The following is a 288358-nucleotide window of genomic DNA, read 5'->3' as shown; positions in this document are numbered from 1 at the left end:
GCAGGAGACATCACCTGTCCGGCAGACCAGGGTAGGTCAGGACGGATGTTCCTAGCGAAGACTGGAGCTCCCGACTCCGGCAAAGGCCCGGGATGGCACCCTCGGTAAGCAGCCAGCTTCTGCTTCAGCTACTTCAGGAGCGCTGTGGTTGCAAGGTCTTGATGCAAGACGTCAAATGGTGTCATGACCATACGACCCAACAGGAGCTCACAGGAAGCACGGTCAGTGACATCGTGGGGCGTGATATGGTACTGCAACAGTATCTGGGCAATCTGCGCCCGGAAATCCCCTGTCTGGCTCTTCTAAAGCTTGTCCTTGATGGTTTGGACCACCCGCTCGGCTGCCCCGCTGCGCCGCTGGGCCATCATCCGGCGGATTCCGTTCTTCGTCAACCAGGCTAGGTACTCTGGCTTTCGAAAGCAGGACCATCGTCGGACACGATGACATCAGGCAACCACTGGGCAGCGAAAACCTGCTGCCGCACCGCAATGGTCGCCCCTTCTGATGGAGTATTGACAGGTTGAGCCTCCACCCACATTGAAAAGGCGTCCAACACCCGTGGGAAGTAATGGCCCTTGAAAGGCCCCCCAAATCCACATGCAGGCGGGACCAGGGTGTGTGTGGGAACGGCCAGGGGGTGATTTACACATGACATGAGGCCCGCTGCTGCTCCTGGCAGACTTGGCTGCTCTGCATCATGTAAGCGATGTCCTGGTCCAGGCCAAGCCACCAAACTTGGGACCGGGCCACCATCTTGGTCTTTTCCACGCCAGGATGACCCGCGTGCCTCAACTGCAGGACGCTGGACCGGAGGCTTTGTGGGATCACCATCTCAGAACCCCAGAGTAGGCAGCCCTGCTGCAAGCTCAGCTCGGCGGCCCTCTGGCTATAGGCCTGCTGAGCCAATTCCTCCCTACGGGACACCACTTCGACGACCTGGGACAGGACTGGGTCCCGTCTGGCAGCTTGCCATATTGCACATCTGGAGAGGATCTCCGGGTGCGGGTGCTCCAGCATGAACACTTCAGCAGGTTCTGGAACAACATCAGGCACCTCTGGCAGGGGCAGACTGCTCAGGGCATTAGCAGGTCCCAGGCTCTTTCCCCGACGGTAAACCAGCTCGTAAGTGTAAGCTGCTAGCCTCCAGGCTGAGCGTATAACTCGAGGTGATGCCTGCACACGAACTGCTTTGTCAGGCCCCAGGAGCCCCAACAGCCGCTTGTGGTCCCTGACCGCTCTGAACTTCCGGCCCCAGAGATACTGCTGGAAGCGTTCGACCCCAAACACGAGGGTCAGGCCTTCCTTATTGAGCTGGCTGTAGTGTTCCTCTGCAGCATGAACCCGACGAGAAGCAACCGACAGAGGGCGTTCCTGGCTATCCTTGACCCGGTGCGCCAGGACGGCTACCACATCGTACGGCGATGCAGCTACGGTCTGGACGGCAGCTTCGCAGGATCGAACTGTACCAGCACTGGAGCTTTGCTGATGAGCTCCTTGCTGCGCTTGAAGGCCCGGTCCTGCTCCTTCTTCCAGATCCATTGCTGACCATCTCGAAACAGAAGATGGAGCGGCTGTAGACGCTCCAACAGGTTCGGCAGGAAACCCTTGTAGATGTTGATGAGGCCGAGGTAGCTCTGAAGCTCTTTCTGGGGCATAAGCGCCTTGAGCACAGCATGAACTTTGCGGGGAGCCGGGGCTGGGCCAGCCTGGGAAATGAAATGTCACAAGTACTCAACAATGGGGATTAGGAAAATGCACTTTTTCAGCTTGAGCTTGAAACCGGCGTCCTGTAGTCGTGCCAGGACGTTGTGCAGGTTCTGCAGGTTGTCCCCGTCGTCGTTGCCAGTAACAAGCATGTCGTCCAAGTACACCGCCACGTGCCTCATGCCCCTGAAGAGTTTGTCCATTTCCCTCTTAAATATGGCTGGGGCTGAGGCCACACCAAACTGTAAGCGCATGTACTGGAAGAGCCCCAATGTTGTTAGTATTTTTGTGACATACTTCCGGGAGGCATCGTTGAGCACCAGCTGATGGTAAGGATCTATGAGGTCGAGCTTGGTGCACTTCTGTCCACCGGACAACGCTCCACAGAGATCAATCCAGGGCAATGGGCATTTCTCGACGGTAGCGACGGGGTTGACAGTAAACTTGAAATCCCCGCAGATCCGGGCACTGCCGTCTCGATTGAGGACTGGTACAATGGGAGCGGCCCATTCAGAGGTCATGATGGGCACCAGGGTGCCCTCTCGCTTTAACCACTGCAGCTTATGCGTCACCCCGTCCTTCAGGGTGAACGGCAGTGGGCGAGGCTTGAAAAAACGAGACCGGGCTCGCTCAGGTACATAAATTCCAGCCGTGGTGCCGGTGAATGGGCCCACCCCTGGTTGGAACAGGGACTTTAACTCGGTTAGGAAGCTGGGGACGTCTCTTTCCACATGCAGGCTGGATTCGTGGTACTCTGGCAGACGAACACCCAGTGCAGGAATCCAGTTTCGGCACAGCAGCGTGGGCGACAACCCCTTGGTTAAGTAAAGGGGAAGGGTGCATCCCTGTTGCCAAAGCGAACGCTGACCTGGGCTGACACGGGACCTGGGAGAGCTGGCCGGAGTAGCTGTGTAGATTCACGCCCGAAGCCTCGACGGACACGCCAGGGAAGGTACACTTGAACAGTTTCCCGGCCATGACTGACACGCTGGCCCCTGTGTCCAGCTCCAGGAAAATGGGGTGCCCGCGGGCTTCAACGGTCAGCATGAACGGCAGCACAGGCAACGGTGCAAGGCCCTTGTGCCACATGTCGAAAATCGGGGGTCCTCGGCCACGATGGTTGGTCCTCGGCCGCCGCGTGTCCTTGCAACGGCTACCACGGCCGCGGGCTTGTGTGCAACCTGGGTTTGAACCAGGCTGCTGCTGCTGTCCGCTATTCGTCCTCCCCCTTCGGAATACCCTTGCCAGGTGCCCAGTTTTCTTGCACGTGAAGCAATGTGCTTGAGAGAACTGGCACTGAGAGGGGGAGTGGGCACCACCACAGTCACTGCAGGTGCTGCCCTTTGTCGCAAACTTGTTGACCATCGCTTCAGCCAACTGTGGGCCAGTCACACGGGCAATCTCGCCGGCGTCCTTGGCGGCAGCTTCCATTGCCAGCGCTGCCTTCACGACGTCGTCCAGCGAGTGGTCGGGAAGCTCCAGGAGTCGCGTCTGCATGGCGCGGCTATTGATGCCGCAGACGAAACGGTCTCGGAGCAGTGAGTCCAGCTGGTCCCCGAAGGCGCAGACACTCGCTAACCCTCGTAGAGCGGCGATGAACTGCCCAAGAGCCTGTCCTTCCCGGTGGCACCGGTTGTTCAAGCGGAAACGCTGCATTAGTGTGGACCGTGTTTGGTTGAAATGCGAGCGCAGTATAGCGAGCAGCTCACCCAGTATGTTAACAAGCGGCGTGGCTGTCTTGAGAAGGTAGAGCAAGAGACTCAATACGCGGGTTCAGCAGTTGACCAGTAAAATGTCTGGCTGTTTGGCCTCGGGTGTGTCGTTTGCCCGGAATAACACGTGGACTTGCCCCACGTAAACTGACCAGGCGGACGCATCTCTCTCAAACGGCACGAGCCTTCCGTACAGCGGCATGGCGGCATCAACGGAGAAGGTGCATAGCCGCTCGCAGTGGCGTGGGACGATCCGTGAGTACTCGTCACCAGTGTCACGATCCGCCCGGGTTCGTGAACGAGGGAGGGCTCGAGGCACTCTCAGTTAGACGGACGCTCCGCAGCGTGGTGGTGATGAAGGATGACTGACCGCTGAATAGCTGTGCTCGTGAGTGTTTATTTGGCGGGGTGACCAATGTTCTCCACCGAGGCTGGCGAGTAGCCAGTGCCGGAGCGATCGGCGGCAGCCATCTTTTATTCCTTTCGGAACGGGGCAACCTGGGGCTATTCAGAAGAAATACCAGTTTTGTTCGGCATGTTAATGCATCTTTAACGCGTACGCGTCACTTTGACGCGGTAAGTTGTTGCGGTTTTGGGACGTCACGTGAGAGGCAGGTGAAGTTGGTGCCGCCTGAAAACTTTTGACTAATAGCCGAGGGCTAATGGCACAAAGGCGTAGAATCAGAAATAACAATATTTGTTTTGTTCGGTCAAATTATGCATAATAAGTGTGTAAACGTCATATCAGATGGGGAGCTATAGCGGTTTTCGTGACGTCGCGTGACAGCCAGGTGAAGTGGGGGCGGTCCAAAAAGTTTTTGACCAATCGCGGTGGGCGGATTGTAGAATTGGAGTAAAAAAGTTTGGATTAGTTTTACGTTATAGCGCCCGTATTACATCGCTAGGCGCCGTGGAAAGATCTGAAATTTCAAACCAAACGCCATTTGCCCTTCTTCTCCCGGCCGCCGCGCTCCAAGCCGGAAGGTGACGTACATGTGCCAGTGCGCCTGCGTACATTGGTTTGTGCTGTGACGTCGCTAGTGGTGGCACGTGACTTCGTGAATTATTCAAGGCAATACCTGTTATTTGTGTAATATGTTGCTTGCATAGACAAATTACAACTTCAAGAAATATTAAGACACACAAACCGAACATCTGCCTGTTTTTGTTTTATTTCGCACCGCAGCAAGAGAAGTGCACTTCCGTTTCATCTGCTTATTGCCATGTGGTGCAGCCACCCGCGCAGACAATTTCCGCAAGCGGATCACATGCTCTATGATGCACTTGTCTCAGCCTCAGTATTCGTGTAGCCCTCACGTATACCGCTGGTCGGTTGTCTTCGTGCACAGCGCGCAAAATCGTGCCCTGCGCAAAACGAGACAGTCACAACAGCTTGCGTGCGACGCTGTCAGCGAAAGTGCGCTGCACCGCAGAAAAGCGACAAGAAAAAAAGAGGAAGGCAGGACCTATGACGTATGTGTCCCGAGATCCTCGAGTTCGGGTATGGGAGAACGCGGGGAAGGAATTTCTCTTGCGGGGGCTAGAAGAGGCAAGTGTAGAGAGCGTCTATGTTTTCGGTGAATCGCGCTTCCTGAAATCATTGGTTTGCGGCACTAAACTATTTCTATCTCAGCTATTAATGAGTAGGTTTGAACAAATTTTGCGGCTGAACGCTCCCTAGAGGACGCGTAACAACTTCTAGCGTATAACCGAAGTTTCCAGTGTGGTCTGGTTAGGGGCCCTTTAAAAGCTATTTCCCCGAGGACCGTCGTCTTCGTCATCATGATCATCATCAGCCAATTTTATGCTCACTGCTGGACGAAGGTCTCTCCCTGCGATTTCCAATTACCCCTGTCCTGCGCGAACTGAGTCCAGCTAGCGCCCGCGAATTTCCTAATTTCATTACCCCACCTATTCTTCTGCCGTCCTCGACTGCGTTTCCCTTTGTACCCATTCTGTAACCCTAATGGTCCAACGGTTATCTAACCTGCGCATTACATGATCTGCCCGGCTGCATTTTTTTCTGCTAATGTCAATTAGAATATCGACTATACCTGTTTGCTTCCAGGGCCGCGTCCGTGTTTTAACACAGAACTCGAGCTTTCTGCTCCGGCGTTCGCATCAGACGTCACCTGCGTTCGTACCGTCGAGTACGCGCCGTGATTGACGCGGCCTTACGAGAATAAAGCGTCATTACCTGGGCTGATACCGCAGGTAGTGCCATACCGGGCCGACTCACGGTGGAGGAGAAGCAGGCGGTGAGCAATCGCTACACATGGGCCGATCCGGAAGACGTGCGATGCCGGGCCGACTCGCGGCGGAGGTGAAGCAGGCGTAAAGCAATCCCCATCGTGGGCCTGTCCCGAAGATAGTGCAATGTTGGGCAGACCCGCGGCGGGGGTGAAGCAGGCGTTAAGCCCTGTCCATACGTGCGCCGATCCCGAAGATAGGGCAATGCCAGGTCGGCCTACGGCGTAGGTGCAGTTCGTCGTTAAGGGGCCCACTAACACAGCTTCGTTGGCCATCCTTCTTCACAGAGTGAAACGGCGCTGAGTTTTTTATTGCTGCGTTAATCTTGCAAGTCTTCAGCCGGCGGCCACGGCTGACGACTCAGCGTTGCCTACGCCAATCGCGTGACGTGACACTGAACGCAAACTGAACGTGCGTTTCGAACCGCGATCTCCGATCGCGCCCCTGGTTTCCTGCTTATTGCATTCCTTGCAAGGGTGCTCAAGCTGCTATGCCTTATACTTGCCATCTTCATACTTGGCACGAGAACCAAAGGTGACGACCGAATGCGATGCGACTTGTGATATCGCTGAGCGAGTGAAGAATGTTTACGGAGGGAAGCTCGACAGACTCATGAAGTCAACCATATCCCACGTTTTGCCCGATTTATCGTTCAAAACAAAAAGAAATAAAAAATGACCAAACTGAATGAAGAGTTGTTTGCCATTCACCCAAATTTCTTTATTTCAAGAGAACTCCTGAATGAGAAGAAATGTGAACGTCCGCATCTACTTCGTTCCACCAGATCTTGTGATTCCCGGCAACCGCTAGAAGCACGCATGTTCATTGACACCGAAACTAGCACTCGCCTTCCGGGAGTCGACGTAAGCGTATGAGGTCAGTACAGTACCTCTGTACCAGCGTGTGTGACGGGGTTCACTGCTCCTGCAAGAGGCGATGGCGAGCGGCTACGAGTAAAGCTTTATGTGAGCTCCCTTGGGTGTGAGCCTGCCATGGGACACTGGTGTCGCGACTTCCCCACGACGAAAACCCGCTTTCGTCGTTGGTGGAACGAAGGCATGCGAAGAGCATAGTGTCGCGCAAGACGGGCTGTGCGGCGATGATGGCTACGATGTGGCGTGAGAGTAGCGCGCGTCGTCGGTGTGGAACCAAATGGCGCTACTCAGAGCGTTTCCTTCCTAATATGAACCAGGTACCCATATAATCATAATACAAAACACTGAGACGCGAAGTGAGAACACGTAGAGAGCTGCGCTAAAATGTCGCGTTAGGGAGTATCGTAATCATGCTGAATTTTTAAACATAACCTCTTTATTCTTTATTCTTTATTAGCACCAAATAAAAAATAAGAACAGGTTATAGAGATGGCAGCCACTGTCATGCCTCAGACATGAAATTGTCGCTGAAACTTGCGTTAGCGCGTATGCTGAAACGATAAAGGCCTTGTTGAGACGAGGAAAGTGTTATATGAATTATATCATGCCGTTGCCAGGCTGCTTTACTCGGCAATTAAATTTCAACTGAATCCACAAGCTGCTACTTATTTTCTTTTTGTGGCAGATGCCTGAGTCAGTGTACGGTTTATGTATAGCAGGCACCAACTGTTCAGCTGTACAAGCTTAAACGCCTTGTTTAAAGCAGAGCAGTGGCCGAAGGTGCACCCGACACATCCGTTCAAATTTTTTGTTTGCACTTTTTTACGGGAGTACATCCGTCGTATCTCGCTTGTTCTGTAGAATACATCGTACACACATGCACGTTGAACCGCTACACGCGCGCTTCCCTGGCGTCGGCGCCCATATCCTGTCCGCGTTGTGTTGTAGCGTGCCTGAGTCCGCGCCTCCCGATCAGATCGGCGAGCTCATCGCTGCTGCAACAACATCTGCCACATCCGCTTCCACACTGCTGACGCACGCTCTTTCGCAGCAAAAAAACAAGAAAGAAGAGAGATTGCATTTAGTTCAGTGCCCCAAAGCGCGATGCCAACTTGTTCTTCTCGCGCGTAGCCCAATGGTGCAGTTACGCCCCGCTCTATCGGTACACTTCATTGGTTGGTGGAATTGCGTTTGTGTTGTAGCATTTCGCAATTACGGAGACGTCAAAACGAGAACTGCGATCTACAAATGAAGAGAAACGTTAAGCACTAACCGATTGCCAGACACGCCGCTGTTTTCCGAACAGTTAGCTTCCCTGACCGCTCTAGAAGTCGCCTTCAGATTTCTTTCGCCTAAGAGGCGCAATTGGCTGTCGTAGTACCGTTTCCTCTGTCACTTACAAGCCGTTCTTTATTGGCGCTTCTTCGGGCGACAAGTTTAATTACACCACAGTGCCGACCACTAACAAAAAATTAGAAATAGACAGCCTGAGTATGAAGCGTCGTGGTTATGCACACTTTCAATAGGGGAAGCGCCAATAGTGACGGCACACGAGAAGAAATAGAGACAGGACAAGGCGCTACTTGCAACTGTTTATTGAAGTCACAGGTGTCTGATTATATAGCCATGAGGAGAGGGGAACGAGAAAAAGAGGGACACTGAATATGTGAATGCGCACGTGCGAGAACACTGAACATATATATGAAGGGAATCATGCTTTATCTAAATCTAAAACTTACCTAAAAACATGCTTTCATTCGTGTATATAATCAGAGACGGGGCACTGACACAGCTCTCCCCTTTTTTCTTAATCTCGTTGGCCTCCAGCAATTCACGCGCAACAGAATCTTTACTTTTAAACATGATTGTCGTATCATGAAGCCTTGCTTGACATACTTGTTCATTCTCATTCTCGCAGGCCTTGCAATGAAGCGTCAAGTTCGAACCATATCCATTTTGCAATGAGAGCTTATGCTCCCGCGGGTGTTCATTAACACATCAGTCAGTTTTGCCGATATACTCTTTTCCACACTTCAGTGGTATGTGGTATACTACCCCTTCTTCAAACTTAACAAAAGGGTTCGTTTGTTTATTAAGAAAAGAGGGGAGAACTGTGTCAGTACCCCGCCCCTGAATATATACATGAATGAAAGCATGTTTTTAGGTAAGTTTTAGATTTAGATTAAACATGATTCCCTTCATATATATCTTCAGTATTCTCGCACGTGTGCATTCACATATTCAGTGTCCCTCTTTTATTTTCGTTCCCCTCTCCTCATGGCTATATAATCAGCCACCTGTGACTTAAATAAACAGTTGCAAGTAGCGCCTTGTCCTGTCTCTATTTCTTCTTGTGTTCCGTCACTATTGGCGCTTCATCTATTGAAGGCTAAGCAGCAACTAGCCCCACAACGTGTTTCACTGTTATGCACACGTTTAAAAGCAATTTCGGCCGTGTCCCTACACACTTATACGTTGATGCTGTTTCTTCTATTCTAATTAGGCAGTGGCGTATAAGTGGGGATTTTGCGCAAAGGTGAGGGAGAACCTAGGGGCATTATCTCGCATCTGTGGTAACCAGAGTCAGTGCAACTGAGGACTTGCTTTCCTTAAAGTCGTCCAGAAGTGGTGGTAGGCTCTCAATACCATATAGATGAAGGTGAAAGTAAAAACGTGCGTAAGGTGAACATGAAGCGACGTTCAGAAATGCCGAAACGAAAAGAAAGAATAATTCGGCCGGTGCACAACATTACAAGTACAAAAATGATTCAGAGTTGGTCGTTGATAGCATTCAGATAAGATCAGGCAAGATGACAGCAAGCAGTGCATCTTCACTGCGGTTGGATAGCCACGTGCATCGGACCGGCGCGTCACGCATTGGAATTAGTTGTTTGCACAGTCGTTTTACCTGCTTTACATAGCATATGTGTACCAAGTATATAAGCGTAGCGCTTTTGAATGTGCTGGCGTGCACATGTAAAATCAGAGCAGTTAACTTACAAGCATGACTCCGCTGTACAGTAGGTGGCTGCTGCCGAGAGGCAGTAAGGATGCGCTGCTTGCTGTCATTTGCGACTGTCAGATCTAATTGAGTGGCGAAAAGGTTTTAGCCACGTCTAAATAGCTGCCGTAGTCCTCCATAACGAAAGCAACAAAATCCCAATAAAGAAAGGCCTCAGGCAGGGAGATACGATCTTTCCAATGCTATTCACAGCGTGTTTACAGGAGGTATTCAGAGACCTGGATTGGGAAGAATCGGGGATAAGAGTTAATGGAGAATACCTTAGTAACTTGCGATTCGCTGATCATATTGCCTTGCTTAGTAACTCAGGGGACCAATTGCAATGCATGCTCACTGACCTGGAGAGGCAAAGCCGAAGGGTGGGCCTAAAAATTAATCTGCAGAAAACTAAAGTAATGTTTAAGTCTCGGAAGAGAACAGCAGTTTACGATAGGTAGCGAGGCACTTGAAGTGGTAAGGGAATACATCTACTAAGAACAGGTAGTGACTGCGGATCCGGATCATGAGACTGAAATAATCAGAAGAATAAGAATGGGCTGGGGTGCGTTTGGCCGGCATTCTCAGATCATGAACAGCAGGTTGCCATTGTCGCTCAAGAGAAAAGTATATAACAGCTGTGTCTTACCAGTACTCACGTGCGGGGCAGAAACCTGGAGGCTTACGAAAAGGGTTCTACTGAAACTGAGAACGACGCAACGAGCTAAGGAAAGAAGAATAATGGGTGTAACGTTAAGGGATAAGAAAAGAGCAGATTGGGTGAGGGAACAAGCGCGAGTAATGCTATCTTAGTTGAAATCAAGAAAAAGAAATGGACATCGGCAGGACATGTAATGATCAGGGAAGATAACCGATGGTCATTAAGGGTTACGGACTGGATTCCAAAGGAAGGAAAGCGTAGCAGAGGGCGGCAGAAAGTTAGGTGGGCGGATGAGATTAAGAAGTTTGCAGGGAGAACATGGCCACAATTAGTACATGACCGGGGCAGTTGGAGAAGTATGGGAGAGGCCTTTGCCCTGCAGTGGGCGCAACCCGGATGATTATGATGATGATGATGATGATGAAATAGCTGCCGCTGAACATAGTAAAGTGCGACGCGGAGTCGAACGTGCGATGGCAGCGGGGAAAGTGTAGATGGTACCGTAACGCCTGCGCTGGGACTTGCCTAGCTGCTTCGCCAGTTGTACTGTTAACTGCTGCCTGAAAACTGTAAGGGCCTCTGCGGCACTATTTTTGCTGATTTGGGCGTTTCAAAGGCTTATTATTGTGGACATCACGTAAACTGTGCTCTAACCTTTTATCTCTAACGCATTTAAGGGCTAGAGCTACTTCTAAAGGCCACGTATTGGACAACGCGTATATAGTGATATAGTGGCTCATTCTACCATAATATAATCACCAGCCACCTATGTTTAATTGTAGTTCCCACTTCCCCTTTCCCCAGTGAGGACTAGCAGGCTAGAGACACGCTCTCCAGGCCGACCTCTCCTCCTATCTCTTCAATGATATCTGCTCCTCCTCCTATCCTTACGGAGGTATAACTCGAGCCGCCAGAGCATGCGGAAAGCTGAAAAATTTAGAATATTTTATTGCGTTAGCAATTATATGAACACTCGAAGCGCATTGCTGCCATCGTCATCGCCATCGCCGTAATGCTCCGTATAAAGTCCAAACACAATAACATCGTCGCCACGCGCCGTATGCTCTATGTGAAAGTGAAAGTTACGAAGGTCACACGACGATTGCGGCTCAATCTCGAGCGCACAAGGGAGCAAAGTGGGAAGGAAGCGCGCCGTCTTCTGACATGCAGGGGGAGGGAAGGGACGGGGGGGGGTGGGGCTTACTCTGACGGCTGCAGCGTAGGGCGTGGCCGCGCGGGCGCCCTATCTTGAAAACGACCTTCTATGCGGACAAAGTGCGCCGGTTGCTGGCAGCTTCGTACGCGCTGTGCTTTCGGCGCTTAATTCGCATTGAAGCGAGACGCAACACGAAGGCCAATTCGCTCGCTACTGCTGCCGCCGTGCTTCCTTAATCTAGAGTTGCGACAGCGAGTTTCCGCTGTCATCAATAGAGATGTGTTCATGCTTACCTGTGAGTGCGTGACACCGTGCTTGTTAATTAGGTTGGTTTGCGAATGTTTACAGATCCATACGGCCGATAAAACAATTATTCTTACTTTGTGTAGCTGTCTACTAATTTGCTATTGCACTCGATGCTTCTCCTTTCGGGAGGAACTGCGACATTCGTTTACAACACTTTATGATCATCCCTATGATGCGTATAATTCCAATATTAAAATTGAAGAATTACGTTCGTACCGCACGCTGAGCTCACTGTTTTAGAGGTAGTAATGGAAAGGGACTTTCTGCCTCTTCTAAGCCGTGGAGTGAATTGACTTGGGTTTTCAGAGATCCTGTGCCTGCATGTTTCCTGCGGCACGATAAGGTAGCAAGCATGCAAAAGCGCGTACAGCGGGCTGGTTAAGGCTGGTCTGAAACTATTTAGGGCTGGTGAAGGTACTTCTGGCACTACTCCATAATTGCACGTACTAGTAAAAACAATCCCCATTTATGTGACTGATGCGCAGGGCTAGTGGGAAAGCGCGATGAAGCTACTGAAGTAAGGGAGCCCCGCGGGTGTGTTCAGATAAGGACACTCCCAAAAAAGCGGTTCCAAATAATATTTTTAATTTTAACTAACCCTTTTAGAATGAGAAGAAAAACTCTTTCACACATCGGAATTGAGACTATTTTTCCCACAAACGTCTGTTATACACACGGAAAACTTGCCAACTGAGACAAAGTGCAGAAATCCTGTAACCCAACACTCTAGCGATGTGCTGCTTGAATTCAATGGATATGTGCCGCTCTTCAATGAACCTTTCGCGATTTGATTTAGTATGTACCACTAGCTAGTGCGGAAAGCGATCGAACTGTTCGCAACGTTCGCGCGCACCAGCGGGCCAGGCCTCTAGTCTCCGAGGCCATGCGCAGACTTCGCGGTAGTGCCAGTAGATGGCGCAGCGCTTGCCAAGTTGTTGACTTTGTTGTTATGTTCTCGTAGCCCGTTATTTATGCATCTGCCAGAGATGCAAATGCAAACGTAGATTTAAAGAAACAGTCACCATGAGTAGGAGCCGCTGTGAGATTACGGGTTTGATAATGGAAGCTAGACACATATGAACATTCGGCGACGCATGCGTCAGTAAACCTTCCAATTCATTAGGCTCAAGATAGCTCAATTGTCTTTGTTCGCCCTGAACGTGTACATGTCTGTGAATATGTGAGTCAAGAAATTGCTTACGTTTCATTCCCACTTTACATTTTTTGCTCATGTGTACCGAAATTTTACACGTGCTGTATGACGGTTCGAGGGTGTACACATAGTGTAGAGAACAGGAAATAAATCTGTTGTTGAAAGTTAGCGCTGTGTGTGTCAGATGTGCCTTTCTGTTGTCCTTGTTCAGCTTGCGCTGCAGCAAAATAAGATATGCCGTACCAACAAGCCCTTATAGCAATCCTCATCACGCTTAAGCGTGAATTCTTGTGATGGCTACGCTCTCACTCACGCTGATCGCCAGTAACTATTGCTATGAGCTTTCGCTTTCTCTAAACTCATCTGAAATGTCAGCTATGAGCGCCTAGCGCGGCCATTTTCCGAGATAGTTCGGCATTTCTGGCGCCCGTAGTCCTAAGGAGATGCGTCCACATAAAAAAAGCCGGATGGTCGCTAATGGATCGTCTTGGCTTCGATACGTTTGGTACGAGTCACCAAACGGCGCCCTGTTTTATAACGTTTTCTTTACGTTTGCCTTTCGGTACCGTAAACTAAAAGCCTTGATAGGACGCGCAGCGTAACATCCAGCGTAGGTGCTTACGTTTAATGTACGTAAGGCGAGAAACGCCTTTTTAAATCCGTCTACTGTCACGTACGCGCACGCCGAAGCCTTTGTCGTCTGCTTTAGCAGATGCCAGTTTAATGCTTTAGTGCAGAAGGGTGCTGGGTGATGACTCATCGACTGCGTATTTTACTCCTGCAGCTTGCCTAAATTTTTATGGTGACACACGGGCGTCGACCCCTCGGAATGTCAGCGCATTGTAACGGCGGGACACGGCAAGATCGGGGTTAGCTGACATGTGCGTGAGCATGCGCTGCTGCATTGTTGTAGCAGTGCATGCTCACGTTGTTGCTACGTAGCGTTGTTGCTACGTTGTAGTGTGGGCGGGTGCGGCGACGAGCGGTGTCTTAGCGGCGAGGGCATAGAACAGAGAATAAAAGAGTGCTGTGCACAAGGCCAGTGACACGGCCGTTTGCCAATCACGTGTCAACGGCTGTGTGTCCAGCCTTCTATTACTTGTTTCGCTGGTGGTCGTGGGCTATCGTGCATCTGAAAGAGATAACAGATGGAGTGGCAGAAACCAGTGGTCGTCAAAAAAAAAGGAAAAGAAATATTGCTTGACAGGCCCTTCACCGGCTTATATATGCAGTTTTCAGTGGACACTCTCTTGCTAGCGCGTCTGTATTTTCAGACATACTGATTGGTGTACCGGTTTTCTTGGGATACATTCTTGGAAGATTAAATTTCTTGCGCATTACTGGTAGGCCATGTGGTGCAAACATGCTGGCATTATGGCAGCATTGCGGCACTGGCCTCGTGGATTATGCGCGAGCCTAGTGGTCTGACGTTACGCGCCTTTTAAGAGGTTTAGGGCGGATGATCATAAACGTTATGTATTATACGATTTCTCTCCACTACTGAATGTGCCCACCTTTAGGAGTTGGCTTATAATGTTTGCAATTCAAAATATCATATTTTCCCTCCACTTGTCTGTGTGCTCGCTTGTTTCGAGACATTTCATACCACGAACATGTCACATGCACTGCTCACAGTGCTTCATGCGTCGAGTGCAGCGAATGCAAGCCACCACATTGCGATTTTAGCTCTCGTCGCTTGAACTCAATGTTTTCCAAAAAGAAAAGTCCGCCTTCATCAAGCGTAATTTCTCGCCGAGACGTTTTAATGATTCTCGCAATTTTTAAACATATTTTTATAATAAATGCGCATGAATGCATGCGCAGCTATACATACGCACAAACAATATATCTTCGCACACTTCGAGAATCGGAGTAGGCAGTTATGCGTAATTGTTGGTAAAAATCTCAATAACGGTTCGCTGTTCCAAAGTCGCGTTAGTTGTCTTCTGCGGCAACACTTCCAGAACTGTACTTTAAACAGGCGTTTCACAATCCCTACGTAGAGGATAATCGTTCAACTTGAGTGCACAGTGACGAGATCACGAAGGTTTCCCATCCATATAATTTCTGCCGATTTTAGAGTAGTGAAGGCAGAAATATACCATGTACATACTATGTACAGGCATACTCAGTCTTATAGTTGACTTCGAGCAAGATTAGAGATAATTACGGCTCTGTTTATGCTGGTGAAGGTAGCTGCGACTGTTGTCATCGCATATGACGTATTTGATAGTTACTTTTCGCCTAATACAACAGCCACGTTCTGTGCAAAATTTATAGTGGAATGTATTTATGACCGTTTTCACTATGCCGCAAATCTGTTCAGCTGCGACAGGAGTTTGCGCCACAGGCTGCTGTTAATGTAGTCAGTCCCTCACATGACATCCTTAGTGACGTTGCTAAGTGTTTCTTAAGTTATTCAAGTGGCGGTATATCAAAGAGAACGGCTAGTTATTTACATTACTCAGAGCCATGACTGCTTCGTCGCAGCTTATGCAGTGCATCACGTAATCTACCGTTACGTCTCGTGGTCCATATTTTCCAATGAGTAGAGAAACTTCAATTCCTTCGATTTTACAGTAGGTGAGATAATTTCTCATTGCGTACTGAAGTTGCTGCTTGATACACACGCGCAGTTTCAACATGCTCAGGTGGCTCGAAGGAAGGGTTGTAGCAGAAGCCCTTAGAGAAATGCTGGCGAGGTTGGTTTTTTTGAAAAGAGTGTATCAGTTATTTTATGCGACATTTTGTCGCACACACTCATACACTTGTGGGTGTAGCCATCGCACGAACACAACGCATTTTCTAGTGGGCCTTTCGCCAAAACAATTCGTTGCCATAGCTGGCAAGCTATTATTGTATGGAAATGTATTTTATGCGCGATATTTTTTGACATAGCATTTTCTTGCTTACCCCTTCTCACTTTCCTGAATTAGCAAGCTACCGAGCTTCTAGATGACTGAGTTTACTTTTAGATGAGCTTTAACTATAGGCGCATCCAGTGTGATGCAGTCGTTATATCTCAACTGCAAAACCTCATTCCGTTCTCTGGCAAGATTAACTTTGAGTTGTAATGTCTACCTCTTAATTCAAAGAAACATTTCAAGGGATCACATTACAAGTAGCATACGCAAATAGACAATATTTTTTAATGATTTGAATTAGGTTCCGGACAAGGAGAAGCAACCGAGCTGTTAGTTATCACGTCATCGAGAGTGACATGAAAATTTAAAACAGGTAAGATGTGTACCATACTTTAACATCGCATGTATCAGATAAACTAGTGCCCCCATATTCACTCTCTTACAGTACACTTTTACTATTCTTTATTATATTGTATGAATTTTATTGTTTATGCTGTATTATAGTTCATAATTTTGGCGCCCTTCCTCTAAATTTCCCGTTTTGGATTGGTAGTAACTTAAATAATTAAACATACAAGTGTCAGTATCACTACTGGATGTCAAAGGCGGGTAATCAATGATAAGAGTAGCAGAATTACCCTAAAAGCCATTGATATAATCACGCTCAATGAGTACTGATTTATAAAAGGTATCATAATGCACAGAAGCTATGAGACACTGCTCGGGTTCTCACAAATTATCACCATACATGAACTCTACCATATAATATCATCAACTGGGCAAAATGAAGTGTGGCCTGCCAAATTCGTGGATGGAAAGAAACGGTATACAGACGCGAGTTCTCGCACCAATTATTACGCGATCACTTTAAATTTCACAACGACACTGCTTTTTGGCAGTATCGTTGTTCAGAACACGAACAAGCGCATAAGTTTACCAAATGCACCCTTAAATTTTACACTCTAATAAGCGCGTTGTTTTTTTTTTGCCTACAGTTACACTAGTGAAGCGACCTAATTCGCACAAAGCAGCACCGACTCATGGCGTATGTCTACTACCCTAAGCAAGGACGAAAGTAAATACATTCAAATATGCTTTACCTCAATAGAGGATATGTAAAAGCAGTTTCCCTTCAAGCGCAACGAATCTGAGGAATCAAAAACCAACAGTGTATAATAGCTGGTACGATAACAACAAGACTACGGCCGCGTTTCGATGGGGGCGAAATGCGAAACCACCCACGTACTTCTGTTAGGCGCATGTAAAGGAACCTCAGGTGGTCCAAATTATTCTTGACGCCCCCCATTACGGCGTGCCTCATACTCAGATCGTGGTTATGGCACGTAAAACCCCATAATTTAGTAGTTTTAGTTAATAAAAAGAACTGAAGATGGCGAGCAAATCACGGGAGTGTGCCTGTTTTTATTCAAGGAAGGAACGAATGATTGTATTGAATCACATGTTGAGCCGGGACCGAGCATTCTGATGAAATGAAATACGGAACTCTTCATACTACTCACTTCAAGACAAAGAAGTATTCGACTCGCCTTCGCAATTTCCTGTATTCTGTCACGACTAATCATTTTAAAGCATTTCCTTCACTATTTCCTCTCTTGTAGCTTGTATTATTGACTGATTCTAAGAACAAATTTGCATTTCTTTCAAGTCCAGTTCGTTCTTCTCGCTTCGCAAGGTGCTTCCGTGGAAGCCTTTGTTTTGCATTCAGACACTGGCCACATTGCTGCGCGTTTGCATGGGGATGACATATCTGCAAATTGAAGTCAAGGAACACACGAGACGGTTGAAAAGCGGCAAGGTACTGTTGCAGCTTTCTTACCATCTCCACGTTCTTGATGTCGTTGTTATCTAGAACAACCGCGATGAACGTGTTGTCAAGCCTCTTTCCTTTTATATATTTGCTTTCAGGCTGAGTGACCACTCGGACGCCCATTTCAGTCACCGAGAGACGGTAGACGACATCCTCGCCCTTGGTCTTGTGCTTGTAGAATACGTAGCGGTAGCACTCAGTGCGATAGTAACCCAGCATAATCCTGCAATAATTTAAAGGTGCGCACTTGTAATAATGCAGTAAAGTTCGGCACTAGCCACACCAAGCGTCTCCAGCATTTAATTATTTATACTACCTTCCGGGATTGCATGCGTTGTTAGCTTTGTGGAACGAAGGGGCGATGTCGTCGCAATAATACATGGCGATGAGCAAAACTAGAACAAGGTGAAAGCAGGAGCCACCGTTTCGACAAGTACACTTCTTCAAGGCGACATATGCTTTCCTCGCCACAGTATATATATGTGGGGTTCTTGTAAAGGGAAGAAGGCGTAAGGTGGGTGGGTGTGGAAGCGAGTGAAGGTTCGTTAGCGGCGAGGGTGTCGAATTGAGAATGAAGGAGTGCTGTGCACAAGGCCAGGGACATGGCTGTCTGTCAATCACGTGTCAATGCCCGTGTGCCAGCCGGCGTGTCAACGGCATGCACAGCAGCCCTCTATTACCTGTCTCGTGGTAATATTTTGTTAGAAACAATATATCGGTGAAACGGACAACCAATGAAGCTAATCGCAATGAGGCTTCGGAAAGCTAATATGCTAAAACCTAAAAAGCGACACAGGTACTAGAGGGCTGCTGTGCACGCCGTTCACACGCAGGCTAACACACGGGCGTTGACACGTGATTGAAATACAGCAGTGTACCTGGACTTGTGCACAGCATTCCTTTATTCTCAATTCGACACCCTCATCGTTAGTGTGCGTTCACTCCTTTCCACATCCACCAGCCTTACGCCCTCTCCGCTTTATAAGAACCCCACCTATATGTACTGTGGCGAGGAAAGCATATGTCGCCTTGAAGAGGACAAGTCCACTTGTCGAAACGGTGGCTCGTGCTTTCACTTTGTTGTCGTTCTGTTCATCGTCTTGAATTTCCATCTCCTGCCTTCCCCCTGTTTTCCCTCAATCATACATGAGTAACTCAGTTCAGCAACGAGACCAGTACTATAAGTTCATTGCAGAAATAAACGTATATATATATATATATATATATATATATATATATATATATATATATATATATATATATATATATATATATATATGTATATATATATATATATATATATATGTATATATAGTACAAGCTCGTTAATTCGAACCGCAAGGGGAAGCCGCTTCAATTCGAATTAACGAAAGTTCGCACTAATGAAAGTGAAGGAGGTCACCAGTACACTGCGATTTGGAAGCAGTAGGGCATGTCAGAAATTTGCCGTGTCAGAAAGTGATGACCTGTACCGCGGGCACACGCCATCTTCAAGTCGAAGCTCTGGGTCCGACTGTGCCACACCACCGATGTCCACCGAAACCAACGTTAGCCGAGGCTTAAAACCATCCCAATGAATCACGACGGCCGATACCTCCTAAGCTGAAAACAGAGGTGCACAACCGATGAAGACTGCCGAGACAAAGACGCTGAACATGTGAAGGTGACGAAGGCCCTGCTTCGTTGGTTCTTGATTGCAAGCGCAGCTGCGACGTACTTGATTCGCTGTGTTTTGGAGCTTGCCGTGCCATCTCCGCACAACATTAGTAGCTATACAAGATTTGCAAAGCCTCCGAGATTCGCAACGGGCAAGAAGTCTTGGTGGTTGCGTAGAACGGAGAGGCGGCAGCCGCCGCTGCCTTCTGGCTGACCCCGCGTCGGTGAGATTTTTTCCGATTTTGCCTTCTCTCGCCGTTCTTCCCGTTTCGGAGGCAATACAGCCTTGTGTGTAGGCAGTAGGCGCGTTTCTCTGGCCGTGTGCCAGGCGAGCGTAGTTCGAATTATCCGTGAGGGAACCTTCTCGCGTTCGAATTAACGGACTTTTTTATACATAGACTTCTGTGGAGCTTGGCCGGACCAAATCGTACAGTTCGAATTATCCATAAATTCGAATTATTGAAGTTCGAATTAACGAGCTTTCACTGTATATATATATATATATATATATATATATATATATATATATATATATATATATATATATATATATATATATATAATGTGCGTTTTGGCGCTTTGTAATGAATATTTCTTAAATGTAACTAATTTTCGTTGTGCTTGTTTTCTCGTTTGTTGCTCTGTGAGTCTCACTATTGCTTCATATATTGCCCTTTTTTTATTTACAGTCTCTTTACGGGCTTCCTCACTGTACTGGTGTGCTAGCATTCAGACATCAGTGCTGTAAGGGCACGTTAAATAAATTATTTTAGATGATTATTAATATATTATTGATCAATGTTATTGTTTTTTCGTTCATGTCCGTATCAAGTTGCAGTGTCGTCACCATTCCATGTAAAATTTATTGCTTAATATAGACCCTAGCTGAAGTCACCCTGTCAGTCATCTTTATTTGTTTAGAAAAGTAACTAAATATTTCCTAGTGGTTTTCTACAAATTACTTTTCTGTGTCCCGAAAGCAACCAATTCTTGAGCTATTCTACACGATCCAGGCAATTCCGGTATGTGTACCGAAGCGAAATTAAATTTCTTTCAACCAGACTTTCATAAAGCTCCTTCTTTGGCCTACACCAATTGCATTGAGCTGTAGAGTGATGATTGGCTGGGCGCCGGTAAGGTTGACCATTCATCATTGCCTGTGTTTGTGCGGTTGAATGATTGTAGATAACCGTTCAAGTGAAAAGAATAGACAGAGGCGTGAAGCTTTCTAGAAGCACTTCTCTATTTCTGTAAGTGACGTACGACCCATTCGCGCACTTCAAGCCTACGCTCAAACATGCTAGAAAAGAGCAGTGGTACGGAATGTGGACATGGCATGCCAGCTGGTGGTGGGGGGGGGGGGGGGGGGGGGCGGTAGCAACACAAGGTAGCCGCTTGTGCAAAATGGCGGCAGGTAATTTCTGCCTACGGTGTTGTACACGGCTGAAAATGGCGATGGGTTATAGGCTAAGCGAGGGCCATATCTTGGCCAGGTCTTCTCAGAAGCCAAACGTTTTAAAAATGTGGCTGCTTATTGGCTATAGGAGGAGTTGTTCACATATTAGTGCACGCATTTAATGCTGCTCAGTAGTGGACGGGAGGCGGCGTGCCCAGACCATTACTTCCCCGTGTAAATGTGATTTATATGTCGAACGTTGCTTTCCGCGGGCAACGGGAGTTTGTTGACGTATCTTTAGTTTGTTTTTTCTCACGAGACGTCCTAATAAAGTCAAGAAATATTTCACATATCTACACAATGGACAATAAAGGAATAGTTGCAATCTTGCGATTCTAAGCAAGCATTAGCAATGAAACGGTTCAAAAAAGTAGCTAACAAAGTGTGCACAATGTAGAGCGATAAAATATGAATAATCCCATAGCACTGCTTACAATATGCATATCAAGAGACGTATAGTATCTTCAAGAATACTGTAGCATTTCGTTTCGTGGTTCTTGCTTCTTTCAAAGAAATTGATTTTACATTGCTTAAGTATTTGGAGTAGCCTATAGAGAGAAGGCAGTTTATGCCACAAAGGTATTCTGCTACAAATTTGATTACAACAGGCGCCAGCCAATCCTAATTTCTGAATGGTGACAGGCAAATGTCGATGCTGGCCAAAGGCAAATCGTGCGTACGTGCATGACCGCTTGTAAATTTTGCCCGAAATGGCTTGCAGAAAGTTCACGGAAGTAGATATTTTCATTGAATAAAATATTTCCAGAATTTCATTCACAAACATCCCGTTCCTCCTTTCAGCTGACCAGAACGGCGCTTGCCCCTTGACAATCTGCAACGTCAAGTTATGGCAAGATCGCAGAGAGAGGATGCCGACAATACTATGAAATACCATGCAAAATAATACTGAATCTCCCCAACTCTTTTGGAAATGCCTCACATGCCTATAAATGCGCACGTCATCTTGCAGTTTGATGCGCATCATGCTCCCCTTACCTCGTCTCAATACACGGCCCAGTTACAATCCTTCATATCGTCCGTTAGAACTGCGTTATAAATGCGGCAATTCACATTTGCTTATGAGCGTGGAGACTAGCGATGTTTATAAGGCTACGATGGCTGAGAAATATAGAAATAAAAAGCAAGTTGATCAGCATCACAGTCAGCTTTAAAGTCCTAATTAAAGAGATTAGACAAATCAGTGTTGCAACAACCATTCCTATAGTATGCGAGCAATCTTGGCGTCACGCTTTTCTCCCGTATTTTTTGTAAGAAGCTCTCCGAGTTAAGCCGCGCTTGCTATCTCAGAGGCCTCAGAGGAAGAAGTGAATGCCTGCGTTTCAACTTCTGCCGAAGGCTCCTCACGGAAAGGCCCTCGATATGCGGACCCGACAAAGTGTCCAACTTTTCAATACCAATTCCGAATGTCGGCTAAGCGACATATCACAACTGCTCTCAAACTTATCTGTCAGTTTTTGGGTTGCCGCTTGGTCCCTAAGGCCAGCGTCATGAGCTGACGGATGATGGAGTAGACGATGGCTTCGGCAATACTCCAACCGTTTCGGCAATGCTCCAGCTGTTTCGGCAATGCTGCAACCGTTTCGGCAATGCTCCTACCGTTTCGGGAATGCTCCAACAATTTCGGCAATGCTCCAACCATTTCGGCAACGCTCCAGCTCTTTCGGCAATGCTCCAACCGTTTCGGCAATGCTCCGACCGTTTCGGCAATGCTCCGACCGTTTCGGCAGTGCTATAGTGTACCCTCCAGCTTTGCGCAAGATGGCAGGATGGGTAGTACGGGCCAAGTCCTTCACTTCTCCATATATGCACAAGTGCACGCCTTCGCAGCTGTCGCGAGCCATCGAATTACATTTCTTTTATATCTCTGCCGTTTGAGAAGGAGCTTCACGTCATACTTTGAAACGCTTGAGAGGCGTTAAATGACGCTGAATTGTTTCCATCGTGTAAAACAAAGTGAACTGAATTTTTTTTCTGAATAGCCGGAGACTGCCCCTTTTCTGAAAAAAATGGAAGATAGCTGCTCACCGACCGCATCAGGCGCTGGCTATTTGCAGCTGCCAGATGGCATCGGCTTGTTTGCGTATAATAAAACTTTTTTGCGGGACCGTATAACGTTATCGAACCCTTTTGGTGCGTTTACCCCATCGCTCTACCAACTCTCTTTAGCTGAGGATCCGTTTTAGCGGCATTATTAGGCGCTTGTTACATGCCGCCTCGATTTTCGACCAGCCACCGCAAGCTAAGTGAGGGGAAGCGGACCAATCGCAGACGCCGACCCCACCCTCTTCATCAGATTGCGTATTTTTACTGTGCTGGGTCGCGCCCATCAAAACGCTCTCCACTTGAGCGTGCTCCTCGTGTCATGTTTATTAAATGAGGTTGGATTGGATTGGAGCCAACTTTATTTATGTTTGCAGTTGGGCGCTCGTGCGCCCCGACGAGGGCCCACGTCATCTTCGAAGTCACCGTTGCTCGGCGCGGTGACTTCGAAGTCACCAGTGACTTGCGTGCGAGGCGGGTCGAGGCGGCATGTAACAAGCGCCTAATAATGCCGCTAAAGAAGATCCTCAGCTAAAAAGAGTTGGTAGAGCGATGTGGGTAAACCCACCGAAAGCGTTCCATAACGTTATACGGTCACGCAAAAAAGTTTTATTTTACCCAAATAAGCCGATGCCATCTGGCAGCTGCAAATAGCCAGCGCGTGAAGTGATCGGTGGGCAGCAATCTTCCATTTTTTTTCAAAAAGGGGCAGTCTCCGGCCATTCAGAAAAAAAAAATCCAGTTTTGTTCGGCATGGTAATGAATCTTAAACCCGTACACGTCACATTGACGCGGTGAGTTCTCGTGGGTTTATGAAGTGGTGTGAAAGACACGCGAAGTGGGCACACCCCGAAATCTTTGGGCCTATAGCAGGGGGCTAGTGGCGAAAGGGTGCCGAATGAGAAATAATCATTTTCCTTTTGATTGGTCTAGTCCTGCGTAATCAGTGTGTTGATGTCTTATAAGACGGGGAGCTGTCGCGGTTTTCGTGACATTTGGTGACATATAGGCGAAGCAGGGGTCCTCCAAAAATGTTTTGACCTATCGCGCAGGGCTGATTGCAGAATAGAATGGATGGAAAAGTTTGGAATAGCTTAACGTTATAGCCTCTCAATTCGTTGAATCCAGCCGATATTTTATAAGGTGAAGTACAACACAATAAAGTACAGATTATCTTTCTGCTAGACGGATCTGTACTCGGGTTAAGGTTAATAAAGCACATCGGAAATTATCAAGCGCACAATACGAGTATTTCCCATCGTTCTGTTTATTGCTCTAAATAATGACAGAGCCTCTTGCTCTTGGAATGCAAGCCGGACCGTTCGATTATTTGAATTTCAAAGCCAACGCCTCTAACACTGCCCCGTAATATTCTGAAGAGCAGTGGGCTTTGCTGAAATTGACCTCTTTTATGATTCCTTGCACATACGAGCGCACGCCAATCGCATATTCGTGTCATTTGTTCACACTCCGTGAGTGATTTTCATGCAGAAAAATTATTCCGCAATACAAAGACTTTAAATACTTCTGATCTACATATACTTTTTTCATGGTATGAAACGTTTTCTTTGCCTTTATCCCCACATTTCGATATTGCGAAATATTTCAGTAGTCTTTGCTACTTAGGCAACAAAACCGACTTCTATGTTTAGGTAGTGCACCTGATCATTCATACGCAATGTGTAAGCGTACATGCGACAACTTCTATCGCACTAAAATGTCTATTGGTGCCTATTGCTGACAAGAGCATTGAATGTCGAAGAAGTGAACTATGACGATGTCAGCGAAACGAAACATGAAAACACTGCAGTTATTGCTTTGGCATCACAATCTTACCTTAACGTAGCAAAAGTGAAAGAGTGAATAAGTCTCGGTAGTCAAGTTTATCAATTCTGTAAGGAAAACGAACGAAGGTAAGTGAATCCCATATAAGACTGCATTTGTTTTGTTTATGCTGCTGGCGATAGCCAAGCTGCGTTGTGCGAACGCAATAATGCAGTTTCCCCTGCAACGGAAGCCTTTAGGCTGAGGCCCGGAAACATTATAACTCTTACACTGTAAACAAAGTTTCCATCCTTGGGAGCATATATTGTCCTCAAACAAGAACCATGATCAAGCTTGCCCGCTTTTTCTTTCGTTAAAGCTGAGCGCCTGAAACTTTCAGGTCACCTGTGGCATGCTCGTGATAACCGTTACTTATAAGCGTTCCATATTTGGCATGAAAGTATCGAATACAATTTCCGTAACTAGTAAGCGCAGCAATCGTAAAGCACGTTAGCTTTGATAGCTTTCATGTGGTTTTGCAATAATATTTTATAACTATGTGGTCAATTCGGCGACAGTTTTTTATTTTCCGATTGTCTGGCATAAGCAACAGCTTTGAAGAAAGAGGTCATCAGTTTCATGTCCGAAATAGGCCCTAATATCCAGCTCGTATTTCTTGCACGTCGGGTGCTCGGGCATGTAAACCAATTGCGGATGGATGCCGCCGCGCTCACTTACAATCAGCGTAGCATAATCTTGGAATTATGACGTGCCTTATATTTTATAGCAGCCTTGCTAACTCTCGCAAGGGCGTGAACACTGGCCTCAACAAACGAATAATAATAATAATAATAATAATAATAATAATAATGATAATAATAATAATAATAATAATAATAATAAATCTTTTATTGCACATAACGTATACAGGGCAATGAAACGGGCCTGTCAAAGCCTCTAGTGGCTTGAGGGACTTGGCCCGGCAAAGTCGGCAGACGGACGTGCAGTAAAACATAAAATAAGAACATAATATAAACACAATATATCAACACAATACTAACATGAAATCAATAGTGACCAAGGTGCAAAAAGTTACGAAAAGTAACATCAACAAGAAATGAAAAATAAAGAGCAAGGAACAGTATTTTAACAATTCGTGCCTGATCATGAACATTTTTCAGGCATATAGGAACCGTGTTACAATACGTGAACCATGATTTTTAGCATTTTTTTTGATGTTGCGGAAAACATTTCCTCTGGTAAGTCATTAAAAATTTGGGGAACATAAACACAGCGCCTGGCTTCCCCATGCCTTGTTGAAGAGCGCGGCACCTTAAAACGAATGGAACTACGCAGGTTTCGGGAGGCTGTATGACGTGTTTTGAAACTGCTGTCCAAGAAATGTTGCACCACTACAGTCTGTAGAAAGAGTGTTCGAAAGCATGGAAGACCAAGGGCTGTGAAAATATTATCAGACACAGAAAAGGGGGCGTTATATGCTATGTTTCTTAGTATGTTTCTTAATAAAGTGTCAACTCTGTTTTGCCATCTGGCTGAGCAAAAAGCAAAAACAGTAATCCCATATCTGAGAATACTGTACACCAGAGCATGCGCAATATTCTTTTTTATGTGAAAAGGAACAATGGATTTTATATGAAAAAACAACCAGGCCGCGCTCCGAAGCTTACCACAAACATGTGATAACTGGCTGTGCCAAGACATATCACTGTCGAAGAAGACACCCAAGTATTTTACCGAATTCACATAGGTGACAGGCACGCACCGACAGGGATAACAGCCGTGAACATGTAGAAAAACGGGCGCATCTATAGTTGTTAGTTTTAGTGGGGATCTGAAGCAAACGAGTTTCGTTTTAATTGGGTTAACCTCCAAGCAGTTATTAGTGAACCAAGTCATTGTTTTGTGTATATTATTCTGGAGATTAGTAATGGCCATGTTGTAAGAAAAGTGCTTGGAAAGCAAAACAGTGTCATCGGCATATTGAAATAATACACCTTTGGAAATAACGTGAGATAAGTCATTAACGAACAAATTGAACAGAAGAGGTGATAATATGGAGCCCTGTGGAACTCCGGCCTTCATTGGAAGTTGACTACTTACATTTGTCATCCCGTCTAAAACAACCACTTGTGAACGACCGGAAAGGTAATTCTTGAGCACATCATAAAACGGACCTCTGAAGCCTATGGAGTATAGTTTTTCTAATAAAATACCATGATGAACTGTTTCAAAAGCTTTAGAAATGTCTAAAAATAAAGCAACACTAAACATATTTTGATCGAAAGCTGAAAAAAGTTCATCGGAGAACTCTTCCAGAAGAGCTACAGTACCACGACCAGGAACGAAACCAAACTGGCGGGTTGACAAAATGGAAAATTTTTCAACAAAGGATGACATAGATCTCAAAAGAAATTTCTCGATTATATGGGAAAGTATAGGCAAGATCGAGATGGGTCGATAGTTTTTCATGTCGTCTTTTTGTCCTCCTTTAAAGAGCGGTTTAACTAAAGCAGTTTTAAGTTCATCCGGGAAAAACGCAGTGCGCAGAAAACCATTTAGCATGAAGATCAGCACATCAGACAATGCCTCGAAGTTTCTTTGGAGCAAATTTGCCGACAAGCCGTCAATACCAGGAGGTTTATTCCGTTTGAAGCTAAAGATTATATCACGCAGTTCTTCTTTTGTAATGCTGGCTAGAAAAGCGGACGCAGAGTTTGATTCTTTCAACGTGTATTGGTATGTCTGACTGGAAGATGATTTCTCTGAGACCAGTGCAAAAAAACGATTAAAACTATCTGCGACTTCAACGCAATCTCCCGGAAAGGAAGAAAGCGGGGAGGTACTTGCAGAATTTTTGCCACGAAGGTGGTTTATCAATGACCACGTTTTAGCGGCATTCCTTGACGACTGGCGAAATTCTTGAGAAAAGTACTGGCGCTTCGTGGACCTTAGCAGAGCGACCACCCTATTTCTTGCGGCTTTATACTGCAGTCGTAAGGCTTGATTTTTTGGTACCCGTTTGCACCGTCTCCAAAGTATGTCTCTGTATGAAATGGCACGGATTACGTCGGGGGTCAACCAGTTATATTCTCTTCGGCGCTTTTTTATTACGACGCGTTTAGAATTGTTCTCAAACTTCCTTATTTGGTCGCAGAGGATACTATAGACCTTCTCCGGTGAATTAGACTCAGTTATTGCTAACCAGTTAAAATTGCTAATTAAGCTATCTAAGACTTTATGGTCCGTTATTGTAATATAGATGAGGTTATTTGGAACAGCGCTTCGTGAAGCATTTGATAAAGGAAAAGATGGAGACGAACGACAAGCAACCAGATAGTGATCCGCGAAGCGCTGTAATATAACACAGGAGGCAAACGAGTAGTTAGGAGCACGTAAGACAATGTGGTCTATACATGAACTAGTTAGATGATCGTTAACCATTTCTTCACGAGTAGGAAATGTTGTCGTATTTATTAAACCACATGAGGACAGGACAGACAAGTAATCGGAAACGGTACCCATTGTAGGGCACAATGTATTTATGTTTAAGTCGCCCACCAAACATACTTCTTCCACGGAATTCCAAAGGTGCAATATTTCTTCGAGTTCTAACAGAAATCGGGTGATACTAGCGCACGGCGGTCGATATACAGCCAACAAACTTAAACACCGGGCACCGCAAGTTATCTTCAACGCTAAACATTCCGCATGCGCGAAGTTCACGTTTATTGATGAAACATCAAATTTATCGCTTACAAAGATGGCGATTCCACCACCTCGACGATGAGGCCTTATCACAAAACGACTTTGATAGCCTGGCACTGAAAATGTACGCAAGTAGGTTTCTGAAGTATTGATTTCTGTCAGCACGAATGCATCGACGAATCCTATTCCTGACGTAGCGACAAGCTTGAATTCTTCCCAGTATTTGCGAAGGCTCCTGATATTGGTATTTACAATAGTGAAATCATTATCAACGCTCACACCAAAAGTGTCCTTGAACGACTGAAAATGTGGAAGCTGGTAGCACGTGTTGGCCATGATAGCTACACAATGTTGTCCAAGTCAGCATGTCTGATTATTCGAAGAAGCGACGATCCTTCACTCTTTTTCACAAAAATCTTGCCACGCTTCACCCAGGCAAACTTGTACTCCATTTGCTTTGCTCTAGTCCTAGCACGCCAGAATAGGTGACGGTTTAGTCTTGTCAGGTTTTCGTTCAAAAATATCTTTCCAAGCGAAGTAGCTTCGCAGAGTTGTAGAAGCTTTCCTCGGGCATCGAACAGAATGTTTCTGGCAGCAATTGAAGTGAAACGCACAAGGACCCTCGGAATAGAGTTACGTTTGCCCGGCAGACGATGAATCGCCTCAACCTCCAGCAGGGAAAATTTTCGGAGGTGTAGTTTTTCAGCGATATCGGAAAGCACTTCCTTCAGATTTTCATTCTCTTTTTCTGGGAGACCATGGATTTCCAAGTTCATGTTGCGGCTGTATTGCTCGCTCTCATTCATGTCAACCTGCAGGCGCTCTAGCTGTTCGGCTTGTGTCTGAACTGTTGCTCGGAGGGCGTTGATCTCCGCATCTCTAGACGTGGCTTGTTCCTTGGCGGTCTTCATTTCATCGCGAATGGAATCATATTGTTTTGCTAGAAAAGACACCGAGTCCTCGAGTTCATGAAATGACTGCGTTAGGCTGACCACTTCGGCTTTCAAGAGGAGCAATGAATCAACCTTTTTGTGGAGCTCAGGTAGACATTCTAGACTCTTTTTTATCTCGAGCAGTTCCAAAAGCAAAGGTGAAACCACGCCTGCACCTTCATCAGCCTCGGAAGCATCGACCTGAGAGGCGGAACCACCAGCGCGTTTTTTTGCTGCTCTGCATGTTTTACACACCCACCCGTCTCTTTTGGCTGGGCCCATTGTATTGAAGGTACTAGGTGCGATTCCGGAACATGTCTGACCTAAGTGGTACGATAGCGTACAATTCGCACAGGTCATGAACTTGCCATCATCGGGCACTTCTTTGTGGCAAGCAATACATTCAGTAGTATCATTAGACATTGTAACATGTAGAGAGCGTACACAGAGGGCAGTCGGCAGCAAAATCAAATTAAGAATGCAGGCAACGAAAAAGACACGCTACCTGTTGAAATACAAAGTATCAGCGTTGGGCAACTTAATCGCTGCCGACTGCAGAGGATCCCGCGATGTCCGTTGGCTTAAGTAGTTTTCCGATGAAACCAGGTTTTCAGACGAAGTTGGTGATTGCCGCCAGAAGCGGCAGGACGGTTAGCTTCGACGAAGGTGATAATGGCATCCGGGGTATCACGGGAAGCGCATTCAGGGCACCGCCTGTTGAAATACAAAGTATCAGCGTTGGGCAACCTAATCGCTAATATTAATAATAATAATAATAATAATAATAATAATAATAATAAAACCCTAATTATAAGTTACCAGTAAACATCGAAGAAGTGTTATCATTAATAATATATATGCTTTTGATCGCGAAGATATAAAATGTCAATATTTTCAAACTTCAGTATATTAGCAACAGGGCAGTTGAATCCCTAGAAATTGCCTGTATAAAATAAACGACTAAATGAGCACGCAAGTAGCAAAACGCCGTGCCTGCAAGCACACAGCTCGCGCAAATCTGCGCTATCACTTCGTTTCAAACGCCTCTCAAGCGTTTGAGAATATGACGTGAAGCTCCTTCTCAAGCGGCAGAGAAATAAAATAAATGTAATTCGACGGCTCGCGACACCTGCGAAGGCGTGCTTTTGTGAATATATGGGGAAGTGAAGGACTGGGCCCGTACTACCCATCCTGCCACCTTGCTCAAAGCTGGCGGGTACTCGATAGCAATGCCGAAACGGTCGGAGCATTGCCGAAACGATTGGAGCATTGCCGTAATGTTTGGAGCATTGCCGAAATTGTTGGAGCATTGCCGAAACGGTCGGAGCATTGCCGAAACGGTTCGAGTATTGCCGAAACAGCTGGAACATTGCCGAAACGGTTGGAGCATTGCCGAAAACACAGTCTACTCCATCATCCGTCAAGTTATGACGCTGGCCTTAGGGACCAAGCGGGAACCCAAAAACTGACAGATAAGTTTGAGAGCAGTGGTGATATGTCGCTTAGTCTACATTCGGAATGGGTATTGAAAGGTTGGACACTTTGTCGGGGCCTTCGCAGAAGTGGGAACGCAGACATCCACTTCTTCAAACTGAGCATGGCCTCTGGATAGCAAGCGCGGCTTAACTCGGAGAGCATCTTACAAAAAATACTGGAGAAACGCGTGGCGCCAAGATTGTTCGCATACTATAGGAATGGTTGTAGGAACGCTGATTTGTCTAATCTTTTTAATTATGACTTTAAAGCTGACTGTGATGCTGATCAACTTGCTTTTTATGTCTAAATTTCTCAGACATCGTAGCCTTGTAAACATCGCGAGTCTCCACGCTCATAAGCAAACGTGAAATGCTGCATTTATAACGCAGTTCTAAGGGACGTTATGTAGGATAGTAACTGCGCCGTGTATAGAGACGAGGTAAGGGAAGCGTGATGTGCGTAAAACTGCAAGATGACGTGCGCATTTATAGGCATGTGAGGCATTTCGAAAAGTGTTGGGGAGATTCAGTATTATTTTGCATGGTATTTCGCAGTATTGTCGGCATCTTCTATCTGCGATCTTGCCATAACTTGACGTTGCAGAATGGCGAGTGGCAAGCGCCGTTCAGGTCAGCTCAAAGGAGGAACGGGATGTTTGTGAATGAAATTCTGAAAATTTTTTATTCAATGAAAATATCTACTTCAGTAAACCTTCTGCAAGCCATTTCGGGCAAAATTTACAAACAGTCTTGCACGTGCGCACGATCTGCCTTTGATCAGCAGCGAAATTTGCCTGTCATCACTCAGAAATTAGGATTGGCTGGCGCCTGTTGTAATCAAATTTGTAGCAAAATACCTTTGTGGCATAAACTGCCTTCTCTCTATAGACTACACCAAATATTTAAGCAATGTAAAATCAATTTCTTTGAAAGAACGAAGAACCATGAAACGAAATGCTACAGTGTTCTTGAAAATATTACATGTCTTTTGATATGCATATTGTAAGCAGTGCTACGGGATCATTCATATTTTATCGCTCTACATTGTGCACAGTTTGCTGGCTACTTGTTTAAAACGTATCATTGCTAATGCTTGCTTAGAATCTCCAGATTGCAACTATTTCTTTGTTGTCCATTGTTTAGATATGTGAAATATTTCTTGACTTGGACGTCTCCTGAGAAAAAAAAACTAAATATACGTCAACAAACTTCCATTGCCCGCTGAAAGCAACGTTCGACATATAAATCGCATTCACACGGGGAAGTAATGGTCTGGGCATGGCGCCTCCCGTCCACTACTAAGCAGCATTAAATGCGCGCACTACTTTATGAACAACTCCGCCTATAGCCAATAAGCAGCCACATTTTTAAAACGCTGGGCTTCTCAGAAGACCTCGCCCAGATATGGCCCTCGATTTGCCTATAACCCATCGCCATTTTCAGCTGTGTACAACACCGTAGGCACAAATTGCCTGCCGCCATTTTGCACAAGCGGCTACCTTGTGTTGCTTCCCCCCCCCCCCCCCCCCGCCAGCTGGCACGCCACGCCCACCTTCTGTCCCACTGCTCTTTTCTAGCATGCTTGAGCGTTGGCTTGAAGTGGGCGGATGGGTCGTACGTCACTTACAGAAATGGAGAAGTGCTTCCAGAAAGCTCCACGCCTCTGTCTATTCTTTTCGCTTGAACGGTTATCTACAATCATTCAACCGCACAAACACAGGTAATAATGAATGGTCAACCTAGCCGGCGCCCAGCCAATCATCACTCTACATCTCAATGCAATTTTTGTAGGCCAAAGAAGGAGCTTTATGACAGTCTGGTTGAATGGAATTTAATTTCGCTTGGGTACACAGACCGGAATTGCCTGGATAGTGTAGAATAGCTCAAGAATTGGTTGCTTTAGGGACACAGAAAAGTAATTTGTAGAAAACCACTAGGAAATATTTAGTTACTTTTCTAAACAAATAAGTATGACTGACAGGGTGGCTTCACCTAGGGCCTATATTAAACAATAAATTTTACAGGAAATGGTGACGACACTACAACCTAATACGGACATGAACGAAAAAGCAATAATATTTATCAATAAGTATATCCATATTCAAATTAATTTTTATTTAACGCGCCCTTACAGCACTGATCTCTGAGTGCTAGCCAACGAGTACAGTAAGGAAACACATAAAGAGAATGTAAATTAAAGATAAAGGCAATATGTGAAGAAATAGTGAGAATCGCAGAGCAACAAGCGAGAGAGGAAGCACAACAAAAATAAGTAACATTTAAGAAATATTCATTACACAGCGCCAAAATGCATGTTATATTAAATGCATTAAAGAGATCATTTCATGAACAAAATGTACAACCAAATATGAAATAACAACGAAGAGCTCGGCTAAAACAGTGAGAGTGACTTATCAAAATATTGTCGAATAGGAGTTTTAAGCAGTTTGTATAATCTGGACTGTTTAACGGCGGCCATAGTAGGTAAAACCATGGAAATCTCTATGTTCCCTGGTGAGCTTGCGCGGCATTCAAAACTCAATAAAACTCAGAAGTTTGGGTCAAGTGAAAATTCCATGAAAGACCTTGAAAAGAAACAGATGGACAAATATAGCAGTAACGAAGTGATGGCAGTGGAAATGATTACACAATGCTGGAACCGCAGCCAATGGCGATATTAGAATGGTGGTGAAGGTGTATGCGTAAAAAAACGCTTTCTGGGTCCCTCCTATCAACTGATAGATTTAGTGGTGGAAAGTATTGTGTAATGTAGAATTGCTGTTCCAGACCACCGATGTCTATTCAAACTAAGTGAAAAGGCAGAAAGATTCTTGTGCGCAACCTACGGGAAGCTGTTGGATAATTGGATTCTTCGTATCGTCCGGAAACAAAACTGACTCCATGCATATCCTGCAATGTAACGTGCCTAATGCCAGCAGAAAAAAAAAACAATATATGAAGCAGCACACGATAATTATTAATCTCAAAGGCCTAGCAGAACGGCGCAAGATGTCCAGGATAGGAAAAATGAAAACCTTGATATTGTGCGAGCTATCGTGCCAATTTTGCTCTTCATGCAGTGGACGTCAAAAGAGGCTCATGTTGAGGATGATGATTGCTCGTAGCATCACTCATGGGGAGCTCAATATTGTTGTAGCTTTCAGGAAAAATGACACAGGTTGGGCAGCATTTAATAGCCATCAAAAGTGTGAATTTGCTTAAAAAGTTAAAGCTATAGGGATAGAAAGCATGGAATTCCAAATAGCAGAAGGAATATCATTATCACAAATTAAAATAATGTTGCCATATTACTACTTCTCGAGGTGCGGCGGTAGTTGCCATATAGAAAAGCAAAGAAATATGTCTTTTCTTTTATATTAACATCACATGATCTAGCAAGAAGGTAACTGTGCAAGAGAATGTCAACGGAAGATTTAATGCCAAAGTGGGTAAGCTTGACCAGAAGCACTGAATATCTGACTACGTCAAAAGTTTCCCTTTGGTGACAAAAAATGTTGCCGCCTTGTCAGGCACGGCGATATGCGTTATGAAACTTGCAATATGTACAGAAATGAACCCACGTTGATCCAGAACCAAGCAGTGCACCTATTTCTCACTGAAACACAATATGTTGTAAAAAGCTAGCTAAAATGTTATGTGCAGTAAAGAGACGAGAAATCAGGAAATAATTTGAGAGATCAATTTTACCATCGGACTTGAATACTGGAAGTTCACGAGCAATGCTCCACAAGCGAGGAAGAGGGGAAGTTATCAAAGAGGCATTAAATATGGATGTACATTCAGGCTCAAGCATGCTGCCACCACATTTTTCAGTGACGAAGGGACGCTATCTATGCAGTAGGATAGAGGTTGCTTCAACTTCATAAGGCATTTTACATAAAGAAACATAATCAACACGTTTTAAAGTAAAGTTAGGGAATTAGGTGATGCCACTGTAGGAGCTGTAACTCAGAACTGACCCAAAGGCTGTCAACTTTCATAACGGAGGAAATTTGTAATGTGTGACAAATTGATTCCAGAAGATACTAATTTTTTGTCTTTACCTTGGACATTTTTTTATGCACATTCTTTGCATAATTGTTCGTATACAATGTTTCCTGTTATACATATACCTGCAGTTTTTACTTCTTTTGGGCGTTTTAATGTATGTGTGCGCAAGTAGCCAGAAATTGTGGTGTTCCTATGTACGGTAAATAAACGATTTGTTGATCAGTTTGCTGATGAAGTGATTGATATTAAGCTGATGATCGGTCTCATTTGTGAACATATCAATTCCGCCAAAGAATAACTAGGGTTTCGAGGTCTTGTCATGGATCTGCTTCTGCCTTGTAAAAAGACCTCTTGGCCATAATTCAGCGGGCTTGCGACGAACACTCACGTGAAATTCGTATATTTCACAAACATTTACTCACTTTTGAAGTGGCACTGTCGTACTTTTCATAACCTATCTCCAGAAATGTCGATATTATTTTTCTTAGAGCATGTGGTGAACCGTTATTGTATAACCAGATTACTCTTCTTGCTTGTTTTTGTGCAGTGTATATATCTGCATTCGTCGGCTTAACAGTTATTCTACGATTTGTGCCTAGGCTTTCAGAAATTTAGTCTTACACTTTTTATATTGTATATCGTAAACCGTTGTCGTACAACATGTGCACTTTCCTTCCAATATATATATTGTTACATAGGAAGACGCAGACGAAAAGCTATGTACAAGTATATTTACAAGAAAATACGCTACTCTCGGCAAAGAGGCAACAGCCCGCGCTAGCTTCTAATTGTCATCGTCGTCTTCACACTGCTTGCCTTTTCGTGATCGCACATATTGTTCCGTAGCACTACCCTCGGCTGCAAAAGCGCCGTCCTGGAGTGGCTAAAGATCGGACTCGGAAGCAGTGTAGTAGGCCTTGAGCCTACTGACATGCACGGCATCACTAGATGCCAGAAGAGAGGACGACGGTGAACCCACAGGAGCAATTTCGTAAGTCACAGGCGTCACCTGGTGCAGCACGCGGTAGGGCCCTGTGTATCGCGAAAGGTGCTTCTCTGAAAGCCCGACGTGACGGGAGGGCGACCACAGGAGCACGAGCGCACCAGGCGAAAACTGTACGTCACGATGGCGGGCGTTGTACTGGCACTGCTGAGTGGTTTGTGAGGCCGTGAGTCGAGCACGGGCAAGCTGGCGTGCATGGTCGGCGAGGGCGATGGCGTCGCGCGCATACTCGCGTGTTGAGATCGCCGCAGGAGGAAGTGCCATGTCTAGGGGCAAGGTAGGTTCGCGATCGTACAATAGATAAAATGGAGAAAATCCGGCGGCGTCGTGCCGGGAAGAATTGTACGCAAATGTTAAGTAAGGAAGGGCAATGTGCCAGTCGTGGTGGTCTTTGGAAACGTACTTGGACAGCATAACGGTAAGAGTACGGTTTAACCGCTCTGTCAGGCCATTGGTTTGAGGACGGTATGAGGTACTCAGTTTGTGTTGAATGGAGCAGGAACGCACAATGTCACCGATTACTTTCGAGAGGAAGTTTCGACCACGGTCAGTAAGCAGCTGTCGCGGGACGCCATGAAGCAAGATAATGTCAAGCAAGAGAAAGTCCGCGACGTCAGTGGCGCAACTGGTAGGGAGAGCCCGAGTGATAGCGGATCGGGTGGCGTAATCCATAATCGGGTGGCGTAATGGGTGGCTACCCATTTGTTCCCAGAGGATGACGTGAAAAAGGGACCGAGCAGGTGTAATCCAACACGAAAGAACGGTTCCACAGGAACGGTGATCGGCTGGAGATGACCGGCAGGTAGCACCTGAGGTGTTTTCCGACACTGGCAGGGATCACAGGCAGCAACATAGCGTCGGACGGAGCGAGTGAGACCAGGCCAATAGAAGTGGTGGCGTACGCTGTCGTAGGTGCGGGTTACCACAAGATGTCCTGCAGTGGGTGCGTCATGCATCTCAAAGAGCACAGTCTGTCGTAGATATTTTGACACGACAAGAAGAAGATCAAGGCCGTCAAGGAGGAAGTTCCTTCGGTACAGAGTGCCCCCTTAGAGGACATATCGGCGAACGGATGCGTCTGTAGGTGTAGAGCGCAGACGCTCGATGAGTACTCGCAGCGATAGGTCTCGGTATTGCTCATCGGCGATGTTCACGAAAGCAGACACAGAGAAAATGCCGTTGGCGCTACTACTGTCGGCGTCGTCAGGCTCGTCGACCGGGTAGCGAGGCAGTAAGTCAGCGTCCTTGTGTAGTCGGCCACATTTATAGGTGACAGTATACGAATATTCTTGGAGGCGTAAGGCCCAGCGACCAAGTCTTCCTGTAGGATCTTTCAGTGAGCACAGCCAGCAAAACGCGTGATGGTCTGTGACGACGGGAAAGGGTCGGCCATATAAGTATGGGCGGAATTTCGCAACCGCCCAAGCTAGGGCCAGACACTCACGCTCAGTGATGGAATAGTTTCGCACCGCGGGTGAGAGCAGCCTGCTGGCGTAAGCGATAACACGGTCGTGGCCACGCTGGCGTTGTGCCAGTACTGCGCCAATTCCGTGACCGCTGGCATCAGTACGGACTTCGGTAGGCGCAGAAGCATCGAAATGGGCCAGATTTGGAGGCGTTGTGAGAATGTCGATTAGATGTGAGAATGCAGAGGCCTCGTTATCACCCCACCGGGAAGGGGCATTTTTTTTCAAAAGCTCAGTTAGTGGTCGTGCCATGGCGGCGAAATTTCTCACGAAACGGCGGAAGTACGAACAAAGGCCGATGAAGCTGCGCACATCCTTAACACACTTCAGAAAAGAGAAGTGCGCAACAGTATGGATCTTGCCTGGGTCCGGTTGCACTCCGTTCGCGTCAATGAGATGTCCAAGGACGGTAATCTGGCGACGGCCGAATTGACACTTCGATGCGTTGAGTTGCAGACCAGCTCGACGAAAAACGTCCAGGACTGCTGCGAGGCTCTTGAGGTGCGTAGCGAACGTTGGAGCGAATACGATAACGTCGTCCAAGTAGCACAGGCACGTGGAACATTTGAAACCGTGAAGAAGGGAGTCCATCATGCGTTCAAAAGTGGCAGGGGCGTTACATAGACCGAACGGCATCACTTTGAATTGATAAAGACCGTCGGGTGTTACATAAGCAGTCTTCTCGCGCTCGTGATCGTCCACGGCAATCTGCCAGTAGTCGAAGCGAAGGTCAATAGAGGAGAAATAGCGCGCACCGTGGAGGCAGTCAAGGGAGTAATCAATCCGAGGTGGGGTATACACGTCCTTTTTGGTAACCCTGTTAAAGTGCCGATAGTCCGCGCAAAAGTGCCGTGAGCCATCCTTCTTTTCGACCAGTACAACAGCTGACGCCCATGGACTATATGATGGTCCAATTATGTTCTTGGCAAACATTTTGCGAACTTCTACGTGAATAACTTGACGCTCAGCTGGTGACACTCTATACGGGCGGCGATCAATAGGAGGGGCATCGTCGGTATTAATGCTATGTTTTACAGATGTAGTTTGGTCCAAAGGACGATAGTTAAAGTCAAAAATATCGTGGTAGGAAAACAGAACGCGGTAGAGCTCACGAGCGTGCTCGGACGGCAAGTCGGGCGCAATCATTTTCTGTAAGTCAGCGATGGTACAATTTGCCGACTGCGATGGCAGAGGAGTATCGGATGAAGTGTCGTCTACAGCAATGGATGCTACTGAGTGATGATGATGATGATATGTGGGGTTTTATGGCGCAAGGGCCACTCATGGCCAAAGAGCGCCAGGCAATGTTTTAATGGAGTCAGTGATGCAAGTAATGATCAATGGCGTCGTGTCTGGCTATAATAATGGAAACTGGCTGTATAGGGGCCTTAAAACAATAGTAAAATTAATATATATCTATTAAAATTGTCACAGTGACTTTTAAGGTGTACTATGAATTTAAAAGATATGTTCTCATGGAGGGATGGAATAAAATATGTAAATGCCAATAGCACTATTGCTTCAAGAGGCCCTTAAGTGCAAGGGCCTGTAGGCACGTGCTCTACAAATTGCTACTATCGCAGCAGCAGCGTCTGGTAAGATGCTGTGCTACGAATCTCTTCGGCCTATAACTTGCATTGAATTAACATCTTCCAGAAAGTTAAAAACTGACTTTCTATGAAAAAATGGGTCAGCACCAAGCAACATTGCAGGATGAAAGGGAACGTTTTGTCGGTAGGCTAGAGGGAAGTGTTTTTTCCTTTCAGTTTCCATTTCTCTACACTGCAGCAAGACATGGAGGACGGTTAGTGTCTTGCCACATCTACAGCATATGGGAGGTTCGCTACCGGTCAAGAGATAAGAGTGCGTGCCATACGTATGACCTATCCGAAGGCGGCAGAAAAGGACATCGATTCGCCGTATTTTTGTTATCGGTGGGAAATTTCGTAATTGTGGCTCGATCAAATGGAGTTTATTCGAGGTTTCTGTGTCCCACTTGTGTTGCCAATGCCTTCGAAGTTTTTTGCGTAGAAATGGCTTTAAGTCTGAGGCAGGGATACCTACGGAAGAGCTGCCAGCTTTTGTTGCAATGGATGTGGCAATTTCATCTGCAAGCATGTTGCCCTTAATGTCTCTGTGCCCAGGTACCCAACATATTATGACGTGCTGATTAGATGTATATGCTGTGCACAGGAGAGAATATAACTCATTGACTACAGGACTGTTGCGTTTCTGGAGTGACATTAGAGATTTTACGACACTAAGGGAGTCTGTGAATATAATAGCCTTTTGCAATTTCATTTTGTTGATATGTTTAACAGCTGTCAGTACTGCATATGCCTCAGCAGTGAATATGCTTGTTTCTGGGTGCAGGACGTTGGAGTCTGAAAATGATGGACCGATGGCTGCATACGAAACGCCGGCATGCGACTTTGAGGCATCTGTGTAAAATTCCTGGCAAGAGTACTTCAACTGAAGTTCAAGAAAGTGCATTTCGATGTGTACCTGGGGAGCGTTCTTCGTTATTTCAACGAACGAAGTATCACACTCAATGAGCTGCCACTGCCACGGCGGACATAGCATGACAGGAGCCATAAGAGGATTTTCAAAAAGTGGAACATCCATTTCTTGACTGAGTTTCCGTACACGCAGTGAGAAGGGTTCTCTAACTGCCGGTCAATTATTAAATAAAGTTGCAGATGTCATGTTGTTTACACTTGCGTAAGAGGGATGCTCACGGTTTGCATTTACCTTCAGAAAATACATAAAACTTGAGTACGACCTGTGAAGATGAAGCGACCACTCATTAGCTTCAACGTAAAGACTCTCCACAGGACTTGTCCTGAAGGCACCGGTCGCCAGGCGGATACCTTGGTGATGGACAGGGTCCAGCATCTTCAATGCACTAGGGCTAGCCGAATGATAAACTATTGCCCCATAATCTAAGCGTGTTCGAATGAGGCTCTTGTAAAGGTTCAGGATGCATTTCTTATCACTACCCCACGTTGTGTGTGACAAAATTTTAAGAATGTTCATGGTTTTTAGGCATTTGTTTCTGAGGTACTTCAGGTGTGAAATAAAGGTTAATTTCGTGTCTAAAATAACGCCTAGAAATTTGTGTTCTGTGCTCACAGGTATGTGCTGTCCCTGAAGTTCGACTTCAGGATTTGCTATGAGACCTCTTTTTTGAGTGAAAAGAAGACAGGTACTCTTGCTGACATTGAGCGTAAAGCCATTTTCATCAGCCCACTTAGACGCCTTGTTTAAACAAAGCTGTACTTGTCGCTCGCAGATAGCGAGATTACATGACTTAAATCCAATCTGAACGTCATCAACATATACTGAATAAAATATACTACGCGGTATTGATGAGCGCAAGGAATTCATTTTTATGATAAAAAGTGTGCAGCTAAGCACGCCACCCTGCGGTACCCCAGTTTCCTGTAGAAATGGTCTCGAGAGGACATTACCAATTCTGACACGGAATGTGCGATTAGATAAATAGCTTTCGATTACATTAAGCATTTTTCCGCGGATGCCCAACTCTGATAAGTCACGTAGAATTCCATACCGCCACGTGGTGTCGTAAGCCTTTTCCATGTCTAAGAATACAGAAAGAAAGAACTGTTTGTGTATGAAAGCGTCCCGAATATATGCTTCAATGCGAACGAGGTGGTCTGTCGTCGATCGGCCTTCCCTAAAACCACACTGATAGGGGTCAAGGAGCTCGTTTGATTCAAGGAAGTGGAAGAGCCTGCGATTTATCATTTTCTCAAAGAGCTTACATTGACAACATGTGAGTGCTATGGGCCGGTAGCTTGCCACAGGGGACGGATCTTTACCTTGTTTCCAAACAGGGACTACTATCGCCTCTTTCCATGCCAATGGAATGTCTCCTGTTTCCCAGATAGTGTTGAAAATAGACAACAGAGCCATCTGCGTGTCAGGGTGAAGATGTTTTATCATTATGTACATGACTCTGTCGGCTCCTGGCGCCGATTTCGTGCAGCCGTTCAAGGAAGCTTTGAACTCAGCAATGCTAAATGGATGATTGTACTGTTCACTTCCGCTAGCTTTACGGTTCAGTGCCCTACTTGCAGCTATCTGTTTATGTTGCTGGAATGACTGCGAGTAGTTCGCAGAGCTAGAAACTCGCTCGAAGTGTCCTCCCAGAGCGTTCGCCTGGTCTTGAAGGCTGTGGCCTTCATCATCAACCAAAGGCATGTAGGTTTGTCGAGTAGTTAATTTTCTTAGCCTGTTCCAGACTTTTGCTTCTTGTGTATAGGAATTTATGCTTGTGACGTATTTTTCCCAGCTTTCTCTTTTAGCGATACGACGCGTTCGTCTGCCTTTCGATTTCACGTGCTTAAAGTTGATGAGGTTTTCTGCCGTTGGAGATTGACGTAGTAAACGCCAGGCTTTGTTTTGCTCCTTACGCGCATTCTTGCATTGCTCATTCCACCACGGCACGCGCCTCTTTTTTGCAGTCCCCTTCGTTTGTGGAATGCACTCTATTGCAGCGTCAATTATAAAAGCGGTAAAATAAGCAATAGCATTGTTCACACTAAAATCTTTAAAAGTGTTTCGCTGCATCTGGGTGATTTCTTCAAATTTTTTCCAATCTGCGGATGCAACTTTCCATTGAGGGGGGTGTGGCAGGGATTCATTTTGTTCTAAAGCTTTGAGGCAGATGGGAAAATGATCACTCCCATATGGGTTCTCGACTACCTCCCATTCTAGGCAAGGTACAAGTGTAGCCGAGCAGATAGCTAAATCTATCGCAGAGTACGTGCCATGTGTTGTGCTATAGAATGTCGGCTCCTTTTTATTTAATATGCATGCATTTGAAGAAACAAGGAAATTTTCTATTAAGCGGCCTTTGGCATCGCATCGAGAGTCTCCCCAGAGAGTATGGTGCGCGTTGAAATCCCCAACGAGTACGTAGGGCTCAGGCAGCTCATCGATTAGACTAAGAAATTCTGTTCTTTGGAGTCGATAATGGGGTGGTATATACACAGAAGAGATTGTAGTGAGTTTACCTAGCAGTAAGGCTCGAACCGCAACTGCCTCAAGAGGCGTACGGAGTTCCAAGGCCTGGCATGCTACACGCTTATCAACTATAATCGCGACACCACCGGACGAAGCAAAAGCATCGTCACGGTCCTTGCGAAAAATGTTAAATTGGGGTAGAAATCCTGTCTGTGTAAGTTACAAATGGGTCTCTTGTACACACAGCACCTTTGGATTATATTTACGCAAGAGTTCCTTGACATCATCGAGGTTATGTAGGAGACCCCTGACGTTCCATTGTAATATTTGTGTCTCCATAGCTAATAGTGTGTGTGTGTGCTGTGTTTTAAGAGAGGAAAACTTGATTTAGATTACAGGACCTTCTCAGGCCCTGTAATGCGGAGTTTGTCTTTCTTGCCGCCGTCCTGAGACTGGCGGCGGTCCTTGGGCGCTTGCTGCGCCGTCTGGCTTGAAGTAGTGTTCATTGCCTCTTGAGAGGCACTGGACGTCCGCTCTTGTGAGCGGCGCGTTTGTCGTGAAGGCTTCACCTGAGCAGATGAGACCTTCGTGCCTACCAACCCTGAGGTTGATGGGCCCTCTTTCTGTGACGGCGAGGCAGCGTTGACTGCTATCGCCGAGGGGGCTGGTGGCACAACCTCGGCCACACTCTTTGTGGGCCGGGCTGATGCCGGAGTCTGCTGCAGCGTTGCCCCCTTACGCGCCGCACCAACATAGCTTGCGGTATGAATGAATGAAACACGTTTCCGCGCTTCTTGAAACGATATATTCTCTTTAACTTTCAGTGTAATAATGTCCTTTTCTTTTTTCCACGTCGGACATGATCGGGAATATGTGGCGTGATCACCGTCGCAGTTCACACAGTGCAGTGCGCCAGTGCAGTTGTCGGAAGCGTGCTCTTGACCACATTTTGCGCAAGTGAGACGGCCTCGGCAGCTTTGTGAGCCATGGCCAAATCTTTGACATTTGAAACATCTACGTGGATTTGGAATGTATGGTCTTACTCGTGTTTTTGTGTATCCTGTATCGAGAGATTCTGGCAGAACACTTGTAGCAAACGTGAGAACGAGATGTTTTGTAGGAATTTCTTTGTTGTCGCGCTTGATCGTTATTCTTTTTACTTTGACAACTTCTTGTTCCTTCCATCCTTCGAGTAGTTCTTCTTCGCTCAGGTTCAAAAGATCGCTGTCTGATACCACACCTCTGGATGTGTTCATAGATCGATGTGGCGTCACTGTGACTTCGACATCACCAAAAGCCAGAACATTTGAAATCTTTTCACGTTGGAGCTGGTCACGTACTTCAAGCAGTAGGTCGCCGCTAGCCATTTTAGTAATCTTGTATCCAGGACCAAGAACATCAGTGAGAACTTTCGCAACGGTGAATGGTGAAAGGGTTCTTACTGTCTTATCAGGGCACTGACTATGTATGACGTGGTAGCGTGGGAAGGATTCCTTGCGTTGGACAGAGAATTGAAATGTTTCTTCGGTGCGCCCTCTTTTCGAAAGAGGGCGATCAGGAAGTCGGGGGAAGGTGCTTAAAGCCATTAATAACTTATTACATTTCGGCAGCTATGCCAGCCACCCACCACCGAGCCCAACAAGGGGACGCTGCGAGACCCGAAGGAAACGCAGACGCCAGCTGTACATAGCTACTATAACCCAATTTAATAGATCCAAGGTTGGATGAACTACACCAGGTTAACCCTCGCTGCCTGGAGAATTGGAAGTAAACGAAGTGAGAAGAAGACAGGAAAGGCGGAAAGTGAGAGAGAAAGACGAAGGTTTAAGAGAGAGAAAGATAGGAAAAGGCAACTACCGATTTCCCCCGGGTGGGTCAGTCCGGGGGTGCCGTCTATGTGAAGCCGAGGCCAAAGGGGTGTGTTGCCTCCGCCGGGGGGCCTTAAAGGTCCAAACACCCAGCTTCGGCTCAACCCCCAGGATCCCCTTTTCCCCAGACACGGCTAAGCCGCGCACGGCTACACGCGGGAGGGGCCAACCCTCGTGTGCTCGGGTCCGTGGTATTGCAACACACCAAACGCCTGCATGCGCAGACGCCCCTGCGGGGGATGCTACTGAGTGATCCTCGAATAAGCAAATCTGGGCCAGAGACATCCCGCGTGGCAGAACTTGTGTCGTCAAGCCAAAGTTGACCACTGGGAGGCAGACGCAATTCGCCGTAATAGATAAAACTGTATGAGGCACTGTGATCCCGTGTATAAGGAGGACGTCTTGCATAGGAGCCGCGATGTAGTGACCGTCGGGGACTGGTGGGGATGACAATAGGTCAACGTAGGTGAGTGCCGAAGGTTGCAAGCGAACGAAATCGACGGAACTGAGGCCACTGGGGTGTGGTTCAGCAGGATCCAGAACAGGCAGTTGAAGACGGAGAGTACTCGCAGAACAATGGATGAGAGCAGAATGTGCGCAGAGGAAGTCTAAGCCGAGGATGATGTCGTGGGGACAGTGGGCGATGACTGTGAATAGCACGATTGTTGAGCGATCGGCGAAGGAGACGCGGGCGGTACACATACCAATTACAGGGTCTGTTCCGCCATCGGCGACACGGAAAACAGGCGTCGTGGCGGGCGTGATAATTTTCTTGAGCCGGTTACGAAGGTCAGCGCTCATTACGGACAAATGCGCCCCAGTGTCTATGAGTGCAGGCACAGAAACACCGTCGACTTGCACGTCAAGAAGGTTCAGATGAGTGGGCAACGTCAGTAGAGTGTTTGGCGGCGTAGGGAGCAATGCAGCGTCACCTCGAGGCGCTGCATCGTCTAGTTTTCCGGCTGTGAGTGGCGTCCAAAGGGAGTCGGCGAATGGGAGCGACGGAGCTGGGGAGAGCGAGATTGACGTCGTTGGGCCGAAGGCGAACGAGAATAGGAGCGGTTCTGTGCAGGAGAATCAGCGGCGGCGTTATCGGAGCGTGCGGCATAGGGACGAGAAGGGCCACCTGGGGGGCGAGTGTAGGCAGTATAAGTAGACCGGGTCGGGGAACTCCAGCGACTGCGACAGTGCCGAGAAATGTGCCCGATTCGATGGCAGTGGAAATAAATGGGCTTGTCGTCAGCAGTGCGCCATTCAGATGGCTTGCGGAAATGTGGTGGGTAAGAAGATGCGGGACGGCGCGGAATCGGACGATATGCCGAGCAGATGGTGTGAAGACCCATGTTTTCGAACTCTTGGCGGACAACTGCCTGGATCAGTGAGACCGTGACTGCAGGTAACTGCAGGTGGGGCTGGAGTCGAAGGCAGCCGGATAGGCGGCCGCGATCTCACGCCGGACGATTCTGGTAATATCGGCAGTGTTGTTGGGAAGAGGAGCGTCGGCACAGGAAGATGTCGCTGGGGTGTTGGGCAGCGGGCAAAGTGCTGGTCGATACGTAGGCTTTTAGCGAGTTCCAGGCGGCGGCACTCTTCTACAACTGCATCCACCGTCGCCACGTTGTTAAAAACGATCAAGTTAAGGCGTCATCGGCAGTGCCTTTGGGGATGTTGGAGACCTTGTCGGACTCAGTCATGTGTGCGTCAACTTTGCGGCACAGAGCCAAGATGTCCTGAATGTACGTGACGTAGGGCTCTGTTGACGTTTGCACACGGCCGGAAAGCGCCTTCTGCGCTGCAAGGTGGTGACCGTAGGGATTGCCGAACAAGTCTCGGAGCTTTTGCTTAAGTGAATCCCAACTGGTGAGCTCATCTTCGTGCGTCCAATACTAAACTCGAGGTGTGCCACCAAGGTAAAAGACTACGTCGGCGAGCATGATAGTAGGATCTCACCGGTTATTGTGGCTGACGTGTTCGTACAGGCTGATCCAGTCCTCGACGTCTTTCCTATCTTTGCCCGGGAATACGCCAGGATCACGGGGAACGGGGAGAGTGATGTAGGTCGTCGAAGTGGCAGCAGGTGTCGGAGCCGGCGGAGTCGAGTTGTCGTCGCAGGGAACCATGAAGGATGGCTCTACGTACCGTCCGCTGCGAAGCTTCTTGGCGAGGTACAGGGAACGTCCACCTCTACCAGATATGTTACGTAGGAAGACGCAGAGGAAAAGCTATATACATGTATATTTACATGGAAATACGCCGCATTTGGCCAAGAGGCAACAACGCGCGCTAGCCTCTAATCGTCGTTGTCGTCTTCACCCCGCTCGCCTCTTTGTCATCGCAAATGCTGTTCCGTAGCATTATCACTGGAGTCCTCTGTGACCTCCATGCCTTAACTCTGACGCTGACGCATTTGCAAGACGTCAAATGTATGTCCTGCACATCTGGCTAGAGTATTAACATGTTCTGTCCAAAAGTCATCCTCTGGAAGCATAGCGCCTGAATATTTAATTGGGGGTTTATTGCTCATTTTTTGGCAAGTCAAGAAATGCTTGTATGTACATTTGTTAACATTTGTAGTAAACCTAACGTGTACATACTTATTTGTGTTTAGAAACAAGCTATTAGTGACACACCATTTTTCCATGCCCTTCAGGTCGGCCGGTAGCAGAAAACAATCATTCTCATGAGATACCCTTGCATAAAATACGCAATCATCCGCAAACAATCTTATACGGGTTTCGGTACCTTAACAACTAATAATAACAAAATAAAGTAATAGAGACAACCCCAACGCTGAGCCTTGTAACACGCCAGTCGTAACAGCTACATTATGCCAGTAGCTCCTACCTAAAACCACCATTCTTTGGTGTACTTAACAAGACTGCTTTAGAGTTGGTATATTCATGCAGACTTTTACGGATTCGTATTGCCACTAATCTCCCGTGGTCAAGCTATATCAACATTAGTAACAATGCAAATCGAGTTTTGGGTTATTTGGTGCGCTACTATTATAATTCACCGCGCTCTATCAAATTGGCACTATAGAATAATGAAGTATATATCAAATAGAGCATGCATCCGCCGTGTGGGATTCCATTAACCCTATGACCTAATTAGAATTTGTCAAAATTAGTCCAATGGTTTTATATGTTCAATTTAGGCTCGAATCGTTATCTCTAACCGCAAATAAAAGTGAGTATGAATTTCCTTTCCCTAACTGACATCTCCATTGCAACATATTTCACATCACTTTCATGACCTATAAGAAGTAGGCGTTAAATATGGTAACAATAACGTTTTTACACTCTTCTTTGCATGCACAACACTTGAATGAAATCACATTCACACTGAAAACGCAAAAACGTCAAAAATTGCTAGATTAATTCAACATTGACTAGTATACGCTGGGTAACCTGAAGTTGTTAACAAGTACGTTATTTTTTTTTCTCTTCAATATGAAGTAATAGTGTAGAAGTACAAAGTTGCTTTACTTGTGTGCAAAGACATTCTTTTCATTCACCATCAGCTAAAATTGTATATTGAAAAAGTTAATTACTTTTTACTCATGTATGCCTTCCTGCCCTGATGGCGTAAGTAAATAAATAAATAAATAAACTATTGTAGAAAGCATTTATTGGACGAGCGCGGTCACCTTCGACGCTGTGTACAATATGTAAGTGCGATAAAGCTGCATAGCAAAACAATAAATGTAGAAAAAAAGTGTATTTCGGAAAAAGGTTGTACTAAGAGTCGAATCAAGATTTCGTAGATGTTCTGTGGATGCGTGCCAGTAATGAACGGTACCATATGTATATGCCATACTTCAAACACCACCCCGCTTGTTTGACACCTTTGATTTCAATCATTGCAGACCACCTTTTAAAGTATCGCATTATGTCCTGACACGCGCGCGAGGATCAGTTCGTGCAAAACACATTTCCAAAACACAAAGCTGCCTTCCTTGTGCGCACTCATATTTTCCTCGTATTTACCATGGGCTCAGATTGTATTTCTATAAAGTTACCTTTTATTCGTTGCATGATTTGTTTCTCCTGCTCAACCGATTCATCGGTATAGTGACCTCCAGCCCAGATGCGCAAATAAAAGAATAAACAAATAATTATAAATAAATAAATAAATAAATAAATAAATAAATAAATAAATAAATAAATAAATAAATAAATAAATAAATAAATAAATAAAGTGTTGAAAGCATTTCTAAGACAAGAGGTAATAACCTCCGACGCTTTCATCATTATGTGACGTCGTTGAAATTGCGTAGTGAAACAATAGACTGTTAATCTCAAATCCTTCCTTCCTAATTCAAAACTTAGGTTGTTTGATCTGTAGAAAAGAAGCACATTTGTGAAAAACGGTGTAGCACTAAGGTCCTAAGCACGATTTTATAGGTGCATCGCTTTCGAAATGAACCAGTTATCGCTGATTCCATAGAGATATATCAAAGGCCACCCCGCATCCTTGACACTTTTCATTTCAATCATTGCACACCACCTTATAAATTAGCGCGTTATGTCGTGTGACAGGGGCCGCGATGATGAGTTCTTGCAGAACACACTTTCCGTGAATACAGGGGCCGCTATATTTCCTACTACCGGTATCCAATTATATCTGGTGACATTAATTTCTGTGCAAGAGAAAAGTTGAATCGCTAACCGAAATATATTTTTTGTTAAAAGGTTCAAAGCGCATATGGTAAGTTGGGCTGCGTTTTTAGATAAACGACATCCCTGTTCATTTCAGACATTTTGTTGGGCATGTCCTCAAAACATTTTATTGCGAATGCCTGTGAAAAAATAAAAGCAGTGTCACTATTCGTTTCATGCTGACATGGCCGCGGCTAGAAATATTCCTCTTTTCTGACCAGGAAGTTTAGTCAAGGAAAAGGGAAACGTATATCAAGCACGCAGTTTCTGGAAGCTTCCATTACGTCTTACAGCAGCATTCGAAAGATAAATCGCATTCATGCCGCGAGCATAATGGTAGAGGCAGGCCGGACATTAATCTCGTCCGGTACTAAGCATAACTAAATGCACGCACCACCACGGAAGCTGCTGTTAGCCTCGACAAACAGGCAGCGAAAATTGCCAAGCCGCTTTCTTCAAGTATGACCTCATCCGCATTAGTTGCACAGTCTTGGTCTAGCCAACTGTCAATAGTTCACTGCACTGAAGGGAAGAACTAATTGCCCAGCTTTATTACACGCAGCCCGATTTGTGCATGGGCGCCCCCATACTCTGGCACCTACGCCGGCTTGTGACGTACTGCACCGTTCTAGTAGAGGCGAGCGTTGCTTGGAGGGCGCCGGAAGTGACGTCACTTGCCGGAAGCGACAAATGGTTCTAGAATGTTCCAGGCTTCTATTTATTCACGCTGCCAGAGCGCCTGGCCGTATTCGTCTTTCAACCGCCAGGACGCAATTTTCTGAAAGAACGATCCTTTGAGGTTCTCCTCCTTTGTCTGATTTTTCTTTGCTCGCTCTGTCGGCTTGCGTGTAAAGTCCCCCGGCAAGTCAAGTATTTTCCATCACGGAAAGTGCAGGGCTTTAGTTGGCAAACTCGAGAAGAGCAGCTTACCACAGGTGGACGAGAATGACTTCTTTCGCTGAGCCGGTAATCAAGGACCCCAAACTTCTATCACTGATAGCAGAAGCAAGAAGGATGAAAGGGGTTCACGTCTATTACGGCGTAAGTGTTGCTTTACCGCAGAACGGCGTCCCGCAATTCTCGGCAAACTTGCAGGAGAGCTATAAAAACATTGATTTAGCCAGCCTTCAGAGAGCCAAATATAGTTGTCTGCGTTTAGAAACAAGTGTGATGAGATTTGTTGGGAGAAAATAATTCATGCCCATTTTTCCAGTAGCACGCGAGGGCTTCACCTTCAACCCACCTCAAACGTACTGGTTCTTTTATTTGAATGACGGAAACCTGCAGCACGTTTTCATTGCAACAGCAGTTATGCGGACAATCCAGGCGCATTCCTGCAGTCGGCGTTGACGTCGCCGTGAGGTTGCCTATAGAGTCCATGTGCGATAGAATTGTCACCGCACGCCGTATGCCGTATGTGCGAGTGAAAGCGTGCAAGGGTGAGCCGGCGATCGTGGCTCCATCTCGCGCACGCAAAGGCGAAAAGCGGGGAGGAAGCGCGCCGCCTTCCGTATCGCGCTATGTCACGGGGAGGGGTGGGTGCTTTCTAGTTCGGGTCCGCTATATCTTGAAGGCCATCTCCTCTGATGGGTACAGTGTGCGCGCTGCGCTGTATTTTCGCGGTCTACTTCGCATTCGTGGGAGCGGCTGCACGGAGGTGAATTCGCTCGCTGCTGCTGCCGCCTTTCCTCACTGCACCGTTTTGACAGAGACTTCCGAAGGTCATCAAGTGAGATCATGTTGGGCTGTGCGGGCGGGTCACCGTGTTCGTTAATTTACTTATTATGTCTATGTTTACAAGTTTATAAGGCCGATAAAGCTACTATCCTTAGTTACTATAGCTTTCTACTTATTTGCTATCCCAATCGATGATTCGCCTTTAGGGAAAAACCGCGACCTTTTTTAACTGTCGGAATCATCTGACCTAACATCGCTTACATCTTACATTTACGCATAATGCGACTATTCTCTTTCTCAATTGTCTTATGTTTCGGCGTGATGTGTAGAGCTTCCCGAGCGGGTGGCTCTTATTCAGTACCTAGGGTAGTCCGTTTGTACGGTGGTTTCTCATTCAACGATTTGTGAGAGCCGGCGCGAGGAGGTATAGCGTCCATGCCACGGTTTATTTACGACGGCCAGCCATTGTGCCGCGGTATCTGGCTAGAAGCCCATACTGCGGCCACTCAGCTCCAGCACCAACATGTTCTTCTCACGCCCTACATACACGTGAGCCGTCTCCGTCACCGGCTCTGGAGGCGATAGTCCTGCAGCTAGAAGGACCCCCTCCTAGTGCGAAGCGCGATTGAAATATGCGCAAAAGGCGCACGTATACGAAGCAGAGAGACTGCGAGCCTGTCCACATGAGTGGCAATTTGTTGGGTGCGTTAGAAGGCCGAGGCTGCATCGGAATGTCTGCAATGAAAGCACAAAGAGAGCACACAGGAACGCGTGAGGTGCGCGCCTGTGTGCAGAAAGTGCCGCACGAACACCGAAGTCTACACGTAGGGCGCACTGCATTGTGCGCTGAGGACTTCCTCTTGCGCTGTCTACGCCTGAGCGGCCACAGGTATGCAACTGGGCAAGCGCATTTGAGGAGTATTGGCCGGTTCCGGGCGAATGCCGAGTGTTTACGCCGTTCAGGAGAACGCTGAAGACGGCGTCGTCCATTGGCGTGCCGCGGTGGCAGTAAAGGAGAACTGCGAGTGTAGCTGTGCATTGCTCCTCTTGCTGATTCATTGTGCCTAGCCATTTCAAGTGCGGGTAGTCTTGTGAAGGGAGGCCTGTTGTGACGACCAGCAAGACATTGGTCTCGAGATGACGTTGTTATTCCGGCGGCTGCTAGTTTGTTGTGTACCTTGCCAGCGCTTTCGTGAGAAGGCCTACGAAAAGCAGATGCTGTACTCGTTCGTAGTGTAGGGTTCACGCAATCCGAGAGAGATGTACCAGGCGGCACAAGCAGCGTAGGTTGTGAGCAAGGAGCAGCGACAGAGATGCCGTTGCGCGAAATCACGCCCTGTGGCACATTCTTGTAGATGCCAGGGCTTGGTAGAAGTCGGAGTTCTGAAAGAAGACCGTCTGGCAGTTCGCGACTTGCGTGGAGTCAGTGCAAGTGTTGGCGATTCATGTTGACATAGAAATGAGTATTGAGCTGAAGAACAGCACAGGTGGTCCTAGAAGACTTCGGCAAGCCATGCATCCAAAGAAGGTGGAGCAGCAGGCGTCAAAAATGTCACCTGCTGGTGCTGGCGGTTAAATTTTGAATGCTTGTAGCAGCAGGGTTGCGGTGGTCGCTGAAGGCATAGCCAAGGTCATGCTTGTGGCGTCGCCGTGCCTTCAAGCGTAAAATTTCCGCCTAGAGGAGCCGGTCCAAGGTAGGAGAGCGGCGGGCCTTAGAGTAGCCGAAAATGGTTGCGTTTGATCCAGTAAATTTTTTGGAAAGAGTCGCCGCGCAGCTGCCTTTTAAATGAGGACGAGGTTCAAGGACCGAGTAGAGGTGTAATGCTGGGGCCAGCGCGTACTGACGATCTGCACGGGGCAACGCAGGCGTTGTGGGATGGCAAGGCCCGCAACGACGCGACAGTTCTGTTGTAGCTGAGCACTCGAGGCGGCGTAGTGAACAAGGATGGCTGGCCTCAAGTCCTCGAAGAACTAAGGGCGTGGAGGGAGGGCACCTGGAGCCTGGAACCTTGTTGACACGGAAGTGGCTGTCCATCTAGACGAACCAGACATCGGGCATGTCGACATAGGATTCCCGCGCACCCTGCACCCGGGGGACGTCTGCCGCACCTCGTGAGGCCACGTCGCCCTCGGTTTGCTAGAGTCGCTGCGCTGACGCTGGCATGACTGGGCTCAGTCGTCCGATGGCAAAATTTTGTGAGAGGTGGCGCGAATAGGCAGCCGCCTTGGCATGGTTTATTTAGGACGGCCAGTCATGGTACCAGCCGTGGATCTCGGCAGCAGCCGATACCACGGACACCCAGGTCGTCCAGCGCCAGCGTGTTCAACTTGTTCGTGTTCCTCGGTCAAATGGCGCAACCCACTAGAGGGGATCCGCCATAAATCAAGCGGTATGAAATCTGTTATAATTTTTGGGGGGAAGATCAAGTGAAATGAAATAAGTGTTTGGTAAATGTGAATTAAACTGCCTACTGCCTAGCGATAAAACTTCTAAGTATTACAGTTTGTTTGTTTGTTTTTCTGTCTGCTTGTCTCTACGAACGTCTCATCATCACATGGTACATTGGGAAAAAATCGCGTGAGTTAGTAAAAAAAAGAATAAACGAATTTAAAAAACAGCGCTATAACATGATGACATCATAATGTGAGCATGATGATGATGAAGCCTCAATCACTGGCACAAGCCCATTGTGGGGGATATGCCTCCAACCGTGTGGTAATATGATTGAAAAACGAAACAAATAATAAATTGATAATCATTAAAAATGAAAATAAATGATTAGTGAAATATGTGAAGTAAACCGATAATTAATTAAATGAAGCATTGTAGTCCTCTTACGCTACATGCAGCTGAGCTTTCTTCACCGGCTCTGGAGGAGATGGTTGCGCCGCTACATAATACTCTTACGAGAAAGGATGTGAGTGAATCAAGTCGAGTCCATTTGGAACAGATTGCTTGACCACAGTCACTTTTATGATAATACTTTCAAAATGAATTCAAACTTCACTGGCCGTCAAGGGACAGTTTGGACAAGAGGCAATTTTAGTCTAACGTTAATGTAATAGCGCAAGTGAGGGAAATAGCGTTATCGTTCCTCTAACCAACTTTGCAGAAAGCGAGTTTTAGTTCAGCCTGATAGCGTAGTTTACGTGCAGGATGCTGTCCCATTACGCTTTGAAGTTCACATACATAGTGCACATAACTGATTTTATCTGTGTGTGCGTCAGGAAAGTGCGATAGGTAGCGCAATGGTAGCGAAGAGTTCGCTGTATTCGTACTTTCCATGTCGGGCAATCTGCGGCGAATACTACAGGCAGTACAAGCTGTCTACCATAGCCTCCGTAATATTCCGATCTCAAATGCCATATGCCATGGGCGCACCTATTTTCCAGCTTTACCGATAGGTGGCACTGGTATTGCGAATGTATATCGAATGCAACACAGCCACAAAGAACGTCAAGCGGAAATCCAGAGAGGCTGAAGTAATCTCATGGGTGGTGGCAATGGAAAAGAAACCTGCCATGAGTAACTACTTTAGAGGGAAAAACGAAATAAGGAAAGAAACAATTGTACTTTTCGAAGCGAGATCAGGATGCCTTAGAATACGCACCTATAAAGCGAGATATAAGAAAGAAGAAGAACCATGTGCTTGCTGCGGTTAAGCTAGGGAAACGATGGAGCACGATTTATTACAATGTGGAGACATCAGCCCAGCGGTCGATTTAAGCGCCACTGGCCTCATCGAAGCCCTTGGCTTCAGCGAGAGCAGGGGAAAAGTAAATATGTCCGCAATAGAAACTAGTAAGAGGCGATGGGAAGATTGGCGGAAGAAACACTGAGAAACGACAAAAAACGGAGGCGTACAAAAGCAAAGTTCGCAATATAGGATCAGAAAGCTTGGTGGTGGAAGTTCATGCTCTTTTCCTTTATTTTTTTAACCTAGGTAGGACATTAAGCAGTATAATACCAAGAGCTTGGTGGCGCAACCCACCGCCCCGTTCCAAAGGGGATGCTCATAGCGTCGATCCATCCATCCGCCTATCCATGCGTCGGTCCGTCCATGTTGGGTTTTTTAATTAGGCTTGGACGCGTTCGAAACGAGATGCCATCTCGAAAACTCTTTAAGGTTATCCATAACGCTCTGTAGTCGAAGTAGCGTGAGACTAAGCAAAAGCTGTATATACAGTCACATGCAACGAACGAAGTGAATTCTCCAAGGCGGCGCCAAGTTCATTTCTAAGTGGGCGGCCGGGACCGCCGCCATGTTTTAGGTGAACTACGTAAAGCACGCAAAGATGGTAACGTTAAATCAGAGACATCGCTGTGTGTATGCTAAACGGTATCGGTTGTTTACCGTTTCGCGCACGAGCATTTCGGTTCCTCTATTTTGGGTAATAGGCTAAACTGTTGCTTAAGAATACCTGCCTCCGTGCAAAATATTAGTTCGCAAAGATTTCATAAAAGGAACTGGAGGGTAAATAACAGCCATTTCATTACTGTTCGCGCTCAGAAATGTCGGGTACAAACCCACACGGGATGGATTTGCTTTTATGCGTTGCATATTGCAATCACTCAGTCCAGCCCTTGGGCGCGGCCGGGCAGCCACCATTGAGGGTATGAGCCATTGTTCATTGCTGCGCGTCTCATATGTGGGTCTATTCTCTTTCAAGTTTGCTATGTTTGTTATTAGGTTGCTTCTATTTTTATGCGTTGCATATTGAAATCGCTCAGTTCAGCCCTTGGGCGCGGCCGGGCAGCCACCATTGACCTTTAGCGCAACCACATGACGTGACGTCACGACAGCCGGAGGAAAAGCTGGGCCCCAACTCGCGCAATATGCAACGCATTCTTGGCTTAACCAAGCTAAGCCTGGCCATTTTTAATTATAATTTATTTACCTTTCTACGAGGAGCTACACCTAATTTTAGTACACCTGATTTTTTGAGCTACTTGATTGTTCTCGTCTTCACTTGGTTCAGGAACATTTCCGTAACTAATACGAGCGCTTCTGCTCCTTCTTTCCTGAGTCCACCTGTCCCGCTTCGCCCTACGACACACAGTCTCCTGGCAAACCAACTAGCCTAAACTGCCACCATTCTAGGCTTGATCCGCTCACATTTGTAACTGCGCTCACATTTTAGCGCATCGCTTAGGCGAAGTTGATTGATTGCGCATTATCACAGATGCCAAACACTCGCCGTTAGCTCGTCTCCAATGGTTCAGTTGGCCCGACGGCGGAATGAGGATATGGTTTTGGCCAGCTGATTGTTTTGGGTACCGGAACCAGGGTTGTACAAACGTGCACAATCATTCCCACTGTGCAAAGTTGTTCTGATACGCCCGCCTGAACAGGAAATAAACGTCAGGCTGAAAAGTTGCACAGTTCTTCAAAACCATCGCAAAACTAGAACAATTCTCCGAACGGTATTTCCCCGCGCGAAGCGGATTTGGTCGGACCCTTGAGAGACGAAGATACAAAACCGAGGTGACGTCACGATGGCGTTCCTGAACGTAGCGATTACTAGCTGTGACTCTTTGAGAGCAGCGCTCCAGTAGATGTTGAGTGCTAGACAGACAACATCACTGCTGAGTATAAATTTGTTTGTTTACGCAATAAAATTATTTTAATGGGAACGTTGCGTTTTTTTAAAGTTTCCAGTTGTTCAAGATCTCTGCATGAGGTTACTCTAAAAGGTCCGCAAAAGAGTCCGGATAATTCTTTTTGTGCAACGTACCCTCGTGAAAAAGGAAGTACAGCTTCGTACTTTAACCCTCTGTGAAGAACTCTTCAGTGGATGTCCCCTCGACCAATGGCGTTTGAAATAATCTTGCGTCCGTGCTACTTTACAACCGATTGACGTGGTTAGCCATGTGGGATTGTCGTTGCTGTTTGCCTTTAGATGCATAAGTGAGTAGACCGACCTCTTGATCATGAAGGAAAGTGAGATGTATATATGTCAAACTAGTAAATATGATCCAAAGATAAAAAAAGAGCGAATAAGGACCTCACTCACTCCACAGTGTAGAGGCAATGACATTAACAAGCAGCTCCAATTCAATGCGCCTTTTGGCACGACCTACGAACGCTAGTCGTAAGACCAAATAAAGGCCGTCACCACCACTCACCCAAATTGCCTCATGTACCAAAGCGTACCAATTGCCTCATGGCCAAAGCCTAATGCAGTCGCGGCAGTTGATGATTTTGTGCACTTACGTATATTTGGTTCCAATCACTTCATATTCCCACTGCTTTTGTTTAATTCAATCACAACTTTTTGTTTCCAACATTTTGTACCGCAAGGTTCAAGCTCGTACCTGTTTGACGTGTCTGACGCTGGCACATTTAACATGATTCAAACTTCAAGTCTCTTAAAACGATTTTCACAGGGAAACTGTGGGCTCAAGTTAGACGGGATAGTTCGTAACGCTTCCTCACGAGAAAAAAAGAAGCGTTCAGCGAATGAAGCGAAAAGTGAATACACTATTTGGTATATATAATGCACTACCAGTTGGTTAAGAACAATTTCTACAAAATTCGTAGAAATTCGGATCTTCATCCGCCTCAGTATTGCTCTTTCTGATCTCTCAAAGGCATGTACAGATGCCACTCCTCTCGCAGTCTTTGAGCGGCGCAGGACATTGCACTAATTGTCCAGATTTCTCGTTGCGCAATAGCTCAGGAACGAGCACCCTCTACGCCAAAAGGCACATGCCTTTACTGGCACGATTTCTCATGCGAGTGCAGACGCTTGTGGAGTATTCTTCATGCTATGGCTGGGGATGACGTGGTGGCATGACGAGGACAAAGAAAAATAATCCTTGTCTGTCGTCATCGACTACAGTGGTCGCTGCAAGCGCCACAGATGTCACGGACGGAAGGGGTAATCGCACCTTCATGCGTTTACCCGTGTCCCAGTAAAATCGTACAATTAGACCATTGCCAGTCCGTCGATGCTCTAGGGTTGGTTTTTGCTCGAACACAACGGCAGATAGAGGGCCCCTCACTGTTCTCATTCGGTCGCTTCGAAATGGGGATAAATCATTTACCAAGTGGCATTTTGCAGTATGTGTGTCACGGTGAAGTTTGTAGCTGTCCGGTGCCCGTGATGTACAAGTCACAAACAACAACTTTGGAAAATGACGGGCTCCTGCTTACCCGGATTTGCGCCCCGCGATTTCAGCTTCAATAAAAACACGCTGTGTGTGCACGCTGCGCAGCTGCGCACCGTGTTGCACACACAGCATGTTTCACATAAAGTGTGCACACCCAGCAAGAACTCGAAGTCCAGTGGAGTTTCTCATAGTCTTCTACGTCCTCTGCTTGACTACACTAGTAAACCGCAGGCGTTACAACTTTCGTTCTAGAGTACTTTTAAAGGTTACCCTCTGTCACGACAGCAGTTCATAATTTATATCTTAAACCTACGGCCACACTTAAGGAAAACAGCTCGTGGAAAACCGCTCGAGACAAAATGCGCTTGCACTGGGCCCTGGCCATAGTAATCGGAGTCTGCCCTCCCGCGCCAGCCATGCCACAGTCGCGCTCTTCGCTCAATGAATTACCGGGCTGGCGATTGTCTATCGCTGCGGCGGACGGGGGTAATAATACCTGGAGCAGACATGAGATGGCGGTGGGCTCTCGCCAGCCTAGCACATGTGAGGCGGAGCAGGAAAAACTTTATTTGCTCTAATGGTGTAGAAATTAGCGGTGGCAGATGTGGTCGGCCATCTTCACGGTCTTCTTCCCCATCTGCGCAGGGTCGACGCCCCTATTCCAGGGCACCACTGAGGGTGGCTACTCGGCGAGCGTGCCTTACTAGTCCATGCTGGACTTTCGGGTCGCTGCTGGAGAGCACCCTCTCCCACTGCTCCGCACTCGGGTCTTTTATTTGAAGGAATTGCTGATTCTGAACGCATTCCCATGTAACATGATATAAGGTGGGCTTCGCGCCGCACCAGGGGCAAATGTCTCTATACTGGGTGGGAAACATCTTGCTTAGTGTGTTTAGGTTTGGATATGTTCCTGCACATGTGAACGAACCTTCCGCATGCTCTCCTCGGTCGGCGGTACGCGCGCGCTGTAAAAGAGCCCCGAGACCCGCCGTTTTCGCGGCACGAGTATTGCGCTCGTGGTAGGTCTAGCAGTGCTCCTCTTGCTACACGTGCTCTCCCGTGAGTGTGGTCTTTCCTTTGTTGCGACCAGGTAAAATATATATATATATATATATATATATATATATATATATATATATATATATGACGCTTCGTCTCTTGATGCCACCTTTAATCGGACACGAAAAACCTGTTTTGTTAAGGAGAAATTGAGATTATAGACCATTTATTTTCCTTTCTTTCATGCGGACACTGCGAGAAGACTAAGTACGGTAATTGCTGCTCGTCGATGTATGAGCACTTTCGTGATTTCAATCACAAAACAAGGTATTTCGCAGTTGCAAATGCTGCATATTATGACCCACTGATATCTTTGTTGTGAACTAAAGCCGTAAATGTGACACACGAAATTTACTTGCGGCGAATGCGGTGCTGCTGTGGAGTAATGATCGAGCACCCATCCCCCAACCATGGATACCTTACTTTGAACCTTAGTAATTTTACATTTCTTTGCTAATATATTTGCACCGTCAAGGCATTCCATCATTATGTAAAAGTGCTATGACAATTCCTAGCTATTGTTGGCACTGTGAAATTAAAACAGAGAAATGATTTTACAGGTTTTTGTCATTGATGCAATCTTCTTTCCCAGTGTTGTCGTACGTTTTTGTAGTTCTTGTCGTCTCTAGAGAAGTTGCCTGTATTTTGTAATGAGTGGGATAATAAATTACCTTCAGTTATTAGTCCAAGAAGTGAGGGTAATTTTTTGACGTTGATAGAAAAATGAAAACGAATGGGTGAATCGGGTCGACCTCTAACACTCGCTCATATTCCTCAGGAACCGGTCGGAGATCACACTGTCGGCTGGAAATTTGACTCCATGATCCACGACTTGTCAAAGATCACTACGCAACAACTCACATATATCGTTCTGGCGCGGGCAACATCAGACGACGCCACGTACGTACAAATAGATTGCATGATATCATTATTCCTGAAAAGTGTCTCATTTGTGCGTCTATAGAACGCTCGTAAAGTTTCTACAAGAGAAACAGAGTGTGCCGGGCTACTCAATATGCGGAGCTGGTTGAACATTTTTACACCTACCAATTTGTTACTACTTCAATTTATCAGAATCCAGGAGAAAAGAAAGGAAGGTCGGTGGAAGGAGGGTAGCAGCCATGTTTTATTATAACTTTGCACCGAGAGAACAACACACTCTATAAAACACGGGGACGGCGGCGGATGGCAATGAAATACGATGAGCAAAACGAAAACAAGGTGAAAGCAGGAGCCAACGTTTCGGCAGGTGGACTTGTCTGCTTCAAGGCAACGTATGCTTTCCTTGCCACCGTATATACTGTGGCGGCGAGGAAAGCATATGTCGCCTTGAAAAAGACAACTCTATTTGTAGAAACGTTGGCTCCTGCTTTCACCTTGTTCTCGTTCCAAGCTTACTTTGGGACATGTGCACACCTGATATGCACAATTTTTGTTTTCCGCAAAACAAGCAAAGCAGCAGCAAACATGGAAAGCGGGGACTTAATGGCAACACAATGTTTTTCGATTACAGTGACTTTCGTTCTCCGCATTGGATGATTTCGCCTGCTTCAGGAATTTCTCTGAATAAGCGTACTTGAAGCGGTCGCGTCTCGAATACCCGGCGACTTCCGCGGCCAGAACATATTGCCGCAGTTGTAATCAAACTTGCATGCCGTATGTGTTTCTCCCAATGCCGCACCGTGCCATCCTTGGACACATTTAAATATTCTTGCGAACGGAATGTCATTCTCCCAAAACAACAGGTTCTGCCCTTCAACTTAATCAAAGTGCCACTCAATTTATTCTGAGCGCCAATCAGTCCAATTCAACCGTCATTTCATTTAACCCAACTGCTAATCATTTTAAATTAAGCGCCAATCAACTTAATCCATATACAACTGTATTTAATCCGAACGCCTCCCAATTTATTCCAAATACCAGCGAACTCTAGTCTAATCAGGTGACTATCAATCAGGTGATCGAGAAACGTGCGGAATATAACCGACCCTTATACATATAGCATTCATTGATTACGAGAAAGCGTTTGATTCTGTCGAAACCTCAGCAGTCATGGAGGCGTTACGGAGCCAGTGTGTGGACGAGTCGTATGTAAAAATACTGAAGGATTTCTATAGCGGCTCCACAGCCACTTTAGTCCTCCATAAAGAAAGCAACAAAATCCCCAAAAAGAAAATTAAATTATGCGGTTTTACTTGCCGAAACCACTTAATGATTATGAGGCACGCCGTTGGGTAGCTCTCCGGAAATTTTGACCACCTGGGGTTCTTTAACGTGCACCTAAATACACGGGTGTTTTCGCATTTCGTCCCCATCGAAATGCGGCCGCCGGGGTCGGGATTCGATCCCGCGACCTCGTGCTCAGCAGCCCAACACCATAGCCACTGAACAACCACGGCGGGTCCAATAAAGAAAGGCGTCAGGCAGGTAGATACGATCTCTCCAATGCTATTCACAGCGTGTTTACGGAGGTATTCAGAGACCTGGAGTGGGAAGAATTGGGAATAAAAGTTAATCGAGAATACCATAGTAACTTGCGATTTGCTGATGATATGGCCTTGCTTAGTAACTCAGCAAACCTATTGCAATGCATGCTCACTGACTTGGAGAGGCAAAGCAGAAGGGTGCGTCTAAAAATTAATCTGCAGAAAACCAATTAATGTTTAATAGTCTCGGAAGAGAACACCAGATTACAATAGGTAGCGAGGCACTGGAAGTAGTAAGGGAATACATCTACTTAGGGCAGGTAGTGACCACGGATCCGGATCATGAGACTGAAATAATCAGTAGATTAAGAATGGCCTGGGGTGCCTTTGGCAGGCATTCTCAAATCATGAACAGCAGGTTGCCGCTATCCCTCAAAAGAAAAGTATATAATAGCTGTCTTACCAGTACTCACGTATGGGGCAGAAACATAGAGGCTTACGAAAAGGGTTCTGCTTAAATTGAGGACGACGCAACGAGCTATGGAAAGAAGAAATATGGGTGTAACGTTAAGGGACAAGAAAAGAGCAGATTGGGTGAGGGAACCAACGCGAGTTAATGACATCTTAGTTGAAATCAAGAAAAAGAAATGGGCATGGGCAGGACATGTATTGAGGAGGGAAGATAACCGATGATCATTAAGGGCTAGGGAATGGATTCCAAGGGAAGGGAAGCGTAGCAGGGGGAGGCAGGAACGTAGGTGGGCGCATGAGATTAAGAAGTTTGCAGGGACGACATGGCCACAATTAGTACATGACCGGGGTGTTTGGAGAAGTATGGGAGAGGCTTTTGCCCTGCAGTGGGCCTAACCAGGCTGAAGATGATATACATCACTCCCCCACTTCTTCCCTGTACCTAAATACACATGCCCTCCCAATAGTTCTTTGTACAGCCCATTCAATCTGCCTGAGCTGGAACGTGCCTTTGCTCAAAACAAGGCTGGAACCACTCCGGGTGCGGACATCACCTACTCCCTGTTGAAGAACCTGCCTGACTCAGATAAGGAATTTCTTTTAAACAAAATAAATGAGCACTGGGTCACCGCACTCTCCTCGTTGACTGGACCTTTTCTTTGATCTCTCGCACCAAAGCCTGGAAAGTCCGCCACCCACTCCCCAACCTGCGACCCATTTCACTCACTTCCTTCGTAGGGAAAACGCATAGTGCCCCAACGTCTTACGGATCGTCTCGGCGATACTAACTTTATTCCGCACAATTAGGTTGGTTTCCGTCCCCACATGTCAACACAAGACCACTTTCTTTTTCTTCAGCCTTTTCCTTCCACCTTCGAGGTTTTAAGTTCGCGCACTTGTCACTGTGGACATGCACAAGGCTATCAGTACCCTACTTCATGACGCTATGCTCTTCCCCTCCTACTTCACTGTCCTGCTTTCAGTGTGGGGCGCACGGACTTGTGTTCTTCGTATCGGCGTTTGGGACTGCCTTGCGACACGACTAACGCCCTGCTTTTCCTTGTTGCCCACTCGTCTATCGTCAAGAGTGCGCTCGTGGCACCACTTGACTTTTGCAGTTCGACACGACTAAGAGCACTGCTCTGAGCCCCGCATTCGCTTATGCTTTTTTTTGCCGCCTCCTCCTTTCCTCTTTCATTTTTTCCCCCGTGCAGTGCTGTCGAGGTGTCCTCCTGTGAGAGACAGTTACGGCACTGCACTTATCTCTTCCATTCTCTCTAAAATCACTTCACACACACGCACACTCCAGGACACCAGCTGTACATCTCGACTGTACTGTTACGTTTCTTCTTTTCTCCAGTTCCGACAAGCTCAGTTCCGACTCGGGACCACAGTATCGCCAGCCATCTCACTTAGTCGCGGAACACATCAAGGAACTGTGCTCCCTCCAGTGCTTTTTAATCTCGGACAAGCCCCTCTCACAAAGCCTTACCTGAGATTCCCCAACAACATCACATTCTCTATGCTGATTACATAACAATTTGGCCTAGTCACGGGTCACCGGGGGAGGTGGAATTCCCACTACAATCCAGTCTCAACGTCACTTCCGAATTTCTTTACCGCTCTGGTATCCAAGCGCCTGCAGAGAAATGTGAGTTCCTGATCCCTTCCACTACTAAGTTGTAGCGGTCTGTCAACCCTTGCTTTCTATCTCTCTCGCCGTACTGCCAGCAACCGCAAGTCATCCTGCCGGGTTTTTAGCATTCTCCTCCAAGTGCGCTCTTTCACCCGAGCAACGCAGTCCATGATCACTACATGTCGCCAAGTAACTCACTTAGTCCGACGAGTGGTCAAGCGGCGCGGCGGCCTCCAAGAATACAGAACCAATCAACTTGTGACAACTTTGCCTTGAATAAAGTCCTTTATTACCGATCACACTGCGCACTTACGCAGGCAGAAATGCATCGCATTCAGTTGGCTTTAAACACTCTCTATAAAGCTGCCATACAACTCCCGAGACGCGCATCCACAGCGAAATTATACAAACCTGTTTCAAACAGGCCTGTCTCTTCCCCTTGCAGAGCATTTGCACCTTCACAGGGATCGGCAACGGGGCCGCCTCTCCAGCTCTGGGTGTGTCCAGTAGCTACTTTCTATCACCGAACACGAGTGTCTGGCTCTCGTTTGGGCAGTGGCTAAATTCTGCCCCTATTTGTACGGCCGCCTATTCAGTCATCACTGATCACCACGCCCTGCGTTGGCTTTCGTCCCTCAAAGACCCTTCAGGCCGCCTTGGCCGCTGGGCTCTGCGCCTTGAAGAACGCCACTATTCAGCTGTATACAAGACCGGCCGGTTACATCAAGATGCGCACTGCTTGTCGCACCATCCTGTCGACCCTCCTGACGTTTCTGCGGCCAAGGCATACCTGTCATGCGGCCAAGGCATACCTGTCACCGTTCTCTCTGTGGCTGCTTTTCGCGACATTGGAGCCGAAAAACGTCGGCACGCCTCCTTGCAAAACCTTATTGAACGGCTCACTTCGACGACGCCCGATCCTTCCCTTCGCAAGTTTGAACTTCAAGATGGTATATTGTACCGCTCTAACATGCGCCCAGACAGCCCTGCCCGACTCTTCGTTGTGCCTGATCATCTGCATCAGACAGTTCTCGCCCAGTTTCATGATGTACCGACTGCAAGTCACCTTGGTGTGTCACGGACTTATGACCCCGTTTGTCGGCGCTTCTTTTGGCCTGGTCTATACCGTGACGTCTGCCGTTATGTCGCTGCGTGTCATCTTTGTCAACGACGCAAAACGCCGACCACACTCCATGCTGGTCGCCTTCAGCCACTTGATGTACCATCAGAACGATTCTTCTGTGTAGGTGTTGATCTTTTAGGCCCTTTTCCTCCGTCTGCTTCGGGAAACAAGTGGATTGCTGTAGCAACAGACTACGCCACCCGATCGATATACAATCACACGGGCTCTTCCGACAAGCTGAGCAACCGATGTCGCGGACTTCCTCCTAGAAAACGCCATCCTTCACCACGGCGCCCCTCGACAGTTCCTCACCGACCGAGGCCGCTACTTTCTTTCTAAAGTTGCCAATGACATGCTACACTCGTGCGCGACTAAACACAAACTTGCTACTGCTTACCATCCACAAACGAACGGTCCAACCGAGCGCCTTAACCGCACCCTTACTGACATGCTTTCCATGTATGTCTCCGATGACTATCGCGACTGGGAAGTTGCGCTGCCGTTCGTTACTTTCGCGTATAATTTGTCTCGCCATGATACCGCAGGCTTCTCTTCATTCTTCCTCGTGTTTGGCTGCGACCGTACGTTACCTTTCGACATTGTTCTTCCTACTATTCTGAATTACACATCAGAGTACGCCCGTGAAGCCATCCTCAAAGCGCAAGAAGCACGCCTTATTGCTCGACGTCGACTTGTGGAGTCGCAGGCCAATCAGCAGCTCTTATTTGACGCCCGCCATCGTGACGTCCATTACACAGCGGGCACTCTGGTTCTCCTTTGGTCGCCGTCGCGACGCGTTGGTCCCTCGGAGAAGTTACTTTCACTCTCCTCCACTCCCTTAACGTGTCTTGCGTCAAGTAACTGACGTCACGTACGAAATCGCCCCCCTTGAGCCAACCGTGGCTCAGCATCGCTCCGACGTGGTCCACGTCGCGCGTCTAAAGTTGTATCACTCGCCCGCCTCCTAACCAGCACCGTGCCGGTGCTTCAGCCGCCGGGGGTCACGTGACACGCTGACGAAGAAGATGTTTTATTCATCGCCGGAAGAAGACGACCTTCTGGTCTTCGCGTGCTGTCTACCGTCTTGGCAGCTGCTATATTTATTGTAAATATTCTGTAAATACATGTCTGACTGTTTTAAACCCCGTAACAATATCAAGTCAAGCATGAGCTTCAAGTTGAATTTCTGAATACGGAGGTTGGTGTCCTCATTTAGTTTTCCTACTGTGTTCTTGGTCGTAACTACAACGTGACAACGTAATCAATCATCAGCACAGTTTACGCGCGCATTCCAATTCGGAATACTGGTGAGTCATCGCAATAAAGCACAAGCACGTACTCCTTTCGATGTGACGTACTCAATGTGTGTCCGCCAATTAGGCTTTTTAGTCTAAATAAGTCCCACATTTTCGAATGATTTGCCCTCTGGAATTGTCTCCTGATGATCGTCTTATTCGGATAGAAAAAGTTAAAAGAGAAACAATGATTGCACTTTCGTTGACATTTACCGATGTTTCTATTCCTTTTAGCAACATTTCAATACGATTCAAATTCGAATGCCAAGTTTTTTATAGCGCAAGTATATCATTTCATACAAAAATGTGCGGTATGATCAGTGTTTACGTATCTGGACATCATGGTGTGCCGGAGTATGGCTTAGTAAAATATAAAATAATAAAAGGGATATTACTGCGACTTGAGAAACGCCCCTTGTGAGTTGGGAACTTTGAGCAGATACACCGTTTTCATAACAATAAAATATACGTCTGCTTAGAAACTTATGCATCTGTGCAATCACATACTCTGGGAGAGTCGCACTTTAAGTCTTTTGATCATGATGGCCTGCTCGACACTGTTATAGGCCTTGACAATATTTAATGTCACCAAGGCCGCGTACTGACTGTTGCGATAATAGAGTTGAATTCGACTTTCCAAGTCAAGATAAGCTCACCAAGTTGAGCACACAAGCATGAATCCTATTAGAGAGTCCCTAACATTTGGTTCGAAATCTAAAGATGGATAGGCGAGAACCAAATGTTAGGGACTCTCTAATAGGATTCATGCTTAGGCCCCTACAATTCATGCCCCTACAGAAATATCTCGATTTACTTTACGAGGTCTGAAATCAGAGAAATAGGTCTACTGCTATCTATTGTACATCCATCCCCCGCTTATTAGGTAGCAAAATTGGTTTGGCAACTGGTCAGTTCTCGCCGAATAATTTATTCTTCTATTTAAAAATCAGTGCCGTTCCATTTTGTGAAGAAGGATGACCCGCGAATCTGTGCATGTGGGACCTTAATAACGAATTGCACCTTCGGGATCGGCCCGCGTATGGAAAGTGCCTAACTTAACCTTCGCCGCGGCTTGGTCCTGTGTTTTACTATCGTATGGATTTATTTATTTATTTATTTATTTTACATACTTTCAAGGCCGGTAGGCACAACAGAAAGGAGTGGTGGAGTACATTATTTGCAGAACAAAAATAAAAAATAATGAAGGAACTATAACGCACTTTGAACAGCAAGCTTGAAATTGGTGCTGTCACAAATGGTGACTAAGGAGGCGGGAAGGCGGTTCCATGCAGTGGCGGTTCTTGGTAAGAATGAAGAATGGTATAAATTAGTGCGGCAAGTTGGCACTTCAACTTTGTATTGATGATCGATGCGAGATGAGATGTAACTGGGTCTGGTGAAGAGATTTTCTTTCAGAAAAGGATTGAGGTAGTATATTTTATGAAAAAGACAAAGGCGAGAATGCTTGCGACGTAGTGAAAGGTCAGGTAGATCTAATGTTTGTTTCATGGATGTTACGCTAGAATGACGCGAATAATTAGACAGGATAAAGCGCGCTGCACGGTTCTGAATGCTTTCAAGTGAATTAATGAGATTGGAATGAGCAGGGTCCCATATGGCACACGCATATTCTAATTTTGGACGGACGAGCGTTTTGAACGAGCGTTTTGAGCGTATTGGCCCTTGTATGTGGAGCTTCTAACGCCTGCTCTGCCACGGGTCGGCGCGGCATTGCACTATCTTCGGGATCGGCCCGCGAATGGGGAGGGCTTAGCGCCAGCACCACCTCCGCTGCGGGGTGGCCCGGTATTCCAATATCTTCTGGATCGGCCCACATATGGGGATTTTTTGTCTACACACGCACACGATCACGGGGGAACTAGCCCTTAACAGCTTCACCGTAAGATTGGTTACGTCTTGGTGTTTCGCAAATAATTAATTAGTTAATTAATGATGACGGTGAACGTGGGAGCGACGGGACGAGCACGTTCGCACGCAAGCGCCGAGGAGCACCAACGAGCCAATTCTGAAAGATGAAGACGCTGTAGCCAGTCCTGATGATGATAGTTATGTGTTCCTTTAACAGCTTCGCGTTAAAAACACAAATGAAACTCATCTGAGGGCGAGATTTGAACTTCGGCCCACAGCAGAGAAGTCTGATGCTCTAATCGTTAGGCGAAAAACACATTTTTTTTCCTTTCATCGTATTTATTATGAGTAGAAATCATGCAAGCGTGAGATACTTACGTGGCGGCTTAAAGATACACATCAGGCTGTTTACACCATGATAGGGCACAGTCACACGTGTCGATGCGAACTAGCTCTGTCGCACGATGATTATTATTAAGCAGACGATATATATAGTCCCAAGGTGAACTACCTCTTCGAGATAATCACAGCTTGCTGATGATGTTTATGATTTTCATAGTACGGCACATTGCAAGAATGGAGAATCTGCCAAAATGCGACCGAAACATTTAAAGGACTCGCAGTATCGCCGGAATGGCGAAAAATGGATTGGGATAGCAAATTGCTGGACAGCTGTACGAAGATGGTAGTTTTGTTGGCTGTATAAACATGTAAATATTTCCTTACTAATAATAATAGCAAGCGTGGCACCGCGCACGCACAAGCGAACATGAGCGCATCTCACTCGACGACCGCGCACACTCGCTGTCAAAACGCTGGAGTGGAGAAACGCGGCAGCAGCAGTGAGCGAATTGACCTTCATCCCGCTTCAACAGCGACGTAAGCGGAGAGAACACAGCGCACCCGAAGCTATCAGCACTCCGCGTACTGTGCCCCTGTAGCACATCACTTACATGATAGGGCCCGCGATATTCACACAGAAACTCGGTATTTTAAAAGGGTGGTTAACCGATCCTTATTCCGTTCGGACATTTTTACTTCCACTTTTGTCTTCTGGCACAATGTCCTCATATTTTTATTTAATATGCAAATCAGCGAGAACAGCAGTTGCCGTGGCTGACAAGATAATTTGGCACATGTGTTCTGGGCCCGTAAAACGAAGGAGCATTTGTTGTGCAACTTGGAGTATTTAGCAAAAGCCACCGTACCATTCAACAAATATATGTGCTAGTTCCTGTGAAAGCATTACGCTTTAACCGCACAGGTGGACATGGCTAAGGTGCCATACAATTTTCACGTCCGCGCAGAAGAAATATCATCCTCGAGGACTCGTACCCCCGTAAGCAAGAAAATATGAAATCGCTCATAGCCCCGTGATGCAAATGCTTAGGGGATACAAGTACTCAGCAAAGTGACCCGAATTGTGCTTACATGCTTTCTAATGACGCATACAGCATACAGAACAGCATATCCAAAACTGCCATCTTCAACGGCTCATAGCCACGTAAGCAATGGCTTATACTCTCGTAAGCAACCAAAAATGGAATGGTTTATAGCCCGGTAAGGTTCATGGCTACTTAGTTTGCGTTGGTTAGTTATGATGACGCTATCCCTGTGGTCGTTGCCGGTTATATCAATGTGGATGTGTCAGGACCGAAAAGCGAGGGGTTGAAGCGTTTCGTGTTGCAGACATATCGCTTGTGATGCCGCACCAAACCGGCCCAGCCGACCACCTAGCGGCGTACGTGCATTGATTTGACATTATCAAAGACTGTGTTTGCATCTGCTAATATGACGATCAGTGTATATCACAGGGACCACAAATCGATTGCGGCTGTCGTTAATAAGGGATATCGAGTGATGACAGTGAAGTCTTCATCACAAGTCTTCTTACCACGATGTTTACAGCTCCACTGGTCGTCCTGCTTCTCAGGGGTGGAATGGCTTCGAAATTTTCGGTCTGTCGAGAATACCAAGACTTACCTAATTAATGATCCTTCAGAATTTGTGTGTTTCTTGATGTTTTTATTTATAATTAACGAGGATTCTGAATTGTTTTGTCTTGTATAGAAATAAATCACAAGCGGCACCTATTTCTTCCTAGTGGGAAAAGTGATCTGAAGGAAGTGAATCTCGTCAGCTCGGTGCGTCAGTTATCCGATGATGAAGAGCTGCTTAGATACATTTTCTGTTTTTCTATATGTTTCTTCTCACAGGTGCGCAATTGGGCTATCGGATAAGGACGACAATTCGAATGTGGCAGTAGAAATTGGCATAACGCCCAGCTTCGCCTATGGATCAATATTGGAGAACGGTAAATGGAATCAAGTCAATTATTCAGACAGTGTAGTCTTCAAGACCGGAAACTTCGCTGTGCTAAATATAAAGTTAGCTGGTCCATTCAACAGCCAAAGCAGCGTCGAGGCCACCGTATGTATTGCAAAGCACTGCTTTGGGATTTTCATGTGTCTTTTGTAAAATGAACTAACCCGCCCACGTTGTGTGTCCCAGCTGGTCAGATTTCGCGAAGAATAACTTTCAGACAATTTCACGAGACAGGAGAATGTAACGCAATGAACAGGAGAATGAACATGAGAATTTAACGCACATGAGCTTGGCAGAGACCAGCTAGAGTAGATCTATATAACGAAGTAAGAGCAAGAGACTTTGTATTTTCCTCTTCTTGTAACTTCTTGTAACTTCTTGTTCTTGTAAGTTTTCTTGTAATGTCCTGTTTTTGATACAGAGGGCATTTCTACAAGGCACAAGTATTTGCTTGATTAAATGTTATGCAGCTCCCACACACCATGGCAATTGGTGTAGCAGAGCTTTCTGCAGTGTTTTTCGCGTTATTTGACGGTTGTTGGCGGAGATTTCATTAGCGAATGTTTAAGTTATCTAGTGCATGGTGCTGTACGAGAATGCCGTGGCGATATTCCTCTTGTGTGCACACTTGTTTTTGGCAATGAACCAGATTGAGCACACAGCCAGACGTGGTTGCTTGAAACAGCAGGGGCTTGATAGGGGCAAGTTGGTGCAACCTACCTGAAGAACAAGTCGCGCAAAAGCGGCGAGGACAAAAAGAAGCACTTCCTTTATACCTGTCTCCTTTTCGTCCTCGTCTCCTTCGCGCTGCTTTTTCTTCAAGTTTGCATGAAAGGGTGTTGCGATACATTGCTTGCAGCCTGCGAGAAGGCCAGTAATGTTACTCCTTCATACGGCGTGTTGCATCGTGGCAAAAGTGTTAAATTTCACTTATTTACGATGTTTTACCTGCCAAAATGAAAATCAGACTATCAGACACACCATAGTGGTCGACTCGCGATTTAATTTGAACATTTATTCATTCATTCAAAGAAATTTGTTGAGTGCCCTGCGATTTGCTGGGGTGGGCCTGGACCACTCCTTGGTTTCAGCCAAGGGTTGTTGGCCATTGTCGGCTCCCTCAGCTCGCTGGACGGCTCAGAGTTGGTGCTGCATGTCCAAGCTGAGCAATGCAGGCTCCCAGCGCACACGGAGGCTGTCGCTGTTTGAGGCTGCATCATCGTTATTGTGTATTATACCCATACATTCCCATAGTATATGCTCTAGGAAGGCTCTAGATTCGCAATGTTTGCACTAATCAGCCGTGTGTAAATCTGGGGGAATTACGAGGATGATAGTTGCACTTGGGTATCACAACCGTACATTCCCATAGGATATGCTCTAGGGGGGCTCTAGAGTCGCAATGTCTGCACTTGTCAGCGGTGTGTAAATCTTGATGCATTAGGAGAATGATATAAGTGGACTCGGTTAGGATCTTGTTTGTAACTGCCGCAATTCGACAGACTGATTTTTGCTTAATTTAAGGTGCGGTGGCAGGAGTGCTTGGCTCTGCAATCTATGGTGTTCCCTAATTTTGTGAAATGTGGTCATTCGATGTTCCCGCTCCTACTCATCGGTAGTCTTTGAGGCGGGGTCCTAGACCTTATCTTGGTCCGTAAGCTCTCGAACCATGTGGTGCGACACCTCATTTTTACCGTCTGGTAGTGCGTGAGCGGGTGTACAGGTCAGATTGACACTTTTGTCGTGGTTACTACCTAACTTTAGGAGTCGTAGGGCCTCTGGGGAGATTTGACCGTTGGAGAAGTTTGATCGTTGGCGACTGAGAGGCACTGGTGATTATGTACGCTTGTGCTTGCGCTATTGCTAATGCGATAGCTATTTACTCAGCGGTTTATACGTGTGGCTCGTTGACTGGCTGGAATTTTTTTAACATGAACCTAACGCTCAGTAAGCGAGCGTTTCTGCATTTTGCCCCAGTGACATTACGTCGAACGAGCACGCCGGCGACCGGCAACGGGCGTGGCGGGGGAGACGGCCGGCGCGGCACCATCGCCCCCGGCCTAGCGCCACCCGCCACGCGGGATGTAGCTCGTTTCCTTCTTTGCCTGTTCTCCGTCGCGGTTGCGTCTACGGCTTTGTAGCCAGCAAGTTTAACCGGATGGTTTGTCTCCTGTAAAAGGATCACGTCCGGGTTCGTCTCACGGCTGCGTATGAATTGCTGGAGATTACCCCGCTTCCTCCTGTAGCCCCGGCAGTTCCACTGCCAGATTGTGTATTGTTTCCTAGTGTAAGTGTGCTTCGTTGCGTGTGTAGCCATGGTGATGCCAGCGTTTAATTTAACCCGTCACCATCGAGGCGACTTGGTTGCTGCTGCGGTTGCACCTGCGGTTGAATCTCTACGTCTGTAAGCGTGTTTTGTTGCTGCTGATTGTGTTGTTGCTGTCTAGCGTGCGGCTTGTTCATTGTTCTGATTGGTCTGCCTGCAGCTGGCGATAGCCTCGCTTCTATGTCGTCTATGCGCGCCAAGTGCGCGGCGAACATTTGTTATTTGTTCAGAGAGCTTAGCTAGCGCTTTACTGAACATTTCGTTCATATGAGCCGTCTGTTTTGTAAAACGTTCCTCGAGGCTCTTTTCGATGTTGTCTACACGTTTCTGTAGTTTCTCATAACGGCCGCATACCTGTTTGCTCTCGGGTCTTGCGGGATCCAGTGCGATCCTTTTCGCGGTAACGGGACGATCGTCGCGTTCATCCGCCGGCTCCCTCGAGCTGCCCTCGTTGTCCGTGTCCATCCCGGCCGGCTCAGGCCGTGATGGAGTCGGTGATCGAGGCGCCGAGGTCGGCGGCATCGTCGTTTGACGTTGCGATGGTTGCTGCGGTTGTGGAGCCTCGCCTTTCAATTTGATATTTTCCTCTCTAAGGAGCGCATTTTCGCGTTTAAGCTCGGCAATTATTGATTCTAGTGGTTCTAAACGTTGTTTTAGGACTCGCTCTATCGCTCGCTCGAGCTCGTTCCCACCGCCGCCGCCCACGGTGGGCCCGCCAGAGCGGCCTGCCGAAGCGCCTCCGCCGCCGGGAGAAGCAGCGACAGCCGCCCAGCTCACCTGCTGCCCAGTACTCCTGTGACCTTGTTGCTGCCACGGCTGCTGCTGCTGACTTTGCTGGTTGATGTGGCCCACAGCTGCGGTGCCCGGACCGCCGCCACCGCGCGTCATCGACGTTCTTCTCGGCCTCTGTGTTCGGTTGCGAGAGTGGGATCGGGATCGGGATTTTCCCGCACCGCCCTTACCGCCGCGGCTAGTCGAGCGTCCTCTTCGGTTGTCGGTGACTGAATGACGGTCTATCTCTGAAAAATTGAGGTAGTAGCCGACGTTGCCATAACAGACGCTGCTGCTGTTGTAACCGCTGCCGTACGCTTTAGCTGCTTCTTGCTCTTGTCTTTTTCGCTCTATTTGGCGACGCTTGACTATGTATGGGGTCTTGTATCTCGCCTTGCACCTGCGGTCTCCCGTGAAGTGTCCCTTGCCACACAGTCAACACCGCGGCTCGCATTGATAATCAGGCGACGGATTGTTTCGTCCGCACCCACGGCAAATCTTTCGTTGGGATTGGGGCACACGTCGGCGCGGTGTCCCAGTCTTCCGCACTCGTAGAGCGCGTCAATCTGCTTCCTGTAGAGGGAGCATCTGACGAGCATAGGTCCGTAATATACGTATCTCGGTACGTGGAATCCGTCGAACAAAACGATTATGTTGTCCGTGTTGCTCATGCGTTTCGCGTGCGGAACTCCGGGGTTACGCTTTGTCACTAGATTAGCGATGATGTCTGCCGGGCTCTCGCTCTTTGAAATGTCCCTAATCAGGACCTTGGAAGTGTTCTCCGGGGTGGCTTGATAGCTGTTCGCCTCGAACTCCAGGTCTCCGATGCAAAGCTTGCTAATGGCTCCGTAGCGTTTGCCTCTGTCTTCAGACGGCGTGCCGAGCACCACCACGTTCTGCTTACCGTTGAGGCAGATGCTATCTTCCCCGGCCGCTTCTCTGCTTACACCCGCCGCGTTACGTAGGCAGCAGTGAATGCGATCCGTCCCGTAATCGCGCACGTTGAAGCCACCTCGGGAGCTTACGACGATTTTGTAATCGTCCAGCGGTAACTCTGGCATTCGGCTTGCCATGGCAAGCTGCTGCAATTGATGGGCGTACTTCCTTTTGTATTGCGCTGTAGTGACTGCCGCGATCGACGTGGCTACCGTCCATCGCTGCATGTGCACATGCTGGTTATGCGCCGACTCGGTGGCACCGTCGGCCTGTTTCTTCCTCTTGACATCGCACCACCCCGCTCCCTCGCCGAAATCTTCCGGCCTAATATCTGTTCCGTCTACCTGGACAACTTCCATTTAACGTCAGGAAAGGCCTGGCACTTTGCCGTCGGAGACTGGGAGCTCCAATGAGGTCCGGCGACGCGGTAGGCCTGGCACGCCCCGCCGCCGCGGAGGCCGGGCAATAGTGGCCTATACGTGGAGATAGGCTTAGCTTGCCCCGCTTGCGTGGCGGGACAAAAGGCGCTGCTTATCGGCCAGAAGATGGGCCCACCTGGCGAAACTTGGTGTCGGGGGAGTCCTGATGAGTCGGCCGATCGCTGGTAAGATGAATTACCACGAGAAGCTCGATAATCCGCCAAAAACATAGGAAAATAGAGGAGCCGACACGAAGCACGCCTGCACTCCGTGGTCTTTTTCTTCTTCCCCAGCATGCAAGAAGGAAATTATTTTTTGCCTTCATTCAAGCCTACCAATGATAAGCTAAAGGAAAATTAAAATGGTCCGTAAAGCAAGTTCACCCTGGCGGGAGGCGAACCCACACCGTCCGCATTACATGGCCGTGTCGCTATAAATTCAGTTACGACCTCCAAATTCTCGGATAATTGCGAATAGCACCTAGCTAGAGAAGCATTAGCCAGTGCCGGCCACTGCCACGGCGGGGATGTGGAACGTCACTTTGATCGACGGTACCCACCGTGGTTGCTCAGTGGCTATGGTGTTGGGCTGCTGCTGAGCACGAGGTCGCGGGATCAAATCCCGGCCACGGCGGCCGCATTTCGATGGGGGCGAAATGCGAAAACGCCCATGTACTTAGATTTAGGTGCACGGTAAAGAACCCCAGGTGGTCGAAATTTCCGGAGTCCTCCACTACGGCGTGCCTCATAATCAGAAAGTGGTTTTGGTACGTAAAATCCTATACATAAATTATTAATTTCATCGATGGAGGTGCGTACTAAGCGAACTTGGAAGATTAGGCAGAGGAATTGTGGGTTTAGCTCGGGCTGGCTGCCAGTTACGTTTGAGGGCAGTACATTTTAAATTCGACTTTTACTTTATATACAATGGGCGTTGCATAAAAAACACGATATGAATATAGTCCCAATTCAAGAGGGAAAATTCAGTACAGCGCGCACATAGACAAAAGGACCGAAAGAATGACGACGTGGTGCAGTCGGCTCTTTGGACGCGTTAATGGCCCCATGTCGCAGGAAATCCAGCGTCGGCGCACCGGCATCGGGCGTCATTTCGGCAAAAAGAGTTTTGAACCACCTATACTAAGGCCATCCATGTGGTGCAAGAAATTTGGTCAACTAATTGAATTTATCAAGCGAAAATGCGAAGCAAAATTGTAAACGACGACTTACACACAACACGCGCACACGATAGCCTCGGATTTGAATTTTAATATACGAGAAAACATAATTTTTTTTTACGCGCAAGCTCAAACAAACACCTGTTCCAGCGTTTCTACCATTCATACGCCGACCACGGCGTCCGCCATTTGCACGCGCCTCCGCGAGAATATTTTAGAGGCCACGAAGCGGTGCGCCCGGTTATTTGGAACGCCTACAGATGGCGCTCGCCTCTGCCGCATCGCGGCCCACGCCAGATGCCGCGTTTCTACGAAAAAGCCAGCCTTTGTGTATAGCGTGCAGCGCCAGGATTTCCCGGTAGACACTTACGGTTACATACCTTGAAGCTGCCGTAAAATATGAGAAGCCGTCAGGGATCAGTGAACGCTATCACGTTACACTCTTGAAGAAGAAGCTTAAGCGTCCTCCAAATTTTTGTCTATGTACGCGCTTAGTCAAGTTTGCCATGGCATACCAACTAGCCCATACCCAAACACTGCATAAAAAGTATGACGAAGCAATCACAGAATTTAATTATCAGTAGCGTGCCTTTCTGCAGGTACATCACCTGCTCCGGAATGAGTGCTGCTCAGGAATGAGTGCTACGGCGCTAGGCGCTCGTAGGTATCGGACCGAAGCTTAAGCAGCATTGCCGCTGCTTGGTAGTAAACATGCTGTGTCTATTCCCTATGGATACAGCGTAAACAAGAAAAGTTGCCTGCAGGCCGTCGTGATTCCGCCACCCCTGTATCAAAAATATCTTAGATGACAGCTTGCTTAGCTCAAAATCAAGAAAGGGGCTGACAGATGGAATAGCACACTGCGGTATAAAGTTTGTAAACAGGAATAGGGTGCCTCAGAAAGGCTGGCCGACATTTCGATAGGAGGACCTGTCTTCGTCAAAGGCGGCCTCGTCATCCTCGGCATGTTAGATTCAAATGGTTAGTGCGGTGACGTCACGTGCGGGTGTTCTCGCTGGTGGCTGGTTACAAAGGGACAGACTTCAGAGGAGCGCTGCCGGATGCCGAGGATAAGGATGCCGCCTTTGACGAAAACATGCCCTCCTATCGAAACGCTGGCCAGCCTTTCTGAGGCACCTTATCCCTGTTTAGAAACTTTATACCACAGCTTGCTTAGCTGTTTTATATATCCTCACCTGCTTTAGAAACTGTAAAAACAATAGGACAACACATGCTGACAATTACTGAACAACTTTTTCAGTTCGAAATCAACGGAATTGCGGCACCGAAGAACAGGAAGTTCGCCCCCGCTAACTGGATACCTAACCTTGCGCGAATATTATACCATCATAGCAACCAGTTCAAGAACGTTGTGGTTCTAGAGCACCACTTTGTGTACGGTGGAATTACCGAGGGCATTCGTCAACAACCAAATACCGTAAGTTGGCATGAATTTGTTCATATGATGCGGTTCGGCACATTAAATGAACGAACAAAATTCCTATCTCTAGTATACCGCGGGATATCTTCATTTACAGTTGTACATGACAACCCATTCAAAATAACATTGTGAAGAAAATGTTGATTCGCATACCTAATGCCTAAACAAATGTGCTGTTCTTCGCGCGATTTGGAGAAATGTAGAAGGATGGCGCTAAGCATACACCACTTCCTGCTTACCAGGCACTAAATAAATATGCAAAGGGAGTTCGTCGGTGAGTGGTTGATTGTCACGTCATGAAACTTGAGCACCGGACTCAATAAACCACTTGCCTAATCCCTACAACACTTTGTGCACATTGTCTTTCGGCCAGAATCCGACGGCTGGACGTGCGGGAGAGAACGCGCGGGTAGAACATGCTTATGAAGGTTGTAAGCTGCACGCCCTGTCCTGCAGCCACATCGATCGACCATTCGCACGTTTCTTGACGCTAACTGTAACAACAAGATGCCGCTAAATGGCATGTGTGCAGCGCACACAATAATTGTTATAAATTTTATTGCATTACATTTCTTAGTGTACTTCACAATCTTTCTGGAGGCTATGTTTGTATGTATGTTTGTATTGTAGCACCTACCGACGCCGCACACGCTGGGAGGCTAAGCTCGGCGTCTCAGCCGGCGCCTTGGTGCCGGCTGCGAAAGAGAAAAATTTAGACTGGCACGCATTTTCGACGCGCAAGCATGGCACGCGCAGTTATATTGAAAAAGCCTGCTACTCTGGTGCGCTGCCTCTGCCGCACCGCTTCTTACGCTCGGTACCCGACAATGGTGAATCAGACGTAAAAAAATGGCTGTGGCTTAGCTAAGGTTAAGCCCAGGAGGCGAAGCATACTAGCCTTTATTTTAGTTGTTGAACCACTGTTTAGACTGGTGAGCTGTTGTTGCTTGGCTATATTTGGTTCGGCTAGATGAAGAAACAACTCATGCGTTACTCTGCTGATTCCTTTATTTTCAAACCAATAAATACGCTCTACCGCTACCAATACCGCTATACCGCTGGTATAGCGGTATTGGTTACCCGGTACAGCGGGAGGAGCGGGAGCTAGGCCGCAGTACCATCTGTGCGACCGCAGGCGAGCGCACGCGCTGAGACCCGGCTATGTAGCTACGCGGCCGCAAGCGAGCGTCTGAGTGGAGGCTCCGCTTTTGCAGCTGTTGTGACGTCATGTGGTAGCTACGTGGCCGCGCGCGGCGCAGCAAGGAAGAGCGTGGTTGTGCGGCTAGTATGCTTCGCATAATAATCGGAGCATCAACAAGGACCGGTTCGTCGTCGCCAGCTACCAAGCCCCGCCTGCAGCCATGGACCAGCTTGATGAAGGTTGGCGCCCACCGAAGCTCGCTGACACTTGGCGTTCGCAACTGTTGCCCTACCGTCCACAGAGCCCTACCGTCTGGTTCACGTAGGTAGGCGCAAAGCTATACGTAAATGGCGGATCATTGCAGCTCTGATGGTACCTGTTCCTCAAGCGAGAAGTTCCCAACGATATCATCTCACGTCTTCACCTTCTGCCGTCTGCCTGAAACATGTACGGGAGCTTGAAAATTGCTTTCTTTCAAGACTTTGGCGTACCAGTTCCCCCACCAACTACATAGCACGCCTCAGTCTTCTTCAACAGTTGCCGTCTTTGAAGGAGCGGCTCAACCTACCTCGTCTTGTTCGCCATCGGCGCCTCGTGAAGACTGGAGTATCGCGGCTCGTTCGTTTCATGACAACAAACAACTTCCCACCGCGTCAACTGCACAGCCAGTGAGCCCACTGCTTCTGAGCAATGACCGCCTTGCATCCACGTCCTAGCGTACGAAAGAGTCGGCATGCACTGCAGCCGTGTTAGATGGCGTCCCAGTCCAAGCTGTGAAGAAGTTACAGACGCGTACGGTGCCTTGGCGGCTGTCGAGACTACTTTTAGTGCGCCTGTTCCCAGTGAGATCCCCCGGCAATACTGCGGCGAGACTGATCGACCAGCTATCACGTACACTGCACTTCCTAGCTATGCCAGCGTCCTTCGTGTGGCACACTTATACTCTACCCTCGCTAACAGTGCTCGGTCAGTGTCTCCACTTGCACCAAAATACACGCCGTTCCGATTGGGCACGATTCCCTGTAGCGCCCACTGGAGCCGCAAAAGCCAGGACACCAAGGTCGGCGCTCTCAGTCGGTGCAGCTGCAAAAGAAGAGAAAAATAAAGATGGCCAGCGCGTGATGAATGCGCAAGCGCGGCAAACGCACTTCTGTCGAAAAAGCCTGCTGTGTTGGTCCTCGGGTTCTGGCGCAGCGCTGCCACACATCGGAATCTGAGCATATCTATATACACTTTTCTGGCTACCTGGGTAACTGGGTAATCTATAGTGGTGGAGGGCAGCGCATTTAAAAAAAAATTAAATTACGGGGCTTTACGTGCCAAGACCACTTTCTGATTATGAGGCACGCCGTAGAGGGGGCCTCCGGAAATTTCGATCACCTGGGGTTCTTTAACGTGCACGTGTTCTCGCATTTTGCCCCCGTCGAAATGCGGCCGCCATGGCCGGGATTCGATCCCGCGACCTCGTGCTCAGCAGCCCAACACCATAGCTACTGAGCAACCACGGCGGGTTGGGCAGCGCATCGTAATGTTGCGCCGACTAAAAAGGTTGGGAAGCAACCGTCTGACCAACCGTGCGACCACCTACTCAGTATGTGCCTTTCAACGAATAGCATTCACGTCGATGTGAGTCACTGAAGGAACGGGGCTCTGTAAGCACCGATGTTCGAAGAAACCATACGGCGTCGACCTGGAGAATTGGGTATGTCCATTTAGTCTGTGTTCGTTTTCAATATGTCTCTTTTGATGCTAAATTTACTCGCGGGTTATGGGTCAGTAAGAGTGTGCTCCTCTTCAACAAATGTTTCCGACTCCAACTTGAGTAACTCTGCCGCTCTAGAATGACGAAATACCTAGAGAAGTTATAACAATTGCCTACTAATGCGTAAGCATTGTATGGCTCGGCTGTGACTTCTTTTATGCGAAGCATATTACTAGAGCTCAACCCAGCTCCTGAGGCGCGGCGGTGTCGCCTTCAATACCAGGTGACACCGTGACGTCACGACAGAGGAGAAACGGGGCTCCAACTCGCGCCGTCGCTCGAGAGCTCGACCCAGCTCCTCAGGCGCGGCGGTGTCGCGTTCAATACCACGTGACACCATGACGTCCCGACAGAGGAGAAACGGGGATCCAACTCGCGCCATCGCTCGCGGCGTCGCCCCCCGCATCGGACGCGGTGAGCGTCGAGCAACGCAGCGTTCGGCGCGACAACGATTTATTCATGAAGTGCAACGCCGCAGACACCGACACCGACGACACCGGCTTTTCTGCGACACGAGCTCCTTAACGCTGTCACGTTAAAATAAAGGCTAGTACGCTTCGCATCCTGGGCGTAACCTTAGCTAAGCCACAGCCATTTTTTTTGCTTAGTTTTGTTTAGTGTCTTAGCTTATGCGGGTCTACTCAAGGCCTTTTCGGGGACAATGAATGCTTCTGCTTTCGTAGATGATCGTCAGGGTAGATCACCGCATTGGGTTGTCACCCTCGCTATCGCTCTTACAAGTTGTCTGATGCGCGTTCCTTGTTCACGCAATGTTTCGCCTGGGTTCTGCCTGCACCTCCGTAATTCCCAATGAAAACGCCTCAAGCGTCTCAACGCACCTGTTTGTCCCGACGTGTTCATAACTCGGATGAGGTTCAGAAGTGTTCAATTGGACATTGGGCCCCACCAAAGTCTGAAGTTGGCCCATTTCCGAATTTCACGTTTGCCCACCCCAAACGTTTGTTGGCCCGCCCCCGTATTTCAACTTGGCTCACCCCCAAATTTGCATTGCCCCTCCCCCAAATTTAAGTTGACCAACCCCTAAGTTTCACGCTGGCCCACTATTAAATTTCAAGCTGGTCCACCCCCAAATTTCTATTGGTCCATGTCCAAATTTCACATTCGCCCACACCCAAACTTATGCTGGGCCACTCTCGAAATTTCAAGTTGACCCACCCCTTAGTTTAAGTCTACCCACTGCCAAATTTCAGCTGACCAACCACCAGATTTCAACTTGGTCCACTGCAAAATTTCATTTGGCCCACCACCAAACCTAATTTGGCCCATGTCCAAATTTAGGATGGCCCGTGCCACAGTTGAAGTTTGCCGACCCCACCTTTCAAGTTGACCCACCCACAAACTTCAAGTTGGCCCACCTTGAAATTTGAAGTTGAGCAACCCCACAAATTTCTTTTTTTGCACTATTACTATAATATTCCCCGTGCATGTTATAATGAGTTCTTTTTATCTCAATGGAAATTCTACTTTCTTTCTTTTTTTAATTGTTCCTGATCGCTTAAGAGCTACCAATTATCTTCGTTTGTGCTATGGTAGCAATTAAACGCCTTTGCAAATCACGCATTTTTGTGCACATACAAGGCATATAAACTATTCGCATGACAGGGGTGGGAGCTCGCCATAGGATGCTTATGTATTAAAAGATCCCTTAAATTTATCCGGTGGTTTGTGCAATCGAACCCACATCACAGGGTTCCCAAAGGATAGCAACTTGACGCATTAGGAGGCTTCGCATCAAATGCACAGGGCCTGTGCCAGTTTCAATGAGCTGCTTCCGCGCCATTGCCTTAGCGAGGTGCGCCATGAATGCAATTGGTTGGCCTCTTCAATGAACCTCTCGCCAACTTGGGTTACTGAGTTTTTCTGACTGCGTATGCAACAAACGAGGGGAGCGATTCTCGGTGTTTACAAGCACCAGGGCGCCACGCTTCTTGGAGGCCACGCGCGGTCTTCTCACCAGTGCCACCAGATGGCGCAGCGTATCCAGAAAGAAGCTTGAGAAAGGCGTCCGGCTGCCGAATGAGCCGTTTCTAAGCACTTGAAGCCACGGAAGCCGCGCGCCGGCTTCGTGGCGAGGGTACTAAATGGCGCGATGTCCATAGGAAAGCACGAAAGATGACTGCCATTGTAGTTTACGCCTTATACATAACTCCTTTGGATGGCGGCAATAAGTTGTGTCGCTCTATTGATTCAGTGCCAAATGCACTTTCGTCGACAGTCATCGTGAGATGGGTCCTGCCGAATTTTTACACACGCCCCCCTGAATCCGCATAGGCGACTGCAGCTTGAGAAACAATTTATGTGCCAAGGATCGGACCACGGAAAGCCGTCGTGGCTGCGACAAGCTGACCCGATCGTCTCGCTAAATACTCTCGCACTTGTGAGTTTGCTTCAGCCATATAAATGCACTGGATTTCTACGCACAAGCACACGGCATATAGCAGCATGCTATGCTTTTTTTTTCAGAGAATTTGTTTTAAGAAAGCACTGAAAAAGAATTGCGAAAAGACGAGGCAAGCTTCAAAATTCCACTCCGAAGATGCGGCTGTTCCGATATGCAGTATTCATTTCACATATTTTTTAGCGGATGGCTGACTCTTCGTCCCACCGCTTTTGTATTGTAGTAGTCCATGGAGCTGTCGCGGTGCAAGCGGGAGAATATGTCCAACTATATTTTAAAATGAAGCTGAAGTGGTTTTCAATTTCCATGAATTTCTGGGATTGGGAAGAACAGACCTAATAATTTACGGTTCCGAAATTTTTTTCTTCGTTTTGTTAATATAAGGGCCGGAAATCGCTTTCTAAATCACCCCCGCGGACACGCCCCCATCGCTTCCCGGAGCGCCGGGTGAGGAGGTTACCAGAGGAGAGAACCGGCGAGAGTGACGTCACTGGCGGGGACCGAGCTGCCGGACCGGCGCGCTGGCATGCGCTGGCATGCCTCCTTCCGTCCTGCGCTTTACTGAACGACGCTACGAGAGATTTGCCGCCGCCGCCGCTCACGTTTGTTTTGCGATTTTCGTAGACTGTTCTTTCCTTCTGTGCTGCGCGAGTGCCTACAGCCAAGGGCGCCCAACATGCCCTCGTTCTGTGCTGCAATCGGCTGCGCGAACACACGCGGGCGAGACGATGTGGTGTTTCACAGGTTCCCGAAGTACAAGAAGCTTGCAGCGCAGTGCGGTGAGGAGAGATAAGTTCGTGCCGACGAAATCAACTGTGCTGTGCTCGGACCATTTCCGCGATAGCTGGATAGCCTTACGACAAATGCGGAAACACGTTGTTGCTAGCGTTGCTATACTCCGTTTCATACATCAGGTGCAACGCTGTGGAGGCTTGAGATACTTCTTGCAGTGGCTGCGTTCGCACTTAGAAAAAGTTCGGTGTTTCTTGACCCGATTTTTGAGAAAACTTTTCATATATAAGCTCAGTTCTGAATGAAAAAAAAATTTACCCATAGAAACAATCCGTGTACTTATACGGCTGCTAACACGCTCTTATAAATCAATTTTCTTTTCGGCATTCTTTAATTGCAGCCCGTCGCGGCAGCTTCACGTGCATGCTCGCGCGAGCAAATGCCGCTGGCACGCTGCGAACCATAGACGGAAACGCGCGCAGTAATAAATTTTGGTAACCGGACTTCGTGCGTAGCTTCCACAGCGTTGCACCTGAGGTATAAATTTGAGTATAGGCTTGCCTAGTGACATTCGACGTACGGTTGCAGTTATCATGTTTACCACACGGCGGTGCTAAAACTACCTAATATCTTTATGTCAACACTAGCATGGAGCGCGCATACCGATTCTTGATCGAGCCACAATCGCAAAGTCGTCGAACCATATTCTGAATAGTGCACATATAATCCCCCTGACCATCTCGATCTGGATGTGTATGATAAGCAACTTCCATGACTGTACCTCGCAGCACTGCATGTGCGCGCTCTGAAACGCGGCACTTATGTTCGCGATCGTGTATCAACGCTCAGAAAACCACGGGACTTCAGACAAGCAGCGGCAAGGTGCTTGACATCGCGGAATTGTACCCGTGTTTACAATCTAATAAGAAGTTAGTGCTTCGGCATTCTTCCAGCAGCAAGTTCCCAGTGACACATTAGCGCATTTTTTCTCTCGTCATTGGAACGTGCAGCTACATGAAAAAAAAAGCATACATAACAGCTAAGATTTCCAGCGCGCGAGAAGGTGTACACATCGCTCTCGCTTTTGGCACACTCAACATCGTCGTTGCCGCCATCGTTTTCCGTATCGGCTGTCGGTTCGAACATGTACGGCGAAAATACAAGCTGTCCGAGACAGCCAGAACGTTCCATAATGCTTACAACTCAGCTATGCAGCCAGAACAGAACAGCGTGCTACGCTCTCAAACGGCGGCGCCGACCGGCGACTGCCGCCACTGACGTCACAGCGGCTCCGACCAATCACGGGCAACAGCGGCGTTCGCGCGATACCCTGAGGCGCTGGTGCGCGTTTTCATGAAAAAACAGCCGCTAGCGCTTGTTTCCGCCCTTTTTGAACAAGACATTCGTGTTCAGGGGACTCAAAACTGTAGAATGCCGCAGAGAACTCATTTTTTTCGAAAAGTGTTTCAGCTTCCCTTTAACTCTCCTGTAGCAGAAACAAGATTGTGTTCCCAGGAATATGCGGCGAACGCTTGGTGTGTGTCTCAGAACACCGCATCAAACTGAATGAGACCTATAGCACAGCACGCACGAACCAAACACTTCCCATCCGCGTCGTACGCTAACCAGCACGTCTCCCCTTCACAACTGTGGCTGGAACGCAGTGTGCGCACAGAGTCGTCCGTGTTATAGAAGACGTTTATTAGTTGCATTATCGAAGTTCACATGCTTTGGCCTGAGAAGCTTACACCTGAGCCATATGGGCCCACAAATTGCCTTTCATTTTGTAGTGCTTTAAGTGTCCTTATGATATTTTTTTTCGGTGCAGCTGCACATTTGACATGCTCATGTCGATGAGTGTCCTTTAACTGATAAATTTTAGGCAACAATAAAAACGTGCATTTACAAGTTTCATTTGCTTTCATCAATAGTTAAATGTGACAACATGCACACTACGATGCCATTAGATTGAGTTTTTTAGTCTTCTATTACGTTTCAACTAACCACAGAAACTTTCGCTCAGGACATCAGGAATCCGAAGCCTGAAAGCAAAATAGCACCTGCCCCGAGTACACTGTTTCAACGCCGGCCCGAGAATGTTCGGCAGTTACAACTCCTTGCAGAATTGTTGCAATGGAGCATTAGGTAGAGATTACTTTTACATCATCGAAGCTGATGCAAATACTAAATTTTTATTGCTCTTGGCAAGCTATGGCACAGAACATGTGCACTGATCAGCCGAATGACTCCTGACGAGCATGTGAAAACAGACAAGATTAAGGTACGTGGAATTAGTGTTGCTCGTCTGGCATCATGCTAATGTCATTAAAATATAAGGCATTAGCAAGTTAATGCCATTTTCTGCGGCATGTGCGACGCGGCCGTTAGCCGCCATTGGGATAAAAATCGACTCGCCATCCCAACCCTGAGAAATGTGAGAGCCAGCGTAGCTGTTAGAAAACCACTCAAATGCCGTCGATGCGGGTATGAAATGTTTCATTGTTCTGCCAAGTCCTACCATGACACTGTTATTCAGCGTTACGACTTTGCACTCGTCGAAGCTCATCTTATTCACGCTGTTCTTCAGGAGTCTTAACTTCGCGTGGTCTACCCATAGCGGTCTTGCAATTAACTGAATGAGTGGCTAGCAGGGAGCCTTTCTATGTATGAAGTTCGGTGACGTCACTCATATTCGTATGCTGCTGCTGCCCCTTTCCCACCCGAGCAGGTTATGAAACCGTGATCTTTACCAGGATGCCACATAATCCGCACTGCAGATCCAGATCACCTCAAACACGTCTCTTGGGTTAAATAACCGCTTAAGATTTGCGCGCATGTAGAGTACGACACATGCTTTAACTTTTCCGCACTCCCTACGGCCGTTCGGTTGTGAAAAAATCCTGATTAAATTGCCTGCGAGTGAGATGAAGAAAAATTTAGTCATCTGCTACGCGGGCATTTTTCATAATAGCACTCACAAATCACTTTATCTTGTTTCTTGCACTTGGCAATGTGCTTCGAACTTCTTGCGATGTTTTTATTTCTTTTGATGCGTTGCTATCTCGCTCTTACGAATATGGTATTTTATGCTGCTTCACGTGTTCACTTCTATGCCCTGTATACATAACTGCTTTTTTGCGCCTTTTCCCCGAAATATCCCTTGAAGCATTGCGTTTCTTGAACTGTGCATTCTTCCTGTATTGTACTTTCTAGTATTAGTGCCTCACGTTAATTTCACTCGTGTATTTTTCCTTGAAGTGTACCTTTGTAGAATTTTCCTACTTGAATTTTTTCTTTTTCATATTTTGATGTTTATAGTAATGTTGACGCGTCCAGCATTGGGACGTATCGTTTGTACCAGACTTCAGAAGGCTGCTTGCTCTTCTTTATTTTTTATTTTAGATTTTGTAACCCCCTTACACAATGCCCCCATAGGGCCTGCAAAGTATTTTAAATAAATAAATGAAAATAAATAAATACGCACGGGAGAAAGAATCTACCTCGCATTGTTCGCATGCAGCTTATCATCCATCACACAGTTTTGACGATTTCGTGCTTTTCTTTATAGAATGGAATACTGAGCAGCGTGTTGTATGCCTGATTCCAAGAAGGTATGCCGCATTTTTCGGTTGATTTCCTTTTGCTGACGGAAATGAAACATCCCGAACAACTGGAGGCGAACACCTTGGCTGTAAAAGAAATTCTGGTACTTGAGCAAGCATCGAATATTCGGACCCCTAAGTGGCGCCTCAGCGTAGGCTACATGCCACTTTGGCCCCAGCTTCATGCAAACGGCACCTCTGAGCACAATCAGCCCCGCCACAGACACCGGTCACAATTTCCAGGCAATCGAGTCTCGTATTACTCTCTCATTTTCTATATCCCCATTTGTTTCCTCTTTTCTTCAATTTTCTTTTCCGTACTTCAAGTGACTTGCAACCATATTCACAGATGATTACGATACCTCCCCACACTAATGAGAAATTGGAGCGCAGCTCTCTACGTAATTTCATTTCGCGATATATTGAGGCAAAAAATTCAAGACTTGTGGCAGAGTCGGCAATAGCCGAAAATCGGATATGCTGGCGAAGTGCTTCGGCTTTTATACATTGCTCGTCGAAGGTTCCAGTGTAACCGCTGGTGTCGTGTGTCTACTGGCAAGTACTACACAGTTCGCTTCGCATATACAATGAGATTACAAAACACGTGCAAACCATGTTAACCGGAACAAGCGCGTACCATACCAAACCCAACAAACCAAGCAAGCGCGAGCGAGAGCTGATGCGAGCAGGGACGATAGTACGAAACGAGCGGCCCGGCAGACACCATATATGCGTATGCATGAAGCGTTCGGATGGGACTGCGTGGCACCAGGTTTGCAGCACGCATGTCACTGCAGGGGCCACTATCATTTGTCTCTGCCATTCTTGGCTCGCGTTTTTATGCGAAGCATATTACTAGAGCTCAACCCAGCTCCTCAGGCGCGGCGGTGTCGCCTTCCATACCACGTGACACCGTGACGTCACGACAGAGGAGAAACGGGGCTCCAACTCGCGCCGTCGCTCGCGGCGTCGCCCCCCGCATCGGACGCGGTGAGCGTCGAGCAACGCAGCGTTCGGCGTGACAACGATTTATTCATGAAGTGCAACGCCGCAGACACCGACACCGACGACACCGGTTTTTCTGCGACAAATGGCATCCTGAGGTGCACTCTCCAAAATGTAAAAACTGTGAAGGCATAGCAACGCTAAATCACATGCTTTGGGCTTGCCCAGCACTAAACGGCCTACATGGAAACAGAGAGTCATGGGAATCCTCCCTCCATAGCCAGGAAGAGCAAGCCCAAAAACAGGCCATCCGTCAAGCCCAGGCCGCCGCCGGAAGTCAACTGATTCCGGCCGACGTCTAGGGGGGAGGTAGACGGTGATAGGGAGAGCTGCGTCTCACCCGATCACCCATACTCTCTGACGGGTGTAAATAAAGTGCTATCTCTCTCTCTCTCTGCGACACGAGCGGAGGACGCTACCAGCGCGCGTAGCGAGCGGACGCATGGGACATCGGCTCCGGCGATTTTCGACCGTGGCGGCGGCCCAACGCGTTTGATCCCGACAATTTTGGACTTGACAGGACCAGCAAGTCAGCCGGCACGCAGGGAGACCACTCCCAATCCGTTGGGCCGATTTGTTGACCTTTTTAAGCGTTTTTCCTCCCATCCGCCATAGCGCCGCGACGCAGCCTCAAGGCTGAACGCCGGCGTTCGGCGGCGGGGAGGCCGCTCCAAGCCAACATGGCAAGCGCAAACCAGCAACGCGGCTACGACCCGGAAGGCATGGCATGGACAACTGTGCCGCAGACCAGTCGGGACCAAGCTTGCAACGCTAATGTGATCCGGGCCTTTGAAACAAGAGCCCAGAAACTCCAAGCCTGCGCAAGAGGGAAGGCCACGTCAGCTCACGGAGGCCACCATGCGCAACCCGACAAGGCACCCGATGAGCGCGCAGCCGGAGGCCCAAGGCAAGTCAAAGCTGCATGGAAACCCAAGTTTCTCTGCAGATTTAGACCAGACGATGTGGTGCTAATCATCAAACCATTAACGGCGACAAGCTTGAAGAACTTACAACACGGTGAGCTAGGCCTAGCCCTACGACAGCGAGTCGGGGAGGCCGAAGCGGACAACTTTTACTTCACAATATACCCGGACCAAAACCTGATCATCGTGGGCACGTCGAGCATCCACGCGGCAGACAAACTGGTCGGGGACTTTGCGATAAAAATCCAAGAAGGAGCAGACCTCCATTTGCACGGGCACGTAAAACAGAGCGAAGACAACGCGATTCACGGAGTCATCACAGTGGCCAATCTGGAAACCACCGAGTCCCTGCGAGGGAAGGTGAAAAGCTTTCACGGAGAAAGCACCATCTTGGAGATCCGAAAGTTCGGAACTTCTAACAAAGCCAGAATCACCTTCGAAGGCAAGTACAAGCCCAGAGCTGTACTGTACAACGCGCAAGTCATACCGGTAGCAAGGTACCGCCGCACCATACCAGCGTGTAACTTGTGCGGCACAGTGGGGCATAGGCCAGATACCTGCCCGACACCGAGACAAGAAAACTGCGGACTCTGCGGAACGCTAGCCCCGTTTGTGGAGGGAGTGCGGTCCCCTCACCTGTGCAACCCAAAATGTGCGGTGTGTGGCGGCGAACACGCCACGAACTCCAGAGACTGCACGGCGAAATTTCGCACGAACGCGCAGCAACAACCCAGCAATCAGGAGAAAAGGAGGAGGAAAAAGAAGAAAAAAAATTACCGATGATTACGTTACTTCCTAATGCGAAATTTGAGCGCAGCAAATAAGCTGTTTCACCTTTTCGATAGATTGAGGCAAAGAAATCGAGCAACACATGTATGCGCTATCACAGAATTTTTTTTTATTTTTCACACGTATTCCTTTAACAAAGACTCCACTAACAGTTCTTGACAGTCATGAAGGAAGCTTTGTGGTCGGAGAAATAGACTGATATATGTTCGACTTGGTACACCAATGCTTGATTCTCAAAGACGAGATCTATACAAGTTCCTCGCGAGGTTGTCACAGCCGTGGGACGCGTTACGAGCGAGAGGAACGGGATGTTCTCCCGCATAGGTGTTAGGAAATTCCTGTTTGTCTTTATGTCAACATTAAAGTCCCCCACTACTAACATCGGTGTGGATCGATGGACGGTTAATGCGAGTTGCAGGAAGTGCACGACGTCTTTCGTGAGTGCGGTAGCGGACTCACGAAAGCGGTATCAGTCGGTCGCTGCTAGCGCTGGGGGGATGAAAGGGGGGCGGAGCTGGTTACGAGGCCGACGATAACGCCGACGACGCGAAACCCAGGAACGGACGCCAAAGAGCCATTTGTGTAGCCAGCCCTCCTCCACAGTCTCTCCTCCTCCCTTCCATCATCCTCCCTCGCCCGGAGAGCCGACAGCGCGCATGCGCGGCGGCGGAGCAGCAGATTCGTCGGCGAGCTGGTTACGAGGCCGACGACAACGCCGACGACGACGACAGCGACGACGACGACGACGCGAAACCCAGGAACGGACGCCAAAGAGCTGCGCTCTAAAACAAGAAGAAGAAGAAGGGAGGAAGCGGGAATCTCCCGCCCCCTACACCTAGCAGGGAGTCGACTTCTGATCAACCCAAGCAAAAGAAGACCTGGGCCAGCATAGTCCAGAACGGGATGCGGCAGGTGAGTGGGACCGCCTCTCCTCCTCCTCCTCCCAAACCTTCCTCTCCACCCACACCCAGCCCAGTACAAACCGAGTTACGAAACCAGATAGCAGCCCTAAAAGCGCAGATCGCGGTGCTAACGAGCAAACTAGAAAGTGCGCTAGCTCAACCCCAGCCACCTCAGCAAGAGGAGGCGATGGAAAGTGACACAGAACCTAGTCTTGAAAATAAACTAGAAGCTATGATGAGAAAGGTCCAGGAATCCATTCCCACCATAGTCTCACAACAGATAGCGAAAGCGATGATGGTTCGCAAATACGCTAACACGAGGAGACTCCAGACTCCCCGAGCCTACAGGATGCGTAGGGTGATAAGCGAGGACGAGGAGGAAGACCACCAGGAGCAATTTCCCCTCCAGAATAACAACAATCTCCAGATACAACATGGCGAGACAAACTAAAAATAGTCCCATAACATTAACGCAGTGGAATAGTCGAGGCTTGAAATCGAGGACTAAGAGAGCGGATCTTAGGATGCACCTGTCTACGTACGAGCATACTCCGGCAGTGGTGGCCGTACAGGAACCTGGCGGGAACGTGAGCCTCACAAACTACAAAACGTTCCAACTCGACCCCCTAACGTGCATCTTTGTGCACAAAAACTACACTGCAAATTTGGTAGATCTGGAATTACAAACCAGCTTTTCGCACGTGATGGTGACTCTTCTGCCACTAAAAAAGGAGGATTCGCCGCTACACATCCTGAACGTGTACTTCCCACCTAAAGCAAAAAACGTAACCTTCTCGAAACTCCTGAGCAGAGCTATCAGGGAAGCAGGACGAGACCCGTTACTAGTAATGGGAGATTTCAACGCGCAGAGTCCCTCATGGGGCTATCATCGAGAAGACATACGAGGACGGAAGCTAGCGGAGGCGGCGTCCGCGTTAGGTCTAACCCTACACACTGACCCGGCGTGCCCCACGCGGATAGGGAACTCGGTGCAGAGGGACACGTGTCCCGACTTAACCTTCACGAAAAACGCGAGGCGAGTGGAGTGGACGAATACGGAGGAAACTCTCGGTAGTGACCACTGCCTGATCACCATAACGATCCGTACGAAACCCCTTACCAAGCCTACGGGGCACACTATGCTGCCGGACTGGACGAAATTTAGAAATGAATACGAGGTAAGCTCCATCCAGGAGCAGGGATATCAAGCCTGGACAAAACAGCTGCTGATCTACCTGCGTTCAACGGAAACGCAGGTAAAGCTCTCAGAGGCGGTGACGGACGTGGACACCCACCTCCTCCACCTCTGGGCAGCCAGACGCAGCATGGTCAAAAGATGGCGTAGACAGAAGCATAACCGAAAGCTAAGAGCTCGGATCGCGGCAATCACTAAAGAAGCGGCGGAGTACGCGGCGCAACTCGCGGACGCGAACTGGGTAGATAGGTGCAACGCGGCCGCTGGGCAGATGTCTAGCAAGAACACATGGCGCCTCTTCCGGGCACTCATAGATCCCAACCAGACGCGCACCGAGACGCACAAGCACCTGCAGAGAGCGGTACATGCATTTCAAGGAAATACGGCCCAGCTTGCACTGAAGCTTCGGGACCAGTACCTGACCACAACCCAAGATCCAAGGGGAGACGCTTACAGATACAATGGAGCCCAAAATGCTGAGCTGGACGAACCTTTCAAAATATACGAACTCAAGGCCGCTCTAGCGAGGATGAAACGCGGGACCGCGCCAGGAAGGGACGGGATCTCGGTAAAACTCCCAGCCAATCTGCCGGACCGCACATACGAATCCCTCCTAGAACACTTTAATTCGATTTGGGTGGGCGAAGCTCCATTTCCCACGGAGTGGAAGACGGCGCTGATAACTTTCATCCCCAAGGCGGGCAAGGCCATAGATACGGATAACCTAAGACCTATTTCTCTCACCTCGTGCGTGTGCAAACTGATGGAAGCTATGGTCAGAGACAGACTATCTGAGTACCTAGAAAACAAGCGAGTCTTCGCCGACTCGATGTACGGCTTCAGGCCAAATAAATCGGCTCAGGACATCCTGCTGCAGCTCAGCAGGGAGGTACTAAACCCGATCGAACATCCGAACGGGGATAAGATAGTGCTGGCCCTAGATCTGAAGGGAGCCTTCGATAATGTGACACACGAGGCGATCCTCACACACCTATCAGAGACGGGATGCGGCAGGAACGCTTTCGAGTATATAAAACGCTTCCTCACGGACAGACAGGCCTACGTGAGGATCCAGAACGCGGAACACGGCCCCTTTCTATTAGGCACGAGAGGGACGCCACAGGGAGCGGTGCTATCCCCCTTGCTTTTCAACTTGGCAATGAAGAACCTGCCGGTCCACTTGGAGAAAGTCCCGGGTGTGCAACACGCGCTGTACGCGGACGACATCTCCATTTGGGCCACGCAGGGCTCTCTCGGTGAAATGGAGGCCAGCCTGCAGGAGGCGGCCACCGCGGCGAACGAGTACGCGAAAAGATGTGGCCTTCATTGCTCCCCTCAAAAATCCGAATTCGTGCACATTCGCCCCAACAAAAAATGCACAAACAAGATAGAATTGAGACTTGGATCGGAACCGATACCCGAAAGAAAAGAAAATAGAGTCCTAGGTCTTTTCATCCACCAGCGTCGGCTGGCGACGACCACGCTCGACAAGCTAAAGAAGGTGGGAGATCAGGTGGGCCGAATGGTCCGCAGAGTCTCGAACAAGAAAGGGGGACTGCGAAGCAAAGACGCCTTGCGGCTGGCCAATGCCTTTGTAACAAGCAGAATCCTGTACTCGACCCCCTATCTCCGCCTCAACAAACACGACCAGAACATCATCGAGGTGATAATACGCAAAATGGCGAAGAAGGCTCTCGACCTCCCGATAACCACGTCTAACCTGAGACTCCAAGGTCTGGGTATGACGAACTCCTTCGATGAACTTAGAGAAGCCCACCTCACAGGTCAATACACGCGATTATCGCAGACGCCGTCAGGACGCCGCCTTTTGGCCCGTCTGCACATAGAACACACGACTCTAACCGAGGAGAGAGTAAGACTCTCTCAGGAATGGCGTTACGCCCTGCACGTAAGACCACTCCCAATTAAGATGTCCAGGGACGACCACGAGGGTAGACGCAGGGCCAGGGCAGATGCCTTAGCTCACCACTGCGGAAGGAAACCCGGGGTATACTACGTGGACGCATCCGGCCCGCACCATGGCGGGTGGTACACGGCGGCAGTGATCCACGAGTCCAAAACGGTGAACGGGCTCACCTTCAAAGCCCGAAGCGTCACTCAAGCAGAGGAAGTCGCCATCGCTTTAGCGGCAACACACTCCGATTCCAAGACAATCATAACCGACTCGCGAGGGGCGTGTCGGAACGTCCAACAGGGCTGGGTCCCGTACCTGGCCTACCGGCTACTGCAAAATAGCTCGTACGTAGGAGGTCCATCCCACCGCTTCATAGTCTGGGCTCCGGCCCACTCGGGGCTAGGAGGAAACGAGGCAGCAGATGCAGCCGCCCGCGCGCTCTCTAACCGGGCAACCTCGTCCCCCGCCACCTCTGAAGAAGCAGCGGAAGCCACGCCGGCCTACACTTACAAGGAAATAACACAATTATACAAAGATAGACATAAACTGTACCCCTACCCGTGTAAAGGATTAACGAGAGCGGAGGAACGCCTGTTCCTCCGCCTTGTCACGAACACCATGATGTGCCCGGCCTCGCTAAAGCACTTTCACCCTGCCTTCTCCGGGGAATGCCCGCACTGTGGGGAGAGGTCCTCGGACCTCTACCACATGGTGTGGGCGTGCCCCTCCAACCCTGCTTTTACTCCACACCCAAACCCCACCCGGGAGGACTGGGAGGCGACCCTACTCGCCTGTTGCGACCTGAAAGCCCAAAAGGCGATGGTCGAACGAGCTATGGCGGCAGCGGAAGCCACTGGGGTCCCGTACTAGGGACTCCACCTAGTGTTTGTGAGGGGAAAGGCACTAAGCCTGACTCCAGAGCACCCTCCATGTAACTCCCTCTTTTCAGAGGAAATAAACGTTTTCACCACCACCACCGACACGAGCTCCTTAACGCTGTCGCGTTAAAATAAAGGCTAGTATGCTTCGCATCCTGGGCGCATCCTTAGCTAAGCCACAGCCATTTTTCCTCTCCCGCTCCGCGTTCACGATTTCATCTTACGCTATGCTGTTTTGCTCGGTTATGCCGCCGATGCCGTCGCCGCCGCAAGAACGCTTGCCTAAGAGCTTCGCTCTAAAACATTTAGTCTATCTAGTTAACGTTAAGTTTACGTTACGTTTACATCACGTAAAGTTTAAACTAACGTTAAAGATACGTTAATGCTAGTTAATTTTAGGTCTATCTAGTTAACCAGCTCGAGTCCTTTCAAAACCGCGTCGTCAGATACATCCATTCATCCTATTCATATGACGTAAGCGTGTCATCCTTAAGAGCATAATCTGATCTACAGCCCCTTGCACGTCGCCGCGCTACTGCCAGCCTTTGCCTCTTTCATAAGTTCTTTTACATTTCCTTATTTCACGAGCGATATATCACACCACTCGCGCGCATATCGCTACGAACCGGGCACCCATTACAACTCTTACGCTCACGCTCCCACACAACTACTTTTTCCTCGTCTTCTTTTCCCGCACAGCATCAGATTGGAACGCCTTCCCCCACCGCGTCGCTGCCATCATTTGCCCGACATCGTTTTTCGAAAATATGTCTTTGTCGGTTATTAAATAACCTGCTTTTTGACGCGTTATTCTTTCTGTTTATACGCACTTCCAAAAATGTAGCTTTCTTGTACAAATTTTTCAGTATACCTGCGTTTATGGTTGCATTATCAACTGCACCCACCCTTATGTAATACCCCTAGCAAAGGGGTGTTTAAGGAAACAAAACTGAACTGAACTGAAAAGATAGATGTGCAACAAGCTCAGGACGCCCTGATGCTTTCACAGCTTCGTTCTCGTGTTCTGTTTGTTTCATTGATATCATAACACAATTTTAAGTTTGCATTCCGGTAATTTACTGCGACGCGTACCAATACACATAAAAAAAGTGCATCTCGTTTTTACAGAAGATGATCACCAGCAACACAGGTGGCAAGGCTCAGGAGCTTTCATTAAGCATAGGAGGCTGGGTTGTACTTTCCGGAAGATATAAAGAGATCGATAAGAAACACGACGGGTAAGTAGAGGCGGCTCTGCTCAACTGGAAATATGTAGCAACCTTTTTTGCGATGCCATGCAGAAGCGCATCAAATCCCGGGTAGCGTGAGCAATGAGCAAATGAAAACAAAAATATGTAAAGTTGTAAGACAATATGCCAGACTAAAAAGCTCAGAAAAACATCAGTTACCCTCAACTCTCCATAGTTTTTTTTTTTTTGGCTCGTGTATTTGTCAGTTTCCCACGGCAGTGTCAACCATGAAGTGGCGGAATTGATTCAGTTTCTTGCAGGAGCTGGAGGGGAAGATTACAAATCAACTATTGATTTTGTATATCATATATTCCATGAGTTGCATTGAAGAGCTTCCTCTCCTGTTTTTGCTGAGCTAGTAAATCAATATTGTGTTCGCATATTTTTTGTGTGTTCTGATTCAATATATTCTAATTTTCAGCTAATTCTAGGGGAATTTGTGTCACATTGTAGGGGAATACGTGGCTCACTTGGGAGAACGTCTGACGGCCCGTAATAACAGTGCTGCAGAGTGAACAAAGAAAGGAATTGGACTATCCAACATTACATCGGGTTTGTCACGGAGAACAGGATCGCGTATGTCTATCGACCTCGGTTTTATTTGATAGCAGTGGTCAGGTATGTTCACTCTAACCAAGGACTCCGTGACATACACGATAGCGGACGACATTCAGACGAAAGACACGACGGACATCATACCAAGGTCCGTCCACGAACCTGCTGTCGCGACCGCGGAAGACAACTAGGCAGAACCGGTGGTGGCTTCATTGCAGACAATAGCCAACACACCATGCTTATGCACACCACACTTTGTGAAAAACAGTCCGCGGATACTGTATGCTGCTGCAAACATCACAGCAAAATTTTGCATTTGAGTGCAGCGCATAGAGCTCGCAAGCTAACAGCGAACTAACCTTTTCCTGAAACTCATCTTTGCACAGAAACACTCTCATCAATCTTTTCTGGATTCGCTATTTTGTCAAATAGCTTATTCTTATACTTGCCTCCTACACTGCCCAAGAGCTGACATCATTGAAGGGTGTTTGGACTTGGGTGCTTTGTCCAACTGTTACTGTGTACGTTTATTGACGTCGTTTGATAAACAGGCTGAAGTAAGTGAAAACTGGCGTTTTGAATTTCGTTAGAAATTAGGTGCTTTTGGAAGTGCGACTGTCGTATATCTCCATCAAGGAAATAACAATAAAATTTTTCGCGCTCCTTATGGGTATAGTAGTCACCGGGTTTAATTTTGTATGGAGCGTCCTACCAGCCTCCAACCACGTGATACCTAAGGTCAGACCAGGCCTTGCCGCCCCGGGGTAGACGGCTTGACAGACTTTCCTTTGTATTTGAATGGGGCCACAAGCTGTTGGTCAAGCTGGTACTGCACAAAGGTGCTTCACACGACATAGGATGTCGGGACTCTATGGAGCATATGAACGTCAGAACGCACTCTAGCCCTGACACAGTTAGCCATTATAGTTGAATGTTGCTGCTTCGGCAGCGTAGCATAGATACCGCGGTCCACGCATGGTGCTGCGACGAGGGCGCTTGGTGAGCTTCTGCGTCTCACTGACGACAGTAGCGTGCTCTGATTGGTACCGGAGGGTGACGTGACTAAAGACCGGGGGTCCAGCACCTGACTGCAATGTGAAGTTCTTGGGAAAATATCGTGCGAGCAAGGGCAACATTGGTGCGAATAACAGACAGCCGTTTGTACACAAAACGCAGTTTTTCACACTGCACTCTCATAAAATTGAACAAGCTATATGGACATCGTTATAGCTGACACGAACAAATAAGCAAGCTGCGATGAAAGCTTTAGAGTTGCCTTAATAATTTTACTGTTCCGCAGGGTAACGGCGCGGTAATTCACTCAGTGATTGTGCAAACACGGATTTGCCTAGAGAGCTGTGTCGGCCGAGACGACGGAGTGGTTGCCACAGACGCGGCCGTGGTGGAACCGCAGAGCCCTCGGTCGGCTCTGACTGCCACGTTAAGCTTGGTTGGAGCGACCAGCAGGGTTGACGAACCGGTCGCTGTAACATTCTCCAAGAGATGTCGGCAGGTCGGGTGCGGTGTCAGCACTCAGCAACAATCTGTGGAGCCCAGGTTGTGGAGAAGGCCCCGGACCTCTCGCCTGACTGGCCAGTCAATATCATCTACCAAGTACATCTCGACTGCGGACCGTCATCCGTGATTGTGCGCTGTACAGTCCAATTCCTTGGAACAGCCAGGCTGCCTCCTTGCTCTGCCTGGAGACGCGCTGTCGTCGCTTCACGAACCGGCTCCGCCTCCTTGCCGCCAACTTCCCGAGCACGCAGCGCAGGCTTTCCACTTCCTTCTCTTCTCCCATTTTAATTGGCCGCGACCTGTTTCTCCGGGCTGTGGCTTGTTCCTTTGTGGGCTGATGTTGCATTCATCGATCACGCCTCAAAACACAGGTACAACGTCAAGTACGTGTCACAAAAGCATACTCTCCCCCCCTTTGGAAATGTTTTTTTTTTGTTTCTAAAGAGACGAACTGCTGGTAAGTGTATGGATGAGAGAAGAGTAGAAAAATTTTGAGTGTTCACGAGAGCACAAATGACAACCAACTATACATGCTCAGATGATATTACATGCGATTATATTCGATCCTGCACTATCAAAACGGCTCACACAGTTCCTACTTGTTCAGCGAGTGTAATGTTGGCACTCTACAGGTGAGTATAGTTTTGCAGGTAGTAAAAGCTGTTCTCAGGCATGGAGGCACGGATGGAGAGCCAGAATATTTTTGCCTCCAAAGTCGCGCTTGAACATTCTTTGGGTGCGTTTGTCCCTTGGACACGACCATTGACGAGGCTTGGCACGTGGTTGGCTGGCCTTCTTCACAGCTTTTCAACATATTGATATGAGAGAGCTTCCTGGAATTACCTACATCTAACCAGTAATCCTAGTCGTTATTGATTCCAACTACATGATTATGGGTCTTACCAATGACTAGACAAGGTGTTGCTTTCCACTGACAGCAAGGCCAACACTCTATCTCGCACGTTCGGTTGTTGGAGCCTGGAACAGCTTTCAATCTACTCCTTTTGGATGTTCTGAGGTCGCAGGTAGTTGTGATGTAGTAGTTTCAAGGTTACGTGGAGACGTCGTCTCAGATCCATGATGTAGATGTATGCAGACTTGGTCTCGTCATTGAAGTGTGTTTTGGTCCAAAGCTCTTTGAGAAAAGTAAGTGGTTCCGGCACGTTCCTTTCACATATCAACTCAAATGGCGAAAAGACAATACTTGCTTCAGGCACCCCTCTGTATGTAGAAGGGAATGGCGCAAAGGAATGGTCCTAAGCCTTAGGATGTTGATGACACAACTGGAGCCACACTTTTATGAGTGAGCCATTAAGGCGTGGTACCATTTCTCTGCGCATGGGCTGGCGTGGCGGAGAACTCACGCGTTTCAAAGCGAGGTACCCTTCAATTAGTCATCATAGTAGAGGTGAAACACGAGGCTTAGTCGCATATAATCTCTTGGAGGAAGCTAAACTGAGAGATCATTTCTGCCATACCTTCGGTTACTAATGTTCGTCAATGGTATGTAGGAGAACAGCCTCCGGATATCTGGTGGACAAATCCACCAGCGTCAGTATATACACACCTCTTTCCTTTAAATGAGACAGGAGACAGTGGAGCAAAATGTCGACATCCACTCGCTCTAAATACATGTATATCAGTGGCATGCGTCCCAATGAAGATTTGCGAAGTCTCACATTAGAAATAGTCCGTTGGAAAACATCGCACTAACGTACGTATTGGCGGACTCCTTCCATCCCGAGCCAGTAAAGATATGCGAAAATTCGGTTTATTGCCTTTTTGATGTACTGGTGTCCTCATATTCGCTTTTGGGATGCTAGAAATGGCACCTGGCTTCGCAGACCGTTCGGTACCACCACTTACTGCACTGATTTACCCGGACAACGCTGACAGGTTCGATACAGGACGCCTTTGTTGTAAAAGAATGTCTGTGTTGTGTTTTCTCCGGCCCCCGAATGCGTTTTCCCAACTTTTCCATTACCTCCTCGTAGAGATTCGTCCCTTTCTTGTTCGCCACAAAATGTAGCTTTTTACACTTCTAACGATTTGAGACCTGCATTCCGGTTTCCCCTGATGGTCTAGGCCCTGACAACAGATGAAGCCGCAAGATGCGGATTCATTTAATCAACGGATGCAAGCCCGGCTTGAGATACCTAAAGGCTTGAAGACACCGTCCACTTGCCGTCTGGATTTGTTGGTTGACAAGATTCAGGGACATTTCCAATGACAACATTGCACAAAGGACTTGTCAACCACTTAGCTACCGTGGTACCTTAAAAATACGGCTAACGAATTTCCACTTGAGCTTCGGGGACCTCGTTATTCCGGCCATCCTCCAGTAGCATTTTGCCGTTGAGGCAGTTAAAGCAGCAACGGGTATTAGAGCACGGCACACCATAATACTGCTGCTGCCAGTGTCCCGTAGTACGAAAAAACTTGGCCGAAATGCTCACCTCTGTGCAGTGGCATATTGTGGGTTCGTAATGGAAGGTCTGTTGCATCACTCTGTTTGTGAGAATGTAGCGAGAACGAGAATTCTTGCTTTCCAACTTTGCTTTCTAGCGACATACAACAGGCTCCAGTAGAACATGCGGTTCTTTTATTCTGGCAGTCCCGGGAGACATATTACGGCTCTCGACAATAGTCGCAGTAAAGCTTGTCGGAGTTCAGCTCACAGTCAGAAGGCTTCTGGCCCTTTTTATTGCAGAGGGAGCATTTAATTTGTTTTCTTTCTGCACTTGCTTCGTCCTCTCTTGTGTAGCGGTATTCTGTCTTCTCCTCGAATGTGAGCAAATTGTTCTGCCGTTGTGCAACCAAGAAATGATCAGCGGCTTCTACGAATCTCTTCTGTTCTGCAGTCCTTTTCCACCAAGAACAGGGTTAATCGGCTATGACAGTTATTAACGAACTGCTCTGCAACAACTAATTCCTTCCGTTGGCGAGTTTGACTCACTGTTCAAATAAGCTAAGTGCTCTGGCGGAGTACTGCTTACCTGTATCTCCAGCTTGAAGCTTGATACGGCGAAACTTTTCCTGGCAGCCCTCCGCCATAAAGCTTAAACGTTGTAGGAGTGCTGGTTTTGTCTTGTCATAGTTGAGAGAGTCCTCTGGAGACAAGCAAACAAACACCATCAAGACTTCAACGTTGAGACATAGCCCCAGAGCTGTATCCCATTGCTCTTTTGGTCTACCCTGTCCGTTGGCTACACGTTCAAAGAACTTCAGATATACGTCCAAGTCATCGCGGGTTTTGTTGAGCAGAGCGATCATGTTGTGCGGGTTTACGGGGACCGAGGATTCTCCGTGGTTGCTTGCAAGCAACTGAGACATACGTGGCTGTCTAATGCACCCATCTCCGCTTGCCCCCTGCGCAACCATAGCATCTTTTCCTAGCGCTCTATATGATCCTTCCCCGCTTCACATTTCGTTACACATTCCTAACGCGCCTGTCTACGTTCCTCATCAATCCACTTTTTCGATTCTGGACCGACCAGGCCCACGCGTTAAGCTAACGCCCTAAGCTCCTGGGTATTCCTCCTCTACTCAAGTGCACAGTTTAGCAAACGGCTTTGTCCTGTCCTCGCGGCTGCCAATTTCTGTCAGGTTCCTGGGAGAATATCGCGCACGCACGCAACCTTGCTGAAAAGAACAGACAGAGCAGTTTGTATACAAAACGTATCTTTTCACACTACACTCTCACAAGTTTGGATAAGCTATATTTACAACTCATGCAGGAACACTGAGAAAAAAACATCGTTATATCTGGCAAGAACAAATAGGCAGAGCCTGAGCAGAGCTGTAGAATTGCTCTAAAAAATTCATGGTTTGGTGCGTTAACGACGCGGTAACTCAGAGTCACAGTGATGGTGCAAACAAGCATTCATCAGGAGAATTACGTCGGCCCAGACGACGGAATGTTTGCCAAGGCGGCGTCCGTGGAGAAACCGCAGAAGCCCTGGTCGCCTGTGTATACCACGTTAAGCTTGGTCGTCGCGACCGGCACTGTTCACGAACCGGTCGCCGTAACGTTCTCCGAGAGACATCAGTAGGGTTGGGTGCGGGGTCAGCGCTCAGCAACTATCGGTGGAGCCCACGTTGCGGGGAAGGCCCTGGACCTCTCGCATGACTGGCCAGTCGTCATCATCGATCAAGCACATCTCCATCGCGGACCGTCGTTCTTCGGCGTCCCCGGAAGAGTTCATTCTCTTGAAACAGCCGGGCTACCTCCTTGTTGTGCGTGTGGATGCGCTGCCTTCGCTTCACGAACTGGCAACCGCCTCCTTGCGCCGACTGTCCGAGGCCCGTAGCGCATGCTCTGGTCTTCCTTCTGCCTTGTGAGTTTGCCACCACCTGTTTTTTCCGAGCTGTGGCTTGTTCCTTCTTGGGCTTCTGATGCGTTCATGGATGGCCTGTCACAACACCAGTAAAACGTCAAGCTGACACACTCACGAACAGGTTGTCTGCTTCCGCAGTTGCACAGCCTCGAGGTGCGTCGTCGTCATGGTAGAAGTGAATTATACATTTGGAATCTTTTCAAAGTGAGTCCGAAGTGTGGCGTCCACCGCTTAGCCAATGCACACGCTGCCGACATACTCGCACGAGCGAATATGAAGATGAAGTTTGTTCGACGAACACAAATTGCGTATTTGCCCTAGAGATAAATGCAAAAAAAAAATTTCCACTCCATGCGTAAGATAAAAGCCACTCGTAGCCATCTAGTACGCTCTTGCAGAGCAAAGGTATGAGACCCCCCTGAACTGAACCGCAATCTAAGGGATAACCCCGAAGTTTGACGCGTCGTAGGCGCCCAAATTGGAAGTATTTGTATATACATAAACACCTAAAATCAAATTTGAACCGTGCGCCACATTTATGTTGAGTGCGCGGAATGTTATCAACAGCACTCCGCCGTAACCTTCACAGTGCAAAGCGCTGAAGCAGGCGTTATCATGTGTTACCCAATAGGCAGCAGGCACAGGGCGATTCTCGAGCAGACATGCCCGAGGGTTTAGAACACAAGCGCCTCTCGCGGCTGCTGTCATCAAAAGCTGCAAACTCCCGAATTTATTCGCGTGCTCCTTTCGGCGCTATCCCAATGTTCTAGGTCGCTCTACTTCGGTCATAAAGTGGGGTTAGAGTGGGCCCTCATGAGCAGCGGAACAGCTGCGTAGTAGGGGTGTCTTGCTCGTTCTTTGTGCCGCTCAACAACGGCGGACTTCATAGGCATCACAGCGCCCTGACTGTTCTTTTCGACTACATCGCTGTTAAGCCGGTTTCACGGCAACATGAACAAATCAAGTATAAACCGCAAGAAAACGATCATCACACTACTCCAGAAGCCAACTATCACAGTGTGTCATGTGATGCGCTCACATTCCTTTAGGGCATGGTTATGAAACCTTTGCTCATATTTTAATTACACTTAATTACACACCTGGCTGCATAGGGATTTCGCGTTCCACAAAACTGGCTGTTTGTATGCATGTTTAAAGCTGTGAAACCCATTGGACATATATTGTGGGAAAAGCGACAACGCATATAGCAATGTTTGTTCCCCCTTCAATTTCCTTATAAGGTGTTAAAATATTAGGTGGAAACTCCGTGGCCGTGTACTTATGGCAGTTTCTGCAGCTGGTGCATTCCTCATGCCTACTGTCCTTTCTCAGTCGTGGCTTTAATTCCAAACACGCTCGAATGAGCTACTTTGGCTACAGCAACAAAGTTCATTGCTAATAACGCCGCATGGCAGAGAGCGAAATTTCATTCCCTTTCTGCGAGGGTAAATCGGCGTTGGGGTCATTCGGGAAACCAACGCCAATTAATGCGCTCGGCGAAATCTCGTTCGAGCAAGCTCGATATCCTTTTAATACCTTGTGACCAACGTGCAGTTTGGACAGCAGTAATCCTTCATTATGCAGAAATGAAACACAAAGCCAAGTACCATAATTACCTACTAGTTGAACAACGGTTCCCTTATTCAAGGTCCTAAGTTTGAATATTCGTTCACGATAGTACAATTTTAATCTAGGACTTGCGTCTGAAACCGGACAAGAAAGAAACTGCCCAGAGCCAGTAGGGCCATATTAGTCAACGTTCTACTATATTATAAAGGCCCTGAACTTCAGCAAGATATTCCCCCACCACACCAGCAATTGCCCTTCCTCGAGCAGTATCAGGGCCTAATCTCGCTCATAGCTCTTTCAGATAACCGATAGCACTCAGTCTCCTGTGGGTAAGGCTTAGCCACTGGGAAGAACCGCCCAAGGGTTAGACATAACAACGCAGCGTACCGTGCTCAGATTCTGTGGATCATGATAGACCGCCAATCTAGTTAGAACCTGGCAACCTTGTGCGAACTGAGCCTAGTGGAGTCATGGGGGATTTCAGTGTAAAAGTGGAAGAAAAAGGCAGCCTGAAGAACAGGCAATTGACAGCTACTGAATCGACTCTAAGAATACTGCAGGAGAGAAGTTGGTAGAATTAGCGGAAAAGAAACGACCCCTCACCGTGCACGCCTTCTTTCAGAAAGGCAGTGGTGGGATGTGGACCGGGATAGTCCTCACCGAAAAACATGAAATTAAATAAATTTCACAATCTGTGCCAACGCTAGCAGGGCGCAGGATTGACAGTTTTTAAACAGGCTATAGTGATGTGATTAAAGTATAATACGGTTTAAGATCGCGCTCAATGGGAACACAGGAAGAGCAAAACTATTTACAAGGCCATAGGTCATGCTATATGCAGTCAGGGTAAAAACCGAATGGTTCAGGCTCCTATATTTGCAAATATGGAAAAATATATATGCAAATCTAAATAGGCGGATTAAGGTAGCACGGACTTGATAAATGTAACCTACCCCTGCTTTTCTAAGAAGCACCCATTGAAGAGCAACCTCCCATCGGAACAACTAGGCAAGCTCTCCCAAATAAGAAAAGACCTGAGAAAGAAACGACAGAGCATGAAATAATCGACCTGAAGAAATTAGTTAAAATTTACTGACGTTGTAGTTCTGCGGAAACCCGCAAGGTGCAGAGACGTAATGAATAAAGGGAGAAATCAGACATCCGCCCGTTCGTAGCAATTGCTACAATGGAAACCCAGACGGGTTCCTCGAAAGGAAGGCCTCGTAGTTGAAGAAAAATTCGTCGTGTTCCGGGACGCGAACCCGGGACCACCGCCTTTCCGGGGCAGCCGCTCTACCATCTGAGCTAACAGGCGGCTAGCAGATGGCAGGGCGAAATCCCATTTGTCGACAACACGAAGCAAAGGCAAGAGTTTTACTCAGTAGTTCTTCGGAAACACGCAAGGTGGAGAGAAGTCATGAATAAAGGGAAAAATCAGACATCCACCTGTTCGTAGCAATTGCTACAAAGGAAACCCATATGGGTTCCTCGAAAGAAAAGCCTCATGGTTGAAGAAAAATTCGTCCCGGACCAGGACGAATTTTTCTTTAAACTATGAGGCCTTACTTAGGGAATTACTTAATTTACTGAACTACCGAAGGTGATAGAAAGAAAAGAACGGTATTAACTCAAATTATAACGTCGAAATGGTTCCGAAACCACTAAAAGATGCCAGCAGCATGAAATAGGTGAGAAAAAAACTTGATGAAAAGAACCAGCAGGATGTACGCAGTGAAAGATGGGCCGGGTAGTATCGTCAACTATTCGGACGATGTAGTAATTGCTGCAGACTGTTTCTGTTCCCGTCCGCACATTACTCGGAGCAATCCCCAAACTTCATTAAAAATAGGGATGACCACGATACAGACGCTCCGCGTGTAACTAGCGATGAGGTTACAAGAGTTTTTTTAAGACATGACCCGGATAATATTGAATAACAATTCATTTAGTCAAGTGCGTGGGAGGGGCCGTTTTACACTTGAATATCTAGCCAGCTTTTATACGCAGTGCCTATGACTTCAAGTATACGAAAGAGCTTTAAGAATGCCTACATAATTCTCAATTATAAGAAGAGAGACGTTAGAGAATCAACAAATTCTTATTACTATAGGTTGCCTTCAGTATTGTAGAGAATAATTAGAGAGGTGACTTCGGGCAACATTTGACTTCATTCAACCAAGAGAACATCCTGGTTTTAGGAAGTGGGATTTTTCAACTGTGTCATATCCACCCCATCAATAAAGTAATTAAGAAATGTGCGGAGTACAACCTACCACTCTCTGTATTGTAATCAAAGGGGTCAGGGAGCATGTGTGGGTATTTGAACATCATATAGATAGGCTTCCCAGCTGCCTTCGCCCTCCACAAGAAAAAGGGATTAAAGTCCAGGAAAGGCGTCATGCAAAGAGTCGCAGTGTCTCGAATGCTATTCACTGCATGTTCAGCAAAATACTTAAGCCATAAGACGTGGATGGACGTGGAGTGAGGACGGACGCCGAAAATCACACCAAGATACAGTTTCCAGATCACAATCTCCTATTGAGCAACACCGGGGATGAATTACAGCTAATTGTTGAGAATGTTAGCCGATAAAGTGTAAGAGTAGGGATGAGCATTGTTATGCAGCAGACAAAGATGGTGTTGCATAGCTGGAAAGAGAGCAAGAATTCATGATCGGCAGTCGGTTTCCGGAGTCTGCGCAAGAGTATGCTTATCTAGGTCAATCACTGACATGACATCCTCATCTTCAGAAGAGGAGTCATAGAAGAACAAAAATTGACTGGAATGCATATGGCCGGCACGTCGAGATTATGGGTGGCAACTTAGCGCTATCTGTGCACAGTAAAGGGGTGAATCATTTTACCCTATTAGTTCTTACTTATGGGCCAAAACTTGGAGTTTACCAAAGAAGCTTCACACGAAGTAAAGCACCGCGCATTGGGCGATGGAACATAAATTGTTAGGTGTACCGTAAGGTGACACGAAGGCAGCAGTGTTAATTAGAGAGCAAATTGGAGTTGACATTTTTGAATTGACAATAAGAGGCAAAAATAGAGGTGAGCAGGCAGTGCAACACGTTGAACAGATGACCAATGGTCTATTAGAGTAACCGGATGGGTTCCAAGAGAAGAAAAGAGCAGTCGAGGTCGGCAGAAAATTGGTTGGTGTGATAAAAGAAGGAAATGCGCAGGAATAACTTGAGATGAGCTAGGGCAAGACAGGCGCAAGTGGATATTGCTGGGCGAGGCCTTTGTTTTGCAGTGTGCGCAAAAATGGCCTGCTTATAATAATTATGTTGATGAATAAATTCTTATTGCTTTAATGAAAAAGGAAATGTCCTTCCAATTGGCCTGTTCAATATCAGAAGTCACCCCTAAACGCCCCACGCTTTATAAGCTACGCCGAATTGTAAATTTGCTTGCATGCGTGATAGTATTCATGGCCGAGCATTTCGTTCGAGCGAGAGTGCAGATGCATAAAAAGCGGAACAGGCAAGGAGGGAGACTTCGAAGGCGACCACATGTCATCATCATCATCATCATCATCATCATCATCATCCTGGTTGCGCCCACTGCAGGGCAAAGGCCTCTCCCATGCTTCTCCAACAACCCCGGTCATGTACTAATTGTGGCCATGCCGTGCCTGCAAACTTCTTAATCTCATCCGCCCACCTAACTTTCTGCCGCCCCCTGCTACGCTTCCCTTCCCTTGGGATCCAGTCCGCAACCCTTAATGACCATCGGTTATCTTCCCTCCTCGAAGGCGACCACATGTAGGAAGCAGTAAACTGGTAGCCATGGACACATGTGCAGACACGGCCGACTCCTCTGACTTTTCCGGTGTAAGGGCGGGAAACGCAGCCTTGAAAAGCCGCATGTGGGCTTGTGTTTCCAGTATCAGGCAGCAAAGCCTTCATTTATTTTTTTTGTCGGATTTTACTGCAGTATATTACAAGTCTGCACACTTAAATAACCGCAGGATTCTGGTTGGCTACCGGTTGAAGAACAACCATTTTCATGTGTTCCCCAAGAAAACACCCACGTTCCGTATCTCGGTCACATACGTGGGCATCCGGGTGGTCACAAAGGATAAAAGTGTGCACCTCAAGGGCGAGAAGCCCGAAGACAAGTGGATCGACATTATCCTCCAGAACTTCGACATCGACACCATGGAATTTGTAAGAAAGTTTCAGAGCGTCTTTCCACTTTTGAACCATTTGATTTTTACGTTGGTTGAATTCGAAAGTTGCCATCGGTGCGTGGCAATATGACCCATGTTTGAACGCACGATAAAATGTTCAATGCCAACGCCTTAGGGGCGATTTGAATGAAGCAAAAAAAGAAACATTTAAGCCATTCTTCCATCGCACAAGCCGCGAAGCGCGCACGGTAAAGTAGCGGCACTTATGGAGCGATTGGTAATGCTTATGGCTATGAGGGCGTTTTCGAAATATCGAACATCAGTCAAATATGAATCGAATGTTTCCTTTAGCGTTGTAGTATGCGGCATGAAGAATTTTTCCTTTCGTTTGTTCAGAATATTCAGCTATGATTGTTTATTGGGATCGCTTACTTATTTTCACGTACTTACGGTAAAAAGGTCCGCAGTTATATTTTTGTATGCCATCCGCAGTTTTGTAAAGGGCGTACCGGCAGCTAAGGAGACCTCCAATTTTTTTTGTATTTCATTGATTTGTAAAGTGCAGTTTAAGGGAAGCCTAAGTTTATTTGCTGGTAGCGAAAAAAAAATCGCAGCTTCGCCTGTATGCAGAAGTATTGCTTGCGATTGCAAACTGTATAACTAATACATTTATTTTTATATTACTATATTAGCAAGTAGCTTTATTGAAGATGGTAACTGGAGTAAGCATTAGCTTACTAACTGAATAAACAAACAGTGTCGCACACGAGATGTGGCACATGAACAGAACTCGCTCGATGACACCAGACACTCGCTCGATGACAGCGGACACTCGTTCGATGACAGCGGACACCCGCTGTCAGGACGCTGGCCTTGTGCACGAATCGCCGCGGCGCCGAGCGGACGCTTATCGCAGCCTCTAGCTCCAACGCATCCTTCCAACTTGGCCTTACGCGACCTTTAGTGCTACGCGCGCAAGCACTCAGCGCGTACCAACTCACAAGCCATCTTGGCTCGCGTAGGTTTGCACCCGCCACAGATTCACTCCAAAATAGGGCGTGCACCGCCACCCTCGGCCCGCACCACGCGCTGCGAAAGCTGTGCTAGAGTGAGAAGCTGGTATATATATATATATATATATATATATATATATATATATATATATATATATATGTATATATATATATATATATATAGGTATATACCAGGTATACCGTACCGTAATGCCCCACAGAAGTAGCGGGTTCATATTTCAAAGGTATTAGAGTTCTATGGAGCACTTGTATTAGGTCGTATTGCACGCTTCCAAAGTGATAGAGGTGGGCAATGTTAGACATTGCGTTATAAAAGAGTTGCAATTTGTTGACGTTGATTTCACTGCAACTTTTCCAGATGTAACACAATCGTCAGTGAAAAAATGTACCAAAATACTGTAGCCGTACCGTCGTTAGGAAAAATGAGAAAGTAGAGGTCTCCGATCTGAACCTTCGGTTACGCCAGAATGAGCATCACTGAAAGGAGAGATATAACCATTAGGTGTAGCACATTGAATGCGATTGTTTAGAAGCCTTTCAGTGAAAACGACGAAGTTAGTATCGCGGCTTAGTTTACACAACAGATACTTGTGACAAACCGTGTCAACCGCCTTTGAGAAACCTAAGAATATACAAAAGGACAGATTCGCAGGCTGGCTGGTACGGAATTATTTGCACAGTTAGACAAAAAGTACCACGGACGGCAAAACCGGCAGGCGGTAGATGGTGCAGCCATAAGGAACACGAATTCTGTTAGCGGCCCGTCAGTTTCCTTTTCAGAGAAAGAAACGTATTGTTCGTGTTAGCCACCAGTGTCAGCTGAACTTGCTGGGTTGGTTGGTTTCTATGCCTTCCTTTTCCTTCCTTCTGTGCAAGGACGTGTACATATCCTCTCGTGCAATCAACACTACATTGTTAGTTTAGCGCTGTGTGCCATCTTGTTCTTTCGCCGTCAATCTGTTTTGCGGGCAACTCTGTATATAACTAGGAAAACACCACCGCAACATGTGGAGCGATTCGAAATTCGATGTAATTAGTGAACGAAAAAATTGGGGAACGCTTAAGCTTCGCCTTCAAGGGTGGAACGCGATAGCGTTTCGCACCCCGTTCGCACCGCCCACTCATTCGCTCGGCATGCTCTTGAGTTGCACAAAGACGAAACGTGCGCCTGAGCAAGCGGAACGAAATAAAAAACTCGAGTTCTCGGAGGGAGAAACGATCTACGCGAACCAAACGTCGTGATCGGCAAGAACAGGCGGGCCGCGACGCTCCATAAAGGCGCACGCAATCGTGGGGCTGACTCCTCCATGGGATCGTCCTCTGTCTCGCTTGGGAGCACCACGCAGACGAATGACTCCTCGCCATCAGCACGGCACATATCGCAGGGGACGCTTTCACACCAGACGCGCTACGGCGCAGCGATTACGTTAGAGGCGTCCAGCATCGGATGCTGCACCTGGGAATAGCGCTGTGAGCGGAGAGGAGCCGCGTGGCGCGGCAGAGTGGCGCGCCACCTGTCGGGGCATCGCCGTACATGGCGAGGAGGAGGTCTTGCGTGTTTGCCGCAAGATGGCTCTGCGTGCGCGTCAAGCGCCGAACAAATGTTGCGGAAACGCACAGTGCTACGCGTTCAACTGCGATTTCTGTAATTTACATGCTCATAATTACCGATATACACCGCAGTATAACATTCTAAGGCACATTTCTAAGGCAACACCGCATTCGCTAAAGGCACCTTTGTCCCGCTTTGAAGCATCGAGCTCATGGCTGAGTTCTCCGGAGATCCTGGCTCGATTCCCACCGAGCCCATCTTGCAAGTTATTTCTATTTATGATTTGCATTTCCCCATTTTCCGCTCACGGCCGACGTCGCCGGCGGCACCGGCTTTTCTGCGACATGAGCTCCTTAACGCTATGGCGTTAAAAGGCACTTGCGTTTCCCAATAAAATTTTTAGAAAAGCCACATTGCGATGACGTGAAGAATCAATTAGTCTCGAAAAAATTATCAAGGCTAAACAATATATTTGTTCGAGTAGTTAGAACATGAGCCAGGCATGCAAATTGGAAATGGGGTAGTATTTATTATGCGAAATTTAATTACCTGTCTTATGAAGGCGGCCTATTTTCACGAGCGGTCATTTGTTAGGCAATATGGGTGTATCCAGGGTTCGCCGAAAAAGCTTTGTAAGTTTATTTGAACTAACAAACACTGGTACTTTTAAAGAATCGTAGTTTTATCATCTTTATTTTTCATTTGCTAAAAATTCGGAAGCTATTCATACAATGCGAACTGTTAACGCTTGCTTTCCACAAGTTCTAATTCAGCATTTGTTGTCATTTCAGCACACGGGCTACCTGAAGAGGCAGTAGCTAAACGAAGATTCGTCCTCTTAATTGCAAAATATTTTTTTAAACGTTACCTCAAGCAAGCGCATTCTTTAAACGTCAATAAAAACAGCATGCAGCGTCTAGCATCCGGTCATTGTCGCTGTCCCGTCGGGAACTTCAATGCCCGCTTAATACGTGTGATGTGCCTATTGAGGTGGCTTCCGTAAAAAAAACCATGTGTTATTGGGAAGTTGTTTGCATCGTCACGCGGTAAGTAATTTGCATAGGCCCATGACAAAACAGGTGCGACAGAACGAGCGGAACTTGCTGGAATCTACAAACGTTGAAGTTTTGCTTAAACGTATAAAGGGTGCAGAAATCGGTGTCAGAATCTGTGTTATTACAATGTCGTTGCAATGTCATACTGAATCCCCTCACTCGAACCGCAGCGACCACGCTACAAGCTGTCCAAACGCAGCCCATTTGCATCTGGACAAGTGTGTGCTGTGCCCGTGTGCTGCTCAATGTGAAGGACGTGGCGCTCACCTGAAACGGTTAGTCGACGTTGGCATAAAGTAGGTATGCGCGCGATTTCGTCCTAACGGTTAGAGCATCGTGCTGCTGCGCTGTGAGACAGGCGTGGGTTCCCAGCATCGGGCGTGTGATTACATTTTACATCGAAGCTGCTCATGGTTAGGGTGCCATGTACCTTCTGTGCCCGTGCATCACCAATAAAAGGTTAAGCGTGGCACGAAGCCCGGAGATGGTGCAATACTGGGCCTACACACGGTGGAGGTGAAGAGGCTTCAGCACTCCTCCTTTTATGATGATAATAATAAATAGGAATACATAAAACCAAGATGCAGCGATTCAAGTCTATGGGCTTTTCTGGAATAGTTTGTGAACAGCGCCTAGACTCAAAAGCAGGAGGCGGTGGCGCATGCGCAAAGAACAAAATTTGTCTACAATCACACACCGTCGACTCGCGAGAGGACAATGCCACCGACTGTGAGGATGTCTGTACCGTACAAACTAAAGATAGCGTTGCGATAATCACGGTGTATATATCACCAGGCACATCTAACTGTGATATCGAGAAGTTCAGGACCACGCACTTCACATGATATAGCCGTGATGACGCTACCCCTGTCATCATCGTGGCAGACTTCAATCTTCATACTTGAAGACCAGACAAGATATGGTTCGATTAGATTGTTCTGTCAGAGTTTCACTTGAAGTGTCACCCCAATCCGAGTCAACCAACTACTATGCAGTGGTTCTGTACAGATTTAACGTTGACCAAGATTCTAAGATTCTAACCAAACCATTCTGTGCATATCACTGTAACCACAAATCTATCGTTACTACTTCTACGATATCGTGAAAATAAATACAGGTACCCTTCTCTAATAACTGTGTCACGGGCTACAGCTCCCTGGTCATCCACTTCACAGAGTTAAATGGCTCCTCGTTTTTTTTTCTTTAAGCATGAGCTAATCAGGGGGACAAAAGCAGCGCCCAGCTGCAACAGTGATTAAAATATTGGAGGCTATGCAAAGAACGTTTCGCAATAAACACCCACTTTTTCCTTGCCCAGCGGTAAAAACTCGACATTCGGAGCGAGTGGCTGCCGGTACTTCTTCTCGCGGTGGTGTTCACTGGCGTTACAAAGGTTATGCATTGTTGAAGCACTTGAAAGCGAGGTTACTTGCCATGCATCGTACAGCACTTCGCCCCCTAGTGAAAGGTATGATAGGCGCTTTCTGGCTTAAAAGAGCGAGATTTTTTGTTTCAGGGTTAGTGCAATTACTTCTTTTTCCTTTTCCCGGCAAGGGCAAGACCGCGGGTAAGCTGGATCGTCTCGTTTAGAGATAATGCAATGTGGGGAAGAACTGCAGATGTCAGATTGGTGAAGAAGCGCATTTAGCACAGGTTGTTCGGCCTCGGCATACATGTGGAGCATATCCCAACCTTTGGCACTTGAAACATCGTCTGGGGTCCGAGATATATGGTCTGACATTGACTTTAACGTAACCTCAATCGAGTGAGGTAGGCATTACGCTTTTTCCAAAGGTGAGTATAACATGTTTGGCTGGGATTTCTTGGTCGTTTCTGCGGATGACAATGCTTTGTACTTTGGTAACATTTTGTTCCTGGAAACCTTCCAGCAGTTCCTCGTCGCTCAAGGCAAGAAAGTATTCTTCAGAAATAACTCCCTTGCTTGTATTAAGTGTTCCGTAGGCTGAAACTATCACTGTCACGTCGCCAATACTGGTAATTTCCGAGAGCTTCTCTGCTTGATCTTTAGTATTTAATTCTAGGGGGAGGTCCCCGCTAGAAATTTTTGAGTCTTTGTATGTAGATCGGATTTTGTCTTTTAGACACTTGGCCACTAGGAATGGGGAGATATTTTTTACTGGTATGTTGTTTTCACTCGGCAGCACATATTACGTCGGAAGTGATGGAGGGTTGCTGCGAAAGAAGAAGTGGAACGGTGCTTCGGTGCGGCATATTTCAGACGCCGATCATAGACAACAAAGGTTTGCGCTGCCATGAGAAAAATGCATTTTATCGGCAACAGCACCGATCGCCCACCACGGAGCCCAACGAGGCGACGCGGCAGAGCTTGTGTACAAGCCTGCACGCCACCAGTCTTACGCCGTCACTCTAAACAAATATGATTTACCCTAGGTAGGATAGCCACACCAGATTATCGCTTGCCGCCAAAGAGAAAGGAAGTAAATGGAAGAGAGAAGAAGACAGGAAAGGTCAAAAAGTGTGAGAAAAAGCTGAAGATTTGAGAAGACAGAGACAAGAAAAGGCGACTGCTTGTTTCCTTCAGGTGGCTCAGTCTGGAGGTGCCGTCTATGCGAAGCAGAAGCCAAAGGGGTGTGTTGCCTCCGCCGGAGGGCCTTAAAGGTTCAAACGCCCAGCATCAGCTCAATCCCCAGGATCCCCCTTTCCCCAGCCACCGCTACACGCGGTAGGGTCCAACCCTCGTGTGCTCGGGTACGCGGTGTCGCAACACGCCAAACGCCTGCTGACGCAGACGCCCCTGCGGGGCTGGGGGAGAGAAGAGAGCGGTGGCGCCACGTCATAAGTGTATGAAATGTGTGCGCTGCCTGTCGCGCGTCGCTTGCTCTTCAAATTTCATCGGTTCTGTCTTTACTGCGATGGTTTCTAAGGGTGTACCTGAGCGGCAGCTGTGAAACGGGGTCGCCCTTGGAAGTGCACCTCAGGACAAGAAGCAAAAGAACACAAAAAATGCCGCACGATGAGCAAGGAGCTGCAGGTAAAACCATTGCCAGCATGTATAAATCAGAAGAAAGGACTTTGATGCATGTCAAAAGCATCAACCGAAATCCTTTCACCAAAGCAACATCAATGCCTTCGCGTTCCGACACGGCAGCAGTCGTAAGTGTCAGCCGAATTTGTGCATTTCGCTCCCATCGAAATGCGGCCGCCGCAGCCGGGATTTCATCCTAAAACTACATGCTTAGCAGCGCAATGCCATGGCCACTAAAACATTACGACTTGTTTTTTTCTTCTTTCGTTGATCTTCCGAATCTGTGTCAATAACGCGCAGTGGGTATTCACCATGAGTAAAAAAACAACGGAGCGAAACGAAACGCTATTCTCCTCTTCAAATTAGAATTTATAAAATTATCCATAATTTCTATTATTTCATTTCTTTACGTTAACTTATTTTATCGCAGTTCTTAACAATATTTGCATTACACTTCTAAATTACAGTTCTTCGTCCCACGCTCCACTATTCAAATCTAGTTTCGCTTTACTTCTAACCATAGGGAAAACAGCCTGCTTCTTGGCCAATCCCCAATAGTGGTTTTGCGCAACTGTTGAGGACACAAGACAAAACTAATACCCTTTTAGGCTACATACTGCTTGGCCTAATGTCCTTAGCGGGCACGCGCCAGACAAGAGGAACATCATCATCCTTATCCTCGCTAATTCCCTGTTGTAGGTTCATTATCAGCATCACCATTACTGTCATCGATCTGTTCTTCGCCGCGGCTCTGTTCCCGAAGGAGTGCTTGCGGTAGGATCTTTGCACCACTACATGGTGAGTTCGCTTTCAAATGAAGACGAATCTTGCGAATGCTGTGATGTGCTTAAGTGCTAACGCCTTATGAGGAGTTTCGCAACGGTTATGAAATCTCACAGATTTGGTTGAATGAAGAACACCTGCATGATAACTTTCATTTATGCCTTTGCTAACTAAAGTGCGTAGTTTACGGCTCAAGGTGCTTAACGACTATAATACAGTGTAAATTAGTTTGACATTACCCAGGCGCTAGAAGCAAGCCTGGTTATGCCCGAGAGTCTACGCTGCTCGCCGGTTACACTGCACTTTCTATGTTCCACCGCAGCCATTTACAGTCATCATCATCACCAGCAGCCGCCGCCTATATTCATGTCCACTGCCTGACGAATGCGCCTCTCAACGATCTCGAATTACCCCTCTCTTAGGTTCTAAAATCGCTACAATGCAACATGGAAAGAAATCAGCCGAGCTGGCCAGAAGAAGGAACAGTGCGCTTTCTGCTAGCTGGCTTGGGTTGTTTCTTCCTTTCTGTGTTGTGCTGCGCCAGCTTTACAATGCAATACCATCTCGCCCGATACTCGACCCTGTCTTGGGCTAGCTGATTCCAATGCGTGCCTGCAAAGTTCCAATATTTATCACTCCTGTAATTTTCTGCCACCATCAGCGGCGCTTTCTGTTACTTGGCACCCATTCTTTAACGTAATCTTCACCAGTTATCTACCCACTGCATTAAAATGCCTGCCCAGTTCCCTTTTTTTTCTCTCTTAGTGTCAAATACAATATCGGTTATCACCGTATTCTCTCTTATCCACACTACTCTCTTCTTGTATCTTCACCTTACTCCTTGAAATTTTGTTCGATCACTCTTTGCGCTGTCCTTGACTTTTTCGCTACCTTCTGTTTTAACCTCCACGTTTCTGTGGCCCATATGTTAGCATGGGTCAAATGCAATGATTGTACACTTTTCTTTTCAACAGCAGTGGTAATGTCCCAATCAGGATTTGACAATGCCTGCCACGTGCACTCCAACCCATTTTTATTCCTTTATAAGTTTTCTTATCGTGATCAAGGTTCCCTGTGAGTAAATGAGTTGTATAAAACTACTCCTGCACAAATTCTAGAGGCGCGGTGGCGATCATGAATTCTTGTTCCCTTCCGGGCTGTTCAGAATTACCTTTGTCTTCTGCAGGTCCTACTCACCAATCCTACTCTTACAATTTTTTGGTTAAGGTCCTCAATAATTAGTTGCAATTCATCCCCACTATGGCAGAATCGGACAATGCCATCTGGATACCGAAGGCTGCAGATGACAGTTGCGAGCATACCTGCTTCCAATAGTGCAGTGAATAGCTTTGACAGTGACAGCTCCCAATTCCGAGACAGATTACTGTTCATTCATATTATCCATTCTGAAACGGGATCTTCAGTCCTTTAGTTTGACGAAGCTGCCATGGTGCTTGGAGTAGAGCACTTTACTCTCAAATGTATTTTTCCATAGAGCTGTATTCCGTTGATTATGATTATGAAAGACATTTAAAGAAGTAACCGCATGCATGCGATGTTCTAGCGACAACATGGACATGACATCACACAAAAAAGAAGAAAAAAACGAGGTTGCGACACACTTGTGTCGTTGTGAAAGTAAATACAACCTTACGACTGTAAGAAATACAGAATGCCACGAGGCTGAACATTTAAACAAAATCTAACTGATGCAGCTTAAATGATCCCTCATGTACAATAAAAATACGTTCCCAAATGCATGCGATCACGTGCATATTATTTGTAGATAGAAAGCATGTCTTTAGAGCAGCTGCTAAAACTACGAACTTGAACGCGTAAAGCATTCTGACAATTTGCCGTCGCCATCGAAGCATCGGACGAAATTGCGACATTTTAGTATTTAGTAGCCTTCAATTTTAGTAGCCTTCAAGTACTGGTGACATGATGATTATGACACAAGAAATAGATCGAGTGTTTATAGTTCCCATATTACCGCTGCGTACAAGAAGACATGAGGATTCCGCTACATTGCCATCGATTCATAAAACCTCCACATGTTATCGCATTACACTTACTCAATGGACCCATGAAGCTATTACATGTGACATAGATAACACTTACCAGCGTTTCAGTAAGCACCGCAACGACCTATTGAATGGTTTCATAGTTGGCAGAGTTCCGTGCATCCACCATGAAAACCAAAGAGCTATGGGTTCCCTTGCCAATCGAAGCTGTATCAAGCCACGCTGTAATGCGTTCCGAATCAGGTTTATTTTTATTTTTCACTCCTTTCGCATCGTATTTCCTGAAACTCACAAACCTGGTGGCTGGTACTGTAGTTGGCGGTATATGATTTCCTGATTGTGGTGGCAAATAAATGCAGAACACGCCTGAGACGCTGGTAACTGCACTGAAAAGTTGCGCAGTTTATCCGTATTTAATTAAGCGTGAGGATAGCTTCGTTTCTCAGCAGGTACCGTGGTGCGTGCGACGAACGTTACAGTTAACCGCCCGAATTCACCTGATAGGCACGTTTTGTAGTTATTGTTGTTGTTTTCTTTACAGAATGAAATTATAAATCAATTTGTGGCCTTCAAATAGTGATAGAAATCCCAAACTGCTTTCCCTGTGGGGGACACATTCATATACATACTGGCAAATTGGTAGAATAAAAGCTTTCAGAGGTGTCAGGCGGTAAATGTTAGCGATGAGTTGAATTTGGAGTGAAGATGTTTTATTCCCTTACAAAAACCAGTGACGAACCACCATTTGTGAACTCATTCGCCCGTCTCTTCTCTGCACCTCTTGCGTCCCGCTGGTAGGTGACAATCTGAAGCATGGTTTCAGAATTAAATCTATGTGAACTTTACTGCAGGTAGTACGTACGTGGCTGCTGCCAGGATGACTTCACTGCGACGCATGCTGTCTGGCAGGGCCCACGCAAATGGAGTGCTCAAGCTCCTCGCCTTATCCGTCGCCTTTGTGGTCATGCTAACGTTGTACAAGTGCGTAGGCTCTTGTTTTTCTCGTTGTCATACATTAAGCTTGTATGTGTACTCTTGTAAACGAAGAGACCGACAAAAACATGCAATCGAAACAGCAGCGTTTGCCACAAGGAGTTTTTAGGGCTTGAGCAGTCCTTGTAATGCAACTATCCTACAACGTTTATGTGCGTAGGATTTGAAATTTTTTTCTGAACTGAATGTAAAGACATCACTAGCGGTCCTTCTTGAAGTGACGATATACAATTGTTCCGTATTCAAGTACAGTGCTTGTAAAAAAATATCCCTTTGGAAAAACAATCTTTTCAATTGACTGTATTTCGTAGACTGTAGTCCGCACCAGCTCTATTGTAAGAAAATTTGGGTGAAAAAATGAGTTTTTTTTTACGACTAGAAGTTCCGCAACCACTTTGCCGATAGTAAACAAAATTCCTATCGTGTACTACGATCTTAGAATACTTATGATGCTGTGTACTAATAATTTTTTGGCAGTGAGCTACTAAATTTCTTCATTGATTTGTCTATATGATCCAGCTCGGTGTAGACTTCCAAGCCCTAAAGTAAATTTTAATTTTCAAGCTTAGTTTACTCCGCTACTGTTACGCTGTGTCATCAGCGTGCGTCCATCACGCTCGAGAAGGATCGATTTTGATGGGCCCCAGTAGGTTGTCGAAGCGGCCAGTGCCACACCACTAATAGTGTCGGGCAGGCATTCCTGAACTGCTTTCTTCTTAGCTTCTTCAAAAACCCAAAATAACGCGCGCTTAAAATCGGTACGACAACGTAGTTGCCTTACAGGAGGAGTGTATCAACGGAGCCCCCTCATCATAGTACCTCACCTTTTATCAAATTGGGATTTAGCACAAGAACACGAAGACGAGGACACAAAAAGGAAAGCAGACACTCAAGCTCTGCGCAGCTCATTTGTACATCTATGCACTGCTGAATGAAGATGAGGTTGCTGTTTCTGCGTGCCCTCATGCAACAGCCAGCATCATGTTTCGGACGAGTTGGTGATTGATAGTGAAGTTGTTTTAGCACTTACAACACGGTCACAAGAAGGATCACAGTTCACGCAAAAGGGCTATTATCAACTCCCCAATTTCGCAAATACAGTACTCTTACATAAGTCAGACATGGTACAGATTTTTAAACTGTGGTAAAAACAATTATTCTTGTGTCCTGTTCGGCTTCTTGTGTTGATGTCTCTCAGCATTAAAATCGTTTTACTTCTGCTACATAGTAAAACCAGACCACTTGGTCGATTTCAGTTCATGTAACTACCATGAACTTCACTTTCCCTTTTCATTTGCTCTTCACACAGCCACAATTCGCAGAAAACTCAGAGCCTGATTACAGAATTCAGCCGGCTTCGGGCTGGCTGGATTACCGGTGACCGGAAAGAAAAGCCAGAAGACGACCATAGGCCTGCCCCCAAGGTTAGCATGTATAATGTAAAATTGTATATATGTATGTTGTATATATGTATATATATATATATATATATATATATATATATATATATATATATATATATATATATATATATATATATATATATATACATATATATATATATATATATATATATAGATGTATGTATATAATATGTATAATTGATCTCTAGGCATTTGTTTCTGGGGCTGTAAATATTAAACTTCACGCAGGAAAGCGCTGTCAGATAATGTATGCGGGAGCAAACACAAGGCTCAATAGCTAACGCTGCTTTCCAACAACCCAACCGCTTTCCGAAAGGTGGGCTCTTGAAGTGTTCGACAGCGCTGGAGCAACAGAGGTCTCAGGCTGGAGCCAACTTCTAGACAAGCAACTTCTATTTGTCAGTGGCCGAATAGGATGAGCATTCTGATCGGTGCTTTGGATTGAAATTGTGACATGACTTTTCGTAACAAGCCATGTTTGGCAAGTGCACTCGGCTAATTCCTTTCAGCCTAGCAGTGGACTTCGCAAGGCGGGCCTAAAGCCCCTACATCCACGCACCACCGCCGAGAGAGAAGTGGTTCTTAAAGGGGTAAGGAAAGGTTGACACTGTTTTCTGCAGCCCTTGCGGGAGCACGGCTCAGCGTCAACGGGGGTGGGGGGGGGATAGTGGGAGCAAAGGAGATAGGAGAGTAGAGGGTTAAAGGGTCGCCATGGCAGCGGCTGAGCAGTCCGGCAGGAAGGGCCCAGTGGGTCGGTAGGATTGGTGATCTGGTGAAAGGCCAGGGGGCGGTGATCCAGCAGGAGCCAGATGATTGGGGTAGTTCGAGTAGCCTAGAGTGGTTTGGGTAGCCGTGACGCTATCCGTCTTTGCAGAGAACCTTTCAGCCTCTGAGATCCCTGTTCGAACGCCTTCTCTTTAATACCGTAGTCCGTAATACATGGATCAATGGGCGAGGAACAGAACAAAGGAACTGTGACGAGCATCCGTTCCGCGTAGCATGCGCACCAGACAGAAAATGTAGGTGAAGACGAGATGACGTGCTGCCTCTTTCGTTCGAAGCCCTTGCGCGTGCCCTGTATTCTGAAATCGTGCCCTTTCTGCACTTAAATCTAATTATCTTGCCCTTTCTATAAAAATGGCGATCCATACAATGAAATCTGCTCTTTGTACTGAAATGGTGCCTCTGTAAAATCCTTTTTTTTTTCGGGAAAATGCACTGTGAAAACCTGAGGCATTCCTTGCTGGAAAACTTTTAACAAATGAATTTTCGAGTGTTCTGCTACTCGTCGGTGGAGTAATATTAATGTGCTTGTGTAAAATCGGAGCCAACGTGTTCACGAGCTTGCTCAGAGATGAGCTGCGCCTTCGCGTAATCGTCACAGGTAATTGTTTTCCCTAGGTCAATTAGCTCTGTGGTTGCCGTTCTTTTGAAAGCTTACCTGCGCAATCTAATAGGCTTTCGCTAGAATTGTCTCAACTTGTTCACATTTTCTTTGGTTTTGGTGCCGGTAAAGTGAGCCTATAGCCTAAAGCGTCCCGTATCTCTATGATGTACAAAAAAAATGTTACATTCAGCTGTTTCCAGCTCGCTAAGTTCTCCATAGTTATAGTTCCACGATAAAAAGTTGTTCTGCATACTGCGAAAAAAAGGTTACCAAGTGATCGCGGGTTGGCGCGCCTGGCGGTAGCAGCACTTCTGAAAAAGACATTGAAATAACTATCACTACTCAATGGCTAACTTGATGTTTACGTAAAAGTGGCGAGGTGGCGCTGTACCAACAAGAAATTAAAAATCATTTTTGCTGCTTAGCTTCAGTCGTACTGCATATCTGAGCACGAAGCTGGTGCCCTGTGCTCTTACAGAATAACACAGCTGTTTCCTCACTGCAGTAGCCAGCAGCCACATCATCGCCTTCATGCGTGACTTCACACTAAAGAAAACGAGAACACAAGGAAGGAAGACACGACAGGACGTTCTGTACGGTCTGCTTTCTTCTGAGCTGGGTTTATTTTTTTTGCGCTTCAAGTCAAGTATGAAGTCTCACAAACACGCCGAAACTTCACAACATCGCCCTGGCAATTCGTTATGCTTGACCACTCCAACCACGAAATGCAATTGTTCGGAACTTCTTCAGAGAGCGCTGCTGTGAGGCACACGACACTCGCAGTCACTGGGTGTTCTTGTTCTCTTTTTCTACTAGAAATTTAAAATGCAGGAAAAGTAAGCGCAAAAAGCACGATGAGCTGGGAATTGCTAAATGTAGTTTTCCTGTGCGATGCACGGCTCAACTTCGAGCTGCTTATGCAAATACCCAAGACAATAATTGTTTAGGTAATTACTTTAGAGTGCAGCTCTTAGGCGCATGGAGTGGCGGCGTCCCTCGCCGTACCACGACGTCCCTCGCCGTAACCGAGCGAACTAGCGCGACTAGCACACTGAAGTATGAAAGGGCGAACGCCGAGCGCAGCGGGGGATGAATGACGGCGACAGCGAAGCGAGCGTGAGGAGGAAAGGGAAGGAGATAGGTGCAGTGGAACCATGACACCGAAACCGGAAGAGGAGGGTATGGCGAAAGCTTGAGAAGAAAAGCGTATTGCCACGCAATACGCCACGGAGGAAGGAAACTAAGGAGAGGCCCTGACGTCACTCTTTGTGAAGCAAAAGTGAAGCCGGAAGTTGGCGTTGCACATGGCGATGCTCCGCCTTTTGTGCCACCCTCCTCTCTTGTTTACATCTTTCACGAAACCACGCCGCGCTGCGCGTGGTTTCGCGCGCGCTCGCGCAACATCCGGCAGAGCACGGTGCAGGTCACACAGCGCAACAAGACACGGTGACTAACGCAAACCCGCCCACACAGCGCCTTTGCCACGGCACGAAACCTACCAGAGCAACACGTGTCAGCGCTCAAAAAATCAGAACAACGCCGCCATTGTGGCCCAAAAGGCGTGGCCATGCAGCAAAAAAAAGTAAAAAAGCAGCAAAAAAAGTGAGAACCTATACGTCATTTCCGCCACACTTTTCTCCTAGCGCGCGGAGGGGGTAGGGCCTTTCCTTAGTTTCCTTCCTCTGTGCAATACGCTTTATTGCGGTGGCCATCTGCGGTGGCCATCGCTACGAGGTGGCGCCGGAGTAGCGCGCGTCGTCTGCTCGCCGACGACGCCACCGATGAGGCATGCAGCGAGCTCGTCCACCGGTACCATATGAGGAAACAAAGCGCCGCATGAGCAGAGGTCTGTCTGCGACGGTTGCTCTGAATCGTTTCCACGCGTCACGCGCTCGCTGCCTGTCGGGATCTCCCGATTAGCGAGGCAGTCACGCCACACTTCCCTCGGTTTGCTACGCGCCGCGGGAGACAGATTGTCCGCGCCAGCTGATGTATCACGAAATTAAAACACGTATAGAGCTGCGTTACAACTTCACATTAGGTAGTATTGTAATCGTCGGTGAATTTTTACTAACAAGCTAATCGAGGTTAAAAAGAAAACACACCCTAGTTTCCGCCGGTCACTGTTAACAAAATCTTTGGTCGTATACTTGTACCTTCAAAACCTTATTTTTACTGCTTGCTGCGCGTTAGCTCGGATACTGTGGAGCTCACTAGATGAAGTTCTGCTACCCTTGTGTGTGAAACCGCCATTATAGTGAATCACCTTGAGCAGAACAAAACTTTTGTGAATGCAACGGCATCAAACATTCTTGATACCCGCTCCTTCTCAAGCATTCAATGCAGGGCAGAGAATAAATCAAATTTGGAGGACTTCGAGATTCGAAGCCTTCAATAAGTACCCACTACAGTGGGCTCTTAGTTGGACAATTAGTCCAAATTTTAGAATTTAATGAAATATGTTTGAATACTTGGTTGTTTTTTATTGGCAGCGCGCAAATAGGGAACAAACAGGAAGCTTTTCCTCGGGGTCCAATCCGTTTCGTCCATTCAAATACATGAAAAATGCAGAAATATTTCATGAAGAAAGCTTTGGGCTGATTTAAATGAAAGATATTATATATGACACACGAAAGTATGTTCTAAAATTTATAAAACAAAGTTTTGATTTGTGGAGCTCGAATTCTTGCAATTATTTTTGAAAATCACCGTTGAAGAAAACTTAAACTCGAAGTTCACTTATCCGTATCTCCGCATCAAGAAAAGCTATCGCTGTTCTGTAAATCGGCTTATATCAGAGCATATAAAGCGGACAAATCTGAGTGGAAATTACAGCTTACGCCATGTTGCCACAATGCTTAGTCGGGTTTCAGGAAAGTTCTGCTCACAAATTAGTGTTGGGTTTCAGAGAGATGTTTTGTACAACAAATTTGTGTGCGTTCGATGGGCTAATAGGTTCACTTGAGATAATGTTTATATCATTAATTATTACTCAGTAGCAAGCAAGCGGTTTGCACAAACGATACTCTCAATTCCCTGAATTATTTGTTGAATTTCTGTAACCACATGCGGGTTATAAAGGATTCTTCAGTTATCAAAGTAAAATGCCATTTTTCTATAACCAATCACGATTTACACTGCGCCGACACGCAGTAATTACTAAATTGCCCAAGCTAGACTGTACAAAGCAATACTTTCAATCATACGCCAATAAAACCTACTGTGTTAGCGCTTACAAAGTCGAGCGGTAAAATGTTGACCTAGTTTCACCGGAGGAAGATTAAACCTGGGCCGTTTCAGTTCTTTTACTTGCGGCCCATATCATACAGCCCACGTCCTCCTGTTTCTGACATCTTCCCTTTCGTTTTAAAAGAGCATGGCGAACACGCTGCTTACTGACCGCGACTGGCAATTTCTCACGTTTTCCTCAGACGTCCCAGCAAGTTTCTCGCGTTCGGGAGATTTCTCAGCGTGCCGCTACTAAGCTTTGATCTCCGATATATGGTATTTTTAATGCCAAAAATATTTACTTGCACCCGGAAAGGCATATTTTGACTTTTGTGCAAGCTGTTACATGAGCTTCCCATAAGACTGCAAATATTTTTAAGGTCTCCGTCATGTTCGACTTAGTGGGAGCCTACTCACCACGTTTTAATTCCAGGTAATTAAGGCGATAGCCCGACATTGTTAATATACGAATATTCGATTATCGTTGATATGCTGCACCACTACGGCTAGTGGTGTAAATGCCAGTGTTGGTGTGCATAAGCAGCTTCACCAATGTCAGCCACCACGTGGCCACCCGCTGGTCTGAAAATATAGGATCCCTGAGGAATAATCGACGCGCTCATTCTAATTTGAAGAATGTATTCTTTCCTTTTTCATTTTTAGATTTACGAGTCTGCCTGTTGATGAAAATACCAATCTCATTGAAAGCGCTGATGAAACTTGCACTATCGGAAAAAGTTCCCCAGAATATTTATTTTATTGCAGCTGCAGAAATATTTACTTAGTCGTTCATTTGATTTTCGCAACGAACGTTTTGCATCGATGTAGCGGATTTGAATAAAACGTTGAACTCGTCCAATCATTTTGCTCATTTTGCCTCGATGGTGCTTCAGTCCCGTCTTTAGCAGGGCTTCCATAAATACATTTCGCGCACCAAATTTTTACCTAAAGGGCAACATGAATGATGGGTTCAAAGTTTATGCAAACTTCGGCTTGATATTATTTTGGAAAAAGAAAGCGGTAAAAACCAATTACGTGAAATGCACTCTGTTCAGGGACAGGTGTTCGAAAGCTCTTTAAAGTTGCATAAATGGTAGAAATTTATAAGCTTTCGTGAGAACTCTGCGAGTAAAAGAGTACGATCGCATCAGACTGTTACGATATATTTTATACTCACTTTGCTGTGAATCTCGCTTCAGAAGCACCCAGTAGTGTGTTTACTGAGCTCTGGCATCATAGGTGGAGAAACGAGCTTGCTGTAGGAATCCTTGCAATTATCAGTCATCTCAAGCCATTAAGGAGCACTTTAGACGAAAATAATCACAATGAACCAGAATATATTACTCTCACTCCGGCACTGTGACTGTGGCTCCTATGGGTGTTACGATTTCTTGCATATGATCTCAGTCTTTTTTGGAGTTCCGTAATAAGAATATGATCGCGGTATTAGTTGACGGTAGTCAGATGTTTACTGGCAGATATCATTAGCAACGGAAATATATGCGCCGAAGGAAGAAATTGATGCTAAAGCAAGAAACACGCGGTACGATTCGGCGTCCCAACCGACGTGCGGCGCTGCGTGCTCCGGCATGCGGCATACGACGATTCGGGGCACACGGTGCGTGCATCCGAAAGATCGAGTGGCGCATAAGCCCCGCCCAGATCCAGCCCCCGAGCTTTACTTCATATCCACGTCGAGAAACGCAATGTAAACAACTCTGCGCAACACTGCTTCGTTTTACGCGAACACTTTCAATAATATTATGCCCCTGCGAGTGAGAGAACACTTCACGGCGGCGCCTGTCCACTGACGGCTCCGCTGACCGCCAGAGATAGGGCTAGTAGGCCTAGCTAGGCGGACGCTGCGGCCTGCAGAGCTTGCGATCAAACCCGAGCTCGTCGAAGAGCACTTATTTTTGCCAAAACAATTAACACTATACACATAGGTCGACCTTAATTAAATACAATTGGTTTGCTCGACGCAGTCGTTGGGAAGGGCAAACGGGCAAGCGAAGCGAGCAGCCTCGCTAAGACGGTCGGTGTGCGCTGTCTGCCCGGGAAATGCCCTCGTGTCGCGGCTCCCGATTTGGCCAGTAGCTTAGTGCTAGTGTACTAGGCGCTGCTTTGCATAACAGGCACACGTTCGAGATAATCTTACTGAACTGGTAACTATTTCGTGTCGGAAACAAACTATAGCAGGCAAGGAAAAGAAAAGACTGCGAGAAACCGGCCGCCAGCGCCGCCTCCGTGGAGGGAACTTTAGAGAACGTTACATGCCAGCCGCGCTGTCAGTGGCTGCGGCAAAACGACGGTGAGGTTTTCGGACGCGTCGGACGACGAAAATGTGCCCGGTTTGTCGCACTCCGGACGTCTGATCCGGCGCTTCGGCACGGCAAAACACCTCGATTGTGGCTGCCGTTCCGGCGCGTCGGACGCCGGATCGGACACCGAATCGGACCGTGTGTCTCCCGCTTAACAGCCATTTATGCACTTGATTGAATCTATTTGCATAAATTAGTCTAGAGCATGTCTTTTTTCATGGCAGGAAGTGCAGAAGCACCGAAAAAAAAATGCTTTCGTCGCTGAGTGCAAGATAAAAAACATGTTTGCTTCACTGCCTTTCCTATCGCTTAATTAGGACAACGACGTATTAAACGATTTCGACGAAGACCTCACCGCCGCAAGAATTGGACGGAGTGCAGTTGGGCCGTTACGCTGCATGGAGGTGCAGCAGGCTGACTGGATCGACTGTCATCCAGACAACGAAGCTGATCCCGAGTCCTGTGCTCGGCGACATTGCTGCTGGAAGAACTCTTCCAGAACAAATGGCAAGTTGCCGTTGCACCCTATGGTGCAGCTACAGTGTTTATACATAAATACTTAGCCTAAAATATATCCACAGCGCATAGAAGCTTGCGCTAACATCGAGGCAGCCAACCTGAGCTCTCAATTGTGTTTCGCAGCTCTACAAGCAAAAGATTTTTCAAACTGTTGAATTCAAAGGGTAACACCAACGACTAGTGCGCAGTATAAGTGCTTACACATAATGAAATAAAATAAAAAGGGTCCTCAAGGTCGCCATTCATGCTAGGGAATATTTTCAATCGAGTTGGTGCTTTGATGTGAAGATTAGGTTCGAAAACTATACGTACTAAATTATCAAACATCCAGCAACAGTTGTCGCAACCAATGTAAACCTGGTTTTGAGCATAAAATTGAGTTGCCCATATGTAAGCCGCGCATATACCCACTTGAGGAGAAAACTGGGATATTGTAACAAATAAACCCCTATTACCTGTGAAACTTTGTCACTACTATGCATCTTTTACATGTGTCTAATCTTCGAACCAAGCCTGCAAAGTCATTAAGCGCAGTCTAAGTAAGGCTATCCATAGCCGCTTTCGTACTACTGTCCGCATTGCACGACATTGTATTGGCGGAATTCCAACAGTCTCAATAATTTTACTCTTCAAATGCGTGTACCGACACCTGGGAATTCTTATATACCCTGATCTCAGCCAGATAGCGTCCTTGCAATACATAACGATGAAAGCATTTGATTGGTTCGTTTTCATTGAGCGAGGCCCTCCGTGATGCCACTCAAGACACAAAACAACTAGCACGCACTAGTCGTAACGCTGGTTTCGGAATACGCGAATGCAGTATAGGTCCCACGTACAAAGCACAACATTCTTGCTCTTGAAAGTGTGCAGTGGAAAGCCAAAAGTTTTATGTAAGTACAAGCAAACAGACTCACCAACGGAGCTCTTAGGAAGGGCCAGTCTATCCATTTTGTCCACTACAGTGAGACTGCTCAGCCTGTTTCAAGATTAATAGAGCAGTGTTGTAGAAATTTATCTATGCGAGTGAACAGCGTCGCAAGTATTTTTTAGCATTTCAAGAATATTTTTCCCACAGTAATAGTTTCTATTTTTCTTTTTTTTTTCTCCAATCGATGATATAGTAGAACGCAGTAAACCAATGCGTGGTCACACGGACAACTCTGAATAAGTTTCTGGGAGACGTTGAAAAGCATGTATTGGCGTCAGCACCTCCGCGCTGACATTCTGTGCATATCTCAGGTTTTGCTTTTGATTTATAGACCATGGTACGTAAGTACTTGTACATCTCCTTTGTTCAAGACCACTCCTGAAGGAATCCCTGCATAAGAGTAGCATTACCCAAAAATACGCTACATATGAAACGTATTAGGAGACGGAGAAGCAGGAAACCTTGTGCAATAGCTTTGTGACGAAGAAGTAGGCGGACCATTTTTATCAGACAACAGATCCATGCCCTGGTGCCTTTTAAATGTCACAGTAGAAGCTACGAGAAAACTGAAAGGATTTTGCGCCAAAAAACACAACACACACAAGAAAGACGACACCACCACGGGCGCTTTATTGTTAGCGCCCGTGGTGGTGTCGTCTTTCTTGTGTGTGTTGTGTTTTTTGGCGCAAAATCCTTTCAGTATGCAAGATCACCAACTAGCCCAGCAGTTAACTCTTCTAAACTACGAGAAAACATTTGCAGTTTCTGAAGTTAACTTTAAATCTCTTGAAATAAAGAATAAGTCCCTACAATAGTGACGAGTTCTCAATAACAGTATGTAGTTTGAAACTTTGTGGCACAAATATAAGGGGCATACCAGCGGTACATGAAAACGAAATGGCCGGCCAGCGCACTAACGGTTGCTCTTTAGGGCTGAAGCAGGCGGCTCTTCCACTAAAGCTTCGACTTTCCGTGACACACAACTCACAGGCGCTAACAATAAAGGTAGCGCAACCCCTGATCTGAACTGAATGAACTGAACGGAAACGAAGCCGGCTTAGTGCGCGTGGAAACCTTTCCTGCCATTTCCATCATCGGAAGCCAAAGGGCTTTTAAAGCGAAAGCTTTACTGGCCGCGAACTTGCGATTTCACCCTGGCGGTGCTACGAGGAGGCGCGTGATGTCAAGACGTGCGCCTCGCCGCGGATATTTCTCTATCTCTCGCTCCCTAGCCACTACTGCGCATGCGCCACTAGTAGCACCAATCCACAGGTGTTCCGCCGCTGCGCAGCGCCGCGCTTTTCCGCCGCCGCCGTTTGGTATGACGTTACGTCGCGTTCCTCGTCGTTGCGCTCGCCTCCGCTCGCAACTCCAGCTGCGTCGTATGCCTGATAGCATGTCGGAGGATTCAAAAGGAGAGCTCGCGTGCGCCGCAACCACAACTGAGGCGGCAGTATGGACGGTGACAATTCTGATAAGCAGGAGGAGGCCTGGAATCGACATCGGAACGAGATGAAGAGGAAATGAATCGCCCAGGAAACAGACGAAGAGCGCGCCGAACATCTTGCTAAACGCCGCAACATAGCTAGACAACCAGACTAACCTGGACTTGCAATCAAGATTAACCAAGGCTAACCATGTTATGCCTTAGCTTTCCCTACGTATATCCTTGCATAGCCTAGCTAAGCCACTGCCAATTTTTTTTGACACACAGGGAGTTGAACGCTGTCGCGTTAAAATAGTCTAGCATCGAAGTGCCGTGCATGAAACGCCGCTGGCGACGCGCCTTGTAAGTGAGGGTTCTGAAACGCCTTTAACTCAACGCCAAATTTTGCCATTACTTTCCATGCTATGCGTTCAGGCAAAACTGCAATTTGTTTTTTTTTCTGGTTTCGCGACAGCTTGGAGCGCGCCGAAGTCTAACATTCACTGCCTTCTCTATAAAACGCAGTAATGCCCCGCTGTGTGATGCCGTTACAAAGAGGGCGGTATGCCGTCACCAACCGTACGTCAACCGGCAGCGGATACCGGTTGCAGTTGGAGCTGAGCGAATCTTGGTCCGAGCTTCAAAATGAGTCGAAGCGGCTTACACTGGACGTGACGCGGTTCGCGTACGACACTGCCCGTCTGCGGGTAAGTCTTGCAATTGCGAAATTTTTTTTTCATATGAGCTAACCAAATAAAATCGTATTTTTTAGTGGTATTTCACGCCGCAGTGCGTCAACCCAATTGAACATGAACTCTCATAACTTAGTAAGACCGCGGAGAAGTGATTTCTTAAACTACAGTAACTACGTGGGGGAAGGGGGGGGGATAGCCACAGGTTGCTTGGAACCACTTCAGTACACGACATGGTTTGCTTAGAAAACCTCAAGAGACACGCAGCACAGGGCGATACGCGGACATTTGGTGATTTCGAGGAGCATCTTCATTTGCATTGAGTATATACAATGTATATAGTACTTGCCGGCAGTCAGGTTTTGAAGCTTACTTGTTGTCAGAGTTAGATTTTCATTTCTAGCATTACACTCGCTGCAATCAATCAGAGAGCGTCATATAATAATGTTCGCAGTGTGCCCCGTGAGTCAGCAAGCCTTCACGATGCAACTAGAATTCCTGAGTGTGGCGGCCAAACAGCGAGCTCCTCGTCGATTCTTTACTTACTGTCTCGCGGCGTGTTTTGTTGTACTAGGATCAACAGTTATTTTTGTGAGAAGCCAATAATATTTTGAACTTCAAGAATTATGTTTTTCGACGCACTTTAGGTTGTATGATATAATTGGACTGAACATGCGAGGGTGAGTCTGAAAGTCTTGGCCCGTATTGTTTTTTTTGACCAAATTATGGCTGTAAATGCGGAGTCAACATATCCATTCCCAGTGGTGCACCTTTCTTGGACAGGTGCGGCCTTATCTATCAGTAGGTCCACAACACGACGCTGCTGTCAGTTGTTATAGATGGCGATTGTGCTTCGCACGTCCATTGCGTACGTGCAACGAAGTGTAATTCGTTTTCTATGGAGCAGGGGTTGAACGCCTATCAAAATGCACAGGGAAATGCAACCCGCGTATGAGAGAAGGCATGTCGCTTTGAGAAGTCTGAGGTGTTGTTGAGTTCGCAAAAGGATTGATATGACAATGAGCGTTCATTGTATGTATGCATTGTATGTAGTATGTAAGTTGCATGACAATGAGCGGTCATTGTATGTATGTATTATTTCAGCGCTGCAATGGGACAGATGTCTGTACCGATGCGGGGACTATATGGAAAACTAGCGTAAGGCACGCAGAATAGCACGTATATGTGTAATTACCTGCGCGCACCTTATTTTAGCTAATAAAATATAGGGCCAAAGACTTTATGATTCGCCCTCATATATAGCCATTATGCTGGTATGCACCCTCAGCTTAGTGCTTGGCTATAAAAACCATACGCGGAACTCACTAAGCTCCACTGTTTGCATTGATCCAGTATTGCCAAAGAAAGTTCTTGCGCTAATATAAGGGTGCAGCCTAAGTGGCAGCTCAGTCACAGCGTTGTAGGAGAGCGAGACTGAAGCAAAGCTCCAATGGAACGACAAGGACGTGACCTCGAAGGGTGGCTCTGCACACCTCCCCCTCCCCTTCCTCTTCCACATAATAGGTATTAGGCATACTCTTTAATTAAAAACATCTTATCATCATCATGATAAGCGCTATCCTGCATACTTTTTACCGAAAACGACGTGTCTCCAGGGACACGTGCCACTGTGGTCACATGCAGGGTGTCCCAGCCCGCTTTAACCACAGTTTAAAAACATGCAATTGCCTCGTAGCTGGACAGAACAAAGGTAATGTTGCTTGCCGTCTCTTGGAGATACTCAATCTATTTTTTATTTCTTCCTAATTAGATCATTTGTCTTAATTAATAAACTTCTCAGATATTAAAATTCGATGGAGAGTGTCAATGAGAAAATGGCAGAGCGACGTGAAAATCTCCCGATACAGCTTTCTGTTCCTTAATAAGTGCCACACGAAAGTGTTTTTTCGAGCATCTAAGAAGCACGCGAATGCAGGCAAAGTGCCTCGAGCGGTCTGTCGCGAGGCAATTTTGCGTGCATTTGCGTGCTTCTTTTCGATGACAATCGACAATCGACGAGATGACAAATCGGAGCACTCCGCAAATATGAAGGCACGCGCCATCCTCGACTAAACTGTGGCCTCTGGACATTCGGCTGCAACAGCACGTTCCAACGTTTACGCGCGGCAGCTCGAGAGTCGTAGATAGGCGTAATTACGTTCGTAAGACAGCTAGCCCCTGTCGTAAAAAGTATTGCTTACGTCGGTAGCTGCCACGGCTGTTTTGAATCAACTTAGCTAACTACTGGAGCTGGTACTGAAGTTGGCACCTTTGCTACCGTTGCATACACACCTTTAGTCAGCCAGAGAGCCCGTATTTGCAGCGGCGGACATCACAAGCTTGTTGACCTTATGATATGTTTTAGCTTTGTGAATATGCTTTTTTGTAGGATTTTCTGAATGTCAAAATTTTGTTCGCAAGTTCCGTTAGTGAATTCTATCCCAGTTGTTTTGTTATCTCGAATAAAGAGCAACGTTGTAACTCCTGCAAGTTCACGCTGCTGGTTATTACCGTTCCTTCTCGAAGAATCTGCTGCACCTTGACATGTAGGTCTACTTGCAGTGGCATGGCTTCTATGGAGCTAGACAACAAGCCACATGTAACAGGGAAAGACTAGAGACTCCCTGTTTTCTAAAATAAGAGTGCTACGAATGCAGGATTTTTCACAAGAATCGCAGGAAAACAAGGTTGCCCTAAAACAATTGCTTTTGCGATACAACCCCATGCTTGACTGTGTCCAGCGCGTTGGGAACTAAACGCGCGGACAAGCTTTTAAAATAATCTTGGTCCGTATTAAAAAAAAAAGCATTGTTCATGTAAATCGTACCTATACTGACAGGCGCTTGGAAGCTTGTAATTCAATGTAGCGATCGACGCGACAAAAAGCACCGCCGTAATAGTGGCGAATCCCGAGTCGTACCTACGTAATATGTGTTCACTTAATGGAAGTCCTGCACTGTCGTTTTAAGAATTTGTCTTTTATTTTAAAAAGTAAAAACAGTTCTTTTGTGAACACTTTAGAAGCAGTGTGCGAAACTAGAAATAGGATCATGCGCGCCCAGTCCTCTGCTGTTCTAGAAAATACACCAATTTTATTCGCTTACCTTATACCAGGCGTCCCTGGACCGACTGTTGTAAAGGTCAAACAAGGAGTGGCAGCACCTTCATTGCCTCGGCTATATTTTACTGATAATAGATGCTTTAGATAACAATTTCTTTCGCAAGGGAGCGATCCGTTCAATAGAAACATAATGCCTGAACGTAATGAAGCAATGGTTTCTTATAAGTCTGCAGCTCCTCATTAGGCGATGGTTAGCAATTAGGAGGAAATAAAGGATAACAAAGAGACGGCGAATTGCCTCGTAGTTCATTGTCAATAATGCGCTTTCCGTCCATTAGATCTTCGACCCGTCCAAGAAGGAATTCGAGCCGCCAGTGCCTGAACCCACTCCCGAACAGCAGGCCAGCATGGTGCAGTACACGGCCACACTGAAAAGCAGTGGCTCCTTGGTCATCGAGCCAACTGGAAGATCAAAGGCATTGTGAGTCACGCATACAAGGCGTCTCAAACTAGCGTCACACGTCAACATTCCGAGCCTTCGATTGCACTTCAAAAATATGCCAGAACCACTGCTTACAGCCTCATTTCGTCGATGCAAACAGCAATTAAGCGAAATCCTAAGCACGAGGATTCTGCTACCACACATGCATAATAATAATGACATAGTTATAAAATATTAATAAGAAATTCACGCTTAAACTCCTCTGAGGGTTGTCTAAGTATGCGTAAGCATTGTACCACTTGCTCGTCTCCAGCCAGCCTGGTGTCATTATGAATGTTGGGAAACTTGATACGACCGGTATAAAGGACAGTGCTGCGGCAACACCTACTGCTGCGCACGGCGCCGACAGGTTACTTGATGCGGCAAGCGAACTACTGCAGGCGCCGGCGAAAGGTGCGCTGTTGATGTTCCGATCATTACAAGCTGGTATCGCTGTTGAGCGCCTTATCCATCCGCGTCGAACCATTATGCGCCGCGCGGACCGTACCTTGTACGCGATCTGCGATGCAGACAGTGTCTGCCGGCTGCTGATAGCTTCGCGTGCTGTTTCGACCGCTACGAGTTGAAGAGAGATGCGCGGGCCCGTACCTTGATTGCGATCTGCGAAGATGCCACGTTGAGGCATGTGCTGAGAAATTTTGTGAGCGCTGTGTTCGGGCCGCTTCGTTCACGTGGAAAAAAAAATTAAATTATGGGGTTTTACGTGCCAAAACCACTTTCTGATTATGAGGCACGCCGTAGTGGAGGACTCCGGAAATTTTGACCACCTGGGGTTCTTTAACGTGCACCTAAATCTAAGCACACGGGTGTTTTCGCATCTCGCCCCCACCGAAATGCGGCCGCCGTGGCCGGGATTCGATCCTGCGACCTCGTGCTCAGCAGCCCAACACCATAGCCACTGAGCAACCACGGCGGGTGAATCGTTCACGTGGAAGCGACATGTAGCACGAAGGTAAAGCCGCTCGCTGCTGCAGGCTCTATCTATATTGTATGCGTGTGTCCGAAGAATGTATTCACATTGCGGTTCAACTTGCTTAGTGCTTGAAGCCTACTTCACCTCCGTCGTGGGTGGGCCCGGTATTGCACTATCTCCTGGATCGGTCGAAATTTTTGTCTTAGGGGACGGACGGTTTTCTCGTTGGGTCAACTAAGAAACGCTTACGCATTTTATAATATTTATTCAAATCCGTTTGTCTAATGTATTGTCTATCCCGCATAAGCATGCGTTGTTAAGCGCGCTTGGGCATTAGAGCTGTCGATATGAGCCCACGCTGGAGCACCGGCAGAAAAATAACAAGGAGAGGACTAGCAATCAAAAACTAACCAGAAGTATTTCATGGCCTAAGCACGTTGGTCATTATATGCAGCCATTATATGCAATACATTTCCACAAAGCTAAACAATATAGATAAATGAATGAAGCTTGTTCCAGTAGGCTGCTTAAAAATGAGAATGAAGGCAGCTCCTGTAACGCTTCAACTCAGGAACTACTTTGTTAATTAAGCCATGTCTGATTGTGTTATATTACGATGGAAAGTTATTCGCATTTATACCATGGGCCGTCCAGCAGGCCCGGGGTGCGCTCGAAAAGCACAAGCCTCATGACCCACTACAAACGGGCCCAACGGGGCTAGTGCAGAGTAGAGTATAACCCCGGGTCGACGCTTGGCCAGCGTCACGACTCGTTAAATCGTCGTTTGCCGGCACTTTACTAATGTTATCCCTATCCTATACGCATTTATATGCGAATTTTTGAAGTCTTCATCGCCGCCAGTGTCGGTATCGTCGTCGGCGTTGACGTGATGTTGCTTAAAAAGTTGAAGTGCTATGAGATCGCGCCGCACGTGCTGTGTGCTGTAGGCCGCGTGCAAAAGCTTGCCAGGGTGAGCCGAGAAGGATGGTGGCTTGTTTTGCATCGTCTTCCAGCACGCCCAATGATGGAGGTCATGTGATCCAGCGCAAGCAAGCGAGGGGGATGGGGCAGGAGAAGAGGGGTTAAGGCCCACGGTAACGTGATCAAGCGGGCTGGGGGGCGGGGGGTGGGGCAGATGAGCGTGGGTTATGTCCTTTATGAAGCCTGAGTGTGGCACTACACGTCTATCCAATCGCTGAGAGCATGCGCAGTCCGGAAGGCGCATATTCAAGGTGATCTGCGGCGGGGGAAAAATCTGGGAGGATCGGGATGAGTGGTGGCGACGTGCGCTTTCCTAGTGTTAGTGGTCCCGAAAGGTCAAGTTTCGGAGTCGCGTTGAAGCGAGAGCCAGCCCGAAGGTCAATTCGCTCGCTGCTGCGGCCGCACTTACTCACTCCAGCGTTTTGATAGCGAGTGTGCGCGGTCATCGAGCAAGATGTGTTCATGTTTGCTTGTGCGCGCGTGACACCACGCTTGTTAATTCAGTTAGTAAGCGAATGTTTATAAGCTTACGCGGACGATAAAGCTACTATGCTTACTGCGTATAGCTGTCTACTAATTTGCTATCACGATGGATGCTTCGCCTTTCGGGCGAAATCTTGACTTTCTTTAGTAAGTGACTAATTTCCTGGAATTTAACCGGCGTATAAGACTGCGACCCTTACTTCGTGTAGTTGTCTAATAGATTGCTATCGCTATGAGTGCTTCGCCTTTTGGGCTAAATTGCGGTTTCAGATTTTACGTGTGGAGCATAAATTAAAGAATTTACGTCGCTTATGGCGTAAATCTGAGGGATATATATTTTTATTCTTCCGGCCAAATCAGATTACCGCGAAAATCTACGCAGGTTACTTTGTTGTATCTGCAAACATCACCCTTGGATACGTTCTGCCGGCCCCTTCCGCCCCTGTGGACTTTAAGTTAATCTGTTTTGTACAGAGGCGTAGCCAGGGGGGGGGGGGGGGCTTATGGGGCTTCAGCCCCCCCCGAAATTTTTTCGTGATGCCCATGCACCGCCGACCAAAGCGACCCCCGGCGCCGGAAATCACTCTGGATTTTGTATAGAATGTCTTTTTGACGCTCGAAAAGACATTTAACCGGGAAGATTGCAAACTCGTGCTGGATTTCGTGGCAACGCCCATACACCGGGAGTCACATAACGCCAAGCAGTCCCATCCGAGCACAAAGTTTCAAGGGCGCTTTGATGGTGTGCGGGCTCGCCGCGGCATCTCACTGAGGCCACGCGATCTATGGAGCGCATGGATATCAATCGCGGTATAACTTTACGGGTATAAATCTTATAAGTTCTTGATGTGAAAGGTGCATTGACATTTCCAAAGTTGTGCTTTAGGTTTTCAATTGCGGAACTTTGTGGGTTTAACGTTGTTATAAACATTTGACGCCAAAGGTCTATTGACTTTTCTAAAGTCTTACATCGGAACATACAACGAGACAAGCCAAATCAACACACTAGCAGACGAGTTGACAAAGCAGGCAGCGAGGTCCAATGAGACGAAGCGTTGGGGTGGTTCATTTGTGCCGTCATGTCACATAAAAAATATCAACATTTTTTTAAGCTACGCTAGAACATCCATGTCAAGACACTAAAGCCAGCCAAAGTAACTACGTTCTTATTTATTTTTTCTACTTTGACTTTTATTCGCGAGGACACATTGAGCCTCTTCAATTTTTTTTTGTTCTCGCTACCCTACCCGCGGGCTGCCAGAGCCAGCCAGAGCGCATACGTTTTTCTCGTATGGCCCCGACCACCGTGCGGTGCACTTCGGTGCGCGTTCGGTTTGCTCTGGCAAAGTGGATTTTCACCGGACAGGGTTTTGGACGCTTTCTGGCTAGCAGACGAGAAAAAAAAAACAATGGTCGCTCGCCGCCATCACTGTGGGGACTCGAAGGATTGCACCGCATTCCTTGAGCGGAACCTTTCCGGAAAGTCTTGTTTCGCCGCTGTAGGATACTGAGGAGTATGCGTATGGTTCTCAGTGGACCAAGCGTGTCATGTTTTCTTCGGTATTCCTTCCGTAGCCCCATTAGGTGCCCGAAGTAGGCATTAGATTCTGGCCAACATACTTTCCTATGCGTTTTTTTTTTCATTTCGGTGCCTCCGCCTCACAGAAAAAAAAATACATCGTTGCGTCGCAGCGAATTGTCGCATGGTGAAAGTTCGATTTGGATACTTCTTTTGCGGAAAGTAATGGGCGACGGGACGCTTCAGTTGCCGGATACGTTTATTATATTAGTGCGAAAGCAATTATATGGACACTCCAGGCGCATTCCTGCCATCGCCCTCATGTTTCGTATGAAGTCCAAGGGTGATAACATCGTGACCACGCGCTGCATGCTGTATGTGCGAGTGAAAGCGTAGGAGGGGAGGTGGAATGGGTGAGCCGACGATGGTGGCTCAGTCTTGTGTGCGCAAAGGAGAAAAGCGGGGAGCAAGCGCGCCGCCTTCCGTCGCGCGCAATACATCGGGGGGAGTGGATGGAATGGGGGCGGAATCTAGGATTCTGTGAATCTATGACTGTGCAACATGTTTATTTGCCTTGTTTGACGCATTATATACAGTTACTTCTTCTTACATACATAGACTCATTGGAGACTTATACGTATACTATATACTTAAATATCTTGTTGCGTCGTTTTGTGTATTCATGCAGTGAACTTTGTTTCCAGTGACACTTTTTTGTCCTTTATCAAGCCGTATTTTCGCATTTGCATATCCCATTGTATCTTTGCATTTCTAATGAACGAGGACGAGTCAAATGAAAGTGAGCCTACCCTAACCACGCAATAATGGTTCGGTTCATTATCTGCGAGGCATGCGCGCAGGAGGACGGCATGTCTCATTTACAAAAGTGACACGCAGGTGTGAAGATAAATGCTCTTTAATGCTCTCATACACTGGGTTGAATATGGTTGCGTCACATAATGGACGCTTCAAAAGTTGAACAGCTAGGTGTCGCGAAGTTTTTGAAGGGCGAAGGTGTTTCCAAAACAGAAATTGATCACCATATGACTGCCGTGTACGTTGAACACTGCATTTCACTGACCACTGTGAAGCGTTGGAGCAAACGGTTCAAAGGACGTTGCAAAGACATTCCAAGACCGGGCCAAAACCATCGTGCAATCACCCCCCAGACAATTTCAAAGGTTCATGAGCTGCTGAAACAAGAACGGAGGATAAGCATCGATGAACTGGCAGACCGTCTGAACATCAGTCACGGTTCGGTTCACGCCATAATTCATGAGCTTCTCGGTTATCGGCTCTTTGGTGCGCAATGGATCGCCAAGATTTTTATCCATCGCGAGAAGACGGAGAAGTTTCGCGCTGCCTTGGCTCATCTGATCGGGTATCACAACGAGCATGACGACTTCTTGTTTGCAACTGTGATCGGGGACGAACCTTGGTGCCACTACTGCGAGCCTGAAACACGACGGCAAAGCTTACAGTGGGAACATTCGAATTTACCACGCCCAAAGAACGTAAAGGCCATCATTTCCGCTGGAAAGGTGTTGTTGACTTTTTTTTTTTTGATCGACAGGGTCCATTACTGATATAATTTTGCTAAATCTTGAGAGGCCATCAATTGTTTTCGATATTGCGAAACGCCAGAACGGCAGCGTGTCGCAATCAAGAACGAACTTCGTGGAAAATTGACGGATGGGGTCATCTTGTTCCCCGACAATGCCTGTCCCTACGTCGCCTATGTGGTTAATATAAAACTGGCAAAGTTCAAGTGGGAAACGCTGCAACATCCGCCACACAGCTCATACCTGTCACCCTGCGACTTCTACATTTTGGGGCATCCGAAAAACCAGCTCGAGGGAACCAGATACAGACTTTTTGAAGCAGCAACCCAAGGAGTTTTATAAGACGGGAATCACGCAACTCGTTAGTCAATAGGCCAAATGTCTAAATTCTCATGAAGACTACTTTTAAATAAAGTACCCCGTTGTTGGCTCATTCATTTGACTTGCCCTCATATATCCAGCAGAACTCCTGCTTTTTATACGTGCTCTCTGTCGCGACTATAACTTCGGTGCAATTACTCACGATACACGACAAGGGACAGCTACTCCTGCGTAATACATCGGAATTAACGACAGCGTCATTGAAATTTTTCACTGGCTATTGCATATATACAAGAATGTAAGCACGGTTCTTGAATGACAAAGTTTCATTAACATATTTGTCCTCAACTTGTTCAGTTCATTGCCTTTTAATTTTTAATATCAGCGGCATGCACTGCTTTCCTGGTTTCGAACTGATATAGTTCTAAAGTTCGTGTGATATTTTCTTTACTTAATAAATAGACAAAAAACATGGAAGCATTGACGTCAGTTATGTTGGCCACAATTTTCGGCACATACGAGTATAACATTTTATGAAAAAATACATATTTTACTTGTATTTACAGTGCGTAGCTTTCAAGAATTCGTTTGCAGTATCTTTGGCAATGACAATGCAGTTGTTCATGTATTTGATCCCTCGAAAATTGTTTGAGAGGAAGCTTTAGCTCGGGCCCAATCTGACGCGGCCTATTCAAATACTTGTAAAACGCAGAAACGCTTTTCTGAGATTATCCTGCTAATCGCTTTTATTGAAATTGGTTGCATTTGAGAGAGAAAGTTAAATCCTAGTGTCTGTTGGAAACAGAACTTCGATTTAGGGCCTGAAGTTTGTTTAAAATATTTAGGAAAATTCGAAAGTTTGAAAAAGTAGACCTTGGCTTACAATTCTTCCCGGCACGACACCGCCGGATTTTCTCCATTTTATCTACTCTACGGTCGCGAACCGACCTTGCCCCTTGACACGGTACTTCCTCCTGCTGCGACCTCAACAACCGAGTATGCGCGCGACGCCATCGCCCAGGCCGATCATGCACGCCAGCTTGCCCGTGCTCGACTGACGGACTCGCAAACCACGCAGCAGCGTCAGTACAACGCCCGCCACCGTGACGTACAGTTTTCGCCTGGTGCACTCGTGCTCCTGTGGTCGCCCTGTCGTCACGTTGGACTTTCCGAAAAGCTCCTTTCGCGATACACAGGGCCCTACCGCGTACTGCGCCAGGTGACGCCTGTGACTTATGAAATTGCTCCTGTGAGCTCAACCTCGTCATCTACTCTGGCGTCTAGTGATGTCGTGCACGTCAGTAGGCTCAAGAGCTACTACATTGCTTGAGAGTCCAGCCTTTAGTCGCTCCGGGACGGCGCTTTTGCCGCCGGGGGTAGTGCTACGGGGTAGTATTCCCAATGATGAAGAGCCGAGCAGGAAGAACACGAAGACGACGATTGGACGCTAGCGCGGGCTGTTGCCTCTTGGTCAACTGCGGCGTATTGCCTTGTAAATATACCTGTAAATAGCTTTTCGTCGGTGTCTTCCTACGTAACATATTAACCACATAAGCGACGTGGGGACAGGCATTGTCGGGGAACAAGATGACCCCATCCGTCAATTTTCCACAAAGTTCGTTCTTGATTGCGACACGCTGCCGTTCTGGCGTTTCGCAATATCGAAAACAATTGATGGCGTCTCAAGATTTAGCAAATTATATCAGTAATATATATATATATATATAAATGATTTATTTATTTCGAAAATTACATACAAATACGAGCCTGCCCAAGCCAACAATGGGCTTGTGGGGCAGCGCTCGGCAGAATGGAGCAAGCCAGGGAGCGGCACAGTAAATCAGTTATGTACAAAACTCAAAAATAAAACTAAAGAAAGAAAGAAAGAAAGAAAGGAAGAAAAGAAACCAAATTACACATACAAATCAAAAATATAAGATTTAACTTCTTTCCGTGTGCTGGAAGATAAAACTTTTTCTGGCAGGTCATTTAATACATCAGGTACATAGAAGGCACGGACACGTTTGCCATATCTTGTCCTTACTCTTGGTAAGGTAAAGCGGTCACGTGTACGTAATGCTCTGGCGGGGACATACGGGAGGCAGAACTCATTGTTCCATATATACAAAAGGATTACCGTTTCTTTGAATAACAGCCTGAACGAGGGCATGTGCGAGCATGAAAAAAGACTGGAATTGTTAGTAATGTGCACACCATACATCACCGCCCGAATTATGGATTTTAGTAAAGAATCAACTTTATTGCGCCAAAACACTGAACAGAAATAAAAAGAACAGATTCCATATCTTAGCACACTGTACGCTAATGCATGTGCTATTGTTTTCCTTACGTAAATTGGGCATAGTGCTTTAATAGAATGCAGTAGGCAGGCTATTTTGCGCAGCCTTTCACAAACGTTAGCCAAGTGAGTGTTCCAGGACATGTTAGAATCGAAATGAACACCGAGATAATTGACACTTGAGAGGTATGGAATAGGAGAGCAAGAGCAATTGTTACACAGAGGAGAATGAAGAAACAGTGGAGTGATGACAGGAATAGATTTCAGTGGATCGTGAAAACATACTAATTTAGTTTTATTCTGGTTAATAGAAATTAAGTTTTTACGGTACCAAGTGATAACATTTGTAGTGTCAGTTTGTAATTCCGCAACGGCTTGATGGTAATTAGTGTGACGAGATACTAAAAGCGTGTCATCTGCGTATTGAAACACCCGACAGCGAAAAATTGCTTGACTGAGATCATTAACGTACAAGTTGAATAAAAGGGGAGCTAAAATCGACCCTTGGGGAACTCCAGCGCTCAACTGTCTAGGTTTGCTTTTAATATTTCCGAGAACTACTACTTGAATTCGACCGTGCAAATAATTCTTAAGGAAAGTTAGAAAAGGCCCTCGGAAGCCATAGCTATGAAGTTTACAAAGTAAAATTTCATGGTTGACGGAGTCAAAAGCTTTTGATACGTCCAGAAATAATGCACAAGCGAATGCACTAATTTCAAGAGTACCATTAAGGAAATCGGTTAATTCATCTAATGCTAATCTAGTACCACGCCCACAAGTAAATCCGTACTGATTAGGCGACATTATGTTGTGCGCGTCAATGAAGCTCTGCATTACGTGAAAAATATGCTTTTCAAGTATAAGAGCAATGCACGAAAGTATCGAAATTGGCCTGTAGTTTGTGACAACATTGACCTGTCCGCTTTTGAAGAGAGGAACTACAAGCGCTTCCTTGAGGCCAGGCGGTATTTCTTTCGTGGTTATAATGTTATTTATAATTGCTAAAAGAACATTCTTTAGGGCCTCAAAATTTCTGCGAAGGACGTCCACAGATACACCATCTAATCCAACCGACTTGTGCTGTTTTAAGTTAAATAAGATGTAGCGAATATCATCCTCGGTACACTCAGGTAGAAATGCAGAGTCAACTACCGATTGCGGCATACAATAACTAGCCGTATTACCGGACAAGCTTGCTGCAGTAGACGAGAAAAAGGAATTAAATTGGTCTGCTAACGTTATAGATGGTGGACCGAAATTCTTCGCAATAGTTTGGTATGGGCCTCTCCGGGGACGACCCCTTAATTCGTTAACCACGGACCAAGTCTTGGACGGGTTTTTTCTAAATTCAGAAAATTTACCTTGGAAGTGCTGTCGCCTGGCACCTCTAAGCACAGCAGTGACTTTATTGCGAGCCATCTTATAAGCTTCACGAAGATACTGATTATTAGGTGAGCGCCGACAACGCGCCCAGGCTAGTTCTTTTTCAGCTAACGCGGTTAGAGCATTTCCATTTATCCACGGGCATTTCGGCTTTCGTTGCTTTAAGACGACTACGTTTTTGCAAGAGTGCACTGCCTGCGTATAAACGGCAATAAAAGATTTATACAGGTGACTGGCAGGAACTTCTGCTAGGAAAGATTTCCAGTCGTAGCCTTGCAACAACGAGTCCAGCTTCCTTTTATCAATAACCTCTATCTGTGATACTGGGTTGTTAGCCGCAGCATGCTGAGACGATAGAAAGCTACACCCAACATAGAAGTGATCGGATAGCTTTTGCTCAATAATAAACGGAAGTACCTGGTCGTTCTCAGTGCGAACGTTGACGTGATCTATGCATGAAGAAACAAGCGATGTACCCAAAATTTCGACACGTGTGGGAAGGTTGATAATAGAATCTATTCCAACGTCAGCAAGCGTGTTCAAGTAATCAGCTACAATGTGTCGTTCTTTCTTCAGCACGTCAATGTTAACATCACCTATCATACACACGTGACCAGATGGAAAAGCAATTAGATGCAATTCGTCCACAAACTTTCTAACACTTTGATTTGGCGGCCTATAAATAGCGAGCAATGTGATGGCAAAAGATCGTGTGTGAATACGAAGGGCTAGCGATTCAGCACTTGTGAAAATTATGTTCAGAGGACTTGAAATCCAACAATTTTTGATGAAAATGGCAATTCCACCGCCACGGCCGTCCTTGCGCGTCAAAAAATGATTGTGATAACCTTGGAGTTGAAAGAGACCAGTATGTTCCTGCCCAATATTAATTTCAGTTAAGACAAAAACATCAGCTATATCACGTACTGCACCAGCGTGGACACAAAATTCATTCCAGTGCTTGCGAATACTACGCACGTTTGCATGAAAAACAGTGAATGTGCCTTCACCTGGTTTTAAAAGAACAGAAAAAGAAGGAAAGTCTCGAAATTGTTCGCACGAAGCCATGAATCAGGAAAAAGATTACAACAGACAAAGCAGAGGATAAGAGGTCAGACTAGCCGAGACAAGTCACAAGGGCTCATTATGCGCACAACTGGGTCACCCTCCTTCTTACGGGCATAAATTTTGCCATGTTTCACCCATACGAACTTGAAATCGGCCTCTTTGGCCTTAGTCTTTGTCTCCCAGAACAGTTCTCTGTTGTATTTCGTCAAGTTTTCGACAAAGAAAACCGAGGGCTCATTTTCCTTCGCCAGAGATTTCAGTTTCTTTCGCTTTGCCAGCCAGCTGTCACGTATGCCCGCCGAAAGGAAGCGCACTAAAACTGGAGCTGTTTTGCTCTTCCTGGGCAACCGGTGCACAGCTACTACGTGACCTGGCAGGAATGAATCAATGCCCAGTTGAGCGGCCAGTTCAGCAACAGTAGTAGTCAAGTTTTCACTAGGAAGTTGGGGTAAGTTATGAATTTCGAGGTTTGAGGACCTACTATACTGTTCAGAGGCATTTATTTCCCCTCTAAGGTCTTGAATGACAGCTGCCTGAGAAGCGACCTGATCCTCAAGTACCATCACCCTAGAAGACAATTCAGTGACCTGTTTCTCTCGTGTTGCTGATCCTTTCAGCAAGGAATCATATTTATTTGAAAGAAAGTCGACCGAGTCGTGTATTTCCTGCATTTTTGTTTTCACTACTTCGATCTCGGACTTGAGGCACAACAGTTCGTCTATTTTCGACGGAACCAGGGAAAGAGATTCAACTTTCGCACGAATAGAATCCAGCAACGACAGCTTTTCAGCAATAGCTGTTAACTGGCTAGAACTGCCTTGGGAAGAATCCGCTGATCTACATGTTTTACACCGCCACTTTTCCCTCTTTTTCGGGCCCATCGACAAGAATGTGCCTTCAGCCACACCTGAGCACTCTTGACCGAGGTGATACAACGATGCACAGTTAGAGCATTCCATACATCGGTCTTCGCCGGCAAAATCAACCCCACATTGAGCACAATCTTTTCCTTCCATCACACATGCGCACAAGAGAACACACGCGGTAGATCAAGCAAATGACAGTTTTGCAGTTGGCGGCATGGAATGTACAGAAAAGTTGCTACAGTGAAACCAGCTCACCTGCAGGAACAGAACAAATCGTTTTAGGGCCGGCTCTGGACTTGCCGCCAACTGCGCTTGCTGCTTGCAAGCGATGCGTTTTTATGGGGACGATGACGGCGCTTGTTGATCAGAGCACCATCTTGTGACGCGAACCGAAGTCAAGAAGAACTGGAAAAGTTCCACGTTTTTCAGCAGAGCTGCCACACCGTCGAAGCCATCCGTGCAAAAGAGCATCCGACGTCCGATGAACCACTTGAAACTCTTGTGACGTAGTTGCGCACCTGCAGGAACAGAACAAATCGTTTTAGGGCCGGCTCTGGACTTGCCGCCAACTGCGCTTGCTGCTTGCAAGCGATGCGTTTTTATGGGGACGATGACGGCGCTTGTTGATCAGAGCACCATCTTGTGACGCGAACCGAAGTCAAGAAGAACTGGAAAAGTTCCACGTTTTTCAGCAGAGCTGCCACACCGTCGAAGCCATCCGTGCAAAAGAGCATCCGACGTCCGATGAACCACTTGAAACTCTTGTGACGTAGTTGCGCACCTGCAGGAACAGAACAAATCGTTTTAGGGCCGGCTCTGGACTTGCCGCCAATGGACCCTGTCGATCAAAAAAAAAGTCACCAACACCTTTCCAGCGGAAATGATGGCCTTTACGTTCTTTGGGCGTGGTAAATTCGAATGTTCCCACTGTAAGCTTTGCCGTCGTGTTTCAGGCTCGCAGTAGTGGCACCAAGGTTCGTCCCCGATCACAGTTGCAAACAAGAAGTCGTCATGCTCGTTGTGATACCCGATCAGATGAGCCAAGGCAGCGCGAAACTTCTCCGTCTTCTCGCGATGGATAAAAATCTTGGCGATCCATTGCGCACCAAAGAGCCGATAACCGAGAAGCTCATGAATTATGGCGTGAACCGAACCGTGACTGATGTTCAGACGGTCTGCCAGTTCAACGATGCTTATCCTCCGTTCTTGTTTCAGCAGCTCATGAACCTTTGAAATTGTCTGGGGGGTGATTGCACGATGGTTTTGGCCCGGTCTTGGAATGTCTTTGCAACGTCCTTTGAACCGTTTGCTCCAACGCTTCACAGTGGTCAGTGAAATGCAGTGTTCAACGTACACGGCAGTCATATGGTGATTAATTTCTGTTTTGGAAACACCTTCACCTGTCAAAAACTTCGCGACACCGAGCTGTTCAACTTTTGAAGCGTCCATTATGTGACGCAACCATATTCAACCCAGTGTATGAGAGCATTAAAGAGCATTTATCTTCACACCTGCGTGTCACTTTTGTAAATAAGACATGCCGTCCTTCTGCGCGCATGCCTCGCAGATAATGAACCGAACCATTATTGCGCGGTTAGGGTAGACTCACTTCCATTTTACTCGTCCTCGTTCATTAGAAATGCAAAGATACAATGGGATATGCAAATGCGAAAATACGGCTTGATAAAGGACAAAAAAGTGTCACTGGAAACAAAGTTCACTGCATGAATACACAAAACGACGCAACAAGATATTTAAGTATATAGTATACGTATAAGTCTCCAATGAGTCTATGTGTGTAAGAAGAAGTAACTGTATATAATGCGTCAAACAAGGCAAATAAACATGTTGCACAGTCATAGATTCACAGAATCCTAGATTCCGCCCCCATTCCATCCACTCCCCCCGATGTATTGCGCGCGACGGAAGGCGGCGCGCTTGCTCCCCGCTTTTCTCCTTTGCGCACACAAGACTTAGCCACCATCGTCGGCTCACCCATTCCACCTCCCCTCCTACGCTTTCACTCGCACATACAGCATGCAGCGCGTGGTCACGATGTTATCACCCTTGGACTTCATACGAAACATGAGGGCGATGGCAGGAATGCGCCTGGAGTGTCCATATAATTGCTTTCGCACTAATATAATAAACGTATCCGGCAACTGAAGCGTCCCGTCGCCCATTACTGTCCGCAAAAGAAGTATCAAAATCGAACTTTCACCATGCGACAATTCGCTGCGACGCAACGATGTATTTTTTTTTCTGTGAGGCGGAGGCACCGAAATGAAAAAAAAAAACGCATAGGAAAGTATGTTGGCCAGAATCAAATGCCTACTTCGGGCACCTAATGGGGCTACGGAAGGAATACCGAAGAAAACATGACACGCTTGGTCCACTGAGAACCATACGCATACTGCTCAGTATCCTACAGCGGCGAAACAAGACTTTCCGGAAAGGTTCCGCTCAAGGAATGCGGTGCATTCGAGTCCCCACAGTGATGGCGGCGAGCGACCATTGCTTTTTTTTTTCTCGTCTGCGAGCCAGAAAGCGTCCAAAACCCTGTCCGGTGAAAATCCACTCGGCCAGAGCAAACCGAACGCGCACCGAAGTGCACCGCACGGTGGTCGGGGCCATACGAGAAAAACGTATGCGCTCTGGCTGGCTCTGGCAGCCCGCGGGTAGGGTAGCGAGAACAAAAAAAAAATTGAAGAGGCTCAATGTGTCCTCGCGAATAAAAGTTAAAGTAGAAAAAATAAATAAGAACGTAGTTACTTTGGCTGGCTTTAGTGTCTTGACATGGATGTTCTAGCGTAGCTTAAAAAAAAATGTTGATATTTTTTATGTGACATGACGGCACAAATGAACCACCCCAACGCTTCGTCTCATTGGACCTCGCTGCCTGCTTTGTCAACTCGTCTGCTAGTGTGTTGATTTGGCTTGTCTCGTTGTATGTTCCGATGTAAGGCTTTAGAAAAGTCAATAGACCTTTGGCGTCAAATGTTTATAACAACGTTAAACCCACAATGTTCCGCAATTGAAAACCTAAAGCACAACTTTGGAAATGTCAATGCACCTTTCACATCAAGAACTTATGAGATTTATACCCGTAAAGTTATACCGCAATTGATATCCATGCGCTCCATAGATCCCGTTGCCTCAGTGAGATGCCGCGGTGAGCCCGCACACCATCAAAGCGCCCTCGAAACTTTGTGCTCGGATGGGACTGCTTGGCGTTATGTGACTCCCGGTGTATGGGCGTTGCCACGAAATCCAGCACGACTTTGCAATCTTCCCGGTTAAATGTCTTTTCGAGCGTCAAAAATACATTCTATACAAAATTCAGAGTGATTTCCGGCGCCGGGGGTCGCTTTGGTCGGCGGTGCATGGACAGTACGAAAAAATTTCGGGGGGGAGGCTGAAGCCCCATAAGCCCCCCCCCCCCCCCCCCCCCTGGCTACGCCTCTGGCTATGCATGAAGAGCAGATATTATGGTTCTGTAAACGGCATTTATTATAACAGTCAACGCGGACATGTTTGCTGTGTCAATTTGTATCTTACGTGAGTTGCTTACGTTGTGTACAAGGGTTCTGAAAAAGCCGTATTTCCACAATACTAAATTTTCTTGAGATTCACGTGTAACATATCTATTTTTTCCGCTGTAGGTGTAATATTAGATGCAATTCACAGAATTGTGATATCATTTTTCATTGTTGGGTCACGGAGTTTTAAACGCGATAGTTTCGTTTTCTGAAAATTTTCAATTTTGGCCAATTTTTAATAAATAATTGACCACCTAAATGAAAAATTCGAAGCCAGTAGTCACTAGAATTAAACTTTTTCTTTTAAATGCAACAAACCTCCTGAAATTTGGTGAAGTGGTTGCAGGGAAAAACGAATTCCCCTTCTACATGTATTTAAATAGGAGCACCCGAGCTAAAGCTTCCTCTTAAGGAAAAGGCTGAGCTGCAACGTGCAGCTACATATATATATATATATATATATATATAAACGAGAAGAAAGGGGGTTAACCGAGGGACCCGATAACTTCTCATTATATGACTATTAGTTATCGGGTCCCTCGGTTAACCCCCTTTCTTCTCGTTTATTACATAACGAGGGTCTCGAATCCGGCAACATTGATGCCTTCAGGTAGCATATGCGGGTTTATTGACCAGTTGCCTTCACCCGAAAAGATCACGTTCTCGTGACGCCTGCGGCAAAAAAGACGTTCCTCGTCCGCCGCCAAGGTCTGTGAGTGGGGGCGCTGGCTAACACTCCCAGGGTTCTACTAGTACACATAAATACCCAAGAAAGTGGATGGGGAAACGCCGCCGCGGTAGCTCAATTGGTAGAGCATCGCACGCGACATGCGAAGGTTGTGGGTTCGGTTCCCACCTGCGGCTAGTTGTTTTTTCATCCACTTTATATTTCCATTAATTTATCATTGCTTTATTTCATTTATTAAGCACATGCAATTTCCCCTATGTTGTACTTGGTGCCAGTGTTTGTTGGCTTCTCATATATATATATATATATATACATATATACACACATATATATATATATATATATATATATATATATATAAATATATATATATATATATATATATATAAATATATATATATAGGGCCAGTGGCGTAGCCCCCCCCGAACAAAATTTCTGGCTACGCCACTGGTTTTGTAGTCAATGTGCTTCAATTACAGCTAATTTTAAGCTTCCAAGACCAATAGCTCTTCTGGTTCTTTTTCGATGTTGTGCAAGCCGTCGATTGTAGATGTACTTTTAGCAATGGCGCCGAAGCGATGGGAAAAAAAAAAGAATTGGCTGGGGTTTAGATAATGTTAAGCCTGGATATCTCAAAGCGAAAATGTTCGGTGATGCTTATGGTTTAGCTTATGGTTATGCTTCATGATTTAGCCTATGGTTATGTTAACGGTTTAGCTTATGATTATGCTTCATGATTTAGCCTATGGATTTGCTTCGGTTTAACTTATGGATACGCTTATGGTTTAAGTTATGGATATGCTTACGGTTTAGCTTATGGTTAGTCTTTATGATTTAGCCTAAGGTTATGCTTACGGTTTCACTTATGGATATGCTTTAGTTAGCTTATGGTTATGCTATACGTGTGCCTTGTGTAGTTATGCAAATTGCTTATCAATGATGTATATCATAAGTCATGCAGGATTATTAAACTTCTTTACTCTTAATTGTTGGGCACATTGTCTGTGCAATTTCTGTACAGCCATAAACACAGCTCTTTGTATCGGTGGTAACACTCTCTTCTCCTGCCATGTTGAATGCGCACGCCTATTCCCTGGCAAGCGGTTATATAGCCGGCCTCCGCGATAAACACGCGCTTGCGGCGAACGTCAAACGATGACGCATAGCGCGCGGCAGTGGCCACCTGCGCCGACTCCGAACACGCTTACGGAGCCAATTCCGACATAGGCCGGCTCGCGCGAAGCGCGGTGTTGGCTAGCGTAGTGAAGCTTTTCGCTTCAAAAATGCAAAAAACCCGTTCAGCTGAGTTGCGGTCGGGAGGGGTGGGGGGGTGGGGGGGCGTTAGCTCGCCGCACGTAACGCCGTTTATTAGATGTATTTCTTCCCTTTTCAAGATGTTTTGCGTGCCGAAACCACGATCTCCGATTTCTTTATGCGCGTAGCCGCATCCCTCACGGGATAAGTCACGAAAGTCACCTACGTGCCAGAAGAAATATCAATGTATCAACAATCTGTACTCTTGCTATTATCTCATTTAATTTTCATTTCACCTTAAAAACCCGAAGGCAAAACGTAAAGAGAGGAATTTATGTGTTCGCAGCAGCTCTGTAAATAAACGAGGCAATACGAATACTAACAAACCAGGCAATACGAAACCGAAGAATATAGTTTGTCAATAGTTGTACATGAGTAGCGAAAAAGTGTTGCTACATTACGGCAATAATTTTGCAGTACCAGCACCAGACTGTGCAAGAGAATACTTGTTCGGCCAACTGTATCAATAAAAAAGTAAGAAGTAGGGAATAGAAGAATCTACACGGGATTCAACAGGCGTGCACACTACACTTCCGGTTGTGATGTTTGGTGACGCGAAATGTCGTTTTAGTATTTCCCATATTTTCCATTGCTCCGTACGCATCATTATAATATCTGGGAGGGAGTTCCCTTGTGTTATTGTGTGAGAGAAGCAGGAATTGCTCTATTGCGGAAGTGAGGCGGAAAATGCGCACCATGGCACGTCTGTCACTAGTGAGAGCAGACGTTCTTAACGGTGGTTTTACACTGCGGGCTTTGATCGTGGATGACTACAGATAAAGTGAAGTAGATACAAGCGCGATACGAGACGACAACGCTGAAGTGAAGGTATACGCCCAGCGTGCGTTTTAAATAAGTGATGCTAGACTGGGTCAAAAAGGTAATGCTTGAATGCGTCTTGAGTAATTCGAGCTCATAAGTCTGGTTGTGCGATTTTAGATTTGTTGAAGAGTTAAAGTGAGATATGCATGTGTAGGCTGCCAGACAGATGAAGCATATTGCATTTTCATGTTACGAATGTACATAGATTATGGTGGTTTTTCGTGCCGTAATTTCGATCTAATTATGAGGCACGTCGTAGTGGAGAACTCCGGATTAATTTTTACCCCCCCCTGGGGTTCTTTAAAGTGCTCAAGTATATGGGTGTTCTTGCATTTCGCCCCCATTGAAATGCGGCCGCCGTGGTCGGGATTTGATCCCGTGACCTCGTGCTTAGCAGCGCAACAACAAAACCACTAAGCAACCACGTCCGCTACGAATGAAGATAAAGAAGCTTTTTCATTCTATAGTGCCGAATTTCTTCAGTTACCGTGCAAGCAGCCCAGTGTGCGAGATGTGTCGGAGAAAATTGTTTCGATGCGTATTATCCGTGATAGTGGCGATGTGAAACAAACTTCAAAACACTTGTATGTGGACGTGTGGTTGACCAGAACTGATTGGCGGTTATAGATACGTAGATATGTAGATTACATAAAAGTGCTCCAACAGTGCTTGTGTAAGAGCCTTGATGTCCTTCTACCAGCCCTAAAAGCCTGACAATCGCAAATATCTGCTCATCCTAGTATGGTGTCAGCCCTCCTACATTGCTTAGAAGTGCTCCGAAAGTAGTTGTGCAAGCGCTTTGGTGCTGTTGTACGTATCAGACCTAAACCTCCAACGACCAGGAAAGCACACGCAATAGCCAAGTAAGGTAATTTGTTTTGAAAACGCGGAAATAACATAAGAAAGGTCAAATATATAAATAGCATCTGGGTTGCGGAAGCCAACACTTCTGTAAATAAATTGAGAAAGAGCTGCAAGACAGATAAGTGGACACCCTCTTTTTCTCCGTTACGCCGGTTGATGTCCCCACGAAGGACATCAGCACCGGTCGGTACGTTGCCGAATGTCCACAGGCAGGTAAAAAATAACATTGATTCCTCAAAGATAGCATTCATATCAACAGGCAACACATTATGGAGCACAGTAAAAAATTGTGGTGGTGTACAAACAACACGTACTGGAGGTAGTCGAGAGAAATTAAGCCACATCTTTTTTATCAGGTGCATTTATACATGTTCTTCACTAGGCATACATGGTACTTACGCCACGTTGTAACATATTACAATGTGCGGAGACTGCTCACTCAATGACTCTCATTCTAGCTATCGTTTCATGTGTGCAGTTCAGCGCCACAGGATTTCCTTGCTGTGTCCATACACAGGTATGATTACAGCCATCTGAACGTGCAATGCTTCTAATCTTTCACTCAAGCCCTCCAACAGGTTTGCGGAAAGTGGCGCTTCGCGTAGCATCTGGGTACAAACGTGCTATCGCTACAGAATAAGGGAAGCCGAGATACAGCTAGCTACCGCTGAAAAAAGTGGTACGAATATGCCGTTGCGGTGACACATTATATTACTTCACCAGTAATGTTCATAATGTGTGGGGCTTCAACCTAATTGGCTTGTCCCACTGGCCACAGATTCGCGGTGCACTTGGAGTCAATGATCTACGCGGACAACGTGAAGCAACTGGCCATCGGCCTGCGTTCCGCGCAGTTTTACTACGGACTGCGGGGACCGAAAGACACCCCGTTCATACACGCTGGCCGCTGGTCGAAGCACACTTTCTACCAGTCCGAGGACACCGATGACTACAACGACAAAGTAGGCCGTTTGTGTTTTAAGTTCGCGTTGGATTACATCGGTTAAGGAAGGGCGTGGGTGAAACGGGCTCGCTCTAGTTTCTCTAGACGTAGAATTCAAACCGGCTGGTTCGATGTAGCCCGCAATATTTGCACCAGCGCTGATAATTTTCTGATAACTGAATTCATAACTAGACTTATCACATAATTTTATTGCAATATAGCAAAACCCAGATGGATTAAAGTTTTTTTTTATTATCTCTGTTTTCGTCTATCGGGGCGCTAGTGTGGAGCATGAACTTTATTTTTATGAATCATATCATATGATTCATTAAGATCGAGCCCCTCGGTCAACCAACTTTCTACTCGTTTATTACATAACGAGGGTTTCGAATTCGGCCACAATAATGCCTTCAGGTAGCATGAGTGTAGCAACTGGTAGCAACTGGTAGTGTTGACCAGTTGCCTTCACTTGCGACGATCACGTACTCGTGATGCCTGTGGAAGAAAAGTTCTACATCCGCCGCCAAGGCCTGTCAGTGGTGGCGCTGGCTAACACCCCCAGGGTTAGTTTCTCGTAGGGACCTTTAAAAACATAAGCAAGTGGATGGGAAAACGGCGCCACGGTAGCTAAATTGGTAGAGCAGCGCACGCTTAATGCGAGGACATGGGATCATTCCCCACCTGCGGCAAGTTGTTTTTTCATCCACTTTCATTTCTATGAATTTATCATTTCTTTAATTCAATTAGCAAGTGCATGTAATTTCCCCTATGTTCTCCTTGGTGTAATTGCTTGTTGGCTTCTTATGATATGACTAATAAAGACGGGGCTCCTCGGATAACCACCTTTCTTCTCGTTCGTTTTGCTTTGAGCGTTAGACAGCTTCATTTTCCTTTCTGGTGCATTCACAGCATTCGTAATTTGACCAAAACGAGAAAGCTTTATTTGTATTTCATTTGCATCAAAGAAACATTCCAAACTGAATGGTTATTCATGCAGCCAGCCTTGGAACTTTCCCAACCTTGCGCGAGCTCTAAATCTCGGAGGCATAAATGCGATACAATGCAACGCAAAAGTTTTGTCTGTTGTTCCTCCTAGCGAATTCTATGCTCACAGAAGCTCTCATTTAAGCGCCTTTCAGTCTGTCCTATATTTCTCTCTCCACGGGTCAGGAGTAATTCATAAACGACATTCGTGTGGCAGGACGCAAAGAGAGTTCTGTGTTATGTGCCGCAGGCGGTTCGCGCTTCAGCGTCACATTTACGCCTCTGCATGAGGCTGCCAGTTTGTTGGGCGCCTGGAACACAACTACGATGCCATCCCGTCCTGCTGATTTCATGATGCCGGGCGATACAGCCTGACCATAAGGAATTACGGCTGTTAGGGTGTGCCGTTTCCTTGGTACTTGTCCCGCAGCTTTGAAAATATTGTATGGTTCACGCTCAGCAAGACTCCTCAAGAGGTTATTCCTTATTTCCTTGCTGTATTGCACAACATCGAGAAATCCCCCAGTGTAAAAATTTGGTCTTGTTCGCGTAACGTTTCTCAGTTTTTCTTGTAGCGCAAAAAGCACCAGAACGTACAAGAGAAAACAGACACACACATGCGCTTAACAGGACGAAACGGAAATCAGAAATAAACAGGACGTGTCGGCATCGAAGTAACGTCCTTAACGCCCTACAAACTGGCAACCTTATGCAGACACTTAAATAATTGTTATAATGAAGTGCGACTAGCCTGCGACCCAAAACACGGAAATGTATTTTGGCTCTGCAAGACGAATGAGCGTCAATTATGAGATCCCCACGAAATGCGGAAAAAGTTATGCCGGGCAAACTGGAATGGGTCCAAACGACAGGTTGCATGAACATTCCTGCTCGCTAAAGAGAACAACTAACCTGCACTTTTTTTTATTATGGTCTTTTACGTGCCAAAACCACTTCTTGATTATGAGGCACGCCGTAGTGGAGGACTCCGGAAATTTCGACCACCTGGGGTTCTTTAACGTGCACCTAAATCTAAGTACACGGGTGTTTTCGCATTTCGCCCCCATCGAAATGCGGCCGCCGTGGCCGGGATTCTATCCCGCGACCTCGTGCTCAGCAGCCCAACACCATACCCACTGAGCAACCATGGCGGGTAACCTGCACTTTTGGTCTTGCATTCTATGAAATGCGGATGTTCATCGGCGCGATTCGCAAATACCACGAACAGTAGGCACGATATATTTGGGAAGTGCATGTTATTCACAATGAAGATTCCGCGTCTTTTTCTACGCCATATGGCATGACGAGAGTATTCTATCTTTCTTCAACTCCAACTGAAATTTTACGCAGATTGTCACTCAACAAGCCCCTTTTTTACCATTGTGATTTTTGTCCTTATTGGTTATTTGTTTATAATCGCTTTCTGTTAAGTTTACCTCTTTCTTGTTTTTAGTTTTTTGTTGACAACTAATTTCAGTTTGCCGGCGTGAGGCAGTTCGTGACAAGTTGCAGGCCGGCCGTTGCTGTTGTCTTGTTTGGTACCCGTTAATCGCTACTTTCGTTCTGTCTCTTTTCCCGTTGGCTATCTTCGGTGCTCCCTGCCCATTTCCTGCATATGTTTACGTTCTCTCAAATATAACCATCAGCTGATAGTCAGCGCATGCGTAGTCATGTACCATTCATCTAGTTCTTTTCATCGGCACTGTTTGTTGAATATGTTGGTTCAACCAGCTAGTCCAAATCAGGCGTTTTGAAAAAACTACTTGTTGACACTTCGGCTCCTTGCTTCTCATGTAGCGTTGTTTGGTTTAGCGCCACTGATATTTTTCACTTCTCGTAGCATTTATTTTTCTTTTCGCAGGGAAATGCGGGAGTCTTCAAAGGCCTGCACCCTTTCCTCTTGATTGTGACTGAAGACCCAAACTGGACACTTGGCCTTTTCGTTCTTACCGGACACAACATAGGTGAGCGTATTTGCAGTGAGAAAATATAGTGCAAACCCCGAATGCCACGAGGGTGATTTTGTGCGCAACGGCGACGAGCAACGACTTCGAGCGATGAAACGGGCCGTCGCGCGAACAGATAGGTCGTTCTTGTCGCTCGATCACTCGGTTCTAGAAATCTAGAATTCGTCGCTAGTCGCCCGGAAGTGTTATGTGCGACTAGAAAATATCACGAAATCGGTACTGGGCTTATACGTCAGTCAAGTACTACCGATAGTCGCACGGAACGAGCAAACGACCAAGTTTTGAAACGAGAAAGGATAAGAGAAACTGTGAGTGTCGGAAAGCTTTAATGCTGCTCTTTATATAAACACATCAACGTAAATGAATACCGCACGCATCATGCCAGTTTCCGCGCGTATTTTCTGCCCTCCTACCGGCGACACCGCGGAGACATCACTCAATGTCGCCGCTCGCGTGAGGTTCTACCTGTAGGCGACGAGCGAACGCTACAGCCATCTCCATCGCATTGCTTGTCGCCATCGCGCGCAACGTCGCTAGCATGCGGTTCATACTTCATGAATGCGTTGGGGCTGTCCAAGCAAATTTTTATACTCACTGCTCATTTTCAAGATAGCATGGAATCTAGACAACAAGAGGGTCGCGATTAAGGGGTCGCGGGTATAGATTATCCTACTGAAAATATTAGTGTGAACTCTGCGGCTGCGATTGTTCAGCCACCATGGGAACAAGGGTTAGTATATGGATTTCTCTTATCGTCGTGCTTGTGGCTTCCGACTCTTGTGATTTTACTAACTACGCTTCATCTATCTTTACTCGTCTAAGCTATACTATGAAAACAAAGCTTTTTTTTAGCACTCTCCTGCGTCGCTCCCGCTGACGTGGCTGCCTGCTGCTGCTGCTGCTGCTGTGCTTGCGGTCTCGCCGAACCGCGCGCACCCGGCTGCGGGGTGGTTGCGCCATCTATGAGCGATAACTCACACTAATTTGCCCGCTGCAGTGGAAAGTAGAGGGGGGAATTAGATTACTTAAATTATGGGGTTTTACGTGCCAAACCACTTTCTGATTATGAGGCACGCCGTAGTGGAGGACTCCGGAAATTTTGACCGCCTGGAGTTCTTTAACGTGCACCTAAATCTAAGTGCGCGGGGGTTTTCGCATTTCGCCCCTGTCGAAATGCGGCCGCCGTGGCCGGGATTCAATCCCACGACCTCGTGCACAGCAGTCCAACACCATAGCCACTGAGCAACCACGGCGTGTATTAATTATATCGTTCCAGTGCAACATTCCGATTTAGTGTCCCCTTTCGATGAATCGTGGAGGCAGATACTGCAGTTGCACTGCGTACAAAGGCTGCCTCTTGAGCTAAATTCACGTGATGGACCTGATTCCGCGGACGAAGGTCACCTGCTTGAGCTGCAACAAATTGCTCCGATAAGCGCTAAAGCCCCTTAAACTTCGTAAAGTAGTGACACTCTCCTCCTCCGCCTTCACTTCTCCTCGTTTTTCCTCTCTTTCACGCTCCCTTCTCGACCGTGGCGCCGCCTACAGTGCTCGAGCGTAGCAACGGCGCCAACATGCGCTCCTCGCCACTCCATAGACGCTTCTCGAGCAAAAATGGCGCTGATACACGGCGCGAGGGCCCACGTGATGCTATTAGGCCAATAGCGACGCGGCGTCGGCCTTGGCCGGAGCGCGCGAGGAGGAGGCGGCATTCTTGAAAGCGTGGCACTACATTACGAAGTTTAAGGGGCTTTACTAAGCGCTCGCATTCAGCGCCCTCTGTGACCGGGCTTCGGCGTCCCTAAGCCACGTCATCCTTGTTGGCGGGAATTCGGTCTGTTAACGTAAGTCTACGGCTTCAGGAGCTCGCTCGTTAAGGAGAATCGCGCTGCCATGTCGTAACATGCCACCCGCGATATTCGCGCTTGCCAGAACTGACGCTCAGTCCCAAAAGGATCGCAACCTTCCGGACCACGGGTGGCCTGCTCGACGTGTTCTTCTTCTCCGGCTCCGATCCGATGTCGGTGCTCAGGCGGTACCTGCACCTGGTGGGCTTTCCATCGCTGCCGTCGTTCAAGCTTCTGGCGCGCGGCATCAGCCGCCCTAGAGTGCACAATCTCGACGGAGGCATCCTCGGCGAAGAGAGGCGACACGCTCAGGTGCGAAAAGGGCGTCTTCGAGGCCCACGTGCCGATGCCAAAAAAATGTATTAAGAAAGAAATGTAGCGCGAAAGAAACACACACACACATGGAAAGCGAATGAGGATGAACGCTCTCGAAAAGCTGCTTGTGTTGCGCGAATGATAATAATACCACATGAGGTTTATTGTGTGCATATATATATATAGATAAGCAGAGTACTTAACGCTTACCTTTAGTACCTATGACAATAATCTCCTCATCAGCCTAATTGAACAGGCGGATAGTAAATTGTCAACAATGGTCAGAGGGGTGGAAACTAATTAGGAAGGCCTCGCACATTACCTTAACCATTATAGTCATTATGGTGCACGTCACGGTTTAGGGAATTATAGCCAAGAAGTGATGAAGTGGCGTTCATTTGGTAGAAATCCTGCGTTTATTCGCTGAAATTTTGACGAGCGCGTCCAGAAAATCTGTTATGAAATGAATTTACGTGGCACTTAGCCGTTGTCAGCAAGGAGAATTTCCCAGTGCCTATCAGGGCTGCCTGAAATGCTAGTACATTTTCTAGTAAACTCACCGCCTTCAAAACACACTTTCCATAGTGCATAAGCTTAGTGCGTATGCTGCGGCATTTCTCAGTAGGGTCGATTTACATAAGAGAGCGGCTCTGTTCACGGAATGCCTTATTGGTTAACAGTGGTATAGTGTAAAGAACACTTGTGGAACATGTGGTAATCCTGCTGCTAAGTACAAGAGTTGCAGGGACGACACTCTGCCATGCTCAGTGAATCCGACGAATATCTAAGCGAGAAAACTTCTACAAAATTCGGTGTAGTCGGCGAGATATCGCGGTAAGTCAATCAGCAGACGTAATATTTCTTTGACATAATTACAATGAATAGCAAACGCCAATGTACTCTCGTTTAAGTGCACTGACCCCGTACTATCCAGGTACTCCTTTTAAACGTATGCACAATTGTCTGACTGATGAACAATCGCAAATGTAGAGAAAAAGTGGGTTTCTTTTTTATCTAATCGATCAGGCAGACGTCATTCCATTTGTTCAGATGGTCAGTAAACATATACATTAGTCTGAGCCAATTGATAATTTTGAGATTATAGGCGTGACTGCGTACGTGTCAGGGCTGAGGAAACAGGGAACAACCTCATGGCATGAGTTAGTTTTCTAGCCAGTATTTTGTTTTTTCACAGGCTGGATGGTCCACAGATTTAATTTATTGAATTTAACCAGTTTGTGGAAAACGCTGATCAGTGCGCCCACATGGATAGGACTATATTTCTAACGTTTTCTTGTAAGAATAACTACTTTCTTGTGTTGGTTCCACACCTTCTTCCCTCAAGGGTGGACTCCTTTTTTGGCGTTGAAACTCCTTTCACAGCAGTGTTTACGGGAATACACTGGTAATGATGTCAATTTCTTTAATTCTATTAGTAACATTGCTATTTTACACCCATCTTTATTTCCTGCACTGATATCAAATGTGAAATTAGCTTTAGGGCAGCTGAATTGCTTTCTAAAGTAATAACTTATGCATTTACTGTTCGATGCAACAACATAGCAACATCGCCATGCAAAAAAGATATTTTCCATGCATGGGTTTACAGCCCAGACAGCAGGCATCGCAGTGTTAAAAGTTTTATTTATTTAATGCAATAATATTCATTTGAATTTACTACGACATTGTTGCCGCATTTTTAATGTTTAAATTCGTCTGCGACAAATCTGTAATTATCAATAGAACTTCCTCCAACTTTTGCTTTCTCTCATAAGATAAAGAATAAAAAGCGTTTCACTTATAGTCACTGCTTCAAACGCGACGGGGCACGGGAATTCAGATGGAGCAATCCTTTCAATTTGGGCTTGTAGGCGTGTAGGTTATTAGATGTCTAGCAGAATAATCTAACTTTATTATGAATCGTTACGATCTCGAACGTCTTTCTAGCGGTATCATTGCTAGTAAAAAATGGTAGCGCTATAGTAGTCGTTGGCAGAGTAGCTCAAGGGAGTGTCGACGCTTCTTTAGGTAGAGCTAGAAGAACATAGAGGAATGTAGCAGGGGCTCCAAGGTGCGGTCACACTCCCTTCAGCCGCAGCTGCAATCTTTCATATTCAAGCGAAGTGTTTGCCAGAAGAGAGACAGAAAAAAATGTAAAACGTCCAGCTGATTTAAGGATCATCCACACAACAGACGTTTTCAGAGCAGCATTTGTCGGCTCATGTAGGTTAAATATAAGAAACTTTGCGGGACGTTACGGTTGTGCGTCCTTTAAGAAGTTTAGTTCCCCGTAGGGGAACGCAAACGCAAGGAACACGTTCAAAAACAGGGTCTCATCTGGTACCTCATTCTCAGCCTAAGCAATCCAAGACAATTCATTAGCACTATTCTGTTGTTATGCGAGCCCGTCTGGTCAGGCATACGGAGGTCGGAATCGCCTATCGATCTCAGAATCGGGACGTGCTATTGCGCTCGTAACTAAAGCTTGAGGGGAGTTTCGAGTAAGAGAAAGCTAATTTCAATAGTCACTGGCGGTCAGCGGGACTGAGAACGTAGCCATCACGTGAACTCACGTTGAAGCGGAAGCCATGGGTGCTGCCATGTTCGACAACGCTATTTGATAGCGTGCGTTAACATTACTCGCCAAACAAAGTACGCTGTTATAGCGCACGTAAACCACAAAAAGACAATAACGTATGGAGCATGCGCAGCGAGGATAACGCTATTTATTTACCCACGTAATGCGTTTACGTTTGGTTGCAAACGCTATTCTAAAACTAATAAAACATAAGAATGCCCTGTGGCCGTCCGCCTTCGAACATTATGACCTCACTTATGTTCACTTTCCTTTTTTCGTGTGTAGTGTTTTGACGTACTTTATCCACTGGCGCGATTTCTTATAGCTGTCTTCGACAAAGATTGACGGCGTCGAAATCTCAGGTTAAGCCACCATTGTACATGAATGTCACATGCTGCAGCACTATTCCTTGCAGGAGCAAGCGTTGAATGGAGATTTCCTTCCAAGGGAAAGTGGAACGCAGTGGCGCCAGTGCTCGGTGGGTCTAATGTTTCTTTTTCACAGAGCCTCCTAAATTTTCAGTGACCTAAGTGTCTAGTAATGTTTAACCATTAATTTCAGCCTCACGGGACTTTCACGTCTGTAGGAGTACTGATCGACCCATTTCAGGATATTACCTTACGGAAGCGCAAACGGGATTGATTTTATCACCAGCAGTAAATACTGAAGTTACTTCTGCAGCGTGGGGGTAGTCTCAAGGAAGAAAACAAGTGGCAACCATCTGAGTGTAGGACGCAGCTACGTTCAGGGAGATGACATTCAGAACCTATTTCTTTACTTGGTTACTGAAGCACTGTCATAGAGAACCTATTTCTTTATTTGGTTACTGAAGCACTGTCATAGCGTTCAACTAGCGCAACATTCATGTGTCATGCGAACTGCTGATGTTCTCGTTATCTCATGTTACAAAGCGATTGCCTCAAAAAGGCGCTGTCACCATTTTGTTGTGCGGGACCTGTAGGATAAATTTTATGCTTAAGGCAATATGTACTTATAATCAAGAAAATATCATCGGTCACGAACTTACATGATATGGAGCTTCCGTGTGTGGGTTTGTATTGACAATTCAGCATGGGTTGCAGGAGATGAAATGGGACGAGACGCGGCGACATGAGCAATGGATAATTAGAGAATATGTTAGAAAATGTGCTAAATTAGGAAAAGGAACGAGCGTACGCTTGCAGGCGACTAAAAACAAGGGATGGCATGGGTAAATAACAAAATATTCAGAACTATCTTGATGTGGAACCAAACCAGGTTACCGCAGAAACTGGAGTGTCTGCTACTTTTTTTCTATCTGTTACTGCAACCATCGCTTCTCACAGAGACATGCAGGGTTTTCACACCCACGGCACTGAAGCATGAAATAAAGTTAAGCTACGAGAAGATTGCGCACGTAGCATGCGTTAAAGAGTCATGAAGTAATTTTAAAAGCGAGTTTTACACGTGTCACCGTTCATGCACAAGCGAAAGGAACGGATATTTCTCGGCAAAGGGACCCTCGCGCCATCTTCCATTACGCAACGTGTTGCACTGTGTTTTGCTGCAGCTGATACAGATGGCACTTCAGTTTCTGTTACAGTGACATCGAGCGCTGCCTATGTGTGACTGTACCTTAGGTCTTCATCCATTGATATAGGAACCAACATCCCGAAGACCATTGAGATAACTCCCGAAGTTTGCGGCCGAAGTCAAATGAAGCTGATCGAAAATCTGCATCACCAATAAATAGTGGTGAAGGGAGCAAACCGGTTAGAAACTGCGACCCATTCAGCCGGAAGTGGGGAAGCCTAGGCAGGCCAGGTAGCCCATTGGGAGGCGTTGACGTGATTTTCGTTACATCCGCGCGACCAATGTTTTTGGAAGACCTCGAGAAAAAGCACTACAGTGGTTTAAGATACAGAGAAATGTTACAGTGAGACAGGCTAAAAGATACTAGCTCAATTAAGCCCGTTCATGCACACGCCCATATGTACCTTTTCTCTAAACGTAAAAAAAAACATATCGTATAAAACGCCAAGGATGGCTAGCTAGGGCACCTATCGTTTTTCCTTATCTGGGAGGCTTCGTGTACCTCCTTCAATAGCCGATCCTTATGCGGGAACACAGCGTGTTGCGTTGGAAAACTGTTGGACATCCGCAGTCGCGGAAGGTAATGACCTAGTGGGAGGAGCAAGTTGGCCCTCGTTTAGCGTTAAATTGTTCGCCTAATATTGTATACACTGAAACACTAGTAACATTGGCCCACGTGCTTGCGCCCACGCATAACGGCAATAGAGTATGGAACCTCCGAAGCATGGCGCTGTCTCGCACCGCTTCGACCTTTTCATAATGAGTTTTCTAATAAGTGCACGATCCTAAAACTCCTTCATCCACGCGTCAGCGCCTCTTTTGCAAAGTAGCGCCAACGTTTGATGAGTGCCGCTGTTCCCTGATTAGTCGCTCATACCAGTTCCGCTTTCGCAGCTCACGCTACCGGGGGTTCCCGTTTCTGGACGTTTTTCTTCTGGGATTTCCGGTTCCTAAATTTTCGACTTGTTGCACGTTCGCAGCTCTATGCAGCAGTGACGCCGCTTGCGCCTAAAACCGGAAGCTGGGACTGCGCAAGTTAGTTCCGCTTGAGGACGGAAATTGAGGGGGTGAGTGAGGGAGGAGCACGGAGGAGGAGAATAAGTTGGCTGTATACTTAACCTTAATCTAGTCGGCGAAAACGTGCATGTAGGGTTTTATGAGATTTGTGTCGTTTATATACGGCCATTTGTAAAATATGAAGAAAATAATTCTGAAATATTCTGCGCCACAACCGCCGCCATATAATGACACAACTGTAGTTGTGGAATCTAGCATAATTTTAAGCCTATGAGGTTCGCTAATGTGCAGCATGTGTTCGGTACACGACCGTTTTAGCATCCGACTCCCATCGGAATGCAGATGTTGGGAGCTCGGTTTAGCGGAGGCAAGTAATATACGTTTTGACAAGCCGAGAACGGAGAGTAGACGGGCTTTATTCCACAGTAAAAGCAGGCTTTGTGAGTAACTGTGGTGGCACCCTTACGGGCAGCCACTTCACTTCCAAGGAAGGGCAGGGAGCAATGACCTCCATGTGGAGGCCAGGCGAGGTAACTGAATATCCCAGCAGCGGGACAGAACGTATAGTGACGGATGTTCGCCACACGGTCGCCGCGACCACGACCGAACCTGTCACGTTGGGCGCAGCTGTACAATTGCAAAAGTTTAGCACGTAGCACTTTCGCCTGAAGCACCAGACCTTAGCGATAAAAGCTAATACGTTCTCCTTGGAGTTATCAGGAAAGCATTGGTCGAGGCAGAAACGCCACCTGGTGGTGGGACACGATGGCGGTAGGTCGTCTGACTAGTCTCACTGGGCGCACACCCCACTACACTCCAACCTGCCTTGTATTACTGGAGGTATAGAAAACTAATTAAAGAGGACGACGCCGAGAGTAGTCAGAATATTGTACTTTTTTCATCGCATTTATCTCTTGCTCTGCTTCTTTCATAGGCTAGTAATGCACGCAATCTTCTCATTCCGAAATTCTTGAACATGTGTTGTTTGCCGTGTGGATGCACATGCGGCGTGGGCAACGGAAGGACTCCAATTTCCGCGATGCTGCAAGGCCTGTGTCACAAGCTCACTGTATTTTACTGAACATTGGGTTACTATGCGACGTTGCAGCTGACAGCTGCAACGTCTGTGTCTCCTCTATCACCTGTAACGTCTGTGTCATCCTCTCGCCCATGTTTCGCGCCTCGTTTTCACGTGGATGGGAAGGAGCCTCCCCTTGTTCAGCAATCCGACCCGACAGATCCGATGGGTGCTTGGAATTTTCACGCGCTCCTGAATAACAAGGACTTGCCTGACGCAGCCGACTACAGGAAGACGATAGTGAGTAGTTACTACAACGTTGACCTTGCACTTTACTTAATTCACTACGAAAGCAGCAATCTCGCCATGCCTAAAATATTCGGACGAAAACCGCCGTGCGCGCGCTCGGCCCGCGATGAAGCAATGTCACGTGATCCCCACATTCGACGCAAGAGCGATTGGAACGCCGGCGGTTCCAGCGCCTGGCATTTCTCAGTGACGATTTGTGACAGACGCCCTGGTCACAGCGCCCTGGCAGTAGTGAAGGAAGGTGCGCCCGCAGAGTCCTGCCACATGAAGCATCCTGAATATTAAATCAGCCAGAATTGATATATCACACGCGAAACCCGCGGCTACTACCTGCTCGGCGCGAAACGCTAGTTGGGCAAATGAATCGATATTTGATCAGAGGTCGTAAAGGCAGGGCACGCGACGACATGCATATGCTCAATACTTAACCAGGTTTTGCCCACGTGGCACTCCAGAGAGGAGATTTGAAAATACGCAAGAACATTCATATTTGCAGTAAATACCAACTAGGCCAAACTGAAGTTCTTCTGAAACATTCATATTTCGTGAACATTTATGTTCATCCATGCAGTAAAACTGTCGAAGCCCCCATATTTCTAAATCACCGTCATGACGCAAATAGCGAGATCGTTTACCATGTTCATTCGACAAACGTTTAACGCCGCCAAAGTCAACTACCGGCTGCAGTCAATGAGTTCAGCAAGCGGAGACAATTTATAGTGATAAATATCTTTATCAGCAAGTACCTCTCATTTCTAGTTAACCAAGTGAGAGCCCCAACATATATGTTGCTGCTTGCCTATCAATGTAACGAAGACCCGGCACTCTTGAGTTGAGACTTGCCTCGCTATCGGAGCGCGCGCGTCGCTTGGAATGTTCAACACAAAGCAGCAAAATACCTGGCTCGTTTCTCTGATCACGTGTATGAACCCCGTCACATGTGACGGAGATGTCGCGTAGCTCATATTGGTTCAGAATGACCCGTGGCCACCACTGGCTGCCCAAGTCTGTCATATGCGTGGGCGCCAACTTTTTTCCCGGTACATCGCAACATGAACGCCAGCCTTCCTAACTGGCGCGTTTCCGTGTATCATTCGATTTCATTCGACGAATACTTGTGCCGTTCCAGTGATGTATTGTCACTCTGCCGTGGCTATGAAAAACAAGCACACGGCGTAGATTGTGAGGCCATAAACGAGGCTGTTTATTTAGCGAACGAGTCTCCTAGATAGCCAAACCTCACTCACGTCACAGTGGCAGTGGTGAGCACAGTCATCGGTAATCGACTCTAACCACAAGGGTCGAGTCTGCCGGCTATATACTTACGTTTGTCAGCACATTGCAAAGTAATTTCAGGTGCACGAGCATGTTCGGTAATGTAAGACACTATTAGCAAGGTGCTCTACCTAATAAAAAACGTGTCTTCTTTTAGAAAATTCGACGACAGTTTTGAAGAAATTTTTCGTAGTGTAAGCGGTGCACACGCTGAGGGGCAACTTTACAACACTGATAGTCTGGTGAAGACGAACACAGGAAGGCGATGCGTGGCGATATCCATATTGGATCACAGCCTCCACTACGGCAGCGTCCTTATAGTTTGCTTGGGGAGTGGAAGGGGCGTGTTATATTTCACCTTGTGGGTCACGTGATTGAGTGTGGCGTCATTCGCCTGCACCAAAGGTTTTTAAAATTACTTCTAGATGTTATAGTCTCAACACTTGGGAGGCCGTAGGGGCTTTTTTATTAACTACACTCGACTGCACCAGTCGTATTGTTTGCACCTGTTTGTTAAGACGATAAGTGTCAGCACGATTGTCTACATTAATGGAGCTCTATTTAGTATTGCGTAAATAATCTCCACCACTGCATGTGGTCATTCAGTTAATCGTACCGTTTTTTCAATGGCCGATTACGTATCCAACGCAATGAATTTGGTTTTGTATGTTCTGCCGAGGATCATCTCAATACGTTACCGTTACGTTAGCGTTACCGTTACCGTGTTACCGTGTTAACGTTACCGTTACCGTGTCTCCTCTTCTTGTGTCGTCTGTTTGGCGCTATAGTACTTCAGTAATATGCACCAACTAGCCCAACAAAAAGTTCTGCACGTTACCCTTTCATCTTTCCTACAAGAGTATATTTGGTCGTAGCATACAAGCGATGTCAACGCTCTGCCCTCACCCACTGTGAGAAACCGTTTCTTTAACTCCTCGTATATGTCCCTTGCTAAAATTTAGTGGGTCGCGCTTGAATGTTTCACAAATGTATTGACACAAATATGCGATTTCGCGCTGTAATTATGACCCCTTACTTTACTCATATATGCTTATGTGCTGACAATCTTGGTCTCCCCGCAGATTTTTCAGCGCCCTCAGTGCCCCAGTGATGGTAACGCAAGCGCCCGTACCCTCACCACGAGCAGGCACTCCGGCCTCTGGAGCGCCTACGCAACGCTGCTGGCAAAAGTAACTTACAGGTTGGGAAAAATGAAATCTTCACGCACGCGGAGATCTCGTGCTTTTTTGCGCGTAAACGCAGCACAAAACAATGCCTTCGAGATTCGTTGTAACTTTTCTCGTGTAGTCGTGGCAGGCGGGAAAGGAGGGAACACGTGATCTGGATATAACTTAACCAAAACATTAAACGACCCAAACGAAGTTATTACCAACGTCTACCTTTGTAGTGTCCGAAGATCTACTCGAGAACGGTATGATAACTCGAAGGAACAGCGACGAATTTTGTTGAAGGTATAGAGTTGACATTCCTTTAGACGAACTGGGTTCACGTGAATCTTCCGGACATAAGTAACAATGGCGTGGTTGGTCTACTTATCGCGAACTGTGATTTACTTTAGGCCTAACTTCCACATCGCTACGACGCCGGCTATTTGGTCCAGTGAGAGGCAAGTGTACCGGCAGATTTATATGAAACGTCTCTACTAGGAGTATTGGAAGCAAGCGATGTTTCTGCGTGCTTAATTACGTGCGCCAGTGACGACGAAGACATGTAAACCTGCAAAAAAAGTTTACACTTGGAAAAAAATATTTTAGGTTCAAAGGAAGTACACACGCAGGATCTATAATGATTGTTGTCAGAAATGCAGCCCCCTAGCCAGAAACAAAGGTGCTGTTATCACAGGATGAGGAAATGCCATCCTCCGGACCTCGAATGGATGCACACTTCTCAACAACGGGGGCAATGACAAATTTGTTAGAAGGGCAGACGCAACAAGATTTAAGAAGGGGCCAAGAGGACAGCCCGTTATATGAAAGCGACTACAGCGCTGAAACAGCGTTGCACTTAACTTTCAGGCTAGATGAAACATTGACACTTCTGTAAGCGCACGCGTTTGCACACCACTGGCGAGCACCAATTGCTCAACACCTTAAGAAGTGCATAAAGGAGCACTTAGGTATCGCGTACTTTCAATGATGCCGGCCCTTTGGTGTTTTTCTCACCCTCCCGGCTCTCAGCCATACCATACGTTAAATTGAAAGCTCTTGCTGACTAGTGTTCCGTTCGGGGTAAAAAAAAAACAAACAAACGTGTATTGTTTATTGAAATGAAACTGGTACGTGCGTACAGCAATATTTTCTTCTATGTAGAAAAAGCAACTATATTTACAGTCTGTTTAGGTAAAACAATAATTTCTTTCTCTAAACACATATATAGAAGTTGTCACGTCGCAGTTGCGTTGACTCAACAAGAAAAGGGCGTTTTCTGGGACGATCACTTTCGGTGATATCAATTGCGCGTGACGTAATGCTCAACCGGTAAATCAACTCATATGGTTTCGCTCAAATAGCCATTAAACGTTGCACTGAAAGTGATATCGCCTAAAGTAACCATACGAGCATACGTCCCATGCAGGGGCCGAATCTTATAACGGTTCGGAATACGAACCGTTCACTTCGCCGCTTACGTCACTAGATGTGCCACTCCCAAGCCGGCGGTGGAAGAAGGGGAGGACGCGACCAATAAATGAGAGGGTGCCACCTCTGAAGTGTACGTCATTATATGACGAGCTAATCGAGGAATTGCAGAATGTTTCCGCTTGCTAAATAAATGTAAAATATAAATTTAATATTATACGCCAAGTTCTGAAGTATAAATGTGTGGTGCCGGGCGTTTACGTAATGCAGAAGTAATTTATTAATGTCATTCTTTTTTATTCTCAGTCGACAGGCGGTATCTCAAGCGTAAATGAGTTGGCAGAGCGCAGCGCTATGTCGTCTGCTACCAGGAGCTCGCAGGATGCACGCAACAGGAACGCACTGCCGGCACTTCTCAAGTAGCGAGCGCGACAAAACCGTGAACTGGTTCTTAGGGACACCTTTACTAGCCGACTATATCAATTTTCCATCTTTTTTCGCCCTTCGTCATCGGCTCGGACATGACTCGCTCGCCGCCGCGCTGCCCCTGTCCCTGCGACAAGCCCCACGGCGCGTCGCATGATAAAAGCAATGGAACTTGAAATCGAACATTACGATACACGGGCCCTGCATTGCGTGCGCGAAGTCAAATCGAATAGTGTGGTGCTGACGGTGCGCGCTGTGCCGTAAAATTGAGTAACAAAGTGCGGCACTCCCGAACCAGAGAGAAAAAGGCAGCCAAATAAGAGATCTCCACAATATCTTCCCGTCCTGACTGTATAGTTTTATCAGCCGAACGATGGAAGTGCTGAACCAGCCTAGGTTGAACCCTTCTGACTGCTGAACGGCGATCTGCAAGCTATTCACGCTGGCGATAGCACTGAGAATTCGATCTCACCATGCAAATATCTCCTTGGCATTGGCTTTGAAGCTGAGGTCACGGGAAAGCTGACCCAGCCCTTCAACCGGCCAACACAGTAATTGCGAGAGCAACTTTGTGGACGGTGTCGGCAGCAGAGATCTAGGTTATTCCGATGAATGCTTCACGTCCGACCGACCTCTGGGAGCTGCAGGCCAGTGGCGATGAACCGCAGCGCGCAATATTCCTTCCTCTGCGTGGAATGGCCACTCGTACGCTTGCACCTGAGTCCCCTACATTTGATAGCGTAGCCTGAAAAATGTTTACTTAGAAAGCCAGCAAGGGCGGTGCAACTCATTACCCGTCACTTCTTCGAACGTGTATCGCCCTTCCAGCCGTGGTCGACACCGAAAGAGGAACGCCAAGCAGACGACGAAGGCAAGTAATAGCCTCCGAAGCAATCAACACACGCGCGCGTGACGCCCGCGTGTCTCCGGGGTCGCGCGACCGCGCGCGCGGCCAGGGTCACAAGCCAAAGCCAAGCCACAGCAACGGAAACCAAAGCGGACTACCCCTTCGCCGGTTCCTACGACCGGTTCGCTTTGAAGATGATTGACAGATGCGTGACGTATTCGAAAATTGCGATACCACCCCGCTGCCTCTGACGATCTATGACGTAATAAAAATTTTGGCCAATCAGGTGAGGCCAAAGGAACGGTTCCCCAACCGAACCGTTATAAGATTCGGCCCCAGGATAGCAGGGCGATCACATAGCGTTAGAAGCGTACTTTAAAGTTTTTCTTTTCTTGTTGTCTGCAACATAAAGCAATGGGCTCACTCAATATAGTACCCGCTTTCTTGAAGATACTGTCAGCAATACGATAATTAAAGCATTTATGTATCCTGCAGCATGTTTCAGGCTTCAAGTTCGAGCTGGTTTTTTTTAGGTCATGGCATTTGTTTTAGCTTTGAAAAGGAATAAAACTGATCTTCAACTTTGGCGATATAGGGTTTCAGGAGGTTATGCGTTTAACATATTTCTTAGTGTCGTCCATGTTCCAGTCTTTCAGGAATAGGAAAGATTTAGCTTTTTGGGCGAACTTTGTCAAGCACAATGTTTTATCATGCCAGCGGATTCTTTTCGTTCTTTCAAGTTCGTATTGCAGGAGTCTACTGTAATTTAACGGCACGTAACGACATGTTACCACACCGTGCATGACGTGACAGACACAATCAAAGCTCCGGACTTGTCATTTTAGTCCACCGTTTGTCGCGGATCGCAATGGCGCCTGGCTAACGTGACTTGTGCAAAGCATTTGAAAAGGAATTCAACGAAACACCAACACCTAGCTTCCGCGGCGTACGAATGAAGCCATTGGTTTGGATATCGTTGCTATTTGTCTGGAGCACTTCAAACAGTAGTTCAAAATGCTGTCGGTCGACTAAGTGTTTTATGAACGCCCGTACACTTTTCCAAGTATTTCACACCAATTAAAGCCGCTGCTTGAAAGCACACTTTAAGCGTGCCAAACTGTCTCATCCGGCTACTTGCGGCGAGCTACACGTAAACGACATGCAGGTGCGGCCGTGAATGACAAGTTCGACCGTAATAGAGGCCGATCTGTCACTGTAGTTTGTGGGGCGTGTTTCCGGTTTGTGCCGGCCACATATGCTCCATTGTCGTGCTATAGTTCTTGCTTCTTTGGCCGCTGGTTTATGTTTTTAACGGAATTTAGTGCTGTATACCTAAACGAAAAACTATCGAAATCAAGTTCGTAAATCTTATTTTTAGGCTACGTAATTTAATCTATACATCGATAAAATAAAGGAGCAATACAGCAATTCACCCAATATTTCTTTAGGTTTGCAATCTTTTAGAGACAGACAATTGCGTTCATGGGGGAAACAATGCAGATTGGTCATTATAGACCAGATATCGCGTATGTGTGGTTGGATCAAGCCACTAGGCGATAACGCTTTACGGTCGGTCCATCACGTGGCATGTCTCCGTCACCTGCACGTCACGTACTTCCATGCGCCGCTGATACTTCTGGACCGTACTATATTGCTCTGTATTCGACAACGGAATCATTTCACTAAGTGTAGTCGTCCGAGCCCTTCTTCTCGTCTATTGTTTGGTGAAGATACACTCTGTTCTTTCTTCTTCGTGTTGCAGGTCCATTGCCAAAGAACTAGGTGAGACAGCTCAGCTTCTGGTTCAAAGCACGTTCCCTGGCGCAGGACGCTGGAGCGGCTACTGGAATACTAAGGGAGGCCCGCTCAAAAGAACTCTACAGGGTGAGCCAGCAACCACAGTCTGCATCTGCCTTGAAGACACCACTAGAGCGTAACATGACAGCTAGCTTAGGTTTAATTGGCAAGCACCGAATGTCACGCAACCACCAGTGTTCAAGCTATGTCAATAGGGCAGTGAGACGAAGACTTGACTATAGTCCAGCCCACCATTCACGCTGGTGACGTCACAGCGAGGCTGTCACTGCAACTACAAATGCTCCAAAGTTTGATAAAAATCTTCCTAGCGGTTCGGAGAAAACTACATTGAACACCGAGTTTATATTTAAAGACAACAGATGCATTTGGATGTGCGCACTGTGGCCCGAAAATTAAAATTTTGCGTGTAACTGTGGACATTTGGGAAAATACACTCTGTTTTCTTGTCTACAGACTTTATAGGAAGCGTGTCGGTTGTTCTCGCGGCCTACTCGAAGAAGCTAATGCGCTGGCGATAAACAAATGCAACCATCCCTTGAGCTCACTGCGAGGAGCGCATCTCTCGTTCCTAGCCAGGAGATAAAACGCGCCATCAACACACATCGGTGACGTTTACGATAAGTTGATCGAGAAACGCGTCTTATCTCCAATGTGATGCCGCGGAGGGTCACTGAACACAGCGACTGCAAGATTTACTGTACCACACGTTCTCATAGGAAGCAAATTTGGGCGGAGTGCTACCATCGTTTCGTAAACTAAACCAGGTTGTAGGCCCAAGCGAATCGTGACGGTCGCTGAAGTTAAGTACGTTACGACATTATAGCGTTAAGTGGGTGGTCGACTAGTAGTATGTGGGGCACTCGAAGACTGGCTTATTACGAACTTAATGTACCTCAGGTACGATAGTTTTTTTTCTCAACTTCTTCGGGTCTAATAGAAATAACATGTTGCATTTGGTGAGATTTGAGATGCTTTGATGGGTGCAGTGCGGTGGAGATATATTTCGCAACGCAACAAAATCAGCAACCGTAAAATATAAGAGAAATGGGAAGCCAAGAGGTTTATCGTATAATTCTTGTACCAAAAGAAAGGGAAAGAAGACAAGCTAGTTTTGGAAGCAATAGTGTGGCAAAGGATCATCAAACAGCGTGCCATATAGTTGGGACGTAGCAGCGCTAGAATGGACAACTTTGTTTCCTTCTGTCTTAGTAGCGCGCCTGCGGGCTGCACGATGGTTTGTCGAACTAAGTGACGATGCTCGGTAGATGAAAGTGAGAAGGGCGAATATCAAACAAATGCTCAGGCCTGCTCCCTGTGGTAGCGTACCGAGTAGTTTTAACGGCCACCTCAGCCAAATGGTGCTACTGCCATCAAGCTTCCTTAAGCAAGGAGGTGTGTGGGGATGAACGTTCCCTAACGCTTAGTATAAACTAGAAAGTCATTGGCTGGATGGTTAATTTGTCCACGTTTCTCTATGGTCCGATACGTGGCGAGCATGGCCAACTCTGAGCGTGTTTCCACGCAGACATGCTGCTGCACAACATGATGGGCATACCGGTCTACAGGGCGGATGTCTGCGACCTGAACAACGGCGTCGATGCGAACACTTCCGATGCGTGCAGCAGGTTGGCCTCCTTAGCCGCCTACTTCCCCCTGCACCGTCGCGTGGAAGGGGAGAGCGACAATTTCGACAACAAGGTTCGTCTAACCTGCTTAACGCTGAGCGATGTGAAAGCTAGACATATATTTAGCTTCTTCAGATTGAGAGATTGTACGCCTATAGATGCACCCCCCAGTCTGTGGTACACCGAGATATGAATAACTCGCAAAAAAAAGAAGAAACACCGATAGAGAAGCTGCACAAATCCTTCGCAATTTATGAGAGAAAAACTATGGTCCTTGTGTCTATAGCTGCGTCTGTGACATTGAAGATGCTGCCTTCATTTATTCAGTCAGGTGCTAAAAGAAAAGCTGCCTCAATAAAACATTTGCCATCAAAACAGAACAATAACGACCCAAGTAGTACGAATCCAATCCGATCAAAAGCGTCGCGAAAGTTGGTGGTAAAAGCAGAGCGCCAGTAAGTTATTCAACCCACCCCCACCTCCACTCTCTTCTTTCATGTGCAAAAACAACTCTTACCACTAGCGAAGCTGCTGCTCTGCGTTGTCGAATTCATTGAATATTAGTGTTCTCACCAGTGATCCAAGGTTTACAAAAATAAAAACTGGATATATGGCCACGTGACAGCCCCTACTATATTCTCATTGTTGAGGCCCCAGTCTTGTGTAACGTTGACGCCATTTTTCTCTTTGGCGGAAACTCGGTCCTTAGTAAAAGTTGCTGAACTGACTCCAGAGGATAAAGCGGGTGCAGAAGAAAGTGGCAACCGCAATAGAGCTACCATGTTGTTTCCTCTCATTTTCATAACATTAAATATAATTTACGATATCGTGCAAAATAAACAAGCATTTACACGCAGCAACTACGTATGGACAATGCCTTAAGTTCATTCCGCGTGCTTTCGAGAAATCTCCGATCTACGTACATGAAATTTAGATGTGAAATTTACGGTGCATTAAACATTGCATTTCGAGGCGCCTGAAGTAGATGACGCCACCATAATGAGACAAGGTCGGGATCACGTCGATTGCACGTCTCGTGTCTCGTGGTATGCGCCTGCTTGCTCGCACAGTGTAGCAACACGGCGGCGCCCTTGCGGTAACCAATTTCACTGCCTGCCGACTGTGGGGTGCTTTTCCTCTAGGCTTGGTTATGTAAACTCGATGATGTGACGCTTCGGTCCCTTTGTCACGCTAGTGCAGGACCTCAGCTTCATATTAGCGAGTTTCAGATTAGCGGGACGCAAGCATTCGATCCCCCCTGTAGCCTTTGGGGCCACAGTATTGCGCATGCGCAGGCAGTCTGCGCACGCGCAGTAGCGTGGCCCCACACGCTCGGGGGCCCCAACGCTTGCGTCGCCCTAACCTAAAAGTCTCTATTGTTGTTATCCCTTCAATTACGCTGGGTACATCGTCACGATTACAGAGATTCAAATTTCGCTCCGACGATTGTCGACGCAGTCACTATTAGCCCGGATATCTTTGAGGGGGCGCTCTCTCGCGTGTGAAATTATCGCGGGGGAACACCGCTGACACGCTGCGCGCTCGCTCGCTACGTGAAGGCATCATGACGTTGTCAATCGACCTGCGCGACTCGTTTTTTTTTAATGTGAGTCCGTAGCTTTGTAGGAAAGTAGACGCGGAATGTGTGCACTTCACTATTCCCTGCGAAATCGAATGGAGTGCCCGTCTTCAACACGCTCAGTATGGATTCCTCCTGGCATGCGCTCCTATACTCGTCAGTGTGTGCACGTGAGTGTACGGCGTCGGTTTCTGGTCGTTGCTGTTCCGCTGTCGTGGCGCATAAAGGTTGATTTCTCTGCCCTTTCTTTAACGGTGAGCAGCGGCGTCTGCATTACTAGGCGTTTGGTGTGTTGCGACACCGCGTACCCGAGCACACGAGGGTTGGACCTCCCCGCGTCCAACCGTGCACGGCTTATCCGTGTCAGGAGAAAAGCGGATCTTCCATTTGGCCTTCAACTGCAGTGTCGCGCGTGCGGCGTGTTCGGACACCCACTCCGTTGATCACGGCTGCCCAGTGCTTTAAGCGTGTCGGAAAGACGTTCAATAAGCCATTCTTGGCAAACTATAGGTAGTCGCTGAGGTGGTACAATGTGTGCGCTGCTGTAGTGGAATTTCAGCGAAATGCGGTCTTGAATGTTTGAAAGAGTCGACAAGATTTATTGGTAATTGAAAGTTATGTAGTCGTGTGATCTGACCTTAGCTGACCTTGGCAAGCTGACCTTGGCAAGGTAACTCTAATTAGGCTGCATTAATTCAACCGTGGCACCGATTCCGTGCATGTTAATCGGCAAAGCGTAACCTTTTCACTCTTTGATCCTGCCAATGGTAGCGAACACGTTTCGCGAGCGAGGTTCGTCCAGCAGTGAAAATTATTGCTATCGCGTAACTGAAACAGGCGGCCAGCTTTCCTGGGATAGCTGTTCTTAATACACTCTGTTCTGCTAGCGCGTTACACTAATTTAAAACTGATACGAAAAGAAAAAGAAAGTGAAGTTTAGGCTAGTTAGTACGTGACGGAATAAGTAGCTGGAGCGCTAAACACACAAGAAGAATAAAGGGGGAAGAGGCCCAGTACAAAGGCGCAATAAATGCTTATAGGCTTTCCTGAGTCGTTTTTAACATATTTTATTCTTACCTTGATAAACAGATGTTTTCCCATTCGAATTCGATTCCGAGCAAGCTTGACGATTGCGATGCATGATAGAGTGTGGCACAACAAAAGTTCGAGACAAATCGCTAGCCAGAGAAACAACCAGACTTTTCAAAAAAAATATTTACGCGTGGAACACCATGAGACAACAATTATGGACGAAATGTGCAATTAGTATTCAACTGAAATGCAACTACTTCGATGCGAAGTTTTGCCAGTGAGCCCTGCGATCCCGCTTCATTTTCAAAGCTGCGTAGACTATCATTTGCTCACTCGTGGGGACGTAGTATGAATGAGTCACAATATCGTGTCCCTGCTCATCAGCCTTGTGGCGATTGATAAGAAAAACTTACAATAACAAAAGATAAAGTTCTGGGATTTTACGTGCAACGCCACGGTATAAGTATTGGACAGGCAGTAATGGAGGACGTCGAAATTATTTTTATCTCCGGGGTTGTTTAACTTGCACAAAACGCTTAATAATACACAAACGTCCCTGCATTTTGCTCCCATCGAAATGTGACCACCGCAGTCGTGGTCGAATCAGCGAACTCGAGCTCAGCATGACAACGCCAGTGCCCCGAGACTACCACATCAAGTTATATAAAGCATATATTAAGCATATACGGTTTGTGCTTATCCAAATGTTGGCGTGTACAAAACTATGCCCAGAAAAAACAACAACACAGGAAGTAATTCGAGTGCTGTGCTACGCGAGCACGTAGTCATAGTGTAAGGAAACTCATGGAAATGAAGCTCTTCTAGCCGAAATATAGCAGACGACAGAAGTGAGTCCCCCGGCTGACGTCACCGGATCATAGTTAGCAGCGACACCATTGATAGCACAAGCCGACGTTAACCGCGAGACACGTGCCTCTAGTTCATAGAGTTGTCTTCATGATGCCTGCTCGACGCAGGCCGCAAGGAAAGATTCTCGACATTACATAATAGAAAATGTCTGGGAACTCCTTATTCTTTTTCGCCAGAGCAACATAATGTAATAACGTCTGGGGAACGCTATCTCAGTGCATTATCTTGCACCAGACAGTTAGATTGACTGAATCGGAAATTTTTGTTTACATCACGCTTCTAGACGCCTAACCGGACGAACCCAGTTAATGATGATGATGATGAGCTGTTACGTGGTGATAATGTAATCGTTGACACTCGCCTCCTTCTTACCACTCTATCTATCTTTATTCTTTTCATTTCAACGCGCCTCTTCCTTTTTCCGTGCTGGCTTGGGTGATAAGCCCCTACGACGAAAAAAAAAGAAGAGATTGCAGAAACCACCGACAATGATGGCCCTAAGCGAATAGCCCAAACAAACGAACCAAGGAAGGAATGAGTGAAAGATTGAGTCAGAGAGCGAACGAACGAAAGAGCTAACGCTTTCTTGGCCGAATCTGACCACCAACCACCGCACTAACACGAAAACGGGAGAAAGCGGCAACGAAAGCCATTAAATTTTACCATATGTTCGGCTGCACAATGTACGAACGACGAGCGCGAAGTTAGCGTTAATAAAAGCTGCTAGCACGCATCTCTCGATACGGGCAGTCCACTTCAGGAAAATCGCAGGCGCTACGATATACACGCCTGGGAAATGTGACTGTAAATTCGAAGAATGCTTGACCGGATTATCCTAATCTAATCTAAATCGGTTTTCCACGCGTACATCGCAGCGCCAGGAGGACCCCGCGAAGGCGGAGCTCCGATTGCGATTCAAGGCGGCAACGTCCCGGGCAGCGAACCTCCGGACCACCCTGCTGCCTTACACCTTCACTGCTCTGCACCAGTTCTACAAGACAGGCGCCGTGCTAGCGCGACCAATGTTCTTCGAGTGAGTGATGCTTACAGTGATGTGACGTGCAAATTCTCCTGTGCAAAGCAGTGCGGGTGGAGTTGACAAAAAGTAGTGCAAGAAATGCTCAGCTCGGAAATCACGAACGCTAAAAGGGTAACAGCGTGCTTCTATAGTGGTGGGTTCAGGAAACGCTTTCAGCAATAATACTGCGACGCAGAAATATACATAAAGAAAGATCGTCGCTGTGCGTTATTTAATGATGAAAGCACTTGTTCAAAACCAGGCCCGTCTTTACATTAGGCCGACCCAAAAAATTTTAAATTCAATAGAAAGAAGTACGCTTCTCATCGATTTTAGGTAGCATGAAAAAAAAAGAAAGCCATTTGACCGCAAAATTATTTTGCAGTACTATCGAGATGTCGCAATATTGGAATGCTAGCACTGTCACAAGATCCGCCAAAATTTGACACCTTGCAGTCGCGAACCAGTTCACTAATTGACTGAGACAAGCATACTGGCCGTTTTTTTAGCAGAAATTTCAGAAAAATTTCAGAAAATGGCGACACATAGCCTAATTCTAACCCTCGAGCTAAATTACTTGATAATGTGGTCTTCACCTCCACGAGAAATCAAAACGCTTAATTGAATATTTAACTCATTTACACTACGTACCTGTTAATTAATTACCTTACGGTGCATATATCAGTTTACGAATTGTAGGAGGTGAGTTCGCAAGGCGTATGCGCCTAGAACGGATCTTCAGGACTACACCAGTTTGAAGATATTAAATTTCGAATTGGCGTTCAAGTTACTTTTGTACTTCAGCGCATAAAACGGTTTTCTTTAAGGTAAGTTGAACAACACTGAATTTTTACCGCAAGTTGATGTCGCAGATGTTCAAGCGGGTGTCGTCCTCATAACTCGTTCTAAGTCGATATGCCTTGCAAACTCACAAGCTAGAATACAGTAACTGTGGCTGTGGAGTAAGAACATCGCCCTGGCATCTACCAGGCGTCTCAGCGTTGTAGACGTCGCACCTAGATGGTGCGTAATAGTGTAGCTTGAAGACTACCCGTTATATAAGCAGAGCGTTGCTTACGCTCAGCTCCTCTTACATTTCACGCTCACCTGCATTCGCATGAATTGCGTCGATTTCGCCTATTTAACAAGCGCGTCTCCCAGATACGCCACAAATGCGTTCTCAGCTCGGCTGTCAAACGACAAACAAACCAACATGCAAATCAAGCAGGCGCGACCTGAGTTACCATTCAATTGGTTTCGTAACGGAACTCGGGCAGCGTTATTCGCTCCGCTGCCGGCATATGAGCGTTGAACGCACACGCAGTAGTGTCCCCGGTAGCGCTCCACTGAGCAGGTTTGGGCAAAGTGTTAGAATACATTAGTAATCGCCTTGCGCAGCGTTAACGCACTGCAAACGCTCTATTTCCTTCCCGTTCTGTTCTGACCAATGAACGTAAGGCGGCGAGGTCCCAGCCGAGCTGCAACGCGCGCACTAGCGTACGTTCCCGTGGCAGCGGTGGTGTATGCCTGTACCTGCTCAATAGGAATGCCACTTTTGATATCCACGACGCACGTGTGAGTAGTGCAAGACACACCGCTGCCCTGGTCCTATAGCAGGCCTGTGCAGTCTGCTTTCTGACGCCATGCTACGAGGACCGAAATTTTCACCGCCAAGCCTGGTGTGACAAACGCGGTCACGTCAAAATCACTGCGTGCGTGTTTACCAGGGAGCGTCGGCATTAGAATTAATGGCAGTCGGGCAAGGTAGCATGACGTCACAGATCGAAGTGCACCGACGTTGTGCTATCTAGGAGGCACTGCCTGGCACCGCCGCAGAGCCAATTGAGCGGAACGTGAAGGTAAGCCTTCTTGGTTTAGCCTTTTTTCCACGAATATCTATATAGTAAGCGGATTCGTCGGTCCGTTCGTCCGTCGCCTTTACGCCGAAATCTACTCCAGCGCAATCCCCTGCGCATGCGTGAAAAAAAAAGGAAGAGAGGCGCGCAATTGCCTGCGGCAGTAGTGACGTCGTTGCTCTGTGTTGCAGCCGTGCGCGCGTGCAGCAGTTTCTCTACAGCTCGGAAATGGTTAGGCAACGCGTCATACGTACTCCGTAGGAGCAGGCAGCTTTCGATCAGCAACGCCGGCAGCAGAACAGGGAAAGAGCTCGTCCATGCCGTTCCGATGCTGCATCCCGGGCACAAGATCAGACTGATGTAGCCGAGCCGAGCGCAAGCAGAATCTAAGTACCGAGGATCCGGCAGCCTACCAAGCCGTCGTTTAATGAACCGTCGGGACTAACCGAGTGATAAACACCGGCGCAGTAGGTTTCAGCTTGGCTAGTTAACCACCCGTTCGGAGTGTTTGGGCGGTGTTTTATTATTATTATTATTATTATTATTATTATTATTAACATTATTATTATTATTATTATTATTATTATTATTATTATTATTATTATTATTATTATTATTATTATTATTATTATTATTATTATTATTATTATTATTATTATTATACATCACATCCACGCCGTATCTGTGGGTTACATTGCTGCGCTATATAATAACTGAAGTTGCTGAGACCTCGTTTTACGTTCTTGACTACATTATTCATCAGAATTTTCTGTATGGCAGCCTACAAACAAATGTGAAACGTAGCATTCATAGTGCTAGCTTTTATAATAATTCTTCTTATGCTATGAAATATCAAAAGCGGAAAATAATGTCTGTGTTCAAGCCTGAAGCTGATTAGAAGGTTACTCTCGCAGTTATTTACCTACAGCGTAGTGGCGCCTATGCCATCTCATTTCAGGCCCTGAACGGCATGTTATAGGTTCTAGGGGTGCCAGAAATTTTGGTTCACACATTTATGTCGCTTCGGCCAAGACATTTCTGGTCCCATACGAAAGCCGAAACGTTTTGTTTTAAAAAGGTTTTACTTGGTCGGTGTGCGCCTGTTTTTGTCATCTTTCATCCTGACTAGACGAGCTTCTGTCGAACACGCTATTATAGTTATAATAGCGCCCGAGAAGTTCAAGCGCAACGGGTCACACTCAGTGCTTCACCAGTCGGGCGAAACTGCCAATTTTCCTTTCTTGTTTCACACTACAACATCTACAAAAGCGAAAGGTTTACTGGCCGCGAACTTGCGATTTCGCCATGGCAGTGCCAAGGTAAATGTACCTGGTAGCGAAGCTTCCATAGGGGCCCATACGTACAAAACATGGCGGTCTATCGGCGGCCCATGGGGCTTAGCGCCATCTGTATGTGGTGGGAACACTTCCGGCGGAAAAAAAAATAATGTGACGCCATGTCCGTTAAAAGCAGAAGTGACGTCATTTTGTTTTCGAAGGCGCGAAATTTGTTTTGTTGTTCTTCCTTTGGAGCTATATATTCAAATGCCCTACCATTCGACTTGACGGGCGTTTCGAGCTTTCAGCGTGGAAAGCGATGCAGGAAAAGGCCAGCCGTACGGTTGTCGAAATCGCATCCCTGCACAGAACATACTTTCTTTGGAGGCCGACGAAAGCTTTAGGTGTAGAGTGCTGATCCTATTGTTGGATGCCAAGCCCGTCGGCCAGCGCGGTCGCGCGAAAACAACTACACAATTATCTGGCGGTCGTAACTCACTACATTTGACTGAGCAGATTAAGAAGCAATGAAGCTACCCGCGTCACCAAATTCAGACAAACTTTGACAAGCAAGAAAGCACAAACTGTGAAGGGGGCGTATTTCAACAGGTGATACGAGTGCGCCTTTCTGCCCATTTCAAGACGTGCATTGCATTGCAAGTGATAGTGGCGTCAACGCCCCCTGTAGCGATGGGCGCTTAAAGGAAATGCATTTATTAATAATAATAAAATTAAACTTGTATTTTCTCAACTCGTCAAGAATGTATAAAATTGTCTAGGAATTTTATTTTCGTTGAATGAATCTAACTTTGTCTCGTTTGAATTAAAAAACGCGTTTTTCTTTCGCAATGTTTGTTCCCTCCAAACATAGTCGCGCTTCAATCGCTGCTCCCATAACCCCCCATGCTGATGTCGGTGACAATCTGTACTGAACCGCTTTTCGCCCGAAGCTTCGCGACCTATTTGAATCGACCTTGGCCGTGCTCCGAGGAATCACATGACGTCACACCGTGTTCCTCATCGTTGCGCTCGCCCCTGCTCGCTTCGCCAGCTGCGTCGCATACCTGATTACACGTCGGAAAAGGAGAGCTCGCTTGCGCCGCAACCACAATAGAGGCGGCAGTATGGACGGCGACAAATCTGATAAGCAGAAGGAGGCCTGGAATTGACAACGGAACGAGATGAAGAGGAAACGAATCGCCCAGGAAACAGACGAACAGCACACCGAACGACTGGATAAACGCCGCAACATAGCTAGACAACCAGACTAACCTGGGCTTACAATCAAGATTAACCAAGCCTAACCATGGTATGCATTTGCTTTCTCTACGTATATCCTGGCATCGCCGCCCTAGGCCACTGCTAATTTTAACGCGAGAGCGTTAAGGAGCTGCTGTCGCAGAAAAGCCGGTGGCGTCGGCGGCGAAAATCCCGGAAGGCAATTCATAAATAAAAAAAAACTACTTGCAAGATGGGCTGGGTGGGAATCTAACCAGGGTCTCCGTAGTGTGAGACGGATACGCTACCATGCAGCCATGAGTTCGATGGTTCAAACCACGGCAAAAGCGCCCCTAGTGAATGCGGTGTTGCAAACGTGCCGTAGAAAGTTATACTGCGGTGTAGATCGGTAATTATGAGCATGTAAATTACAGAAGTCGCAGTAAACGAATAGCGAAGTACGCTTCCGCTACATTTCTTCTGCGCTTGGCGCACGCGCAGACCCATCTTGCGGCAAACACAGAAGACTCCCTCCTCGCAATGTACGGGGCTACCCCGACAGATAGCGCGCCACTCGCCCGCTTCTCCCCTTCGTCTAGTTTGATCGCATTGGGGCCGTGCGGCGACCGGTACGAGGGTACCCCAACAGCCTTGCGTCTAATAAGTTTTCTCAATCTCTCCCCTTCCAACTTCCAGCGTGCGTCACTCGAACCCTCGTCTTTAGGCGAAGCGGCTCCTCTTTCCGCTCACAGCGTGATTCCTAGGTGCAGCGTCCGATGCGGGACGCCTCTGACATGATCGCTGCGCCGTAGAGCATCTGGTGGGAAAGCGTCACCTGCGATGTGTGCCGTGCTGCTGCGAGGAGTCATGGGTCTGCATGGTGCTCTCAAGCGAGATAGAGGACGATCCCATGGAGGCGTTAGCCCCATGATTTCGTCCATCTTCATGGCGCGTCGCGGCCCGGCTGACCGTGCCGACCACGACGTTTGGCTCGCGTAGATCGTTTTGAGTGGGCGGGGCGAATGGGGTGCGATAACGCTATCGCGTTCCACTCTTGAAGGCGAAGCGTAAGCGTCCTGCAATTTTTTCCCACATTCGTCGAAAGCAGTTCACTGGATATCTTTTCAGATACAGTTGACCCTTCCTGTCCGTTGACCGTAAACACGAAATAAATGTTTAACTAAACACTCACCTGCCATTGTTTCTATGCATTTCTTGTAGGTTTCCGGGTGACCGTAAAACGCACGCCTTCCCAACGCAGTTCATGTACGGACCTCATCTATTAATTACTCCAGCCACAAAGCTTTACGTAAGTACTCGATATTTTTTAGGAAAGCAGGAGTTCTCACAAAGGATAATTTCGCTTGTCTCTGTCGATATTGCAGCACCACATCGAGCTAAGGCGGAATGTTCATTTCAGTTATTTGTGGTGGTTCTTGTGCAATGCACCAGAATCACAAAGCGCCGACAAAAGCGACGTGTAAATGATATCACGTACATTTGAAGACCATTTCGATGTTCAGAAATATTAATCATGTGCGAAGCTGTCTAGGAAAGAAATTGCTGCAACACACACGTCGGGGTGGTTGCAAGTGGTACGAGTCACTTGTCATGCATCAGCTTCTCGTCTGTCAATGTTCTTTAAGCAATATATAAGGCAGGCAAATTTCTCAAGTTCGCACGTGTTTTTCCTGTAGGCTTAACGTGAAGGTGTCTGCTTTTTTCTGGTAGCTGATGCATTCTTAAGAGTTGAGACGCGGAACCAGCGTTAGTAGACAGAGTGATGCCCACTGATAAACTCAGCTTTGGAAGCGTGTTTTCATTCTTTTCTCGAAACGCAACAAAGCTGCAAAGTGTTACTGTCCGTGTTGTGGGTTCCCTGCTTAAATTACACAGCTAAAGTGTCAGCACAGAATTTTTGGCAGAAAGTATTCGTTCGTGTCTGCGACAGTTATGACCATACGCATAGTATGCCCCGTAAACGATAACTCCAAAGCAGAGGAGCGCGCCGGAAAGCACTCACACACCTGATGCGTATGTGTTACCTGCCAATTCATATGCAACATTTGACGGTGCTATGCGACTTAGGACGGGGCGGGGCGGAGTAGACAGACAAACGAACCGATATAACTGTGTGTCTGTGTCTGTCTGTCCGTCCGTCTGTCCGTCCGTCCTTCGGTCCGTCCGTCCATCCGTCTGTCTGTCTGTCTGTCTGTCTGTCTGCCCGTCCGTCCATCTGTGCACTCCTCCCCGCCCCGTTCTAAGTCACACAGCACCGGCAAACGTTCCACATATGAATCGGCAGGTAACACATACGCAACAGGTGTGTGATATTCATTGTTTCTATCGGACTGGGGAAAAGCATCAAGTGCGTCTCTGACCTCAAAGAAACATACGTGTTTGCAGGGATCCACAAAACTCGTGGAAGCCTATCTGCCCAGGGGCGTTTGGTATGAGCCGTACCGAGGACGCCGAATCGAAAGCTTCGGCCAAGTCTTCTTCGTGCCAGAACCGGAGCCCTTTGTGGTGCCTTTCTTCGCTCGAGCTGGCAGTATTGTCCCTGTAGCGGAGACAGGGTGCGGCTTTTTATTGAATTATTGTACAATAGATTTGTGCATCGAGTTTCAAGATATAGCAACCCAAATGACACATCATGATTGCATAAATTTAACGTATCGTCGGCCATGTTGTACTACTTTAACGATATATCAACTGCCGAACCCGACGCCGGTCAGAATAGCGAAGCATCGCAAGCTCCTCTTTGTAAAACATTTGCTTCCCAAAACGAAGCTCAACATATGTACATCGGCAATAAATGGTTCAACCATTTGCAAGAGTAACATAACTTCCAGATAATTTTTGTTCATACTGCGCTATAATATCGGTGGAGGGAAGGCTGTTCCAGCACCAGATGGAAACAACGCGTAGTTGTTTCCTCGAGCCCTCGGCATTGTGAGGCCATGTATTATTGCCTCGAATGTCTTTTTTTTTACTCCACGGTAAACTGGCAGGTATTGCGGAAAACTCACATGGTTGGTGACAAAGCATCCTTGAATCTTGGCGTCATGCTAATCACGGTCCGACCCGAAAGCAAATTTGTTCACGCCATTTCTTGTGCATGCATAAATATCTGTTGTAAAGAACAGAAATATTGCACGATACATATTCAGCGAATGTTGGTTATAACGAAAACAAGTTTCCATGTGAATTTGATAGCGGAGCGGATTTGATAGCCAATTTGTAGAAATTGTATAATCTAGTTAGGTCAGGAGATATGCGTGATGTATTACTGCTTGTGCAGGGCAGGGCAAGGGTTAGTCACACTTAGGGATTTGGGGAAAAAACACTCGTCATTTTAATGATTTACTGAAAAAGGTGCTCATCCTATTAGCGCGTTATAGTTACTGATTTAAGAGAATATTGAATTTAAGGTTGTAATGCGACAGTAAGCATGTTTATTATGATAACAATAGGCAAAGTTGAATAATAGAAAACGACATTCGATTTAGGCGTCATGTAGCCGAGAGGCGGGCCAATGAGGGAGACACTGAGCAACGATAGGGATAAGCTGATCGGCACCGAGTTTCACGGCACTTGGGATATCGGCAGTAAAGAGAGGAGAGGGCGACTGGTGTTAGGAAAGGTCGTACGACGTCAGATAGTATAACTTGCGGGTGGAGTGATGTGAGTACGTTCCCGAGGAGCGAAGCCGCGGTACTCGTCCTGCTGGCGGCGTCGAGAGAAGCGGGAGATGTGCCTTCGATAGCCACGGTAACAACAAGTAAGGCTGGCAGGACGCCAAGCGGTTGTAATATGAGTGTGCACGTACTGGGAGCGACAGTGAATCCACAGATGCTTCGCCGGGCTGGTGTAGGCACAGGCGTGGCGGTGACTTGGGAAAGCTCGACAAAGTCGGCATACGTAGACACAGCACCAGCACGCCGGAAACGTGGGAGCACGTCATGCTAGCCTCTTGTTCCGTCATGCCAGCCGGTCGCAAGAGGAATGGAAGCATCGGGAGCATAGAAAGGGCTTCTGCTGTGGGGTTCTTTACGAATGGTTTCGCTTACCGGGGTTCGCAAGCTTGTGACCGCTGGTAGACGAAAATGAAAGGTATCGGTGCGCCAGCGAAGGAAGTTTAGCTCCGGAAGTCGCTTGTAAGTAATAATCGCGTCCTGAACGGTGGTGGGGTTCTGCGTCGCATGGACCATAAAAGCGATGGTGTTTATGCCTTTCATAATACATTGTATTCGATCGCTTTGGAACATGGTGGAGCCCACACACTTGAAGAGTGCAAGAACGTCCTAAATGTGGGTGGTGTAGGATTCTCCAACGAATGGTGTGCGCGCAGTCAGCTTCTTTATCACAACCTCAGCTCGAATGGTGGGTGCGCCTCAAATTGGGCGAAGCTGGTGTGTGAACCTTGCCCAATCAGCAAGATGTGGCTCGTGGTTCGAAAATTCGCAGTTCCCCCCTAAATGCGAAGCGCCGATTGCGATATCGAATTAGTAGAAAGTTGTATGAAGTAAGGATAGTAGTTTTATCGGCCGTATAAACTTGTACACATTCGCTTACTAACTAAAGTAACAATGATAGAATATGTGGGCGTGTCTCAACGAGGATGTAGAAAGAAACAGACACAGATACACAGTGCTGTCTTTGTGTGTTTGCTTCTCTCTACGTCCTTGTACAGTCGCGCTTGCAAATTCTATCCTGAACTCAAACCAATTAGACCGCCAAGTTGTTTTAACTAAATTAACCAGCACGGTGTCACGCACGCAGAGGTAAACATAAACACATCTCACTTGATGAGCGCCGAAACTCGCTGTAAAGGTTCTGGAGTGAGGATTCACGGCATCAGTGAATTGACCTTCACGCATCTCTCTCTTCAACGCGAACGAAGCGTCGAAAGAACATCGCATGCGAAGCTACCGGCACTACGTGCACTCTGCAAACATCACGAATCGCTATGAAGATGAGGCCCACGTGGGCGCGCACTTTGGCTACGTCGTAGATCATCTTCGACACACGGGTGCTGACAACGCGTTCCTACGGCATCCGCAATTCGCGTGGCCAACGTCGCAGTAGACGCCGAGGTTGTCTCCGCTCTGCACGGAGCGGCGGGGGAGGATACCATCGAGCCATAGCAATCGTCGAAAAAAAGCCCCTTCTCTCTCGCCTGAACCCCTTGTCAGGAGAGGACGCGCATCCAGGCCACGTTCCTCGCTCGTGCACACGAGATTGAACCGCGTTCGCAGGCTCACCCTCACAAGCTTTCACTCATTCGCAACCTCATGGCGAGAGAGAAGTGGTTCTTGTGGGAAAGGAGGAAAGGCTGGCACTATCTTCTGCAACCCATGCTGGAGCACGGCTCAGCGCCAGCAATCGGGGCGACGCCGACGACAGGAATGCGCCTGAAGTGTATATATACTACTACAGCAATAAAACTAGGTATTCGCGATGTCGGAAGGCTAGAAGGTGATGTTTGGTAGTATTTTTTTTAGAACTGTCGCACCTCTTGAAGTCGCAGACGCGATCCTAGTTTCCGAGCCTGTCGTAGACGGCATCCTCGCCTAGGCCAACGTGCAGTCTGGGGTCAAGCTGACGGCTACTGGTGCTAAGGATAGAAGGCGATGACCGGGTCGGACGTGGCAGGATTGTCTTGAATGGATATCACAAATGGGGTTATATCCGGAGACCAGAGCGGATTTCCAGGGATAAATTGCGAGAGGACTTAGGGAAACGAGAAACAAGGTCGTTCATTCATGAGAAACCGGTTTATTCTCGCCGAGCTCGAGCTCAAACGACGAAGAAGACGGTACAGCACGCTGATGATGACCTGGAGGAAGGTGAAAGTGACAGTCGGACATTGCGCTCACAGATGGTAGTGTGAGGGCTAATGTAGTAACCAATACATAAAGTACATGCAGTGGGCGACGATTTCGATTACTATCATAGTTGTGTGGATCGTCAAAGCCACTTTTACAAGACAATCATGATTCTCTGATTCAACTGCCGTTACAGGGGAATCCAGCTCTTGGTATTCTTGGACACGTACGAACGGGCTGCTGGCGACTTGTTCCAGATGCCAAATTCAACGCAGGGTATGTTGTACAGAACAAGCTAGAACAAAAAAAAGGAAGAAAAGGGAGGCCAATGTTTTCTCGTATCGCTAAATGTCATATACAACGGCAGCAGGTAGAAGATCCGATAATACTATGAAATACCATGCAAAGTCCTACTGATTGTCCCCCACTCTTTTGGAAATGCCTTCGATTTGTAACTCTGTACGTCGTCTTGCAATTTTACGCACATCAAGCTCGCCTTACCTCGGCTCTATACACAGTCCAGTTACTATCCTACATAATGTCTCTATGAATTGCGTTATAAATGCAGCATTTAACATTTGCTGATGTGCGAGGAGACTCGCTATGTTTACAAGGCTACAACGTCTCAGAAATTAAGAAATAAAAAAAAACGTGTTAATCAGCATCACAGTAAGATTTAGAGTTACAATTACGAAGACTCGACAAATCAGTTTTCTAACAACCATTCCTATAGTATACGAACAATCCTGGTGCCACCGTTTTATCCAGTATTATTTTGTTAGAAGCTGTCCGAGTTAAGCCGCACTTGCGATCTCACAAGCCACGCTCAGTTTGAAGAAGTCGATGCCTGCTTGCCCTCTTGTGCTGAAGGCCGCTTTACGGCAATACCTTCAATATGCGGACCCCACAAAGTATCCAACCTTTCAATACCAATTCCGAAATACGGCTAAGCGAGATATCGCCACTGTTCACAAACTTATCTGTCAGTTTTGGGGTTTCCGCTTGCTCCCTAAGGCCCGCGCCATAACTTGATGCATGATGGAGTAGAAGTTGGTAGCTGGAATGCTCCAACCGTTTCGGCAGTGCTCCAACCATTTGGCGACTGCTATCGAGTTGCCGCCGCTCTGCCCAAGGTGGCAGGATGAGTAGTACGGGCCCAGTTCTTCGCTTCGCCATATAGTTACAAAAGTACGCCGTCGCAGGTGTCGCGAGCCATCGAATTGCATTTTTTTATATCTCCACCGTTTGAGAAGGAGCTTCACATCATATTGTTACACACTTGACAGGTATTAAATGACGCTGAATTGTTTCCGTCGCTTAAAACGAAGTGATGGCGCAGATTTGCGCAAGGAGTGTGCATGCAGGCGCGGCGTTTTGCTCCTTGCTTGCTTATTTATTTAGTGATTTGATACACAATATTTCTAGGGATTCAACTGCCCTCTTGCTAATAGGCTCAAGGTCCAAATTATTAACATTTTACATGTTCGCGATAAAGTCAATGTATAATATTAATGATAACAATTCTTCACTGTTTACTGGTAAGTTAATATTAACGGGTTATTATTATTGCTTTGTTGAGGCCACAGTTCTCGCTCTGCAGAGAGCAAGCAAGGCTGTTATAAAATGTAAGGCAAGTCATATTCACAAGATTATGCAACGCTGATTGGAAGTGAGCGCCAGCGGCATCCAACCACAGTTGGTTTTCTAGTATCGACTTTCCGACGTGCGAGAAATGCGAGTGTCATTTCAAGACATATTTCGGACCTGAAACTCAGCAACCGCTGTCTTCAAAGCGGCTCCTTATCCCAGACAATCAGGAAATAAAAAACTCTACTGTCGGCACATTAACGACATACGTACATATAATTCTTGCAAAATCACGTGAAAGCGATCATGGCTAACGTAATTTACGATTACTGCGCTCACTAAGTACGGAAATCGTGTTCCATACTTTCATGCATAATACGTAACGCTTAAATGTAACGCTTATAACGCGCATGCCACTATGACCCGAAAGTTTAGAGCGCGTGGCTTTAAAGAAAGGAAATGCACGCAAGCTTGATGACGAATCTTGTTTGATAACGATATATGCTGCGAAGGATGCAAACATTATAATGCTTACGGGGCTCAGCATAAGGCTTCCGTTGCAGGGGAAGACTGCATTATTGCGTTCGCAGAACGTAGCACGGCTCTAGCCAGCAGCAAAAACAAAACAAATGCAGACTTATGCGGGATTCACTTACCTTCGTTCGTTTCCCTTACAGAATTGAAAAACCTGGCTACCGAGACCTATTCTCTCTTTCACTTCTTCTACGTTAAGGTAAGATTCTGACGCGAAAGCAATAGTTGCAGCGTTTTCATGTTTCATTACGCTGACATCGTTATAGTTCACTTCTTCGACATCTAACACTGCTGTCAGCAATACACAGCAATAGACATTTTAGTACAATGCAAGCTGTCGCATGTGAGTTTATACATTATTTAGGAATGATCGGATGCGCTAGCTATGCATCGAAGTTGGTTTAGCTGTAAAAGTAGCCACGATTACTGAAATATTTCGGAAAACCTAAACGTGGGTGAAAAAACAAAATGAAAAGGTTGTATACCATGAAAGGATACGTCTAGATCAGAAGTATTTGATGTTTAGCATTGCGCAATGCTTTGTCTACCTGATAAATAGCTCACGGAGAGGGAACAAACGACCCGACTATGTGATTGACGTGCTCTCGTATGTGTAACGTATCATCAAAGAGCGCAATTTCAGCAATGCACACGGCCCTTACGGATATGACGGGGCAGTGTTAGAGGCATTGCATTTGAAATTAAAATGATCGAATGGACCCACTTGCACTGCAGAGAAGAGGCACTGCCATTAATTGGAGCAATAAGGAGAAGGACGGGAAATACTCGTTTGATGCGTTTGATAAATGCCGATGTACTTTATTGACATTCACTCGAGTACAGATGTGTCTAGCGGACACATAATCTATACATTAATGTGCTGTGCTGGACCTCACAAAATATCGGCTAGATTCAACAACTTGAGGGGCTATAACGTAAAGCTATTCCAAACTTTTCTATTCCAATTCTGCAATCAGCCCTCCACGATTGGTCAAAAGATTTTCGGGGCACCCCCACTTCGCTTATCGAGTACGAAATGTCACGAAAACCGCGACAGCTCCCCGTGTGATATGAAGTATGCACACTCATTATGCGAGATTAGACCGATCAAAAGGAAAATAATTATTTCTCATTCGACGCCTTTTCGCCACTAGCCCCATACTGTTGATCCAAAGATTTCAGGGTGCACCCACTTCGCTTGTCTGTCACGCCACTTATCAAAACCGCGAAAACTCACTGCGTGAAAGTGACGTGTATGCGTTAGAGATGCATTAACATGTCGAACAAAACTGATTTTTTTTAATGGCCGGAGACTGCCCCATTATGAAAAGAATAGAAGATTTTTGCCCACCGATCGGTGCAGGCACTGGATACTTGCAGCTGCCAGAGAACATCGGCTTATTTGGCTTTAATAAAACTTTTTGCGTGACCGTATAACGTTATCGAGCACTTTCGGCACGTATATCACATCGCCCTGCCAGGTATCGTTTGCTAAAAATCAGTTTTCGCGGAATTATTAAGCGATTTTCGACCAGCCGCCGCAAGTTAAGTAAGAAGAAGCGGACCAATCGCATACGCTGACACCAACCTCTTCATCCACGCGATTACTTATTTTCACTGCACTGACTCGGCCCCATGGAAACCCTTTGCACATGAGCGTGCTCTTCGCGTCTTGTTAACTGATTAGATAAGAAAAATCGGCTGTGGTTCGACTCTTGCAAACCTACTATCACGAGCAAAAGGTCTATTTGGCTTTGTGTTGCGGACTGTTCACACAGTGTTTCATTGACGTTAGGCCACAGTCTGTCACACGCGCTACATACGCTGGCGAACGGGTTGTCCGTGAAGTCGCAGTCAAAGCTGGCCGTCGCCATTGAACACGCCGCCAGCCGAAGGGTGTGCTTCGTCAAACGTTCGTTGTGGGTGCCGCAGCTTGTAGGGGCGGCTTCGTATCCTTCTCCTTATTGTTGTTCGTGTTGCTGAACGACGGAGGCGGTTGGAGTAGCTTCGATCTTGGCACGCTTCCGCGCTTGGTAAGCTTCTCTATAAAGTGCTAATCTGGCCTCCCTTTGCTGCCTTTGCTCAAGCAGGCAGATGTCGCAACCTGCCGTGTAGCTGTATCTACTGGATGATTAGATTCATTCTCTGGCTTGCGCTGTAGCGCATACACTGACGGCCCAGCCGGCGCGCCATTCATGGCGAGATGGAGCGACCAAACTCCGATGAAGCACCTGTTAAACCCTCACCTAGTCACGTGGTACAGCAGTGGTACCGCAGTGGTACTGAGCGAGCAATGGCTCTCCGCAGCGGATCACGTGGCATGACGTCACATCTTCTACACTTGCGCTCCGGCGGCTCAAGTTCATTGAGACGCGATGAATGAACTCGGGAAACATGGCATAGTAGCGCTTTCACTCTCGATACCGCTCAATTAAGGCAATGTTATCCGTTCTGAAAGCAGAAAGTGTTACCGCTTATAAACGAGGAAAGCATTTGCTTGGGCTGTCCAGACAACGCTTCCGGTCACCGTCCGATGCTTGCGTCGGCTGTTATGCATATCTGGCGTCAGGAATTTGGTATAAAAACATATTGCAATAGTTTTAGGTTATAGGGCCCTCATAGCGTGGTGGCATGAAAAACGCGTTACAGGCGTTAGCTTGAAATACCACGGTGCAGCAATTACATTGTAACCAACACAACGTGTATCTGGGTTTAGACAAAGATAAATAGTTTTTATCCTAACAACCACATCAAGACGGATATATTGTCCATGTTTTGGGATGGGATCGTTGTATATAAAACAAGAATACGCTTTTCAAGTTCGCAGCCCATCGGTCATTAAAATACGGCTTAAAAGTGATTATGGCACATGACACTAAACAAAGGCCAGACGGATATCAGCGTCAACAAAATGTTGGTGAACAATTCACCGGCCGATGCCGTCAATGCACTATCACACTACGCAGCATATTGTTATAGTAACGGAGCCACTTTACTTTGTTTAAGAATTGATACCAACACTATATCAACGAGAAGTCGTGAACGACAGAGAAAGGATCATCGCTTAGTGTGTGATTGATCGAAAGAGCATGACCACTGTTCCAAAATTCATTTCCTTGATTCACCGAATACTGCAGCGGGCAGTGCACGAATAATTTGAGCCTAAGAATGATTTACAAAACTAGGAATTATGATTCGTTGCGCTTGCCTTTCAAGTAGGAAGAGAACGTTCCACGTCATGAAGAAAGCAACGAACAACGGTAGCTCAATCTATTATCAGCACAACTTCGTTTGATATCGTCCTCGCGGTTCAGCATCGTTGGTGCGGTTCAAGTAAATATGGCTAGATGTTATTTTTGCCTGGCTCAACGTTCTTGTCGTTTTCAGGGCATGCTAACGGGTCACTGCACCCCATGCGCGGTCAGGGCAAAGCTTTCCAGCGTTTGGATATACGGCATTACCCGGCATCCAACAGTCGTGGACATCAATGGACGCCCGCTCAACTTCAACGCCTCCGGCAAGGTAAGGTAACGGTTTAGCTCTGAAGCTGCGGCAAGAAAGGCAACCCAAACCTTATTGTTTTCATAAGAAATAAAATGTATTTAACAATAGTTTTTCCATTATATGTAAGTCCTACACTGGGCTCGCCCCTCATTCACCTTCTGAACATATTCATGCACTCACTGAAACACCCTTTAGTAATTCGGCGAACACTGAACTACTCTTTCAGGTTTTGCCGGCGACACAAAAAGGTATATCACAATACGCTCGATGGGGGGCAGCGGTGAATTACCGTCGGTGACTTATACTGACTATGAGTATAGTTCAGTTATAGTAACTGCCTACTGAAGGCAAGACTCTTGAGTACTAGTTTCTTTACATTTTCGTGCCGAGATACTGTAGAGCAATTTCTTGTTACCCCGAAAACGTTTTATTCTCAATTATCGCTTTATACCAAATTTCTTGTGGTCCCTTGCGCGGTGACGCCATCTTAGATCGCATTACTCGAAAGGCCGTGGCGCGCGACGCTCTTTGGTACGAAGCAGAGAATTGGTACGGGATTTCCTCGGTGGCGACAACACTGACGCATCGCGTTTCTTCGAATCTACCTAGAGGGGCATGCGGCGTTGCCAAATTGACTCCACCGCGTAACGGGTGCTTCTTGGAATCAGCTGCGTCACGTTGTGATAAGCGGCAGCAGGCGCAGCTACTTAGGCGAAACAGTGTCGACAAGGCTGCGGAGAATTTCCCCAGAGCGATGTCCCGCCTATCAAACGCTGCTGACATCTCCCATAGTAATGTGACGTTTGCCATTACCACACTGTAAACGAAAATAAACCCAACTGGGAGTTTTTAACTGGTGAGGTGCCGTAAAGCCTTCCTGTCCTTGTATATTTACTACGATATATGGGAGCAATACAGCGGCCTACCCTCGTTTCACTCCGATAGCTGGCTGCGGGGGACTGAGGCGACATGATGCGATTTTACACCGCTTCGAAATCTTGTTCTCGTGTGAAAACTCCACGCAAGGAGCTTTAAAAGACTCACAGCTTTCCATCAATTTGTTTCCCGTATTTAATTCTAGAAAGTGTGGTAGGCATGCCTTAGGCTTACTATATCTCCCCTTCAAGTACGTTAGCTGAAATGACATTGCTGACAACGAATAATGCAAGGGCAACGTATCCAAGTGCGAAAAAAAGGCTTAGGAGTACCGAGAAGCTGCTCATTGACTCGTAATGTCAGTTTAGGTTTTTAGCTGCGTTTTTGTGCTGCGAGACCGTGGCTGGTGTTCTTTAGTACGTGAAATGCGACTTTTGTGTCCTTGTGAGCAAATGCTAACAATTTCATGTTCTCCATGTTCTAAACTAAAGATGGACTATTTGCATAATCGATAGATCGGCAACCTGACCTCTTCAGCAAGTTTGGCTCCAGAATGCTTAGCAATGATGCTCCGATACGCTTAACATAGAAGTAGTCGAATTGATTTCTCCTTCTCACAGTTTCCGTGATATCCACCCTCTAATATAATCAAGCATTGAGCGAAGCCGATAGGACTGCTATCGTTGTATGAGAACTGTGCTCAGGTACTCTTGGTAGAAGTGGTCTTTCGAAGCTCTTGTAAACACTTTTCCAACTATAATGTCATGTGAAAATCTCTCCAATATAATCGTTCTTTTCATGCTTTTAATTCCATATTCGAATCGTCTGACAAACTCAAATAGCTTTCCTTTCGATTGTGATAAATGGGAAGCAATCGATAAATTATCATTGCGTCATTTACGGACGCCACTAAAATTTGTATTTGTTAAAAACTTTACTTCGTTCTTTTGTATGTATTGACTCAAGCCTTCCTGCAATCTCAGTAACCGCAGTGGATGTGCGTTTCTGATTTCTTACAGGTGCTGACAGTACATGACGTGGACCACGACGCCACTTCACCGTTTCTAATTAGTGTTGCCTAAAGCACGGCAATTCAAAGCAATAAAGCGAAATCTCGCACTTCATCGTCGCTCCTCTTCGTCTGTTCAGTCAGAAGAGGACACGCACTGTCTGCTATCATGTCGATGTCGACCCGTAGCAGACCACATTTCGGGGCATCGTAATATTGGTATAATCATTTTATATGGATGAAATTGAAATATTTAGAATAACCGAGCCCTAGGCACCTTATCGAACTTCATCGAATTTGGGCACTGTACGTCATCTGGCAAAAGGCGCGGTAGATGGAATTTGGTGGTGGCACGACCGAGGGTGAAGCAAGAACAGACCGTTAAATTTCACCCCGGTTTAGGCTAAGTACGCTCGCTTTTTATGCTATCCTCTTTTTCTGACTATTGCTAGGTATTGTCGGCGTGATGAGGTATCATTTGATATCAATGTCATGTTCATACATCTGCAAGAAAACTGTGCGACCATTTCTTTCGATTAGTGGTTACAAGATACCGAGACCCCAGATATGCCTAATCCTTCTGATGTAGGCTATGACCTTGCTGTCAAACGAGAAATAAAGAGAAAATTTAGAAATTTTAGTTGAGACATATTCTAGTACACTGTCGTAACACCAGAATTCGAAGTGTGAAGCGCTCTAGTTACATCCATACATAAACTGCTTATTGCTTATTGGTTAAGCCTTTAGCAGCCAAATATGCTTGCTAATAAACAGAGTTTAAGTGATAAGGCAATAAGTAGCGCAAAATCACGTTTCCGAAGAAAACTTGTGTTGTTTGAAGTTCCTACTCTTCAATCATACCCAGTGACGTGTATGTAGTTCATGCTTTCCTTTAGCCAGAAAAGTTGCGTAGAAAAGTGTCCTTCCTCTAAACACCTGCCTCATAGCGCTTAACAAATATCAAGTTTTGACCAGCGCACAAAGAAACTGTTACACTACTGGATATTCGGCCGTTATTGTGTCAGTGCACATCAAGTTAGATTTCCGGAAGTCATTTAGTTATTTTATTTTCTCGTAGTCATTGTACACGTTCGTGACAGCTACAAACTAACGTATTTCCCTGGCACTTTTACATTCCCTTCTTCCCGCGCACAATATCCCTGATACTGTGCATAGTAAGGACCCTTACTATGAATGGGTGCAAAAGGAGTCCATGAACTCTTCTTGGAATGCGTGCACACTCTAGGCTACCTCCTATTCCTTCACGCTCACCTTCCATCAAGAAGACTTCGGTGGCCAGCTCGGGCTCCCAGGAGCAGCAACGGCTCCTCCAGCTGCCACGTGGTGAGCCTCAGTTAAAGGCTCCATCCTGCGGAGAAGGCGCCCTACTTCATTAGATATACATGTTCTTGCTCCTCTCTCTTGGCAGTCTATGTTAGCGCGCAAGTTTCATAGTTGCTCATTATTGTCACTGACATGAACTCGCTTTCCACTCCTGCGTAGTGGGTGTGAATCACAAATATAGGAGAGGATCTGCGACGTGGGTATCCCTTGAAACTCTGGCAATTTATTATCTTGAAGTTCTTTTGCTGTCTCGCACGCTGTTAATGTTTGACCGAAGTACATCCCTTCGTATTCCAGGCTGGCTCCTATGTAAAAAATATTTTAAGCTCTTTTATTTCAGAACCTAATCCTTTGCTGTGCGCACTTGCAGTTTCTGCGGAACCGAAACAACACAAGAGTCCTCTATCAGCCCTTCATTCGTGTGAGGTTTCATTGCAAGGACATACTTATTCAACTTATGAAAGTCGCACGTCATTAGGTATAATTGTGGTGTTCGCGCAATATATCACGCTGCTATTTTGCTACAGTGCATGTCTTTCATGCAACTTGACTGTGACAACATCAAACGCACTCAGTGCGCCAGTTTATATAATTTAGAACTCTTATTTACATGATACAGTACCAGATTAACGCACTTGAAGAAACAATTCTGCGTGTTTATTAAACACAGCAATTATTCTAACACAATAAACACATTTGGTTGCAATGTGGAGTTTCGTGGCTTATCGTTAATTCAACGCTCCTTAACTCACTGCTAACGTAATGAGGTATGAATATTTAAAAATAAAGAAATCCAAGCCAACTAAAAAGGTGAGCCCTGCAACCACATTGCCAGAATGCACTACAAATAATCAAGTAGGAGTGTCCCGTGAGCAGAAAGAGAACAGAAAATTCCAAGTCGACTGCCCATTTATGACACTGCGAATCAGGCCACAGAACATGCTGCTGGGATAACCATTTATTTACCTTCGTATTCAACACGCAGCTGTACGTGGGTAGCTCCAATGGTGTTATCCATTCACAAGTATTTACGAAGAACTTGACTTAGCGTTCCGCTTGTCTTTTACAGGTAGCATAAAGGGCAGAAACTTGGAGGCTAACAAAGAAGCTCGAGAACAAATTAACCACCGCGCATAGAGCGACGAAACGAGAAATGTTAAGTGTACCCTTAGGAGATAGGAAGAGAACGTTGTGGATCAGAAAGGAAACGTGAATAGCCGATTTTCTAGTTGACATTCAGAAGGAAAAAATGGAACTGGACAGGCCACGTAATGTGCAGGGCAGACAATTGGCGTAGTTTCAGAGTGGGTGCCAACGGAAGGGAAGCGCAATCGGGCACTGTAATAAATTAGGCAGGGTGATGAAATTATGAAATTTTTAGTCCCAAGTTGACAATAGCTATCGGAAGACAAGCATATTCGAAGATCACTGGGAGAGGCCTTCGTCCTCCAATGGACATAAAGATATTTATTTATTTATTTATTTTTTATTCCTCAAAGGCCCCAGAGATGGGGTATTACATGAGGGATGGGCTTTAACAAAACAGCGATTCGAGAGCAGCCTTGAAGTGATGAGTGTCGGAGTGGTGCGTGATGTCGGCAGACAGACCGTTCCAGTCCCTGGCGGTTTTCACAAAAAATGATCGTAGATGAGAGGTAGTCTGCGCCGGGGGAGGATACACGGATTTGCTTTGGTTAATGCGGCTGGACTGACGATGAGCTGGTAGTGTAGCTGAAATGTGGAGTGGGGAATGATAGAATTTGTGAAAAAGACACAGTCTAGAAATAAGACTTCGCGATTCTAGATTAGTAAGACCGGCACGGGATTTTAGTTCAGACACGCTTGCATGATAAGAATATTCAGAGTAGATAAACCGGGCTGTACGGTTTTATATATCCTGCTATATTGTGAATACGGTGATTCACAATATAGATATCCTGCTGATTGATCATTGTGAATATGGCAATGCCAATATTTTTCAAGCAATAAAGGAACATTTCTGTCGTCTTTGCTGATACGCAAGTAATAGGCAAATTTTGATTATATATGACGAGAAATATAGCATAGATTTTTCATAAGCGCTATTAACGATGCTGAGAGTATTGCGAATGTTAACCCGGCGCTTTTATTTCACTCAGTTCATTTCTGAGAACGAGTAAGGCTCTACAATGCTTCGTATGCGCGCACTCCTTCGATTCATCTGTGTTTTCGTGTATCTCGAGCACTGAGGCAATGCTTTTTTTTTTTTGCAGGAAGAAAGATGCCACTTGGTGTCAAAAGCCGAAGTTGGCAAAAAATTTCACACTGGGACACCTGCTCTGAGGGGCATGCTTCAGTTTGTCCAGTTTGTTGCTTGGGAAACGCGGTGACGTTTTTCATTATTGTCTGCAAAAAAGTGCAGAGGGAAGAGTGGACATGCATGCGCTATTATTGACGCGTGGTTTTATTGGGATTGCTTAGCATTCATATTATTTATGATAGGCACATCATTGGAAGTGTTTCTGTTATAATTGCCATAAAAAATTTGAATTTTTTTCATGCTGTGTTCTACCACCAACAAGCTATGATTTGAGTTACAACTGAAATTTTTACCTACCACTGAAACGCCTAATCAAAGGGACCAATTTTATGCTTTGAATGCACCCGGGATACTGCCGAAATAATGTGCTGCCTCAAGAAATGTCTCAGGAAGTTTAAATGACACCGCAACGTGGCCCAGTGGTAAGGCAACAGTCTTTGATGCAGCGCCAATGAGAGAATGCATGGAATGCCACTAATTCTTAATTCTTGTGTTTGTACCTCATGTTTGTGTCCCTCACATATTATTGTTTCTAAAATTGTAGTTCTTTCTCGCAGCCACAAACTACGCTGATGGTAGTAATCAGCGATTTGATTCTCAAGTGTAGTTAACAACCGAGCACACAAGTTATGACAAGCCGTGGATGCTCCGTAAACCAAGCATTCGACTTCGACTCAATAACGCCACGAAAGAATGAGTGTAGAGTCCAGACGTCCATTATACATGCCTTCCTCAGCAACCGACAAAAAAAAACGTGCCACACTCTCGACAAACTGCGTGCTTAGACCAAATGGCTACTTTGAAACCAATCGCAGCTCCCAGAATCGGCGGGACAGAGCGGAGAGGTCTCAATCGTGACGTGTATTTCCATTTCCTCACTACTCCCACAGAAGACGAGCTCTGTAAACGGTGTCAAGCAGACATTCAAATGAACCGGCTGCTCAGGCCACATCGGTACACCAGAGAATCTAAAACGTTTCCCTCGCACGCTCTTTGCCAAAACTAAAGCTAAACTTTAATCATAGCCAGACACATGACCATACCTGCGTTATCATTTCCTCTCTAGTACAGATCGAAGAATTTGAATGCGACCATAACGGTGTCTGCCGCGCTCCGTTGCCCGCTGGGTTGTGTGCTCTTCTGCGAACAGCGGAGTCTCCGACTTTCCTCAATATTTCCGAGTTGCAGTTTGGGGAAGCTCAGGCCAAGGAATTTCTGACAGCACTGACTGCGAATACCACTTTGAAGTAGCTATCAATGCACAAGTCCACTAGCGTGTACCCTTTGGCATTAACTCGCTCCCCATTCACTGCATTTCTCAAGAGTCCATTTACCATCATCACTCTGACAATTTAGATACAAGCGTCCTCGTGTTATCAACAAGCACGGAATTACTGGCTGTGGATCCTGGAGGGTCTCAATGCCAACGGGTCAATAAACAATGCGAGTCTCGGATCAGTGATGTGGATAATGAGAGCTCCGCACTGATAACCGAGATTTTCGCACATACGGCAAGATTTCAAGGAGACAACGCTTGGATGCTGAATTTGAGTCAATGCTGTAGCCCGAAGGATGGCTACAAGCCCTTGCCGAGAATGATGCATTGGAATATATAGGACTCCTTATTGGCACCTGCACGCTGGAACAGTGGAAGCGCTCCTTCTGCACATTGACTGAAAAGAACACGAAGCCAGCAACTGTTGAAATGGCCATTTCTGATCGCCCTGTTCTGTCACACACCGGTGTCGAATTGAATGTAGCTCTAGGACATTTCTGCGTCGGCGAAGAACAATGAATGATGGAATGCAAGGCATTTTCCGGGTTTCATGGTAGCAGGAGCAAATACACCAGAAGGAACTATGTGGCATTTTACACATATTGCCTTCATTCTATCCCGTTCAGCTACTTTCTTTGGATGTTGCTGTTAAAGATTTGGACGACGCACTTTTAGTTGTATGCGAGTACATAACATTAACTACTGCACTACAAAAGCTACACCTGATACTGCGCCGTGACGCAGTCGATGGAAACGCTGCAGCTCCTCACTTGCGAACCACATACTACAACAAATACAACTAGGATAAAATATACACATACATATAGACATACATAGGATATACACATACAATATACACATACATAGGATAAAAAACCAGCGCAACGCCATGACGTTCAAGTTCTGTTCTCCGCTCCACAAAAACTAAAAGGCATGTGCAAGAGGGTGAACGCAGGATCCAAGGAGGCAAACCCTAGTGCTACGATCTGTCAGACTAAGCACGCGTAAAAGTACGTGGAATCTGCAACTTCAGTTGTTTACCAAATTCCACTAGATTGCGGGAAAGTATACATCGGGCAGACTGGACGTTGTCTAAATGATAGGTTACGGGAGCACAAATACACGTGCCAGCTTCTGACAGCACCCAGCAACCTGGCTGCACATTGCAAACAATGCAAATGCTCTCCGCTTCTAGAAAGTGCCACAGTCATTGGCACATCAAAAAAAAATGGCTGTGGCTTAGGTAAGGTTAAGCCCAGGATGCGAAGCATACTAGCCTTTATTTTAGTTGTTGAACCACTGTTTAGCCTGGTGAACTGCTGTTGCTTGGCTATATTTGGTTCGGCTAGACGAAGAAACAACTCATGCATTACTTCTTCGCCTTCAAGAGTGGAACGCGACAGCGTTCCCGTCGACCCGCCAAGGGGTGTAAGACAATGGGCTACAGGGCAGCGACTACGCGCCCCGCATTGGACGCGGTGAGCGTCGAGCAAAGCAGCGTTCGGCGCGGCAACGAAATGTGCGCCTGAGCAAGAGACGCACGCCTTAGAAACAACGCGTTTCTAAGGCAACACCGCATTCACTAGAGGCGCTTTTGTACCGCTTTGAAGCGTTGTACTCGTGGCTCAGTGGTAGCGTCTCCGTCCCACACTCCGGAGACCCTGGTTCGATTCCCACCCAGCCCGTCTTGCAAGAGTTGAGCCAAAGCCACTTCTCCTCTGTCGTGACGTCACGGTGTCACGTGATTTCATGGTCACCGCCGCGCCTGAGGAGCTGGGTTGAGCCCTCGTAATATGCTTCGCATAAAACAAAAACGGAGCGAGAAATATGGGAGGCGCTTGCGACAGCTAAAGAAAAAGAAATGTGCGTAAGCACTCCGTCCATCGCGCTTATCAAAGCTGAGGTCGAGTTTGCCATGGTGAACGGGTGCAAGTGAACGACGTATGCCTGACCGGAACTATGATCACATTCCGTGAACTTGTCATATCTTTTATACCCCCCCGCCACATCTCCTTGTATATAAGCGCGTTATTTAACAGTAATAAACAGTTGGTAGTTTGCGCTACGTCCGTCCACGTCCTGTCCTTCCTTAATATCGTCTGTGTAAAACTGAGCCAATATAACCATGAACGTTCACCAACTAGCCCCCTTCATTGCTTTACTAAACACATACAACCCATACACCACATACAACACATTCACCACATACAACAAGAACACTCTTAGCGTCCGCCTGACGTAATTAAACTGAGTATGTCAACCCGAACTCTCCCTTTCTGAGTCAGAGTCCCACAAGGTGAACGTCTTTCTTCACCGCTTGCTCGCGAGCATCTCGGACTTTTACCAACTCCTTGGCATCGATTTCTGTTACACGTTGAAAAGAGCTAATCAAGACCCTGAGGATTGGTGCGCTCTTCTAGAAGTGACACGACGGAACAATGTTCTCATAACGAAGGTTGCAGCATTCGTTTGCGGCAGTGTTTGCAGAGTGGCCTAAACTAACAGCAATGAGCAAACTACTTTTAAAGTTCTTATACTTTTTGTGACATGTGTAGCGCCAGAATGCATTGGGGATCATCAAGGCTTGATTTCCGTATTCATTTCTTGCTATGCCACGATCTGCCACTCGAGCCCCCTAATGTTAGTGACTTCGAGACACTGTTGTTTCTTTCACTCACAAATAAAATGGGCTCAATAGGACTTCACCTCTAAGTGAATGAATGCCGGATGTTCAGATAAAAGTTACATCAAGTTCAAATATGCAGCAAGGCTTTGAAAATTAGCCCGATGGTCTACAGAAGGCATTTAGGAATAGCGTTGTTTCAATGAAGACTAAACTGTGTTACTTTTCACACTTAAGCAGGTAGCTGAGCATGCTCAAGGGAGTGAGCATGCTCACGAGAAGCACCGATATAGTCATCACATTACTACATCGCACAAAAATTTTAAGTTTGACACCATCAACCACAGAACAAGCGCTAAGATCAAATTTATCATTTTACACACAAATCGACGCAAACACAGGTAGTACTTTAGTGAAGCACAAGGCCCTTGCTCGCTTATGAGCCGGACAGATTTCATTAGTAAAACCACGTGTCACCTGCTACATGTGACAGCATTTGCGGCTTGAAAGCTGCCGCCAGCGTCTGTTTTGTGTGTTCCGTTCAAAGCTGCTAAGGTTAGGCAGCGAGCCCTACACATGAGACGTGGACTTGTAGCGATAAGCAATGGTATCCTGCAAATGGCGCACACTGCACCCTTTCGGTGACACTGACTTCACGCTTCTTCAAGATGCTGTGCCTGTGGGCTGGAGCTGTCCTTTCGCCCCAATGCGCTGCCGGAGGAGGTCATTCTACAGTTTGTGCAAACACCGAATAAACTGGGAAGGCAAAAAAAAACTTCTACTCATTTTCGTTCACAAATATTATGCTGGCGAATCTCAGAATGCGTGGGCTACATCAAGAAATGCACAAAAACTTGAGACACAGACCAACGCAGGAACCACTGAGTTCTGGCTGCTTGCAGTAGCATAGCTATTCATTGAGTCAATTTATCGTTGCAGAGTGGTACTTGTAAGATGGTATGGCCAGCGAAGACATCTGTGCACTCCAGTGGTAACTTATACTATCTATGGCCGCCTCATTGTGTCATGCAAGAACCAGATTTAGCCAAGCGCTAGCTGTAGGTATGCCTTGCTCCAAGTGGCTAGTTCAGAACTCCCCAACAGATGACCACAGGTACCGTGTTGCTCACTGCATAGGACGCGGAAGCAAGTGGGTTGAGCAAATCAGGCAAACAATTTCGATAAAAAACAATAGTTTCACCCTGAGGATAATCGACAACGTCCATTTGAAAGGTTCCATCCGGAATCGCAAAGTCATGATCAGCCTTCCTGCGATTTAAAAGAAGGCTAAAGCAATAAAAATTTATAGCAGCATTTAGACGCATGACAGGTAAAATGCGCAGAGCAGAGCGCATCCTAGAAATTCTCAAGAAAAGAAAAAGGAATGGGAGATTGCAAATGAAATACACGAAATGGTAATCGACTTCGACAGTGAAGTTCAAAGCTTAGGGAACGAACATTAAGAAAATGTAAACATTCACTAGCAAATCTATCGCAACTTCCCGACACCGCAGCCACCCGAGGCTCTTAACACAAGGCACGTTCTTCTTCACGTGCCAAAAAACGAGCACTTAGGCACCGACGACACCATTCGAGAGTCGGCGGGGCACTTGAATGCGCGGCCGAAGCCGGCCACATGCTTCAGGACGTCGCCGCAGTGGGGTCTTTGCCAGTTCGTTTGATTAGGTGGGTGGCGGTACTTGGACTGGCATGTGGCGCGGCAGTAGACCAAGAAGAAGACCATTTCCGGTGAGAGGTCTTTTCGCTGAACCGGAAGCCAGTTTCTCCTTGGGTCGTTGGCCTCCTCGCTTCGCTCGCTTCCCGCTCCGAAAACGGCGGCGTGTGCCATCTCGATCGCTGCAACGTGCGCCATCGTCCAGCAGCTGTCGTTCACGCAGGCGAGCTTCTGCTCGTACGACTTGCGACTGGAGTGGGACAGCCATTGGCGCTGGTTGCGCTTGGCGTCGAGCCACGTGCCATGCTAGTGAACACACACACGAGAAAGAAGCAGAACGCCAGTTAGGGTTTTTTTTGTTCTTTCACAGCGTTTGGACCGGATTCGCTCCCCTAAAAACCGTATCGCGCGCACCGACCAAGACGAGGATTCCTTCCTCGCCAGGCATGCGCGGAACAAAGCGATCCTCGTGTACACACTCTAAGAACAGTTTACATCCTTTGGCTTGCCCCTTCTGCCACACAAAAATAATCGTCATCTCCCTTGATGCGTTTTCTTTCTTTATCGCTGCAAGCCCGGAACTTTCCAGTGACGAATGGCACGCGCGTTATCAGCATAGAACAGTTTACACCCTTTGGAGTGCCTCTTCCGATAACGCGCGTGCCATTCGTCACTGGAAAGTTCCGGGCTTGCTGCGATAAAGAAAGAAAACGCATCAAGGCAGATGACGATTATTTTTGTGTGGCAGAAGGGGCAAGCCAAAGGGTGTAAACTGTTCTTAGAGTGCACTCTAAGAACAGTTTAGTCACTCTTCGCTTACGCCTCGCCTCGTGTGCAAGGACGTCCGCATGCGTTTGTGCGAAAAAAAAATTACCTGAAGGCTTAGCTTGGTTAAGCCTGTAAGATTGCGAAAGCAGTAACCTTGGCTGCGCCTTGGTTCGGCTGATGGTGTGGACATGGTTGCCGTTGGTAAACTTATCGCTATACATCATCCGACATAGCGCAAGGCAGCGCGCCGACCATTGCAAAGAGCCGAGCTGTAGCCCCAGTGATCCTCCTAGCGTGACGTCACACCAGCGAGCGCCCTCTCTCGTTAGCGCCGCTGCAGCGCCGCGCAAGGCTTCGCCTCCCCCATCGATACCGCGAGCTGTGGCCCCGTCTCTCGGTCTGGCGTGACGTCACACGGTCACGTGACACGCAGCTGCGTAAGGAGGCGCCACGACCACTGATGGGCCGAAAGTGCGAGCAGTATTGCTTTCGTAATAAAAATATCAAGATGAATATGAAAATCAGAGAAGCAAGATATTTGATCCGTGCCGGCTGGCTCGCGGCCACGAGTGGTGTTTTTGTCGAAGTAGCGCAGCCTTACGAGCGCCTCGTTTGCCACCAGCGTCGCAAACGATGTGCGATGCCCGAACAAGAGATAATCGTGCTGCGATAACCGCAGCAGACTTGCGCATTTCCTTCCAGCGTCAGTCGAACGCATCCCGAGCAGGCGCTCGTAGTCTAACCCCGGTGAGCTAGTGTAAGGCGCGGGTGGCATCTCTGTCCGAACCTTCGCGCGTTACTATGAGCAGTTGCGAGGTGCTCTACGCAGCAGACGTGGTCACGCCTTCAACGCCGATACAAGCTTGCGCAACGACACACCGTGCAAATCGCCACCGCACAGTCACATCAAACACATATACCGGCTCTGTGAGCGGCTAGACGAAGTGACAAGCAAGTACCGGCCGGTGATTCGGCGGCCAATTTAAGATCCTTAAGGGTGACAGAGCAAGCTACCTGGTTCGATTACATGCCCAACAAGACTGCCGACGGCTCAAAGCCACAAAACACTCGCATCTGGTCTAGAATACTGACCTATAGCAAGGAAGCGTGCCACATGGAAAGACAGGCGCAGGGGCAAGCAGTGAATCGGTGCGCGGTTCGTACATGAACACCTTTCTGACACAATAAAGAATACAAGTTAACTCGAACTTACTATACAATCATTTGACAGTAGTCGGAAAATCGATAACACTGCAGGGCTAGATCTTGCAGCAGCGAAAGACGCGACAACTGTTGAAACCCGGGATGAAGCCGCCGCCGAACGCACATCGAAAACTACCACAGAAACCAGGCATCCGTGTGCCGGGCCGTATTCTTCCGCGCGGTGGCGTCGTCGTGCAAACTCCGAGCAAAACGTTAGTTCGATTCAAGTTTCAACGCTGCGTTAGCGATACGCGTGTATGGTGGGCCTCCTACCTATTCCAGACAATAACGGTACTCACCGTATCAGTTACCCTAAATAGAACTTGTTATCATGCCCGAAAATAAGATCCCCTTGTGAAACGGGTTCGGAGCAGCTGAAGCGCCTAACAGGACGCGGCAGATGCGACGTTCGTGCGGCTGCGGTCCCGTAGCATGTTCCTATTGTGTTACGTTTTTTTAAAGTGTATTTACGTGTTAGTACTCGACAAGCGTTTTCTGTCGGCTGCATTCGACCTCTGCGTTCGTCAGTGTGATATGAGGCTACAAAATATTCCGTATTGGTTTTTCATTCTTTGCGATAGTACTACATCACAGCCACCAAAGACAATGCAGCAGCAATTTATTTGATATGTATTTGTGAAGAAACAAGCTAAACGGTTTATGTTTACATCGACTCACCATGTAGTTGAAGGCCTTGAAGAGGTGTCTGGCGACTACGACGCCGAGACCTCCATAGTTGGCCGATGGCGGGCCGTCCAGGTAGAAGAAAGGTTCGGCAAGCGCTCCCATCTGGAGGAAGACGGAGTTCCACCAGTAGTCGTAGTCTACCAGCGTGCTGTACGACAGGTGCCGGTGAAGCAGGGAGTCCTCCAGAGGCCACTTGGGAAACTGGCGCTTATAGCTGATCGCCGAGTCGATCCACATCCGAACGACAGAAGGGCGAGGGGACGCGCGCGTCTTCTCTCGCTCACCGATTCGTGGCAACGGCGCCACCGGTGATGCCAGACGCACGTCAGATCTTCGGTCCCCGACAGATGTGGTTTCATTCGCCTCTGTGGTGCTGGCCTGCAATTCCTCCCAGACGCTGCTCCCTGCGTCGCTTGAGGTCCTGCGGGTACAGAAGACCCGTGTTTTCGCCCTCAAAATCGCATTGGCTAAACACACAGCGGTGCTGACATTGGTTAAGGTAATGAAATTGGCGGTGATTAAGTATGCCTTCCTCCTGGAATCGCTGCTGGCACATACATGCAAAAGACTGTGTTCCTCGTGATCGTCCTCTGTTATTCACATGGAGCACCACCTGGGTCACTAATGTGAATACTACTTATTTGAGGCGCTGGCGAATTACGCCATGTTGGCATTTTGATCTTGTTAGACAGGTCGCAGTAGCCCAGTGATCCTAAATGCTGACAAGACGACGGGCTTGACAATATGGTGGATTTGCAAAGTCCCCTAAAAAGAACCGAGGATATGCCTGCTTAGGCGGGATCAAGTTTTTTTTTCTTCAAAAGAACGCGAAGCATTCTCGAAAGGCGAAATCACATGTACGTTGTCAGCAGTTACCTGAATATATAAGGAAAGGCTCACGAAAAAAAAATGAAAGCCGAATTAAAAGGCAATAAGAAGCTCGCTACACCACGCTTGCTTCCGCTAAGCTCATCCGCAGTTTTCTGTGTGCCTGCGTTGCGAGTTGCAGACTGTTTTGTCCTCGCAATGCGATGTGCTAGCCTCAAGGTTAGCTCGGATGGGTAGAGCGGCCACCCCAACAGGGCGTTGTTCCCGGGTTTGATCTCAGTACTAGGATAAAATTTCCTTTCCGAGGAACCAGCGTTTTGTTTGTAGCATCTTGCTACAGGCAGGGGGATGACATCTCACTTTTTTGTTATTACTTAACATTTATCCCTACAACGTCAGTGGAAGGTTTCACTTCTAGATTTCAAAACATTTTTTTGGACGGGCTACTGTTGGCGTAACTCTTTTGTCATTTCCACGTGAAATAAAAGGCTGGCGAGGGCCATGGACATCCTCAAGGGATTGGAGGGGGGGGGGGGGGGGGCAGAGTCATACTGACTCCTCCACCCCTCTCTCCTCCTAGGAATTTCCGGACCATGGGGCCGAACAGCACCGAGCGCACACACAAATTGTGCACTCATACCCAGGGCAGGACTAAGGTATGCGGGTTTACTCTTAAAAAATGTGCGACAAGATTACTGCGGCACAAAAAGCCCTTGCCAAACCAAGCACCTTATCAACTGAAGGTTTTCACTCTCTCCTCTCCTGTAATCAGTACGCGCCTCCCAAGCACGTCTCGCATGGGAGGAGCACTGTGGTGCCCAAATCTGTACATGCCAGATATCGGCGGGTGCGCCTGAGTGCTTGGGCGAAACGTGGCCAAGCTGTATGTCTACTTCAAGAACGCCTCCACCCTCACATGTGAACAAAGCTGGACCCCAGTAAATTTCTAGGCGTCCTCGAGGGGTGTTGTATAGGTGTCGGCAATGGCAGGTGCGGTCACTACAAATGTCCCTGTGTGCATCTTCCAGTAAAAAAGACTAATAGTCGCGTTTTCAACGATCAGATGCCACCTGATGCCGATGCTAGGGGCGTAAGTGCGGTTTTGGCTTAATGTAATGAGATACACAAGGATAACCAAGTTTGGCTGTATAATTCATACATTCTAACTTTCTTTTGCTACCGAGCTGCAAGCGCGACAATAGCTCCCTCTATAATTTATCGTGCCACTAACGATATACTGATGGATGTAACATTTATTGTGCCACTAACACTATACTGATGCGCGACTTCAATGCCAGGGTAGGCAAGAGGCAGGCTGGAGACAAGTCAGTGGGGAAATACGGTACAATCTCTAGGAATAGCAGAGGAGAGTTATTACTAGAGCTTGCAGAACAGAAAAATGTGCGGATAATTATTATCTTTTTCCGCGAGCGGGTTAGTCGAAAGTGGACGTGGAGGAGCCGGAATGGTGAGACTAGAAATGAAATCGACTTCATACTCTGCGCGAACCTTGGCATCATACAAGATGTAGACGTGCACGGCAAGGTGCGCTGCAGTGACCATAGGATGGTAAGAACTCGAATTAGCCTTGACTTGAGGAGGGAACGGAAGAAACTGGCACATAAGAAGCCAATCAATGAGTTAGCGGTAAGAGGGAAACTAGAGCGATTCCGGATAAAGCTACAGAACAGGTATTCGGCTTTAACTCAGGAAGTGGACCTTAGTGTTGAAGCAATGAACGACAATCTGAAGGGCATCATTAAGGAGTGCGCAATAAGTTATCGCAGGAGACGAAAGATCTGATCAAGAAACGCCAATGTATGAAAGCCTCTAACCCTACAGCTAGAATAGAACTGGCAGAACTTTCTAAGTTAATCAACAAGCGTAAGACAGCGGACATAAGCAACTACAATTTAGATAAAATTGAACAGGCTCTCAGGAACACAGGAAGCCTAAAAACAGTGAAGAATAAACAAGGAATAGGCAAGAATCAGGTGTGTGTGTTAAGAGACAAAACCGGCAATATCGTTACTAATATGGATGAGATAGTTCAAGTGGCTGAGGAGTTCTATACAAATTTATACAGTACCAGTAACACCCACGAGGATAACGTGAGAGAGAATAGTCTGGAGGAACTTGGAATTCCACAAGCAACGCTGGAAGAGGTAAAGAACGCCTTGGGAGCTATGCAAAGGGGGGAGGCAGTTGGGGAGGATCAGGTAACAGCAGATTTGTTGAAGGATGGTGGGAACACTGTCCTAGAAAGATTGGCCGCACTATATACGTAATGCCTCATGGCCTCGAACGTACTGGAATCTTAGAAGAACGCTAACATAATCCTAATCCATAAGAAAGGGGACGCCAAAGACTTGAAAAATAATAGGCCAATCAGCTTACTGTCCATTGCCTACACATTATTTACTAAGGTAATCGCAAATAGAATCAGGAATACCTTAGGCTTCTGTCAACCAAAGGACCAGGCAGGATTCCGTAAAGGCTACTCAACAATACACATTCTTCACACTCTCAATTAGGTGATGGAGAAATGTGCGGAATATACCCAACCCTTATATACAGCTTTCATTGATTACGAGAAAGCGTTTTATTCAGTCGAAACCTCAGCAGTCAAGGAGGCATTACGGAATCAGGGTGTAGATGAGCCATATGTAAAAATAGCGGAAGATATCTATAGCGGCTCCACAGCCACCGTAGTACTCCACAAAGAAAGCAACCAAATCCCAATAAAGAAAGGCGTCAGACAGGGAGATACGATCTCTCCAATGCTATTCACAGCATTATTACAGGAGGTATTCAGAGACTTGGAGTGGGAAGAATTGGAGATCGAAGTTGATGGAGAATACCTTACCAGCTTGCGATTCGTTGATGATATTGCCTTGCTTAGTAATTCAGGAGACCAATTGCAACTCACTCACTGACCTGGAGAGGCAAAGCAGAAGGGTGGGTCTGAAAATTAATCTGCAGAAACCGAAGTAATCTTTAACAGTCTCGGAAGAAAACAGCAGTTTACGATAGGTAGCGAAGCACTGGAAGTGGTGAGGGAATATATCTACTTAGGGCAGGTAGTGACCACGGATCCGGATCATGAGAGTGAAATAACCAGAATGAAAAGAATAGGCTGGGGTGCGTTTGGCAGGCATTAACAAATCATGAACAGCAGGTTGCCACTATCCCTCAAGAGGAAAGTGTATGACAGCTGTGTGTTACCAGTACTCACGTATGGGGCAGAAACCTGGAGCCTTACGAAAAGGGTTCTGCTGAAATTGAGGAGGACGCAACGAGCTATGGAAAGAAGAATGATGGGTGTAACGTTAAGGGATAAGAAAAGAGCAGATTGTGTGAGGGAACAAACGCGGGTAAATGACATGTTAGTTGAAATGAAGAAAAAGAAATGGGCATGGGGCGGATATGTAATGAGGAGGGAAGATAACCGATAGTCACTAAGGGTTACGGATTGGATTCCAAGGGAAGGGAAGCGTAGCAAGGGGCGGCAGAAAGTTAGTAGGGCGGACGAGATTAAGACGTTTGCAGGGACAACATGGCCACAATAAATACATGACCGGGGTAGTTGGAGAATTATGGAAGAGGCCTTTGCCCTGCAGTGGGTGTAACTGGGCTAATGATGATGAACGATACGTGACTGGCCAAAAAAGCTAGTGGCAGTGGCTATACAGAATTCCTGGGGCAGAAATCGCGCCGCAGTGGGTCACGTGAGCCAAGAGCCAACCAACGCGACCAAACGATGTGATTGAGATTGCTCCAGCTGCAGTTCGCCAATAGAGTATGCGAACGACGGCTGCAGGCCCTACATTGTGCTACACCTGGCACGCGCACTCCGAGCTAAGCCGCAGCGTTGTTATAAAATTAGTAGCAGATATTGTGACATGCAAAGCACTCTGGGCGCGTCAAATCTTTTAATACACAGGAGGGCAAAAATGAGGGAAGGGGAGCTTGGAAGTCAACCACACGAACGTCCGGTTTGCTACCCTACACAGCGGAAGAGGTTTATGGGAAGAAAATAAAGGAAAGGGCGGGAAGAAGGTACTATCGGTGTGAATACAAGCGGATGTCCATACGTTCTCGCCTATAATTGGTCACTGAGGCCAGTCGCTTTCATGAAACGTAGCAGTGCCCGCCTCGCTTTGTGAGCCTGCGACGCGTGGGGCCATGATCCGATAATCTTAGTCTCTGAAAATGGTCTGTTATCTAATTGGTTTAGCCTACTCCGAACAACGTCGCGTTCCTTGTCATAGAGAATACAAAAGCACATGTGCTCTACCGTCTCTTTACCGTTGCACGAGTCACAGATCGGTGTATCGGACATTCTTATAAGGGATGAGTGGGGCGAAAAAACAAGCGTGTGTTGTCAGTATCAGCGAAACTATACCTAAACTCGCATTTCCATTGGCTGCAACACAACGTCATGAGCGCGCTTCTACGGAGCTCCCTTTGGCTCTGGCACCACGTTACGATTGCTCCTTGGCGGAGAAGAGCGGGCTGCAGAGCACTACGGCTGCCGCATTAGCACACCGGATGCTGCGAGAGGGGAGAGGGCGTCGCCGCAACGCCACGTAATCCTCACACTCGCTCTCGGTGCGATCATGCCTCGACCGAGCGCATCGCTCGAAAGGGAACACCTGCTGCGTCAGCGCGTGCAATGTTACATGAGGGGAGCGGGCATCGCCACGACGCCATGAAACCCTAGCTCTGGCTCTCGGCGCGAGCGTGCCCCGACGGTGCCCAACGGTCGAAAGGGAACACCTGCTGCGTCGTTAGGGCTCCCGGTGTTTCGTCAGGGGAGTGGGCAGTTGACATTCCAATAGTGGCCTGTCCCGACCCAGAGATTCTTAGCACCCTCTGCTACGTCACAGGTCTGAGCGCCGCCGTGGTCAGTTGCTTTCCAGCTGCTGGGGACTGAGGGCCGGGGTTTGATTGTAATATTTTAAAAGGAGGTTGTGGCCAAATACTGCACCAGGGTGGCCAGTCCTGCTCTGGTCATGGAGTGAGTTACCGGTTCTCGTCACCAGGATCAGGCCGCACTCCAGGCCTGTTTGCGTAATTTTATCGACACGCGGATTTTTTAAAAAATCTGGTGGAAAATTGCACGGCGCTGGGATTGGAACCACGGTCCACTTGCATGCTCTACCTCTACGCCACCGCTGCATGGCCCAATAAAGGGATGTAGTTTTGCTCATAGGCCCCAGCAACGCTTTCTGCTGGCATGCGTTTCCTTATACCTTGTTGCACAATGCCCAAATGGCTAAATGACTTCCACCTGCGCCATCAGACCATTTTTTCTCTACTGATATACGATATAATCAATGACACTGTCCCTTGTGTTTTATTATTAGGCTTTATCAGTTCTAACCTCGCCCTAAACAGGCGTCACAATGGTGGCGCGGCTGACAATGTTTGCTCGACGAGACGCGCCAGGAGCCAGCAGCAAGAATTTGTTTTAAAGCGTAGCGTTCTTTGCCTACCATCCCATGGTTTCCCATAGGTCAGTCGGCCAGTCGCTGGTCAGGTTGTCGCTGAATCGATTCCAAATTTACTTTTAAAAAATCCACTTGGAACTTCGGCCATCCAGTGCAGCAGCCCGATGCTCCAGCCATTGTCCACACTTGTCTCGTACCAAAGGCCAACTAATTCTTTGAGATGATCGCCGCATCTTGATGATGATTGTGATTTGCACACGGTGGCTCCTACTCACAACGACAAACTTTCCAAGAAGCAGCCGGCACGTTTAGTATAAATGAGAACTTTTAATACAAACACAGACAAGCCTAGTCAGGTTGTGTAGCACGGATATGCGAGAGCCCATGCGTGCGCGGCACATTCATAGCATTTCAAGAACACCTTCACGAAAGCTCTGCTTCACGTTGATTCCAACATGTGGATGTATCCGCATAATTGTTTAAGATGCAATAAAGCCTTGGTTACTTCCTTACTCCTGAAGAGAAGACGAAGAAGTTCCGGCAGAGCACGCTCATTCACATGGGCTACGCCGACTATCGACGTTTTAGCCGAAAACTCGTCAACTGCACCAGACTCGACTATCCCATCGGGTTCCACTCGACAAACGCTCCATTTCAAGACCAAGTTCAAGTCCGTGAGTGAAGTTTTCGTCATTCCACGCCACTTTGAAAATTCGAAGCGGCGGAAGCCCCGTTAGGCCTCGATAGGCTTAGCGCGTGAGCGACCGCCTCACCACCTAATAACCAGATCGCTTCTGCCGAGCGTACGAGATGGCTACGTCAGAGGACATGGACCTCCAAATAACACCCCCGCATCCGGTTAACAACGCGGACGAAAACGGGGACACAAGAGTACTTTCCGAAGCGAGGGCTAGCAAAAGCCAAGAGATCGCCGCCCACAACCAGGCGATGGACGGCTGGCAGTTAGTTCTATCGCGGCGACAGCGAGAGGCTGTCAAGCGCAACGACAGGGAAACGGCTCCCAACAAGAACAACATAAACGGACAGCCATCAGCAGGCGGCGCGAAAGGAGGCGGGCAAATCGGTCGTCGCAACATGCGCCCGTGGAAGGGGAAGCCTCTGCCACCATTACCGAAGAATGACATCAAGATAATACTGAAGCCACACAAAGGACTAATGCTCAAGGAATATCTGAGAACAGAAATACCGCAAGCGATTATTCGGGCTACCGGGACGATAATCACAGGAAACGGACCGAACCAGCGAAAAATCAGTGGAGAAGATTTCATACTGCGAATTCGAGAGGGAACAAACATCATCATCGTCTCCACACCTTCACTGGAAGTGGCGGACGTCATTCGTCGAGTCACGTGCATGGAGCTGCGAGGCAAGCAACACCCCTTCAACGTGTACGTAGCGGATCCAGATGATAGCTACAAAGGGGTGGTGCACGGATTCCCAGCACACACCGAATCAGCAGATCTCCAGCAACACCTGCGCGTGAGGACCCAAGGAGTCACCATCGAAAGGGCCCGAATGCTTGGAAGCTCTAATACCGCTCTCCTCACCTTCTCGGGAGGCACGCGCCCCAAATGCGTGTACTACATGGGAGTAGAGATGCGGTGCACGGAGTACAGGCCAACAATCCAAATGTGCCTGGAGTGCATGCAAGAGGGACACCGCTCGGACGTTTGTCCGAACCCCAAGAACATATGCCGTGGCTGCGGACTCGAAAATCCACCCCCGCAAGGACACGAATGTGAAGTGAAGTGCGCCATGTGCAGGGCGGCGGGGCACGAGACGCGTCGGTGCCCGAACAAACTGATTGCCGCCAAGCGCGTGAAGACGACTCGCCAGTCTCGATCGCGGGAGCGGTCGGGACAGAACACCAAAAAGGCACCGGGGCGCTGGTTCGAGTGCATGGAAGAGGAGGACTTCTACCGGCACCGATCGCGATCCAGATCTCCACACGGAAGCAGAGCGAAGAGCAATGCCCCGTCGAGGGACCCTTCCAGCTCCAGGGCTTCACAGCGGTCAAATTCGCCACTGCCTAAAAAACAGCAGGTGAGCTGGGCGAGGGTTGTTTCTCCCACTGCTCCAAAACAGAATACTGGTGAAAATGATAAACGCATTCAAAAATTGGAAAAGGAAAATGCGCGACTAAGAGAACAGCTCTCAGGAGAAGAACGCAAACGACAATCACTTGAGAAACAAGTGTCAGAGTTAGAGGCGCGCTTCAATAGCACAATACCACAGCCGGAAATGCCGCGTCAATCTGAACAAATAGCCAAAGCGAAAGCGGCGGCAGATATAAACTCCGTCTCCGCGCAGTCTCCGACAACCCAAATCTCAAAAAACGCGCAGATAACGGCAGCGCAGATCCAGACAATGATCGCGGAAAACTTGAAAATATTTATGCATGAAATGATGGCATTAATTACCCAAAGGTTAACGGAATTTCAACAACAGTGCACGAAGGACTTCGAGAAACACAAGGGGTTCGTGGCGGAACAGCTTAGGGCAGTCTCGAAGGCTGTTCCCACCAAAAAACGCGCAATTGCGATAGGAGCGGGTTCGGCAAAAACTAAAATAAGCCACTGCGTAACAGAATCCGACGGCTCGGACACGGAAACGTCACGGGCTTAAAATAAGAGTGGGCAACATGGCTAATCACGCTAAGAAATCGCAACGAATACAAAATTCAGACCAATTAGAGATATGGCAATGGAACTGCCGCTCCTTCTCCAGGAAAGCGGCAGTGTTCCACCAGTTTATCAAAAACTCCGGAATCGCTCCGGACGTGATATGTCTGCAGGAGGTCGGGGCCAAGCCGGCCAAATTGCAGGGATACTACACTCTGAGCGATCCTCAAAATTCGAAGGTCGCCACGCTGGTGAGCAAGTCGATAAACGCTCAATTATTAACACTTCCGCCAACTGAGGGAGAGACTAATTCCATAGTTATCAGTGTGATGCCAAAGAAACGAAGTAAGGCACACACACTAATCACAATCTGTACAGTCCTCCCAAAAGCAAAGGGAACGACCTACCCCACATTCTCTCAGCAACAAAAGATTTAGCGGGCACCAGGGATAAGGCGGTGATAGTGGGTGACTTCAATGCACCCCACATACTATGGGGATACGCGAAAACGTCGCCCGAAGGGTTCCTACTCGAGCGCACCGCAACGGCCTTGGGCTTACGGGCAATCAATCAGATCGGCAAACCGACGCGCACTGGTAACAGCGTCAGTAGAGACACGGCGCCCGACCTTGCCTTTACAATAAACATCAGAGACGCACAATGGGTTTCCTTTGATGAAAATTTGGGAAGCGATCACGACATAATCCGAGTAGCGCTCTCCACGCCCAACATACGGAGAACAATAGGAAAGACTAAATTAACTGACTGGCCTCGTTATAGAAAACTCGAGAGAGCTCTGGAGGAGTCGGATACAGCCCCGACCAACATGCGAGAATGGACCGAATTCCTTCGACGAGCACACGGGGACACCACTAAAGCCATTGAGCGTACAGCGGAGGTGCCGGTGATAGACTCTCACCTGGTCAGCCTATGGGAAAAGAGGCGGAAACTGGCCAAGAGGTGGAAAAGGCAACGTCTAAACAAACACCTGAGACAACGCATCGCTCTCTTGGCAGAGCAAGCCCAAGGCCATGCCAACGAGCTCGCTAAAAACGAGTGGGCGACGTTCTGTGGAACCCTGTCAGGAACTCTGGGAACGAGCAGTACGTGGCGAATACTACGAAGCATGCTAGACCCGATGAGCACGCGTACTGAGAACAACAAGAAGCTCCACATTATAGCAGACAACTTCGAGGGTACAGACCAAGATCTCGTTCATGCGCTTCAGAAAAAGTACATAGGACCCTCACCTGCCACGGCATCGTCGTCCGCGATGAGACAATACGCGGGGGAGGCGAACCCTAAATTAGACAAAGATATAACGTACACGGAAGTGTATGAGGCGGCACAATCCGCAGTTAAAAACTCGGCACCGGGCCCAGACTCGATCACAAATGCAACGATTCGAAACATGGATTCGGTAGCCCTAGCGAAAATCACAAAGATATTTAATAGCGAGTGCTGGGCCAAGGGAGACTTGCCCCAAGAGTGGAAATTGGCTAAAATAATCATGATCCCCAAACTAAAAAAGAATCCCTCGATTGATACACTACGGCCGGTGTCGCTCACGTCCTGCCTAGGTAAGCTCTACGAAAGGGTTATCCATAGCAGATTGCAGCGATACCTGGAAGAGCGGAGCTGGTTCCCGGACTCCATGGTAGGATTTCGCACGGGTTTATCTTGCCAGGACGCGTTCCTCCTACTTAGAGATGAAATTCTAACTAATATACCGTACGGCGACGAGAGACTAGTCCTAGCACTAGACCTTAAAGGAGCATTTGACAACGTCTCTCACGCCGCAATATTGGAAGAACGCGAACTCGCGGGTTGTGGTGAGCGCACATACAATTACTTAAGAGCGTTTCTTTCCAACCGCGAGGCGAGCATCAGTATTGGCCAAATCACTTCGGGTTTATTTAAAATGCCTGACAAAGGAACACCTCAAGGAGCTATATTATCTCCTCTTCTCTTCAACATTGCGATGTGTCGACTCGCGCGCGATCTGGATCGGATACCCGACCTAGGTTACACGCTCTACGCAGACGACATCGCGCTGTGGACGAGCAGAGGTTCACTAGGGGATAAGGAATATACGCTCCAAAGTGCAGTATTAGCGGTGGAGAAATTTTCTAGATGGAGTGGCCTGAAGTGCGCACCCGAAAAATCTGAGGTTATCCGGATACACGCGAAAGGCTACAAATCCAGAGGATCGATTAACATCGTGGTTGAGGGCCAATCAGTCCGAGAGGTACCCACGATGCGAGTCCTGGGTTTGTGGCTTCAGAGCGACGGGAGAGCACTACAGACACTCAAGACCCTCAAATCCACAGCCAACAACATAGCCCAAATGATACGTCGCGTGACGTATCGAAAAGCGGGAATGCGAGAAGACGATACCCTAAGGCTCGTACAGGCCTTAGTGGTTAGTCGAATAACCTATGGCTTACCGTACCAAATCCTGAACAGGGAGGAGGAAAAGCAGGCTGACACAATAATCCGAACCGCTTTCAAAGCTGCTCTGGGCCTGCCTAAATGTACTTCAACGGAGCGCATGTTAGCTTTGGGAGTGCACAATACTTTCGACGAACTGAGGCAAGCCACCCTGATGCGACAGAGGGAGCGCCTCAGCTTCACAAAAACTGGTAGGGCAATATTGGCAAGACTCAATATCCCAGCATACCCCATTTATCTCACAGAGCAGGCCGTACCTCTCCCTCCTTCGATGAGATCCAAAATTACAGTAGCCCCAATTCCAAAGAATATGCATCCAGAGTACAACAAAGAAAGGCGCAAAGCACGTGCACAACACATTCAATCTGCCTACTCTAACAACCACAGGTACAACACGTACTACACGGACGCAGCTCTGTATGCAGACACGACCGGGCAGCGCTACCAAAGGAGGTACGCCCTGGCAGTCGTGAACGCTCTCAGCCAACAGCAAATTACCGCGTCGGCCACGGCGGGATCCCCAGCCTCGGCTGAAATATTAGCAGTGGCGATCGCACTCGCTCACGCGGAGCGTTCGCAAAGGGACTCGGTCGTGGTCACGGACTCCCAGGAGACATGTCGCATGTTTCTCAAGGGGCACGTGACTGCGGCTAGCCTCGCGATAATCCCGAAATCCTTCAACCACCATCATCGCCTACTCTGGTGCCCGGGCCACGCGGGGGTACAGGGGAACGAAAAGGCTAACGCGTTAGCTCGAGGGTTCACTAACCGAGCGACGGCGTCCTCTTCTAACCCCAACCACCCGCACTACCCATCACAAAATTCCGCCAATTTAAATGCCAAAGACATCCTTGCTCATCAGCGTGGAGTCCGAAGAAAATACCCGCCGCCTCACCCACAACTTAACGGGGAAGAGGCCGCCGATTGGCGTAAAATACAGACTGGGGTGTTCCCCCATTTAAAATTGCTAAACGCCATGTATCCCACTCGTTATAGGGCCAACTGTCCTTGGTGCGGTGGCATACCTACCCTAAAGCACATAACCTGGGAGTGCACTAAGCACCCTCATAGGCCAAACACCAGTAGGACAATGGAGCAGTGGGAGGCACAGCTCGCCCGCTCCGATCTGGCAGGACAAAAGTCCTTAATTAGCCAGGTCAGGCAGGCGGCAGAGGCCAGTGGGGCCCTGGACTGAGAGGCTCCGACCACCCCTCCTTCAAATCTTTAGAATCACAATAAAGTTTCTCTCTCTCTCTCTCTCTCTCCTTACTCCTATCCAAAGTTACCGTTCCGGGATTAGGGGTGGGAGAATGTTTTGTCTCTTCCTGTGCCTCCCCCCCCCCCTCCCCCCGGGAGAAAATTTTCTCCGGGCGCCCATAGCTGTGGCACTAAAGCGGCGAGCGCGGTGAACGAGAAAAGAGAGCTACAGAAATAGCGAATTGCTCTAAACAAGTAATGGTAACGTTTTAAAATTGCCACTATAAACCTATCATAGGCACTGTGAAACATAAAATTTACTTTTAAGGCAGGCAGAACAATTATTACTAAACATATAAATGCTCCAAATATACAAGACACTTCTTTGTGAGATCGTTAGCAACGTGTGAGTTTACAACTGGCCAAACGTTTTCGCTTTTTGTGTTTTTTTTTCCAGCTTGCTGCATGCCAAAAGGACATGTGGAACGAGCTTAACACGTAGTTACGACCAATTATTGAGAAGGTTTCCGATTCACAGCCATAATGCCGGAGACACTGGACGCTTAGAAGGTCTATCGTCTTGAAACTTACATTGCTCGCAGCTTTTCCTGAGTGTCTGCGTCGTCGCGGTTGTCTCCGAGGTGGCGCTTCCATCCCTCAAACTCCGTGGACTCAACAATGGCGACGGCATCCTTGCGAGACTGCGAGTCCATCCATGGCAGGGAGCTGCACAAAGCCAGGGCATTCACGAATGCCGAGGGTAGTCATAAAGAATTACCGGTCGACAATAAGGAGTGTAATTAATGGAGCATCATTTCTTTGAATATAACTAGAAAGAAAAAAAGAATCGCACCTCCTCGAAGTCAACTGAGGCTACCTGTGAAAGTGGTTTTTTGGGTGTGAACTTGATTATCCGTATTATTCAAGTGTAGCGAGTGGGAAATCTATGGAAATAAGAATTGTCGTATTTTATTTTTTGCCTACAACAGCATCCGCCCGCTATTGATAGTAGGAAAGGTGGCTGCCCTATTCGTATAAAACTATCGAGCGCAAATAATACTCCGTGTAATTAACACCAACACTGAGCTTGTGAAAACTCCTGTGGTTACTCAACACAAATTACGACTTCCGAAGACGGAAGATAAACGGGGCAGGAAACTAATTCGAGCTTAATTGCACGAAAAGCATTTAGAAAAGGTAAAAATTATACACTTTTAAAGTAGTGCGGATGTACTTAACATTCAAGGGAGGAAGAACACAAACAAGGACAGCGCAGCTCATGAGCCTTATTCGTGTGTGTAGCTGGGTTCTGACACGAGCAAGTAAAGTAAATAAGAGTAATGCATTTCTTGTTGTAGACGTCACTTCTATTGCTCGTGTAAGAGGAGATCGCTGGAGAACTCACATGAATTAGGACGAGCGACAAGACCAAAAGGTGTGATACGTACGTAGTGAAAATTTAGGAGACGACGAATGGCTTGTGGCGAACATTTGACTAAAATTTGCTTACTTTTTTCGCTATGAGCAGCGCAACACCTTGCACTCGGCTTATTACTGGGCAATGCAGACTTGTCCTGGCATCTTCAATTCATATTGAAACTGAATACGATCGAAAACGTCAGTCGGTGTCCAAATAGCTAACGAGAAGTCGTAGGAAGCGCAGACATTGTAGCATTTATGGTCTAGAAAGTCACGCCCGAACGTTTACACAACAGCGAATAATAACTCCACAACGCTATGCTATCGAACCCTCAAAATGTACCGCAAATCTAAACGAGGAATTCCAGTTGTTTGCATTGATGTTGCATTAGCGCGTACCTCAAAAGTCTTATCGTGGTGGCGCGAATGTTACTCAGAAGGCGCCCGACCTGCCGCATGCCTGCAGTGCCAAGCGATGCATGCGCCCTCTCCAGGAAGAGCTGCCGCCGGAAGCGGCTCTCGGCGAGGGCATAGCAGTCACTGGGTCGGTTGGCCAACGCCATGGCTGCGCTACCGTAGGAAGCAACACCGCCATCCAGCGAGGCAATCACCGAGAACTGTTGCACGAACCACCAGCCCAGTGTGTACAGTAGGTCCTGGTTGCTGCGAGGATACCTTCATGTTTTATTAATGCGATAGCAATTATATGAACACACCGTGTGCACGTCCGCCGTCGCCGTGACGTTTCATATGCAGCATGTGCGAGTGAAAGCGTGCGAGGGCGAGTGGCAATCGTGACTCAATGTCGCGCGCGCACTGCGGAGGAAAGCGGGGAGGAAGCGCGCCATCTTCCATCGTGCGCAAGGTTCCAGGTGAAGGGTATCGAGCGGGGGCGGGGAGGCGTGTTCTACTCCCAGCATGTAAACTGCGTATCAAATGTGTACAGTAGCATCAGAGGGTCCTAAATGATTTACTTCTTTTAACCAACTCAATTTCGCTGTCCAGGATATGGATATTCCATGACATCAGAATACAGACGCTCTTTCGGTTTTTGCAGTTGGAGCAACTGCCCCACGGAAGCACTTCCAGAAGCGAATGCACAAATTTTCTTTACTTTGCTCTCTTTATCTTCAATTAAATATTTTTGGGGGGAACAGACTTATTGCGAGGTGTAGTGGCGGTGAAGAACTATTCAGATCTAAAGTTACGAAACTGGTATCTGCCTCACAGGCAATACGCAACGTCTACCTTTATTCAGACACTCAGCAAGTTTCGTCGTGCATCGTGGGGTCACGATAACGCCGATGACGCAATGCCCGGCACTTCCAGACAAGCTTGAGCATGAAGGAAAATTACCACATATGCAGAACTAAAGCTCGACATATGCTGTCATCTTCCACTTGCTGATACTTGTCGTCCGAGAAGTGTGAGGTAGAACCTTTACAACTTCAAAAATTATTTATCAGGCCTCCAGGAAGGCTACATTGCTTAACCCTTTTCACGTAAAGGAAACTGAGTACTTCTTCACCTTTATTTCCGGCAGCGCAGAGCACATTCGTAGAAGAAACAATAATATGTTCGTAGCCTAATCCGTACAATAATTTTCTAGTCAATGAGTCTTGAAGTATGTATCATATCACTCAAAACTCAGCAGCGTATCAAAAATTAGTCTGTTTCACCGAACACATTGAACAATTTTGAAGACTATCCGGTGACAAACAGCGCAGTTCTAGTCCATGAGCTTGTTTACTCGAGAATGTGAATATTAAGCAAAATATTGAATATATACTCGGCTAAATAAATATAGTAATGAAGTTTTTTACGAATTACTTTATGACACGTACTGCAATTTAACAATTCTAGGAGGGGAGTTCGCCAGGCGAATCTATTTGAAACGAATTCTCAGAATGACACGAGTTCCAAGATATTCATTCCCGAACTTCGCGGAGAAATGCAATGGTGTTTCAGTTACTTTTGTGCTTCAATGCATAAAATGACATTTTGTCAAAAAAGTAAGCGGAATGATAGCGCATTGGTACCTGAAGTACCACGGCACCTACCTCGCAATAGGTGTCAGTTACACAATTGCTTTCAAGTGGATATGCATTGCAGTCTCACCCGATAGAATTTTTTAGACTGGCATATATGCCTAGAAATTGTTATTTTAAAACCTTAATTAGGCATTTTTCTTAGTTAGTCCATTTGACATGGAATTTTTTGTGAAAGTAATGCCTGCCGTTTAGAGAAGACCAGCTCATGGCCTGGACTTGTGCGAACTGCAACAGAGAATTTATAAAAAAAATTTCAAGCGTCCGCTGAAACACCTTGTATATGAAACGATAGCCATTAGAGCGTTAACACGTGCTTAAAAAGCTGGCCTCAGCGGCCTACTGCTAAAGCACGTATATCGCTCGGCCCTTACAAACCTGAAGTGTTTGAAGATTTCGTTTATCGTTTGACTCAGGCCAATGTCATCGATCAGGATGTAGTCTTCAGCCACGAACTTGTGAGGCCGCAGGAGGTGGTTCAGGAATCGCAGCCAGGTGTGGCTCGAGATGTTGGGCGTAAATGAATCTGCCGCGCTCATTTGCACCCGCAACTCCGTCAGGGTACCCCGTTCGATCCTGTGACTGCGCCATATAAAAAGTATTATTATTGAAGGTAAATTAAATAAAAGGCTTTTTATTGCCATAGCAACTATATGGACACTCCAGGTGCATTTCCGCTGTCGTCGCCGCCGTCGACGTGAGGTTCTGTATAAAGTCGCAGGGCGATAATATCGTCAAAGGGTGCCACATGCTGTATGTACGGGCTGTATGCTGTATGCTGTATGTACGGGTGAAATCTTGCGAGGGTGAGCACACGACCGCGGCTCCATGCCACCCACGTAAGGGAGGGAAGCGGGGAGGAAGCGCGCCGTCTGTAACCGCGTGCAGGGCTCGGGCGGAGGGGAAGGGGGAAGGTTGGGGGGTGCGTGTTCTATAACTGGCCGCTTATCGTGAAAGCTATTTGTGACGGGGTCAGAGTCCGCCGCGCGCTGTGTTTCTGCCGCTTAATTCTCGTTGATGCGAGAGGCCGCACAAAAGTCCATTCACACGCTACTGCTACCGCGCTTCCTCGCCCCAGTGGTATGACAGCGAATTTCCGCGGTTATCGAGTGAGACGTGCTCTTGTTTGCCTTTGCGCGCGTGGCACCTGGCTTGTTAATTTAGTTATTATGCGCATGATTGCAAGTTTATACGGCAAATAAAACTACTGTCCTCACATCGTATAACTAGCTATCCGCTAATTTGCTATCGCAATCGATGCTTCGCCTTTCGGGCGAAAGTGCGACTTCTTTATTGGGATGGCGATTCCATGGGAAATCCAGGCGAATTGAAGTCGTCGGCGTGGCCGAGACGTTTCGTATGAAACAAGATGGCTGCCCGGGCGCCATGCACTGTGGGCGCGCAGAGTAACGTGTGAGGATGAGCCGATAAGGGCGTTGGCTTGATGCGCGCCGTTCCCCTGCACGCCCGATGTTGTATGTCACGTGATCAAGTGCACGCAGGTGGCGTGACGGGGACGTCACAGTGCCGTAATTGGTTGACACGCGCGCGAGGGGCGGTGGGCGTTTGCAGGTGAGTGCGCGTCTTCGCGGTTTTTTGCCTTTAGTACATATTTGGTTATGCAAGGCTTTTGGCGCTGCTGAGCGTATTCGCGGCCCACTTGTCAGGCTTTGGAGGTAATTTGGCCAAGGTGCAAAGGTTGACCCGCCGATATGGCTCGGCGCTTCACATGCGTTGTCTTCCCACCTTCCTAGCGTTTGGAGGCCACGTACTGCTAAGTTTCTAAGAAAAATTGAAGCTATTCACTTTGCTTCTTTTGCTTCCTTTCGTCGTCTGTTTCACGCTGTCCACGTCAACATACAAAATAACGCCAACGTTATGTACAGTTTTGTGCAACATCGAGTGCATCAAATGCCTCAGGTCCACGACAGAACTTGCGTACATCTTTGATACGTATGTATACATTTGTATTTAATTGGACGTTGTTTAGTTCTTCAACAAACCGATCAATGTAAGTAATGTAGAAGTTCTGCGTGGAAGGCAGCTATACTAGTTAAGAGCGGCCATCTCGTGGACTCTATTTGCTGCATCCCTGTGACGTACTTTAAAAAATGCCATCAGGGCGACATGGCAAGAAAGAGGGGGTGATCACAAATTAAATGTAATAATAAACAACAAGTACAGTGGCATATATTTACAGAATAAAGACATTGTATATACTTCTGTAAATACAGTTGTAACTAATCTTTCATGAAAAAAGTAGCAGCTTCGCTTGACAGGCTTAGCATTGATAGCGACAACGCAATATTTAATCACGCAAAGTAAGGCACATTGTTTTATCGGGCACTGGAATAGCAGTGAAGAATCGCTTGCTAATTAAATTATTAAGCGTGCTGTCATACGCGCACAGGCTAGTATGAACAAATCTCGCTCAACGGCAGCGAACACTTTCTGCAGCATTTCGTCGGCCGGATTAACACTAAGAGCGCAAGCCAGAGTGCAGGGCAATGATTCGTGATGCATTAAGAACTCGCTCGGCAAACCAGTCCTGTGTTGCACGTATTCAACTTTGTCGCTTGTAACATCTAATGCCTTATACTACTTACAAACTCGTTCCTTGCCCCTTGTCTTGTACTTCTAATTCTCGTGCCTCGATTGCTTTGCACTCGTGACCTGCACTTCCCTGCCTCTTCCTAAGTAACGCCTGTGAGCGCCTATAGGGTAAATGCGAGTAAATGTACTAGCTCGGCGGTGTGGCGTACTCGACACCCGGCGGCTCGATGATGCGGTGCATTTCCTTCTCGTGCTGCAGCATCGTGTCGGCGTGAGAGCGGTCCTCCTTGCTGGCGCCGTACAGGTCGTAGAACAGGTCGGCGTACTCCTTCAGGCGACCCAGGTCGTCTGACACCTGCTGCTGGCGGCGCCACTTGTTCATCTGCACGCGGTTGATGTACATGCTGTACCTGCAACGCCGGGTGGCGCCAAAGAGCGTGAGAGAGCGATACTTAAGAGTGAGCGTAAGCGTGAAGAACGCGAGAATGAACGGAAGCATGAGCTTCAAGAACTTACTCTTAGGTGTGAGCGTCACGAACGTGAGAAGGAACGTGAATGTGAGTATCAGGAACGTAAGCTTGAGCGTGAGCAAAAGTATGAGAGAGAGAAGGCAGCACTGATCAAAGCGATACAGTATTGTGATCAGTTATTGGCAGAGACAACGGCTGTCTGAGAATTCTGCAGGTAGTACAGAGCGAAAGAATGAGGAAGCATCTAGCAGATTTTCGCCAAAAGCCGACGAAAAGAGTAGTGCATGTGAGATTGGCTGCAGATTCATAAGTGCAGGGAAAAGGCTAGCTGCTAACGATGCCTTAGTGGCAACAGAGGCCGTTAAAGGCCGCAAGGAGAGCGACGAGGTGCTGTGCCAACAGATGACTGTGGAGACAGCTAGGCCAGCTCCGAACAAATTGGCACAGTTACCGCGTGTGTGCGTCGCTGGTAATGTTAGCGAGGTTGCTAGCGAAGAAAAGGGTACTGCTGACCCGAGGGACGCGAGCATCCATGTAGAGCCAGATGTGCGTGCAGACGTGAAGTGCGAGCTGAGCGGTGCAGTTGAGGGTAATTCTCACGATTGCGAGCTGCGTAGCTCAAGAGAATACTACTGCATTGTTCAGGGATCGGTGCGGCTCTCTGCCAGTCTAGATAGCCTAGATAGGGATGATTCAGTTAATCATTCGGACTGTGCGCGTGAGACAGCGATCGATACCGACGGGCTGTGTGCCGATGCACAGCATGAGCTGGGCAATGTAGTAGAGGGCAGTTCGCAAGAGTGCGAGTTGTCTAACTCGAGTAAAGCCTGCTGCATTGTGCCAGAGTCGGTTGGGCTGTCCGCCAGTCGAGGAAAAGTGAGAGTAGATTTAAATGTAAATCACTCAGACTGTGCGGGTAAGAGACCGATCCGGACCGACGAAATGTGTACCGCCCAGCACGAGGCACGAGGCGACATGAAAGCGAGTGCAAAGAGAAAGCGCCGTAAAAAGAAGCGCGGTAAAGTCCGAAAGTCGTTAACTAATGTAGCGCAGCCAAAGATGGCGAGAAACCCAAAACGGCAGGGCGCGAGGAAGAAGGTGCGGTCGTCACGGACGATGTTGACGCATCGAAAACGTTCCAGCCACCGGTCAAAAGGGGACCGCGAAGCATGTTCTGCACGGACGCGGACAAAGGGCACGGGACAGTTAAACCCCTCGTCGTTCCGTAGTTCTTTTCAAAGCTCAGCGTGCAGTTCGAAGAAACGCAAGGTGGCAGGACGAGGCCAGCTGGTGAGTAGCGACGCGGTCAATCGAGTTTGTGAGGAAAGCGGCGCGCGAGGACGCAAATTGGCAGGGGACTGTGACGTCTTGAAGGAGCTGATAGTGAGTCAGCCCTTTTGTTGTTCCTCCGTAGCCAGAGTAGCTTTGAACCCGTGACCACCCCGGGTTCGACTCAAAGTATGAGTCAGACGTAAGCGTTTGGAAAGGGAGGCCAAGAGCCCTTCCGTAGAAAAGAAGTGTGCTGTTTTTTATTTTTGAGCATCCGAAAGTTTTCGCGATTTGAGACTAGGATTTCTTTCAATATGTAAACGTATGAGCTTTGTTTGCGTTTTCGTTCGAGAAGCTCGAGATTTCAAAGATGCGTTTTAAGTAAACCTGTAGTCTCGCGAGATGCTCATTAATAAGTAGATAGGCTTTTTTTTGTGTGTGTGCGTGAGTAACCTGAAAGTCAAGGTTATCGTTGAGAGGCCTATTGTAACGCGCGTGTGAGTTATTTAACCTGCTTTTTTATGTGTTTTCTTGTTGTCGAAGGTTAAGCGCGTAGTTTTCAGTGAGTGCATGATTTGCACTGAGAGGCGTTCTTAGTTCCATTAGCGCATGTCCTGTGTGGACGGAAGGAAGCAATTTATGACTGGGTTGCTCGTGTGTGTTGAGGGCAGCCGTATTCTGACTTCTCTGATAAGTATGCGTGGAACGAGTTATTAAAACACGCATTATTTGAAGGGTTCTGCGGAGTGTGTAAGCCCCGCAAGTTTAATTGTTCGTTTAAGTCACGTGTCCTTTAGGACTTTCAGGGAAGAAACGTGAGTAAGAGTAAATGAAACGTTTGCCTACAACGCAAGTACGCGTTCTGTTTAGTGACCACAAGGCTAGTGCGCTTGTGATTACGTACTTGTGAGGTTGACCAGATTGTTCAGTGGCATCAATACGTGCGATAAGTACGCCACTGCGATAGATTGGAAACATGTTGTTCGTGTAGTTAGGCCACTTAAATTATGTCCGGCTGTTTTCATTTGTTGTTTGCAACGTCAACGACCTTTTGTTTTGCAACAACAATAGTACTCTGGTCTTGTCGGCATTCGAGGAGGAATGGATAGCTGTTTGGAAGGGTGGTTGGAACTGTTTTGTCTAAATTGGGGAAATAAAAGATCAGGGTTCATTTTGACTCAGTAATAGCCTGGCGAGTCAGGGGTGAAGAGCCTGCGCTTACGCGTGGTGCAGCGCTGTGTTGTTGTGTTTGTTTGACGTATGTTCTCCAGGGCCCAGGATCCCGAAGTTCGTCAAACAAGGCTCGACCCCAGTACCCTGCAGCTTCTTTCAGCGTTCCTTATGGCCGGCGAATTGAGTTCACCGGCCATTCAGAACAACCGGGGCGAGGACGAGCTGTTAGATATGGCGCCGTTTCCTGAGGCTACTTCGAGTTCCCCAGACCACATCGAATCGCAGCACAGCTAATTGAGGAATGCAGAAGCAGGAAAGCACATTCCAGAGGAGCGCCCGAGCAAACAAGTTCACGTGCAAACAAGTTAGTAAGCCGCCGGTAGCTATTCTCTGCTTGACTCTTCCAGAAAGCGAGGGGATAGCACGGCATTGTTGGAAGTAAAGTGGGTGCCAAACCAAGACGGTGGTAATACGCCGTGACGGCTGTGACGTACCGAGAAGGCCTGACAGCGTCGCACCGGTAGCATTTGAAGAAGGCATTTGCTACCACAGCGGAGCCGTACCGCCGGGACTGGAGGAGCCCTCGGACAATGGAGCCCAATCGTCCCTCTTATCGCCTTTGAAGAAGGCTATTGCTACCGCTGAGGGGCCGTAGCACCGGGAGCAGGTGAGCCCTCGGACAATGGAGCATGAGCGCCCCTCCTTCTCCTCCTTGGAAGAAGCGCATTGCAAGTCTGCGAGGCAAGATCGCAAGGAGATCAAGTGATCAAGTGAGGAGGACCAAGCGCTGACTCTCTTCGCCTGGTATGACACCATCGCACGGGCGCCTACCATTGGCTGAAAATGGCGTCATCTGAGCGGACTCTCCCATTGGCCAAACATGACGCGACTTCGAGTCCTCGAAGGGTTTAACAGAAGCATTCGAGAGAGACCAGAGCATTCCCTGATTCCCCGATTGACCTCTCTCGAACTTCTTGCCGCGGGCCGCAGCGTCCGAGTTGCTGCCGGCCCGTAATGACTGTACGACTGTTACTTGACGCTCACCTCTCTGTATATAATGTAAAATAAACCCTCCCAAGTTTTGTTTTCATCCCGAAGTCCGTCCTTCAACCCCTACAACGGTTGCTTTTGACACGGTTGACTGTTTGGCAGCGCAAGTTTAGTGATTTTGCGACGTATTGTGAACCGACGCGGAGTGCAGCGCATGGTATTCGTTTTAGCTGTTGTTGTTGATTCCAAGTGACCCAAGGTGGCGTGCAAGGGGTCCATTGTAAAGCGTCACAGACCCAGCGAACACATATTCAGTACCCTTTGGAACTTGCCCCATTTCGAGACTCCGCTCTCTAAGCGAAAGGACCAAGTTTTTAGGCTGCACTGCCTTCGGGATGAGTAACCTAGAGAGTCACGGACCCTGTGTTGCGCTGACAGCACATGGTCCCTCGGTAGAACTGCAAGACGCTCCCGCAACGTGGAACATGCACCCGCTTTGCATTGAAGCCGCAGACCGAATGGCTAGCGAGTGGACTCCGTTTGAGCACAGCGAGCAGTAGGTGGATGCATCTTCTCTTTCTGCCGCGCTTTCCCGGTCACCAGCAACTCACACGTACTCGATGAGCGATTTACGCGATGATCCCAACTGAGTGAGGCGGGGGAAATGGCAACGACCCCACTCGCTGCCTAGTCCCTGCCTAGCGGGAATTCGATGTCATAGGGGTTCGTCGAAGAGCGTCAGACAAGAAGTGGCACAAACTCACGGGAACAGCCCTGATTACACAGTGGCCCAAGTCTGCGTCAAATGATGTTATTGAAGCACGTCCACGAAAACGACCACATAGTGAACAGATAGCGCTTGGAGAAAGCTCCAAGCGCTATCAGTAAAAAAAAACTCAGTACTGAGTCATTACTGAGTCATTTTGACTCACTAATAGCCTGGCGAGTCAGGGGTGAAGAGCCTGCGCTTACGCGTGGTGCAGCGCTGTGTTGTTGTGTTTGTTTGACGTATGTTCTCCAGGGCCCTTCGACGAACCCCAATGACATCGAATTCCCGCTAGGCAGGGACTAGGCGGCGACTTTTACTGTCGAAGTACAGTAAAAAGACTCAGTAACAAAAAAAAAAGCTGCTTGGGATAAGAAGTTAACTTTTATAGCGTAACGCGAAATTCGGTTACTTTGACGTTCCGTCACCATATCCGCAGCGAAAAGAGCGAAGATTATAAGAGGACGCAGAAACGACAAGACATCGCGCTGACTAGCAGATGACGCGTTATTGATAGAATAAAAAAACGCCGACTTAAAGCCAAAGGCACTTCACAGCTCGCGAAAATCTCATCGATATGAAACATAGCAGCCTTTATTTCGCAATGAAAATCCAGGGAGAAAGAAAGAAAGCTTGTCAACTATCTGCTGTAAATGTTCCGACATAGCTAACAAATGACAAGAAAGCAGGTTCAGTTGTCAGCGCGTGGTCTTGTTCTTTCTGTGTCACCTCCAGTCTTCGTACTCGGGACGGCATGAAAACAAAAAACGTGACAGTTTGATTGCGATAGTAGTTTATTAAACATCTCTATTAATTGTTGAGAATATTAGCATTATTGGCCGCGTAAACTGCAGATAACTTTCTTTTCTAATTAAATTAGCAAGCACGGTGTTACGCGCGCACTGAGAAGACACAACATTAAATACGTGCGCTGTTTTTTATTATTCATAACACTTGCTTGTGGGCTGCCATTCTCGAAATTCCTAGGAAAATCTTTGAAAAGAATGAAGGACAACCTATGAGCAACCTTTGGGGTGGAAGAGTGGTTGGGCATGAGTGCTTCGGAATTTGGCCCGAAATTATTTTCGGACGCCTGACGCCGTCGCCAAATTATAGGCGACACGGGCGGCCCTTAGCACTGTAGCGTTAAATGGTGTCACGGACTATAGAATTTCCAAAGAGTTAGGGAACCCACTCATGCAGCTTCACTATCTTTGATGCAGGAGTTGCTCGGATTGGCATATACCTGTCGATATGGATATGGATATGGATCGATATGCGGATCTCCAGGATCAGCCCCCCCCCCCCAATTTACATATTAAAAAATAAAACACTATGCTAGACGAAATACACAAAAGGTTGACAAATAAATAAATATTTCACAATCTAAATCAATGAAACATTCTTAAGTTTCGCTTAATTTCTGGAGAAGCATATGATAAAAGGCACTGGCCACCTGCGAGATGCATAAACACTGCTTTTGTTACGTTAAAAAGCCAAGAAGATTGAAATAAAACTTTGGGCGCATTTTTTCTATTGCCCCTGACTAACAAGCGTGGTCGTGCAGCAAAGGTGTGATTCATGCACCTTGCCCTACTATTTGCAAGTACCAGTGCGCCTCATCCCTCATGTGGAAACAAGCATACACCTGCAAAGCAGGAAATTACGAACTCCGTATAAAAAGCTAACCAGAGGTCCGGAACCCATTCTCAGAGCACTTTGAGCAAATACCTTTCCCCACCCATCTAGAAACTATGCCGTTAGCGGCCGCATGTCCTCTCCACTTCGTCATTTTGGTGGTACCCAGGGTGCCTTTTCCGCGTGGTAGGTGGCTGTGTAGAATCACCTTTTAGCACACCCAATACGTTCTGCACACCTGAGCTTTGGGAAAGAGCCCTAGCCAGCTGCAGCTTCACAGGCCAGTGTCGGCTGGTAGCAAAGGCTGCCGACGCGGCTAAAGCCTATGATTCCTTGGAAAGGGGAGGTCATACGGAAATCATTGACTAAAGGTGCTTGTTATCTCGCCCCAAGCCTTTCCGTTGCACCAGTTGAAGCAAGAAATGATCGCTATGCTAAAGATCCACTGCCACTCGTGTTTTATGCGTTGCCTTTGGTATCGCTTTTTCTTCGATAGTGCATTGATCAAGAACATAAAACAACGACAACTATTTTACAGGGAGCTGCTGGTAAAATGCAGCGATCGGCACCAACCCTCACGAAACCGTTACCTTTCGCAGACCGACAACCGTCGCCTCGTGCAATGTCGCGATTACGAAACTGCCGCTAGAGGACGACACACTCACGCGTCGCGATGAGGTGGAGGAGTGCAGTTGGCTGTGGCATGGGGCTTCATCTAAGATATTGTCACGTGGTCGTGACGTCAAAGAACATAGTACCAATACTGTGAAAGGCAAAAACTAGGTTTTATTGGGCGAACCTGTGCCCACAAAACAGGCTACACTTAAAGCACAACGAGAGCGTCGAACACAGTCGGCGATCATCGTAAATCTGATCAGCGGGTCAGGCGTGTCGGCTTTTATACTGCAGTCGTCGAATGTTCCAGACTAATCGTTCGGACCCGCGTGCCTTCCACAAAGTTCTACACCATTCGCGTCACGCGAAGAAATCAGATAAGACAGGGTTCGGCGACAACAGACAGCCGGATGGAAGCATCGATAACTTTCCAGAAACTTCGGATGCATGCGCGTCCCTCGCTGTGCGATTACATTTGTTAGGCGGCGAAACGTGGTCGCCCGATAAAGATAAGTACACGTGTCAATACCCCCCTCTTAAAAAGCATCGACCCGATGCTACAAACAAACGAAGGTAATAAACAAAAGCACTCGTAGCAAAGAAAAGAACAAAAAAAATGCGAAGTTTGTCAGCGTCCGTAAAAGGGTTTAAGGCGCACCACGTGGACCACTTCAGATCGTGCGCGGCGCCGCTGTGAATGCGAAATGCCGTCTGGCACGACCTCATAGTCCAGAGCGCCAATACGTCGGATGACCTTGTAGGGTCCGAAATAGCGTCGGAGTAGTTTCTCACTGAGTCCTCGTCGGCGTATCGGGGTCCAGACCCAAACACGGTCGCCAGGTTGGTACTCGACGAAGCGTCGTCGGAGGTTGTAGTGTCGACTGTCGGTCCTCTGCTGGCTCTTGATTCGCAGGCGGGCGAGCTGTCGGGCTTCCTCGGCGCGCTGGAGATAGCTAGCAACGTCAACATTCTCTTCGTCAGTTACGTGCGGCAGCATGGCGTCAAGCGTCGTCGTCGGGTTCCTGCCGTAAACCAGCTTAAACGGCGTGATCTGTGTTGTTTCTTGCACCGCCGTGTTGTACGCAAAGGTTACGTACGGCAGGACCGCGTCCCACGTCTTGTGTTCGACGTCGACGTACATTGCTAGCATATCGGCGAGGGTCTTGTTCAGGCGCTCTGTGAGACCATTCGTCTGCGGATGGTAGGCAGTTGTCCTCCTGTGGCTTGTCTGGCTGTACTGCAGAATGGCTTGGGTGAGCTCTGCTGTAAAAGCCGTTCCTCTGTCTGTGATGAGGACTTCTGGGGCACCATGTCGCAGCAGGATGTTCTCGACGAAAAATTTCGCCACTTCGGCTGCGCTGCCTTTTGGTAGAGCCTTAGTTTCAGCAAAACGGGTGAGATAGTCCGTCGCCACGACGATCCACTTATTCCCGGATGTTGATATCGGAAACGGCCCCAACAAATCCATCCCAATCTGCTGGAATGGTCGGCGAGGAGGTTCGATCGGCTGTAGTAATCCTGCTGGCCTTGTCGGTGGTGTCTTGCGTCGTTGACAGTCTCGGCATGTCTTGACGTAACGGGCGACGTCGGCGGTCAGACGCGGCCAGTAATACCTTTCCTGTATTCTCGACAGCGTCCGGGAGAATCCGAGGTGCCCAGCGGTTGGATCGTCGTGTAGGGCGTGCAATATTTCTGGACGCAGCGCTGACGGTACAACAAGAAGGTAGCTGGCGCGGACTGGCGAGAAGTTCTTCTTCACGAGCAGGTTGTTTTGTAGCGTGAACGAAGACAACGCGCGCTTAAATACCCTAGGGACAACGTCGGTGTTCCCTTCCAAATACTCGACGAGACCTTTTAGCTCCGGGTCGGTTCGTTGCTGTTTAGTGAAGTCTTCCGCGCTTATTATCCCAAGGAAGGCATCGTCGTCCTCGTCGTCTTGCGGCGGGGGATCGATGGGGGCGCGCGATAAGCAGTCGGCGTCGGAGTGTTTTCGTCCGGACTTGTAGATCACCGTGACGTCATATTCTTGCAGTCTGAGGCTCCACCTCGCCAGCCGTCCTGAAGGGTCCTTTAAGTTAGCTAGCCAACACAACGCGTGATGGTCGCTGACGACTTTGAATGGCCTGCCATATAGATATGGGCGGAATTTTGCTGTAGCCCAAATGATGGCGAGGCATTCCTTTTCAGTCGTAGAATAATTGCCTTCCGCTTTTGACAGCGACCGGCTAGCATAAGATATCACCCGTTCATGCCCGTCTTTCTTCTGGACTAGGACGGCACCGAGGCCTAGGCTACTGGCGTCAGTGTGGATTTCGGTATCGGCGTCTTCGTCGAAATGTGCGAGTACCGGCGGTGACTGCATGCGTCGTTTTAGTTCTTCAAATGCGTCGGCCTGCGCCGTTTGCCATTTGAACTCGACATCAGATTTGGTTAGATGCGTTAGCGGCTCAGCGATGCGTGAAAAGTCCTTGACAAAGCGCCTGTAGTAGGCACACATGCCAAGGAATCTACGCACTGCCTTCTTGTCAATGGGCTGCGGGAACTTTGCGATGGCAGCTGTTTTCTGCGGGTCGGGGCGTACTCCGGATTTGCTGATGACGTGGCCTAGGAACAGAAGCTCGTCGTAAGCGAAGCGGCACTTTTCTGGCTTCAGAGTTAGCCCTGATGATTTGATGGCCTCTAGTACTGTTGCAAGCCGCCTAAGGTGATCGTCAAAATTTCCGGCGAAGACGACGACGTCATCCAAGTAAACGAGACAGGTCTGCCACTTCAATCCTGCTAAAACCGTGTCCATGACGCGCTGGAACGTTGCAGGCGCCGAGCACAGTCCGAATGGCATAACCTTGAACTCGTAGAGGCCGTCTGGGGTGATGAAGGCGGTCTTTTCGCGATCTCTTTCGTCGACTTCTATTTGCCAGTAGCCAGACTTGAGATCCATCGACGAGAAGTATTTAGCGTTGCAGAGCCGATCCAATGCGTCGTCTATTCGTGGGAGGGGGTATACGTCCTTCTTCGTGATCTTGTTCAGACGACGGTAATCGACGCAGAAACGCAGGGTTCCGTCCTTTTTCTTTACCAGGACCACAGGGGATGCCCAAGGGCTTTTCGACGGCTGGATGATGTCGTCGCGGAGCATTTCGTCGACTTGTTGCCTAATAGCTTCACGTTCTCGCGTCGAAACTCGGTAAGGGCTCTGGCGGAGTGGTTGAGCGCACTCTTCGGTTATTATGCGATGCTTTGCAACTGGTGTTTGTCGAATCTTTGATGAAGTCGAAAAGCAGTCCTTGTATCGTCGGAGAAGACTTCTGAGCTCTTGCTGCTTGCTTATGGGGAGACTTGGATTTACGTCGAAGTCTGGTTCGGGGACAATGGTCGGCGGGGTAGATGCGGCAGAATCTGTGAGGACTAAGGCATTGCTCGTTTCCACAATTTCCTCGATGTACGCGATTGTCATGCCCTTGCTGATGTGCTTGAACTCTTGGCTGAAGTTGGTTAGCATCACTTCCGTTTTCCCTCCGTGGAGTCGAGCGATCCCTCTTGCGACGCAAATTTCACGGTCTAGCAGTAGACGTTGGTCGCCTTCGATGACACCTTCTACGTCAGCGGGTATTTCGGTGCCGACCGAAATAACAATGCTGGAGCGAGGCGGGATGCTCACTTGATCTTCGAGCACACTCAAGGCGTGGTGACTACGAGGGCTCTTCGGCGGTATCGCTTGATCTTCAGACAGGGTTATCGACTTCGACTTCAAGTCGATGACTGCGCCATGTTGGTTTAGGAAGTCCATGCCGAGAATGACGTCGCGTGAACACTGTTGGAGGATAACGAAGGTGGCAGGGTAAGTCCGGTCATGAACGGTAATTCTTGCCGTGCAGATTCCAGTCGGCGTAATGAGGTGTCCTCCAGCGGTCCGAATTTGGGGGCCCTCCCATGCAGTCTTAACCTTCTTCAACTGGGCGGCGATGTGTCCACTCATTACGGAGTAATCGGCCCCTGTGTCGACTAAGGCAGTGACTGCGTGGCCGTCGAGAAGTACGTCGAGGTCGGTGGTTCTTTGTCTGGCGTTGCAGTTGGGTCTTGGCGTCGGATCACGGCTGCGTCGCGTTGAACTGAAGCTGGAACGTCGCGTCGTCAAGTCGTCTTTCATCGGTGTAGTCTTGGCTTCCTGATTTCGTCGGGACGGCGGCGTGTCGTTATGTCGTCGAGGTAGTTTCTTCGTTGTCTTCGTCGGCGGCGGAGGATCTTCGTCAGTTCGACGAACAGCAACCGCACCTCCATCGGTTGCTGCTTTTAGTTTTCCGGATATGGGCTCGCTGACCGGCCCCGGGCTGGGCCAGTGTATGGTCGGCGCTGCGGCGACAGGTAGCGGCCTGGTGATGGCGAACGCGACGGTCGTCGAGAGCTCCACTGAGTAGCGGCGAGGTAATCGGCGATATCGCGGGGGCGTTCACCTTGCTGCGGGCGCGGAGCGTTCACGGCGAAACCTCGCAGTCCCATCTCCCGGTATGGACATCGTCGGTAAATGTGACCCGCTTCTCCGCAGTGGTAGCAGAGCGGGCGGTGGTCAGGAGCGCGCCAAATGTCCGTGTTCCTAGCGTAGGTGCGCTGGGCGACGGGTGGTCGTGCTGGCGGTGGCGGCGGCGGACGACGGAACTGCGGCTTGACAGGGCCCTGGCGCGGTCGCGGAGGGGGACCTTGACGGCGTGCGACGGCGGCGTAGGTCATCGCTTGCGGCTCAGGCTGGGGCGATTCAGGGGCTACTCCAAGTTGTTGTTGGAGCTCCTCACGCACGGCGTCGGCAATCGAAGCCACTTGAGGCTGTGATGGTGGGAACAGCTTTTGTAGCTCCTCCCGCACGACCGCTCGGATATTCTCGCGCAGGTCGTCGGTGGCCAGTGATTGAACTCCGGCGCAGTTTGTCGAGTTCGTGCGGCGGTCGAATTGCCGGTTTCGCATCTCGAGTGTCTTCTCGATGCTGGTGGCCTCGCGAAGAAACTCGTCGACGGTCTTCGGTGGGTTTCGTACCATTCCTGCAAAAAGTTCTTCCTTCACACCACGCATCAGCAGGCGGACTTTCTTCTCCTCGGGCATTTCAGGGTCGGCGTGGCGGAAGAGACGGCTCATTTCTTCCGTGTAGATGGCGGTCATCTCATTAGGTAGCTGCACCCGGGTTTCTAATAGCGCTTGGGCTCGTTCTCGGCGTACGACGCTTGCGAATGTCTGCAGGAAGCCGCTTCGGAAATGTTCCCAGGTCGTTAAGGTGGCTTCTCGGTTCTCGAACCACGTCCTGGCCGCGTCTTTCAAAGCGAAGAAGACATATCGCAGTTTGTCGTCGCTGTTCCAGTTGTTAAAGGTAGCGACTCTCTCGTACGTCTCAAGCCAGCTTTCCGGGTCCTCGAAAGTTGAACCGCGGAACGTCGGAGGCTCCCTGGGCTGCTGCAGCACGACGGGTGACGCTGGGGCTGCCATTGGGGTGGACTTGGTGGCCATCTTCCTGGTCGTCTCAGGCAAAAGTCCGTGCTCCGGGGGCAGTTGTTGAAGACGGCGGCTTGCTCGATGGTCCGGGGCTACGTAGGTGTTGTCTTTGCGTTCCGGGCTTGGATCACGGCTTGTCGTCGGCGTCCGGTACATGAACCAAAAGCACCTCCACCAGATGTCACGTGGTCGTGACGTCAAAGAACATAGTACCAATACTGTGAAAGGCAAAAACTAGGTTTTATTGGGCGAACCTGTGCCCACAAAACAGGCTACACTTAAAGCACAACGAGAGCGTCGAACACAGTCGGCGATCATCGTAAATCTGATCAGCGGGTCAGGCGTGTCGGCTTTTATACTGCAGTCGTCGAATGTTCCAGACTAATCGTTCGGACCCGCGTGCCTTCCACAAAGTTCTACACCATTCGCGTCACGCGAAGAAATCAGATAAGACAGGGTTCGGCGACAACAGACAGCCGGATGGAAGCATCGATAACTTTCCAGAAACTTCGGATGCATGCGCGTCCCTCGCTGTGCGATTACATTTGTTAGGCGGCGAAACGTGGTCGCCCGATAAAGATAAGTACACGTGTCAATATTGCCAGACGACAATTTTGCGCCAGCGTTTACGGGTGCGGCAAGTATGGTAGTAGAGCCAGAAATGGAAAAAAGTTTCGCATCAGGGAAGTTTCTTTTTTTTCGCAAATTCCAATTTATTCCGAGGATGTGCAACATAATTACAGACATGTAGGAGGTCCCGAGGCCATTTCGCATGAGCGGAACCTCCTAAAATGTTAGTTCCTTCGCAATCACTTGAATAATCCTCACCTCACATCAAGCTTACGAGTCTGCTATAAAATCATTCCCAACGGAAATGGATATATGTCACCATCTCTCACACGACTAAAAAAAATCTTCAAGCGCATCTTCAAAAGCACCCTGCATATTCCTATGCGCTAGCATGCTGCGATAGTTTTTCACAGGGGGCGTAAGTACCGCCTGTCGTTGGGCAGCCGACGCAGGCTCAGCTCGAACCAGAACGGCACGCCCCAGTTGATAAGAAGGTCGAGCAGAACGTAGAGCGCGTGGAGCTTGGACCCGCCGTACGTGGGCCACAGCAGACCCCTGTCCCGCATGAAAGCCTTCAGCTCGGAGATGCTGTCCTCGGCTGGAGCCATGCACGCGTGGTAGAGGGAGAACGCCGCTGCACGAGACGGTTCGAGGTGCACTGATCACGTGTTCCATTAGCTGCAGAAGCTCTACCAACACACAATTTCGCACGCGTAATCAAGAAAAAGAAGGTTGACACGTAATAAGCACGACGTACGGGATTATACCACATGACGTTTCTCCGCAATCCCACGAGGCGGAGTTCTATGGCTCAATTTAACCATTTAACTAGCAGCTCAAGAATATTGCTCACCTTACAAAAATATCTGTAGGCGCTATACAAAAGCAAATGTGACACTTTTGACCGTGAGCAGCAGGAGCCGTTTTGGTGACAAAACTCGAAGACGTCGTCAGTATCGTCTCAGCGGACGTAGAGGTCATATCATCGCTAATGGGAAATTTCTTTCCTTCGTTTACGAAGCCATTTCCTTTTTTTCTCCATAGAGGTGCATCTCAAGAAGACACATCCACCTTGCCAAAACAAGTAACAAACATAAGTTTAGGACCATGTATTTTCCTCTAACAAGCTGGTCAACAACATTTTCGACCCGCTGTATCTTATCAAGTTTTCAAAGAAACCCTTTCATATTTTATCTGGTACGTATTTGCACAATATTAGGAAGAAATAAAGCAATAAACGCACTGCAGGTCGCATTTTTTTCATCTGGCCAGGTAAAGGGCTAATGTCCGACGATGTTCGATGTGCGCGTGTGAAGCTTAAATTACATATAACTCTTTTGGAATAAAATTGGCATGACAGCAGTAAGATGAGACAGACCAGTTGGTTGGCGTTTCGGGTTCGTGGCGCTCTCTTTGTGAAACATGGCCAAGTCATCATTGGCATTTTAGTTTTAACGGGTTATTACAATTGACATGCCACCGGTTAGCAGACATGACGGTTCATCGATATTGAAGTTTTGATACAGAACAATTCATCGCCCAGCAGCCACCCAAACCACAATAGCGCTACCGAAGTGTACCAGGCATACGGGTTATAGCTTTGCGGCCTCCGTTTTACACGTTCCTCGGATTTTTAGCACACGTACGACTGGTATCTTGTTGTTGTTTTCATGGACAGTAATGTTTACCTTCCGGTCTCTTCCTGGACTCCAGGTGCACGGCGCCTCGCTGCATCCAGACGCGCATCACCTCGGTGGTCGTGTCGGTGACAAGGTCGCTGTCCCACGTGACAGGACCGCACACGTGGGCCTCGATGTCGTCGCAAGGGTCGACACTCGCGTCGAGGCGGTCGATCACTTTGCTCGCCAGCAGCTGGCAACCGGCGCTGTTGCAGGACGAGTCGTGCCCGAGCCTCCGGGAGCTCGACGACCAGTTGCTCGCGAGGTACGCGCCTAGGACGACGACAAGAACGACGACAGCGAGGGCGCACGTGGCAAACTTCCTCCAGGGGGCGTCGCGGCACCTGGCGTTGTCCTCCCTTTTGTCGGCGCCTTCAACAGCCTGCGCGTGTGCCGGACAACGGTCAGTCACAGCGGTCAGTCGTCGGTGTGAAGGCCACCTAAGTAGACGATGGCGTCGCCCGTAGACGTTGACTTGGCGGTTGCTGCAATCACGTTAACTGCACGAACTACAGCCCTAGCCGAATGACAATGCTGCTTCCTACGTAATAAATGTCTCGTGACTTTCGGTTCCAAGTCAAGCCGGCAGCTCTTCAAGCACCCCAAATGTTGGTATAGGAAGCAATGTCCAAGATATAAACACTATCCTGAAAACCAGCTAAACACAGACCTTCAGAAAGATGCTTGCCATCTAGCAGGGCAACATTTGCGCTTATGCTATTACACAAAAGGACGCGGTAAAAAAAACTGTGATTTTAGTTCAGCTTCTATATTAAAAAATGTGAGCCACCGTGAAAAAAAAGTATCCGAGGATATGTAAGCACTTCTCATGAGCTTTGAAAGCGAAAGCATCACTATCCACTTCAACGCTGCTTCAAGTTTTCCGACGCGAGTAATGTTTAGGATTATTGCTCCGAGCTATGTTATTGACTACTGCGCATAGTTTGGTGCGTCTTGTATATTTTTTTTGTTCTTTTGGTACAGTTATTTGTCATGTTGGCTGTAGACCAGAATCATCTGGATCATACAGCTGAGAAATCAAGCACGCCGCATCTCACCGACCTGTCCTGCGCGACGAGTGACACAGGAAGCAGCAGCAGCCATCAAGGCTGGTAGGCGCGCGAGCTAAACCCAGTAGGGGCGAGAGAGAAACACGGACTTTGCGCGCGAGACGGTGACACCGGCACGTGCGCGAATGCCCCGCCACGACAACCGTTCTCGCATCTCGTCGTCACGTTTGCGTATCTTCTCCGTCGAGGCGCACTGGTGACGTGGCGTCGCGGTGATTCCCTCTCCACTCACGCAACAGCTTTGCCGCTAGCGCAACAGCAGGTGTTCCGTTTTGCCTGCTCCGCCCTTTCGAAGGGCGCACTTGACGTTGCGTCACCGCCAACGGAAATTTAGGTGCCGTTTCGTTAACAGACGCCTGGTTATTCGCTCAATGCGCCATTTGGTGATTTCGCACAAAAAACAACAGGGCACGACGAGAGAAACGGGAGAAGACGTACATTAATGATTTGAGAAAGTGTGGCGAGTGCGTATAATATTCCTACGCATGGCCAACCCTTGCCACTCGGAGTATGGTGAAATGCGATTCCCCATGTTTTATGGATTGGCGACTAGTACGGAGGCATCTCGCAGAAAGACAGCGCACACAAGAAGCCGGTTCTTGTTGTTCCGTTAGCAGCGTGCAAGTTACATGCCACCACACACCTGGAAATCAAAACGCCAAGTTGCTACCATAATTGACAGGAACTAATGGGATTGTAAGTTGCTTGCTTTACCATACTCTGTTTGTCTATTACTACACGTGAAAAGAATAGGAAATCGACTGCGCGTTTTACAAGAACGATGGTTATTGCTCATGCCTTTTGCCATCGTTAAGCAAAATTGTTCTCGTCAACTCTTCTTTGATCGAGCCATCTTCTATTCTCTGATGGCATTCGCGCACTGCATGCCTTGTGGGCGAGTTGCTATGCTTCAAGTATGTGTAGCCCTAGTTCGCAAGCTACCAACCATGTTGCAAATTTATAGAGAGCTCGAACAATGCTAGAAACCACACGGCATGAAGCTGCGTTCATGCTGGCGCTTGCGCTTCTAATTCAATGGCCCCAGTAGTACTTTACAAATCAGTGTCACATTGGGCAGCAACCATCCAACGTATTTCAGGCACTGTGTCGCCAGGCACAGGCACGTCTACTTCTAAACACGTAGAAGGGCCACTGTTATCGCTGCCGAAATGCCTGCAACGGCGTACAGGCTGCAAGCACTGAAGTCGTCTTTGCCGCCATCTTGGGGAACCATCAAGGTGAGCAGCTGCATCCGTTGGCGTCTCGCGCGATTCCAACACTTCAACACTCCGGTGCTAAGGGGATCCCTCATCAGATTTACTTCTTCCAAGGAAGCTGCTTGCCAGCGGCAGCGAATGTACTGACGTCCTCCTAAGCGCCATATTGGAAAAAAAAACCATCATTGTCAGAAGCTCGTTCTGCAATGCCACGTGCAAGCTGTGTAATATATACGAACGGCGACCGTGGTATCGAAATCAGCCGCGCAGTAAAAAACCTGACGCGGCGACGCACTTCGAAGCCGTGCTGAATTTTCCGTCGGAAAAGGTTTCATGTAGTTACCCCAAGAGCATTCTTCAAATTTCTCCAATTGCAAAACTTCCTATGAGTTCTTTATTTCAAACCTCGGCCAGAGCGACTGATGAAAATCGGGGTAGTCGACTAACTGGCATTTCAATATAAAACGTCACTATTTGAGCATAAATAATGAATCGTGTAATGCTAACAATTCCGACTTTTCATTTTTATTTAAATAATGCTGTCGCACTCTATACCATAGAAAAAAATACGTGGAAGCCTGATGGCGTCCAAATGATTTACTATGCCAGTTATTTTTTTTTTACAGCCACTTAAACTTGGAATTCCCAGTAGGCGTATGTGTCGTGACTTCATTCCTTGGAACCTGGTTGCGTGAGAGAGGAACATAAGGAGGTGTTGGTGGTTTGGAAAAGGCTTCGGTTAGATCAGTCGTCTGGTGCGCTTCAACTCATCGCAAGGCCCAATGTAACATCATATAAGTAGCCAGAATGAGCAAGCATTCGTGTCAAATTGTCACTATGTTCTGCTTCTGCGTCACCAGGTTCTGAGTCACGACAACACGACGCATAGACCTCCTAGGAAATGAAACCTCATATGGTTGTAGAGAAGCAGTTATAGTAACATATTTGGGGAACCGTGACGCCTGGTTGCAAATGCGTTTGCAATCTTAGGGTATTTCAAGCAATTCCCGGGAGCTGTCTACCTGTGCCTCCAACCGTTCGCATGCCTACCTAGGTCGTGGGTAGGCCATAGTTAAATAGGAAGCGCACTGTGTTGTTGTGCTAAGAGAACGGGGTTCAAAAGCAACCGTCGAAAGAACTTGTGCCACTTAAGACGTACTGGTGGGTTAGTTAGTGGTAATATTCCATCATGGGTCCCTGAGTAATACATATCAATGTTTACATATCTGTCGCCCTTCAATGAACCTCTCTCACGAAGGCATGGGTAACGGTATTTCCGGGAATGGGTATGCACCCCTTTTCAATAACACTGTTCGACGCAGACTTGGAGCACTTGGCATGTGACACTCAGTCTGTGCTGATCTTCAGTGAGCCTGTTTGATGCCATGTTGGGTCACTGGGCTTCTCTTTCATCAGCATCCTGGACCTCAACTTGGCAAACTAGGTATGTGTCGCTGGGATAGTGCCGCCCCACAATGAGAAATAACGACCTTTAAATTTATCGCATGCTTGACGCAACTGAGCCCACGTCACGCAGTTTCCTGAAAGACATCAACCGGGACGTTTCATCAAGCTGCGTCGCAAGCGCGCGTGGTATGTTCCCGTTTTCATTGAACCTCCTGTATGCCACGGTCAGTGAGTACGTGCACTGAATTTGCGGCCGGGGAGGGTACAGTTCTCAGCGTTTACACGGACCGGAGCGCCGCGCATATCACAAAGACCACGCGCGAACATCTCGCCAATGCCACTAGATGGCACCGCGAATCCAGAGAAAAGAACGTGAGAGAGATGCCGAGGGGGGTACTCTGTAAAAGTACATCTAGTGAACTGTCCATTTCGGCCGCTGCTGATTGGCTAAGGCCGCTCGTCTCGTCCTCTCTCGTAGAGCTAAATCTAAGCAGCAGTGGCCGAGATGGACAGCCCATTAGGCGGACTCTTACAGAAAACCTCAACTCCCCCCCGCCATGCCCGCCAGCTGCAGCATGACGGGTTTCTGAGCCTTCGCTTGCACTGGTCCGCGTCAGCGCCGATAGGTAGCGTTGAGTGTTCTTAGGCCAGCACAGTACGCGCCTCATACTCAACTCGTCATGACGGTGGCAATAACTTGTTCGCTATATTCATTCAATGCTAAATCCATTACCGTCGAGAGCCATCGTCAGATGGGTTCTGCCGAATTTCATCTCGGTTTCTGTGGAGTAGGATACTCATTTAAAGAAAGAAACTAGAAGTTAGAAAATTAATGTCAGTCGTAATTTAAGATGCCCGCAAGCCCAAAAAGTTCAACGATAAATATCCAGGAATTTACCTTGCATGCACGGAACTTGAAGTGGAGTTTAGAAACTGACTAGGTAAAGTGGCCTACGTAAATCAGGTTACCGCATCACCCTGAGGCAAGGCACACTATGACCGTGGCAGGACGCTTACGAGGGTGTGGAGCCGTTCCATGACCTCCTCGCTCAGCACGCTATGGGCCGAAGGAGCCCTGCGGCGTGCCGCGTGGAAGCTGGAGGTAGAAGTGCTGCTGCTCTTGTCGGAACTGGGGATGCTGCCTCGATGTCCTCGTTGGCTCGACCGACGCGAGGCATCGACGGTGGGCTCGGTCTGTTTACCCTCCCTGTTCTTCTCCTCCTCGCTCTCGTCGAGCAGCACGGACGAATGGTGCTGTCGCGACCTCTGAGCGGAGGCCCGGTTGGTAATCGCCGACGCCTTCATCGGCACCGTAGTCCTCGCGCCGCCCCACCCGCGGCGTAGGTGGTACGGCAGGATGACACGGGCACCGTTTTCCCTGCCCGTCGGAGTAGCGGGCGTACGGACCTCCGTCGTCTGCGGACGTAGCGTGTTCGCAGGATGAAGACGCCTAGCACTGTTTCCGCCGCCTGTGACTGCTGTCGCTGCCGAGGGTGCGACGTCGGACGGCGGGGGTGACTTGGTCGTCTCGGAACCCGACGGGCGGTGATGCTGCGGACTGCGAGAGTTGCCGCTCCTGCTCAGTGGTGACGTGGCAGGCGGCGGGATGACCTCCGCTGACCAGCGATGCCGCACCGGACTGGTCGGGGAAGAGGGGCTGCTGGTCGCTGACGCTGCCGGTGGCGCGCGTTGCGCCGCAATGCCCACGGGAGAATGACGTCGGGGCATGGTTCTATCCTTTTCGCTACGCGGTTTGGTAGAATGGGGCCCGAAAAGCGTCCGCAGCAGTGATGCGTTCTCCTCGAGCACGAAACGATCTCGTGCTAGAGCACGCGAGCTAACTTCTTCAGCTTCCGCTACGCTAACGAGAATGCGCAATCAATCAAACTGTTTCTTCTTTCACGGGTGCAGCACAATTCCTTCTTTTTTATTTCTTTTCTTAATAATTATATTGTCCTTTGTTTCTTGGTATAATCATCTTTTGCTTTAGTTATGCCCGGGATCCTCGGCAAATCCCCCGTGGTGTGTACGTGCCCAAATAAGGGAATCATCATAACTATCATGATCAGCAACGACACTGTTCCTAACTTGAGGCTATGCGCAGGATTATATTGGTGTATTGGACTCGCCAATGTGCTTTACACACAGTTCCAGTCGTGGTCAAGGCGTCGGCTACATAGCTTTTGTGGTGATGCGGCGCAGTTTACTCATAGGTACTTTCTTGACGCTGGAAATCGGTCATGCGTCACCAAATTGTGTCATTTTTGCCAAACTTTTACGTGCCAATAACAAAACCCTACAAATTGTTTCTTTCTCGGGGGTCGGCCCTTCATTCCTGCGCAGGGAAATGAACAACAAATTTATCGTATTCTGCGCTTCTGGAAGCCATTTCAGGTATCCAAATGGGCTCATTCGAATACGCATATTTCGGTGTTAATGATATAATTGTCGGCGTGACCATTTTGGCTTCACGTAATGCCCGCCAAAATAGATGAACGCCCACCTATATTTTCAGTCGGGCCCATAACACTGATTACATTGTCGCGGAGGTTCCAGTAATAACGAATAAATTGTCTTCTATTCGAAATCTGTGCTTCTGCAATAGAAGTGCCCGCAACTACATTAAACGAGAAGAAAGGGAAGTGATGGCCCGATTTTTATTGGTCATATCATAAGATGCCAACAAACAATGACAGCAAGGACAGCATAGGCGAAATTTTATGTTCCTAATAATTGAAATAAATGAATCGTAAATAAATGCAAATGAATGCGGATGCAAAAATAAATGGCCGCAGGTGAGGCACGAAGCCACGTCTTCGCATTGTGCGTGCGATGCTCTTACCAATTGAACTATACCGCGGCGTCGTATTCCCAGCAACGTTCTAATGTATTTATAAGTATCTAAAAGAACTAAACATGGGAGTGTTAGCCAGCGCCCATAGTTTGTTGACTCCTTATGATACCACTACTACATTGCGATATATATTGGAGAGGTACTGGTGCACAGGCCTCAGGGAACAACCACAAAGCCGTGCGCATCAGTTGAGGATGCGCCTACCAATCCCTGCCCGCCCGCCGTCCATCCGCCCATCCGTCCGTCCGTCCATCCGTCCATTCGTCCGTCCGTCCGTCCGTCCGTCCGTCCATCCATCCATCCATCCATCCATCCATCCATCCATCCATCCATCCATCCATCCATCCATCCATCCATCCATCCATCCATCCATCCATCCATCCATCCATCCATCCATCCATCCATCCATCCATCCATCCATCCATCCATCCATCCATCCATCCATCCATCCAACATGTATCATGCGGTAGTTGTTGTATCCTGAGGGCAAAGTACGAAGCTACCGAACTCGAAATGCCTACAAAAAGGATGCGACGCCGATACGTGTAGTTTGAACAATGTTTTCCGAGATACTCTATAATGACTCAGGATTTATTACTCGTGTAAGCAGGCTTGATGACGCCACGTGATATGTCTAGGACGATAGCAGCTCATTTCGCAGAATGAGCTGCTATCACTGACAAGCTGATGAGCTGAATGATGATGATGAGCTGATGAGCTGATGAGCTGCTATCACTGAATGAGCTGACAAGGCTTCAGAACCGAAACCGCCTGTGCTATATAGTGCGAATGTAGAAAAATAATAACGGCGTGGGTTTGACGTGGCGAAACACGACCATTCCAACGCCGAAAAGAAATGTTATAAATGCGTTCCCTGTGGTGGCTGCATAGACCTTGGCTGCATAGCATGGCGGCGGATTGCAATGTGCGACTAACATCCGTGACTTAGGAGCGCTGTGAGAACATCCCTGTCTCTAGGCCATAGTATCCCCTATCATCATACCTGCCAACTATCGCGAAGTTAGGAATGCTGCGCCAAGTTTTAGGCGCAAGTAATTTCTTTTCGCGAAAATGTATCGCATGTTTGTCTCAGTACCTTCCGCTATGAAGTCTTGTTGCGAGAGGATGAAAGAGGGATACTTGCTTCGAACAAGTTCCCACAAAAAGGTTCCTGAAGGAGGTGAAATCGGCAACCACCAAGTCGCTTAAGAACTCAGTGTCACCTAGAAACAGTTTCTTGCTCGTCATTCTTGGCCTTTCGAGGTTTGTTGCTGCTCGGTGTGCTGCATATATGAAGTTAATCCCTAGTTACTGATCTAATGTATCCCTTAAAAAACGTGACGTGGAGTGGACGTGGACGTTAAAGTGGACGTGGAGGAGCCCGAACGGCGAGACTAGAAATGAAATAGACTTCATACTCTGCGCTAACCCTGGCATCATACAAGATGTGGACGTGCTCGGCAAGGTGCGCTGCAGTGACCACAGGGTCGTAAGAACGCGAATTAGCCTAGACCTGAGAAGGGAACGGAAGAAACTGGTACATAAGAAGCCGATCAATGAGTTAGCGGTAAGAGGGAAAATAGAGTAATTCCAGATCAAGCTACAGAATAGGTATTCGGCCTTAACTCAAGAAGAGGACCGTAGTGTTGAAGCAATGAACGACAATCTTGTGGGCATCATTAAGGAGTGTGCAATGGAAGTCGGCGGTAACTCCGTTAGGCAGGATACCAGTAAACTATCGCAAGAGACGAAAGATCTGATCAAGAATCGCCAATGCATGAAAGCCTCTAGCCCTACAGCTAGAATAGAACTGGCAGAACTTTCGAAGTTAATCAACAAGCGTAAGACAGCTGACATAAGGAAGTATAATATGGATAGAATTGAACATGCTCTCAGGAACGGAGGAAGCCTAAAAACAGTGAAGAAGAAACTGGGAATTGGCAAGAATCAGATGTATGCGTTAAGAGACAAAGCCGGCAATATCATTACTAATATGGATGAGATAGTTCAAGTGGCTGAGGAGTTCTATAGAGATTTATACAGCACCAGTGGCACCCACGACGATAATGGAAGAGAAAACAGTCTAGACGAATTCGAAATCCCACAGGTAACGCCGGAAGAAGTAAAGAAAGCATTGGGGGATATGCAAAGGGGGAAGGCAGCTGGGGAGGATCAGGTAACAGCAGATTTGTTGAAGGATGGTGGGCAGATTGTTCTACAGAAACTGGCCACCCTGTATACGCAATGCCTCATAACGTCGAGTGTACCGGAATCTTGGAAAAACGCTAACATAATCCTAATCTATAAGAAAGGGGACGCCAAAGACTTGAAAAATTATAGACCGATAAGCTTGCTGTCTGTTGCCTACAAAGTATTTACTAAGATAATCGCAAATAGAATCAGGAACACCTTAGACTTCTGTGAACGAAAGGACCAGGCAGGATTGCGTAAAGGCTACTCAACAATAGACCATATTCACACTATCAATCAGGTTATAGAGAAATGTGCGGAATATAACCAGCCCTTATATATAGCTTTCATTGATTACGAGAAAGCATTTGATTCTGTCGAAACCTCAGCAGTCATGCAGGCATTACGGAATCAGGGTGTAGACGAGCCGTATGTAAAAATACTGAAAGATATCTATAGCGGCTCCACAGCCACCGTAGTCCTCCATAAAGAAAGCAACAAAATCCCAATAAAGAAAGGCGTCAGGCAGGGAGATACGATCTCTCCAATGCTATTCACAGCGTGTTTACAGGAGGTATTCAGAGACCTGGATTGGGAAGAAATGGGGATAAAAGTTAATGGAGAATACCTTAGTAACTTGCGATTCGCTGATGATATTGCCTTGCTTAGTAACTCAAGGTACCAACTGCAATGCATGCTCACTGACCTCGAGAGGCAAAGCAGAAGATTGGGTCTAAAAATTAATCTGCAGAAAACTAAAGTAATGTTTAACCGTCTCGGAAGAGAACTGCAATTTACAATAGGCAGCGAGGCACTGGAAGTCGTAAGGGAATACATCTACTTAGGGCAGGTAGTGACTGCGGATCCGGATCATGAGACGGAAATAATCAGAAGAATAAGAATGAGCTGGGATGCGTTTGGCAGGCATTCTCAGATCATGAAAAGCAGGTTGCCATTATCCCTCAAGAGAAAAGTGTGTAATAGCTGTGTCTTATCAGTACTCATCTACGGGGCAGAAATCTGGAGGCTTACAAAAAGAGTGCTACTCAAATTGAGGACGACGCAACGAACTATGGAAAAAAGAATGATAGGTGTAACGTTAAGGGATAAGAAAAGAGCAGATTGGGTGAGGGAACAAACGCGAGTTAATGACATCTTAGTTGAAATCAAGAAAAAGAACTGGGCATGGGCAGGACATGTAATGAGGGGGCAAGATAACCGATGGTCATTAAGGGTTGCGGACTGGATTCCAAGGGTAGGGAAGCGTAGCAGGGGGCGGCAGAAAGTTAGGTGGACGGATGAGATTAAGAAGTTTGCAGGGACGGCATGGCCACAATTATTACATGACCGGGGTTGTTGGAGAAATATGGGAGAGGCCTTTGCCCTGCAGTGGGCGTGACCAGGCTGCTGCTGATGATGATGAAGATCAGTAACTAGGGTTTAACTTTATACGCAGCACACCGAGCAGCAAGAAACCTCGAAAGGTCAAGAATGACAAGCAAGAAACAGTTTCTAGGTTACAGTGAGTCCTTTAGCGACTTGGCTGTTGCCGATTTCACCTCCTTCAGGAACCTGTTTGTAGGAACTTGTTCGACGCAAGTATCCCTCTTTCATCGTCTCGCAACAAGACTTCATAGCGGAAGGTACTGAGACAAACATGCGATACATTTTCGCGAAAAGAAATTACTTGCGCCTAAAACTTGGCGCAACATTCCAAAATTTGTAAACCAGCCCGAAATTCGTAAAATTTGAGGCAACTTCGGGATAGTTGGCAGGTATGATGATAGGGGATACTATGGCCTAGAGACAGGGACGTTCTCGCAGCGCTCCTAAGTCACGGATGTTAGTCGCACATTGCAATCCGCCGCCACGCTATGCAGCCAAGGTCTATGCAGCCACCACAGGGAACGCATTTACAACCTTTTTTTTCGGCGTTGGAATGGTCGTGTTTTGCCACGTCAAAGCCACGCCGTTATTATTTTTCTACAGTCGCACTATATAGCACAGGCGGTTTCGGTTCTGAAGCCTCGTCACATCTCTTCTGCGAAATGAGCTGCTATCGTCCTAGACATATCACGTGGCGTCATCAAGCCTGCTTACACGAGTATAAATCCTGAGTCATAATAGAGTATCTACGAAAACACTGTACAAACTACACGTTTTGTTGTCGCATCCTTTCTGTTGGCATTTCGAGTTCGGTAGCTTCGTACTGTGTCCTCAGGATACAGCATGTACCGCATGGTACATGTTGGATATGGATGGATGGATGGATGGATGGATGGATGGGTGGATGGATGGATGGATGGATGGACGGATGGACGGACGGACGGACGGACGGACGGACGGACGGACGGACGGACGGACGGACGGATGATGGACGGACGGACGTACGGATGGATGGGTGGCGGGCGGGCGGGGATTGGTAGGCGCATCCTCGACTGATGCGCACGGCTTTGTGGTTGTTCCCTGATGCCCGTGCACCAGTACCTCTACAATAGATGTCGCAATGTAGTAGTGGTATCATAAGGAGTCAACAAACTAAGGGCGCTGGCTAACACTGCCATGTTGAGTTCTCGTAGATGCTTGTAAATACATTAGAACGTTGCTGGGAATACGACGCCACGGTATTGCTCAATTGGTAAGAGCATCGCACGCGCAATGCGAATACGTGGCTTTGTGCCCCACCTGCGGCCATTTGTTTTTCCATCCACATTCATTTGCATTTATTTACGATTTCTTTAATTAAATGATTAGGAACATGAAATTTAGCCTATGCTGACCTTGGTATCATTGTTTGTTGGCATCTTATGATTTGACTCATAAAAATCGGGCCATCTTTTCCCTTTCCTCTGGTTTAATGCAGTAGCGGGCATTTCTATTACAGAAGCTCGGATCTCGAATAGAAGACAATTTATTCGTTATTACTGGAACCTCCGCGACAATGTAATCAGTGTTATGGGCCGAATGAAAATATAGGTGGGCATTCTTCTATTTTGGCGGGCATTACGTGAAGCCAAAATCGTCACGCCGACAATTACGTAATTAATACCGAAATATGCGCATTCGAATGAGCGCATTTGGATACCCGAAATGGCTTTCAGAAGCGCAGAATACGACAAACAGGTTGTTCATTTCCCTGCGCAGGAATGAAGGGCCGACCCCGAGAAAAAAACAATTGATAGCCTTTTGTTATTGGCACGTAAAAGTTTGGCAAAAATGATAAAATTTGGTTACCCATAACCGATTTCCAGCGTCAAGAGAATACCTATGAGAAGGCAGCGCCGCATCACAACAAAAGCTACGTAGCCGACGCCTTGACCACGACTGGAATCTTATGTAAAGCACATTGGCGGGTCCAATCAGCGGAACACAAGTGACCCTAAGACGACCTTGGGGCTACAGCTTGAGAGCACCGTATCACACAAATATAATCCGACGCATATCATCAAGTTAGGAACAGTGTCGATGCGGATGATGATAGTTATGATGATTCCCTTATTTGGGCACGTACACACCACGGGGGATTTTCCGAAGATCGCGGCCATAATTAAAGCAAAATGATTATACGAAGAAACAAAGGACAATATAATTATTAAGAAAAGAAATAAAAAAAAGGAATTGTGCTGCATCGGTGAAAGACGAAACAGTTTGATTGATTGCGCATTCTCGTTTGCGTAGCGGAAGCTGAAGAAGTTAGCTCGCGTGCTCTAGCACGAGATCGTTTCCTGCTCGAGGAGAACGCATCACTGCCCACGCTTTTCGGGTCCCATTCAACCAAACCGCGCAGCGAAAAGGATAGAACCATGCCCCGACGTCATTCTCCCGCGGGCATTGCGGCGGAACGCGCGGCGCCGGCAGCGTCGGCGACCAGCAGCCCCTCTTCCCCGACCAGCCCGGTGCGGCATCGCTGGTCAGCGGAGGTCATCCCACCGCCTGCCACGTCACCACTGAGCAGGAGCGGCAACTCTCGCAGTCCGCAGCATCACCGCCCGTCGGGTTCCGAGACGACCAAGTCACCCCCGCCGTCCGACGTCGCACCCTCGGCAGCGACAGCATTCACAGGCCACAGAAACAGTGCTAGGCCTCTTCATCCTGCGAGCACGCTACGTCCGCAGACGACGGAGCTCCTTACGCCCGCTACTCCGACGGGCGGAGAAAACGGTCCCCGTGTCATCCTGCCGTACCACCTACGCCGCGGGTGGGGCGGCGCGAGGACTACGGTGCCGATGAAGGCGTCGGCGATTACCAACCGGGCCTCCGCTCAGAGGTCGCGACAGCACCATTCGTCCGTGCTGCTCGACGAGAGCGAGGAGACGAAGAACAGGGGGGGTAAAGAGACCGAGCCCACCGTCGATGCCTCGCATCGGTCGAGCCAACGAGGACATCGAGGCAGCATCCCCAGTTCTGCCAAGAGCAGCACGTCTACCTCCAGCTTCCACGCGGCACGCCGCGGGCCTTCTTCGGCCCCTAGCGTGCTGAGCAAGGAGGTCATGGAACGGCTCCACTCCCTCGTAAGCGTCCTGCCACGGTCATGGTGTGTCTTGTCTCAGGGTGAAGCGGTAACCTGAGTTACATAGGCCTGTTTACCTAGTCAGTTTCTAAACTCCACTTCAAGTTCCGTGCATGCAAGGTAAATTCCTGGATGCTTATCGTTGAACTTTTTGGGCTTGCAGGCATCTTAAATCCCTACTGACATGAATTTTCTAACTTCTAATTTCTTTCTTTAAATCAGTATCCTACACCTCAGAAACCGAGATGAAATTCGGCAGAACCCATCTGACGATGGCTGTCGACGGTAATGGATTTAGCATTGAGCGAATGTAGCGAACAAGGTATTGCCACTGTCATGACGAGTTGAGTATGAGGCGCGTACTGTGCTGGATGGATGGATGGATGTTATGAGCGTCCCCTTTGGAACGGGGCAGTGGGTTGCGCCACGAAGCTCTTGCTACTATACTGCCTAATATTCTACCTAGGTTAAACAATGAAAAAGACAAAAAAAACACTATGAACTACCACGCCCAAATTTTCTGATCCCCTATGGCGAACTGTGCTTTTGTACGTCTCCGTCTTTTGTCGTTTCCCTACTTTTGTTCCACCAATCCTCCAGTCGCCTCTTACTAATGTCTATTGCGGACATGTTTGCTTTACCACTGCCCCCTCTGAACCCAGGGGCTTCAAGGGGGCCAGTGGTGCCTAAATCGACCGCTGGGTAGACGTCTTCACATTCTAATAAAACATCCTTCATAGTTTCCCTAGCTTTACCGCAGCAAGCACATGCTTCTTCTTCCTTCTTATATCTCGCTTTATAGGTGCGTGTTCTAAGGCATCCTGATCTCGCTTCGAAAAGTAATGAGCTTCCTTTTGAGATTCTGGCCTAAGAACACTCAGCGCCATCTATCGGCACTGCTGCGAAGCCTGCACGGGGCCCTGGACATGCATGGGGGACCAGTGCAAGCGAAGGCTCAGAAACGCCTCATGCTGCTGCTGGGGGGGTGGGGGGGGGGAGGTTTTCTGTAAGAGTCTGCCCAATGGGCTGTCCATCTCGGCCACTGCTGATTGGTTGCAGCTCTATTAGAGAGGACGAGACCAGCGGCCTTAGCCAATCAGCAGCGGCCGAAATGGACAGTTAACTAGGTGGACTTTTACAGAATACCCCCCTCGGCATCTCTCTCACGTTCTTTTCTCTGGATACGCTGTGCCATCTGGTGGCATTGGCGAGATGTTCGCGCGTGGTCTTTGTGATAAGCGCGGCGCTCCGGTGCGTGTAAACGCGGAGAACTGTACCCTCCCCGGCCGCAAATTCAGTGCACGTACTCACTGACCCTTGCATACAGGAGGTTCAATGAAAACGGGAACATACCACGCGCGCTTGGGACGCAGCTTGATGAAACGTCCCGGTTGCTGTCTTTCAGGAAAGTGCGCGACGTGGGCTCAGTTCCACCCAGCCTGCGATAAACTTAAAGGTCGTTATTTCTCATTGTGGGGCGGCACTATCCCAGCGGCACATACCTATTTGCCAAGTTGGGGTCAAGGACGCTGATGAAAAAGAGGCCCAGTGACCCAACATGGCATCAAACAGGTTCGCTGAAGATCAGCACAGACTGAGTGTCACATGCCAAGTGCTCCAAGTCTGCGTCGAACAGTGTTATTGAAAAGGGGTGCATACCCATTCCCTGAAATACCGTTACCCATGCCTTCGTGAGGGAGATACATTGAAGGGCGGCAGATATGTAAACATTGATATATGTATTACTCAGTGATCCATGATGGAATATGACCACTAACTAACCCACCAGTACGTCTTAAGGGACCCAAGTTCTTTCGACGGTTGCTTTTGAACCCCGTTCTCTTAACACAACAGCACAGTGCGCTTCCGATTTAACCATGGACTACCCAGGACCTAGGTAGGCATGCAAACAGTTAGAGGCACAGATAGACAGCCCCCGGGAATTGCTTGAAATACCCTAAGATTGCAAACGCATTTGTAAGCAAGCGTCAGGGTTCCCCAAATGAGTTAATATAACTGCTTTTCTACAACCATTTTAGGTTTCATTTCCCCGCAGATCGTGACTCAGAACCTGGGGACGCAGAAGCAGAACAGAGTGACAATTTGACACTAATTCTTGCTCACTGTACCATCTTATATGGATGCTATATTGGGCCTTGCGATGAGTAGCAGCGCACCAGACGACTGATCTAACCGAAGCGTCTTCCAAACCACCGACACCTCCGCATGCTCCTCTCTCACGTAACCAGGTTCCAAGTCATGAAGTCACGACACATACGCCGGCTGGGAATTCCAACCTAAAGTGGTTGTAAAAAAAAAAAGAAAACTGCCATCGTAAATTATCTTGGACGCCACCAGGCTTGCACGTATCTTTTTCTATGGTGTGGAGTGCGAATGCATAATTTAAAAAAAATGAAATGTTTATTAATTATTTATGCTCAAATAGTGACGTTTTATATTGAAAGGACAGTTAGTCGACTACCCCGCTTTTCATCAGTCGCTCTGGCCGAGGTTTGAAATAAAGAACTCATAGGCAGTTTTGCAACTGCGGAAATTTGAAAAATGCTCTTGGGGTAAATACATGAAACCTTTTCCGACGGAAAATTCAGCGCGGCGTCGAAGTGCGTCGCTGCGTCAGGTTTTTTACTGCGCGGCAGATTTCGATACCACGGTCGCCGTTCGTATATATTAGACAGCTTTCACGTGGCATTTCAGAATGAGCTTCTGACAATGATGGTTCTTTTTCGATATGGCGCCTAGGGGGACGTCAGTACATTGTATTCGCTGCCGCTGGCAACCAGCGTCCTTGGAAGAAGGAAATCTGATGAGGGATCCCCTTAGCACCGGAGTGTTGAAGTGTTTGAACCGCGCGAGACGCCAACGGATGCAGCTGCTCACCTTGATGGTTCCCCAACATGGCGGCAAAGACGACTTCAGTGCTTGCAGCCTGTACGCCGTTTCACGCATTTCGGCAGCGTTAACAGTGGCCCTTCTACGTGTTTAGAAGTAGACGTGCCTGTGCCTGGCGCCACAGCGCCGGAAATACGTCGGATGGTTGCTGCCCAGTGTGACACTGATTTGTAACATACTACTGGCGCCATTGAATTAGAAGCGCAGGCGCCAGCATGAACGCGGCTTCATGACGTGTGGTTTCTAGCATTGTTAGAGCACTCTATAAACTTGCAACATGGTTGGTAGCTTGCGCACTAGGGCTACACATATTTGAAGCATGGCAACTCACCTACAAGGCATGCAGTGAGCGAATGCCATCAGAGATAAGAAGATCGTTCGATCAAAGAAGAGTTGACGAGAACAGCTTTGCTTAACGATGGTAAAAGGCAGGAGCAATAACCGTCATTCTTGTAAAACGCGCAGTCCATTTCCTATTCTGTTCACGTGTAGTAATAGACAGAGTATGGTAAAGCAAGCAACTTACGATCCCATTAGTTCTTGCCAATTATGGTAGGAACTTGGGGTTGTCAGTTCCAGGTGTGTAGTGGCACGTAACTTGCACGCTGCTAACGGAACAAGGCCCGGCTTCTTGTGTGCGCGGTTTTACTCCGACGTGCCTACGTACTAGTCGCCAATCCATAAGACATGAGGAGTTGCATTTTACCATACTTCAATCCGAGTGGCACGGGGTTGGCCATGCGTAGGAATATTATACGTACTCGCCACACTTTCTCAAATCATTAATGTGCGTTTTCTCCCGTTTCTCTGGTCGGGTCCTGTTTTTTTTGTGTGTATGCGAAATCACCAAATGGCCCATTGAGCGAACCACCAGGCGTCTGTTAGCGAAACGGCACCTAAATTTCCCTTGACTGTGACGCAACGTCAAGTGCGCCCTTCGAAAGGGCGGAGCAAGCGAAACGGAACACCTGCTGCTGCATCAGCGGCCCAGGTGTTGCGTGAGTGGAGAGGGCATCGCCGCGACGCCACGTCACCAGTGCGCCTCGACGGAGAAGATACGCAAACGTATCGACGAGATGCGAGAAGGGTTGTCGTGGCGGGGCAGTCGCGCACGCGTCGTTGCCACCGTCTCGCTCTCGGAAGCCCGCGCAAAGTCCGTGTTTCTCTCTCGCCCCTACTGGGCTTAGCTCGCGCGCCTGCCAGCCTTGATGGCCGCTGCTGCTTCCTCTGTCATTCGTCGCGCAGGACAGGTCGGTGACATGCGGCGTGCTTGATTTCTCAGCTGTATGGTCCAGATGATTCTGGTCTACAGCCAACATGACAAATGATAACTGTACCAAACAAACAAAAGAAAAAATACAAGCCGCACCAAACTATGCCCAATAGTCGATAACATAGCTCGGAGCAAAACTCGCAAACATTACTCGCGTCGCAAAACTTGAAGCGTCGTTGAAGTGGATAGTAATGCTTTCGCTTTCAAACCTCATGAGAAGTGCTTACATATCCTCGGATACATTTTTTTTTTACGGTGGCTCACACTTTTAATATAAAAGCTGAACTAAAATCACAGCTTTAGTTAGCACGCCCTTTTGTGTAACAGCGCAAGCGCAAATCTTGCCCTGCTAGATGGCAACCACCTATCTTAGGTCTGTGTTTAGCTGGTTTAGAGGATAGTGTTTATATCTTGGACATTGCTTCCTATACCAACATTTGGGGTGCTTGAAGAGCTGCCGGCTTGACTTGGAACCAAAAGTCACGAGACATTTATTACGTAGGAAGCAGCATTGTCATTCGGCTAGGGCTGTAGTTCGGGTAGTTAACGTGATTGCAGCAACCGCCAAGTCAACGTCTACGGGCGACGCCATCGTCTACTTAGGTGGCCTTCACACCGACGACTGACCGCTGTGAGTGACCGTTGTGCGGCACACGCGCAGGCTGTTGAAGGCGCCGACAACAGGGAGGACAACGCCAGGGGCCGCGACGCCCCCTGGAGGACGTTTGCCACGTGCGCCCTCGCTGTCGTCGTCCTTGTCGTCGTCCTAGGCGCGTACCTCGCGAGCAACTGGTCGTCGAGCTCCCGGAGGCTCGGGCACGACTCGTCCTGCAACAGCGCCGGTTGCCAGCTGCTGGCGAGCAAGGTGATCGACCGCCTCGACGCGAGTGTCGACCCTTGCGACGACATCGAGGCCCACGTGTGCGGTCCGGTCAGGTGGGAGAGCGACCTGGTCACCGACACGGCCACCGAGGTGATGCGCGTCTGGATGCAGCGAGGCGCCGTGCACCTGGAGTTCAGGAAGAGGCCGGAAGGTAAACATTACTGTCCGCGAAAACAACAACAAGATACTAGTCGTACGTGTGCTGAAAATCTGAGGAACTTGCACAACGGAGGCCGCAAAGCTGTAAAGCGTATGCCTGGTATACTTCGGTAGCGCTTTAGTGGTTTGGGTGGCTGCTGCGCGATGGAATGGAATGGAATGGAATGGAAAACTTTAGTGACTCTTTAAAGGTTTTAGCGGGTCGAGGCCGAAGTCTTCTTTCTTGAAGCTTGAGTCCTCTTCAGCCATGGATTGGCCCCTAGTCCAGGGCTCCACTGAGCCGGGCCGCCTCGCACGCGTGCGCTATTAGAGCTCTTTGAGTCTCTAGCTCGCGGCTGGTGAGCCAGCTCTCCCATTGCTCCGCACTTGGTGTTTTGTGTTTGTGGAATGCCTGGTTTCTTGTACACTCCCATGTAATGTGGTATAATGTTGGCTTAGCTCCACCCCACGGACAGGTTGCGCTATACTGCATGGGGAACATCCTACTTAGTATGTGTAAGTTTGGAAAGGTGCCCGTTTGCAGTCTCCGCCATCCTGCGGCCTCGTCCTTTGTTAATGCTTTATGTGGTGGCGGATATCGATATCTTAGACCCTTATAGAGGTTTAATAGCTCTGAATAGCTGTTGCCGCAGTTGATCTGTGGCACCTCTGGGGCGGTTGACGTTCCTGCTCGGCTGGTCATCCCTTGAGCTAGGCAGTCCGTCCCTTCGTTGCCGCTGATCCCTGCGTGGCTTGGTATCCAGATAATGTTATGTGTGGGTTGTCCCTCAGCGATTGGAACTCTGGTGAGGATCTTGAGCGCCGTGTTACTTATTCTGCCTCTTATATAGCTCCGGCACGCCTCTTGTGAATCTGTTAGAATATTGAGGGATATTCCTTTTCTATAACCTTCTTCCGCTGCCAGTGCGACAGCAATTTCCTCTGCCTCGGTTATGTTAGCCACCTCGGCCGTGAGCCCTGTGATTCTTCTCCTTGATTATTTACTACTACCGCTGCCGCGTTGTTTTTGTGTGCGTGTGAGTATAGGGACGCATCGGTATAGAATGTATTGTCCCGATGTCCCATCGTCTTTTCGTAAAACTCTGCCCTAGCCTGTTTCCTACTCGCATGGAGGCTTGGGTCCATGTTGCGAGGGATAGGTTGTATGCCTAGTTTCTTTCTTAGTGGGTCTGGTATATTGGCCCTGCTACTTTGTGGTTTTTCTACTTCCCGACCTAGCTTTGTCAGGAGCGCCCTTCCCGTCGTTGTAATGCTGAGTCTTCGTACTTGTGCGTTGAGCTGGCATTCCCTTAGTTCTTCAAAAGTGTTGCTGATTCCAAGTTGCATGAGTTTGTCGTTGGATGTGTTCCTTGGGAGGTGGAGAGTTGTTTTATACGCTTTCCGGAGGATGGTCTCCACTTGCTCTTTTTCGGATTTGGTGATTGCATGGTACGGCAGTGAGTATGTGGCCCGGCTGGCTATCAGGCTGTTGGCCAACCTGAGTGTGTCCTCATCTTTCATGCCATATCGCTTGTGTGCCACTCTGCTAATCATTCGGCCCACCTGTCCTGCTGCTTTGTTTAGCAGGCAAATTGTGTGGCTGCATTTCCAGCTTCCTTGCAACCACACGCCGAGGATTCTAATCATCTTTTGTTCCGGGATGTTCTTACTTCGAGTGGGGCATCAGTGGGGTGCCTGCCCACCCTGAGGAGTTCAGATTTCTCCGTGGAGCATCTGAGGCCTCTTTGCTTTGTGTATTCTTCGATGCAGGTGGCAGCTTCTTGTAGTGCGTCTTGTTTATCTCCTAGTGAGCCTTGAGTAGTCCAGATCGTTATGTCGTCCGCGTACATTGCGTGACTGATTCCTTGGATCTTGCTAAGTTTCTTGGTAAGGTTGACCATCGCTATGTTGAAGAGTACTGGCGAGATTACTGAGCCCTGCGGAGTGCCCTTGCATGGCGTTTGAAAGGCGTCACCTCCGTAGGTCCCCTAGGCCTACTGTCACTGTCCTGTCGCTTAGGAAGCTTCTGATCTAGTCATGGACTTTCTTCCCGCAATTAGTGGTGTTAATCCCGTCCATAATGGCGGCATGGGAGACGTTGTCAAAGGCTCCCTTGATGTCGATGGCCATGACCACGTTTTCCCCGTGTTTCGGCATTGTCTCGAGTACCTCTCCCTTTAGCTGTAGCAAGACATCTTGGGTAGACAAGTTTGCCCTGAAGCCGAACATGGTGTTGGGGTACCATCCTCCGTCTTCAAGATGCGTTTGGATTCTTCGGCTCACTATTCTTTCGTACAGCTTGCCTAGGCATGATGTAAGCGAAATTGGTCTGAGATTTTCAATTTGGAGTTTTTTGCCAGGTTTGGGAATCATCACCACTACGGCGTGTTTCCACTCCGCTGGTACTTTGCCATCCTCCCATTGTTTGTTGAGGTAGAGGGTGAGCTGATCAATTGCTTCGTCGCTGAGGTTTCGAATTAGCGAGTTTCGGATTTTGTCCCCCCTGCTGCTGTGTTCTTTGTTGTAGCCCTTACAGCCTCGACGACCTCTTCTCTTGTGATGGGTCGGTCCGTAGTTGAGTTTTCGTCACCCTGGTAGTCGCCTCGGTAGCCTTCTACCGAGATCTTACCGTAGCAGTTTTCGCGTACTGCTTGGAGCAGTTGTTCTTCTGTTCCTTCATACTGGTGGATTAACCTCTGAACGGATTTGCTGCTTTCCGCATTGCTCTTGCTCAGATCGATGAGTGTTCTGAGGATATGCCATGTTCTGGCTGTGCTGAGGGTGCCATTCAGTGAGGTACTAAACTGCTGCCACCCCTGCCTTGCCAGCTGCGTTGCATACTCCTCTGCTTGCTGAGTTATTTCGGCAATTTTCTTCTTAAGCTTTCTATTTAGCTTCTGACGCTTCCACCGCTTGGTTAGGCCTCGTCGTGCCTCCCATAACCTGATGAGTCGTTTGTCCACTTCTGGTGCTTGTTCTGTTCGTGCCACTTCTTTTGTGTAGAGATCTCTTATTCGTCTGAGTTGATGGCTCCAATCCTCTGCCGAGGTTATGTCCCCTTTTAGCTGTTTACAGTGGACTCGAAAGGCATCCCAGTCTGCTAGACTTGCCTTGCCAATCTTCCTCCTGATTATTTCTGCCTCTGTGCTGACCCTGATGATGTAGTGGTCGCTGCCGAGGTTTTCTTGCAAGTTCTCCCATTCGACTTGCTTAGCGCCCTTGACAAAGGTTAGGTCGGGACACGTGTCCACGCTTACGCTATTGCCCTGTCTGGTGGGTTGGCTTTCATCTGTGAGTAGCTCGCAGCCTATGTTTTCTGCAGCTGTGCAGATACTGCGCCCTTTCTTGTCTTCGATTCTACTGCCCCACTGCGGACTCTTCGCATTGGAGTCTCCTGCTATTATTAGGGTGTTTTGCCCAGCAAGCTTCTTCGCTTCCGCAAAAAGCTTAATGAAGTTTCCTCTGTTTTTCGGTGGGCTATATAGATTGATTACGAAAGTGCTCTTCGCTTTCTTTTTTCCGTTTTGGAATCAATTCGGTCACTATATGTTCTAGGTGTGTGTCTTCTAGTTCCTTATGTGTTATGGTTGTTATTTTGTTGCTTATTAAATTCGCTGTTCGTCCATTTTCCTGACATGTATATCCTTTTAAGGTTGGGATGCAATTCGTTTCCTGTAGTAGTATTAAATCTGGTGGAATTCCTCTAGTGTTAATGAACTGTTGCAGGAGCCCTTGCTTGCGCTTGTAGCTCCTGCAGTTCCACTTCCAAATCTCTAGTTGGTTTGGTCCTGCCATGTTGATGTATTGGTGTTGTTATTGGTTCCCTGGGATTCTGATCCAAACCTGCGCTCGTTGTAGAGGCGGTCTCTGGCGTCGTTTACTGTTCTCTGTGTAGTTTGATTCTTTACGTAGTTGCGGAAGCTCTGGTCTTGCAGGGCTATCTTTTGATTTAGCTGCTGCATTTGCTGCTGCATTTGCTGCATGAAAGCTTTGAGGTCTTCAATTGAGGTGTTCCCCTCGCTAGTCTGCGTGCTCTCTATATGTTGCTGCGACGGTGGTGGCGCCCTAACTGGTGAGAAACCTGCCTTTCTCATCTCTTGCATTTCCTGAATTAGGTCGTCTCTTCTTTTCCTGAGCTGCCGGGTTTCTTCGCGGCAGAGCTCAAGTTCCTTTTTAATATTACTGTTTTCGGCACAAAGCCTCTTCTCGTTTTTTGTCTGCATGCTTGTGTTATTGGTTATTTTTTGCGGAGTAAAAAGCGTTTTGGGACGGCCGGCTCCCCAGCTCACCTTAACTCCGCCGCTTTTCTTCTGCTGATTTGGCTTCGTCGTGGTCTGCTGGCCCGTGCCGCCCAGAGGTGGGTAGGACTCGTCCCACTGCCGGCTTCGGCCCTGGCCTTGACTGTGGCTGCGCCCTCGGCTGCGGCTCCTGGATTCCCTCCGATAGTCGGTCCGTCGCTCTTGATCTTCATTCCGGAACCAGCGCGGTCGCCTTGCTCCGCTTCTGCTCCTGCTGCGTCCCCGCAACTGCTGGCCCTGGGGTCCCCATCGTAGTTCGTTTGTCGACTTTAGGCGTTGTTTGCAGTCCTTTGTGCCCGCCGCGTGGGAGCCCCCACACAGCAGACACTTGGGTGTACATTGATGATGTTCTTCCGGATCTTTCTGGCCACATTGCTTGCAAGCTCTGATTCCGGGGGTCGGGCAGACGTCCGACCGGTGACCTTGCTGGCAGCAAATATAGCAAACTTGCCGTGTTGGTCTGTATGGATAACACCACATCTCTCCCCCGTAGTACAAAACTTGCTTGGGGAGGATTGGGCCATCAAAGGTGATAACAGCTGTGCTAGATCGGCCTAACATTCTCGCCGCTAAAATCTTCACCCCTTGCGTGCGTGTTCGTAAGTTTGTCTTGAGTTTTTCGGCGGGGGTCCCCGGGTCCACCCCGTGAATGACCCCGCGCAGCGTTCCCTCCGGCGCCGCCACGTGCGCGTTGACTTCGTAGCTGTGCTTACCAATCTTCAGTTGCGTGATGCGCCTGACTTGCTGAGCAGCACTTTCGTTGTCTGTACTAATTATGATGATGTTTGAGCCCGTGCGGAGCCGGATGATGAGGTCTTCAGCCCTGCATCCGTGTCCGGTGGCCGCAACCACCGCTCGCGCCACTTGGTGTGTCTGCAGGTTTTCCACCGCCAGTCCCTTCGGCCGGAGGACTATCATTAAATCTTCTCTGGGGAGCGGAGGCAGTCTCCTCCTCGGCGCTCTCTCTCCCTCTCCTTGCTTGGTCACAGCTGGTGCGCCATCTGTGCGCTTAGTCGAGTCAAGGGAATTTTCACTCCCTAGCTTCTTTCCCGCCAAAAGTTCTGCTTGTCCGCTACGTTGTCATTTTCTTTGCCGCTTGGATATGGCGATCTCCCAATCCGCGTCTGTGTCCTTCAATATCGATGAAGCCTCATATCAGCTAACCGGTGGCATGTCAATTGTAATAACCCGTTAAAACTAAAATGCAAATGATGACTTGGCCATGTTTCACAAAGAGAGCGCCACAAACCCGAAACGCCGACCAACTGGTCTGTCTTATCTTACTGCTGTCCTGCCAATTTTATTCCAAAAGAGTTATATGTAATTTAACCTTCACACGCGCACATCGAACCTCGTCGGACATTAGCCCTTTAACTGGCCAGATGAAAAAAACCCGACCTGGAGTGCTTTTACTGCTTTATTTCTTCCTAATATTGTGCAAATATGTACGAAATAAAATATGAAACGGTTTCTCTGAAAACTTGGTAAGGTACAGCGGTCGAAAATGTTGGTTACCAGCTTGTCAGAGGAAAATGCATTGTCCAAAACTTATGTTTGTTACTTGCTTTGGCAAGGTGAATATGTCTTCTTGAGATGCACGTCTATGGAGAAAAAAAAATAATAGCTTCGTAAACGAAGGAAAGAAATTTCCCATTAGCGATGGTATGCCCATCACGTCCGCTAAGCCGACACTGACGAGGTCTTCGAGTTTTGTCACCAAAACGTCTGCTGCTGCTCACGGTCGATATTTTTATGACTACCACTGTTGAGCAGGTACATAAATTAAGGTACATTGAAAGGCGAAAGTCTAATATTTGCTTTTGTATAGCGTCTACAGATATTTTTGTAAGGTGAGGAATATTCTTGAGCTGCTAGTTAAATGGAGCCATCAAACTCCGCAGCGTAGGATTGCGGAGAAACGTCTTGTGGTGTGTATCCCATACGTTGTGCTTGTTACTTGTGAAGCTTTTTTAACGCGAGAGCGTTAAGGAGCTCGTGTCGCAGAAGATCCAGTGTTGCCAGCGTCGGCGTCCGCGGCGTTGGTCGTGAGCGACAAATCCCGGAAGGCACTTCATAAATAAAAACGCCTTGCAAGATGGGTTGGTGGGAATCGAACCAGGGTCTCTGAGTGTGAGACCGAGACGCTACCACTCAGCCACGAGTTCGTTCCTTCAAAACGGGACAAAATCGCCTCTAGTGAATGTGATGTTGCCTTAGAAACGTGCCGTAGAATGTTATACTGTGGTGCACATCGGTAAATATGACCATGTAGCTTACAGAAGTCGCAGTTTCCCGAGTACCAAAGTACGTTTCCGCTAAACTTCTTCTGCCCTCTGCGCACACGCAGAGCCATCTTGCGGCAAACACAGAAGACCACTTCCTCGCAATGTACGGCGCTGCCCCGACATGTGGCGCGCCACTCACCCCATGACCAAGTCCGTCTTCATGGCACGTTGGGTGCCGGCTATCTCTGCCGTTCGCAAAGTTTGGCTGGCGTAGCGCGTTTGAGTAGGCGGTGCGAACGGGGTGCGATAACGCTACCGCATTCCACTCTTGAAGGCGAAGCTTAAGCATCCTCCAATTTTTTTTTTTCACGCGTGCGAAACTGTGTGTTGTTACCACTTCTGCAGCTAATGGAACACGTGATCAGTGCAGCTCGAACCGTCTCGTGCAGCGGCGTTCGCCCTCTACCACGCGTGCTTGGCTCCAGCCAAGGAGAGCATCTCGGAGCTGAAGGCTTTCATGCGGGACAGGGGTCTGCTGTGGCCCACGTACGGCGGGTCCAAGCTCCCCGCGCTCTACGTGCTGCTCGACCTTCTCATCAACTGGGGCGTGCCGTTCTGGTTCGAGCTGAGCCTGCGTCGGCTGCCCAGTGACAGGCGGTACCCCCCCGCCCCTGTTAAAAACTATCGCAGCATGCTAGCGCATAGGAATATACAGGGTGCTTCAGAAGATGCACCTGAAGATTTTTTTTTAGTCGTGTGAGAGATGATGACATATATGCATTCCCGTTGGAACTGATTTTATAGCACAAACTCGCAAGCTTGATGTGAGGTGAGGATTGTTCAAGTGATTGCGAAGGAACCAACCGTTTACGAGGTTCCGCTCATGGTAAATGGCCTCGGGACCTGCTGTGCGTATACATGTCTGTATTTATGTCGCGCACCCTCTGAATAAATTAGAATTTGCAAAAAAAAAAGAAACTTGCCTGATGCGAAACTTTTTTTCTTTTCTGGCTCTACTACCATACTTGCCGCACCCGTAAACGCTGGCGCGAAATTGTCGTCTGGCAATATCTTAGATGAAGCCCCACGCCACAGCCAACTGCACTCTTCCTGCTCATCGCGACGCGTGAGTGTGTCGTCCTCTAGCGGCAGTTTCGTAATCGCGACATTGCACGAGGCGACGGTTGTCGGTCTGCGACAGGCAACGGTTTCGTGAGGGTTGGCGCCGATCGCTGCATTTTACGAGCAGCTGCCTGTAAAGCAGTTGTCGTTGCTTTATGTTCGTGATCAATGCACTAGCGAAGAAAAAGTGATACCAAAGGCAACGCATAAAACACGAGTGGCAGTGGAACTTTAGCATAGCGATCATTTCTTGCTTCAACTGGTGCAACGGAAAGGCTGGGGGCGAGACAACAAGCGCCTTTAGTCATTGATTTCCGTATGACCTCCCCTTTCCAAGAAATCATAGGCTTTAGCCGCGTCGGCAGCCAGCCGACGCGGCCTTTGCTACCAGCCGACACTGGCCTGTGAAGCTGCAGCTGGCTAGGGCTCTTTCCCAAAGCTCAGGTGTGCAGAACGTATTGGGTGTGCTAAAAGGTGATTCTGTACAGCCACCTACCACGCGGAAAAGGCGCCCTGGGTACCACCAAAATGACGAAGTACGGAGGACATGCGGCTGCTAACGGCATAGTTTCCAGATGGGTGGGGAAAGTCTGAGAATGGGTTCCGGACCTCCGGTTAGCTTTTTATACGGAGTTCGTAATTTTCTGCTTTGCAGGTGTATGCTTGTTACTCAAGGGCAATAGAAAAAATGCGCGCAAAGTTTTCTTTCAATCTTATTGGCTGTTTAATGTAAGAAAATCAGTGTTGATGTATCTCGCAGGTAGCCAGTGCCTTTTATCATATGCTTCTCGAGAAATTAGGCAAAACTGTAGAATGTTCCTTTGTTTTAGATTGTGAAGTATTTATTTATTTGTCAACCTTTTGTGTATTTCGTGTAGCGGAGTGTTTTATTTTTCGCAATGTAATTGGGGGGGGGGGGGGGTGGCGATCCTGGACACGCCGTATACCGCATATGTATGCCAATAAAACTATTTATATTTAACAATAAAGACTTCGCAGGTATATGCCAATCCAAGCAACTCTTGCATCAAAGATAGTGAAGCTGCATGAGTGGGTTCCCTCACCCTTTGGAAGTTCTATAGTCCGTGACAACATTTAACGCTACTGTGCTAAGGGCCCCCGTGTCGCCTATATCTTGGCGACGGCGTCAGGCGTCCGAAAATAATTTCGGGCCAAATTCCGAACCACTCGAACCCAACCATTCTTCCACCACAAAAGTTGGTCATAGATTGTCCTTCATTCTTTTCAAAGGTTTTCCTCGGAATTTCGAGAACGGCAACCCACAAGCAAGTGTTATGAAAAAAAAAAAAACAGCGCACGTATTTCATGTGGTGTCTTCTCAGTGCGCGCGTTACACCGTCCTTGCTAATTTAATTAGAAAAGAAAGTTTTCTGCAGTTTACGCGGCCAATGTTGCTAATATTCTTAACAATTAATAGAGATGTTCAATTGTTATCGCAACCAAGCTGTCACCTTTTTGTTTTCATGCCGCCCCGAGTACTAAGACTGGAGGAGACAGGGAATGCACAAGACCACGCGCTGACTACTGAACCTGCTTTCTTGTCATTTGTTAGCTATGTCGGAACATTTACAGCAGATAGTTGAACGGGCTTTCTGTCTCTCTACCTGGATTTTCATTGCGAAATAAAGGCTGCTATGTTTCATATCGATGAGATTTTCGCGAGCTGTGAAATGCCTTTGGCTTTAAGTAGGCGTTTTTTTTTTTCTATCAATAACGCGTCATCTGCTAGTCTGCGCGATGTCTTGTTTCTGCGTCCTCTCATAATCTTCGTTCTTTGCGCTGCGGATATGGTGAAGGAATACCAAAGTCACCGAGTATTGCGTTACGCGATGAAAGTTAAAAGTTAACTTCTTTTCCCAAGCAGCTTTCTCCAAGCGCTATCGGTTCACTATGTGGTCGTTTTCCTGGACGCGCTTCGATAACATCCTTTGACGCAGACTTGGGCCACTGTGTAATCAGGGCTGATCCCGTGAGTTTGTGCCACTGGTTTGTCTGACGCTCTTCGACGAACCCCTATGACACCGAATTCCCGCTAGGCAGGGACAAGGCGGCGAGTGGAGTCGTCGCCATTTCCACCACCTCACTCAGTAGGGATCATCGCGTAAATCGCTCATCGAGCACGTGTGAGTCACTGGTGACCGGGAAAGCGCGCTAGAGAGAGAATACGTATCCACCTACTGCTCGCTGTGCTCAAATGGTATCCACTCGCCAGGCATTCGGTCTGCGGCTTCAAAGCAAAGCGGGAGCGTGTTCCATGTAGCGGAAGCGTGTTGCAGTTCCACCGAGGGACCATATGCTGTCAGCGCAACACATGGCCCATGACTCTCCAGGCTACTCATCCCGAAGGCAGTGCAGCCTAAGAACTTGGTCCTTTCGCTAACAGAGCGGAGTCTCAAAATGGGGCAAGTTCCGAAGGGTTCTGGGTATGTGTTCGCTGGGTCTGTGACGCTTTACAATGGACCCCTTGCACGCCACCTTGGGTCACTTGGATTCAACAACAACGGCAAAAACCAACACCATCCGCTGCACTCCGCGTCCGTTCACAATACGTCGCAAAAGCACCAACCTTGCGCTGCCAAACAGTGATTATTCATAAGGGCCGTTCTCTAAAGCAACCGTGGAATGCTCCGCAATTCGTGCATGTCAGCAGGAGTTGAGCCGGCTTAAATCTTATTTGACGTCCTAGTTTTGCCACGCCCGTGACTACTGGGGCTTGAAATTACACCCTCGTGTTTTCCTGTTACTAAACAGTTACGCACACTAAGTATCGCTCTCTGACGCTCTTTCGCGCCACCCGGCGTTGCAGGTACAGCGTGTACATCAACCGCGTGCGGATGAACAAGTGGCGCCGCCAGCAGCAGGTGTCAGACGACCTGGGTCACCTGAAGGAGTACGCCGACCTGTTCTACGACATGTACGGCGCCAGCAAGGAGGACCGCTCTCACGCCGACAGTATGCTGCAGCACGAGAAGGAAATACACCGCATCATCGAGCCGCCGGGTGTAGAGTACGCCACACCGCCGAGCATTTACTCACATTTACCCTAAACGCGCTTACGGGCGTTACCTAGGAAGAGGCAGGGGAGTGCAGGTCACGGGTGCAAAGCAATCGAGGCACGAGAATTAGAAGTACAAGACAAGGGGCAACGAACGAGTTTGTGAGTAGTATAAGGCACTAGATGTTACAAGCGACAAAGTTCAATACGTGCAACACGGCACTGGTTTGCCGAGCGAGTTCTAATGCATCATGGAACATTGCCCTCCACTCTGGCTAGCGCTCTTAATCCCGCCAAGAAACTGTCGCAGCCAGTGTTCGCCGCCGTTGAGCTAGATTTGTTCATGCTCGCCTGTGCTCGTGTGGTGGCATGCTTAATAGTTTATTTAGCAAGCGACTCTTCCCTGCAATATCAGCGCCCCATAGAACAACGTGGCTTACTTTGCGTGATTCAATATACTGTGTTATCGCTATCGATGCTAAGCCATTAGAGCCAAACTGCTACTATAGCTATACGATTTGAGGATAGCGGTTTTTTTTGCCGTATAAACTCGCAATCATGGGCATAATAACTAAATAACCAAGCATGGTGTCACGCGCGCACAGGCAAACAAGAGCACATCTCACTCGATGACCGTGGAAATTCGCTGTCATAACACTGGGGCGAGGAAGCGCGGCAGCAGTAGCGTGTGAATGGACTTTTGTGCGGCCTCTCGCATCAACGAGAATTAAGCGGCAGAAACACAGCGCGCGGCGGACTCTGACCCCGTCACAGATGGCTTTCACGATAAGCGGCCCGTTATAGAACACGCGCACCCCAACTTCCCCCCTCCCCCTCCCCCCGAGCCCTGCACGCGGTTACAGACGGCGCGCTTCCTCCCCGCTTCCCTCCCTTACGTGGGTGACATGGAGCCGCACTCGCCGGCTAACCCTCACACCATTTCACCCGTACATACAGCATACAGCATACAGCATACAGCCCGTACATACAGCATGCGGCACCCTTTGACGAATTTGTCGCCCTGGGACATTATACTGAACCTCACGGTGATGGTGGCGACGACAGCGGAAATGCACCTGGAGTGTCCATATAGTTGCTATTGCAATAAGAAGCCTTTTCTTTAATTTGCCCTCAATAATAATACCTTTTATATGGCGCAGTCACAGGATCAAACGGGGCACCCTGACGGAGTTCCGGGTGCAAATGAGCGCGGCACATTCATTTATGTACAACACCTCGAGCCATACCTGGCTGCGATTCCTGAACCACCTCCTGTGGCCTCACAAGTTCGTGGCTGAAGACTACATCCTGACTGACGACATTGGCCTGAGTCAAACGATAAACGAAATCTTCACACACTTCAGGTTTGTAAGGGCCGAGCGATATACGTGCTTTAGCAGTAGGCCACTGAGGCCAGCTCTTTAAGCGCGTCTTAACGCTCTAATGGCTATCGTTTCATATACAAGGTGTTTCAGCGGACGCTTGCAATTTTTTTTATAAATTGCCTGTTGCAGTTCGCACAAGTCCAGGCCATGAGCTGGTCTTCTCTAAACGGCAGGCATTACTTTCAGAAAAAATGCAATGTGAAATGAAATAATTAGGAAAAATGCTTAATTAAGGTTTTAAAATAATTATTTCTAGGCATATATTGCAGTCTTAAGAAATATATCGGGTGAGACTGCAAGGCATATCCACTTTAAAGGAATTGCGTGAATGACACCTATTGGGAGATATGTGCCCTCGTACTTCAGGTACAAAATGCGCTATCGTTCCGCTCACTTTCTTGACAAAACGTCATTTTATGCATTGAGGCACAAAAATAACCGAAATACCATTGCGTTTCTCCGCAAAGTTCGGGAATGAATATCTTGAAACTCGTGTCATTCCGAGAATTCGTTTCAAATAGATTCGCCTGGTGAACTCCCCTCCTAGATTTCTTAATTGCAATACCTCTCATAAAGTAATTCGTTAGAAATTTCATTACAATTCTTTTATTTAGCTGAGTTGATATTCAATATTTTGCTCAAGTAACATTCACATTCTCGAGTAAACGAGGTCATGGACTAGAACTGCGCTGTTTGTAACCGGATATTCATAAATATTGTTCAGTGTGTTCGGTGAAACACTAATTATTCATGCGCTGCAGGGTTTTCAATGATATGATAGATATATCAAGACTCAGTGACTAGAAAACTATTGTACTGATTACGGTACAAACATATTATTGTTTCTTGTGCGAATCTACTCTCCGCTATCGGCAATAAACGTGAAGTTCTGAGTTTACAGGAAAATGGTTAAGCAACGCAGTGTTCCCGGAGGCCTGATAAATTAAAGATCTACCTCACACTTCTCGGACAAGTGTCAGCAAATGGAAGAAGACAGCATATGTCGAGCTTTAGTTGTGCATATGTGATAATTTTCTTTCATGCTCAAGCTTGTCTGGAAATGCCGGGCATTGCGTCATCGACGTTATCGTGACCTCACGATGCACGACGAAACTTGCTGAGTGTCTGAATAAAGGTAGATGTTGCGTATTGCCTGTGAGGCGGATTCCAGTTTCGTAGTTTTAGATCTGAATAGTTCTTCACCGTCACTACGCCTAGCAATAGGTCTGTTACCCCCAAAAATATATAAATAAAGATAAAGAAAATGAAGTAAACAAAATTTGTGCATGCGCTTCTGAAAGAGTTTCCGTGTGGCAGTTGCTCCAACTGCAAAAACCGAAAGAGCGTCTGTATTCTGAGGTCATAGAATATCCATATCCTAGGACAGCGAAACTGAGTTCGTGAAAAGAAGCAAATCATTTAGGACCCTCTGATGCTACTGTACACATTTGATACGCAGTTTACATGCTGGGAGTAGAACACGTCTCCCCGCCCCCGCTCGATACCCTTCACCTGGAACCTTGCGCACGATGGAAGATGGCGCGCTTCCTCCCCGCTTTCCTCCGGAGCGCGCGCGCGACATTGAGTCACGATTGCCACTCGCCCTCGCACGCTTTCACTCGCACATGCTGCATATGAAACATCACGGCGACGGCGACGGCAGACGTGCACACGGTGTGTTCATATAATTGCTATCGCATTAATAAATAATGAAGGTATCCTCGCAGAAACCAGGACCTACTGTACACACTGGGCTGGTGGTTCGTGCAACAGTTCTCGGTGATCGCCTCACTGGATGGCGGTGTTGCTTCCTACGGTAGCGCAGCGATGGCGTTGGCCAACCGACCCAGTGACTGCTACGCCCTCGCCGAGAGCCGCTTCCGGCGGCAGCTCTTCCTGGAGAGGGCGCATGCATCGCTTGGCACTGCAGGCATGCGGCAGGTCGAGCGCCTCCTGAGTAACATTCGCACCACCACGATAAGACTTTTGAGGTACGCGCTAATGCAACATCAATGCAAACAACTGGAATTCCTCGTTTAGATTTGCGGTACATTTTGAGGGTTCGATAGCATAGCGTTGTCGAGTTATTATTCGCTGTTGTGTAAACGTTCGGGCGTGAATTTCTAGACCATAAATGCTACAATGTCTGCGCTTCCTACGATTTCTTGTTAGCTATTTGCGACACCGACTGACGTTTTCGATCGTATTCAGTTTCAGTATGAATTGAAGATGCCAGGACAAGTCTGCATTGCCCAGTAATAAGCCGAGTGTAAGGTGTTGCGCTGCTCATAGCGAAAAAAGTAAGGAAATTTTAGTCAAATGTTCGCTACAAGCCATTCGTCGTCTCCTAAATTTTCATTAAGCAAGTATCACACCGTTTGGTCTTGTCGCTCGTCTTAATACATGTGAGGTTTCCAGCGATCTTCTCTTACACGAGCAATGGAAGTGACGTCTACAACAACAAATGCATTACACTTAATTACCGAACCTGCTCGTGTCAGAACCCAGCTACGCACCCGAATAAGGCTCATGAGCTGCACTGTCCTTGTTTGTGTTCTTCCTCCCTTGAATCTTAAGTGCATCCGCACTACTTTAAAAGTGGAAAATTGCCACCTTTTCTAAACACTTTTCGTGCCATTAAGCTCGAAGTAGTTTCCTGCCCCGTTTATCTTCGGTCTTCGGAAGTCGTAATTTGTGTTAGTAACCACAGGAGTTTTCACAAGCTCAGTGTTGGTGTTAACTACACGGAGTATTATTTGCGCTCGATAGTTTTATACGAATAGGGCAGCCACCATTCCTACTATCAATAGCGGGCGGATGCTGTTGTAGGCAAAAATTTAAATACGATAATTCTTATTTCCATAGATTTCCCACTCGCTACACTTCAATAATACGGATAATCAAGTTCACACCCAAAAAACCGCTTTCACAGGTAGCCTCATCTGACTTCGAGGAGATGCGATTCTTTTTTTTTCTTTCTAGTTATATTCAAAGAAATGATGCTCCATTAATTACACTCCTTGTTGTCGACCGGTAATTTTTTATTACTACCCTCGGCCTTCTTGAATGCCCTGGCTTTGTGCAGCTCCCTGCCATGGATGGACGCGCAGTCTCGCAAGGATGCCGTCGCCATTGTTGAGGCCACGGAGTTTGAGGGATGGAAGCGCCACCTCGGAGACAACCGCGACGATGCAGACACTCAGGAAAAGCTGCGAGCAATGTAAGTTTCAAGACGATAGACCTTCTAAGCGTCCAATGTCTCCGGCATTATGGCTGTGAATCGGAAACCTCAATAATTGGTCGTCACTACGTGTTAAGCTCGTTCCACATGTCCTTTTGGCATGCAGCAAGCTGGAAAAAAACAAACACAAAAAGCGAAAACGCTTGGCCAGTTGTAAACTCACACGTTGCTAACGATTTCACTGAGAAGAAGGGTATTGTATATTTGGACCTTTATATGTTTAGTAATAATTGTTCTGCGTGCATTAAAAGTAAATGTTATGTTTCACAGTGCCTATGATAGGTTTGTAGTGGGAATTTGAAAACGTTACCATTACTTGTTTAGAGCAATTCGCTATTTCTGTAGCTCTCTTTTCCCGTTCACCGCGCTCGCTGCTTTAGTGCCACAGCTATGGGCGCCCGCAGAAAATTTTCTCCCGGGGGGAGGGGGGGGGGCACAGGAAGAGGTAGAACATTCTCCCACTCCTCATTCCGGAACGGTGACTGGATAGGAGCAAGGAAGTAACCAAGGCTTTATTGCATCTTAAACAATTATGCGGATACATCCACATGTTGGAATCAACGTGAAGCAGAGCTTTCGTGAAGGTGTTTTTGAAATGCTATGAATGTGCCGCGCACGCATGGGCTCTCGCATATCCGTGCTACACAACGTGACTAGGCTTGTCCATGTTTGTATTAAATGTTCTCATTTATATTGAGCGTGCCGGCTGCTTCTTGGAAAGTTTGTCGTTGTGAGTAGGAGCCACAGTGTGGAAATCACAATCATCATCAAGATACGGCGATCATCTCAAAGAATTAGTTCGTCTTTGCTACGAGACAAGTGTGGCCAATGGATGGAGCATCGGGCTGCTGCACTGGATGGCCGAAGTTCCGAGTGGATTTTTGTTAAGTAAATGTGGAATCGATTCAGCGACAACCTGACCAGCGACAGGTCGACGGACCTATGGGCAACCATGGGATGGTAGGCACAGAACGCTACGCTTTAACAAGCATTCTTGCTGCTGGCTCCTGGCGCGTTTCGTCAACCGAACATTGTCAGCCGCGCCACCATTGTGACGCCTGTTTAGGGCGAGGTTAGAACTGATAAAGCCTAATAATAAAACACAAGGGACAGTGTCATTGAGTATATCGTATATCAGTAGAGAAAAAATGGTCTGATGGCGCAGGTGGAAGTCATTTAGCCATTTGGGCATTGTGCAACAAGGTATAAGGAAACGCATGCCAGCAGAAAGCGTTGCTGGGGCCTATGAGCAAAACTACATCCCTTTATTGGGCCATGCAGCGGTGGCGTAGAGGTAGAGCATGCAAGTGGACCGTGGTTCGAATCCCAGCGCCTTGCAATTTTCCACCGGATTTTTAAAAAAATCCGCGTGTGGATAAAATTGCATAAACAGGCCTGGAGTGCGGCCTGATCCTGGTGACGAGAACCGCTCACTCACTCCATCACCAGAGCAGGACTGGCCACCCTGGTGCAGTATTTGGCCACAACCTCCTTTTAAAATACTACAATCAAACCCCGGCCCTCAGTCCCCAGGTGCTGGAAACCAACTAACCACGGCGGCGGTCAGACCTGTGACGTACCAGAGGGTGCCAGGAATCTCTGGGTCGGGACAGGCCACTATTGGAATGTCAACTGCCCACTCCCCTGACGAAACACCGGGAGCCCTAACGACGCAGCAGGCGTTCCCTTTCGACCGTTGGGCACCGTCGGGGCACGCTCGCACCGAGAGCGAGTGTGAGGATTACGTGGCGTTGCGGCGACGCCCTCTCCCCTCACGCAGCATCCGGTGTGCTAATGCGGCAGCCGTAGTGCTCTGCAGCCCCCTCTTCTCCGCCAAGGCGCAATCGTAACGTGGTGCCAGAGCCAAAGGGAGCTCCGTAGAAGCGCGCTCATGACGTTGTGTTGCAGCCAATGGAAATGCGAGGTTAGGTACAGTTTTCCTGATACAGACAACACACGCTGGCTTTTATGCGAAGCATATTACTAGAGTTCAACCCAGCTCCTCAGGCGCGGCGGTGTTGCCTTCAATACCACGTGACACCGTGACGTCACGACAGAGGAGAAACGGGGCTCCAACTCGCATCCTCGCTCGCGGCGTCGCCTTCAAGGCTGACCACGTGACACCGTGACGTCACGACAGAGGAGAAACGGGGCTCCAACTCACGCCGTCGCTCGCGGCGTCGCGGCGGTATATAAGCAGCTGCGCTTGCCTCTGCTAGACACTCACGAGGTGAGATGCCTCCTGGAGACAGAGCTGATCGTTGGAATGAGAAGCGAAGGTTGCAGCGCGCTACAGAGACTGTTTCTAGGTGGCTTTGCTACGGCGCAGCGACTACGCGCCCCGCATCGGACGCGGTGAGCGTCTAGCAACGCAGCGTTCGGCGCGACAAAGAAATGTGCGCCTGAGCAAGCGCCACACGGCTGTACCGACGCCGACGACACCGGCTTTTCTGCGACACGAGCTCCTTAACGCTGTCGCATTAAAATAAAGGCTAGTATTCTTCGCATCCTGGGCTTAACCTTAGCTAAGCCACAGCCATTTTTCGCCCTACTCATTCCTTATCAGAATGTCTGATACACCGATCTGCGACTCGTGCAACGCTGAAGAGACGATAGAGCACATGTTGTGCTTTTGTATTCTCAATGACAAGGAACGCGACGTTCTTCGGAGTAGGCTAAACCAATTAGATAACAGATCATTTTCAGAGACTAAGGTTCTAGGATCATGGCCCCACGCGTCGCAGGCTTACATAGCGATGCGGGCACTGCTACGTTTCATGAAAGCGAATGGCCACAGTGACCGATTATAGGCGAGAAGGTATGGACATCCGCTTGTATTCACACCGATAGTACCTTCTTCCCGCCCTTTCCTTTATTTTCTTCCCATAAACCTCTTCCGCTGTGTAGGGTAGGAAACCGGACGTCCGTGTGGTTGACTTCCGATCTCCCCTTCCCTCATTTTTGTCCTTCTGCGTATTAAAAGATTTGACGCGCCCAGAGTGCTTTGCATGTCACAATAACTGCTACTAATTTTATACCAACGCTGCGGCTTAGTTCGGAGTGCGCGTGCCAGCTGTAGCACAATGTAGGGCCTGCAGCCGTCGTTCGCATACTGTATTGGCGAACTGCAGCTAGAGCAATCTCAATCACATCGTTCGGTCGCGTCGGTTGGCTCTTCGCTCACGTGACCCACTGCGGCGCGATTTCTGCCCCAGGATTTCTATATAGCCGCTGCCACTAGCTTTTTTGGCCAGTCACGTATCGTTCATCATCATCAGCCTAGTTACACCCACTGCAGGGAAAAGGCCTCTCCCATAATTCTCCAACTACCCCGGTCATGTACTCAACTACCCCGGTCATGCCAGGGTTCGCGCAGAGTATGAAGTCGATTTCATTTCTAGTCTCACCATTCGGGCTACTCCACGTCCACTTTCGGCTAACCCGCTCGCGGAAAAAGGTATTCATTATCCGCACATTATTCTGTTCTGCATACACTAGTAATAAATCTCCTCTGCTATTCCTAGAGCCTATTCCATATTCCCCCACTGACTTGTCTCCAGCCTGCCTCTTGCCTACCCTGGCATTGAAGTCGCCCATCAGTATAGTGTTAGTGGAACAATAAAAGTTACATCCATCAGTATATCGTTAGTGGCACAATAAATTTTGCATGGCACGATAAATCATAGAGGGAGCTATTGTCGCGCTTGCAGCTCGCTAGCAAAAGAAACTTAGAATGTATGAATTATACAGCCAAACTTGGTTATCATTGTGTATCTCATTACATTAAGCCAAAACCGCACTTACGCCCCTAGCATCGGCATCAGGTGGCGTCTGATCGTTGAAAACACGACTATTAGTCTTTTTACTGGAAGATGCAAAGAGAGACATTTCTAGTTACCGCACCTGCCATTGCTGACACCTATACAACGCCCCTCGAGGACGCCTAGAAATTTACTGAGGTCCAGCTTTGTTCACATGTGAGTGTGGCGGCGTTTTTGAAGTAGACATACAGCGTGGCCACGTTTCGCCCAAGCACTCAGGTGCACCCGCCGATATCTGGCATGTACAGATCTGGGCGCCACAGTGCTGCTCCAATGCGAGACGTGCTTGGGAGGTGCGTACTGATTACAGGAGAGGAGAGAGTGAAAACCTTCAATTGATAAAGTGCTTGGTTTGGCAAGGGCTTTTTGTGCCGCAGTAATCTTATCACACATTTTTTAAGGGTAAAGCCGCATACCTTAGTCCTGCCCTGGGTATAAGTGCACGATTTGTGTGTGCGCTCGGTGCTGTTCGGCCCCATGGTCCGGGAATTCCTAGGAGGGGAGGGGCTAGAGCGGTCACTACGACTCTGCACCCCCCCCCCCAAATCCCTTGAGGATGTCCATGGCCCTCGCTAGCCTTTTATTTCAAGTGCAAATGACAAAAGAATTCCGCCAAAGGTAGCTAGTCAAAAAGGATGTTTTGAAATGTAGGAGCGAAACCTTCCACTGACGTTGTAGCCATAAATGTTAAGTAATGACAAAAAAGTGAGATGTCATCCCCCTGCCTGTAGCAGGATGCTACAAACAAAACGCTGGTTCCTCGGAAAGAAAATTTTATCCTGGTACTGAGATCAAACCCGGGAGCAACGCCCTGTTGGGGTGGCCGCTCTACCCATCCGAGCTAACCATGAGACCAGCACATCGCATTGCGAGGATGAAACAGTCCACAACTCGCAACACAGGCACACAGAAAACTGGGAATGAGCTTAGCGGAAGCAAGCCTGGTGTAGCGAGCTTCACGAATAGAAATAATTGCCTTTTAATTCGGCTTTCTTTTTTTTCCTTCGTGAACCTTTCTTTATGTATTCAGGTAACTGCTGACATCGTACATGTGATTTCGCCTTTCGAGAATGCTTCGCGTTCTCTTGAAGAAAAAAAAAAACTTGATCCCGCCTAAGCAGGCATATCGTCGGTTCTGTTTAAGGCACTTTGCAAATCCACTATATTGTCAAGCCCGTCGTCCTGCCAGCATTTAGGATCACGGGTCTACTGCAACCTGTCTAACAAGATCAAAATGCCAACATGGCGTAATTCGCCAGCGCCTCAAATAAGTAGTATTCAAATTAGTGACCCAGGTCATGCTCCATGTGAATAACAGAGGCCGATCACGAGGGACACATCCTTTTGCATGTATGTGCCAGCAGCGATTCCAGGAGGCAGGCATACTTTATCACCGCCAATTTCATTAACTTGACCAATATCAGCACGGTTGTGTGTTTAGCCCATGCGATTTTGAGTGCGAAAACACGGGTCTTCTATATCCGCAGGAGCTCAAGCGACGCAGGGAGCAGCGTCTGGGAGGCATTGCAGGCCAGCACCACAGAGGCGAACGAAAGCGCACCTGTCGGGGACCGAAGATCTGACGTGCGTCTGGCATCACCGGTGGCGCCGTTGCCACGAATCGGTGAGCGAGAGAAGACGCGCGCGTCCACTAGCCCGTCTGTAGTTCGGAGCTGGATCGACTCGGCGATCATCTATAAGCGCCAGTTTCCCAAGTGGCCTCTGGAGGACTCCCTGCTTCACCGGCACCTGTCGTACACCACGCTGGTAGAGTACGACTACTGGTGGAACTCCGTCTTCGTCCAGATGGGAGCGCTCGCCGAACCGCTCTTCTACCTGGACGGCCCGCCATCGGCCAACTATGGAGGTCTCGGCGTCGTAGTCGCCAGACACCTCTTCAAGGCCTTCGACTACATGGTGAGTCGATGTAAACATAAACCGTTTAGCTTGTTCCTTCACAAATGCATATCAAATAAATCACTGCTGCATTGTCTTTGGTGGCTGTGATGTAGTACTATCGCAAAGAATGAAAAACCAATACGGAATATTTTGTAGCCTCATATCACACTGACGAACGCAGAGGTCGAATGCAGCCGACAGAAAACGCTTGTCGAGTACTAACACGTAAATAGATTTAAAAAAAAAACGTAACACAATAGGAACATGCTACGGGACCGCAGCCGCACGAACGTCGCATCTGCCGCGTCCTATTAGGCGCTTCAGCTGCTCCGAACCCATTTCACAAGGGAATCTTATTTTGGGGCATGGTAACTAGTTCTATTTAGGGTAACTGATACGGTGAGTACCGTTATTGTCTGGAATAGGTAGGAGGCCCACCATACACGCGTATCGCTAACGCAGCAATAAAACTTGAATCGAACTAACGTTTTGCTCGGAGTTTGCACGACGACGCCACCGCGCGGAAGAATACGGCCCGGCACACGAATGCCTGGTTTCCGTGGTAGTTTTCGATGTGCGTTCGGCGGCGGCTTCATCCCGGGTTTCAACAGTTGTCGCGTCTTTCGCTGCTGCAAGATCTAGCCCTGCAGTGTTATCGATTTTCCGACTACTGTCAAAGGATTGTATAGTAAGTTCGAGTTAACTTGTATTCTTTGTTGTGTAAGAAGGTGTTCATGTACGAACCGCGCACCGATTCACTGCTTGCCCCTGCGCCTGTCTTTCCATGTGGCACGCTTCCTTGCTATAGGTCAGTATTCTAGACCAGATGCGAGTGTTTTGTGGCTTTGAGCCGTCGGCAGTCTTGTTGGGCATGTAATCGAACCAGGTAGCTTGCTCTGTCACCCTTAAGGATCTGAAATTTGTCGCCGAATTGCCTGCCGGTACTTGCTTCTCACTTCGTCTAGCCTCTCACAGAGCCGGTACATGTGTTTGATGTGACTGTGCGGTGGCGATTTGCACGGTGTGTCGTTGCGCAAGCTTGTATCGGCGTTGAAGGCGTGACCACGTGCGCTGCGTAGAGCACCTCGCAACTGCTCACAGTAACGCGCGAAGGTGCGGACAGAGATGCCACCCGCGCCTTACACTAGCTCACCGGGGTTAGACTACGAGCGCCTGCTCGGGATGCGTTCGACTGACGCTGGAAGGAAATGCGCAAGTCTGCTGCGGTTATCGCAGCACGATTATCTCTTGTTCGGACATCGCACATCGTTTGCGACGCTGGTGGCAAACGAGGCGCTCGTAAGGCTGCGCTACTTCGACAAAAACACCACTCGTGGCCGCGAGCCAGCCGGCACGGATCAAATATCTTGCTTCTCTGATTTTCATATTCATCTTGATATTTTTATTACGAAAGCAATACTGCTCGCACTTTCGGCTCATCGGTGGTCGTGGCGCCTCCTTACACAGCTGCGTGTCACGTGACCGTGTGACGTCATGCCAGATTGAGAGACGGGGCCACAGCTCGCGGTAGCGATGGTGGAGGCGAAGCCTTGCGCGGCGCTGCAGCGGCGCTACCGAGAGAGGGCGCTCGCTGGTGTGACGTCACGCTAGGAGGATAACTGGGGCTACAGCTCGGCTCTTCTCAGTGGTCGGCGCGCTGCCTTGCGCTATGTCGGATGATGTGTAGCCATAAGTTTACCAACGGCAACCATGTCCACACTATCAGCCGAACCAAGGCGCAGCCAAGGGTACTGCTTTCGCAATCTTGCAGGCTTAACCAAGCTAAGCCTTCAGGTAATTTTTTTTTCGCACAAACGCATGCGGACGTGCTTGCACACGAGGCGAGGCGTAAGCGAAGAGTGACCAAGTGGCACGGCGCGCGTGCGCAGTGTAGGGAGCGCAGTTGATTTTCGTGACGTCACGTGCTAGCTGCCGCAAAGAAAGAAAACGAGGAAATGGCATGGGGATGGGCATACGCCGAGCGTTTCAAAGAGCCGACTGGCTTTGCAAAGAGAGAAGTATGCACGGCATCGTGGCCTAATGGGGACAGAACCGGGCTGATGTGCTCTCGACGGCCGAGGCTCGATTTCATTGTCGGTCACACTTATCAAGGCGAAAGCCGTAAGTGGCTCCTACCCCCGAAAGCCTGGGAAACGTGGCGGCACAGAAAGTCACGTGAGCTTGCCTCGCACAGACACGCGCTGGTGTCACTGCTTGCGCGTTCGCTTTCTTCCCCAGGTGGCTCCGATGCCGCTTATCAAGGCAAAGCTAATTTAGAGTTCATTCGGGCAATCCAACCGTCGAGCTTATGTGAACCCACGACTTTTGGTGTTGAGCCGTAGTAAATTTAGACGCAGGTTATTAAAGTAGCGTCAGTTAAGGCCCTCGAACCCAGGACATATGGTTGGAAAAAACAAATGTGAGTTATAACGCATTCGAATCATAATTGCAAGTAATTTATTTAGTATCTTGAGCTCGCAGGCTTTCGCCTTCCCCTCTTTGGTGTAGGCTAGAGTGACGGTTAAGTTTTTTTTTCTAGTTTGCGCAAGGCTCCATCCAGACAAAGACAAAATAGAGGTTAGTGGGTTACTAGTGCTTTCACACTAAAATACGCAACGAAGCAAACTGCGAGTTTGATTGCTTGCCTCATTCCTTGATACTCGCACTAATTTCGGTAAAACTGCTAGCATATTCGACGAAAGTACGGCCGAAACTGATCTGAGACCCGCGAATCTATTCGAAGACCAACAGCTATATTTATTTATAACAATATTTCTTCTAAGTGGCATGTCCTTACATGCTAACTTTCACTACCTAAAAACACAATAGTTCAAAGTTCTTTATTTTTGTAAATCAAATCCTTCTTCTCTTGATTCTGTCATATTTCCTGAACATCCCTACTGAGCCATTGCGCATACATCATAGAAAGACCATGTATATCTGCCACCTGCACGTACTTCTTTGTATCTGCGGTTGTTCGTCCAGACAGCCAGGGATTGGAATGATCTTGCCGATCAAATTGCGTACCATTTCAAAGATCACGACAGAAAAACATTTTCTTAGTGAACAGAAGCACTCCTCTCATTTAATAACCTGACAAGGTTGTTTGAGCAATCAATAAATTATTTCAACAAAGCAAATAGTGGGGCATTCCAAAGAACTAACATGCATTACGGCTATGTATTGGTATAGATGGACTTTACCTTGTTTAATCGCCTTGCTTTTTATAACATAGTGCTTACAACAAGGCTAAATGTACCTGACCTATTTGCTGTAAAATTAGTACCACACTTGGAAGTTTTCAAGTTTTTTTTTTTGCTGCCAAAGTTCCTTCTAGCCAAGATTTGCAAAGCTAACACTTGATGGTATTACCTTGTCTCTTAAATTCCCTGCGATTTTCACGGGCCAACCACATAAAGCAGGTAATGATGCTCTCAAGGAAGCTTGTGAGGCTAGGCAGTATATTTTACGAGTTGTATCCGCAATTCAAAGCAACATGTATTGGTCTGCTCAATTCCGCTTACCCTTGTTGTACAGAAAGCATTGCCTGTAAACAATATTACTCAAGAACATTATCACGAGGAGGATTTATTTGACTAGTATATTTAAGGTTTTTATATCAATGTACGTAATCTAGACTTCTCCATGAGAAAGACAACACGCCATCTTACCTTTCCGGATCGTGTTACATTGAAAGTGTCCCTTCTTCCTTGCTGAAATTTGGCAGTTTTAAGCTGATAAGTTGTCATAACCACATTAACTCTTGCATATATAAGAAAGTCTTCAGTGGGTCCATCACCTTTTATGCCTGTTAAGAATGCAGGTACATGTATAGTTACTCATGCTGTTCATTCGTGGATACCATCATGGCTACACATATTTCCGTTACTGTGTGGAATAGCCAAGCATTAGTGCCGATATTTGGATACATAATCCTGTGTGGCTGCTGGGGTCTGTGTGTATCTTATGTTGTATAGTGGTAGGGGCTGGAACTACGTGCCAGGCTTACTAGGTCATGTAGAATAAGGCTGTAATTATCAGTAAGTTGTCACAATTGTTTTGCATGGATCTTTTTAATTGCGTGTGTCGCCTGCCTATTTCATATTCATCCCCGATACCTCATTGGCACATGTGAAGAGAGAACATGCCAGCAAGTGGCCCGCTTTGAGGGTCTGGCGGCTTGCGCAGAAATTGCGATCTGCAAAACGAAATTGATGAAAGGGAGCTTTGTGAGTCTATTTATTATTGCTTGGTTGACTTCGCGTACTGACTTACATATCCTGCGTTTTATTTTCAGCTCTTCTGACGGCCAAAGATAGGCTGTTCGCCTTCTTTAAGTACAGTACAACTGAAAATTGGCCGGCTTGTGTTTTTTTTTCGAAAACTATCCTGAGTATTTATGTAAACTTTATGGAGTATCAATTATTACTGCATGAAAAAAAATTCGTTGTGTTAGACACAAATGTAAAAAGCTCATCAATAAAAGTTGAGCTCCTGATACCCATACAAGAAACATAAAGGTAGTTTTATTCATTATTCTGGCTTAGATATTTCTTTTCTAGTGGACTCATGACCGCATGAGTTCCACTTTAAAGTAGGCTACCTAACAGATGGCTACAACATTGCGGAATGCTGTGTAACGCAGAAGGAAAGGAGTCACACACACGAGCAGCTGTAGCAATCGCTGGAGTTGGGATTCGTTTCCTTCCGTCTATTTATGTTGCATTACTTTATGACGTTATCATTATTCATCAAAGCTGCTGTACAGTGCAGCTGCCGTACAAATTCATTACGGTGTCATTACAGTTACGACATCTCAAAGGTGATATCACTCATGCGCCAGTTATGGTTCCGATTCTGAACTTGCATGTTACATTTATGTAATCGTTTACCTATGCCACGTCATTGACAACATCGGTGCATAAATAGAACTTTAGAACTTTTTTGTTCCTGGTGCGGCATTGGCAATGTTGCGAAGTACTATGGCTTCAATGGTAGCTTCTTGTGGTACTGCATTTGTAACGTTGGTAAATGAGTACAGCTTCAGAGGTTTTTGCTTGTGGCATTGCATTGGTAATGTCAAGGAGCACTACACTTCAAAAGCAGTTTCTTGAGTTACGGCATTGGTAAAGTTGGCTGGTAACTACGGTACTATGCATCATCGTGGAAACTTCCTGGCATCAAGAGTTTTGAAAGGTGACTGTTTGGGCATGTTGATAGGACATGAATGCAGCTTCTGGCGCACAAGACGAGAACGAAGAAGAGGCTTACGCGTCATACATTCTGCAATATAAAACAACATAAAACAATAAGTATGCGCTCTTGTGTCTAAGCCTCTTCTTCGTCCTCGTCTTGTGGGCAAAAAGCTGCATTCAAGAGTTTGCAGGTGGTTATACCGTAATATGACGGTACTTATTTTTACAATGTAGTATCATGTCGAACCTTTTAGGTTCTTATGCCCTAGCATCTGTTTTGCTAGCCACAATTTGCATTTGGTCTTCAGCCTTGAGCGAATTCGTGTCAGCTTTGGTGCATAATCACTGGCTAAGTCAATAGAAGTCGAAGAAATCGTTAAATGCATTGCCATATGAAATCTGGCTGTCGGTGCGCTTTAAGTATACCTGGTGCTTGTTGAAGTGTTACGTAGCATAGCTTTATTTGCCATGCAACACCGTGCAATGCTTACACGCGCTCTTTTGCACGCTCTCTCTCTCCCTCTCTCTCTCTCTCTCTCTCTCTCTCTCTATATATATATATATATATATATATATATATATATATATATATATATATATATATATATATATATATATATATATATATATATATATATAGACCGATAAATAACTGTGGCGACGAAGTGACGACGAAAGTTTCACCTAAGGTTGAGACAAATACATTGCTTGCAGTATGTCTGAGCCTGTAACACACTAATAATTTTTTAAGCACGGTTTACAGCGTCTGGTGTCTCTCAGGTAGCGCTCGTAATTGTTCGAAATGAAATGACAAATAACTTCAACTCTTTTTGGATTCCACCCAAGGCTTATAGTCGGACATAAGTGACAGGCTTACGAAGCACGGCACATATGCCATTTCATAGGCTACCGGAACGTGCGGACATTTGCAATATTTCAAAAGGAAGCCAGGCGTCTGCGGAACCAAGTCAACGAACGCGAGGAGAGTAGGCGAGGATCGCGTTGTTTCGCGCCAGGATGGCGAGGAAGGAATCCTCGTCTTGGTCGGCGTGCGCGGTACGGTTTTTAGGGGAGCGAATCCGGTCCAAACGCTGTGAAAGAACAAAAAAAAAGAAACCCTAACTGGCGTTCTGCTTCTTTCTCGTGTCTGTGTTCACTAGCATGGCACGCGGCTCGACGCCCAGCGCCACCAGCGCCAATGGCTGTCCCACTCCAGTCGCAAGTCGTACGAGCAGAAGCTCGCCTGCGTGAACGACAGCAGCTGGACGATGGCGCACGTTGCAGCGATCGAGATGGCGCACGCCGCCGTTTTCGGAGCGGGAAGCGAGCGAAGCGACGAGGCCAACGACCCTAGGAGAAACTGGCTTCCGGGTCAGCGAAAAGACGTCTCACCGGAAATGGTCTTCTTCTTGGTCTACTGCCGCGCCACATGCCAGTCCAAGTACGGCCACCGACCTAATCAAACGATCTGGCAAAGACCCCGCTGCGGCGATATCCTGAAGCATGTGGCAGGCTTCGGCCGCGCATTCAATTGCCCCGCCGACTCTCGGATGGTGTCGTCGGTGCCCAAGTGCTCGTTTTTTGGCACGTGAAGAAGGTCGTGCCTTGTGTTGCAGAGCCTCGGTTGGCTCTGGTGTCGGGGAGTTGCGATAGATTTGCAAGTGAATGCTGACTTTTCATAATGTGCGTTTCCTAAGCTGTGAACATTACTGTAGAAGTCGATTACCTTTCTGTGTCTTTAATTTGCGATGTTCTTTTCCTTCCTTTTCCTTGAGAAATCCTCTGATGCGCTCTGCTTTGCGCATTTCACCTGTCATACGTTTAAATGTCAGTATACATTTTTATTGCCTGAGTCTTCTTTTAAATCGCTGGAAGGCTAATCATGACTTTGTGATACGGGATGGAACCTCTGGGTGAAACTCCTCTCTCCTCTGGGTGAAACTAGTGTTGTTCACCGAAATTGTTTGCCTGATTTGCTCAACTCACTTGCTTCCCCCTCTTGTGCAGTGAGCAACACGGTACCTGTGGTCATCTGTTGGGGAGTTCTAAACTAGCCACTCGGAGCAAGGCATACCTACAGCTAGTGCTTGGTTAAATCTGGATCATGCATGACACAATGAGGCGGCCATAGATAGTATAAGTTACAACTGGAGTACACAGATGTCTTCGCTGGCCAGACCATCTAACGAGTTCCGCTTTACTACGATGAATTGACTCGATGAATAGCTTTGCTACTGCAAGCAGCCAGAACTCGGTGGTTCCTGCGTTGCTCTGTGTCTCAAGAGTTTTCTTTCTATTTCTTGATGTAGCCCACGCATTCTGGAATTCGCCAGCATAATTGAGAACGAAAATGAGCAGAATTTTGTTTTGCCTACCCATTTTATTCGCTGTTTGCACAAACTGTAGAATGACTGACCTTTTTTTGCGAAAGCGCTTATTATTTTCTTGGATGTGCTAGGACGCTTAAAACTTCTTCAAGTGCTACAAAAATTATGTAATTAGTACGGGTAGCTCTTAATATAACTCGCCAGACGGTGCTCGGAGGTATCGCAAATTGTGGGAAATAACTCATCTTGTTAATTAAAATTCTGAAACATCCGTGTATGACTTTATGAGCATTGAACGTTCATATCGTCTTCCGAATTTTCGTAACCCAAAACATGATCGATTGTGCACAAATAAGGCTCCGTTGGTAATATATTTAGCAAGGTTTTATTTTCCCATTGTACCCGTTGTTAAGCTTGCTCGCACGCAAATCAGCAAGTAGACAAAGGAAACAACCACGTCACAGAAGCACGAAAACGATGACTTCATATGTCCTTGTCTTGCCTAAAAATTAAGTTCACCGAGTGGCGCCACTGTCATAATTGACGTCAACTGTACTTCCTCGCATGTGGGGAAGTGATTTATAATATTGTCTCAAGAATAAAATTTTATAGTGTTTTATCAAAGACGAAACCACTGGAACAAATAAAAATTTGGTCGTCAGGGGAGTCTCCAAGTTCTTCAGATATATTTTTACAGCTGTGATTTGGGGTGGAAATAAACATTTTGTGTAGCAAGTGTACAACATGAGGGTAAAATCTACGTCTGTTCTCGCGCTATTCAATCTAATGATCCCAACATCATTTACTATTGGTTATTTTGCGTAGGATACCGATCTCTGTGCTCTGTAATGGGCATGGCAAAATCGCAAGGCCGGTGTCAATGGACTTGCTATGAATTTTTGTCTTCTCTAGTTGCGGAGGAACTTTGATGTTCAAATAAAGAAATTTCTATACAGCATGTCATTACACCTTAAGGACATCAAATACTTTCATCCAGGGCAACCGATCATTTCCTTGAATCTAGCATTCGTGTATTTCACACATACTTGAACATCCGCACAAGGGCTAAAACTTCCTCTTAAAGCTAAAGTTTGTCACGGCTCGCC

At 47.6% G+C, this 288358-nt stretch overlaps 5 protein-coding genes across 7 annotated transcripts; 3 read left to right on the top strand and 2 right to left on the bottom strand.

The window, feature by feature from the left end:
* Positions 1-642: 642 nt before the first annotated feature.
* Positions 643-1539, bottom strand: LOC139049286 (uncharacterized). Its single transcript, XM_070524664.1, has one exon. The coding sequence runs from the start codon at positions 1537-1539 to the stop codon at positions 643-645; it is 897 nt and encodes a 298-aa protein (XP_070380765.1).
* Positions 1540-49312: 47773 nt separating this feature from the next.
* On the top strand, positions 49313-110780 carry LOC139048499 (uncharacterized). The gene is made up of 7 exons (XM_070522901.1): positions 49313-49616; positions 59204-59325; positions 69462-69675; positions 76461-76637; positions 95032-95141; positions 107111-107309; positions 110650-110780. The coding sequence occupies exons 1-7, from the start codon at positions 49521-49523 to the stop codon at positions 110674-110676; spliced, it is 945 nt and encodes a 314-aa protein (XP_070379002.1). The 5' UTR covers positions 49313-49520; the 3' UTR covers positions 110677-110780.
* A 3132-nt stretch (positions 110781-113912) lies between these two features.
* Positions 113913-195282, top strand: LOC139048852 (lysosomal alpha-glucosidase-like). Its single transcript, XM_070523725.1, has 22 exons — positions 113913-113926; positions 114620-114718; positions 117579-117708; positions 119030-119144; positions 126398-126587; positions 129482-129663; positions 133048-133190; positions 152613-152796; positions 155623-155725; positions 157661-157887; positions 160884-160946; positions 164262-164375; positions 166742-166860; positions 171292-171413; positions 172873-173045; positions 177329-177486; positions 183044-183131; positions 184229-184398; positions 187847-187926; positions 189915-189970; positions 193159-193293; positions 195171-195282. Exons 3-22 carry the CDS (start codon positions 117605-117607, stop codon positions 195231-195233), a joined length of 2589 nt encoding a protein of 862 aa, XP_070379826.1. The 5' UTR covers positions 113913-113926; positions 114620-114718; positions 117579-117604; the 3' UTR covers positions 195234-195282.
* Positions 195283-203003: 7721 nt separating this feature from the next.
* On the bottom strand, positions 203004-245781 carry LOC139048853 (membrane metallo-endopeptidase-like 1). 2 transcript variants are annotated; one of them, XM_070523726.1, is made up of 9 exons: positions 244983-245781; positions 240281-240653; positions 239019-239226; positions 225815-226036; positions 223452-223655; positions 221425-221688; positions 220198-220332; positions 207027-207456; positions 203004-204683 (listed from the first exon to the last, which is right to left on the bottom strand). In XM_070523726.1, exons 1-9 carry the CDS (start codon positions 245691-245693, stop codon positions 204252-204254), a joined length of 2979 nt encoding a protein of 992 aa, XP_070379827.1. In that variant the 5' UTR covers positions 245694-245781; the 3' UTR covers positions 203004-204251. The 2 variants fall into 2 exon arrangements, with proteins under 2 accessions (XP_070379827.1, XP_070379828.1); XM_070523727.1 differs by having other exon boundaries at positions 225836-226036.
* Positions 245782-252692: 6911 nt separating this feature from the next.
* On the top strand, positions 252693-287523 carry LOC139048848 (membrane metallo-endopeptidase-like 1). 2 transcript variants are annotated; one of them, XM_070523721.1, is made up of 9 exons: positions 252693-253520; positions 258364-258736; positions 265696-265903; positions 269196-269396; positions 270545-270748; positions 272497-272760; positions 273855-273989; positions 279319-279748; positions 286086-287523. In XM_070523721.1, exons 1-9 carry the CDS (start codon positions 252813-252815, stop codon positions 286515-286517), a joined length of 2955 nt encoding a protein of 984 aa, XP_070379822.1. In that variant the 5' UTR covers positions 252693-252812; the 3' UTR covers positions 286518-287523. The 2 variants fall into 2 exon arrangements, with proteins under 2 accessions (XP_070379822.1, XP_070379821.1); XM_070523720.1 differs by having other exon boundaries at positions 265672-265903.
* Positions 287524-288358: the final 835 nt, after the last annotated feature.

The sequence above is a fragment of the Dermacentor albipictus genome, chromosome 8 (genome assembly GCF_038994185.2).
Source record: "Dermacentor albipictus isolate Rhodes 1998 colony chromosome 8, USDA_Dalb.pri_finalv2, whole genome shotgun sequence".
Lineage (NCBI taxonomy): Eukaryota > Metazoa > Arthropoda > Arachnida > Ixodida > Ixodidae > Dermacentor > Dermacentor albipictus.
The sequence above is the reverse complement of the archived record's forward strand: the minus strand, read 5'-3'. Positions and strand labels throughout refer to the sequence as shown.

What these genes read in the sequence shown, in the direction of transcription:
- LOC139048848 (XM_070523720.1), top strand. Translation starts at nt 252,813, where the DNA reads ATGCCCCGACGTCATTCTCCCGCGGGCATTGCGGCGGAACGCGCGGCG. An exon ending in GTTCAGGAAGAGGCCGGAAG is followed by an intron (nt 258,737 to 265,671) that starts GTAAACATTACT and finishes ACACGTGATCAG; the next exon opens with TGCAGCTCGAACCGTCTCGT. An exon ending in CAGGAAAAGCTGCGAGCAAT is followed by an intron (nt 273,990 to 279,318) that starts GTAAGTTTCAAG and finishes CTATATCCGCAG; the next exon opens with GAGCTCAAGCGACGCAGGGA.
- LOC139048852 (XM_070523725.1), top strand. Translation starts at nt 117,605, where the DNA reads ATGACTTCACTGCGACGCATGCTGTCTGGCAGGGCCCACGCAAATGGA. An exon ending in ACTGGAAGATCAAAGGCATT is followed by an intron (nt 133,191 to 152,612) that starts GTGAGTCACGCA and finishes CACTGGCCACAG; the next exon opens with ATTCGCGGTGCACTTGGAGT. An exon ending in CCGACTACAGGAAGACGATA is followed by an intron (nt 164,376 to 166,741) that starts GTGAGTAGTTAC and finishes GTCTCCCCGCAG; the next exon opens with ATTTTTCAGCGCCCTCAGTG.
- LOC139048499 (XM_070522901.1), top strand. Translation starts at nt 49,521, where the DNA reads ATGACTTCTTTCGCTGAGCCGGTAATCAAGGACCCCAAACTTCTATCA. An exon ending in GCAACATCAGACGACGCCAC is followed by an intron (nt 59,326 to 69,461) that starts GTACGTACAAAT and finishes TTCTTCTCACAG; the next exon opens with GTGCGCAATTGGGCTATCGG. An exon ending in TTCGTCAACAACCAAATACC is followed by an intron (nt 76,638 to 95,031) that starts GTAAGTTGGCAT and finishes TCGTTTTTACAG; the next exon opens with AAGATGATCACCAGCAACAC.
- LOC139048853 (XM_070523726.1), bottom strand. Translation starts at nt 245,693, where the DNA reads ATGCCCCGACGTCATTCTCCCGTGGGCATTGCGGCGCAACGCGCGCCA. An exon ending in TGGAACGGCTCCACACCCTC is followed by an intron (nt 240,654 to 244,982) that starts GTAAGCGTCCTG and finishes GCACACGCGCAG; the next exon opens with GCTGTTGAAGGCGCCGACAA. An exon ending in TACGCCACACCGCCGAGCTA is followed by an intron (nt 223,656 to 225,814) that starts GTACATTTACTC and finishes TATATGGCGCAG; the next exon opens with TCACAGGATCGAACGGGGTA.
- LOC139049286 (XM_070524664.1), bottom strand. Translation starts at nt 1,539, where the DNA reads ATGGATCTGGAAGAAGGAGCAGGACCGGGCCTTCAAGCGCAGCAAGGA.